Below are 288,358 nucleotides of genomic sequence, written 5' to 3' on the forward strand. Positions count from 1 at the left end.
GTGCAGATTCTAAAATGTAAACACAAATGATAGTTTTGTGCATGTTTGAGTAATTTGGGATCAAATTTTGAAGAACTGTCATGAAATTAGAGCTATTAGGATGGCTGGAAGCCATTGAATTGTGGGAGTCTCTGACTAAATGCACAGAAAATAATGATTCAGAACCATACAACCGGCGTAAAATTGTACTAAGAAGTCACTCAGATAATGAAGGATTAGATCTTCAGCTTGTAGACTTGCAAAGCGTACTGGTTTCGGTGAAGCCATGTCAATTTATAACACCTGACAAACTGGCTTTAAGGATGTTGGATAGAAGCTAAGCTATTTAGAAACACCAGCAACAGATAGAACCATAGAACTGAGAATTGTTTAGGTTGGAAAAGACCTTTAAAATCATGAAGTCCAACTGTTAACCTAGCACTGCCTAGTCCACCACTAAAACACGTCCCTAAGCACCACATCTACACGTCTTTTAAATACCTCCAGGGATGGTGACTCCACCACTTCCCTGGGCAGCCTGTTCCAATACCTGACAAGCTTTTTGGTGTAGAAATTTTTCCTAATATCCAATCTAAACCTCCCATGGTGCAACTTGAGGCTATTTCCTCTCATCCTATCTCTTGTTACTTGGGAGAAGAGACCGACACCTGCCTCGATACAACCTCCTTTCAGGTAGTTATAGAGCGCGATAAGGTCTCCCCTCAGCCTCCTCTTCTCCAGACTAAACGAACCCCATTCCCTCAGCCGCTCCTCATGAGGCTTGTGCTCCAGGCCCCTCACCAGCTTGGTTGCCCTTCTCTGGACACGCTCCAGCACCTCAATGTCTTTCCTGTAGTGAGGGGCCCAAACCTGAACACAGCACTCGAGGTGCGGCCTCACCAGTGCCAAGTATAGGGGAACAATCACCTCCCTGCTCCTGCTGGCCACACTATTTCTGATACAGGCCAGGATGCCGTTGGCCTTCTTGGCCACCTGGGCACACTGCTGGCTGATATCCAGCCGGCTGTCAACCAGCACCCCCAGGTCTTTCTCTGCTGGGCAGCTTTCCAGCCGCTCTTCCCTGAGCCTGTAGCGCTCCATGGGGTTGCTGTGACCCAAGTGCAGGACCCGGCACTTGGCCTTGTTGAACCTCATACGATTGGCCTCAGCCCATTGATCCAGCCTGTCCAGATCTCTCTGTAGAGCAGATCTCCCCTCAAGCAGATCAACACTCCCACCCAACTTGGTGCTGTCTGCAAACTTACTGAGGGTGCACTCAATCCCCTCATCCAGATCGTTGATAAAGATATTAAACAGAACTGCCCCCAATACTGAGCCCTGGGGAACACCACTTGCGACTGGCTGCCAACTGGATTTAACCCCATTCACCACAACTCTTTGGGCTCAGCCATCCAGCCAGTTTTTTATCCCACAAAGAGTACACCTGTTCAAGCCATGAGCAGCTAGTTTCTCCAGGAGAATGCTGTGGGAAATGGTGTTAAAGGCTTACTAAAGTCTCGGTAGACAACATCCACAGCCATCCACAGACACAAGTACATCAGGACAGATGCTTAACACTTGAGAAACAGCCTCATATCAAATGCCTGAGAAGAGAAAATAATGATTATTTTTTAAGTATGTTGTGGTAAAAGACATCTTCAATAACAATGCCTGAAAGAATTCAGACAGCTATGATAGTATCTTATAAATTATATTTCTAAGTGGTTTTTGATACTGTCTCAGACTCCAGCAATAAATCTACACCAGAGAACTTAATGTTTAGCATAATGTTAGACATGCACAGTCCTGAAATCATGGAAAAATATCTAGTCATTGATACTTTATTTTGGAAATGAGCTGCCTTCTAATTTTTTTAAAGGAGCTATAGCATATGAAGATCACTGAATTCAAGCCTATGTTCATCTTTTGTAGCCAAAAGATGGTCTCTAAGTGAAACAACCTTTTCAGACCAAAGAAGTTGCCCCTTTTAAACTAACGCCAGTCTAAGAATATAAGGACAATCATCTTGACAACTGTGGAAACATAGATACATGAGAAGCATAGCCATATCTAGTGTCATTAAGATGAACGGTCCACACAGCAGCCTGTAAGAAAGGAATCAGAAGGCAGATGTGTTAATATCTTTGATTTCAGCTAAATTCAACTGGAGCTGTTTATGCTTTTAGACAAAGTTAATGTTCCCTGGGAATGTAGCATTGAACCTTGTTTGCATATAGAACCAAAAGTAAGGAACAGATACATCTTTCTAAGTAATTGGTTGCAGCTTTATTTATATAATAATCCAAAAAAAATAGAGTGACTCATGGCCAAGACTATTTTATTTATACTAAAAGAAAAGCTATTTCAATAGGTGATTTTTGGAAGAAAAAATATTGAAAAATTGTTTTCTATGCTAGTTATTCCAAAACTTTTACTTCTGGGTAATCTCTTACCTGAATTCGTGCAGACAAACATATTTCTCACTTCTGATTGGGAACTTCGGAACTTCTGGCCTTTTAGACTTGGCTGCCAGTTGTTCAAGAGTACCACTTCTTGACAGATTTTCATGAATCACTAAATTCATAGTAACAGCAAGCATTTAACACAGGCTTCTTCTATAATATAAATAGTTCACAGAATCATAGATCTGCTTGATTGTAAGTGACCTCCTGAGATCATCTGCTTCATCTCCTTGTATGGAGGCTGGAACAAGTTCTCCTATTCTTAGAACCTATTTGTGAAGAGATTCCATAGCTTATTCAGACAGGGTTTTTTTAGTGCTTATTTTCAAGATTGCAGAGTTGTTTCTGATATCTAACTTATATTTTGTCTGCTGAAACTAAATTGATTTTTTTTCTTGAGCTGTTCCAATGGAAAACTAGTAACTGATCATCATCTTGCTTACATTTTCCATCTGCTGCTTTTTTCAGGGTGGTCTCTAGATTCCCCTCCTTCCTTGCAATTCAGGGTTTGGAGTCTTGACTCAGCAGAGCCTCTGCACAGACCCTGTCAATCACCTATCTTGCCTGTATTGGACACCGTGCAATATGCCACATTACTGTCATCACTGTGTAGGAGAGACTCTGGGCTTTTTTGTGGTGCCGTTGCACAGCTAATTGCTGTGACTTTGTTAGCTTCCTGTGCTCTGGGAGCCATGCTCTCACCTACTCTTGTTCATGTCTTTCTTAGTAAGGATACAATGTGCTACCTGGGACCTTACCACAACAGTAAAAGCATAGGAATAATTATATTACAGACTGTAAGGTAGTTATTTCCTTCCTGCCACATACCTTTTAAGTGTTGCTTCTTCCACACCTTTTTTAGGAGGTTGACATTGTTGACTGACTTACTTTCAGCTTGTGATTCACTGTCTCGCATATTTTCTGTAGTACTGTTACCTAAGCAACTGCTCTCTTTTGTGTCTTGATCACATGTTTTCTCCTCCTCATCTTATTTCTTTTGAAACTGCTTTGGAAATTTAAGTCTGGCCTCTTAAAATGCTTTCCATGCCACCCTTTTTGGTATCAGTCAAATACAGTCCCTTCAACTTTTCTAACTATAATTTACATGCCCTATTTATAAAGTTGCATAGAAAATATAATCACAAAAGCAAGGCTTAGGGTAAGTCCTATGTCACAGAAAACTGAGTTCATAGTTGACATAACATTCCTGCAGAAAACAAAGCATATTGTTTGCAGTGGGTCAAATGTTAAAGCAAACAATGAACTCTTTATTATTTAAATATTTCAAAAGTTTTCTTGGAAACTTCCAGGTGTGCACTCCAGTATTAATGCCCTTCAAAACAATAATAGAAGGTAATACAAAACCTAAGGACTAGTAAATCAGCTCACAGCTAACTGAGGTTAGAGGGAGCTGGCAAGGAAGGGAAGCCAGGCGTCCAAACTCTTAGGTTCAGTACCAGTTTGTAATACAAACCTGCTTATTCATCTTCTTTTTCACATTCAGTGGAACTGAACTGATTGGCACACACTGTTTTCTGGATGGCTTTAGGTGAAGCAGCAAAGTCTCTAGAGACAGACGTTCTCTCATCCATTGAAGATATGATCTTCTCTCTATTGCTTTTTCTCAGAAGTTAAAACAGAGTTTTATGCTTACTTGACAATGTAAAAATAGCACTGCTGAATCTGCTTTTAACTCTTTAAATCTGCTTCAGACTGTAAATTTTTTTAATCCCTAACATTAACACTGCTGTGGAGTGCTGTTCTCAAAATTCACTGCAACTCTTGGAAGAGAAAGTGATCACTGTGAGAGACTTTGGTCTTAATGACCTGTGAGCTGTAGAATCCATTGGGGTCTTGTTAAGCATCTCTTTCCCAGGCTATCAAGACAGATATCAATACCTTCTGGAAAGAAGGCTTTCTGTAGTGTGATAAGGGCAGCATGGGCTTAGCAAATCAGGCTATAACCAACATGCTGTTTACAAATGTCCACAATTTTGAAAAATACTTTTTGGAAGAAAAATTAAATTTAATTTTTTAAAAAATCTTATTTTTAATTTAATTTTTTTTAAAAATAAGTATTTATTGGACAGCAGACAGGTTATTTCATCACTCAAGTTTCAGTTCATAAATTCTGTAATTTCTGCTAACAGCTGTGAGGTGCTAGGAGAGAATAATCAATATTTTAAAAAAGATATCACTCAGGACTGTTAAGTAATATATTTTCTTGTATGTATATTTTTCCTACCTGACAAAAACTTGTTTTCCCCAGGAAGGTAGTTCTTCAACACACATAGCAATAAGCACTTGAGTAGTCCTACAGACTACAGGAGATTGAGGAATGTATGGGAAAAGCAGCTATTGCAGACTTCTTATTGGGGCTCAGATATTCAAATTGCTGTTCCTGTGAGCAATTACTAAATATTGCATGAGAGTAGCTTGAGGTAATGTAGTATTGTGTCCTCCCAGTGTTGGAAGCAAACACCCAGATCAAAGATTATCTCAAAGATTATCTCAATTAGTTCTAAGATATAAGCCCTAAGTATGACAATTAAGAGAGAAGTACTGAACATCTGGTATCGTGATAATGGTATCATCAGATATGAAAATCATGTGAGGGTATTATAAAATATATAGCACAAAAAATATTGAACTTTTAAAAGACAACCTTTGAATAATGGATGGAAAGAGATTGATTAGAACCACCTGCTGTTTACTGTGGGATGTTAGAGCTGATTATGATATAGGAAGAAAAAAATCACACTTATTTCAATAAAAATAAGGATAAAAATTAATCTGATGTGGCTAGAAAGGAAGAGCTGTTAAAAATGATAAAATGAAGCATCTAAAAGCTGCAAAGTATTTAGCACATAGCAGGGTAGGGCAGAATATTAAATAGCTGCAAATATGGAAAATAACATATAAGCAAAGAGTACTACTCTTTTTTTCTTATCAGTAAGTAACTTTAGGTATGATTATTATTTTTCTTAAAAAAAACTAATAAAGCTTTTAAATAAGAGGAAAATATATTGAAGATTTAATAAGCACCCTGTGAGCATTGTGGTAATTATTGAGGTCTCACAAGACTATTATTAGTAATTGAAATCTGATCACTTTTAAAACCCAACATTCCTAAGAAATTGCAAAATGTTATAGGTAAGTACATCCTTTAAAACATTCTTTGAGGGGGCACGAAGCAAAAACAGAAATCCAGTAATTTCAATGCAACTGTAGGTTTTGTAAACTTGTTCAGTAGTAGTTGAATTGAAGGTAATAGAATAAAGAAAATGTTACATGAGAAGATAAATAATTCTTTGGAGCTAAGCAATGGATAGGAGATCTCAGGTTACATTTTCAAATCTATGTAAATGACTTAGAGACACTGGCACCACAACATCAGTAATTAGGAAAGAGCCATAGAGAAAATATGAGACAACAATGTCCCAGAAGTGATTTAAGCCATTTGGACTGTATATTGAGAGGTATTTTCCATAAAATAGATGTAATTTTTTTTTTTGAAGGGTCTATTGACTTTCAGCAGAAGTTAGACACTTGAATACATTTACATATAAATGGTACTGGGAGGCACAGATGTTTAACAGCTAAAATGGAAATTTAGCAACATTTCATTTTCTTTTGAAAGGTGGCACCTAATTGCTCCTTTTTTCTTGGAAAGATATTCTGTTTTTGAAAGCAACTTGGGCCTAAGGATATTTCAGTGCTCTTGAATATTTCCTTATACTCTCTATCTCACATACCTACAGGGTTCCAGGCAACTTCTTACATGGGAAAATAATGCATGAATTGAGGAATAATGGGAAGGTACAGCATGATAATGAAGCAATTATTTTGTAAATACAATGTCTGTAAATGAGGAAAATTGATATTCCAAAAGTGGAGGTGCTGAGCCCATTTTATCTGTTGACTCGAAAGAACTGAATAACAGTACAATGAGCAAAATACTCATGTGTGCAAACTGGGTGACAGAACAAACAGAAAAATCCAATCATGTCTAGAGGAATTAAGACAATTTAACTTTTCTAGTTCCTTTATGCCAATCAATAATTCTGCTGTGTGTCCCAAGTATTCAAGCTGAAGTTTGGCCAAGTTTCAAAAATTGATTTCTCTGTATTTTATCAAGCTTTCAGATCTCTTTGATGATAGCTTCTTAGATCAAAGTCAGCTGGACTCCTGTGACTGTCTAAAATAAGATAGTAGCTGAAATGATTTTCAGACATAACCAATGTTGCCAAATGTCTTTCAGTGACTCTCTGTCACTAGTTTGTCATGCTTTTTAATAAATTAAGATTTCTACTTATAACATAGACCATCTTATTTTCATTTTTTAAGTGCTTGGGTATGTCCTATATATTTACAAGGCATCAGCCACTATAAGAAAATGTGGTATAATCAGAAAAGTAAAAAATATCAGCCATGAATGCTAAATTGCTTCTCTAAGGCATGAGGTATCTAGCCTACACATCAGTATCATGTTTTGATTTTTCGAGAATGAGGATGAAAAATTGTTAATCTCTGAAGATGATTAAATACCAGTAGTGTATTACAGGGTTGAGTGAAGAAAAAAAATCCTTCAAAATTTGCCTTGTCTTTGAAACACAGCTGCATCACAGTAACCAAAAACAGGTGGACTTTCTTAAAGATGCTCACACTTTCAAATGTTTTCTCAGATTACACTGGCTGTGCTATGCACCTTTTCCTTATCGAAAGTGTTTCTTTGTTTAAACTTGCTAATACATATCAGATAAAGATTTAATTGAATTTTAAATTCTACTGTTTAGAACAGTGCTGATTTGAGAGCACTCCTGATTTGAGGGGGAAAAAATAAAACCTCAGTGTGTCACTGTTGCCAAGGCCAGTGACAATTCCTATTCAGAGAAGTGCTGTCACATGTACAGTCCTTGTGCACTTCTAGACAGACTTGTGCGCCATCATGTATCTACCTGTCCTGAGACATTGGGATCTGGGAATATATTTCAGTATTTATAACCCTTTTTTATTCTGACTGGTTATGACGCGCGGAAAACAGACTCCACAATCAGTGAGATTGTAAAGTAGGTATGTTCATTCAGCACTGGGCAGCACAGGGGGTAGTCCCACCAAAGTCGTGCACGCCCGACTCGGCAGTTCCCTTCAAGTTTATACAGTCAAGTGTTACATATTCACAAGACGCCTATACATATGCATGACCTATCCCCGCTTCATATTAAAGTTAGCTCTGAGAGGTCATTTCCATAGTCTCCTCTCAACTGCGCTTGCACAGTGCCTCTTTATGGTGGTCATCTGATGGTCACAGAGGTGAAGATAGATGACTCCTCTTCGTCACCGCTAGTAACCTCTTTTCTTGCACAGGCTCAGTGATTTCTTGGCATTCACCCAAGCCGCAAGACCAGTCTTGGCTGGCTCCTGGGGCCAGCTCCTGCTTCTTATCAGGAACTGTCTCTGCCTCATTGGCTGGTTCTTGGGACCAGCTCTTCTTATCAAGGATTGTTTCTACCTCAGCTAATTTCAACAATGTAAGCACTAAACATCATCTTTCATCCCCCTTTATTATGTCTACTGAGATTCTTTTGACTCCCCTTGTCTCAGTCCCGCCTTTTCTAGAAAATAGTAAATTCTTTTACTATATTTAATCCTAGAACTTCTAATACATTGTTTCCCTATCTAGCATTCTCTCAAAATATTTGTTGGCACAAAGAGTTGTTTTAGCCATGTTAAATTTGACAATCAGGAAGTTATTTTTTCCCATACCTCAGAAAATCTCTATTAAGTATCATCTTGTGAGTTGAACAAACACTTTCCCATCCCATGCTACGCTCCTTGACCCCACAGTTGCCCATATTATCGCGTAAAAACTAAGTGTCCATCGGGTTTTGCGGTGACTTTCCATGGAGTTTTGGGTGTCTTTTTCACTCTGGTGTGATGAATCCAGGCGCTCTGTTCCTTGATTCTGATTGCAATAAAGGAGGTGAGTAATACTTGAAATGGTCCTTTCCACTGTGGCTCCAGAGTTTTTCTGTAAGAGACTTTATATACACATAGTCTCCTGGTTGTATATTATATACAGGCCCATCCAAACCTCTCCCTTGAGTCCCTACCACATGCTTCCTGATTTTATTAAGTTGCTTACCTAATGCTACCATGTAAGAAGTCATAATTTCATCCCCTGCTTGTACAGACACCCCTCTGTATCCCATAGGGTTGTCCATACAGGATTTCAAAGGGGCTCAGTCCTTCTTTCGCCCTTGGTCTTGTTTGTATACGCAGAAGGGCTAAAGGGAGAGACTGAGGCCGTGTCAAATTTGCTTCTTGTCCTAATTTCACAATTTGCTGTTTGATTACGTGGTTCATTTTTTCCACTTGACCACTCGATGGGGTGATATGGAGTATGAAGCTGCCAATCTATACCCAAATGGCGGCTAATTTGTTGTACTATTTTTGAGACAAAATGTGGTCCTCTGTCAGAGGATATGGTTGCTGGAACCCCAAAACATGGCATTATCTCTTGTACCAGTATTTTAGTTACCTCCCGAGCTTTAGCCGTTCTTGTTGGGAATATTTCTGGCCAACCTGAAAAGGTATCAGTTAATACCAATAAATATTGATAGCCCCCTTTTCTTGGAAGTTCTGTAAAATCAATTTGCCATTGTTGTCCAGGCCCATTGCCTTTTCCAATCTGGCCCATTTCTGTCTTGGGGGTATTCTTAGGATTAGTCTGGAGGCAAAGATCACACTGTTGAGTCACCTGTCTCACCGTGGTGTATAAATTTCTAGCCACAATTTCTCTTATCAAATGATTATACAGAGCCTCTGTCCCCCAATGTCTTTTCCTATGTTCCTCCCATATCAAATGCCATAATAAGCAAGAGGGAATGATTAGTTTTCCCTGTGGGGTTTGAGCCCACCCCTCTTCATTATATGACCCTTCTAAATCTGTAATAAGCTTTTGATCTTCCTTAGTGTATTTTGGCTTACCTTCTAGGGAAATCTGCCTATCAGGAATTAAAGCCCCTTTTGTTTTTACCTTTGTTTTGGCCACTTGTTTTGCCTCTCTGTCCGCCAGCTCATTTCCTTTTTTCCAAACCTGAGCTCACTTTCTGGTGTGCCTTAATATGCATAATTGCTACTTTCTTAGGGAGTTGGACAGCTTCCAGTAACTTCAGAATTTCTTCTGCATGTTTGATATTTTTCCCTTGAGAACTCAATAGTCCTCTCTCCTCCAAATTGCTCCATGTGTGTGTACAACTCCAAAGGCATATTTTGTGTCTGTATAAATGTTCACAACTTTGCCCTGGGCCAATTCCAGGGCGCGGGTTAGAGCAATTATTTCTGCCTTCTGTGCGGAGGTGTTCATGGGCAAAGCCCCTGATTCTATTACCTCTTGGCTGGTGGTGACGGCGTATCCCACATGTCGATTACCATTTAGGATGTAACGGCTTCCGTCTGTGAACCAAGCTTCCCCGTTCTCCATGGTGCTGTCTTTCAGGTCTGGGCGACTGACGTATGTTGCTTTGATGGTTTCCAAACAGTCATGATGTACCGGTTCTCCTGTGTTCCCGCTGAGAAAAGAAGCTGGGTTGACAATGTTAGTGACTACAATCTCCACGTCATCCTGCTCTACCAATATAGCTTGATATCTCAGGAACCTTTGCGGAGAGAGCCAATGTCCACCTTTTTCTTCCAGTACTGCTGATACTGTGTGAGACACCAGAACAGTCATTTTCTGGCCCAGAGCAAACTTTCAGGCTTCCTGTATGTCCAGTATCACAGCTGTAACCACCCGCAGGCATCCAGGCCTTTTGCAGTCGTGTCTAACTGCTTAGAGAGGTAGGCAACTGCCTGTCGATATGGACCCAGATTTTGTGCTAATATTCCCAGGGCAATGCCCTGCTTCTTGTGGGAGTAAAGAAGAAACGGCTTACTCACATCTGGGAGTCCTAAGGACGGGGCTGACATCAAAGCCTTTTTCAGTAGCTCAAAGGCTCGTTCAGTCTCCTTGTTCCACTCAAGGTGTTTCTGTTCAGTGGCTGTGCCTTTTTCTTGGATACCCGGTACCCCTGGAGTCCCAGGAAATTCAACAGACTCACCGTCCATGTCATACAATCTTTCTCTGTTTTGGTGGTGATCAGGATATCATCCACATACTGCAACAGCTTCCCCTCCTCAGATGGGGCTTCCCAGGATTCTAAGTCTTTTGCAAGCTGATTGCCAAAAATGGTAGGACTATTCTTAAATCCTTGTGGCAACACCGTCCAAGTGAGCTGGGTCTTTCGACCACTCTTGGGGTTTTCCCATTCAGATGCAAATAATTTTTGGCTGGCTTCATGGAGAGGGAGGCAAAAGAAAGCATCCTTCAAATTTAAAACAGTAAACCAAGTCAATTCAGGTGTTAACATGGTCAACAGGGTATATGGGTTCGCCACTACCGGGTAAAGATCGTCGGTTATCTTATTCACCGCCTGTAAGTCTTGGACCACCCAATATGACCCATCGGGCTTCTGAACAGGAAATATAGGGGTATTGAATTTAGACTCACACTCTTTTAATAATCCCAACTGCAAAAATTTTTCTATCACTGGCCGGATTCCTTCTCTGTCTTCCTTCTTTAGGGGATATAGTTTAATTCTTACTGGCCTTCCTTGATCCTAACTTCAACAGCTGGAGCACTTTTTGCTCTTCCAGGTACATCGGTAGCCCATATCCCCAGGTACACTTGGTTTAAGATGTCCTCGTTAATGCTTCCTTCTAAGGGGAGACTGGTTAAGGTTAGGGTCAATATTTGAATATATTGCTGATCTTTTACCTCCAGAGTAATTTTTCCCTTTTTGAATACAATTTTTGCTCCCAATTGTTCCAACAAGTCCCTTCCCCAAAGTGCCTTTGGGGAGTTGGGCATATATAAAAATTTATGAATGCCCCACTGTTTTCCTAATTTATATTCTAAAGGTTTACAAAAATATGCCTTTTCACTTTGGCCAGTCACTCCTTTCACCATGAGATAATCATCTCCCAGGGGCATCAAAGCTTGGTTCAGAACCGAGTATGTTGCCCCTGTATCTACCAAAAATTCTACCTCTTGTTGTGTTTTCCCTAGCTTAATTATAACCAGTGGATCTGCTAGGGTAGATTCCCCAGGTTCCCGTCAATCTTCCTTCACATGGGCTACCGTTCTTCCTGTTTGAGCCCTCTGATTCTCCTTGTTCCTTGGGCATTCCTTTTTCCAATGACCGAATTTCTTACACAAAGCGCATTGATCCTTGCCCAGTCGGGGCAAGTCCTGTCTAGGCCCTCTTCCTCTTTCTTCCTGGATAATAGCCATTAATTTCCTTTGTCCTTGCCTATATCCTTCCTCTCTGTTACTAAATACTCTCCATGCTTCATCCAACAATATTTCTAAATTCCTACTCTCTGTAGGGTGTAATTTCTGAAGTTTGTGCCTTATATCCCCTGTAGATTGACCCCAAAACAGGGAGACTAATTGTTTTACTCCTACCTCTGACCCAGAATCCAGCGGTGTGCTGCAGCGCATGACATCCCTCAGTCAATCCAGGAATTTGGATGGAGACTCAGAATGACTCTGTTTAACTGTATATAAAGCTGACCAATTTATAGTTTTGGGGATTGCTCTCTCCATTCCTTTTGTAATCCACTCCTGATACCCCTGCAATCTTTCTACATGTGCAGATCTATTAACATCCCACTTTGGGTCTTGGAGAGGGAAATATTCCTTAATGTCCCCTCCTGTAATCTTATAATGATCTTCAGCAAGGTTCCCTGCTGATTTAAAATCAGCTGTTTCTCTGTCTCGGTCATGTATTCCAATGATAGCTGTATATCCTTCCAATCAGGGTTATGCTGTTTTACAATAAATTGGAAATGCTTAGCTACACTTATCGGATCTCTCCTATAATCTTTTGCAACCTTTTTCCATTCCCCTAGGTCAACAGTAGAAAAGGGTACTTTGATTAACATCATCCCACCAACTGGCCCCACCGCCTCTCAGAGAGGTACTTGTAAAGCTGTTGAGGTAGTTTTCTTCCTAGTACGGGAAGATACAAGACTGCTCAGGGGGGTCGGAGTTCTATCCGAGTCTGCATCCTGTTCCTGTGGTCGAGGGGGAGGCTTAAACAAATCAGTTAGATCTTGTTCTGGTGCCTGATGGATTTTATGCGTCTTTGTACGTCTTTGTCCAATACTACATGCCGAACAATGCCGCCTCATTTTACCTCTAAGCTCCTTGTTGTTCTCTCGCTCAAGTGCAAGCACCATGGGGTCCTGTGGGGGTACCATTCCACAGTCTCTTTAACACTCCGGATGGTTTCAGAGGGTGAAAAACATGTCTGCATACGAAACCTCATCTCATTTTCCTTCTCTCCTTAAAAACAGCATTAGTTGTAATAGAGTATTATAATCTATTGACCCATTAAGTGGCCACTTAGCATCACCTTCTAACTTATACAATGGCCACCACTGATTGCAATATTTAATAAGGTTCTTTTTACTTTCTGTACCTCCAGTCCCAACAATATCTTTCCAGTGCACAATTACACAACCCAGAGGACTTCTCAATACTCCTCCTTGATTGTTTCCCATTTTATAAGTCCTCCTAATGATTCTTAAGTTTGATTTTGGCTTCTCCTTTTAATAAGCTTCCATGCAAATCGTTTCTTACACTTCTTTATAGTCTTCCCCCAGTTTTCCTCTCACACGTCCCAAATTTCTGGACTTAAATTTTCCTTTACACACCAATCTCACTATTTCGGATTCTTAGTGAGCTCTTTCCCAATGATAAAAGTGTGGAATTTGGGGAAAACACTCAAGGCAGTCTGGTTTCTGTCTGCTAGATGTACAGTACCACCTTCTCCCACAAGATTTACACTTCAACAAAACCCAAGCCGGATGCTAATTATTATATAGTCCAGTTGCAAGCCCACATACAAAGCAGGGAATCACCCCTATTAATACGTAAAGACATTCACACATTAACAAACATACATACATGTATAAATTTCAACATATCATTTCCATACACCCACACAAAATCTTTAACATAAATTTCCAAACAGTCACATCATACAATCATCGCTCCAGTTGACAATCTTTCAGCATCTGCAAAAATAAACCAAGCGCAATTGTGAGGGGGTCTGCTTACCGCATAAACCAAGCGCAATTGCGAGGGGGTGTGCTTACCCTTCTCCTGCCTTTTATATACCAGTCATCGACAGGTCCGTCCTGGCTCCCGATACTGGGATGCAGCGGTCACCCCGGATTTGCTCGATCTACCCCCAAGATTGCTAGCGGCCGCTCTATTGGTCAGCAAATCCCCCCTTGTTACCATACAGGGTACCCTCCTCCCATACGGGGACTACGCTGCACACCAGACGTCTCTGCGCGATTTACCAGCTGCCCCGGCCCATACTTTTACAGGGTCCCCTTGTAAAACATACCGTTTGGTCCGCAGCTTCAGGAGGTTGTTGTCTGCTCCAGCGGTGAGTGGCTGGCAGCGGAGGCTCCTCCGAGGAAAGTGCTCGGGGCGCGCCTAGGGGCGTCCACTCCGCAGTCGGTCCCGCAGCCAAGCAGAGAGTCTCCTGGCTGGCTCGCCAAACTGACGTGCGGAAAACAGACTCCACAACAGTGAGATTGTCAAGTAGGTATGTTCATTCAGCACCGGGCAGCACAGGGGGTAGTCCCACCAAAGTCATGCAGCGACTCGGCAGTTCCCTTCAAGTTTATACAGTCAAGTGTTACATATTCACAAGACGCCTATACATATGCATGACCTATCCCCGCTTCATATTAAAGTTAGCTCTGAGAGGTCATTTCCATAGTCTCCTCTCAACTGCGCTTGCACAGTGCCTCTTTATGGCGGTCATCTGATGGTCACAGAGGTGAAGATAGATGACTCCTCTTCGTCACCACTAGTAACCTCTTTTCTTGCACAGGCTCAGTGATTTCTTGGCATTCACCCAAGCTGCAAGACCAGTCTTGGCTGGCTCTTGGGGCCAGCTCCTGCTTCTTATCAGGAACTGTCTCTGCCTCATTGGCTGGTTCTTGGGACCAGCTCTTCTTGTCAAGGATTGTTTCTACCTCAGCTAATTTCAACAATGTAAGCACTAAACATCATCTTTCATCCCCCTTTATTATGTCTACTGAGATTCTTTTGACTCCCCTTGTCTCAGTTACAAGTAAGGGAAATTCTGTGTTTCACACCTGCATACTATTAGAGCTTTCTCCATGCAAGCAGCAAGGGAGGTCAGGCAGGCCCATGGGCTAACAGTGGAATACCATTCAAGTGGAATACCATTCAAAACAGATCTGCGTGAATTATAGGAGCTTTAAAGTACTGGTGGTGGTCTGTGCTTTGTGTCCTTAACTCTCAGCAATTTCTTGTTCCTGGAGTCAGGCATTTCTGGCTTACTACGTGAAAGCTGGCAGGTTTTAATGAGCACTCCAATCAGAATGGCAGCTGCTACTCAGCACTTGGGGCTCCTGTATTGTCCAGCCAGATATAGTATTCTTTTTTATGCTCCTCTATGTACTAGTCCCTGCCATTATGGTTTCTCAGAGAGGTTAAGTTTTAAAGCTCAGTTTGAATATCTGATCATGGAAATACAAGACAGATGATCCACATACTGAATCATGCTAAAAAGAGGGAATAGGTGGTTAAAATGAAAGGTTAATTACTCCATTTCTGTATGATGTTATATAACTTTCCCAAACCAGTGACACAGTGGGAAAACATTGCTGAGTTACTTGCTGAGTGGTAATGGCAATTCCAGATTTTTCAGCACTTTTGGAAAAAAGCTAAAATGATTTGCTAATTACTAGTATGGGAAGTGTCTGAAGGGCATCAACATCGACAGAGAATTTTGTCTCTTTAGGTATGTAGTGAAAGTAAGATGTGGCCCTAGCCCAAGAAAGGGTAGGGGCAAAGAAAAGGAATCATTTTCCTGTTCAACACATGGAGAAATGGAGCAAAGAGAAACTCAAAAGTTTGTTAAAGACAGAACAAAAAATGTGTGGCAAGACTAGAAAATGAACTAGTTATTTTGGATATGATATTTTAGACAGTGTCTCCTTCCTTTCTTCAGTAAGCTCAGAACTCTATTGTGTCAAGATAAATTGAGTCCTCAAAGTCCTGTATATACTCCTACTGGGATCACACTTGGATAGACTATCTTCACTGATGGAAGCCCTGCACATGTGAATCAAGTCCTGTATCTTACTGAAATCTATTTTCTAGCATGCTGTTAAGTAGAAATGCAGTTTGATGTGACAACTCCAAATCCTCATTGTCTGCAGTCTTTGAAGATCCTATTATATATCTAATGAAACTTAAGCCATACATTCTAGTGTATGAAATCTTCAGCTGGATTCCCTTCTGTCGTGTCCCAAAGTTGGAGCGACTCAGGTTCATGGATTTCCTTTGTCAGAATTAAGGTGAAACGACACCAGGGGAGTTTGAACAACAATCAACATTTATTCAACCTAGCTAACCTTGCCCAAGTACAAGTGAACTTATCAATATGAACCTTGCATCATGTCATTAAGCCGCTGTTTGAAAAGAGAAGGGAGGTGTAGAAGAAGGAGTGGAAAAAGGAACATAAAACTGTGTCAGAAGGAGAGCCCTCCCATTGAGTCACATGGTTCAGAGCAGCCCCCCTTGCTTTCTGGACTCCTTCTCAAAGAGAAGCCCAGGGGCGGCTAGATCCACTCCTAGTCTCAGACTTGGTCAATGGTTTATGTTTAAAAGGATGAGGTGTAGAGACTGTGAAAAAGAGAGAAGAAAAAGAGGGGGGGATGAGAGAAAAAAAAAAAGAAAAAGAAAGAAAGAGAGAGAGAGAGAGAAGAAATGGGTTTCACCAGTCCTGGGTCCAGCGTTGGTCCAGCCAGCATAGTGATCCAGTTCTGGAAGGTGTATACTGAGAACTTGTTCTCCCTTCTTTTATAGTGTGTTAGTTGGTGGTCTCGACATGCGCAGTTCTTGTTCCCGGGGTTCTCTGGAATCGGTTGGTGAGCTTTGCGGAGGTTCATTGGGGAGTTGCCTCTCTTTCCCTGCTGGCATGACCGCTTAAGATGGAAGCACAGTCCCATCTGCCATGGGGCCCCCTCCTCCAGGTGCATAAGCTGTGCTCCTTCTCCTGGTCACTTAAGATAAGGAATTGTGGCTTTGGAGAAGCGCAGTCCCACCCTCCATGGCGCCCTCTCCTCTGGCCACATTGTCCTGTTGACAAAACTCCAGCATTTTTACAGAGGCTGTTTTCTCCACCAAAGTTCTTTAATGAATGTTTGAGACATTGACTATAGTTTGTCAAACTGTCACACCTTCTTTGTATAATACCTTTCTTGTAGGTATACTAGAGATCATATGAACTGAAGTTAAAAAAAAAAGGAAAAAAGTAATTTTTGACCTGTCTTCTTCTAGTGAAAGACTGAAAGGTTATTCCCTAGGAAATGTTGAGGTAATTTGTTATCTTGTTAGATGAGTGTGCTGTTAAACAGCTGATATGTTTCCAACGAGAGGTGGCTGCAGTGGTGAAGTGAAATCAATTCCTTTGGTGAAACGATCCCCAGAGCTCGATAATTAATTGCATTTTACTTTAGGTTTGCACAGTCTTTTGATTTTCTTTGGGAACAAAAGCAATACAGAGTTAGAAGGTTGCTTTTATTTACTAATGAGGATTTTTTAGCACTGAAACTATCCTAATGCAAAGTAGAAGTTAAGAGAAGCAGAGAAATGCAGACAAATGAAGACTCTATCTCCTTTTCTCTCTCTCCACCCCTCCCTTTCTCTTTCTCCTTTTCCTTTGGCAATAACAATTCATTCTCTTGGTCCAGGAAATTGAAAAAGGAAAGGGGAAAGCGAGTGCAGGCTGAAGTAATTAACTAGATGAAGACAAACCAAACCAATCATCTTTATTATTGCTTCCTGTTTAGGTGATATTTACGTATAGCCTGACCCTAAGGACAGCACAAGATGGAGAAAAAGAACCAATATTAGCATAGTAAAATAAATTCTAGTGGAGGATTAATAAAATCTCTATACCTACCTCCAGACGTCACCTCTGAGACAGGATTAGTTTAAACATTACATATTAGCAGCACTAGTTACTTGAGGACAACAATATCAGATGTCTCCAGAGACAATATTGTAGTGGAACCAGTTGTCTTCATTTATCTTTTGATTTTATTAACTTTTTTGTCTGCAGAGGAGCTCACATGAGTTTTTCTGCCTAATTCTTATGTACAGATGGTTTGGCATTCTTCAAAGTAGTAGACGAATGTAGCAAAGTATATCCATTGCTGATGTTGTTTCCTTTGCTTTGCTTACAGACAGGAGACAGACAGCAGCGTAAAAACTAATATATCTTTAATAATTAACTTGGGCTGTCTAATCAGGAAATCTCTCCCAGAAGACTGCTGCTAATACTTTGTATTGTAGTATTTTAGAGCCTAGAAATTACCAGTAAGATTATAAAGTTGTCCAGATTCTGCAGTCTACCCGAAGGGCGGCTGAGGTAAACTTCATCACCAGAGCAATAATGCATAGGTGCACACACAAAGCCCTTGCCTTTAATTTGCTGCCTAGCATTTCAGCTCAATATATTCTAATGCAGTGACTCAAGTTTTCAGGGAAATAAAACTTGATTTTCAAAATACTTCCTGTACGCTTGACATGTCAATACACTATTATTTTATTTTTTAATTTTTTTCCTAAAACATTCACATTTAGAGTGTCTGTTAATTAACATTGCATCTGTATTCACCACAGCTTTATTCTTCTTCAGGCTTTGCTTAGCTTGAAGAGGCAATTGTTATAAAAAAATGCCAAAAAACTATTATGACAAATCTATCTGCAAGAATTCCTAAGCTGCTGGTATAAGGACAATTAGAAGGGCTCAGATGAACAGCTCTGCATTGTTTCTTGGATTATGTACATGAAGGACTTTACACATTTATACAAAAACCAGCATCGTTATTGAACAGCTGTGAGATGATCACTAGAGAATCAAACTTCAGCAAAAAAAGCCTCTAGGCTCAGGAACATCCTTAGATTTTGTTCTCAAGAGGAGAACACTCATTCTGTGCACTTTTCTCAATGGGCATTTGAAAGAGGGAATCTAGTATTCCAAATAAGAGCAGAACTGTACCTTTCCTCTTCTTTTTGGAGGAAAAATTGTAAGTATTTAATAGTTTCTTTATCTCACAAATCCCTACTTTTGAATATAAGAGAAATTTCCAGATCAGATGCAAGCTTCAAGATCAGAATGGGAGGATTAGAATGATAATGCCAGACTTAGCATTGAGCTTTATTTTAACTTTTGAAATTACGACCCACTACAGAGTGAATAAATTGAAGATGAAGTGCTTTAAGTAGATCTGGATAAAACTTTTTCATTGATGAGGATATTCTGAGGTGGCAATATTTTGTAATAATTCCCTTCAAGGCATGTATATAACTATGCCAGCTACAAGATGGTACATAATTGGTCCCCAGATATGAGGTCTGTGCCACCAGCCAGCAGAGCTACCATATGTTGATAAGATGAGCAGCCAAGCAGTAATTTGAAAGATATAAATTAAAAATACGTGGATAGTGGTATATGAAGATAAGAATTTAAAGCTAAAAGGGAGGAAATGGGGAGGCACAGAAAGAAGATGTTAGTATTGCTTACAGACAAGTAGAGCAGATGCTCACTTGTTTCATGTAGGGAATTGATACAGTCAATGAATTCTGAGTCTGGTTAATATAGCTCCCATTTTCTTGTTTCAAAGTGAAATCACCATGATCCAAACATAATTCTCTTTGAGTTTCCAGTCCAAAAACATGGGAAAATCCCTGTGTAAGAACAAGATTACTGCTACATATGTGATGCCTTTGATATTGGCCAGTACACAAGATGAACCATAAATCTCTAGATTTTAAAAACATGAACAGTTGCAGCCTCAGACAATTCTTCCTCCTACACCAAAATTAAGTCGCTTGGAATTGCTGTAGCTGAAACTGTAGTGGAGTCATGATCTATTCATTCATTAAAGAAGCAGAACATGCTTATAAGCTGTTTGCACATGTGTTTATGAGGGAGGAAAGCTGGGTTTCATGCTGGGTTCTCTCTTTAGCTTGTCTACATTAAGGTGTGCTCTCAGGCTGACAGAGTAAAGTATCAGTTTCTTGGCCTGTTGGAGTACACTGACCCAAGTGTTAGAGAAAAATTTAATATATTTTAAATTTTTACCTGCTGAACAGGCAGCCTATCCAACCAGTTACAAACCCCATCAGCTTAAAAAGTTGAGTTGAATGTCTTAATATGATGGGTTCTGGAACAGGGGAAATAAAAGAAAATTTCTTGTTATAGTTAAAGACTTGAGGGTGAAATTTGGGGGAGGAAAATCTCAAATGGAGAAAAGTATGTTAAAGTGATAATACTTACACTTAAAGGAATCCTATTACATAAAATTACATGATTATTTTCAAAACACAGATGACAGTTGATGTGGGTACCTTTTATTAAATACTTAATCTGTGCACAGACTTTTGCTGTGATAAAGTAAATGTATCTGATTTCTGTTAAGGTGACTTGCAAGGAAAAAAGGGTTTGGTTCGCTTCCTTGCTTCCATTTAGTATGTACAATTCTATGGAAATACTGAAATTATAATGCAGCTTTGAGGATTGCATATGTTTCCTTATTTGAAGCTTCTCTTTTTTTTGCATTACCATTTCAGTATTTGGGTTTATTTTTATATTTGGGGTTTTTAACATTGTAATGAGTTTGTGTGGCGCAGGGGTATTTTTGGTGGTGGTGGAGGGGCTGCAGGGGAGTCTCCTGTGAGAAGCTGCTGGAAGCTTCCCCGGCTCCAAGCCGGACCCGCCTCTGGCCCAGGCCGAGCCCGTCAGTGACGGCGGTAGCGCCTCTGGGAGAACAGATCTAAGAAGGGGAACCTGCAGTCAGTAGGGGGATTGGGATGGGAGAGGAACCCCTCTGCAGATACCGAGGTCCGTGAGGAAGGAGGGGCGCCTGAGGAGGTGGATGCCCCCCCCCGCAGCCCCTGGGGAGACGGCAGGCTGTCCCCCCCCGGCCCACGGAGGGGAGCGGGGGAGCGGAGGCCCCCCAAGATGGCCGTGACTCCATGGGAAAGCCCGCGCTGGAGCAGCGTGTGACTGAAGATCGGCCCGCAGGAAGGACCCACGCCAGGGAAGTTCGTGAGGAACTGCGGCCTGCGGAAAGGACCCACGCCAGGGAAGACCGTGAGGAACTGCGGCCCGCGGGGAGGACCCATGCCAGGGAATTTTGTGAGGAACTGCAGCCCGCGGAAAGGACCCACGCCAGGGAAGTTCGTGAGGAATTGCGGCCTGTGGAAAGGACCCACGCTGGAGAAGTTTGTGAGGAACCGTGGCCCGCGGAAAGGACCCACGCCAGGGAAGATCGTGAGGAACTGCGGCCCACGGGAAGGACCCACGCCAGGGAAGTTTGTGAGGAACTGCGGCCCACGGAAAGGACCCACGCCAGGGAAGTTCGTGAGGAACTGCGGCCCGCGGAAAGGACCCACGCTGGAGAAGTTCGTGGAGGACTGGCTGTCTCCCGCGGGAGGGACCCCGCGGTAGAGCAGGGGCCGAGTGAGGAGTCCTCCTCCCCCTGAGGAGGAAGGAGTGGCAGAGACCAGGTGTGGGGAGCTGACCCCAACCCCCATCCCCTGTTCCCCTGCGTCGCCGGGGGGAGGAGGGAGAGAGAACCGGGAGTGGGGTTGAGGCGGGAAGGAGGGAGGGGTGGGGGAAGGTGTTCCAAGGTTTGGTTTTGCTTCCTAATATCCTTGGTTTGTTTTGACTTGTAGTAAATTAAATTGGTTTTGTTTCTTCCCCAAGTTGCGCCTGTCTTTTGCCCGCGACCGTAAGAGGTGAGTGATCCCTCCCAGTCCTTATCTTGACCCACGAGCCTGCCTTTCTATTTTCTCCTTGTCCCACCGTGACTGGGGGGGGTGTAGGAGTGAGCGAGTGGCTGTGTGGTGCTTTGTTACTGGCTGGGCTTCACGACAAACATATTTATCTTTTTTATTAAGACCCTATAATCGCTTTTCTTGGATGATTCTTGGGTAATTTCAGTAATTGCAGTAGGAGGTCACCAATCACAGAACTATTGCTTGGATGGGACTTTTGGGAGTTATCAACTCCAGGCCCCTGCTTGAGGTGGTACTACTACTAGAACTTGGTCCAGCCAGCCCTGGCCTTGTTTTGCTAAGTCTTGAATACCTCCAAGGTGTTCTTGTAGAGCAACCTGTCCCAGTGTGGCATTACCTTCCTTGAGAAAAAATTCTCTTCTGGTGTCTATGTGACTCTCCTTCAACTTGCTTTTCGATTATCACTTCCATATTAATCTTGAGCTTTTAGAGGGGAGAAAAAGAAAAGCCTTTCGCTGCTTATATTTCAGTTCTGTTGTCCTGTTGCCAAAAGCTGATAAAATCCCTTTGTGTTTGGTTTTTTTTTTTTTTTTTACTTTCAGTGAATCTTGCAGTGTAGTCACGGAAGAAAAAATTGAGTTACTTCTAAGAATTCTGTTCTTTTACACAGACCACAAACTTTTTTAGGGATTAAACCAGCAGAAAAAGGAAAATTAACAGATTTTCAGGCTCCTTTCTAAATGGAAAACAAGCTTTTCTTTCCTTACATGCACGGGACATTCACAGGGAAAACTTACATTTTGTGTTTTCAATTAATAGATGCAATAACTATATAGTTGCCAAAAATAACTTAAAAATTGGTCTGAACACCTATTTATCACTTTATATTTAGAGTAAGATAGTTGAAAACAGTAATACAGAAATCCCAGTGTCGTGGATAATCTAGTACCAATTAGCTCTTTGAAATCTTTTTACATCTTCAAAGTGCAGTACATTAACTAATCCTAACTGCATCTCATGGGTACAGTATTCTTACGGGAACCAATTACTGGTGGCTTAAGGATGCTTCCTCACAGCATGTGTTCTTTCCCAAAACTTACTTATGTACTTCAACAAAGGAGTTTTATCTGGCTGACTTATTTCATGACAATGAATGCAAATATATTAAGGCATAGGAATAACTTCAGAAACCCACTCCTTACCTGTCTTCACAGCAAGGTAATCTCAACAACATTTATGGCTTTGGAAAGTACTCTGGGTTTAAAATAATTTCATTTGTTAGAATCTTGACCTTTTGAACATGTAGTTTAAAAGATTTTTTTTTTTTACAATTTCTCAATCATTCTATATCCATAAAGACAAATTAGGAGAAACTTCCAGTCAAGACTCGTTTTTTTAACACACCATTAGAACCAAAATGGGCTTCACCAAGTGGTGACAAACTACTTGCATGCTTGTTTTGCAGTTCAGTTATAGAGTCTGTGTCCAGAATTTTCTGTCTCTGGCTTACATTTTTGTTGAAGCTGAGACTCCCTATAATCTGACATCTCCTATGATCTTCCCAGACAGAGACCACAATGGTTGTTAATCTGTAATTAATGTCAACTCTGCGTCCTCCAGGAAATGCTGTAAACAGTTGATTTCAGTAAGTGAAGGCTGTAAAACCCTAATAAATAGTTACGTGATTGAATAAAACAAACCAGCTCCCCATCTAATAATAAGTGTTACTTCATTTTACTTCATTATGAATACTCTGGTTTGCCTTTGAGAAATGAAGATTATATTCACACAAGCAGCTTGGAAACTTTCAGTTCTTTAAAAAAACAAAGAGAACTTTGAGAACAGGTACATTGCAAGCTGGTTGCATGTATTTTATTTTCTGTTGTTACCGGAGGGTTCTTATTTATCATAACAAACAAATTCTATGTGGCTGTTGAAACAGAATGAGAAATACAGGCCTGGATAGTACATTGATCTAGTCTGTCAAGCTGAGGGCTGATCTTGTTGCCGAAATCCGGAATAAAACTCCTTAACAGCAATGAGAAGTTAAGAAGCAGGCACTCCTTTATTGCAGCGCTGGGCACACGGGGGATCACTCCACCTATCGTGTGCACCTGGCTAGTCTAACTGTGCAGGTTAAATACACACCTGTTATACATAGTCACTACATTTCTGGAAAATGTTATACATAATCATTAGCTTTCTGATAAATCATTAGCATATGTAAATGTCTCTTCACGCAGGCGCAGTGAAGGTCTCTGGTGGTCTTCAGAAGCCCTCTGGTGGTCTTCCATAGTCTTCCTCACCTGTCCGCTTCTTGACCTCTCTTCAGTGATTCTGCGCAGTATGATTCTCACCATCATCTATATTAGTTTACATAAAAATGCATACTATGTCTATTCTTAAATATAACCTTTCTAATAATTGGTCCTTCAGGCACACCATCTGATTAATATTCTTATGTTAAAACAATCATTGGTTAATCTCACTTAACTCTACTGATTGGAATCCTCGATAATTAGATCGAGGTGGGAAGGGTAAGGGGTTTCCAAGCAGCAAACTGGTGTCCATAATGGTTTCCTTAGTTTCCTAAAACAAACCACTACAAACCAACAAATCTTTGTCAAAGTTTCTGTGGTTAACTGATTTTAGACAATACTTGAATTCTTATAGTTACACATAGTACATTTTCTAAAGTTCCTAAGTTCCTATAACTACATTTCAAACTTAACACTCTCTTACCTATGCTTCACAATTTTCTACTTCTTAATCAAACCAAACTCTTTTATATAATTAGATTTTAATTTCTTTATCAAAATATTTGCAACAATCTGAAGGTCATACATATGTCCTTTTTCCACATATCTACAAAATTGTGACCATAATGATATGTGTGTAATCTCACTTGGGAAGAACAAAAAGGGTTTTCAGATTTCTTATTATAATCCCGTTCGAGTTTTTAAAATGCATGTGTTTTTTTTTTAATTGAAACAAAGTTTTATACATTAGTGTCCTTGTACAATTAGTCATCAGAGCCAGTCCCAGTTTTGCCTTAAGTGTAAAATACTGACAGAAATAGAGCATGCTGTCCTGCATGAACTTGTTTCCTGATTTGGTGAGATTACAAGGTGTGAGAGACTGAAGGTGTTAATGTCTCAAACATTGTGGTGGGCCAAGTTCTGCTTAACGACTAACTCTGCATAACAAGGAACTCCGCCTAGCAAGGAACCACAGGTGAAAAGAAGCCCATCAGCAACAGGAGGGGGAGGGCGTGCTGGAGGGTGCACGGCTCCCTGTTCTGTTGTGCTGTTCTGATGTGCTGAACAGGGCAGATCACCATATATGGCGAAAGATCACGTCTTCAGGGAGGGGGAAGTTACTCCCCAAACGATCCCCCAAGCCCATGGCTCAAAGGCTACCTAATTAGCCTAATGAGTTCGAGTGCCTGCCCGAAGGAGGGGCAAGGATGATAAAAAGACACAAACTGAAGCCCCATGCGTGCAAGTCCAGCGGAACTGGACTGCTAGGCTGACTGAACCCCTCGGCTGACTGAACCAACGCTGGACCCAGGACTGGTGAGATCTTCTCTCTCTGTCCTCTTTCTCTCTTTCTTTTTCCTTTTCCATAATCCCTACACTGTATTCCTTTAGACATAAACCATTGACTAAGTCTGGGACTAAGAGTGGATTCAGCCACCCCTAGGCTCCTCACTGAGAAGGAGTTTAGAAAGCAAGGGTGTCCACTCTGAACCTCGTGACTCAATGGGAGGGCTCCCCTTATTGTTTTCCCTGAACTGATTCCCAAATAAGCAAGGCCTGTAGTATAAGTTGGTGATGTATGGTTAGCACATGGTGCACAGTTTACTGACATAGTTTCATGCCAGTTTTTGTTGTGAGCATACCAATTTTTGGTGGTGATCATGCCAATTCTTGTTGTGAGCAAATAAAAATTGAGTTTTGTGAGTTAAAGGATCCTTGGTGTCATTTCACCTTAATCCTGACCTGGGAATCAGCAAACCTGAGTCATCGTCCTGAGAAATTGGGACATGACACGAGGGAAGTGGGATGTCAGGCTGATGCTTTTCCTCTCTCCTTAGCAGAATAGGCCAAGATACTCAAGAGATATAGCTCCAGTGCTAATACTGGGGTAAGCCAGCAGTAACATTCATTGGTCAGGGAATGTAAAAAGGCAGGTATATATAGATATATGCAGAAAAAACCAGGTTAGTTTAGCAGTTAGCAGATGAGATTTGATTTATGTAGTCCTAGCTTGGGCTCAAAACACCAAATATGGATACTTGGGAATATATTTCTGGAAAAGGGGTGTGGAGGGGCAGGCAGGGAAGAGTTCAGAAGCTTTCCAAACAGACAGATGGTTCCAAAGATGGCCATATCAAAACAGTTAGGAAAGAGGTCTGTTAGCGTCAGAAACATAGACTATAAGAGCTTAGTTGCCGTACAAGGACATAGATGTATCCTCTACGGGACAACGCTTCTTACTAACAAAATCACAATTTGTGGTTGTTGTAGCTGGGACTAGTCTCTCTTGCTGGTTGGGAACTAGTTGTGATTTGACCCAGGTGATGGATTGAGGCATTCTCCACTATGTATCTGCGATCATCTCCATGTACAGATACGTGACTGCTATGCCAGTGAACAATGACTAATTTCTTCTAGCCTACCCGCTGCTTAGGCATGTTCTATGAAGTTCACTTTGAACATCTTATTAACTCCCCTGTGGTTAATGTGGAAGGAGATTAAGGCATACAGAAGGGAAAGGAGTGCATATAGGCATCCATTCTTAATGAAGATGTTTCTTACCATGCAGACATTTTTAGTCTTAAATGTATTTCAGAGAAAATGAAAATGACAAGTGTCTCTAAAACACACCTGCCTCTGATCTGATCTCAGTAGGTCCTTAGCTTCTTCAAGCCCATCTGCTGCTGCACGGTGACAAACCACTTTGCTTCCAAAAGAGCATTAACTGTATTATCTATGCACAGACCCCATGAACTCATTGTATATGAGAGCTGAGGAACAACCCAGAAATGCTGATAAATGTTGATTCTTTAGTTAAGTGAGCAGTATTAAGTCAAATTAACATATTTCATTGAGTGTGCGTTTTTAAACTTTAAAAGGCAAAACTATCCTCTCCCATTCATACTCTTAGGCCTCAGTTAGATTTCTTCTATTACCAAAGGTTGGAAGCCAAGGACTGGTAGTAAAAGAAGAATGTAATGTCAAAAGCAGCCCTGGAAATGTTGAGCATGATAAGTACTGGGGATAAATTTAACATACGGACTTTGTAATGCTGTATGGGATTAGTCTAGTCTAGGATCCTGACTCCTTAATGATCAGCACAAGCTGATTCAGAGGATAAAGACAGCAGCTGGTACTTATATGAGACAGTATCTTCAAGAAAAGTTTTCTTTTTAGGCACAGTAGCTAGAGACTGTAGAGGTGCTTCGAATGGCCTTCTGTTTAAAGGCTCTGTTGCATCTTTCTAAGAACAGAGTATCTTGAACCTCTGCTAGATATTCAAAAGTGATTCAGGTGTCGTCTCTAAAGAGGAAAACTAGCAAGGTTTTATAAATATGATTAGCTCCTACAATAATAACTGAACATCAGTGCCAGCATTAACGAGAAGAACAGAAGGTGTTAAAATGAGCTAGAAAGCTTTTAGGCCTATTAGTCTCTCTGCCAAATGAACAGCTTTAATACACAAGCTTTTAGGATGCTTCTGCAGTTAACCCAGTTTGTTTTATAATGCTTGTCTTGTCAGTGAAAGATAATGATTTCATTATAATAAAACCACTTTTAATGAAAATATCTGCTATTTCCTGATTGCTTAACTATTCTGATTTCTTCTGATTTTCATCCCCATAACAAGAATTACAAGTGAAGGAGAATTCCTATGCAGCTGCTTCAGAAATTGTTTGCCTGCAATGGCACATTTGTTTTCTATCTGAGTGTTCACTTAAATTGCATTTCATCCCTGGTTTATATTTCTCATCTACATGATAACATCACGCACGCTGTTTCTCCTGCCATCATCCACATGACTCTTTCTGATTTCATTTGACACTGTATTAAGGTAGACCACATTCTTGTTAACAGTAATAAGCACCAAGGTGGTTGAGTGCTGCTTTCAATGAAGACGAATGGAGGGAAATGTAATGACTATACACACTGCAAAGCAAAAAGGCTGTCTTAATGGGCTGAAATCAGTTTATGAGGATAAAATAACTTCACTAACATAGTCCAGATGGACTTGACTGATTCAGCCAATGGCTTGCTTAAGGTACCATATTATTACCATATCACCAAGATCTACATGGTAAAGGGTTCCCTGAGTCTGATAGCTCTGGTAGCACTCATGCCTGTAAAACCTGATTTTAGTCCTGGGTAGGTACCTAGTCCAATTTATTTCACTAACATATGCTTATTGCAGAGAATATATTTGGGCATAACATTTGTTCCTTAAGTACTTTGAAATAAAAAAAACCCCAAAGCTACCAGAATGTCCTTTGAGAACAGATGTCATAAAGATAGTGGCCAGTTCAGAGGATTGTTTTCAATGAAACTGTCTGTGAAATCACAGTAAGATTTTCTCTAGTCTAATCTTTATGCATTGCATAACTTAAACTGTCAGCTGCTAGATGGCACAATATGCTTCCAGTTGCAACAAGCATTCATACAAATGCTATATTATGCACAAAGAAAAAAATCATGAGAATGACTTTATCATAGTTAATGGAGCAGTAGAGTTCAACATGGTGGTACAGCATGTCTGCACAAAGGGTTTGTTTTTTTAAACTTGCTAAGACAGTTAATTTGGAAGGAATGCTAGTAGGAAATAAACTTTAATACTTGAGAGGTGGTTGAAATAAAAATACTTTAAATCCAAGACAGCATTAAAAAAAACAGTTGGGAGTTCTCTGATCTTTATTTTGTACTTCTACTGCTAACATACAAAGCCATCACTGACTTTATATTTCCAAAGATATTTTTCTTACTACATCATTACTTTGTTGTGTATTCTAGCAAGTGACATCACTGGGAGTAGATCTATGTATGTATATTAACAATTTTTTTCAATATTTTTCTCAAAAGTCTCGATAAGATGAAGCATAAATGTAGCAAGGATGTCTATTCTGTATCCCAAGTACTTTCATAAGAAAGATGGGACACCTGTTTTCCAAGAATTCGATGGAGAGATAGGACTTTGTTGTGACTTTAATTTTTGACAGTGAATTGTATATGGTGGGCAAGCATTGATTCAACCAAGGAGCAGACTTTAAGCAAAGCCTGATCTTTTAGCAAATACAAGACATACTGAAAACCTTTGTGTATCTTTGAGGATGGGCAAATAATTCAAGGCAACAAGTCTATAGGAAATACATTGGACCACTTTCTGTGGCACATTGACTGTACTTGCTATTCATTTTAAATGGCTGCTTGTATTGTGTATAAAGTGCAAAAATTAGAAGTGGTAAGACCCTTGTAACCATGACTGGAACTTTCTGTCAGTTTGACAGTGAACATGGAACATTATTCAGATCCTGAGAATGTCAATCATTTAAAACAAATGGCATTAAAGATGTAATGTGAACTCCTTTTTTCATCCAGTCACAAATACTAACTTCTAGGATTGCTATGGCAGTGAAGCCCAATGAAGTGGATACACACTGCTAGAATTAGTGTTACCTGTGACTAGCAGTGATAAGACACTATTGGTCTTGAAGCAGCTTGTGTGCTATGTTTTACGCGAAGATAAAGCACATTATTAAGAGAGAAGTGCAGTAATGGATCAATAGTACTGAACAAGGAACTCTTGTCTGGTCTGAAAATAAAGACGTATAAAAAGTAGAAGCACACTTGAGAAGGAGCAGAGAGGAATGGCATACATGTGTGGCAACAGACCATGGAAATATTAAGTCACAAGGTTAATTGCAACTGATTAGTTTAGAACTTAAGGACAATGAGATTTTTTTTTTAATAACTCCATTCAAAAGGAAAGAGGAAAACAGAAAATACAGATCTGATGCTGATTGGATAAATAGAGGAATAGCAGGTAACAGGGAGTAGGCACATGCATTCAATGCATTTTTATATCATTCTTCATAAAGGTTAATTATGAGAGATTGGTTATTCATTTTATTTAACAAGAGAAAAGCAGACAAGAAGTGGAAAGCATTTTGTTTGTTTGTTTGTTTTTGATACATTATCAGCATGCAGAAGATAATAAGATAGTAAGGAACAGGCAACGCTGGCTTTACCTGACTTGCTCTTGACAAGTCTAGCCAATCTTTCACTTCAATGGTGCAGCTACCTCACTGGATAGTCCAAGCAATGGCTGTTACATCTTGACTGTGCTGAGGCTTTTGATACTGTCCACTACTACTTTCTCATATGCCAGCCATGGAAACTTGCTCCAGAAAAATGCCATAAGTGGGTGCACAGTGGCTGAAAGGTCCTATTTGAAACAGCTTTCAGTGGTTCATTCTCCAAGGGCACAATGCTTAGATGAATGCTAGCTGGGCCTTAGATTTTCTAGGCAAATTCCTAGTGCCATCTCCTATGTTGTTAAAGAAGACACTGTTTAGAGCCAGATTTACTCTGTGTGTGGCACTGAGTCGGGAGAAGTAAGAAGGAAGACAGAAAATGCCTAGAGTTCAAAATCAACTAGATAGAGGGATGAATTCAGTCTGAAGGCTGCAAGACAGAACTCAGCAATAAGTGCAAAAGTGCTATGTGTGGAAAATGAAATTAAATGTGCAATACAGGTGGTGGCACCATCCGTGCATCAGCAAGGTAGAAAAGGATTGGAGCTTATAATGAGTCACAGACTGAATATGGGGTTAGAATGTGAGGCTGTTGCAAGAAAGAGACTGTCATAGATAAAGCCTAGGAAGTAAGTTTTCTTCTCAGCTCAGTACAGGTGAGGTCTCAGCTAGCTAATTCTGGCACCACATTATTTTTAAAAAAGACATGTGGAGTAATTAAAGAGAATCCAGAAGAGAACAGTGAGAACTGTAAGAAGATTAGGAACAATTCCTATTAGGAAATGCTAAAGTGATTTCAGTTGGTTTCAAATTATTTCAGGGAAGTGAAGTCTCTGGATATTGCATAAACTAATACCAAGTTTAAGCCATACTTGCCATGGTTGGATAGCATTCATAGAGACTGAAAGAAATATCCTCTTTGACATTAGCGGACATTCAAACCTCAGAGGAAAAAAGCATCACTAGCTAATGGACATAAGTATTTTTGAAAATGGGGAACTTGCTGCAAGTTATAATAATGCCAATATGCAAAAAGCTTTACAGAGAAAACCTGCACATGCGTGTACAACACACACACAGAGATTTATTCTAGCTCTGAGAATGCCTCTTAATTGCTCTGTTCTCTGTTCTTACTGTCAAAGACTGGAGAGCACCATTCTGCATCTACAGAAGACAAATATGGTCCAAGCAAAGCTTTAAAAAAAGACTTACTTGGTAAATGAAAATATTATGATAGCTTCCATTGCAGAGAGAGAAAAATACATATGCAGTCTTAAACCTAGTAGAGAGCAGCTGGATCTGACACATTGACAGAACAACCACCACAGATACAGCCTGTAGTAATGACTGAACACTCTGGTCGGACTGTGAATAACAAATAAGCATGACGAGCTCTAGGCCACTGAGGACTTCACAGTGATTGTCACTGTGCTGCACAACATGGACAACAAACTTCACAGAGGCAGTAGGAAAAGAGCTCGCATCCGCACCCCCCACAAGGATTTCACTGCTGTAGCACATGCTTCATCAGCACTCATGTCGGCAGTGTGTCAGCCCCTGCCCTAGGATAAGATGGAAAATCTCTGGTTAAATGCAGAGATGCAGGCAAGCAGGCAATTCTCCATCCATTCTCTCAGCATAGGCCCACAATACAATGACATAAATTCCTATCCTGCAAATTGCTGTTAAGAAGGTATTTACAGAACCTCTGTCTTCCCTCTCGACTATATCCAGATTAACAGGCTTTGCTTACACCCTCATACATCCCCTTTGCTACCAGTCAGGAGAACAGACTAAACGTGTGGACAGGAAGAGGAGAAGAAGAAAAAGGTGCCTGCATGCCAAAATGGGCCTGCTACAGGAGACAGAAATCTCTATGAAACCAGAACTGCTGTAGTCCCAGCAGCCTCTTCAGACCTGAGATTTTTGGGCTTCATCCATCTTTATTTCTGACTTTCTCTACAGTTAATTTCTTCAAATTTTTTTCCTGATGTATTTTGAGGTATCGTCTATTTCCCTTTCCAAGCTTTCCATAAAAATGAGAAAAGTAAGCTCGCATAGATGAAATTTCCTTAGAAAGAATAATAAAAACATGCATTTTTTGGCTGTAAAATCAATCACAATGCTAGTCAGAAAATCAGAATCTCTGGAAACCCTTGCAAGTTTTATTCTCTGACAGATGAGAATTCATATCATAAACTTATTTATTGTAGCAACAATTTTTTAAAAATATGTTCACCATTTCTGTAGAGTTTTGTTCTAATTTTTATTGACCCTTATTTACATAAATCTAGTAGAAAAGTTTCAGCCACCAATGAGGAAATTTTCATATGAAATTCTTGTTGCTTCTAATCAAAAGTAATAAACTGCTATATTTCATAGCTAACACCTTATATACAGCAACTTATTGATAAATTGATGCAAAAGAATATCAATAGCAGCTAGATAGGAACATACACTTTAATGAAGGTTTTGCATACACGTCAATAAATGGAAGATATTCAGATTGGTTTTCTTACTGATGTAGATTTGAGAGTGGGAAATCTCATTCACACAATCAGTACTGGTTTGTGTCACAGTAAAAATAAGAGTGAGCTTTGAAAAAAATTTCATGTACATTTTGTTATTTTTACTGTGTTTATTCATGACATGCTGCTGCAAATGCATTAAAAAAATGGTCCATGTGACATATTACATTCAGAGTCTTATCAAGAAAGTAACTGCCACACTACTTCAAACTTTGCTAAATGTTCCCATTCCTGCTACTGATTCCAAGCAAACAGGCTGCTTTACCCAGAGCATAACTATCAGAGACCATAACTACGAATGCTGCTTTGATGTTTATGATTTGGAATGACTTTTTCCCTATGACCACAGTCTTTGAAAATTTATTCTCCTTAGTCTACTCTCAAATCCCTAAATAAAACAGGCAAAGTGAGGAGCTGCCAGCTGATTCTCCTGTGGTGCACAGTATTGCTTTGTGTGCTGAACATGTCTGAAATGCTGACCTACTATTTTGGAACTTACTTTTTTTAGCATACTTTCTTCTCCAAAATCTTAGGCCAATAAGGAGCAAGCAATGGAGTTAAATAAATAGGTACTTGACTAGTTAGAAACTGCAGCTACTGGCCTGTTTGCTAGGGATGATTTTACATTTCCCAGCATGCATCCATTTTGAAAGTTATTGAGGGGGGTGTGGACTTCCAGGCCACTGCAGAATGATCACTGAACAGTCATTTGCTGCAGACAATCACTCTTATTATGGCCCTGACTCCACATCCTTTGAAGGCATTGAAGGATGGGTATTCATTTTTGAGTAGCATTTGTAAAGGGCCTGTGCACCTGACAGCAACTGGACCATATCATTAGACTATCTAAGGGATTTTTCATCAAATATATTTCTAAAGGTAACACTAATAGAAGAACTCTTAACCTTGGAATCAGAAGATGGATGTGTAAGAGGGGTTAGTATTTTAGAGGAAAGAACTTCAAGAAAACAGCTGCTAAAAGGCTGTTTGAAGTTATGGATCACAAGCTAATCCTTGATTTATGAAGGCAGCATAGGAAGAGTTTTCTAATTAATTAATCTGATTGTTCTCAAGGGTGTTGGATTCGTAATATTCATAAGAGTCAATGAATAGCAAAAACATATTTCTTGTCTCAAGAACAAAGTGGACCATCAGAAAAAAATCTTTCGGGGAAGATTATGGAACGGTTTGTCTTGAGAGCGCTCACATGGCAAGCCCAGGATAAGAAGGGGAACAGGCCCAGTCAGCATGGGTTTACGAAAGGCAGGTCCTGCTTGACCAGCCTGATATCCTCCTATGACCAGGTGACCTGCCTAGTGGATGAGGGAAAGGCTGTGGATGTTGTCTACCTTGACTTCAGGAAGGCCTTTGACACTTGTCTCTCATGGCATACTCCTTGAGAAACTGGCGTCTTGTGGCCTGGATAAGTGCACCCTTCACTGGGTGAAAAACTGGCTGGATGGCCAAGCCCAGAGGGTTGTGGTGAATGGGGTGAAATCACAAGTGGTGTTCCCCAGGGCTCGGTGTTGGGCCCTGTTCTATTTAATATCTTTATTGAAGATTTGGATGAGGGGATTGAGTGCACCCTCAGCAAATTTGCAGATGACACCAAGTTGGGAGGCAGGGTCGATCTGCTTGAGGGTAGGAAGGCTCTACAGAGAGATCTGGACAGGCTGGATCGATGGGTTCAGGCCAATCGTATGAAGTTCAACAAGGCCAAGTGCCAGGTCCTGCACTTGGGTCACAGCAACCCCATGCAGTGCTACAGGCTTGGGGAAGAGTGGCTGGAGAGCTGCCCAGCAGAGAAAGACCTGGGGGTGCTGGTTGACAGCCGGCTGGATATCAGCCAGCAGTGTGCCCAGGTGGCCAAGAAGGCCAACGGCATCCTGGCCTGTATCAGAAATAGTGTGGCCAGCAGGAGCAGGGAGGTGATTGTTCCCCTGTACTCGGCACTGGTGAGGCCACACCTCGAGTGCTGTGTTCAGGTTTGGGCCCCTCACTACAGGAAAGACATGGAGGTGCTGGAGCGTGTCCAGAGAAGGGCAACCAAGCTGGTGAGGGGCCTGGAGCACAAGTCTTATGAGGAGCGGCTGAGGGAACTGGGGCTGTTTAGTGCAGAGAAAAGGAGGCTGAGGGGAGACCTTATCGCTCTCTACAGCTACCTGAAGGGGGGTTGTAGTGAGGTGGGTGCTGGTCTCTTCTGTCAGGTGGCTGGAGATAGGACAAGAGGGAATGGCCTCAAGTTAAGTCAAGGGAGATTTAGGTTAGATATTAGGAAAATTTTTTTTACTGAGAGGGTTGTCAAACATTGGAATGGGCTGCCCAGGGAAGTGGTTGAGTCACCATCCCTGGAGATATTAAAAAAGCGAGTGGACAGGGTACTTCAGGACATGGTTTAGTGGGCATGGTTAATGGTTGGACTCGATGATCTTGAAGGTCTTTTCCAACCTAAATGATTCTATGATTCTAAAAAAGAATGTAACAGCTGCTTGGCCACACTCATTGCACCTGTGGCAGCTGGTAACACAGCATGTCAAGTCCCATGCTCACGGACTGACTCACTCAACCTTCTCCTCTGACATGGTCCTTCTTCTGTTGTATCTGCATTTTAAATACTCCTAGCACAGCTCTGAAACTCCCTGGCTCTGATAACACTGGGAACTCAGGGCCACAGGCCGAGCAAGCTACCCACTCCACAAGCAATGCTGCAGCTGGGGCTGTGTGTGTGACCCGATTCCCATCATGTAGTGTGAGAAACTTTCTGAATGTGTTGCAGAACAGTTCCTGGGATTTTGTAATGGGATTTTAGAATCAGGTCAGATTTAGCTAACTGAGATTTAGGTGAGATTACAGTAAATTTCACCTCTCTTTAGTTGAGCACTGATAGCACCTCAGCCAGAGAGAGAATCTGTCACTATTTTGTTAGCAAGAACAGATTTCCACCCCCAAGTTACAAATAAAATTTTAAAAGGTTAACTTGGAAACAATGGTATCTATATCTGCCAAGCAAAGACTAAATTTATTTACTGCAAGGAGCTAGAATTTAAAAATCACATTTTCTTTTTCTAAATTTTTCTTTTAAAAAAATCAAGCACACAACTTCAGCTTTGTCTTTTGCCTTTGATTACTTTTAATCTCAGGTTCTCATGCAACCTAACTTACTGTTGTGATAAGCAGAATACAAACAAGAAAGCTAGTTTTTTGGAAAGAAAGTGCATATTTCCATGGTTCTACACTCAGAATCAAGTGAAAACATGACGAAATTAGTCTTCAGTTTTAGGACTTTCCTTTCTTACTACAGTCTGGTAGTTATCTTGACCACCATGTTAACTATTAAGTTTACCCAAATACCAGTCAGGTATTACTGTAATTGTTACTGACAAAATGCTTATGAATAACTTCTCCAAATTTTTGAAATTTATTAGCAAGTGAGAAATATGAACTTGAGAAAGCCAATGCATTTTTATCTTCGTGAGTCTGGAAATGCCCTTCCGAAGGACATAGATTTTTCCCAGAAGCTTGGCTTTAACAAGTCAAAAAGCTTTTGAAAATACTTAAACCACAAAACTTCGCATGTGTTTTCCTTGTAAATAAAGGATAATGTAGCACAGAAGAAGCTTATTTAAACTACGCATACAAATATGCATGAATGCCAATTGGATTCAATTTATCCTGACTTAATTTGAATTAACTTGATGGGTCTTTTGACACAAGCTGTACTGACTAATTGTTGCTTATTTGGGTGCGCTCTATCAGTGAGCATGGCAATCAAAAGCTCAGCCAGATGTTCATATTTTCTTTGATTGCCCACAGCCTTAGGTTTGAAGAAAAGTCAATCAGCAAAATGATTCTTAGCATCTGTCAAGGTACTGATAGCATTACAGCAATAGCAATCAGAAAAGCAGAATGGCGCTGATACCTCTTTCACTTACCCTGCTATCAGCCTTCAGTAGCTCTCTGCAGTCGTGGTTTGATATCATCACAAAACATGGAAATGATGTGAAATTAGACCAGAAGTCTTTATAAGTAGTTGATATCACCACAGTGAAGAGTGAATGTATTTTTGTCTTCATATGAACTTATATTTATGTGAGTCACTTCTATAAAAGTATTGTTTGTATGTTTTATACTGGCATATGTTTATGATGAGTTATTGACTGAAGGGATATTTTTTCCAAATATCATTTAAAAGCTTTTAAGAAGCTGAAAAATGAAATGTATTGCACCTGTGTGCAGGAAACCTAAGCTTACTGAAATAGTTTCTTTGGATTTACTTTAAAACTTTTGGAGACCTGTAAGATACATCAAACTTTATATTTACAGCACAAGCAATATTTTTCAATTCAATGGTGTCTTAATGAAAGCATACACAGAAAATTAAGTTGGTTTTTTTTTTTCTTTTCCTTTTCGTGTATTTTTTTCAGAAGTTCTGAAAGCATCTAACAGATGGAGAATTTGCATTTATTTTCAGGAGGGATACAGCTGAAAACTCTCTTAACCTTTCTCGCCTTTGATCCCTAGGTGTTTGAAATGTGTCCTTGCATTTCCTGTATAACTGGATCATAGCTCATTAAGGGTAAGACTTCTTTTTTTTGCAATCTAGATAGGAACAGTAGTAGCAAGGGAGGAAGCACGGTTTGCAACTGTGTTAATTTAAGAATTACCATGGTCTGGAGTTCTCTCCTGCTCAGAAACAGGAACGTTTTAACTTGGAATCCCCACCTGCCTGTCTGGCAGCTGAATACTCTGAGAAAGAATTACCATTCCATTTCTTTTCCTAGGATACCCTCAGACTAAGACATTTCACAGCTAAGGAGAACTGAGGGGAAAAGAGCCTAGTCTAGACCGTGACTGTTTATTTGCCGCTTGTCTATGTGTAGGACTGGTGCAGGTCTCTTACTTTGTTGTACGTGTAACATAGAAACAGCCTAAAACTGTGAACGTAGAAGAATCCTTGCTATGGTCCTTAAAGGTGGTGGACTGTGGAAAAAAGGATTCCTTATTTCAAACTGTTTATCTTAAAGGTTGTGATGAAATGTCCTTTATATTTCAGCAAGTATACTTGGACAGTAACAGCACTGTGTGCTTCTTCTCCCTTTTGAGTTATGAAGCTTGTACTTCTCTCTTACACTGTTTAATGGGTGTTGTGCCAAAAAGATGAATTTAACCTGACAGATGAAGATAATAGGGGAAATATTCTGGAAATATTATTATGGGTGATGAGCTCCAGCACCAGTTAATTCAGGAATGAGTTTACTGAGGGAAGCTCCCAGGCTCAACCACAAAACCCTGAATGTGGCTTAGTTTTCAATCAAAGCTTTCAGAGGAAGAGATTACATGAAAGAGGAGCTACCACATCTACGGCAAAGCTGCTTAATATGACTCATGTCTCAATGCAAGAGTTTTCAGTGTAAAAACTCTTTAAATGGTGTTTCAAAACTAATGACGCACATCCCTAGTTAGTTTGTGGAGTTGTTTAAATATTATGTTTGCTGTCAGAAGTCCCACAGCTACTCAGGTTTTGCAGAACTGTGCAGCCCTTTCTATCACAGAAATGCCTAGGTAAAGAAAACAAATAACCCCTTTTCTTCCCTTTACTCTTTAAAAAGGTTTCTTGCCTTAGGTTGCATACATCCAGCTCTTTAGAGAAAAATCATCAGATTGGTGCTAGCGCATGGGAACCGTTTGCATGGCATGACAGGAGAAAACATGAGTGAGTGGGAGGAGGCACTGACCTCTGTACACCACGGACAGGGAGTCAGAGGACATGCAATGGGTTCATGTGTGTGAAGGAGAAGGTGGCAATGTTTGTATTTTGTGTTGTTTTCTTTTTACCTGGCCTGTGCCCCTGCAGAGGTAATAACTAAACTTCAATCCATCTCTTCCACATGCAGAGATATAAAAATCTGTGGCTCTGCGACCGGTATGTTCTTAATGGCGTGTTTTTAGGAGAAATGAGAATTGAAGGGAGAAAAAAACTGACAAAAAAAAAAAAGCAGGATTTTTTGTTGTCTAGAGATAAGTGAAGGTACGTTTCTTGTACGCACACACACGCGGATGCAGAAGTCACCCTACGAGCCTTCAAGCAGTCGCCCCGGAGCTGAGCTCAGCCCCCTCCCACGAAGCGCAACCCGCCGCTGGGCAGACCGCTGCCGCGCCTGACGGTCCCAACGCCCCCCGCCCCCCGCAGCTGCCGGGCCGCGCGCCGCCGTCCTGCGCCTGCGTGGCGGCCGGGCCGGCGCTGAGGGAGAAGGGGGCGGTCGGAGCCCGCGCTCCCGGCGGTTGCCTGCGGGCGCCTGCCTGCCTGCCGGCCGGGAGCGACCGGTGTCGTTGGGTTCGGGGTGTTCTCCACGCACAGAGGATTCCGCGGGCGTTTCACCCCAGTCATTTCGGGCTTGCTGTCCTCTCCGCTGCGGGCTCATCAGAGCCCTCCGCACGCCCTCAGCGGTGCCGAGCACCGCCCCGTCCCGGGGCACAGGCCCTTGCGGGCGGCTGCGAGCCAGCCCGGGCGGCCAGCCTTAGGGCCGCCTCTCCCCTCCTGCCGGAGCCGAGCCAAGCCGACCGGCTGCTTGGCCCACCACGAACCCTTTCTGCCGGTTTCGGCGTAAACTCCCTCCTTGGTAGAGGTGGAAGTTTTGCTCAGAAAAGCCGTCTGTCCAAACAAGTGTTGTTACTACCACCTGTTAAAAGAGGGCTTTAGTGTGTGAATATTTCATCAACTGTACTTGGTCATCCTTCTCTTCCTTTGTAATCCTCTCTTGTCATGTATGTGTCTAGTATTTGCAGGCCCTGGGCTTTACCCTTTTCTGCTTTTTGCCTTGTTACAGCCTTGTCCTCTGTGTGTGTGAGTTAGCCCACATTTATGTACAGAAGTTTGAAAGCGTCCATCAAGCTCTGTATTCCTGCGCTGTCTTTAAATAGAAAAGGGCTGACTGTTACCTGGCTATTGCTACCAATGTCATGAAAATATTCTAGTGTTGCAAGAGAGCTCTAAGGTACTTTGGTGTTTTTGCTTCCTTTGAGTTATGCGTCTCATTAGAGTTAAATGTATCATTTCATACATCATCACAGCTGAGTTCCGCTTGGGTGACATGTATCCAAATTTGCTGTATATCTATATGAAGTATTTATTGTTGTGCATATTAAGAGGGTATTAACTAACTGTGCTTGCATATGTTTCAGCCCTTAGTTGGCTTTCAAATTTGTGATTTTGCTTTCATCTTAGTTTTATAGTAGATAATTCTAACTTACTCATTAAATTTAATGAGTAATAGCACTAGCTAGCTGCTGTTTCTACATGGTACACTTGTGCATACAGTGCAGTGATTATGCAAAACATAAGAAATGAATGCACACATGCAAAACTGGATAATGTCTTGAAATAGTCAAGAATCATTTAATCAGGAAATTTTTCAGGTATCATCAGTTCATGTGTGCTGTCCTTTTTTTTTTTTTTTTTTTTTTTTTTTTTTTTTGTTGCTTTCTCCAGGAAAATTGTCATGGAAAGATGCAAAGCTAGTTCAAATGTGGTTCCTCAAGATACTATGGCTTTGTTTTGAGGTTAATGCGTTTAGAAGATGAAATAGACCAACTTTGATGTGCAGAGGGAGGTTTCACACAGTCATCAATGTGAACTGATCTCCCTATTGTTTTCATCTGACTTTTGTTGCACAGGCGGTCCTCAGGAGGACTCTAGTACTGCCTGACCTCTATGCTTCTCTGTGCTAGGAAAAGGACGCAGAAATTGACCAGCCCTTGTCATTGCCTGTTCCTAATCTGGATGTCTGGATAGCCCAGACAGTCTATGTTTTGTGAGTCTGGCAGCATGTTAGTGTGGCTGTATATTGATTTCCCAGCCTGCTCATCTTCCCCCATCATCCTTTCTCCCTCCTTCAAGTACCTGAACTCAAAAGTTAAGCCTCTCATCCCCCTTTTCAGATGTCCTGTACTTTTCAGTGCCACAGTAAAATGTGGCTGCTCCAGGAGAATAGAGCTCCTGCAGAGGAGGCAACTTCAGGAATGTCTAAGACAGAGGTGCGCTTGGGAAGGGAGGGGAGGGAGACCAAAGGACAGGGACATGGCTGCAGCCAGTACTGTGGGTATTAGTGTCACAGTGTTTCCCACAGAGGCCTGCAGTCTTTGCTGCTCTTTTTAGGTACAGTTTTTATAAACCAGTTTTGCTGCTGCCTCCTAACTAGGGGGCTGGTGCACCCCCACGCTTTGCAATGACTGTGAGAAAAAACCCTTGACTGCTGCTGTATACCAACAATCACATGGGATGCTCCCAGACTGGGCCACAAAGGTTTCTTACTCTCCTGCCCTAGGTTGAGGAGAAGAGAGAACCAAGTCCTGCTCCCATCATCCTTTTCCCATGTATTTCCCCACTGCTTCCTTATTTCCTTTTTTTTCCCTACATTTTTCTCCTTTCTGTTGTACACGGAGAACTATTTCTGCTTGGTTTTATTGTGCCTTTCTTTTATACAGATGTCTTTATTCAACTGTCAGTATTGTACTTGGCTCCTGTCCCCCAGCACACGGGGGAAAAATCTCAGTGTGGATACCAGTGCACCACTTCTTAACAGTCAGATATTTTCAGTCTGTTTGAAGACAAACACTTTATAATTTCACATGGAAACATCACAATTCAAAAAAGACGAGAGGTGGGCAGGTGAACCATACTTTGTTCTGTTCAGAAATGGGAGTGCTGTGGAAATTTTTTACAAATTAAAATTCCATTTTTGGCCCTTTCTGACAGTAAAGAGCTTTGATCTTAATATCTGTGCATTGAGCAAGTCTGCAGGCCTAGAGCAAAGTGGGTATTTCTAAAATCCTTCTGAGGAATAACAAAGGGATAAGTGATCCCTATACATCCAAATCAGAAAGTTACTGAATAGTGAATGTTATGAAGATTATATATTTATGCATTCTCCAGAGCCTGAGCCTTCACATCGTGCTGTGTTATCTTGTGAGCCAATTTGGGCAACAGGACCACAAAGCAGAGCTACTTTCTCGCCTGAGCTGCCATTGAGATGATATTCTAATAAAAAAAGGCATAGGCTCAAGAGAGTGTATGAATATAAAACATTACATATTTTTTTGTTAATATTTGACAGAAAGAAGCTTTTATGTCAATAAAATCTCTCCACTTCTCATTCACTTAACGTACTTTATGTGCTGTAATGAACAGTGCCTGCTCTAGAAGTCATTCAGTTTGGTGATAGTACCCTAGCCGACTTCACTGGGCTTTCTGTGTAAGATTCCAAGTAAACTAACAGATAACAAATTAGTATCTCTTTTTCAAAACACTTAATTGTATTGGAATGTTGTTATTTGTTAGTCACATCCTGACTTGAGTTCACAATTTCAACATTTAGTTAATATTTTCCGTTTAAAATCTCAGGTTTATGGCTCTGCTATGTTTACTTTTTACTTGTGCTATGGAACTACAGAGATTGCAGGCTGGGCCTCTGGAGGCCACACAACACTATGGCCGTGCGTTGCTGCAGTGCATGGTGTGCTGTGGCCATTTTCAAGATCTCTGGCTATGAGATATTTTAGGGTGAGATGGGAACTGAGTGGGGGGCTTCTGAGTTCATTCCTGGTTGTTAGGCTGACCTTGGGACTCTGGGCAGCCGTGTTGTCCCAGCCCTGTGGACTCAGAAAGGTTCTTTTAATTATGCATTACATCCTTACTATAGTGAAAACATAGCAGAAGATCCAGTTTAGAGAACTCCTGGGGCTAGAGAAGAATTAATTTGGTTTTCTTTTTGCAAATAATTTTACTGACAACCATTTAAGGCATAAAGCAAAGGCCAGAGCACAAAACTAGAAGATGGCTTTGCAAGCTGTTAAAGAACTCTGACAGGTACTTACATCCAATCTTCTTTAATGTACACAGAAGAAGAAATGATGGTAGATGTTCCATCAGCTATTCTTCTTACGGTATCATTTGGGAAGTGATTAATTTCCCACTTTCTTGTTATCTGTTGAGGGCTTATTGATGCTGTTTGTGGCAGATGTTTTTGTTTTAAAATCATGAAGGAGGTTGAGTGGTTATCCTTGCTGAGCCTTGTGTTGCTCTGAAAATACCAGCTGAGTATGAGAAAAAGCAATAACGTTTAGTCACTTGGGTGTAGAATGGCTGACAATCAGGAAGTTGAAAACTACTGCTACTGTTAGATTGTAATAGCTCATGAAATGTATGCTAGACATTGAAAGGCAATTAAGTAGTCAACATCATCCACCAAAATGCAGATTACCAAATGGTGATGAAAGGAAATCAGGTAACAGGTTTTTCCTGGGGAGTAAAGTCTGGACATGAACATAATGAGTGGCACCATCAAGAAGGGAAAGAGAAAACAGATGGATTGGCTTCTTATTTGTGGATTTTATTATAACCCACTGACTGGGCCCTTGGTCATCTCCTATTTATATAAGTTATGTTTTAGTAGTGTATAATGTAATGGCAGCGTATTGGATGGACTGAATTTTAAATTTCATCCATATATTAATCACTATGTAAGCTGCATTTCTTTTATGTTTCAGCAAGATTCAGCTACAATGTCTTTTTGATGTTAAAAAAAAAATAATTCCTTAGATCATACCAGGGAGCAGAGAAGACACTTAGATCCCAGCCCCGCTGCTGAATTCTGAACAACTCCTGTCTGTCTTACTGATGTTAGATGTGTTTTGATGGACATCACTTGTCCACCCTTGAGAAAGTGGAAACAAAGTCAAGGTCTGGCAAAGCTCCTGAGAGAACTTAGACAAAACATGTCCATGGTAGCATTGTAGGCTTTGGCTCCATCCTCTCTCATTAGAACAGAGCCTTCGTTCACATAGCTGATAAAAAAACAAGCCCAATTTTGGCTAGAGCAGCATATCTGAATATCTCTATGCTTGCAGCCTTCCTCACTGTAATGATCTTTGGTGTCTTTACTGAAAACAAAATGAATAAATAGCTTTAGAGCAGTCTACTCCTTTGCAATAATCTTGGCATTGCTTTTTACTGAACTAACAATGAGCCTCTTTGATAATTCATGCGCCTAGAAAAGGAACACAAATAAGACACCTTTCCAGGTAAATATAATAGACATGACACTTAATATCCTGTCTTTGTCATTCTCAAATTATTTTTGGTGCATGTACACTAGAAGATGTTCATTCACAGAAAAATGAGTGTGCCTGTAATAGAAAATCAATTATTATTAAGGCATCTCCTACCAGCCATTAGCATGTGAAGCTTCATTTTAAAATTAACAAAGCTGTTCCCAAGGGGAAGAATATTAAGCAAATAACTGGTGCTTATTTTTTGAAACAAATGGTAGCTTTTTGTGTCACAAGGTGACTGTTGATGTTAGCCGTAATGACTGCCCACTTAGACTGAAAAAATATCTTCATTACATTTTACGAAGTTTTTAAGAGATGTGCCAATCATGATGAGTGGATATTGCCCTATCCTGGATTAGAAAGAGGAAAGGGGTGGGGGGAGAGAGGGAGAAGAAACTCTACACCTACACACAGGACAGTTTATGTCTCTGTAGTTGTAGGTTGTCATTTAAATCTCTATCATATCTCCATGTTAATTCTGGACAGGACATTGCCTTTATCTGTAATATTTGTTGGCTTGTGTTTGCTGTGTGCCTACTTACTCCATTTCCATGCAACATGACAGCAACATCTGTATTTGCAGTGAAGAAACTGTAGGCCATCTCTGGTATGGCTTTTCTCTGTTTAGAGAGAGGCTTGAAGCAAACTTTCAAGAAAAACTGCCCGGTCTGCCCTGAGGTAGGGTAAAACCTCAAGATCCCAGAACATCTAAGTTCTGCTTTGTCAGTTTCTAGAGGTAAAATCCAGATGTCATGTAGCAATTTCAATCTTTTTGTGATTACACAGGTTTTTAATTTGTGGTGTGAAAAATACTGATCCTTCTTTTCTTATGGGCTTGGTTGAGTAAGGAATTTAGCTTGTATAGTTTTGGAGTTTTGTGGTGTGGTGGTTTTTTTTTTGGTTTTTTTTTGTTGGTTTTTTTTATAACAGCATATGATGAATCTGAGGTTTTACTTTTTATGGCTAGTAGGACTTTATAGAATCATAGAATCATTTAGGTTGGAAAAGACCTTTAGATCATCTAGTCCAACTGTCAACCATGCCCACTAAACCATGTTCTGAAGTGCCTTTGTCTATGTGCTTTTTGAATACCTCCAGGGATGGTGACTCAACCACTTCCCTGGGCAGCCTGTTCCAATGCCTGACAACCCTTTCCGTAAAGAAATTTTTCCTAATACCCAATCTAATTTGACTACAGAATCTGAAGTCTATTTCATAGAAAGACTAACGTGTGAGTTTTGATGTGAAATTTCTTTCTGTTCTGAAGAGTGCTTTTTGGTGGTTGTTTTGTTGGGGTTTTTTAAGCGCTGCTAATATGAGATGTCTGTCAAGGGAAAAATATATAGCATAATTTTTGCTTGAAGGCAAGAATATATAATGGCAGTTTTCCCCCTTTAATCAGAAACTTGGAGAGAACAAGAACAGCATGCTGAAACAGAGAATGGACAAAGAGGAGTTAGAGTAACTAACAGTGGTGAGATGTTTTCCTGACAAGGATAAATAGTAAGGTACCTGGCTAAGGCCTTAAGAAGGGCTAAAGAATAAACCTGATGAATCCTTGCCTGAGAGGTGTAGAAGACTCAAGTTCATTTCCTCCTTTGGGATGTTGCCAACATGAACCTTGGCAAGATACTTTGACTAATTCTGGAAAAGATCTGGGTTCATTTGGCTTCTTGCACTCTTAGAAACACTGTTTGGCTGCAGCCTAATCCTGACTCTGCCAAATCACCCTAAAGCACCTGACTCAGAAGTGTTTTTTTTTTAGATAAGGTTGAACAGCTCAGCTGGAAGTACTTGCTCTTCTGCCAAACTTATTTGAGCTGCTTTCACAGCTATTTTGGATCTAATGAGCATTTATAAAGAACAGTTAGCAGATTAAAAAAATAGAAACCATTTTGGAGGAGGCCCCAGGTCACATATGTCATATCTCTAGCTCGGACCCATCGCCAGTTCTGGTTCCACTATCTAAAACAAGGCACTGGAAAGTTTGTGTTCCAGTAGTTTCTAGGTCTTGGTCTGGTTCTTGTGTTCTGTTCCCTATCAATAAACAGGGTCATTTGCCTACCTCTTGGGATCCTACAAGGATAAGCATGAGATTGTGAAGCACTCAGACATTGTAGATTGTGAGAGAGTGGCTAGGGAAAGAATACTGGGTTCCAATCTTATGTTTGATATTATTATGTGGACTGCTGCAGCTACAAATCCATACAAACTAAATGTGAAATTATCAGCCTTGCTGTGTACTGCCAATGGCCAGATCAGCATCTTTTAACACTTCTCTTACCAGTGCTGTTGCCCAGTGCTTGCCAGGACATGTAGTAAGATTACTTTTTTTGGATGGTCTGGAAGCAGAGTGAAATTACAGTAATGACAGTGGGTGAGTTTTAGACATTGAAAAAAGAGTGACCAATCCAGGTAGACAAGACTTGATTTTATTAATAAAATTTGTATTTTCCTCTTTGAGGTGACAGTTACAAACTTTGGTTCAAAAATAAAAGAAAATATGAACAGCAAGAAGTTGACTTTTGAAATCTCACTTTTACATGTATAAACGTGCATAAGAAAATACCAGTTGGAAATGAGCCAGCAGAAACTAGTACTATTTAATTTAACAATTTATAAGAAATAGAAACAAACATTTCTTTTCAAGTCTTACATATATTATGAAAAATAATTACAAAAGGATTTGTGTTGTAAAGCTAAAATGTAACTTCTACTTCCAACTACCTGAATAAAATGTTCAGAGGTAAGGCCAAACCAACATTTTTTTTGTGAGATTTGAACAGCAAATTTTAACAGTTTGGGTCAAAGACAGCTCTGTAGGAAGCAGTCCCCTCGTATGTTGCTTAGCAACTATGTAGAATCACATGACCTAGACATATTGCATCCTTGGCCTTCAGGTGAAATAACAGGAAAAAATAATTCATATTAATGGGATGGGCAAATATTGTATAGGACCATTCTGTGGAACTTTTAGTATCCAGTTCAGGAAGCAAACATCCATCATTGCTTACATAAAAATCTAAGTAAACACTGCAAAAATCCATAAATAACTGTTTAGGATCCAGTTTTAATATTTATGCAGAGCAAATAAGCACAATGGAAACAAATTCAGGTGAGATTTAAAAAAAAAAAAAAAAGGAAAGCTGTATGACTAACTTATTTCACACAGATTTTTAACAGGTGTCTTACACAAGTTGTTTTTTTTTTTCTTACATATTTTCCCCACCCAGAAATATAAACTTGTTTGTTTTAGGTATATACAGGTATTTCACGAAATTATGGAATTAGAAAAGAAAGTAAAAAGTCTGAGGTATAGCACCATGGAACACAGCACCTTTGAAGGTGCTTTTATTATTGAAATTCATCATCACAGAGTGATATCAGCAGAAGAGAGTTGTTTGAGTGTGCTGCTCATGATCTTCCAGTTTTGCCACCTTAAGTTTTGTTGGCAACTTCAAATAACAAAGCTCTTCAACAACAATATATACAGAGGGATTTTATTATTAATCAGAATTGGAATTGGCTTCACTGGCACTTACAGCTTTATTTTTTCAGAATACATACACAGTATTGACAATGTAGTTTTGTAATTATAAAATAAGAGCCAGATGCAATTCAGAGACACATGCAAGTTTTGGAAATGGACAGAGAAATAACAGTATAGTACTGTACATAGAATAATTACAGTTTATTAAACACTTTCTTAACATCTCTGTTGTAATGGAAGGAGCACCATGTTTGTTTTTTTACAGCACCAAAGGAATCCAAAGGGGGGTGTTCCTAAAGTGAGCCCTATGTTGTCTATCTGTGCCACAGCATCTTTGCAAAATAAGTTTAAGTCATGTGATTCTGGCCCTACAAGGGCAACAATTACTTTCTAGATAAGACATACATACACAGCAAGACATATTTTCTATGCCATTCTTATTCAAAACTTGCATGTGGCATGAAGTGGATTGGTAGCACCAAAGTGCAACATTTTTGTTGATCTGATTTTTGTCTTATGCTTAACCAAGGAAGCAGACAGGACCGACCTCAAATCCAAACTTCTGGTTCTGATCGCCAAAGTCATTGATCATCACATCAACTATAGGCACTTGGTCTATTTTGGGTGTGTTGATTTCAATCACTGTCTTTGCATAGCCCTTTCTTGACTGTTAAAAAAGAAGCAAAAGAAAGCAAACATGGTTATATATCAGAGCAGTCAGCATGTGCTGTAGATCTTCATAGGTTACCTCGGAAGTGTAGAATTTACAAATTATTGCCCCCTCATGCATGACATATTAGAAACTCTAAAGTTTATGTTTTCTTAGGATTTTATTTAAAAAATGTGACATGGAGTGTTTTTGATTTTAGAAAGAGATTGTCCCATGGCTTTTTGACTTACTAAAATAGGCCTACAAATGAAAAATTATCTAAGACATTTAATGTTTGTTTGAGAATTCTGAGCTCACATCTATACTATTTAATAAATAATAACAATATTCTCATAGCAGTGTGTACATCTTCCATGTGAAAAAATCACTACTTAGTTCTGAAAGACAGAAGATCCACTTCTAAGGAAAAAGACTGTAACCATCTCACAAAATACTACAGCAGCTGTTTGGACATGAAAGAAAGTAGTAGTCCGACACGACTGCCAACCGATGCACTTAGAAACCAGGTTTGAAGGGACACCCTTACTTCCTAACAAAGGCTCTCTATCTCCTCTAGATATCATCCAACCAAGTCGTCATGTTAGTTATCAGGACTGCACTTTGTTCAGATGATCTCTTATATCTTGCTGAGTCATCTTTCAGCTATGCCAGGGTCTTGGAGTTTAGATGAGCATCCAAGTTGGTAGATCTGAGTGTTCTCAGTTTAGTGATGGAGCTACACCCTGAATCACTTCCAGCTCTCTCTGGAGCTCTACACTCACCCACTGTGGATAACAAAAGCAAAATAAATATACAGGACATACAGAAAGGCTCACATGAAGCAGTTAGTTATGTATTAGAATCTCATTACTGAGGGGAGGAGACACTGCATCTATGTGAGCTGCATCTCTGTCTCAGAGTCAGGTATGTATCCTGGCACTTTCAGGTCTCTGATTCTTTATCACTGACATCTCAGGAACTGCCTTCAAAATGCTCCCATATCAAAACCAAAATAATTAATGAGGCTTCAACTGTCACTTGCTCCTTTGTTGTCTTTGTTTCAAAGTGTTCAGTACAAACCATTCTGTTTCTGAAAAGAGGTAACAGTTGCTATGCCTACAAAGACCCTGCTGGAGAGGTGGTCAGAGAGCTGATGCATGTTTGAACAGCTCTGGGGGTTTTAGCCGAGCTAAGAGACAATTCTGAAAGGTACAATCCACAAACTTCACCTGGCTTGGGCTACCAAAAAATGAGAAAAGGAAATACAAAGTCACATATCAAACTATGCAATTAATTCACTATGTTTGGGTACATACATATGGCTTAGTTCATACATGTTTTTACTGTATTCACTGAATACTCTGTCTGCATATGCCTTTATTTTGAGTATAAGTATATTCTACTGATGGGCTGCTGCCCCTGTTTATGCATTTTTGCTTCTGTTCTTCTGTGTGCGTGTTCTGATACTGTGCTCAGACTAGCAGATAGTCTAGTTTCAGCACATTGGTGCTGACAGCCAGTATCCCTGCCAGGTTTGTTCTATTTCTGTTGCTTGGCTTATTTTTTTTTTTTTTTTTTGGTACATATAGGAAAATTAAATAAGGGAATAGCGTACTCTAGTTAAAAATCTACTAAAAGGCAGTCTTTTAAAATAAAGCATTTAAAAAGCTTTTCTCAGAAGAAAGCTATGAAAGAATGAAATTATTTCTACTTTAATTGACAGGTTGGTTTCATAAAGACTCTTCTGAACCTCTACTTACTGCACAGCCGTCATGAAGAGCTTTGATGTAAGGATTGTTGTCATAAGACATTTCTTCATCATTTGATCCTAAGAACCTTAGTGCCTTGTCATAGCTGTCAGATGATGCATCATGCCAAGCTACAGACTGATGACAGTTGTAAGTGAAATTTTGTCTGGCAGAGGCACTCAGTAGTTTAAGGAATGTCATTTGGACCATATTAATGGAATTGCCTTCAACATCCAAATAGGAAAGCTGGAAAATATGGAAAATATAAGAAGATACATGAATATTTATCTATTTCCTTTGTTAAAATGCAAAACAAAATTATTGTTGACAAAAGAACCACATAACTGTCCTTAATAAATTAAAAAAAAAAAAAAAGCCAACCAACATATAACATTTTATGGATTTTTAAAGTTCAATAATGCTATGACTCAGTAAATAGATTTTCATGTTGTAGCAATATATTTAGGATGAAGAACTACATATTTTAGCTTCATTCTAATGGGAAAGAGAGAATTACTCCTACCATATAGTGTAAAACAGCAGAATCTCTTTGGGAATCTGCTTTTAGTTAATTATAAAGTTATGTAAGCCTGCAGTCTCATCTTTGCATACTCGGTACATTTCAGGTTACCTAGAATGGGGCAGGGGATCTGCGCTCCAGCTGCTTTACTAAGGTTCAGTAGTGATGTGTGGTCTGCCAGAAGCCAGATCCTCATCATCAGCTGTGCAAGTGACCATTGGGATCATTGTGGGACAATGCAGAGCAGGCTTCTGCTGTCCAGTGGCAAAAGGCCATATAGCTGCTCTAATATTTAGAGCAAAAAGGCTGGGGCTGAAAAGTCTTTTCCTTATCTAAATATTTATAAAATTCCTTGGGATCTGTTGATCGCTGATAACATGTACTTGATTTGTGAATAACCATTATGTTGCAGTGACAACTTACAAGTTTGCCTCGCTTAAATTCACTAAACCAAGATCCTGGATTCTCCTTTGGCCATGATGAAATTCTAACCTGTGTGGTAAAAGAGCAGAGGTAGAAGTATTTAAAACATATGTTAACAGATATGAAGGTTTTACATTACCTGGGACAAGTTAAACATCAGATAGTAAAGAATGGTTGGTTCTTCTTTCTGAGATCTCAGCCTCTTTAAAGCTCTAAAATAGGATGTTTTTCTTCTACAGAATGCCTTCAAATTAGTGACTTTAAATGGAATCCAAGGTGATAGCTTATAAAGTGAGCTAGTTCTATTTAATGGAAACTGTTGTCATCTGTTAAGATTCAGGTAAACTGCTGGTATAAATTGTTCCTGTGAAGAGTGGCTAAATTAGAGTTTTCACTGATGTTGATGCAGATAGATCTCTCTCACTGAGGCAAGCTTTTAGAAAGCCTTGCTCTACACCATGTGCCCTGTCAGAGGTAATTTATAATAATGAGTGAGGACACTGTTAATATATAGTGGTTTACATCTACTTTGCATAGGTATAAATGAATAGATATAAATGAACCCACAAGAGAAACACAGTAAGAGTTTAGCTTTGTGTCAAATGCTAGATTATGCACTTTAACTGACTGCACAGCTATGTTGCATTCTGAAATGCAGTGAAAGGTTAGCAAGCAGGTGCATAGGTTCCCTATCTAAGCAAAAGAATGAAAATGCTGTTTGCTAACTCTATGTACCATTTTACCACTTTATTCAGATTTATGCAAATTTCAATGTAATCAGTAAGACAGATATATGAAGATGTGACGATGTAATTATCCTGTTTAGTTCAACATTGCAACAGCATAGTAGGATCTGTCAACAGCTAACTGAAAACACAGATTGGTACTTACTCCTTCAGATTTCTTATCTGGGTAGATGCAAGTTTCCCCACCTGCTGTGAAATTGCAGTATACTTTGAAGGAGTCTCCAGAACAGCCCTGGTTAGGATCAATCCAATATTCCCCTAAAACAGATGAGAAAATATTTTCCTTATATAGTGGAAATGGTATTTGGAAGATCCAGGTTTTACTGCTACCTAATAGTCCTCCAAAGTTTGTAGCAAATTTATTTTATCTCAATGATGAGAAAGCAACTCTTTCTTTTCTGCCTTGTGATTTGTTGCTGCTGTTGTTGTTTATGAAAGATAGCACCAGGATCCAAGTCTATTTTTATCTGCGTCCTTTTGTTTTTGTCTAATTTTACTTCAAACCATGACTATTGCAGGATACTGCTGAGGTTTTCAAGGAACTGCAGAGACCTCAGTCTAGGGGAAGAAGGACATTATGTGTGAAATACACATTGCAGGTCCCAGCAATTTGGCCATTTCAGTATTTCAGCTAGAAGGATAATTTGTACCTGTGGTGGTAGCACTCTCAAAAACAGAGCGGAGGCAGCCTTAGGCAGAAATAAGCTATGGTTTAGGTCAGAGAGCAAAATCTGCAGTCATTTTCACATCTATCTACATAAAAAGGTGGCCACACAGGGCTTGGTGAGGTTGTAGCTGGCACAAATGGCCAAAGCTTCCCCTAAGAGAGTATACCTCAAGTAAAGATGTTTTTTTACTGCTGGGTTATGAAGCTGCAACACTAGTGAAACTTCAGGCTGCTTTAGCTGATAAACACCTTAACTAATGCTTGGTTAGGTGACATGGTGGGACAGACAGTTAAAACTTGCAGGAGGCTTCCCACAGTTTCTGCAGTCCTACCAGACTGGCATGATTGAGAATTCAGGCCCTACAATGCTAGGGTGAATGAAGGCTGGGCATGAAAGAGAGCCAAGGTCAATCCAAGGTCCATTAAAAATCAGTACATTTTAAAATCTACCATTCTAATTACAATGATTTCTGTGATGTGGGTCCTTATCTCCAGCTAGTTTCACAGCAGGACAGCAAATGATTTTCTGACACTACTGTTCTAATCCAGTTTCAAGCAAATACTGGAGGTTTCAAAGAGGAATACCAAATCTCTATTGTTTCAGGCTGTATTTATTGAAAACAGTCCTTCCTACCTGTAAGTCTTGTCCCTTGAGATTTTGGATTTTAATGAATGCATTTACTTTTATTTTAACCAAAATAAGATTACTTTGATATGAAGAAAGCTCCAAATAATAAGCAAATATTGGTAAATTAAGAAGGTGAATGTGTTCTGTTAAAAACATTCATTATTATGGAGGGTACTGAATTGTAAAATATGTACTTTTCATATAGCACATACACTGCTTAACTATTCCTCAAGGCAACCACCTGTTTTTATCTATCTAGAGTGAAAGCAATAAAAAATTATTAAACTGTCAAAATCTATTTTTCCTCCCATTTTAAAACAGAAAAATACTGCTTTGAACTGGGAAAAATATCCATTGGAATAAAAAAAAAGAAAAAAGAAAGAATGAAAACCCTGTGAAGGTTTGCTTTCATTTATAACCTTTCCAGAGGGGTAAACTTGGAAAAAAAATAAGAAAACAACAAAGAATAATTAAATCAAGATAGTTCTTCAGAACAGTGTGTTGTTCATACTACTCTGCATTTTATTAAACTAGTACTTGGTAGCATTAAATAGTCTCAGAGAAACTTGCATGTCTATTTGCTGAATGATATAGAACAAACAGTGGTCATGCAGTAGAACAAAATATTGTTTCTAGGGGTAAAAGAATAGTAATTTTTTTGAGTCATAATAATAAATCTTATATAATACTAATGCTATTTTATATTATCATGCTAAGCCAAAGTATACAGCTACTAAAATAATTCTCATTTCTTTTAAAAAAAGCTATTAGCTATCCCAGCGTGCTGCCATTTGTGATTTTTACTTTCTGTTGATCTAAATAGCATCAATCTTTCATCCCTCTCCTGTTTGGATAGTTCTGGAAATGCAAGGCTCACCTTTCAAAACAATAACTGTTTTTCATTTAGCACTTCAAAAAAACCCCAGATCAGGTTATGTATTTAAAGAATTTTGGCTTTTACCAAGAGAACATATCTTACATTTTATAAACTTTTATACCTGCAAAAAAGGATTTAATGAGACTGTATCTATTGAGCAACTATATTAACCATCTACCAGTAATTAATTATTCTGCCAAAGTATCTTAGCAGATCATAACTTCAGCCTTGTTTGCCTGTGTCATGCAATATTAACATACCATCTGGGAAGTCTGGGTGGCAGAGTTGCAAGTCTTTGCAAGTTCGGGCTGGGTTATTCTGAGTGCCCATTGGATACTTCATATGCTCAATGTCTTGCTTCAATGAATTCAATGATCCAAAGATCTCTTCCATGCCATCAGAATAATCCAGAATATTATCACCAGCGTCAGATAACATGTAATCAGGAGATCTTCTTGTCTTTTTGGGCGACTGGATTGGCAGCGGCTGGATTACCTCACCTGGAGGACCCTGAGTGGAAAACAACATACCTGGTTACCTCATCTGTTTGTTTTTCAGCTGCATAAATATGAAGCCACAGAATGTGGCTTGGAGATGCTTTGAATAGGCTTTCTTCAAAATCTTTATTTCTTTATTTCACTTATTTCCTTCAGATTTATGCCTGTGTGCTTTGACTTGCAGAAAAAGATGACTGTAGGAAGGCCAAACCATTGTTGTACTCTAAACTCTTCTCACTGCGTTGCTGTTTGGGGAAGAGTCTGCTGCCCTCACGTAAGTTAAGTGTGCAGAACTGACTTGCGATTGCCTCTTTATCCCTGGCAATTCCCTCAAGCACAGGCATAGCCTATGACAAATGAAAACTGTGGATGTTTCCTGTGATAAAACTTTAAAATTCCACTTGGGGTCTATAAAGCAATATTTCATTTCAAGAAATTGAAACACTTCATTCAGTTTTGGACTGTTTTCTTTTAGATTGTTATGATATGAAAAAGAAATAGTGGAAACAGAAGAGTGTCAACAGAGGTAAACCTATATAATTCTATTTTCTGTGCTTCAATATAACACATTAAATAATTATTGCAAGTGCATTTTTTTTTGTTTAGGGCAGTTTTTGTGGGTTTTGTTGTCTTTTTAAAGTTTCTAATGGCTTTTTCAGTGCAGAAAATACATTGTATTTCTGTGTCTGGTGGATCTATGTTTCCTGAAAAATGAATTTTCAAACAATCATTAATATTTTCCTTATCTGCAAGTTCACAAATGCTGTTTTCTACCTTTATCAAAACAGGGTCATCGTGTCAGTGTAATGTGCATGCATATCAGATAAGAGTTCTTACTTACTGGAGGACCAGGTGGACCAGGTAATCCACTGTCACCCTTTTGACCAGCAGGACCCTATAAAGCAATGAAAGAAATGCAGTGTTGACCATGCTACAGAATGCTAAAAAATAACACACACAAAAGTTATGTAAAAGAACAAAAAATGTGGAGGAGAATTACTCACGCTGGATCCTTTGGAACCTTTTGGACCTTGGGGACCCTACGGGCAAGAACATGTAACTATAGTTGGAGTGTATTCCATACAACACAGGAGTGTTTTGAACAGGAGGACTGGATGGAATTACTTACAGGTAAACCAGGAGGGCCAGGGGGTCCAAGTGGACCAGCAGGACCAGAAATTCCCTAAGAAAGATTAAGAAAGTAAGTACAGAACTAAAATATTCTACATACTGGACTGGATTAAAAAAATGCATATCTATGAAAAAGGTAGTCCTACTAAGCATCCAACCTTGATGAGTTTTGATTTAGGCCATTTGCTAAGGTCCAAAATAGTTTGTAAGTTTAAAATATTATCTCACAGTTTGAGTTTCTTGTAGTTGTTCTCACACTGCAGTACTTATAGTCATGACTGTGTTTCCCCTTGAGCCTGACTTGGAAACCTCACTTTTTACATAGTGCCTTAAAACATGGCTTAATAACTAGGAGAAAGGAAGCTACTTTGGGTAGTGCAGTTAACAAACATGATGAGATTGGTGCTGCTAGTTTTATCTCATCCCTAACTTAAGTGTATGCATTTCCTTCATCTTCTGAAACACTCGTATGATCTTGTTTTAAGCTGTTTAACTTCACTGTGTTTGTATAATGCCTAGAAGAGTTTTAACCTCTAGCAGGGGATTCTGGGTGTTAAATGTTTATGGCAACTTTACATCTCTCAAAAGAAAGACTGGAATATGTACGCTTTCCTTGCACACAACTTGAATGAAAACACAAGTATGTTTTACTCACTGCATCACCCTTGGCTCCAGGAGATCCCTGTGGGCCAGGAAGACCCCTATCACCCTTTTCACCCTGTTCTCCTGGAGGTCCAATCAGGCCAATCAAACCAGGATGTCCCTAAACAAGACAGAAGAAAATATAGTTAAAACTCAAAATATATACAGTAAACGTGCTTTGCAAACACAGAAATTAGAGCTTTCAAATGTCAACACTGCTGCTAGTCGACAGTTAACCCAAACCCAAATTATTCTGAAAGCATATTCATTATTGTTAGTTAGCCTTTTGCACTTCAAAATTATTTTCAAGTTGTGACTGCTTATTCAGTGAAAGAGATCTAAGTGCAACATAGTTCTTACTGGAACAGATATAGAAATAACAATACCTGTGGGTACAAATTTCATACTAACTTTCACATTTAGATGTTATAAGAATATTATAGAGTTGCACATTTGTTTCCGCATGTAATATAGCTGTATAAACAGCTGACCCAAGCACATAAACAAAACTGAAATTCACAAGATATAATCATATTCATATCCCTTTCTCTATGTAGTTTTTCTCTGATACACAAGCAATCAATAAATTGTTGGGACTCCATTAGAAAATGCTATCCTATCCTGGATGTCTCAATCCATTATTTCGAAGGAAAGTAGTATAGCTGTTGTTTTAAAATAAAAATATCAAATACTTTTTATGTCTACTTTGTTTTTGTAAAACCAACAGGTCTCTTTACATCCATGTCCTTGGGATTTTCGCTGCAAGGAAGAATCACAGGGTCAACAGATTACAACACAGGCAGTAATCTTTTTCTTTCTGTATATCCAGGGCATCAGATGTTGCTTAAAACTTCATGATTACTATTAAGGCTATGGGAAGCTGATTGATAGACATGGTAAATTGTCTTGCTTTCTGATACAAAACCCCTAGTGTTTCTTTCTGCTAATTTTATACAGACCTTTAGACTGGGTCAAAATTACAAAGGCACAAACAATGAATAAAGTATACCTTCTCTCCTTTGGAACCTGGATCTCCTTTCAGGCCAGGCAAGCCAGGTGGACCCTAAATAAATCAAGGGAAGTAATGTTAAAATAAGTTTTAACATACTGCACAGATCATGTTTTCTTGAAATATTACTAAAGGCGGTGTAAGTCCAAGTACACAGTCATTCAGTGGTTGATGGCTGTGATTGATGGCATGTGATTTAGGGCCCAAAAGGAAGTTGAAATGCATATTTAAAAAAAGCATAATAATGTTACTGTAGCATTTAAATTACTTTATAATTAGAAATCTATAAAGTGTTGTATGATTAGAAATCTGTGAAGCAGAGGGTCAACTAAATTCTTAAAGAGCACTGAAAGCATCCAGTGAGGCAAGTAATATTAAAAAAAAATATTAAAATAATTTTTGGTTGATTAGCCTAGTTTTGTTTGTGGTTACATTATATGCTTTCAATTATTACTTCTACCTTAATTCCTGTACCTTATTTAAGTTGCTTATTTTAGCCCTTTCTTTCATAAGACAGTGGAAAGTATCCTCTTAATTTGTTTTCTCCCAGTTTACTACAGCTTAGTAAGATTTTTGTGGACTATAAATCAAGTTGCTTGTAATAACTGCTCCTCAATATTGTTTTGTTGGAGAACTACTTCATATTTTGTTTCAGCAAGGTGTTACCTTGGGATTATGGTTTCCTTGACTTGCCACCTGAGATTCCTGTATGACCGTGAATAATGCATTTAAATCTATATTTTCTAAATATTCAAGTCTTTTCTACTCAACATTGCCAGCTTACTTAATGTGATCTAGGTGTGCTAGCTCCACTGACATGTACAAGCTTATGGCCCTTTGTCACTTTTGTAAATGTGGTTAGTTACACAAATTACTTAGGTTTTGTAATACTAGTCTGGGCAATCCTAAATGCTTCTACGAACAGCCTTAGTCTCTTTGAGCCTCCACTCCTCATTTGTTGGATAGGGATAATACCCCTACCTTACACAGGTGTTAAACTGATACATTTTTAGGTAGTTACATGCTTCATGTCATATGACCAGCTTACAATTTTTAAATTGTATTTACAAGCCATCCTTTCTGCAGCACAGTAAAGACATGTTACTTTATGAAACTGAGTAAGAAATGCTCTTCTAAGTTTTATCTGCAGTTTTCCCTAAACATTACTCCATGCAGCTAGATTTCTGTAAACAGAAATATGCTAGGGCAGGAGACAGAGCTGTGAACAATGAACATAGGGTCAACAGAACCATTCTACAAGCCCTTCCACATTTCTGGGGTGGGCATGGGGAGGGGACAACCCAAAACACTGATATTTTTTTTTATAGGTGGTTCCAATGTAAGCTGATGCTTAGAGAATCTATTGGAAAACTCCATTGTAGTCTTGCTACCTGGGAAACCACTGTGGAGAATTAAACACATTCACATTGATAGGTCTTACTTTCTGAACATCCCGTGCAAAAACCACTGAATAATCTTGTTCTTATAACTTGACACAAGCTTCTTTTCCCTGACAGTGCTTTTTGATCTTTACTGGGATCATAAGAGCAATCCATTAAAGATACTGTTTTACCAATAGTCAAAAATATAGATGGATAGATGGCACAGAAAAAGGTTATATATGAAGCTTGTTAAAATCTCCTTGGTTTGTTCTTTCTCCAGCTTTTAAAAATTATTTTAATCCTTATTTATAATTTTAGAAGAATTTTGAGGGATTTGAGAAATCTGAGGTTCATAAGAATGGCAATGCTGGTTTTGTGTAATTTGTACAGAATAAGGTGAAAAATTTCAGGCCATGCAGTGCATATGCAAGCACAGAAAAGGCATTCATTTCTCAGAGGCTATTAATCTCACACTGAACATGTATGCATTAGGCATAGAGCTTCTAGGCTAAGTCAGTATCTCATCACTGCTGGTCTCCTGCTGGCAGTGGACATCTGTGAAGTTATGATATGCACAGCAGTAATAAGTGACCTTTTCAGCCTGGCACAGATTCAAAAGTACCATAACACTTCACGTACAAAATATTATTCAGTGTGTATCCTTTCCATCTCTACTTCAGGTTATCATTAGATGCAAAAGCCTAGTCAAATACATAATTCATGAATGAAAAGTGAAATTTTTAAGCTTTTGGAATACAGAATCAGCCATTTTCACCTGCAGTGTGTTGTGCTCTACTGCAAATCTGCTTTCATATTCTTCTCCTGATAGCAATCTATTGGAGAGAGAGGGAGGGGAAGGAGGGAGACCTAACCTCAGCAACTTTTACATATAAACTTAATTTTGGATTTTAAGAAAGTAAAGTTGCAGCAATGCATCTAAAAAAAGTTATTGTTGAGCTGACAGGAAGCCTGCGCATTTGGGAGTATATAGTTCATTAATACACTCAGCTTCAGGTTTGAATTGAATATTTAATCTCTCAAATGTTGGGAGAGAGATATTTTGAGGATGTATTTGGAGGCTTCTAGTGACTGACATGTGGGAAAGGGATGCTTATTATTGCTGAATAATTATTCATTGTCTTTTAGATTTCAGCACAGAACTGTAACTGGGGAGACCAGTTTTCAGTTGTCTGATTTATCCCCGATGCATTTTATTTGTAAATTGGGTATATCGTTTAAAAACTATGGTGGTGGCCCCATCATAAACTTTGGGGAGAAGAGGTTTTTATTATGGGCTTAGCATAGGGGAGTCCTTTTCCTTGCAGCTTCTCATTCATTGTTCCCAACCTCTGACTTACAAGCAATATGTTATCCCTGAGACTTTAGACAAAATTAGAATGTTAAAATGAAGACAACGAAGAGCTATAGTATAAGGTTTCCTCAGTACATTATTTGCTTATTATTGTTTTCTAAGGGACAGAGGAAAATGAAATTATATGTAGGAGCCTTGCTTTAATCATATTATTAACACATAGCAGAACTGTGGTATGCCCTAGATGCCCTAGAAACTGGGAGTTTGGTTCATTCAGACCCTTTTAAACGCTTTGGTCATGGATTATATTTCCTGGAACTGCCACAATGAACAACAGACATGATGCTGCCGTTCATTTTTATAAAACTAGCATGTTTTCTTCTTTGGTAGAAGTCCCTTTTTGGCCCTCCTTCTGATCTAATTTTTTCTTTCTCTAAGGAATAGACATGATCTAAACTTTTATCCTATGAATAATGTTTTCCTAAACTAGGAGTCATTAAAGTCAATGGATGTAAAAAATTTGCCACTGCTAAGGAAACAAAATGATTTAAGGTATTAAGCTTTGCTGATGTGGGGACAGAAGTAAATTTTTTTATTGTATTCAGGGCATTTCAAGGATTTGGTTTTATACTGCCTTATTCCACTTTTTACCTGTTATAACTCAGCAACATTCAGCAGAGCTGCCTATTAAAGTGGAGCAGTAAAATTAGAAGGCAGTTGTGTATCAGATTTTACCAGCACAGAAGAACTTTGTGCTAAGAACTGACTTGCACATTCATTGTTCTGTAAATGCACAGACACATTAATGATATATTTTAAAGGGTGTTTTTCTGTTCTGGCACTGAAAGGAAGGGTACTCACCAGAGGCCCAGGAGGGCCATCCTGACCTGGTGCTCCAGGTAGACCTTGTTCTCCCTAGAAAAAACATAACGTTTGCTTTACCAGAGGATATACAAGAAATGCAACATTTAAAATATTATTATATGCTCCACTTACTTACCACAGGGCCAGGAATGCCCCGGAGACCCTCTGGGCCAGGTTTTCCTGCAGGTCCCTGTGGACCAACTGGACCCGTTTTTCCAGGAGCCCCTTCTGCACCAGGTTCACCCTAAGAAGAACATAAGCAACAGGTCAAAGAGGAAGAGCTGACTAAGCTTGTCACTGTAGGGATATACAAGTTGCAAAGTGAGAGCAAAGTTTCCTCACTCCATTTTCCAAAAGCTATTCTAAAACGGTGTTCTGCACAGGATGGTTTTCTGAACAAAATTTTGATAGCTTCACATAAAGATGGGGTGCCAGCAAAGCATACTCATTTTGCTTTTCTGCAGGGGTGAGCTGAGTTGGGCCTGTACTGGTGAGAGTCCACCATGTACTCCATTATGTATTGCTACTAATTCTGGGTCTTAATTTGGATTTTACAGTTTACCTATTATTCCTTTGGTAAGTTTCACACTCAGTGCATGATAAGCAATTTACTTTTCATTTTATACAGTTTACATTTCCATGCTCCTAAAAAAAATCTTGAATGTATTACCTTTGCACCTTTTTCACCTTGTCTGCCTTCAGCACCAGTTGCTCCAGGAGGTCCCTGTAAAACATGGAGACTGAGCTCATAATCTCAGTTTTCTAAAATATTACGAGTGAAAAAATTCTGAGAGTGCAATTTCCACTGTATTAATGAGTAGTAAATGCTAACAAAAGAACTTTACATTTCCTTCCTGACACTTTGTTCACAGGATAAAAATTCCAATCTGTCATATCAGCCATTTTTCCCTTCATAAAATTTTCTGGTTTTTTAGAATATCTAAAAGAATATACATCATCTAACACCTCTGATATGATGAGGTTAAAAACAAAGAAATAGCTTGGAAAAAATTAAAACAGGATAGAAAAGGAAAAGAACAATACTAATTTACACATACAATAACAGTTTTAAACTTGCTTTGCATTGGCTTGTATCTATTCACTGTAGTTTATCCACTGATTCCAAAAGGGCCTGTCATTCTACAGTGCACAGAATGGCATATACTTCTTTATTCTCTTAAGCGGGGGTTGGGCTCAGTGATCCTTTTGATTACATTTGGACAGCCAAAAATTGGTACATGCCTTAATATTATCCAGTAAATATGAAAAGGAAAGAAAAAATTGCATGACTAGAGATTGTAAGGAATGAAATAAAGACACTGACTACAAATAGCTCTTGTATCAGGTTGCATGCTATTGCTCCATAAAAGGTCTGTTTGACTAAGAAGATAGAACTCGGTACTGCAGGAGGATGCACAGATGGGATAAGGTTCAGGTGAAGGCCACAAAACAGGAGTTGCAGTCATCTGGCAGCACTGTGACTACCTATTGCGGATGTCACCCATCTTTCATTTTCTTATGGTTTCAGTGAAAAATTAAAAGACATTTTTGTCCTCCAAGACAAAGGTTGATTTTCAGGTCAGGGAATTAATAGTCATAGCTTCAGTTATGAACAGAAGAAGTATCTAGAATCTAATGTACTCTTCTGAAAATAGTTCTTTTACATATACTTAGTTTAGAAAAGATGCGCTCAAGATAATAGACCAACTGTTTTCCTACAAGGTTAATTTTTAGCCTGGGAAATGTCTTTATTACAAGTAGCTATTTCTTGCCAACCAATAAGCAGCTTAAATCAAAAGGAAAGAAAAGTGACCATCATCAAATACAAGGTGATTTTCTGAATCTATAAAACTTACTTCCTAAGACTCATCTGTTCATTAATGCAACAAGCAGTTTGTTATGTAGAAATTAAAAAAAATGTTCTAAGGATCAGCAACAAGAAAAATTCAACCATTTCCATTTATTTACTGCTTTTACTACATAATAACAGCCAAAAAAAAATGAAGGCCCCTAAAAGTAAAGCACTAAAACACATTCTTAATCTTACAGACAAGAACTGTTCTTCCAGTCAAGCATCTACTGGTATGCTCTGTGAGCTCAGGGCTTTAGACCAGAGTTTGACCTAATAGCAATTTTTTATACTAGAGTTGAATTTAACCAAAATTTTTTATAGCCTGATGTATTTCACCATCCACTACTATTGGCACATACCTTGAGCAATTGCACTGCTTTTAAGTTAATTCCTGGAAATTTATACTCATTTTATAACTATTTACATATTAGTATATTAAGATAATTCACTTGCTTCTGAAGTTAAGCTTTTTCCAGTTCAGGCTTTCCATCAAACATAATGCAAAATGAATTGAATTACCCACAGTAGACTTTGGTCATTTGTTGTGGGTATCAACAGGTTGTTCTCTTTGTTATTTTTAAGAGCTGTAAGGGGCAAAGGACTTAGTTTTAGCTTTCAAAATACAGAGAATCTAAAAAGTCCTGGGCAGTGTGGTCCAATTGCTGACTCTTTAAAACAGGAAGAATAATTCAAATCACTACTGTTCCAATAATAATTTCTGATGCATATACCCCTTTGTGTAGGTTGTAATTCATTGGGTGGATTGCAGTTTGCAGTGATAACAAGAAAAATGATGAGCAGGTATATAAATAAACCCAGGAACACTTTAGACACAGGACTTTTTTTCCCCTTACATGAATTAATTTACATAGCCATTGTCTTTACTGCTTGAAAATTCCTTGCACTCAAGTTCCCATATGGATTATAATCTACTCTACCTAAGAAACTGAAAAGGGTTGAGTGTGGTAGTTTGTATTTGAGAAATATGGTCTATGCATAATCTAGAAATGCAGCTGCAACATGAATTAGCAGGGCTAAAACCACTGTGATCGCTAAGTTACAAGTACAGTGAATCACGATCGCTAAACAAAGAGCGTGCATTTATTATCAGCCAATGCCAGTGCTGCACCAAGCACAAAGCAGCTACATGAACTGCTTTTCTAACAGGCTGCGATTGCTGGCATCGCATAGATGCAATCTACATTTTTCTACAATTTCTCTACAGAGAAAGACTGATAATTATTATTTATCTTACCTTCCTATACTTGAGTTGTTGGAGTGTCTGGTAAATTTTAACTGACAGAAAAGATCTCAATAACAATAATTTTAAATTAATGCATCGCTCCCCACCCTTACCACCTCAGCTACCATGGTGATTTTTATGATCATTACACTTTAAGTTTGGACATACTGCCTGATACATTTTATGTAGAAATGAGAAGACAAAAGAACCCATACAGAAATAAACATCCTCAATTTTTGTTACATGAACCTGTTGGACATTTTTGTCTGCTCTTCCATATTTCATTAAAATAATTTAAACTGTTGTTTATAGCTGTCATCTGACTAAACCCATGATTTCCAACACAGAAAACCATTACCACATTTCATCAGTCTGTTAAGATATGAACCTGGCGTATTGTTAGGTGCTTTGTGCATTTGCAATCAAGAGAGAAAATCAGCTTAATTTTTAAGTGGTGTATGTACCCTGCTGAGGCAGCATGATGCTGTAGCCAAAATGGAAAAAATCTCCTTCATAGAAACACTTCCATTTTTTCTAAGTTATTCAACTTTTTATATAAAGGCAACTAACCAAATACACTTTTGCTTCTCAAAATTTAGAGACTGGCTTTGCTGCAGTATCGACATCTGTTCTTTTATTGAAAGCAGGCAGTATGCCCTCCAGTTGAGAACAAAAATGTATATTAGTCTTGCACTTTAAATTCTAACATTTTTAGATTTATATATGGAGCCTTATGTGTATGTGATCTAGACATCTAACCGACTAATAAAGAAAACAGCCAAACAGCATAAAACAGCTGAAGAGCCTAGCACACTGAAAGTTTGAGGAACATAAGCAAGAAGTACTACCTGTATTGATTTTTATTGACGTTATTTTTTTTAAGAATGAATGTCGTTTGATGGTGTCTCTTCCTCATGCTATTCTTAACATTTATCAGATAGAAATCAATGAATTCAAACTAGAGATGCTACCCAGTACTCTGTGGCAAAACAAAACCAAAAAAAGTCCCAAAAGTATGTGCGAAGAATTAAGTTTCAGAAAATAATAGTAACAACATAGCTGTAGAGTCGTTCAGTCTTTGTATCTACATGTCCAGATAAGCAGGCTTTGGATCAGGAGGCCTTTTGAGATGTTCCATTTGTCATTGATCACAACTTGCTTATCTCCTTACATTAGAAGGAGAAGCTGGAAAACATTACACCTCATCAGAAACACCGTCTTCACACAGTATGCTGTTGGTCAGTGCTGATGCTGTTCTGAGCAACAGGAAAGCTGTAGAGCTGAGAACTCTCACTGACAAGCCCATAGGAATTTGTGAACTCCTTGGGTGTCTTAGATTGCTCCAACAATAAAGTTAACTTTATAACGCAGTTTTTGTCTTCAGAACATTTAAGAACACTTCAGAAGCCACATCCTTCTGTGAGGTTAGCAAATTTCATTCTTCTCTTTTCTGCGCATAGATAAATTCAGATGGCAATATTACAAATGTTTAACATGCATATAATGGAAAAAGGATTAGAAAAGGGGTTCCTAGTCTCAAAGCTGTACTAGACTACTTGTCTATTCAGCTTGGAGTGTAGTGTACATACATGTAATGCCTCAAGTTTTCCAAAGAACCTGGGCTGATTTCCATCAGTGGAGAACTTCTCAAGGGATTTGACGATGTGCTGATGAAGAGCAGCCATTCTCAAATCAAACAGAACTGGTAAGGCTAGAATAGGGTCCTGGGTAGCTGAGAAGTCAAGTCAGTGATCTGCTGTGGACTACCTCTACCAAAAAGCCTATTGTGCTGGATATTTTTATAAAAGTAAAGTAAATATGACAGCTGATGAAGTGGTAGCCATTGTGTCTAGCCTTTGAGGTCTTGATCTGGCAAGATGCTTAAAAGGGCACTGAAATCTGCAAACTGAAACAAATGTATGTGTCCTACCAAGCTTGTGTGCTATGTTGAATCAGGAATACTAGGAAAGTTGATCAATTTTTCAAGCAGCTATAACAGATTTCTTTAAATACTATAAGTTTACTTTAAAAGAGCTTTCATTTTGTCCTGGTTTCACCTGGGATAGAGTTAACCATCTTCCTAGTAGCTGGTACGGTGCTATGTTTTGAGTTCAGTATGAGAAGAATGTTGATAACACTGATGTTTTCAGTTGTTGCTCAGTAGTGTTTAGACTATAGTCAAGGATTTTTCAGCTTCTCATGCCCAGCCAGCGAGAAAGCTGGAGGGGCACAAAAAGTTGGCACAGGACACAGCCAGGGCAGCTGACCCAAACTGGCCAACGGTGTATTCCATACTGTGTGACGTCACATCTAGTTTAGGAACTGGGGAGTGGGGATGGGGAATTGCTGGTGGGGGACTAGCTGGGTGTCAATTGGCGGGTGGTAAGCAATTGCATGGCACATCATTTGTACATTCCAATCCTTTTATTATTGCTGTTGTCATTTTATTAGTGTTATCATTATCATTATTAGTTTCTTCTTTTCTGTTCTATTAAACTGTTCTTATCTCAACCCACGAGTTTTACTTCTTTTCCCGATTTTCTCCCCCATCCCACTGGGTGAGGGGGGAGTGAGTGAGCGGCTGCGTGGTGCTTAGTTGCTGGCTGGGGTTAAACCATGACACATTTGCATCATAAGGGTTTGATGACAACATAAAAATATAATTTTTAGAAACACTATATTTAACTGCTGCTGAGCATTCTTCAGAAAGATGATACAAAACTGTTAGCATTGGCTGGCTAGAATGCTAACTTTAGCACTAAAATATTGTAGTTTAATTGCTCAAGTTTTTCCATCTGTATTTATGAAAGAACATACATTATATAAAATGCATATTATGCAATTGATATTGCATAATTATATTTCTGTTTGACTGTTTGACAATAACAGTTATGACATGCTTTTACTTCTACACTACTCTTATTCACATTCTGCTATCGCTTCTACACTACTCTTATTCACATTCTGCTATCAGTATTCCATTAGCTGACTTATTTCTGCCTAAGAAAGAGTAGGAAATGCTTCTGACTACATTCCTTTTATTTTAGAACTATTTTGGGCGGTTATCAAGTATAAGACAACTTTTTTAAATCAAGGGAAATATGTTTTCCCCAAATACTTCCAACATGTTGTCCTAAATTTTTATCGTTACTATCATCTGTTATTAAAAGTTATAAACCAAGATAGAATTTGTATGGAATAAAAACCTGTCTTGACTATCTAAGTAAAGCAAGGTATATTTATATTCTCGTGTATAGGAAATATTGAGCATAGTCTTTTACTTTGTTGACAAGATACTCTTTAAAAGAATCACTATTTTTTAAAATTCATTACAGGGCATTTTATCATTTAATTAAAAAATAGAGTTTAGTCAATACTAAACAACTCCCTGAAAGTCTGATCCAATGAATATGTATTTTTAAATCAGCAGTTGGTGTTTTGGGCATTGATCCTCTCTTGCATTGAACTAGAGAATCTGGCCTTCCATTTGGTAATGATAAAATCACTTTGGCTATATGTTTCCCTTGATAGATTTCATAGCTCTAATATTCTAAACAGTATGTGCACAAATCCATGCTAGATTTGGACACATGACTACTTGCACCATAACTACATAGATATATAAAGCCTTCTGAGCATGCGTTTATCCAATCTGGTACACACACAGATCATTTCAGAAGTCAGGATCTGTAAAATATTAATTATGATTTAATGAAAAGAAAAAAAAATCAAAATATATGTAATCACTTTGAGAGACTTCATCAATGAATATGTCACAAGGTTTGCCCTTCATAGATTATTGTTTTGGCCTATAAATATATATATTTAATCTAATCATTCATCTGAACATAGGATTTTGTTCTGAAGATACACTGGTTTCTCCCTTATAAAACTGAAAGTATCTGTGGTATTAGGACTTTCTGAATGACAGTGCTGGAAATATTTTTTGGAAGAGCAATTGTTAGGTCTGAAAAATAATATATTAATTAGGATACACATTTTGTGGATGCTTTAATGATCCATTTTTGTTTCATCCATAGATTTAACCTTTTATTTTGATTTAGACCTGAGCTAAGTGGTCACTAGCATGCTAGTCAATTTTACCTCTTCAGAGTAGGAATCTGGAACAGGCTTATTGTTCTGACATGTACTTCCTAAGTGGTATTTCTTAAAAGAAATTCACCATGTCCGTTGAGACCCTTGCTCAGTCTGCAAGGCTCTGGTACTTTAGAGCACCACAGTAAAACAGTTTTGGTATTTGCTTATGTCACCAACTAGTAGTAATCCTGTTACTGTTATCCACCAATAACTAGGAAAAATAGTTTATTCTTGGCCTTCACTTGATAGTTGAATGTCACTAGTAAGTATGCATCTGTAGCTGAAGTCTCTTAGATCCAATGGGAAAACTGTATGTATGTCCATGTCTCTCACTAGAATTTGCTTCCCAGGGAAAGCTGGGGGAACCTCTTTGTAACCGGCAATACTAAACACAGATTGCTCAAAACTCTGCAACTTGGTAATAAACATAATTTCAGAAGACTGGGCAGTGAAACTGAGTTCAGGTTGGTTCCAGAATAGAGGGGAAGAGGGGAATGAAAATGAGTAACACAATAAATAAGGACACTACAGTTGAGGAGTTCAAGGGACTACATTTAAAAGTATGAATCCTGGGCTCTGCCAGTTTGTTGTTTCAGAGACAGAAAAACAAAAATCAGAGTGGAATGTGGCTTTCTAGTAGTATAGCCAGAGCTGCACCTCCATAGGCAGCAGTATTATTTCTGAAATGGTATGTCCTTCTTAATCCGGATGAAAGGGCACTTATTAGGGCTTTTTGCTGAAATTTATTCTACCATACAACTGATGAAAACTAGCAAATAACATTTTTTGTGTTCATTCTGCCAGCAAAGTACGAAGCTTTCAATCCTTCACTGTTTCCCTCTGGTATTACATCAATACAATAGACTCTCCACAAGCTTGAGACATTCAGGTACTAAAGTAATGTAGAATCTGATTCTACAAAATGTTTTCTTCAGCATTCAGGAATGGGATTACTTGGCAATATTTAGCCATACATTTTCCCTAAATTGGAAATGTGTCAAACCACAGGTGATGCGGTATTTGTGTTTCTAAAGTGTTTTTTGTCTAGGTACAAATCAGATGCAATATATCCCATCTCTTAGGAATGAGCTACTGCCTTTCTATATAATAAAGTAGAAAGTTCTAATCTGATGTCAAACAAACATACTAATTGCTAATATTCAATCGAGCCGTATCTCAGTTCTAGTGATAAAGTTGCTAATGCTACCGTAATAATTTACAGTATTATAAATGTTTTGCAAGCTGGTGGAGCAAATAGATTATTGTGTAAAATAGATAAAACTAATTAGGCATGTCAGTTCACTCAAGCCTATTAAATAGAGCAATTTAACACATTTTGTTAAATAGCTTTTAGCTTACATTTGACGATGCCCCCTCCCTTGTTTTTTACAGTGTAAAAACTGCATCTAATTTCTCTCTGAAGCAGATCTAAAGGTTGATGCATCTACTACACTTCTGTAAGTGTAACATTATTTACTGGTTTTGATTAGCTATATTTGAAAAGCCTGTGAAGCTTCAAAGACTTTAGAAATAATGGAAAGGCTTCATAAGTTACAGAAATGTCTGCTTGTTAATTTTGTATGCAGAGGGGATGACATAGGTTTGCACAAAAGCTGCATTGAAATTATTTAATTTCAGAGGCTAAGGACACCAAAGCAGACACATTCTTCCTGCTCCCTGCCAGCAGTCCTGTGCCTAAGGATGATGTCTTGTATTACTCTCATAATCACTCACTCCTATTAGCAGACTAATCCAGCAGACACTGAATTCACTTGGGTGAAAAGAAAAAGTGCATTTATAGATAAGGAATACATTCTTCCCTCTGTATTTTTGTTCCATGTAACTCACGTTAAAGGGTTTTCTCTGCTGTTTCTATTTTTCATTTCTCCCATTACATTAAAGAAACTTCAAACATCAATATATGAGTGTCACAACGTGGAAAACGAGTAGCTGAAGTTCTCTAGAATATAATGTCTCAGAAAGAGATATGTACAAGAGAAAATGAGAAATTACTTACTCTTTTTCCAGGTGGACCAGGTGGGCCAGCTTCACCTGAAGGACCTGGTGGACCCTGCAATGGAAAATGATACACTCAGTGGTAACAAAGTATAAAGTTATTATCTTTATTAAATGCAACAAACATCTGCAATATGTTGGCCCCTTTCAATGGACAGCAAATAAGTACCATAAATGCACACAGAGAAGTATACCTGCCCATTCAACAAATCCTTTCTTAGGGTGGTGGTTTGAAATTTTTAAGAGCTTTTGTTACTGTACAAAATGCAATCATTTTTTTTTTCTCTTCCTGTTTGCAACAAAACGTTTCAAACCCAAAAGTGGCTGCACAGAAGTAACATACGGTCTTAGCCTACTGTCTTAACTCCATTAAGAAGTTTCTTGCTTTCTCAGGTGCTGTAGTTATTACTTTTGCTAAAATTTTTCAGTAACATCTGTGAGTTAGCTACCATGGGTGGCTTTGTCTTGAAAAATTTTTTGTGCACTGATAGCCATTTGGCTACTCCATCTTGGTAAGCTATGATACTCAGATATTTCAGGGTTACTGAACAGCTTTTCTTCAGGAACACAACACTCTAAAAGTACTTACTGTTAAGTTAGACATACAGATACTAATTTCCTGAAGTCTGCAGGTAAGCCCCAGTTTATAATTTACTTCTAACCATATGTTCAATGTACTAGCATTTTTTATTTTTACACTGTACTGTAAAGGATAATTCCCTGATAATCAGAACTTACAAAGCTAGAAAGAGACTTTCCAAAAGGGAAACCCTATCTTTTTCCAATAAAAAAAATTAAATTAATGATGTTTTAATATGGGAATCTACAGAAATATAAGAACTTCAATGCTTAATATGGGTATTGCTCAGATACTTCTTAACTTGCTTGAAGCAGAAACATCAAGATTTTGCTTCATGTCATCAGGTCAGCTAATGAAGATTATTTGGCTGCAGCATTCCTTTCTTATGCTCAGAGTTGCTCTATTTTTAGTGGTCCTCAGCAGCTCCAGCACAAATCCTTAACACATCATTTGTTTCTACTTCTAAAAGAAATTGAGCTCTTGCTTCTGATTGTTACTATAATATAGGCAGTTCTATCTCTTCAAGGAAATAAATAGATATTTTTCAGTATAATAGAAAAAGCATTCACTTAGAAAATATTTTTAAGAGCATGAATGTATAGAAACCACTGATTCAGCAAAAGATACTTTCTTAGCATAGGAGAGAACATGTAGCTAAAATAAAATGATAGAAACAACTCACAGGTTGACCAGGATCACCATCTTCACCCTTTTCTCCACCAACGCCATCTTGACCCTACAGAATTCATGGGAAAATGAACAAAACAGAAAATTCAGCTAAATTAAGTAACGTAGTTTCATATATGAATATAAGAGCACTATTTTTCTACAGAGCATTTTCCTAAGGATGCTAGTTTTCAAAACTTTTTAAAGATTTCTAAACCTTTTTTAAGCCTTAAAAAATATATGAACAGAAAAGCAACAGAGCTTACAGGCAAGACCTTGTCCCCAGACAAGGATGAGGCAGGGTTAAGTAGGATTTAGTGCAAACCAAGTCTAGGACCTAAAAGTTTTTTTTAAGTATACTTACAGCTGGACCAGGTTCCCCAGGGGGACCAGGATCTCCAGGAAAACCAACTGGACCCTAGATAAATCAGGAAAAAAACAAGGAACGTGTCGTCCATTGACGAGCAGGTAGCAATCATCACAAATATTTTATGAAGCATATAATGAATTTAGTTCAAATGTAGCAAATTAATACAGTTCTGTATATAGCACAACTTCAGCAGTACTTCACAGTGCTTTGTGTTAAAATTATTAAGCTCACTTACTGGGTTACCCTTAGGCCCATCATCACCTGGAGGTCCTTTAGCACCTGGTGGTCCAGCTGCTCCAGGTGGACCAGCCTCACCTTTTTCTCCCCTTTCACCTTTTGGACCCTGTAGCAAACATAGGAACACAAAAATATCATCTGGAAATTGGCTAAAAAATGATTACAATGGCAAAACTTTTCAGACCTGGGCAATGTTACTCGCCAATAAATGCTGGCATGTGAACGGGATATTAGGACCTCAGCCTCAGATTGGAAAACCTGTGAATCTCAGGTCAAGTGCCAACATCCGCACCCAGTTTGCATCAATGAACTGTCTTCAGAGAGAAAAACATGCATGTCAAAGTTAATACTTTTGGAAAAAAAATAGGTAGTCTCTTAGGAAGTCTTCAGCTTTGTCCTCTAGCTGTTAGTACAAGATGTGGCTATAATTATATGGAAATAAATTGCATTTTAAAGGTATAACTTCTTCACTGAAAATTTAAAGAAAACAAACACAAGTAATCTGATTAAATGCTTTCTAAAGTAAACACTACCAGATACCTTAGTTCACAGTAATAAAAGTTAGTAAGACAAAACCAAAATACTCACAGATGTTCCAGATTCTCCAGGAGGTCCAGGGTTACCAGCTTCTCCAGGTTCACCCTGTAAATGTGTGAGGATAAATTGATGAGTCATTAGGGAGAATATTTCTATGAATTTACTTCTGTTGCTACTGTTATTACATATTCTTCTCATGCTTATCATATGAACAGCTTAAAAGAACTGTCTTTTCTTGAATCTACCTAAAGGGGGTTGAGTTACATATGGTTTTGCAGAACTGGAATCTAAAATTTTAAGAGTGAATATATCAAACTAAGCTTTTTGTGAGTCAGGGAGACTAACCTTTCCTTTGGGCTTTGGAAGATCTTCCCCTTTATTATCGCACATATTGCAAATTTCCTGTTTGTCATCTTTCTTTCTAGTCACAGAAAAGCCAAAGAAATATAGTGACTGTGTATATTTTTTTCTCTAGAAGATACATTTTGCCTGGAAGCAAGTTTCTACAAGTAAGAGAATACTAATTGGAAATGAATGTCAATGCAGTGAAGGCATTATTGCTATAGTTACTGTTAGAGTAAAAAATTATATAAAGAAAAACATAAGGATAAAATAATAGCATAACAGTTAGTAAAACTTTCACCACAGGCCACAAAGGTATACACTATGTATTTACCGGTGATGGAAATTGTTTACTAAAGCAGATGGCTTTGAGGGATACAACATATGAAGAAAAAATCTGTGCAAGTCAAAGATTATACACTATTAAATGAACGTTTAAGTTAATTCAGTCTCTTTTTGAGCTAATACACAGCATTAGCTCAAGGACTGTCTTTGCAATTGTTAATTTTAAAGTTCAGTTATGACTGATTATTTTCTAGCTCAGTGGTCTGATAAATAAACCTTTATAGAAAACTACTCTGTTAGTAGAATATTTAGCTATTAGCATCACAGACACACAGATCTGTGAAAGGATAACAGAATCTGCTTTGTGATTGTCATGGAGTGCTGAGATAAGAACTATATATTTTTATTCCAAAGGATTTCTCAATGTAACTGCTAATGGGGGGATTTTTTTTCCCCCATATATGTTCTTTTTCCAAACCAAATGAACCGTGCCAAAATTATGCCTATAAAGAAGAGTACTTCAGTGCTGAAAATGCATTTCACCCAATCCCCTCTACTGAACTCAACACAGGTTTGGAATAAATTTGTGTATCCTTAATATCCTGTATGACCTGCATGCCACTCTTCATTCCATGACAATTCAATTAATACAGCATGCATGACTGTCATTTCCATGTGGACAGTATAAAAGTATAAATCATAAACTACAAATTTTCAACAAATGTTATGGTGTAGATACTGAACTTTTTTGTCATAGAAGCTAATGGCAGCATGATGACCTCACTGGGACCAGAATTTGGCCCAATGTAAATATTACGTCAGATGAATTGAAGAAGATTGGAGTACCCAACTGAATTCCAGAATAGGATAATTAACAGATAACCACAATTTTAGGAGCAATATTAAGATGTCCTTTAGAAAGGGCACTTTTAAAACGTGAGTTTGCCTTTAGAAACTGTGGGATGTTTTATTAGACATACTTAAACTTGCAGTAATCTTAAAAATTAATGATCCCTTTTAGTACTTTAAAATTCATTTGCTTCTGTGATACAGCATTCATTGTTTAAAAAAGAAAATCTACTGGATTCTTAAGGCCAATAAGAATTAAGTATGTTTTCTAGGAAAATTCATAATCTTCATTTCCTTATCCTTTGCATGGGGTTTACTAAATCTGCAGCATCATTAGTATTGGTTTTTTGTCCATGTCTACTATCAATCAAATTAGATTTTTGTAGCAACAGAGAATGAGGTCTGGAATTAGCAAACAAATTGATGTTAATCAAGTTAGTAGATATATTAAATCTAACAGAGTCCACAGTATAGACCCTTTCAACAGGTGTCCCCATTGCAGGACTGAGTGACATAAGAGAGCTAATTGTGCCAAGTCTTGCCTGATAAGCACTTGTGCCAGTATAATCCCCTTCTAAGCTTCTCAGAGAGCAAGTTCTTTTTCTGTCTTTCTGCCAAATGATATTGTAATTTATGATGACTCATGTTTGATTTGTAATCCACTCTTTACCCTTCCCATTGACAAACACATCTTCATTTTATGATATCATGCAACAAGAGAAAAAAGTCTTTCTCTGATATAGTGACCTATATTTGGGGACAGTGTGAGAACACTGTGCTCCTGGGATCTCAGGGGTCCCTGCTATAGCACACATACTGAAACTGGCAGATGCAGGCAGCCTATATGAGCTCTGTGCATAGTAACTCCCCAATAAGCAGCAGTATGGAAGATGGCAAAATTGGAAGGGCTAGAAAATGTCAAGATGCTCCCCTTAAAGGGCATCTGTGAAAGATGAGACCTGTTAATGTGTCATCTCACATTAATACTTCTAAATCATTGCTCTATTAAAAAATGTGACTCTTCCCTGTATGCAGTCCTTGTTTTTTCTGACACTGATTTTTATATTCCAACTATTAGGTACTATGAAAGGTTGCACTTGTTTTAGACAGCTGTTAAAGGACTTAAACAATGTTTTGACAGAGAAAATTGTAGCTGATATATATTTATAGACTACATATTTATAGCTACTAAAAGCTGTGCAATCTGTAGGTTTGCCTTTGTATTTCTTTGCACTTTTGGTAAGGATGGTATCAATTCAAAATCTGGTGCACCTTATCCATGGGAAATAGCTCATATTCTTTTGAGAAATAGATTTTATAATCTAATGATAGATTTGTTCCACCTCTGGAATATTTTTCCTCTTTTGTTATCAGGTCAGATCTTTTAAAAGTCAGTGTGGTCTTTCTTAGGCAAAGCCTTCCTCTGACAGAATTTCAACAGGCAAAGACAGACATTCTAAACTACAAAGAATCATGTCATTTCATGGACATGTTTAATACTGAAAACCTCCTTCGATTAAGCAAGCAGAATGATTTCTATCAGGCTAAGGACAGTAGTTTAAAAGTCCTTTGTTTTCCTTATTATGACCGGTTCTAGAGAACTGTCCATACAAAGCCCAGACAGATAGTGGATGGAAGGCTGCCACCTTTTGGTTAAATTCTACGACGTGGTGATTTATTTTGCAAGAATGAGAAGCAATTTTGCAACTGACTGCGTTGTGAAAAGGATTCAATTATGCTTTTGCTCCTTTTTGTCATCCTCACAAAATAGAAAAAAGAGAAAAATTGTCACTCTAGAAGACAATCCCTTTTCATATAGGTATGCATATGTGACTGTGTTATATATATTATGTCTCTGTGGAGGGCTAAATTTAAACAAGAGGGAAATTCTAAAGCTGTGCTATATTTCCTGGGAGGGCTTACATTTACAAGCATGTTAGAGAGATGGAGAAGGATGAGAAGAGATCACAGTCAGTGAAGTCATGTAAAGTTATTAAAAGTAATTTGTTAGGACAGATAGTCAGCATAAACTGTCATAGACACATCTTGATTAAGTACCGTAGCAATTGTCTGCACGCAGGTGTGTAGAAAAATGATATGCACACATAAAGATGCCTGTACAAATTTATCAGACATGTTTTTAAACTTAAGGCCAGAATACTCAATTGCTTTTGTCCTCTCACTTCCATCTGCAGTATAAATCAATGACAGATTAAGCATGTAAGCTATCGATTTCACTTGTTTACTGTGTTGGACTCCTTATTACCGTACTACTTTTAAATTATTTTAGAACTATATAATAGGAAGGAGTATAAACCCAGATGAGTGTAGTGGTTTTCTAACATTGGACTCTTTTATACAGTAAAACAGATCTAAACTCTGAGAGGTTACAGAAAGAATGCTTTGCTTAGGTTCTGCAGACATTCATTTGCATTACTTATTGACTCTGCCAGTTTAACACATGCTGTGAAAGGGAGGAAGGGTGGAAGAATGGCACAGTACTCAGTGCAGTTATCACAGATTAACCTAAATTAGAAAGGCAAATTTATTTTATTAGGCTTTGTGGAAGAGAAGTGTGAGGTTAATGTTACATGTTCTGTTTCCTGTCTCTGTTGTAAATTCTTATGTAACGTAAAACATCTAAGGTCCAGTTTTGAGAAGTCGTGAGCAACTTACTGGGTATTTTGAATATCTGCATGTTAGGCCTTTGATATTAAAATAGAGATAAGCATGTGTGGGTACATTTTGTTTTTCCACTTTTTCTTAATTATAAGCACAACAAAGAGAATAATCTCTGGGTGGAAGCTGGATTTAAGTGGTTCTAGTTGAGTGTAAGTCTCAGGACTTCTAGACTGCTCCATGGAGGTTATAGGCATTAATAATGCAAGGCTACATGCACATTTGTACTGCAGATGTCTTTGAACATTTAGGCCTTTTTGTGTACAGCAGAGGAAACAACAAGCTAGTTAAAAATTCATGGCACTAAGTGTGACAAAAATTGTTTATAATTTGCCAGAAGGGGGCTTTGAAACCCTGGTATTAATGGCAAAATATCTCCTAGTCTAACTATTCAAATATGAAAGCGAGCAAATCTATTTCACTCCCCAACAGTGACAGGGAGGATGCCAAAATGTTTTTCAACACTCTACAACCAGCACTGCATTGCACTATCTGTAGTATGAGATGTCTTTCCTGAAAGGGATGCGTGCTGATGTAATAAGAAAAACATTGGGGAAAAAATATGTGAGAAGAAAAGGAAAAGCGAAAATGCATGTTTTGTTTAAAAGCATGAACTGTCCTCCTATTGTGGGAACTCTTCCTGACAAAAAAGCTCTTTATGATTTCTAAGCTTGCAGAACTCATTAAATGGAATTGAAATTAAGAAGGAAGGTATCCAAACTAGGAAAAAACCTGGCATGTATTAAAACTTGAGGAGGAGGAAAGTAATTAGAATAAATAAAAACTTCCAAAATAATATACTTGGAAGCTTCTCTGTGTGAATGCAGAGAATATGGGAAATAAGAAAGAGGAAATAAAAATGACAATTGGTGATAAACAGTCTGAATTTCATGTTCTTGAATTAAATTTGGTGGGCTGATTACCACAAATAGAGATTCTAAATCACATAGAAGAGTCACAGGGAGAAACAAAGGAGTAAGGAGTTCAATATAAGTCAATGTTTTTACAAAATGACTGGAATATAATTTGATCATGAAACAGTAAAAATTAAAGAGGTGATTGAAACGAATGGCAAAATTCCTGTTGAACTTCAGGGGGCCAAAACAGTATACAAGGTGGGGTTTTTTTAAAGCAGTGAATATAAGGGGTGCTACCCTGGATGTAGTCTTCTCATAATAAACATTTTTCTCAGTACCCTAGTCATCACAGGAAGAATTTTTCTCCCCACAGTGCCCATTTTTTTTCCTCCGTATTCCACTGACATACAGACTCTCCTTTTCCAATAACTTTTTTGCCATCTCTACCAACTTTTACATTCAGACACGTTTTTGATACTCTTCCCAGAGAGAAAAACCTGCACCTCTTCATGAGGCCAGGCTCTCTTTTAAGATAGGCTGTAGGATTAATGTCACAAACTTGGGAGATTAGAAGGAATATCCTTGTTGATAATGCAGTCAAGCAGGACTGCATTACATTTTGTATGTCTTATGCAATTTTGGGTAAAAAAGATTGAAGACACAATAATGCCACTGCTACCACGAGGTGAGTTGATGCTCAGAGCCACATCCTGAGAAATAGGGAATGCAATGAAGCACTGTCAGCTAAAGACATGACAGTGCTACCATGAAAAAACTACAGTATGAAGTTAATATTTTCATCTGCTTGGGCTCAGTACCCTTTGATCTCAAAACACAAAGAAGGGAGACAAAGTAGGATATTTTTCCATCAAGCCATATATTATATTACATTATTCTAGTATTCTCTTCACCACATCCCAGAGCACTGGTAAGTGACTTGTTTGATGGGCACATAGAAAAAATCATGAAGCATCTGAAGATTCTATTAAAAGAATAGTTTTATCATACTGATAAGAAGTTGGTGTTTCCTTTTGACATGGCCCTAATATAAGTGAAAGTTTACTTAAAGAAAAGACATTTTAGTGAAGAGAACCAGACACATAACCAAAATTTTCTGGTAGATGTCAACAATATTGAAAAGCATCATAAGAAAGATCTTTTGTTATCACAGGGGAACAAGAAGCTTGTGAGATACTGTAGGATGAACTGCAGATTTTCATTATTTTTTTTAATTATTAGTCATACAAATGATCTTGGGAAAATAATGGCAACTTCCTTATCTTGTGAAAAGAAAGAATAACTAAAAGCTGTGTGAAGCAGAGTGACATGCCTTTGGACAGTGATCAAGAAGAGGTTCATGACAAATATAAGTCATTTTGATTGACCTGCTACTTGAGTCATTATTTGTAAATTCATAGATCTGATGGATTTGTACCTAAAGGTACAATACTGGCACACTGTGTCAAAAAGAATATGTGGATAAATGAAAGGGAGCAGAAGTTAAGACTTCTGAAGTGCTGAAGTTCAGTAATGGTGTATGAGGAAGATGAGGGAAAAGGTACCTGTGCATTTAATTATCTGATGAGACAGGAAGAAAAAGGGAAATCTTGCTTCATATTCTGAAAAGTTATCAATACAGTGAGCTTTCTGAAAAACTACCAATACTGACATTCCTAGGGATGTCTTTTCAAGGATTCATTGACATCAGTGTTTCATTGAATACATACAATATGCTGTGGTAAATATTTAAATACTCAAGAGCAATCTACGTAGTTTCTCAATGAGTTATTTATACAGTGGCCTGGAATATATTTCTATTCTGTTTCCGTCACCTCATGCTCCTTTCAAAATCTTCTTTCCAAATCCAAAATTAAAGAAAAAAATCATATTAAATCTGCAAATCAGCAAAATGCTTCTAGGCTTACACACATGATATGGCTGAGGTCATCTAACTTGGTAAAATAAACATAAATAGGAATTTCAAGAGACTCTCTTTGGAATTTTGTGTTTGCTCAGCATTTTATAATAGTTTACACTGGTGATTCAAATAAATCGCACAAAAAAAAGCCATTACATCTATTGCATACAATATCTTTCCTTTAAGAAAAAGGAAGCGATATCTGACATTCTTTGGGTAAGATATAAAATTTAAAAATAACCCCACCCCATATACTGGTAGGAAATGTTCTGACTAGGGAACTTAAAATAGCAATGAAAATAATTTTGATGAATGAATGTCATACAGTATCAGTCTTAAGTCAGGTTTTCAATTAGCACAAATCATCCTCAAACCTTTGACTTTATTGGAACTGTATCTATCTGTATGAGGAACAGATACATATTGATGCTTCAGGTCTGCCTCAGTTCACAGATATGTTTACCACTGATACATTAGATAATAGCTTATATTCTTAATGTTGCAGGTGGAGGGCTATATGATATTCTAAGCTACACCAGTATAAAATGAAAAACACTTGAAGCCAATAATGTTACTGTAGGCATCAAACTATGTAGTTAAGGAAATAACCATAACCTTACTTTTAACCATATTCCTTCACCTGAAAACTACCTCTTCTGCTCCAAAGCTCTTTTCTCCGGTTGTTAAATATTTTTGTGATGTGAAATAAAAGGACCAACCGTGGTAAGTCAGCCATTAGGAGTGTAGCTAGATCACTATTAAAAATTACTAGGTCAATGAAGGATATTTGGGAACTGTAATATATCTATATAGCTCTGAAGAAGAATCAAAATGTATATTCATATTCCTATTCCATGTTTTCTCTTTCTAGGAGGTTATTATCAACACTCACCTTTTCACCAACACCTCCAACAGAGCCGATTGAGCCTGGGGGGCCTTGAGGACCCTACAATGATGAAAGATGTTAGTTATCCCAAATATAGTGCTTATTACTAAATTACTGAGAGAAAAAAAATAGGTTAATTCTTACATCAGCTCCATTAGGACCCTGTGGACCTCTTGGACCTGGAGGGCCAGGTGGACCCTGTATCAAAGAGACAATTTGATATAGTTACAATCATAAAGCATAAGTCCAGTGGGGCTTTTTTGGCCAATGAAAAAAAAATATACTCAATCTGTAAAGGGTTTTTAATCTTAGCAGTGCTACAGAAACAGCAGGGCCAGATTGCTGCCCACTACATGAGTTCACAAGGTGACAGAGGATCCAGACTATGTTATACAGTACCTGAGCTGGAAATGATCTGATGCTTAGGACTCCTGAGGATTGGTTTCCTGCATTGTATTTTCCCTGCAGGTTACCTGCATACCCATTCCACTGTGCAAAGACCCTGGCGTAGCTTATATGTCTGGTAACAGCCACATGACAGTACTGCACTATGGTGCCTATAGATGGGCAATAATAAAGCATCCAGGCTTGGCATGGGGTGTTGGAGGCAAATGTATACTGTAGATAGCTTGCATTTCAGTCAGGACCAGCCCAGAAGGCATTCTGTCAACAGTAGAAACAGTTGGAAAATGTAGTCTCAAGATCACCCAGAGAAACATGGTAAGCATAGCCAAATAGTGTTTACCGTCTTCTGGCCTGCAGTTACCTGAAGCTAAGGTACAATGACCTGAATTTCAGAAAAGCAGCTCCAAACTCGCTGGTGCAGTGGTCTCTCCGTTTTCTCTTTTCTTTCCTGAACCTGCTTGCCACTGTCCTGTCTCAGACACACATAGCATCTGCTTTGCTACCTACTCTTCATGGTATTTCCTTAAGTTACATAAATCTTGATATTAAAGATGAGGAGATAGATGTGAGGAAGCAAAGTAGATCCCGGAGAGAGTTTATGTTACACAAAATGTTTCCTACTGAGGCACCAAATTCAGCAGTAGCTTATCAAATTGTGAGCTACAGAGAAAAGACAATAATAGACGGATGATCTTTATTTCCTCCAGAGTGACCAATAGGGAAGAAGCCTTACCATTGGCCCCACATCACCATTTTCACCCTTTTCACCTGGTGGGCCAGGCAGACCCTAAAGCATGTGGAAGAGAAAATAAAACTATTAGTAGGGTACCTGGAATGATAAGTTATAAATCAATATGAAACAATATAAATCAGATCTACATGTGAAAGTTGGGAACATGGCGGGGGGGGACACACAAGAAAACAAAACTTATTTACATAAAAAAAAAGAAGGATTTTTTTTTTTGTATTACAGCGAATGTATAGGTAGTCCTAGGATGCTTAAACTAGGTGAGGCAGAAAATTTTTTCAAAAAAAGCCAGACAGAAATGCTAGAGTGGCTGTCTTTAAAAACACTGCCATCGTTATTCAGAATCCAGCAGGGCATCTGGATAATTTGATTTATGCTGTGATACATATATATGTAAAGAAAACATGATCAGTGCAGCACAATGAAGTGGTATGCAAAGATGTCAAAGCTACCTGAGTACTGGAAGCTGTATAACTGCTTTAATAAGGTGTCCAGTGGAGGTAATAAAGCCTGCTGAGAGGCATTGCATTGGGTTATACCAACATAACCTTAGAAGCAAAGTGTCCAGGTTTGACTAGTAACAAACACCATGAGAAGGAAAATGTAGCTGATGCTCATACTGATATCTAGTATAATGTTACCACAGCTAGAAGCACTGTCACCATTAAGCTGGGCATTCCTAAATGTAGGATCAAAGCTTGGCTTCTGTAGAAAGCAGATCCCCTGGATCTGGAGTCAATAGCATTATGTTGATTTATGTTACATTAAGATCTGGTTCTAAGTTTCACCTCCTGGATTCTGGTACTTTCAAAGTATGTTATCAAACTATAGCTAACCAGACTGGAAAGCACAATTTGCCATCTTTGCTACAAAGTTGTATAAAAAAGTGTGAAGTATAAACTTAGTCAACACTATATCCATTCTTCAGCTGCCCTCCTACTATGACACAATCTGAACAGTAGAAAGACTTCCCCAGGTTTAGAGATATACTTAGTCTAAAAATGATGTATGTGTCTGTTGTCTACTACTGTGAAAATTGGCTGACCTGTCAGTGCATTGTGGTTGTGAAAGCCTGTTTACTATTAGATAATCAGCATGAAAAAAGCCAGCTTTAAGTCATGTGATGACACAGTGATTTTTCTATATAATCCTTGCTTATCTTAAAAAATACTAGACTGTAGCTGATAATACTATCTTCAGTAACACATATTGATTACAGTAGATGCTGAGTAGTAATGCCAGGGTTATGATAACAGGTAGTTTTATTACTTTCTAACTCTCTTCATGTTTACTTCTTGTAACTTGTAATAGTTCAACAAATGAAATTTGAATTGACTTTAACTTTTTCCTTCACTGTGAGGTGTTTTAAATAACAGTATTGTAGCTAATTGTTCTAAAGAGTGATTAGAGCAGAAGCCTAGGCTTGGACTAGTCTTTAGAGAGCTGATATTCAGAGAGAAGGATCCCACCTCGAATAAACTAGATCTTCCAGTTGCCAACAGTCCACTTAGTTCTACCCCGTGAACATAAAAAGACATTTAGCTTAAAAAGTCAAATGCCTTATCCATTATGACTCATGGTCACGGTAAACATAAACAGCTCATTCAACTGCTTGTAGAGGAGGTATTTATAAAACTTTGAAGGCAATTAAAAATTTACTTGATATTTCTGTCTTTGAAAAGACTTTCCAAAGCCATTTGGTGAACTCCTATTTCAACACTGAACTAATCCCACTGATTTCACTGAATCAATATTTCATGCATTATTGGACATAGTATTTTGGGAGTACTTTCAGTTCTTTTTGGCAAGAAGTAATTGAGGTGTTTGTCATTTAATATTTCAAAATGTAAGTAAAATTGCCATAAATTGCCTATAAGATAACCTTGATAGGCCCATAGAGTTTTTCAGATTTTCTTTACTTTCAACTCCCTTTGTTAGAAACTTCCTTATTTTTAAAAATACTATCAAAATTAAATAGCAAGGAAATTCACAATTAAGGTAATAAATATTCAAAATTACCAATGTTCATTTTCATGAACAAAAATACTTTTTACTTAATATCCAATGACAGAAATATCAGTAGAATTTAACTGAATAAGTGTGATGTAGTTACCATGGAATATTATATATGAGACAGAGAAAGTTGTTACTCCCCAACAGTTCATAATTACCATGAGAACTGCATTACTGAATAAAAGAAACTCCTGATTTCCCAATGGTACTTCAATACCATTAGTAAATATGGGATCTCAGTCCATGGACCAACATATTCAATTAAAATCTTAATCAGAGAAATAAAATTCCTCAATTGAAATACTTAATTTGCGTAAATCAACCGAATTGATTTTTATATTTATGTAGCTTAGTGCTCATTAAACTTAAAAAGTGAAGGTGGACTTTACTGAAAAACATCAATTGAAACAGTATCCTAGATCTGAGAAAAATAACAAGGATAATTTTATTTCACTCTCTTTAGAACAGTAAAAAACTTAACAATTCATAATAAAATCTAGGAATAATTTTTCTGAGTTATTGTTTCTGAAAATAAAGTTGGTTTCAGTTTCAAAGGCAATATGAATCTACAAAAGACATATGTGTTGGTGCAGTAAGGAACTGTTTATCTTCCATGAAGGTTTGCAATACATTATAAAATCCATTGTAAGTTTTGTGAACCACATTATGTAATAGAATTTTAAAAATGATAGGTACAGGTTAAGGTTCGGCTTAGTGAAGAGATCAGTCAGTTCACTCATGGTGGATGGAAAGGAGACATACTGTTTAATATATTCAAACACTATTGCTATAATTTTCCATTTTTTTAAAAGTGAGTATATATGATTCATATTACAGCTTAATGCATGGATTAGAAATAGTTTAAAAGTGCTCTTTGCTCTGATGTTAATTACATGGAAATGAATCAAAGGTCCTAAACTTCTTGTTCTTTGTTTTTTTATATTTAAGCAAATTGAATTTTTGAAAAAGCAGGATTTTTCAACTGTAATTCTCTGAATGCAGCAGTGAGAAGCCTACATTTTACTGTATGCTTGCTTTGTCTTTTTTGACTCATAACAATTTTAAGAGGAAGAAACATGAAACTATAGGAACCTGCCAGTGATGCCAGCAGTGTATAAGCATCCTAGAGTTCTGCTAATCTGTCAGAATGCAAGTAGTGTCTGTGATGGTATCACTGAGAAACACACTATGTTGCCAAGCCCTATTGTGAAAATACAGTAAATGACTAGGACGTGTTAAATACGCCTCCAGGTTGAATCTTTTCTTTAAAATATGTATCTCCAGTAAAAAAGAAGTGCTCTTGCTAAAACAGAAATTGTTAGACTCTATAAATGAATGAATTACTGAATGAAATTCTAAAGCTTATGGTAGCCAGGAGTTCAATTTCAGAGATTCTTACCAATCTCCTTCAGCATTACATCTGCTATTTATGCATGAACTCTATGAATATGGGATCTTTCAGTTCTTATTAACTGATGCTGTCATTTATTTAATAGAAGACAGTATTCATTCAGTTTCTGCCACAAAAATCAGGGTTCTTACAGGTGGAGGGTAAAATAATAAAGGAATTTACCTGTAAGCCAATAGGGCCTGGAGGGCCAGGGAAGCCTCGAGGACCTTCATCACCTTTTTGCCCGAACATCCCTTGCTGACCTCTTGGGCCTGGCTCCCCATCACCTCCCTATTTGGAAACAGTGAAAAGCAAAAATATTACAGGTCTGATAAAATTAGAAAAAGCTCCATAGAAACGACTGGAAAACAACTACAAGAGGGCTCAGAATCACTCCTAATGTCTTTAAGAATCCATGTACACCACCTTGATTGAGTGAAATCTGTTATGCAAATAGAATACCAGCATATGCCCTGGTTTAATGTAGGTCAAATAATACTGCATGTCTCACAAAAATTTTCCCTGAATACCTCTTCTTTTTCACATCTGCATAAACATTCTAGCTGTTGAATACCTACATATTGGTAAATATGAGTAGCATATAGTTCTACTGGTCTTCATGGTAGAAGAATTCAAAGCCTTCTAAATAAAAATTAAAATCAATCACCTGTTATCAGGTGGATTTTAGAAAGAGATACTCTTAAACGCATCTGGTGCCAAGCTGATTTTACCACTGTCATATGAACCATCAAACAAGTTCAGTGAAAGTATGGGCCCCATTCACTATTTACACTATTTCATTTTTAATAATTCCTTCAAATTATTGCCCTGCTGTAAATCTGCAATAAAATAACACCTATGCAGGCTTGTTTACAATAAAAAACTGCATGTAAGGGGACAATGATAGAACTGTTAATAGTGATTTGAAATATATTCCTGAGTAAGGAGCATGCAGTTCAAAGAACTTCTAAGTATCAGATGAGTTACGGCAAGATTGGAGTTTGCTCTGAATAAGCTACTTACAGCTATACCAGGGGCACCAACAGGACCCTGGAGACCTGGTGGACCCGGAGGACCCTGCAATAAACAAACATCCAAAAGGAAAAGTTAGTGATTATGGCATCTGGAATGAGATTAAAAGCAAGTATAGAGACAACCCTATTTGCACGATCAAGGTCTATTAAGCATTTCCACATTTCTCCATAGAGAATGTAGCATTATTCACAAGACTTTTCCATTCAGTACCAACAATAATTATTTGTTTATCTCTCAAAAACTCAGATTTGCACATCTATAATAGACTTAATACTGGCATTTATTGAAAGCACACTTGTAATGTTTCAGAATATCTAAAATAGATTCCCATGCAAACATGACTCAAAATGAATTATTTTTTTTAAATATCAGACCTTTCAATGAGATTTGTGCAGAAAACTTCAACCTTTAAAGCATCATCTAACAACCTATCTTTAAATGGAACTCTTATTATTTGGGTTAGTTTTTTATGAAATTGCAACAGCACAAAGCTTATTTTGACCTCCAGGAGACATGAAAAAGTCTAAGTTCTTGTTGAGCACTGGGAGTCACATTCTCTTTGATATTAAGTCTCTTTTCAACGGAATGGCAAAAAATATGTCTCTGAGAGGAACTCCTTAATTTTTTCAGTCTCCTTACAGAATAATAACTTTCCAAGTTATATTGCACATAATTTAGAAGTCAGTTATGCAGATGTGATGTAATGAAGATATCTAATAGAGTATGGGAGTACAAGATACTAGTTTATGATGGGGTTAAAATTATGTGGTAGGTTGAATATGGTTTTTGCACAAGCTAGAGAGACTAGACTGATAAAAAGTGAAGCTAAGAAAGTATAAAAACTTACACCTGGAAATGGCTGAGTTCTAGTCTGCTATTTCAGATGGCAAGGAAATTGTCTGCAGTTTCTAGGCTGGGAATTCTAATTTAGTGCGGAATAGTGCTTTGATTTAAAGACCTTACTAGGGCTAAAATTAGATTATTCTGTCCTTTATAGGGAGATTAGGAAAAGGGACTTCTTAAGTCTTGTAGTCTCTTTCTTTGTGTTCTATGTATATTTTAGTGTATCTTATCTTCTAGGGAGTTTGAAGTGTCAAGCTATGTATTTCTTCTCTTTTATAATTTTCTTTTCATCACAGACCTGATGGCAATAGGTGAAGCAAAGCTTTTTAGCCTTTATGGTGACATATCTAAATGAAAGGACTCCTAGGAATGCTCCTATGGACTGGGAAGGTTACCATGAGAAAGGGAATTAGCATGCATGAATTTTTTTTAAAAAATCATATTGGAACAGATTGTTTCTACACTCTGCAGGATGCTTCTACCTGCTCCTTCATTTTACAGGGCCCAGAACGAGATCTACACACTTTTAATCTCATGTAAATACTCATTTTGATATAAAGTATTGTTGGAAAGTACTTTGCAATTGATTACTGAGAAGTTATTTGGTCACACAGCTACACTCTTTTTTCCATTGCTCTGGAGGGCAAATGTGGAGAGACTGATAAGAATCATCAGGAGAGAATCTTCAGTTAATAAAGGCAGCTGTGGTAGCTGTGGAGGTTTTGAAGCTCAAGAGAGGATGTACATCAACAATAAAATCGTGCTGTCCCTAGCTAGGATATGGCAACATAGTATTTTTTGTTAGGCACAGCATGGTTAAACCCCCAAACATAAATCCTTGTTAGCTTCAATGGGGAATTGGAAGATGTTTCCAGCTCTTCTTAAACAGGAAAGAGGGATTAATTCTGCTTTGCTCAGGGTCCTTGCTGTGATTAGGCTCTAAATGCCCACCAAGGCTTTTGTGGGTGTCTAGGTATTGTGAATATCTATTCTTTATGTCCTGTGATTTCAGAACTAGGTACTTACTTCCTCTTCAGAATCTTTCAGAGGTGACCAACAAGGCCTTTCCTCCCAGCCCCAATATACATCTGTCAGCATGTTGAAAGGAAAGCAGATTTGAAATAAACACATTCTGAAATTGTCAGGGTTGAATGAGTGCAATTGAGGGCAAATAGGATTCAATACACCTGACTTCAAAAGGGGTAACATTCATTTCAGCTGAGCAGGCCTGAACACTGAATCCTGTATTTCAAGGAAAACATATTATATTCCCAAATGCCTTAAACCTTGAGACTGAGAGTACAGGATAAGTTCCCAAATGATTATGCTGCTGACATTTTATTTGTAAAGCAGGTCTGCTGGAACATGCCCAGATACATTAGTACTCACTATGGGAACTGTGGTCACAGTCTAATGCTCAGCATAACTAGTTATGCTAAAATGATCTGAAATAGAAAACTGCAGCATGTGTTTTTTCTGAATTTCTCTGATGCAGAAGCATCTCTAATGAAGAGGCATGTCAAAGGGGAAAGCAGAAGGGTAAGCATCTGATGACATGCAAAGCCCAAAGTGGAGCTGGACCATGACCTTCTTCATATGCTTCCTCTGCACTTTCCTTTAAACGTCAGATTTTTCTGTGTACACAGGGCCTGTACTGTTACAAACCTCTTTAGGTGGACAAAGAGGACCTGCATATATCTCTATGTATCCCACAGCTGGTTTACAACTACAACAGCAAAGAGATGAGAATTGATTTTCACTTAGCTGGGAACAAGTCCATAGTTTTAAAACTGACTTTAAAAAATGTTTCAATTTGATGCATTAATTGTACCAAGTTAACCAAAGCATTCAGCTCAGATTATGCAGGAGTAATTTTAGTCTGAAGTAGAATTTATGTACAGCTTGGTTACATATAAGTTTCTTGGTAAACTGGGGTTTGTAATAGAAGTGCTCTCTCATTCATATGTGTAATATTACATTTCTTGTGTTAACAGGGAATTACAAATAGTTTATTATAGCACTTGTGATTTGATCTAATAAAATAAGATTGTGAAAAGTATGTGTTTTCTGCACTGGAAACTGCAGAAGTCTTTGTCACATAAATAATTGAAAAGGACAAGCTTATCTTTAAAAAAAAACCCTTGTCATTTTTTTGCACATGTTGTTGTCACATTTTTTTTTCTATGAAATTATCATAAAACTGTGATTTGCTTGAATTTGTAGGTATCGTTCTATAAAACATCATCTGATTATGTGTAAGCCATAAACTTGGTGTAATTTTTAGAGGCAATCTACTTTTATGGTGCTCTGTAAGCTGTTAATAATAAAAAGCACACAGTGTTTTCAACATAGTAAATATGCTTAATTATGAATACCCCTATGTTGAGTTCTGAGCTTTGCTAACTGTGAAAATTGATGCAATATAATAATAAAAAAAAACCTTTCTGCAATTACTTGTCCATTTTTTCTTATGGAAAATTATTCAAATAAAATGCCAGTTTATCTTGAAATTGAACAGAAGTGAAAACAAACCTTTTTTGAATTTTTGGGAAAGAAACCAAAACAAAACAGGAAAAAAAATGCTAGTTTTATTCTTTCTAGCTTCAAGTTTTACAGTGGAAAAAGCTTATTATTATATTTCTGGCCTCAATCAAAAGAGGAAGTGCTTGAACTTTAGAAATAATTTTGAAGGCAAAAACATTTCAGATTAAATCAGTAGAGGCCTGAGTAGTCCTAAGTTCACTAACAGGCCTAGTGATAATATTTGAAAACTTGTATAAGCCATTTCATCTGATATCTTCGCTGTTCTGAAATGTTGCAATCAGTTAAATGTGCTCTCCAAGAATTAGATATTCTTTAAAAAATTTAAAACTATATTAGTACATTTCTCTACTGAGTCTTCATATTCTTCATCATTATGGCTAAGAAGCTAAAGCTGGGTATGTTCACACAATCCACTCAGTGAAGTTAACTTAAACACAGTATGAGAATGTATGTATATTCTTGGTCTCTCTCAGTTCAAATGTAGAATGGATGAATTAAAATTATATAGGAAGCGTGCTTAGGAATGTAGTTTACCTATGTATTTTTTAATGATTCTGTAAGCTCAAGGAATATGAGAAATACTAAATATATGCATGGCTCTATAAATACAAACCTCTAGTGTTGCATTAAAACTCAACATTATTTTGAAGAAACATTTTTGAAGTGTGTCTTTGTTTCTGTTCATTGATGTAGCAAGGCTATCGGCATACTTCATGCATGAATACTTTTTATTTATGAAGAACGTAATGGACAAAGAATTTTACTACTCACATTTTCTCCCTTGTCGCCTTTACTACCTTTCTGACCCGGTTCACCAATTTCACCCTGTAATTGAAAGTTGAAAGTTAAACTTCTTGCTTAAAATGGTTTCCTTCACACTTAGCTGAAGTCAGTATCACAGTATCTTTAAAAGTTCCCTTTGATAAGATTATTCTGTGTTTTATGCTGCTGCTTCAAGTGTGAAGGCCTAAATGGGGCAATTCTGTATCGATTGATATTATGTCATATTAATCCAGATATTGATTGCTATACTGCAAAGGGCAACAAGACCTGGATTTGAAGTATAGTGCAACTGAGGTCTAAATAAAGGAAGTTGTGTTCCTCATGTCATCTTCAATATGAACTTATAATGAAAGCACCCTGATTTACAGACTCATCTAACTGTATGTGACTGAACTACTGCTTCTCACTGTATTGTACAATATTTCAAAACCTCAAAATTATTCAAACCACCAGGAAATCATGTCAGAAAAAAATGTTTTATTTATACAATAAGAAAACACAATTAAATTAAATCATGGAAAATACTCTCTGTGGGATAAATAACACTCATGCATCATAAAAATGAACCTCAAAGTTTTTACCTTTACCCTATGCTAACTAACAGAACACTGCTGGATCAAGCAAACATGCAAGATGATCCTGAAAGGTGTCGTGTCCTAAATTCTGCCAGAAGTCAGCAGAATACCTCTGCTGCTAACATATTATTTTGATACTCTCAGCATATCAACAGTGGTTCCAAATCACTATACCTTACTGAGAATATTTTCTCCTAGTCATTCAGCAAACCACATTTCTAAAATAGGCAAAAATCAATTTTTACATCATCTGCCTTGATTTATTTTGCCACACTTTCAGCCTTGTTTCTTTGCCAGGATAAATGTTAGTTTACTAGTTCTTGAACACAAATCCCAATGTCCCATGGCATCAGATTATAGAAGGGTTCTTTAGTTTTTTTGCAGTGGGTGGAGGCAGTTTGGGGAAGGCAGGGGTAAGAGTTACTTCGTCACCGTATTTATTGTGAGGAAAGCTACAACCAGAGAACTGTACTGACAGATTTTCTCACAGATGCACTAATACCAATTATAATGACTCACCTTGTCACCATCTTCTCCGGGAGAACCACTAGGACCAGCAGGACCAGGAAGTCCTACAGGACCCTGTACTCCATCACGTCCAGCTGGACCTTGAGGACCTTTTTCACCCTGGTTTTGAAGAAAAGGTAGTGATCCAAATTATCACAGGAGACTAATGAAGATTTTGGTACAGGGAGTCGCATTACCAATACAAAATTGAAAAAAAAAAACCAAACAACAGAAAGGAAACTATAAAGGGAAGAGAATGTATTGGGAAATTATACTAAGTAATAATGGAAGCCGATGACAAATACGCTTGTACTCTAATGCAGAGTGGCTGGGTACAAAGTTTTAATGAAAGACTGGTTTGACAAACTTTTTTATTATATTCACTCCCTGCTGTGATAATAATGGATTTAACCCTTCTTGGGTGTTAGAGGGTATGACAACAAATGTTTTACTATTTACTTAATTGTAAATATAAAAGTAGTAGGTCAGGTATTCTGAGGATATGTTTAATAGGCAAATACTAGAGTGGGAAAAGTAACATTCTGGAATAAAAAATCTGTGCTGTGATAATTTTATGTGACTCTGATTACTTACAGGAGCACCCTTCTCCCCTGCGGGGCCTGGAGGACCCTGAGGTCCAGGACGACCTGGCAGACCAATTGGGCCAGCAGTGCCTGCTGCTCCACGTTCCCCTGGTGAACCCTGGAAAGAAATAAAAAAGTATAAGAGAATTCTGATATAGCCCTGATAACTGTTGGTGGTTTTCATGACCCAGGTCAACAGACAAGATACCTGTTATTCAGTGAGATTCCAGCGGGTAGAAGGGTATACATTCAGCATGTGTGCAAGTAAAGAAAAATGCTGAAAGAACTAACCTGAAGTTCATACTCCATAGTTCTTATTCAGTACTAATTTTATTTTTTTTTCCTAAATACCCCTTCCTGTATTTTTTTCTTAATAATAGGAGTGTGCTTCAGCCTGTTTTCAAGAACTTTTTTCCCCATGTTTCCAAAATACATTAACATACTACTTTGAAAAAAGAATATTCACAATATTAAAATACAGAACTAACCCACACCACAACCCAAAGTTAATAATCTAATATTGCAAATTAAAGGGGAAAAGACAGGTGCCGTATGTGGAAAACACACTGGAATTGTGTATTCTGGAATATATTTTTACAGAGAATAATAGCAGAGAGGAATAATTTTTACTCTTAACATCAATAAGCCTCACTTTTAAATGAGTCATATCATTGTCATTACTGTATTCCTTTAATTGTCTAAATAAGTTTGGTTTGGTTTTTTTTTTCTATCTGAAACTACCAAAGCCGCAATAAGTGAAAATTTAGTTTCTAATTTCCCTGTCGGTTCTTTGTTTTGAAGCAGTGTAGGGCTCATGGCTGTTCCATAAAAAGCCAACCTTTCTTTTAAATATGTCAATCTGCCAGAGAGCCAAGCTCCACAACCTTTCAATCTGCTGGATTGAGCAAACTAGACAAAATGGAGGGAATGACTAGGTATGTAAAAATCTGCAGTGCTGTAAAAACTAAGAGGCACCTGGGGTGGACTAAATTTTTCCTGTCTTATTTATTGCACTTTCTAAGAATACAGATGGCATATACTTTTAAGTAGTGCTGAAGGGGAAAAAGGAAAGGAAACAAGGTGTTCTGGTACTAAAAAACCTTCCTAAAAGGATACAAGGGAATAGATAACAGCATAGATTAGAACTTCTGCTCAAATAAATGGAATTTCAGAATCAAAATGTTAAATTTTGGTCTATACATATTTGTTCATCATTTAGTCAAAAGCCACAATGTGGAGTACTGATTTTAAATCCTTTCTGCAAGTTGGGTTGATTTCCAAACAGTGATCTATAACCAAAGTTCTCTGTAACTCATAAGCAAAGAAATGGACACCTGTTTGGAGGCACACCACAGCAAGAAAATGACAGGGAGCAAAAGACATTTACACTCAAATTCCCAATATCTCCTTGATCACACAGACAGATTCTGACCAGGTATTCTTTCTGTATTTGTGAAATGGATTCATGATAGCACGGGGGAAAACTTCCTGGGTCTTGATACAGAGGTTAACTGCCATCTAAGCTGCTGCTTCCTCTCTCCACAAGAGCCAGCATGTGCAGGGAGACAGAAGCATATTGCTCTCCTGTGTGCAGGCAGAGTGTGGAGAATGGTAGAGCTTCTTTGTGCTTTTTTGTACCATCACTGGCTGAGAACTCTGACAGGAAATCCAGCTTTGCCAGTCCTGATACTTCCTGAGGATTCGAGATGCTGTACGTCCTTCCTCTGTCCTGTAGATAGGGCAGCATGGGAACAACGACAGTGGAGTATTCTGTTCCATTATATTCTATGTATGAGCTAGTCTTGTGCTTACAAGTCTAATGGGAAGAACTATTTCACTAATAGCAACATGGTTAACCTTGAAATTTGTGGACTCACTGGAAACTGAGAAGCAAAGAAAGCTGTCCTCTCCCTCTAAATTTCTATATTTTCTCACTTTTGCAGCATCTTTGTTTTCTGTCTTTTAAATAATTTACATTTTTTGTATCAACAGAGTATTGTTAAATGTTTGTTTGCTGTACAGTAATATTCCCCCAGCTTTTCAGCTTAAGTTTGTAACACTTCAAAGTTACTGATAATTTCACTTTTCCAACTGAAATACTGGAAGAGGGGTGATACATTATGGAATGGCTTGAATTAAGGAATGGAATTGAGTATGGCTTGAAGGTTTGCTTGACATAACTAGGCTGCTCTTAGCATAAGTATGAGTTAGCAAATACTGTGAGTTCTTGGTTTTTTTCTTTTTAAGATGTTTTAACTTGGCTAACCATAAACAGGGGCCTACCCCTCTGCAGGGGTATGATATGCTGCCTTTAGGCACGTATGCCTTGCTATCTAGGAAACCATAAAACTAGTTACAATAGAAAAATAGAGCACTAAAGTTTTGTAACCACAAACTGTTTGTTTATTGGGGATTTACCACAAAATGTATGGAATGTTTGATAAAAATGCTATATAAGATGACTGAAATTTTACCTTGGTGAAGGTGCATTTTGTAGGGTGCAGACCCTATGCTCTCCCTGTCGGTGAAAATAAAGGTGCTTTGGCCTACAGTTCGTCTGTGAGTCAATTCCTTTGAATCAGGCTAAGTAATGTGTTGTAGCCTGAGGTTCTGAATAGCCAGTTTTTTTCCATGTTTACGCAAGATCAAATTTGCTGGCTCTTGGAACATTGGAATTTTAAGCTACTTTCACCCATGAGGGACCATTTTTTTGCTTTTATTCATGACATACTTTTCCTGGACTGACTTCATCAGCATAACTGGTAGTAATTACATAATAAGGTGCTTTTCCCTCCAGATAACTGTGGTAAAAGAGAATGCTGAACGGTTGCTCCACATATTTTTGCAAATTATCTCAGTAAGATTTAAATTTGCATGAGTGTTCAAAAAACATATTTGTGCAGGACTCATAGATGACTTTACCCTTCCAGTTGTTGGTTGGGTTTTTTTAAGTCAGGGTGGATGCCTAGTTTCAGTCCTATTTCTGTTATTTTAGTTTCTAAGACTCAGTGAATTCAACAAGAAAAATTCACTACCCTGCAGCCATACTACCATGGTCTCTGATCTTGTCAGCTCTCATAAGCTAAACAATTTTAGGTCATCTCATCAGTAGGATGCAAGAATAGAGAGGAAAAAAATCCAGATAACTCATAGATCTTTCCTATATCAGACAGCAGACACTAACACTGGCCAGAATTTCTAGTAGTTCTTTTTACTCAGCCAACTTCTTAGGTTTATCTTTGTATCATTTTTATTTGTTATACTTAAAGTTCACATGAGTTATGAACAGGAAGTACACCTTCTGTTTTCAAGGATCCTCTCATTTCTCTGTGAGAATGGCCTCTGATCAAAGCAGAACACATTAAATTATAGTCACAACTCAGAAAAGCATTTTAGGCAGCTTCTTAAGTCTGTTCTCTCTTTCTACGTTCATTATCTTTCTTTGTCACTCTGTCCCACTATGAAACAATCCCCTTACATTACTAAACTCCTTGTTAACCTGGGGTCTTGCAGAGGTACTCACATCCTGGAATCTTTTTATTAATTTAGGGGGGTTTCTAAGAACTTTTCTACAGAATGGAAGTGTCATGCTTTGTCTTGTATTTCTCTTATACAGACTATAAACTCATTAGTAACCTGTTTTTATCTCACTTTCTGTGGAGAGATATGTAATTATAGGTATCATATAGATCACATAGTAGTAGCAATACTTTTTACTGATGGTTAACAAAATGCTCAACAAGTGAAGATCCCCATGACTGAAAAATGTTATCAGGCAGAGGAAGATAGTTCTAGATAGCTCAGTATTGATAATTGGGTAGCCTACAGCTGGCTTATTCTGAGTCCAATTTGGGCATCCTTTTCCCAAATGAGCTAATGAAAAATGACTGCCTGACATTCCAAAGAGCTTTCTCTCATCAGCATTCAGCATTCCACACAGTAGTATGAGAAGGGAAAAAACCAAACAGAAGATAAAGATAGCAGATAAAAGAGAACTGTTAAAAAAAAAAAACACAAAAAACCCCCCAAAACCCAAACAAAAAAACCATAACCAAAAAAACCAGAAAAAAACTTGCTCTGGAGTGCATTCATGCATCTCTTTCTTTTGTCCAAATCCCTCTAAGCACAGTAATTGGCATTCACAGTATTTGGAGCAGTCATTTGTTTGGTATGCACTAGCCAAATAAAGCTTATAATTGACTGTATATGCTAGTTAGAAGCAATTGGTATTGGCAGGGAATTGGAGGAAAATCATCCAGTGGCATGAATTCTCTTCCTATTATAAATGGCATATGAAGACTCCATTATAATTACACTTCTGTGTGTAGCCTCTGTTGTCTAAAAATAGATGGGAAAATATTTTAGGACTATTTGATGCTCATGGTCTGCTATGAGCTACTGTGAAAAAAAGCAAACTATTGTGGTTTAATTGTGGTCCTTGCAGATGCACAGAAACCCAGTATTAAGAGCACCTATGCATCTTTTTTCACTGAAAAACACTTTGAAGATAACAAGTTAGTAATTAAAGATGAAATAGAAAGAAGATCCCACTAAGAACTTCTGGAATGCTCTCAGGTCGGCTTGGTGCTGTTTGTGCCTTAAGTGGCCTTCTTGCACTACAGTGAACTCAAAGTATATTAAAAAAAAAAAAAAAGTTTACCCTTCAAACTCTCTTTTCTCTCTGCTCACAATTCCTGCTACACCTACATCTATTTCTCAAAGATCAGAAAAACAATATGCAAAAAATTCTGACCTTCCTAAGTGATTCTTTCAATGACTATGTTTACCTTAGCAGGAAGTATAGCGACAACAGGAATGGATTTATGAAGTGAAGAAGCAGTTGGTAATGTGCTCCTGACACCCATACTCTGTATATTTCTGGACTATACTTCATAATAATTCCAGTCTGGCACTGAACTCCCATTAGCTGGTGCATATTAGAAGTGCTCCTGGAATTTCTCTTCCAATTTAGTTTCACATGAAAGCAATACTGTTCATAAGCTCCAAGAGAGCTCCATGATTTGAAATGAAGGATGGTAAATGGGGATGATTGAGACATTAACCTCAAAAAGGTTCTGATGTTTTGAACTAAAACACTAACATATACACAACCTATAAGAATTAGAAAAACATGGATCATCTGAATTTAAATTCAAACACATGTATTTCAGAATATGGACAACCATCACTAAACAAGATATATGCTTTTGCCTCACAACCTTATGTGATGCATATTTATGAGAAACTATGCTACTAGTGGCACAGCTACTGTGTGGGCATCCTGTCTGGGAAAGTGGGGTGTGTTAAATGTCAGGTATGCTTGTGCTGTCCAGTTTGTCCATGCTCAGAAGAGTTCTGGTTCATTGCACCTGAACTAATTATCTGCTTGAGAGGTTAGTGCAGCCTTAGGGCCTCCTTTACAAAAAAACCCCGAAGATATGACCTCTAGATTGAAGAGACTATTCTGGTCTATGCTATCTTGATTTTGATTCATCTTTTCTTCTAACAGTTCAGGTTCTTCAGATGGGGTGGGATGGTATCCCTTTTGACTCTCCCTACTAGCTTCCATTCCATTCCATTCCATTCCATTCCATTCCATTCCATTCCATTCCATTCCATTCCATTCCATTCCCAGCTACCTTGTTTTGGTGCCTTTTGGGAATGTATATGTACTGCATGGTGTAAAGAAGTACTGTAAATCACAAATGCAAGTTCTTGACTTAAAGAATAGAATCTTAAGGGCATTAAGAATTTGATAATTAATTTTAAGAATTCAAGTACCAAGTATTAAGAAATCAAGAAGTAAATCTGAAAAGTGTGCTATAGCAGATCTTTTCCAATAATGTAGAAATAATCCAAAAGCAAGAACCTTTATATTAAGGTTTTTTTCCCTCCTTGTTTAATGTATTTTAATCTCAATATGAATTGCAGCAACATAAGAGAGCTTTATTGTTGAATACATAGAATTTCAGCTCCTCCATTACTTTTTTATGTAGCAGGAATAGCTGTGCTGGTTTTTTTTTTTTTACTTCAGTTGCACTGAATAAAAGAAATAAGTTGACAAGATGACTATCAAAATCTACACAATTCACATTTGGGAATAACTGTACCGTGTTTTCAACACCAGTGCATCCTTGTAGAACTTCCTTGCATAAAAAATGACAACAGAGAATAGGTAAGTTTAAGCATATCGTACTTCAAATACCTTTCAGTGGATAACTGCCAGAAACTGACGTGAAAGAAGCAGCAGATGTATAAATAGTAGAAGTCCAAACGTGAAACAAAAATCTAAATGTAAACAACTATTGAGCACAGGACCATCTAGGAAAAGCCTAGTCACACTACTCAAGGGAGAATAATTTACTGTTTTTGAGGAATGAGTACATATCACTGCTTTTCTCTCTATCATAATCATAAAGAAAAAAACAACTACAACAACACAAAAAGTTGGCAAAGATATTTTTATGCCTATGTTGAGCTTAAAATATTGAGAAGGAATAATACTGCATGACATGATTTACATAGCTCTTATTAGCCAGGCAAACATAATTTGTAACAGTTTCATTGATCATGCATGTATAGGCATGCTCCACACAAGAAGTAGAGTAAAGATAAAGTCTTCAAAGTAATGGATTGTTTTGATCATCTTATGTTCTAAAATTCTTATGTAATTGTATAATGCATCATTTCTTTCCATATTCATAAAATGGTGTTGTTAATAAACCATTCTTATATTCTTGCATGATCTATTTTCCCTTGGATTTCAATGGGAGATTTCAAGTTGTATGTTATTATTTTCCAAAATAAGATTCTTTTTTACAATGACCATCATACTTTCTCAAAGTTCTTAAGCTTGCTCTATAGTTTTTCCCTTTTCCTACAGAATCTAAACTTTCATTGAAAAATATTTTTTTCAATGTAGATACTGTGGCCAAAAAAAAATGATATACAATGCCTGCTGCTATATCATTCCCTGTTCCAATTTCAAAGCACTTCAAAACAGGATTAAGATGTGTTCTCTTCTTTAACTATGTTGACGTCTCCTAACTCGGAGTGAAAACTCTCAATAGATTCTGAGAGGACTGTCTTCAAACTTTTTTTTTTTTTTTAAGATGATAGCAAATAAAAAATTGTAAAACAGTGGTGGAAAGAAATAGGCTTTGTGACATTTCCCAACTATACAGAAATTACTGAAAATGAGTAGAATATTTATCATTTCATTCTTTATGGATGAAACATTCTGCTACCCAATGTAAACTGAAAGAATCTGTTTCACAATGAGTTAAAATGAATCAAAACTTACACATAGGCCAGTATATGGTTCAAAATGTTAGATACAGTAATAAGGGCATAAAAGTAGTGATGCCACATATTTAAAAGCTAGCTTAGGCTATGCAGAACACCAGCAATATTTTTAACATTATGTGGGTCAACTGTATGAGTGAACTGCTGTTGTACAAAGGGGACGCAGCCGTATTGGGTTTGTGTGGCAAGGTTTTGGTAGTGGGGTGACGGGGCTGCAGAGCTGTCTTCTGTGAGAAGATGCCAGAAGCTTCCCGTATGTCTGACAGAGCCAATGCCAGCCGGCTCTAAGACAGACCCGCCACTGGCCAAGGCCAAGCCCATCAGCAACAGTGGAGTGCCTCTGGGATAACATATTTAAGAAGGGGAAAAAAAAGTTGCCGTGGCACAGAAACTGCAGTTGGAGAGAGGAGTGAGAACATGTGAGAGAAACAACCCTGCGGACACCAAGGTCAGTGCAGAAGGAGGGGCAGGAGATGCTCCAGGCGCCGGAGCAGAGATTCCCCTGCAGCCTCTGGTGAAGACCATGGTGAGGCAGGCTGTCCCCCTGCAGCCCAGGGAGGTCCACGGTGGAGCAGATATCCACCTGCAGCCCATGGAGGACCCCACGCTGGAGCAGGTGGATGTGCCTGAAAGAGGCCATGAACTCGTGGGAAGCCCGCGCTGGAGCAGGCTCCTGGCAGGACCTGTGGCCCCGTGGAGACCAGAGCCCCACGCTGGAGCAGGTTTTCTGGCAGGACCTGTGACCCTATGGGGGACTCACACTGGAGCAGTGTGCTCCTGAAGGACTGCACACTGTGGAAAGGACTTACGCTGGAGCAGTTCATGAAGAACTGCAGCCCATGTAATACTGTTTATATTTCCATAAAATTATTATGTTTACTTACAATTGGGCCAGGTGGGCCTTGTGGGCCTTCCCCTCCTTTCAGACCAGCTGGACCCTTAAAAATTAAAAAAAAAAAGCTTATTTCTTACACTGGAAAGTTCAAGAGTATTTTTACAACACATGTAATGGAAGAATGTAAAAATCCAAAACCAAAAAAACGAATAAATTCCTTTTTGCTTATATAGCCAACGATATTCAACAATGTTGGATGCTTGATGTCTGTTCTCCTATTGCATTCATTTTTAAGCACAGTAGAAGGTTCCATGAAATAAAAGACTTAATCCATTGTTTCTTGCATTTAGAAACATCATGACAATTGTTCTAGTGCTTGTATCATACCTGTGCACCTGGAAGGCCCCTCTCTCCAGGGAAACCACGAAGACCTGCTGGTCCATCTTTCCCAGGAATGCCTTGAGGGCCTGGGTCACCCTTGGAAACACATTACATTTTGATTAAAAAAAAATGTTTAAAATGCTTATGTTAGTTATTAAATGAGTGACGAAAATGAAATACCAGATCCTAGTTATAGTAATGATAAAAAAGATTATGCCCCCACCTATTCAACCACTAATTCTTTTAATATTTTCAGTACAATAGTCTATCAATATGGTTAAATTTATAACAAGCTTTGACAAAATACAGTATTAGTTATAGAATGTAAATAGTGAAAAACACAGCAAGCCATAAAAATATGTTTAAAGGTACATTCATTGAAAATTTACAATGCCCATTTAAAATGGAAAGTTGAACAGAATTACATAGTAACTAGATAAGGAATATTTTTCTTGTGCCCCAATGGTGGCCAAAAAGTAAGCAAAGAGTTAAATTTGGTCAGTGAAATTCCGCCTTGTAGCCAGTACTACACATCCTACTGTAAATGCCAATGTACAATTTTCCACTTTGGTGTGAACATGTCATTACTATGTATTTCCATAGTGAATGTGTGGTATATGTAAATTGGTTTTTTTATTTTTTATTATAAAAATACTAATTATTGGCTCATGAGAATTCTCATTATTTCAATGGAAGCAGACACAGCTCTAAAATTGGAATATTTCAGTCTTCAAAATCCTTCTAGGTGAAATGTGCCAATTGTGATTTTACATTGTATGTTGTGATTTTATCCTGCATGTTCTGCCTGATGATTTGAAATATGAGACTGTCAGCAATTTATCTGTCCCCTCCAATTTGTTCCCCAAAGCATACATCATACCTTAGCACCTTCTTTTCCTGCAGCACCTGGGAGGCCTTGTTCACCTGGTGGACCAGGAGGACCTGGATGACCTCTTTCTCCAATTGGGCCAGTCTCACCAGTAGGACCCTGAGCACAAAAATAAAACTTCAGTCATCTCAAGATATTTAATGTCTTGGGGGGGGGAGGAACAACAGATTCTTAATATTCAGCTGTTATGAATAGCTGTTACAAAACAATATTACCATGGGTTAGCATACATTCCTCACCTTCCCTCCAGGCAAAGCTGACTTACAAAATATCTTTGTCCTATAAAATAAATCTTGCATTGCATTCTGCCTGCAGACATGTCTGTACAGCTTTCAAAGAGTGAAATCCTGACCTTGCTCCTTAAGCAATGAAACTTTATAACACAGTGTGTATCCACGTATGGGAGGAGATTACAAAAAGGACATGGGAGGGAAATCCATGTACTAAGCTTGTCTTGAAACACTGTCTGTACTGTTGTTTTTCCGAATAATATGAAATGGAAGGTAGAAGAGTTGAAAGATATCTCTTCAGATTCATTAGCAGAGAATTTTCACTGAGGGAATTATCTAAAAAAATGCTCATGCTATACAAATGCTCTATTTTGTTGCAAATAAGTAAGATTAGATCAAATGAAATGTTGACAGTTAATCTCTTCATAATCTAAAAGTGACTGAAATTTGGCCTCTGACAAGACAGTCACATGTTCTTTCTAAACTATTTCATGGTAGAGAACTCTGCCTTCTTGACTTCTGTAAACCACCAACTTCATAATCACGTGAAGAAAGCACACTAAAAAGGAAGTGGAAAGGTAACCCCAACATTTGCATATTTTGTGGAATCACTGATGAATACTAAGTACACGTTTCTATAATTGTTATGCATAATTTGTTACAAAAGTTAATATAACTATCAGTATAGTCCTTTTAATACAACAAAAGCAACTGCCTCAGCCATAATGTGACCATTAAACATTGGTCTTATGAAGTAAAGCATGAAATTAAATGATGTACCTGAGGGCCAACAACACCGCCAGGTCCAGGAGGACCAGTTTTTCCTTGAAAACCCTGTGAAATAATTATAGAAAACTGTGTTACCGAAGACAAGATATAGAAGAGTAAAATTAATATCTGTGCTGAAGAGGAGAAAAAGAAATTCCATGTCACACATTCCTTCTCTTCAGGAAATAAAAATGAGGAATTCTTTTTTCCTCTGTATACTTAGAAGTGAAATACTGATTAATCTTTCTTATCTCTATCAGTTCCAATCTCTCCGAGGTGGTACAGCAGTAAAAATTCCAGTAAATTTTACAGATCTCTCTAGGTGAACTTGATTAGGTGAGTCTGAATGTGTAAATGATGCAGCTAAAAGACAGCTGAAAATACATTTTTACATATATACATTATGAATCATAATGCCAGACATATAAATGCTTTCTAAAGAAAGACACAGATGGTGGATTAAGTTGGAGGAGCATTAAAGATAAGGAGGAGGTTAGACAGAAAGAAAATGAAAAGAAACAGAGATCCAGTGAAGATGAATGTTATCTAGAGACGGTAAAAAAGGCAGCATGAGTGCCACAAAAAGAATGAAGTTAATGAGAAATTGATATGATGACAAAAACTGGGAAGCAGAGACTAGAATGGAAATGGTTTGGGGACAGTTTTTCAGAACACTGGCAAATTTTACAGAATTTTCATTTTCTAATCAGTAGCCCCAGAATTCTGTCCAAAATTAGCCAATAAGCTGAATGAAAACCTCCCTTAATAGTAGCACTGTTTAATGTATCTTTGAAATGTGCTAAATTGTTTCTTTCAAATATTGGAAGTGTGTTGCTGCATAAAGTTAGGAGAGGGCGTTCACTGCTGCATCACAGGTAGGATTCCACATAGTATCCCCTGCCTAACAGCCTCTGTCTGCCTCCTACTCTGCTCATCTGTGTAACAACAAAGGTGTCCTCTGGCCCACATTTCTTCCAAACATGGGGCCCTGCTCAGCATTCCTCTGGGCACAGTCTCATTTGCAGTTGCCCCATTCCATCAGACACGGTTTAAGCTTTTTTTTTACCTTCCTCAACCTGATTCTCTTCTTGCTGCCAGCCAGACGTTATCATGGTTCAGTTTGGCGCATAACTGTTTACGCACTCTCTCTCAGACCTCTGAAATGATCCACATTAAAAACAAATACAAAAGCACCCCTTTGCTCTAGTGACTGAAAATCAGAACTGCTACAGATGGAATCATTCATGGGCCCCTTCCTTTACACAGTCAAAGCTTCTTCAGAAGCCTGTTGTAAGGAAAGACAAAGGAATGTTGAGTATTACCCATTTACTGAAAGTACCTTGAGAAGACTTGCTATTCCCAGATTTGCAGAATACATTGATGCTTTGCAGTATATTCAATGATTCTTGATGCTAATGATGATTTTACTACTCTGCTTTCTCTCTTATGTCACCAGCTTATCTATTCCTACAGATTCAGATTTGTAAAAGAAGCAATAAGCAAAGAAGATTTCAGCAGCAAATACACAAGATGACCTGAACATCCCATGGCTTCATCTACAATATTTAGTACTAAAAAATTTACACTAATGTCTCATGTGTGTGTTTTTAAGTGCCTAATTAGCCTCCTTTTTTTTGTTGTTTTCTGTGAAAGACAATTTATTAAAACTGAGTTTACTGTAGGTCCTTGATTAGTTCTAATAGATGAAACAGCTAGTGTATTTCTATTTTATCCTTTCACAGGCATGAAACACCAAATTCTTGCATAACCAGACAATCTAACAATCTCTGCAGATGATGCCTCCTGCCAATCTGAGATTGATATCACTGAATGTATTGGGTCTGGCTCAGACGGAGTTAATACTCCCCATAGCAGCCCTCATAGCGCTGTGCTCTGCATCCGTAGCTAGAAAGGTGTTGATAACACACCAGTGTTTTGGATACTGCTGAGCAGTGCTGGCACAGCATCAAGGCTGTCTCCCCAACATTTTTGCCCCCCCTCAGTGGCAGGCTGGGGCAGGGCAAGATCTTGGGAGGGGACATAACCAGGACAGCTGACCTAAACTAACGAAACATACTCCATACCATATGACATCAGCTCAGATATAAAAGCTAAGTAAAGGGAGACGGAAGGGGGGCATTTTTGTCTTCCGGAGCAACCACTACGTGTACTGAAGCCCTGCTTCCCAGGAAGTGGCCAGACATCGCCTGCTGATGGGAAGTAGAGAATAACATCATCTGTTTTTCTTTGCTGTCGCCCACAACCTTTGCTTTCACTTTATTAAACTGTCCTTATCTTGACCCACGAGCCTTTTGTTATATTTTCTCCCCCCCGACCAGTTGAGAAGGGGGAGTGATAGAGCAGCTTTGGTGGGCACCTGGCATCCAACCAGGGTCAAACCATCACACTGAAATTGATAACCACTTCTAAAGAGGAACTAGCTTAATACTGGTTTTCAGTACCTAGTTTATTCCTACGTTTATATACCAAATTATTTATCATGATATTACTGTTCCCATGTATAGAATTCCAGCAAACAATGGCAGTTCTTCAAAGTGCATATGGCTTACTGGGCGAAAAAGCTGTAGCTTTTTCTCCACTAATACTTACCTCAGTAGCTGTCAACATATGCTTATTATTCCATAAGCAAGCTCCAGAGTGCAATCTGGGAATCTGGCTCTAATTTGTTAAGCTTGAGTATGTCTCTTAGCCTAATTCCCTAATTGCTGTAATGCCCACATGCGCGACTGAACTTTAATGAGATATATGCCTAAATAAAAAAGAATTCTTAAGACTCTGATTTACCAGTGAGTGCAATGAAAGTTTTCTGATTTATAAATTTTTTAAAAATCTGAAATGGAAATGTTCATCAGATAAAAAGTCAACAAGTCTACTTTTTACTTTTAAAATATCTGTTTTTCTACAAAATCATATGCATGAGAACCCATGGGGGAAAAATATTTTTAAAACAGTTCTGGCCCAAGTATACATATACACAGGGAGGAAAACAATGCTAATGAAAAGCTGTATTTGCTCCTAAGTTACTCAAGTTTTCTATCAGTCTAACCCTACTAAACCCAAAGGAGATACAAAATTAGAGAACCATAGTATTGATTGAACCCAGAGGGACCTGGTCCAAACATCACACAGTAGCAGTGTCCATAGTTTCATTGTATTTTGCATCTTTCATTTCTAGTCATGAGTGAAATCAAGAAATCATAGAATGGTTGAGGTTAGAAGGGGCCTCTAGAGGTTATTTGGTCCAACTGCCCTGCTCAAGCAGGGCCACTGACACATGGTTGCCCAGGAGTATGTCCAGATGGCTTTTGAATATCTCCAAGGATGGAGGCTCTGCAACCTTTCTGGGTAATCTGTTCCAGCGCTCTGTCACCCTCACAGTGAATAAGTGTTTCCTTGTATTAGGTTTGTGTGGCGAGGTTTTGGGGGGGGTGGGGGGGTTACAGGGGTGGCTTCTGTGAGAAGCTGCTGGAAGCTTCCCCTATGTCTGACAGAGCCAATGCCAGCCGGCTCTGAGACGGACCCGCCACCGGCCAAGGTCGAGCCCATCAGCGATAGTAGTAGCGCCTCTGTGATAACATATTTAAGAAGGAAAAAAAGTTGCAGGGCACACGGAAACAGCAGCCAGAGAGAGGAGTGAGAACATGTAAGAGAAACAAGCCTGTGGACACCAAGGTCAGTGAAGAAGGAGGGGCAGGAGATGCTCCAGGCGCCGGAGCAGAGATTCCCCTGCAGCCCGTGGTGAAGACCATGGTGAGGCAGGCTGTCCCCCTGCAGTCCAGGGAGGTCCACGGTGGAGCAGATATCCACCTGCAGCCTGTGGAGGACCCCACGCTGGAGCAGGTGGGTTCCCGAAGGAGGATGTGACCCCATGGGAAGCCCGCGCTGGAGCAGGCTCCTGGCAGGACCTGTGGCCCTGTGGAGAGAGGAGCCCATGGTGGAGCAGGTTTTCTGGCAGGACCTGTGACCCTGTGACGCTGGAGCAGTGTGCTCCTGAAGGACTGCATGCCGTGGAAAGGACCCACACCGGAGCAGTTTGTGAAGAACTGCAGCCCGTGGGAAGGGCCCACGTTGGAGCATTTCGTGGAGGACTGTCTCCTGTGGGAGGGTCCCCACGCTGGAGCAGGGGAAGAGTGTGATGAGCCCTCCCCCTGAGGAGGATGAAGCGGCAGAAACAATGTGTGATGAACTGACCATAATCCCCATTCCCCCTCCCCCTGTGCTGCTGTAGGGGGTAGGTAGAGAATCTGGGAGTGAAGTTGTGCCTGGGAAGAAGGGAGGGGTGGAGGGAAGGTGTTTTGAGATTTGGTTTTATTTCTCATTACCCTGCTCTGGTTGATTGGCAATAAATTAAGTTAATTTTCCCCAAGTTGAGTCTGGTTTGCCTGTGACGGTAATTGGTTGAGTGATCTCTCCCTGTCCTTATGTCAACCCACAAGCCCTTTGTTATATTTTCTCTCCCCCATCCAGCGGGGTGGCAGGGGCAGAGTGATAGAATGGCTTTGGTGGGCACCTGGCATCCAGCCAGGGTCAACCCACCACACTCATGTTCAGATGGAACCTCCTGTGTTTCAGTTCATGCCCACTGCCTCTTGTCCTGTCACTGGGCACCACTGGAAAGAGCCTGGCTCCATCTTCTTTACACCTTTTAGGTATTTATATACTTTGATAAGATTTGACCTAGGCCGCCTCTTCTCTAGGCTAAACAGTCCCAGCTCTATCAGTCTTTACTCATAGGAGAGATGCTCCGGTCCCTTTATCATCTTAGTGGCCCTTTGCTGGCCCCTCTCCAGCAGCTCTCTGTCTCTTGTACTGAGGAGCCCAGAACTGGACACAATACTCCTGGTCTCACCAGGGCTGAACAGAAGGGAAAGATCACCCTACTGCAGCCCAGGATACTATTAGCATTCTTCACCATAATGGCACATTACTGGCTCATGTTCAAATAAATAAGAATAAAGGGAAAATAGTAACTGTGCTTTTTCTTATCACACTAAAGAACAATTTTGAGCTTCCTGCATTTTAAACAATGATTCAAATTCATTTTTATGGTACGCAAGACTAGTCTTTGCATCATCACAAAGAAAAAGAACAAAGTAGTAGTCAATAATGTTTCTGTCACACACAAAAAAGCCACTACCGTTGCAAAGAATTACAATGCTACAGTACTAGCAGAAGAAAATACAGTTTTTCAGAATGATGTGTTACTCCAAGCTCTGTGCTACCCCTTCTAGTAGTAGAAGTGACTCAGCAGTCACTAACAGATTTCCAGTGAAGTTGGACCCCAAAACACATTCTACATACTGAGAAAATTTCTCTCTAAATTAATTTATGGCTTTCTCTAGCTCTGAAAAATCTGAGTAAGAATTTTATTTTATTTCAGTGTGTCCTGGTTTCGGCTGAATAGAGTTAATTTTCTTCCTAGTAGCTGGTACAGTGCTGTGTTTTGGATTTAATATGAGAATAAGGTTGGTAGCACACTGACGTTTTAGTTGTTGCTAGGCAGTGCTTATCCTAAGTCAAGGACTTTTCAGTTTCCCATGCTCTACCAGTGAGGAGGTGCACAAAAAGCTGGGAGGGAGCACGACCAGTACAGCTGACCTGAACTAGCTAAATGGATATTCCATAACATAGAACATCATGCTCAGGATATAAACTGGGGGAATTGTCTGGGAGGGGGGGCATGGATCACTGCTCAGGGACTGGCTGGGCATCAGTCAGTGGGTGGTGAGCAATTGCATTGTGATCACTTGTCTTTCCTGGGTTTTCTTTCTTTCTTTTTTTTTTATATCTTCCTTTTCATTATTATTATTATTGTTGTTGTTATTCTTTTTGTTGTTGTTATTCTATTTCAATTATTAAACTGTTCTTATCTCAACCTGCAGGTTTTACTTTTTTTTCCTGATTTCTCCTCCCCATTCCACCAGCGAGCGGCTGCAGGGTGCTTAGTCACCAGCTGGGGTTGAACCATGGTACAGTGGGATATGAGTAAGGTTTTGGCACTACAGAAGTAGAGAGGTTTTTTAAATAATTCCATTAAAACTGTTACATGTTAATTTCTTCATTTTGCTGCCAGAATTAACTCATTGTGATTCTTGGCAGGATTGCATAGGATATAGTTTCAAAATGTAAAGCTTTTTTCACAGGTTGAATCATTCCTGATCCTACTTTCCAAAGGTGTTGGCTTTTGAGTTTCCTAGCTGCTTGTATTGTTATCTATGTTACATGGCATTCAGTGAGAAAAGAACCATAGAGTAATTGTGTGACAAATCTTTATTAAAATTGAGATCTGAGTATTAATTTCTGTTACTTCTATTGACTATTTAAGCTCATTGTGATGTTACTAACCAGGCATAGCAAAGAATAACCTCACTCTTGTAGCATGGAAACAAAACAAAGTTTTCTCATGCCTACCCTACCAACCATAAGAAAACTACAGTTATATAACCTCTTCATCCCAGCCTCTTCCCCTTTTCTCTGTTGTCTCTATTTCTTTAGTTTTGATCACACAATCATGACCTTTGGAGGTTTACAACACTAACATAATAGAGTACATTTACTTACAGTCTCACCCCGCTGTCCTGGGTGCCCAGGCAAGCCATCTTTTCCAGGTGGCCCCTGAAATTGTAAAATACATAAATCAAACATTTCTTAGCCATCCTTAGTTCTGAAAAAAAGGTGTGCCATTAGCTGTAAGAATCTCTGATCTCTTTGTTTTTTCTAGACCAGTATTCAGTACAGCTTAAATGCTCCAATATCAGCTAACTATGATTATAATAATACATTTTCCTTGGGTCCTCCCTGGTGTGCATTAGCAATTGCTTGGAGAGTGACTGTTAGGTAGTTAAGTGCATGCATGTTCAAAATGGATTTCTGTAAATTCAGAAATCATGGAAAGTCCCTATACTTACCTTCCATTTTTCTTTGCTTAATGACTCAGTTAACACAAAACTAAACATTACAGGAGTACTTGATGAAATTTCAGGTTTTGGCATCGGAAACAAAAATAACAAACGCATGGGTGAAAAAAATCACAGGTGGTTTGATGCTTTTGTACTTCCTCCACATGAGCAGAAACACACTGGAAGACCAGTATAACTAGTTCAGGCTGCAGCTCAAATGTGCTATTACTTCTATACATTTCTGCTATTAATGAGTGTCTCCTTCCTCTGAATTTTTTCCTCAATGAATCAATTGTTAAAGGAAAATATACACCAGCAAAATAATATTTTGCCTAAACTCAGTCTGTCACTGGACTTTGCAATCAGCATACTAGAAAATTTGCAGTTTAATATATTACGCTGAATGTCATATGAGCTGCAGCAATGATCATTTCGAATATGTGAGTCCTTGTCTTAGCCTTGAAGCTCAATAAGCATATTTGTAATCCATCCCTTAAATAAATCTTTAAATATTTTTTTCAGAAACACTTTATGAAAAATAACATTCCTGTTGTTGCACATACTTAATTAAAAAGATACTTACTGGAGGTCCCTTTGGTCCAGGGAATCCGACAGGTCCCTGAGGCCCTTGTGGTCCCTAGTATAAAGGCAACCAAAGAAGTAAAATTTTACTCTAACTGCTATGACACTGGACTGAAAAGTTTGTTTCAGTTATAAAATATATGAGCTTTAGTTATAAAATATATGAACTCTGTAGATAATGTCTGCTTATAAGTATAAAGCCTCAGCTCCACTGCCATAAATATTGGTAGTAACAATTCACATGCATAGACATTGGAGGGGATTTCCTGAAAGCAATACTGCCTGTGTCAGAATGCAGTAAGAAAAAAGAAAAACTATTTATATAAAGTATGTCTGTGTCTGACCCCTGAAACTGTGCATAATAAAGTAGGAATTAACTGTGAGTAAGAAACATTGTTTTCTATGTTGCATAAAACATAGGAATTAATTAATAGTCTGGTGGTCTTTTTAACTTCCAGTCCAACATTCATCTTTGGTAGTTCTTACAGTCTGACAATATTTCAAGCCAGTACAACAGTACAAACTTCCAAACAGACTAAGTTTTCCAGAGTTACCAGGGACTCAATACAACATTCTTGCTATCATGTAAAATAGTTGAGATAGCTCTAAAAAACCCCATGATGCATGAACGTTTTATTTATATAGCTCTGTATATACACATATATATGGAGTGAGAAAATTTTCATGCAGCTCGGTTTTACAAATTTAGTTAGATGATCATGTGAGTTAGTGCATTGTGTAAGTACATGTACAAATATATAAATATACATGTGTACATATATGTATGTCCACATGCATCTGTACACAGATATTTACACAAAGTACTAGCTTACATGACTGTTTCTAAAGTTGTCACCAAATAAAACAGGGGCCAGCTTTTAAAATTTATTGCTGATATGCTGACTACGTCAGCTTATTAAAAGAATTTGTCCTGTTTAGTTTTTAGTGTGCTAAGTCAAAGAGTAGCAACCTGAAAAACCTTATTTATTCTACATGGTCCCATAGCAGAGCCATGTACCCTAGTCATATAGTGCAAGACTTTATCCTATTCTACTTGGTATATGATGTGTGGTTTTGCTGAGACATCAGCTGTCAAAATATGTTAGAAATGTTGGTTTGATGTGAAAGACTTGAAGCAGGAGGCCATATCTCCCAAATTATGCTATCCCTTTGCTCCTCTGATAAAGTACCAACTGCTTCCAAGTTCCATAAGCCTCATTCAATAAAGCCCAGGCTCACTTCCAGAGCATGGCTGCCTCCTGTAGTAGGCAAAGCAGTGTGCAAATGTAGCTGTGGGAGAGGATCCCTTGTGCACAGCCTGGGAGAATATGCCCTTAAGTGACTCTTATTCCAGAGTAGACCTTGGTTATACTGTGATACTAAATCTGAGTCAACTAAGAATTGCTAGGCAAAGGAAGAAATCTTTGTGATCTTACTGCACTATCCATCATTTTTATTTTCTTTTCCAAAACAGGTGTGAGGTTATTTCTGAAACCTCCATAACACACAAATATGTTCCATATGAGGATTTAGGGTTTTTTTAATTCTGCTGTCTCTGTCAACAAATGACCTTTCCTCATTTGCTTCTGGGTATAACATAAAGCATAAAGTCTCCAAAAAAATGGAGGAGTTTTACAGAAGAAAACTATTAAAATTGACTCAGCTACTGTACAAAATGTATGAAAGAAATTGGTCCCTCTCAGGAAATGGGTTATAAGAGCACAACTCAAAGTTTTAGTGTTAGTTGCATCCTTCTTTCTCATAAATTCCCACTGTACTTTGATCCTCATGTCTTGAGGCTTTTTAAGGAAAGAAGATTTTAATTTTTTTTATTCACAATATGGCTTGCATATTTCAAGGCACTGGACTGATGGATTGTGAGAAAAAGCACTAGAATACTAACAGCATGTTATCAAAATTACATTTTCTTTTTGTCATTAAATTTCATTTTAACAGTAGCTACACAGGACAGATTATTTAATGTTTGCATGCCTGGTACCTGAAAAAGTCTTAACGGAGTAGAAATGACAGTTTTATTTTTTGACTGACATTCACCTCTATTGGGAAGCAAATAGATACCTCACACTTATATTACACAAGTAATATGAGATGTGGTGCTCTGCGATTCTTCATTTCTTTGCTCTAATCAATTTCTCTCCAGGGATGCCTTCATCTTGGATTGATCTGCTCATTGTTTTCAGCCCCCCACAGCTTCTCTTCCTCGTAACCTCTTGGAGCTGCCAGCAAACTCCTCCTTCATGAGGCTCTGCTATTCAGCTTTTGGGAGTCTGCCTCTGATGTTCCTCCTCGGTGTAAAACAACCTACAGTTCCTTTCTTAGACTACGCCTAGTTCTTTACATCCAACATCCTAGTTAACTCATTCCTCTCTTGAATCCCAGCTTCCTGCCCCTGTGTCTCTCTTACTTGCCATGTCATTCCTGTTTCACTCAAACTTTCCACTTATTCCTGCTGTCCATGTTCCACTTAATACATTGTCTTTCGCTTGATATCAAGGTACTTTCAACTTCTTACTGCAGCCTTCCTTGGAGTGCTGCCTTCCATATGTACTGGCTACAGTCTAGTCCTCCAGTCCTCAACTTTCCTTCTGTTCTATCCTACTTCTCTTTACTGCAAGAACCACTCTCCTGCTCCACTAACCAGTCTCTTGGAAAGTTAAGTAATATTCTGCTTCAGGAATGAAAGAGCTAAAATGATGTGTATGAAAGGTTTTTAGTAAACTAAACCTTTTGTTTCCAGTGTAGTTGATATTAATTTTTTTGGCATATGCTTTAATAACTTTCAGTCAAAAGGAAAGGAAGCCTTTTCTTAAGCAGAAAAATGTCACATTAGATATGCAGGTATGTGCATTCCTTTGCATGTTTATAGCAGACAGATGGTTATTAATACGGTTCTTGCAACTGCTAAGGATAAACCAGACAAAATTAACCTTAATTGCTTTCTGCAGACACACAAACTGAAAATTTGAGATTTCTAGAACACACTCACGCTATGCTCTTGTTATTAGCTTTATGGATGTCCTTATCTCCAGTAATCAACTCAATCAAACCATGTGGTCTGATCCTATGGCCTTTTTCTTTTTCAGTTTGCTTAGTCATTCCAGCAAAACCAGTTTGCTGTTCTGCCAGGATTGTTACACCAAGTGTGCATGTATTCAGGAAGGAAATAGTGTAACAAAGCAACATTATGGAGCAGGGGAAAATGCACAAGGAGCTCCCTCCTGAAGAGTAAGACTTCTGGAGACCACTGGGACTTGGGGGTGGGTACTGGGAAAGGATTTATAGATTCTCTACATGAAAAAGTTTTGCGGTTTAATGAAATATGACTACAAAAGAAAAGTTTCCTAAGCTTTGCAAAAATACTTTGGCAGAGAGCATGTCCGCTTAAACTATCTGAGTTGGTTTTCAAGTGCTGCTATTACAAATCTGATTTATTAATATTGTTTTTCTATATACTGCTGTGTAATGGACTGAATGTATATTGGATTTGTGTATTGATTGGTAAGATAATAGCAAGCAGAAAATTTTATTTTAGCAAGCACAATAGGATTTCTCAATCATGCAGAAAGTAGGTTGAAGGGAATTCTTAGCTGATCAGAATGAAAAAAATCAGCTGCTTCAACAAAGAAGCTTCTGAAGGTGACTTGAGTGATTTGCAAATCCAATAAACAAGCAGTAAGCTGCAGTAAATGGGGAATTCTTAAGAGCATAAGCTGGTAAGTACAACTGTAATTTACACGGTAATTTACATGGATATATACAAAGTGCATGGATATAATACAAAGTGTGTATGTATTCTTTGTGTTCTTTATGTACAGAACTGAGCTACAGATCGGAGAAGCTTTCAGCAAACTTCAGCTACTCCATTCATAACTTTGTGAAAAGCATCACTGGAATTGAGGTTTTGTTCATTCTGGTTACTCTGGACAAAGAAGGGCAAAGACATGAGAGGGAGAACTAAAAATAAAACAACCCTCCCACCCTCAAATCACACTCCTACATAGTGGGAAAAACAACATTACATAAATAGCATTCACATACCCTTTCACCTGGTGGGCCAGGAGGACCATCATTGCCTGCAGTACCCTAGAAAGAGAAGAAAACAAGTTCAAAGATTAGACCTCTATTTTATTTAAAAGAAACAGCCTGCAGCCAATCTATACAGCGTGCTTGACGATTACCTTCGGACCTGGTTTGCCAGTGGGACCTCTGGGACCTCTTGAGCCTCTTGGACCCTGTCAATTTAACACAGATGCACTTGATGATAATTATTGGATACTATAATAAAACTGAATAATTCTTCACTGTATAGTGGAGGTAATTAATCTAGGAAAGCCTCTAAACTGCAAAGCAAAAGTACATACTGTTGGTCCTCGCTGTCCTCTGGGGCCTGGTTTGCCATGTAATCCCTGTAGAGAAAAGTTCACAGAAATCATCTTAGCAGACACTGTATTTGTGAGATAAAGTTTTTTTACTGAACTGGAGGCAGAACGCAACGCCCTTAAGTTTAAATGTTATTTTATCTTTAAGTATCTACTTTGCATTTCAATTTACAGAATCATGGTCCTTGATAAAATTAATTTTCTTTCTGAGTTCACTGGGACTTCTAGCTAAATGCACTGAATTTGCCTCAGAGTCAGATTCTGTCATAGGCATTAGAACATCTTAAACTACGTTAAAATAGTAGTGAAGAAGTTGCACAACAAGCAGAGTCCCTCTGCAGTAGTGTAAAGGACTTGGCATCTTTTCCAGTGTAATAATAGCCTTGAAGAAAAAGCCCCCAGGTTCCTATGGACAGTTCCACAGGTTAATAGAGAAAAGAAAGGGAAAGCCTCTCTTTTTTTTATAACAGAAATAGGGACTGTAGTACCTACCAGGATTCTGCACACTTGCACAGAGATACAGAACTTGCCAGAATACTAGCCCTTAATTTTTTGCTTCAATATATCTCCTAATCATACTCAACAGACTTCTTTCCTTAGACTCTGCATTAGTATTGCATTCTAATACAAAGAAGCTTAAAATTCAAGAGAGTAGAAAAAGAAACCCGATGACTGGTACTTTCTAATCTCTGAGGTAAACACAACAGCAAGAGATATCAGCAGAGATTTTTTAGCGTAAGGCTTGCTTTCATTGGAAACCAATTAAATGCACACACCTGTTTTCTTGAGGGTTTTCGTGTGCCCTTTTTTTTAATGTTGATTTTATTTCACTTATCAAAAAAAATTATATGTTGTTCTTAAAATGCTGCACAGCTTGTGAACTTCTCAGGGACAATGACTGTCTTTCCTAGTACCAGTACGCGACATAGCATAAAACACAATGATATCCCTTTAGGCAAGATTAATAATAATACCTGATTCACATTACAAAACCAGCAGTTATTGTCTCATTGACGATCAGCATAATACTTAAGTATACATGCAGTTTGATGGTATTAATTATGTGGTTAGTACTCTAGCTGAATTGAAAGCTTTATGAAGGCCTAATAATGGATCGATATAATTAGATTTTCATAATTTTAAGTCTGCTCGTCAATGTTATCATTTTGCTTGGTTTTTTAATCTGACATCTTTATTAGCAGTCACGTCTCATTTTTCCCAACAAGGATGAACTGAACATTGCTTTATTGCTCGTGTCTGTCCATAACAATGTACTTTATCTTAGCTAAAATAATACAAGAACAATTTAAACCATACATAAGCAACACAAATGCAATTGGATTTCATATATTTCATCTTAAAATCATTAATTTCTGCTTGTTTTCATGCTGCAAATTAAAATGGATTCTTAAGAACAATGATATACATTACTTCAGTTTGACTTTACGTTGCTATCATCTATGAATTCAGACTCATGCTCTTAATTTCATCATCTTTCTGACAACATGTTCTGCTATGTTCAATTGAGCTTTAGCGATAACAGCACAGTGACCTTCTTTCTAACCTATATTTCATTTTTATAGTTTGAAGAATATGCATAACAGATTTTCCCTCACCTCCTTCAAGTAAACAAAGCAGCAAAACCTGTCATTTTACATCTATTTTTTAATGTATGTAATAGTACATGTTCTTCATCTTGTCTGGTATATTTTGCATTTTAGAAGCTCAGCCTATGAAAAAGCTTGTGGCAAATCAGAATACTTATGAAATACAAGTTGAATTTCCTTGAGGGTAAATTGCATGGTAGCAGGGTAATTCATGGGATACAGGAAAATAGGCCTTGCCAACTCACTCAGCTATACTGTCAAAAAATATGCTTCATCAAAGGTGGTTTCTTTTCTCTTTTTCAAATATATAATTATGTTAGCATACGCAGTGAAAAAGTGTCCAAGTTCCTGTATATTTAGATTAATACCTTAAAGAATGAGAACTAGTGTCTCAGTATGCCCGGTTTTACATAACTGTAGAGGTTCATCTTAAGTGTGAAAAGCCAGTTTTTATAGTTCTTTAGATAGTAGCTTGTATCCTTAGGTTTCAGTGACTTCCCATAGCACTGAGTTTCAAAACTTAATTAAGTGTCATGAAAGCATGAATTATCATACCCTTGCACCTTTCTCTCCATTGGCACCTGGAAATCCTGGGAAACCAGTTGATCCCTATGTAAGAAATCAATGAAAATATCAGAGGATATCAATAGCAAAACAGTAGTATAGCCAACATTTAATTTAGGTGTAAAGCACACCTCCAAAGTCATGTACATTGTACACATCAAACTTGCAAGCATGACAGCTCTGATGAATAGCTGTAAATTAACTTACCATAATTCCTCAAGTCCAGAATGCATTAAAAAAATCAATGTATAGAATGGACATTATTTGTCATTTTATTAAAGTATTCATTAAATCTGCACCATTTTGAAAAGTAGGAAAGAAATTATCAGTAACAGCCCAGTAGAAACAACTGTTTCGTAATGAAGAGGAACAAACAAGGCCTTGTTAGCACACAGTATAATAATTCTTTTACAAAATAACTTCATTCAAAATAATTGTGAGGTATTGCCACATCTGAACAGTGTTGTGGTCCTCTACTTACTTTACTGAGCTGTAAATTACTTCAGGTGCTTTATTGACTGTAAGCTGACCACTGGCCAGTTTAATTTAACTGATACATGCAATTCGTACATGTGCTTATATGCTAATCTCATAGGCAGAATTTATGAGGAGATTATCTGACTTGAAACCACTTCCAGGCAACATTCTTTTCTCCTTTTTTCTCCCCTTTCCTTCTGCTAACTGCCCAGTCTAATCTGAACAGTACTATTTTCTTTATTTCTGGTATATAGGTCCAGAGGGACAGCAGACTTGTTACCTGTGAAGGTGTTAACTTGTCATAAGGGACTTGGGGTCAAAGAGGTGACAGACTTGATAAAATATACTTTTAAGTGACTGGAGATGAAAATCAAAGCAGTGTTTGGTTTGGTCAGCCAATAAAACTACTGGCAAGACTCCCTGCTGTGATAATGCATCTATATCTGTGCAGCTTGCTATTAGTATTTTAGTGGCAAATAAAAAGCATATAACAAAAACTTAAAATAGAATGTCTTTGTGCTCTTTTTTGAAAAGTCAATAAGTATTTTTTCCTTTTTTTGTCTTGTTCTTACTTATGTTTTCCCTTTAATGATTCTTGTTTTACACAATCATTCCAATTATCCATTAATGACTTAGGGGGAGTATAAGTTCACTGACACTGATTCTAATGAAACCCTGACTGATATTCACTGGTGGGAGAAAAGTAAGAGATTTTCTTTTCTTTCTTCCTTTGTTCCTTTCTTTTTTAATTCCTTTTAAATTCTTCACCAGTTATAACTTAAAATGTGAATAAAACTGTGAAAATTCTGCTCTTCGAAGCCCGAGCATGTTCTTCATAGTTAAAAGGCCAGAGGAAAAAACAATCTCTAATGATTGGGTATTAATAGGCATGACTTGGTTGTAAGTATCTTGTATATACGGTACTTTTTGCAATTGTGTTAATCAAGAGGGACTGAACAGGATTAAAAAACATGGTGAAAATTATCAGATAATGGCAGTACTCTGAGAATAATTCTTAGAAGAAAAATAATGAAAAGCAGGTAAGCAACAACAAAAAGAATGCTGTGAACCTTCTTGACAATAGTGGCAAAAGATTTCTTATTTGCTTTACACAGCTAATATGTTTTTCTGCTGCTTCTTCTTTTTCTCCCTCCCTTATGTTAATTTGAACTGGACTGTGAATTCAAAACAAGTCTCTAGTGAGTTGATGTATTGTAGCTGTCATTACTCTTTCTTGGAAGTTTAAGCAACAAATTAGAAGGGCAAACAGTGACTGCAGCTTGAGAACTATTTTCAATTTTAATGTGATAAAAATTTAATGTAATGAAATTCTTGATCAAGTCTTTGCTGAAAAAAGAATCAACTTTTATTTGAAGTGTTACATCATTTTTGTTCTTAGAACTGAATAATGTAAGACCTCTTTGATCTTAGACTTTTCAAAAGACAGTTCTAAAGGAGAACAAAAAGAGAGACTGAAATCTCAGACATATGTGTTAAGAAACAGAAGCAAAACCCCATGTCTCTCAAGGTGAATAGTTTTCATGCATACTTTCCATAGACGGTTTTGATATTTTTCACTAACACAGAGTGTTCAGTGAATAAACATTCTTCAGAGAGTTCATTCACTTGACTGAAAAGGGCCAAAGTATAGGCCACAGTCAGAAAAACACTTTGCTTAGCCAGCCAGGAAGTTGTATTTCTTCCAAAAAAGCATAATTTCAAATTTGAAAATAAAAATAGATCTCAAAGTAGAGCAAAGTTGAGGATTTTACTGCAGGTTGATTGTTCATTTGTGTAGAAGGGGTAAGGGATTCTTTTACTTGTGAAATTTCCTTAGATAACTCATCTTTGAGACAGTCTGGAGATGCAATGTCTCCCTAATGGCCTCCTCTACACTGGGAAATGTCTGTAAAATTATTTTTCTTTCTTGATAATCTCAGAAAAGAGAACTTGCAATTAATTTAGTGTGCCCATTTCCTAAAGCTGTGTTAGGATGGCCTTTTTAAAAATATGTTTCATAAAAATGTTTTGAAAACATAACCCTTCACTTAAACCAGAAGCCACCTATATGGTTTTCTTTGCAATCAAAACATAAATGATAGCTGAAGGATAGATGTAGGCACGTAAATCAACTAAGGGTTGGGTTTTGTCAGGTTTGTCTTAACAGAAGCAAAAGGAAAACATGATCAAAATTGTAAATTATATGTTTCAAAGAAATATGGCTTATTCTGTGGAAGAAGCAGTAATGACACAAATGGAATCCTCGTACCACATGGAAAATTCCCATCACTATCAGCATCCATTTAGCGGTCAATATAGTGCTCATTGTCTTTCAAGGGTATCAGCAGTTCCTTTGTTTTCAAATGGCAGTCTGCTGCTTGCACAAAAACACAACTCATGAGAGGATGGCAAAGGTTTGAGGGCAGTATAGTTAAGAATAGGAAAGATAGTGCTCCCTAAAGAGCCTGCCCTAGGGAATCCAACGTTTTTAAAGATTTTACTTCAGAACATGATTGTCAAGAAAGAAAAAGTGAAAAATGGACCTTGCTTTGATGCCGACACCCTGCTTCCCCAAACACACTAATAAAATAACTGCCATTGCGACTAATGTCAAAGCACAAGATATACAGCTCATTTACAGCTCACCTTCGGGCCTTGTCTTCCTGGATATCCTGGCAATCCAGGTACACCAAGCTTACCCTGCAATAAGAAGGCAGTGTTAAATTTTATTTTATCCTCCTTAGTGGTTCAGCAAACTTTTAGAGAAAACACTTTTTCCACAACTTAGTGATGATACTTCATGGAATATAATATTCAATTAAATCAATTTCTCATTTTTACTATTAATCACCAGTGGGCTTAGTTCCCCAAACTTGAATAAAAATCCCACTCCAATGAATGGGTTCAGCAAAGCCAATACCTCAGTGTCTTCTTTTTTTCCTCATGAAGTACTGTGTACTGATGTGGGGCTGAGGTCATTAAACTATTAATATTCTCTAAGAAATCAGGGTGTTAATGGGTTTAAGTGAGAAGAAATAGTTTCTAATTTATACTGTGTGATAGCTGCTTTGTTTTCCACAGATTTTTCATTGACAGGCATTTGAAGAATCAATTATTTTCCTGAATAGTTCTAAACTGTTTGAGACTATAATACATCATACCCCACTGACTATTTGCTGACAACAGTTTTGTCAACAAATATTACCAATTTGCTACATTAAGAAAGGACAACAGGATGAACAGTCTGATCAACACTGACATTAACCATTCCTAGAAAATAAATACAGTACCCTATGCCATTGAGTTGGACTCTTCAGACCTCTAGAGGATGAGTGATGGTTTGCTACTTTCAAAGGCAAGGGAAAGCAGTTTCAGTTTTTGAAAGACGGGAACTCTGGGGAAGAATTTGTGTATTTGCCTATGTTCCAGTCTATCACATTTTGGAGAACATCTCAATGAAAAAGGTATGATTATTCAATATAATATGGTACTCTGCAGTAAACTTAGATAATGAAAAAGAGGAAGGAGAGACCTGTATGGGAAAGGAAATCTGCCAAAATAAACATGTCTATTCATAAAAAATGCAGCACATGAACAAAGATGTTGTGTATTATCATATTCATGTAAGTGCATGTGACTGGCTGAGACATTATTAAAGAAGAATTCTTCGATTTATGAAAATAATTATAATGCTGCCAGTTATGTGCCACACTGAAACAAGCTGCACGCATTACAATGATTGAAATGTTTTGCAGCATGACAGTGCATCAAATTCTTGCCAAATTCAGTGAAAGTTTTGTCCCTGATTTTATGATTAAGCAAGCCCAGTTGCCTATGTTTCGAGTGTGGATTCAGGGGGTTTTTTGAATATAAGCTCTTTTCTGATATGTTCCTCAATTGTTTTGGCACCATACTTAGCATTTCCTTTACTAAGCAAATCCAGGCCTAGACCTACTTGGGAAAGAGAGTTTCCTTATCACAAGATCAGGTGGATGTAGAGAATAAGAGACTACTCTGGTACTTTCATTACTATGGAAGAATAGTACCTTTGCATTAAATAAGTCATAGGAATGACAAAGGAATAGGACATTGATAACTGGTCTTACAGACACTTCCCTAATATTGTGGGGAGATCTAAGAGTTCACAAAGATTATTCTAGTCTTTGCACTAAAATAAACATCACAGGACCAACATCATAGAATTCTTCGCTGACCCACTCTGTTCTGGCCAAGTATCCACAGAATATTCACAGATGCTTGACTTTCAACAGGTAAGAAAAGGTATAAAACTTTGTAGAAAAGGGAAAACTTTGGGTCTAAAATTCCAAGCCCAGCTAACAGTGTTATCAACACCAATAATTTTTTCAAATATCTTCTGATATTTAGGGCTTCAGATTCTGGACTTGTGAGACAGTGAGAGTCCCATATATGTCATAGTGAAGAAGAAATGCTTGAAAACACGAACCTATATTCACATTGAGCAATGTGAATAAGAATTAGAAATAACTCAAATTCATATTTAAAAACTAACAACTATAAAACAAAGTTTGTTTTGGCTTGGTTTGGTTCACTTTGGTTTTTTACTTAGGTTATAAAGACTTGAGAAAGATGGACTACTTTGTAGATGTCGTCTGTCAATTAATTGTTCTGCAGTTATCATGATAACAATATAAATTTTTGTAAGATCCCTAATATTCTTACATTTTTGTCAGGTCAGCGATACAGAAAAACAACCATTGCCATGAAACATACAGTTCTTTCTGGAGAATACAAATATATTGTGGGTGAAGATTATATGACCCTTATTATACCAGATTTTTTTGCTGATCTAGTTAAAACTGAGCACACTGGCTTTCTGGTGTGAACTCAGATTGCATTCATGTAGGACAATAGTTTTGAGTTTCTTTTTTTATATGTTCTTTGATTCATGACCTAATGAATCAATTCAATGATCTAATAGCTGGTATCTTGCAAAATTGTGGAGAACATTAATTCATAAATAATTTCCAATAGTGAAGTAAACCTGAGAATAAACCTTTTTTGTAATGAATGAACTGGTTTTGGATATATACTTTTCTAAGAGTTTATGAATGATATTATGCTCAAATTTTAACCCTAACATCTTTCTGAAGTTCTACTAATGATGTACTTGCAAAAAGTAGCAACTTTTGATGAAAAGAGAGTTTGTTCCCAAGTTTGCTGAATACATTTTTTCTTCCTGGCAAAACTCTTAGCTGTGAACCTTGTTACCTTTTTAGTAGTACCACATACTTATTAAGAATTCAATGTATATTTCGAAGACTGTATATAGATAAAAAGACAGATAGAATAATTAATCATGCTGTCAGATGGGATGTTGCTGGAAAATACTATTCCTATTTCAAAGACAGTGAAACTGAGAAAGAAATATAAAATGCACCTTCTGTCCTATTCTTTTCAAGGCAGAACTAGCATTAAAGCCACAGTTCACCAAAAAATGTGAAGGGTAATACTTTCATCAGCATCTCCTCACTTTAGTGAAATATAGTATACCCATTTCTGAACTATAATTTTTATTTTATTTTCTCATTCTTTCCCAGTTATCCAAAATGCCACTGCTGAAATCACATTTCTTTTCTGATGCTGTCACCCAGTGAACTATGGTACCTGCACAGGCATTCCTCAGCCTCCTTTCCTCCTCTATATCAATCATCTCAGGTGTTTTTTGTTGAGGTCAGGATTCTACAGAGATTCTACAGAGATTTGTATTTATCTTTGTGCTTGTTCTCTCCTGTATTTCATGTCACCATCCTTTTCTTCAGTCCTCCCTTTTAACAGCACCTTTCACTTTCGCTAACCCTATTTTGGATATTTATTAGGGATATGTCTTCTGTTTAAAAAATCTTCATGTCACAGTTTGTCATAATATGACTGAATATTAATTCAATCTCCAGCAGCACCTTTATCCTCCTTTGTGCCCAAGTATTTTCTTTGCATCATATTTTCTTTAGCTGGCATTCACTGCATGTAATTTGGGATAAGAATTTAGCTGCCTTATGTGCCAATGAAGAACTGTAATGCCTTTTTGTATACTTACAAAATAATGATTCCCACTACTTGTTCAAAGGTGAACTCCAGTGGTCTGCTGTAGTAGTGTCTCATAAAAGCTACTGTTAGGTAGCTAAAGATTTTGCAGATCTAGAGGCTTGGTTTTTTAGTGATGAAGGTCATGGTCTCCATCTATGTTATGAGGCAATGACATGTTTATGTTGATATCTGGCTACTAACCTTTTCCCCAGCTGGACCAGCAGCACCCGGGTCCCCAGATGGACCTGCTCGACCTTTTGGACCTTCTGGACCATCTTCTCCTCGTGGACCCGGCTGACCAATTTCTCCCTAAAATACACCACCTTATAAATATGGAACAATAGCCTTTGTCCATATATTAGAGAGACTACCTACAATTACTTGAAAATAAGTTTTCTGTAAATGTAAATAGAGATTAGAATCATAGAATCATGGAATCATATAATCATATAATCATAGAATGGTTTGGGTTGGAAGGGACCTTTAAAGGTCATCTTTGCATTCCAAACCCCCTGCAATGCACAGGGACATCTTTAACTACATCAGGTTGCTCAAAGCCCCATCCAATTTCCAATTAGGAAAATACCACTGCTTATGTTCATTATCTAAATGCAAATACATATAAATTAGGCACTGAATATTACTGTCACAAAGTGTAAGAGCCCAGTTGCCTTGCCTGAAGAGAGCTGCATTCGGAAACTGTGTATTCTTATTCTTCCTTCTGTAAATTCTTGTGAAGGCACTCTGACAGTCCATAGGAAGAAAAATGTCTGTACCTAAGTACTTATATGGATACCATCTTCACAGTTATTTATGTATACAGGCAACAGATACAGGCCAGGAGCCTCTTGTGATAAGTTTTTTTAGAACCTCCACACTTCTTATGAAAGGAAGTAAGCTCCCATTGGGCTAAATAAACAACATTTTGGCAGAGAATTGCAAGATGCTAGGTTGAAATCGAAACGTCTTAATCCTGGATAATTTTCCTCAGGCAAATACTGGGGATCTTGGAATCTGGAAGAGGAGATTCCCTAGAAAAAAGCTTAATGAAAAGGATATCCAAGACTGACGTTATCTACCTCTTTATAACTGTGCCATTGTTGATTCACAAGAACCAAATCTCTGGCTCAAATCTGTGCACGCACAAGGAACAGAAATAATTTAAACTAGTAGTTTTTATTTCATTTTTGGTTTAAATTTATTTGTTCACTTCAGTGATTATTTCAAAATAATAACACTTAAGCTTTTTAAGAACATATGGCCTATGATAAAAGCTTACCCGGTCACCTTTAAGGCCCATGTCACCTTTAAATCCTGGAAAACCGTCTTCACCCTAAAAAAGGCAGAAATGCATGTAACAAATTCTAGTAATAGAGAGGATTTTTTTTTCTGCAGATGGAATAAGAAAATACATACACTACATTAAAATAATTTGCATAGATAAAGTGAGAACTTCAAACACCAGAAAATCTAACAAGGCTATCACTATTTTAGAGAAAGTATATCAGTGCACTATACAAAATTACTTTTGTCAAAATGAACTGAAAGTTCCTAATAACAGCTGTTTAAAGCTGTTTAAAATCTGTTTAGAGACAATGTAATCTTTCTGTTTTATTATGAATTATCTTGCAAAGTCCTTTCTTAATTCATAAACTTTTTTTGATTATCACTCTTTTTAATAAGGTCATCTATTCAATTACCTAAAAAATTGGTGGCAAATTATTCAGTGTTGTTCTTTTTGATAGCAGAACCTTCCTTTTAACTATTTTTTCTTTTAAATTAGTGTCTATAGTACCATGAAAGGAATAAAAAAATTGGCTGGTTGTGACATCTCAATAAAATAATAAAAAAAAGACATATTAATGTTCATAACCCAAAAGAAGAAGTAGTCATCCCTATATAGTAGTTCGATGTCCGGCAATACTCAGCCCTGCCTACTCTCATTGGCTGACATGATTGAAAGAAAGTAGAAAAAAACAATGGACATTAAGATTGAATCCATATACAGTGGCAAAACAGGTGCATATTATTGTTATTCCTAGTGAGGATTACTTATTTACTGCCTAGTAAATTCTGGCAGAGAATTACTGCGAGCATTTTAATAAGTCTCCATGGTGAAGTACAAGCAGACAGTAGTCAGACACATTTCATTTAAACCTGTATGATTTAGTTCAGAAACAAACAGAAATCTCCAGAGTTGTTCAGTGGAGTTGTTCATGACTTGCTCTAGCATAACTGATCAGCTTTTGGTTCCTGCTTTCTTCAACTAACTCATCATACATCTACTGTTCCAATATCCAGACAACAAAGATTATTGACTGCATTTCTATCTGATGCTTAGTTATATCCTGGAGCAAAGGTCTTTGTGATGAATAAGCACATAGTAAAATGTTTTACTATGATGCTGTTAATTTTTTTATTTGCTGAAGTAATATTGCTGACTTAGAATCTGAGTAATATTTGGATAGTCATAAAGGTCGGGAAAGAGCGATACTGTGCTCCATGCTGCTGAAAAAAACCAAGAAAGGTTTTATATTTCATCCTCACTTTGAAAAAGAAGTTTGCATTTTGCATTCCTGGGGCCACAAAGGCTTTATCTTCTCCCTATTCAGTAACTGAGACGGATTGCAAGGCTAAAGCCATTTTGACTGTTCAGAAGTAGTCATACTGCATGCAACAAATAACCCTAGAAAGGGTGATAGAAATAGGTTTGCTAGTGGTAAACAGCTCAAAATAGCTGAGGAGACATTAAAATTACAAAAAAAAAAAAAATCAAACAAGCAAATATCGTTTCTCAATCGTATGTATTCATGTAAAAAAAGATGAGGTAACCCATTGTGATTCATTGAAAAAAATATGCTAAAAACCATTCTAAAAGCAGGTTTCCCATGTTTTCTAGATGGTGAAACTAAGCTTTATATGGTCGTCTTATATTGCATATATTAAAATGTCAAGGTGGTCTTTCTTAAAATATAGAGAGACGTGAAAAAGGTGGAGTGCAGAATACATGAAAAAAGCTTTAGTTGTAAAAGTTGCTCAGTTATGGCCATGAACAGTAATAATTATATGAGAAAACTTTGCAATACATCAGCAAGGACTGACCATGTGCCAGCTACTGACCAAATGGCTGCCAAATGAACTGAAACACTTCTTCAGCTTTCACAGTGAGGTTTCAGCTATTAAGATCTACAAGAGGTTGAATTTATTCCATGTAGGAGGAGAGAGCTGAATGCTCTATTTCCTCTTCTGCTGTTAACAAAAAATAAAATAGCTAAAGAGTTCTAGTCACGTTTACTGGTCAGTGCAGAGATGGACCTCCTTTGCTATCTCTGGGACCATTCCAGATCTACAGCAGCTTTCCTGAATGATCAGTTTATTTCTGTCTCTTACAGTGCTTTCCCCCATGTAATGGCATCTGAATAATTTCAGTAAAAAAGGCCTATGTAACACACCTTTAAAGCACTGTGAGGACAATCTATGAAATATCTTTGTGTTACATTTTGAGGTATTCAGTAGAGTTCAGTGTCTTACTGCAACTGAGAGATCAGTTTTTAGGAACACAGAAATATGGTGGAGAATATGCTAATCAGTGTTCATTGATACACACATATATTAAGTTTATTTATACGTGAGTCCTGTATTTTGTCCTAGCTGGATATTAATCACTCAATAAGGCACAAGAAAAAGCTGGTTTTTTGAACTGTCCAGTCTCTACAGGTCTTAAACACACTCTTTTTCAGCTTAAATCTTATGAGCAACTCTAAAATGAGTATGCAGACTAGACAAACTGTGGTTTAGGAAAGCCTGAAAATGTACAGCAGCTCTTGGCATCTGAACCTGAAAGACAGATCTCTAGTGCTGAAATCAACACTTTTTTGCAAGACTGAGTCTTCTGCTTTAGAAATAGGTACAAATATATACACAGTAGCCATCAGAGCCACAAGGTTGAATTTACCTCTGTGGTCAGGTGATATGACTGATGGTGTTCGTTATCTGTCTCTCATTCTGAGCGCTGAGGAAAGTGGGAATTTAAACCAATACTGGCTGTAGTTTCAGCCACTGCAGACCATCAGAAGTTAGTAGAGATTGCAGTAGTTAGTCTTTGCTCTAGTAAGAGCTTTAGGTACATAATTAATGGTATCAGGTGGATGTAAAAGCTTTCTTCATGTTCATATATAAGCATCTCACTGGGGCTGTCCATCACTTTGGCAAAGCCAAAGATCTGGGACAAAAATACCTGGAACCTAGTAAAAATACAAAATCTAGCCTACAGCTCTATCAAAACAGATAAAGTAACTAATGTCACCACAAAACTCTCTGATGCACAAGCTTCTCAGTTACTTTAAGTTACTTTAACTGGTGCGAAGAGGATCCAAAACCATTCTAATAACTGAAGGGTTTATATTCACTTTGTACCAGTGTAAATAACCATGAAGGTCACTGTTTTATGAATTGGGCTTGGTATGTCCTTAGGATAAGGCAAAAATAAACCCACTGCTGCAAGAGAAAACACACTGCAGTGAAGGAGACAGAAAACGTTGCAGTGAAACACGAACACAGAAAAAGGGAATGGAATTAAATGCAGTCAGATTTACCTTTTCACCTTTGGATCCCTTGAGACCACGGACACCATCAGCTCCCTAAAGAAAGAATATAAAGAATTACCCACATGTATATATTCAAAAAGGGATGGGGGAAGGAATCCAGTAGTTAAATCTTACCTTTACACCACGAGGACCTGGATAGCCAATTGGACCCTGAGGACCTGGAGGGCCCTAAAATATATTGGAGTAAAGAACCTTTGTTTGTACAGTACTTGGTTAGCAAGCAGTTCTCTTCTGAATTTAATCCTTGTTCTTTCATTATAATGCAGCAGTTTTGTGTGAGACATCAAAATAACAGTGGGCTGCCTGCCACTAAGAAAAGTCATGGCATCACAAAGCACCCTTCAATGTCACTATAAAACTATTAATAGAATTATGAACTTGGTTCTACTTGTGTATTTGGGAAACATCTATCCACATTAAATTTATCTGAAACAATGGTAATTGGAAAATGTAACAAACAAACAAACAAAAAGATGCCAATTAGAAACCAGTGGTGTCTTACTGAAGAAAATGTATGAGTTAATTATGATGATGATGCAAGTCAAAAGTAGAGATTAAAATAATGACAATAATAAAAATCACGGTCTTTAAAAAAAAAAAGAGATTCTAAACCTGAAAGCTAAATGGCTCATGGTGCTATCAATACTGTCTGGTGTCTGGATGCTGTTATTTATGGTTTGCTGAGCATTTTAAAGATGCTTAACTTTGATACTATGCAATCTGATGGCAGTGTCTAAAGAAACAGTTCTGTAAACAGTGGAAGTAAGGAAGCCTGGAAACATACATATCTGTGTCTGAGGCTGAGCTGCTTTATTGATACTCCTATGCCTGAGATGGACAGATAACAAAATCTTTCCCTAATGGGTCCATTGATAAGGTCTTTTTCTCCTTTCTAACTGTCTTTAGACTGTTAACATCTCTGAGAAATAAAATTTTCAACCAAATTTGGCTGAAATTGATCAGTAAATTCAAAAGACATAAGGAAAAACTGACAGATGGTCACACACCTGTACATTCAAAACATAAATGCTCTGTGTAAACTTTATTTTCTTAAGAATTCAGGATAAAATCTACAAGCCTCTAACAGATAAGAACATTTTGGACAAATAATAATATGCTGCTGTCAGTGGAATTGTACTTTCTGAAATGTCCTATTCATTCATTCATTCATTCATTCATTCATCCTACTTATTCAGAATACAACCTTTTAGTATTGCTACTGAAATCAGTACTGCAACTGAAACTGATTTCAGGTGCTATAAAGGGTGATATTCTGGATAAATATGGGTCAATATTCAGCAAGCAGAACACTTTAAAGAGCCCCAAGACCCTTCATTTCTTCATAAAGAAATAAAGAAATTACTTTTCACTGCCACTGACTTTAGGTGACCTAAAAAATACAAGGTATATGCATGCATTTGTAAATCTTGAAAAACCAAGGTTCTGAAGAACCCTAGTGGGTACTTCATACAAAGGAATTGTAAACTCAAACTATTTGGAAGTTACTTTTATGAAATGTATGCAACTTTTATTGATTGCTATTCTGTCAACTCCACAATCAGTTTTACTTTAAGAGAGTAATCTCTATATTTTTTAGAATCTCTATAATATTTAGAATATAATATGTTTGTCTGCACACAGAGGCTTTGAAAGTGTGATGGGTTTTCTATTATCTTCCTAAATAGTTCTTCGAGCAACAAATGTGTCATAAAGCTGAAAAACTGCCAAAGGTTTTCTCGAAAGCTATGTAAATAAATGGAAAGTTTTAAAACTCACCAATGCTCCTTTATCTCCAGACTGACCCTCTTTGCCAGGATGACCCTGATTTAAGAGAAATGTATCCGATTTGGAAAATACTCATTGTAGTGACATTGTATTATAAAACCACAATTATTTAAACACTTGAATTTCAGGTCACTAATCACCCTTCTTCTGTGTTAGGGCACACACACACAAAACTTTGAGGAAAGATTTTCCTTTCAATACAAAGGAAAAGCTGGACAATAGTTATGTTAATATTCATGTTTTCAGGAATATCCTGATCACCTTTTCTTTTAATGTTTCAGCAGTAAGAGGTTTTTCATGCAAAACTCTCAAATTTGATTTTGAAGCAAGCAGGGTGATTAATATTACAGCATGAAGACATTCCTAAAATTATTTAAAATACTATGGAATTTATTGCAAAAGCCAATAGAAGGTTGATATAGTTTTAACATTCTATGTCTTTGTTTTAAACTGTGACTTGCTTTTAAAACAAAATATATTTACGTCTTAGTGTTTGTTCTATATCACTGATGTTAATACTGCAGCGCTCAAAACATTAACTGATCCATTGTTTTTCTTTCTTACAATATTTACACTAAAATGCTGCAAAATTTAAAGGCAATTTAATGAACTAAAGATTAATAGAAGATTATTGCTTATGTGAATCAGTCAGGAATCCTTTTTCTATTTATGTTCATCAGACTTATTAGAGGAGCACAGTAAATCTCTAGTTTTGCCAAGCATGTGGTCCCAAATATCATGTAGCCAGTTACTAAAACCACTCATGTGTAGGTGTCATTGACATCCCAAAATGTTTTCAGTGTGTCAAATATGATATGACTTTGATGTGGCTCTTATATGACAAAACCCTGGAGCTTATATTCAATTTTCTGGTCTTGGAAAACAGTTTAAAATATGTTCTCTATTAAAAGAATGATTAAAATAAAAAGTATTTGATACTTCCTTACCAGTGATTGGTAATTTTCCTTTAAAGAGTTTGTCTTACTAACATTGAATATTTGTTATTTGGTTTTTAAAACATATGTATGTCAGTTGTTTAGTCCTAATCTGCCAGAATATGCTTTCTTGTGCACAAAATTTTAAATCTCCATCCAGTATCAGAGGTCTCTTTAACATTAAATGACTTCAAAAATGCTGCTATTAAAGGGCATATTTGTATCCCTTTAGATTTCCACTAATTCCAGTATAATATACCACTTTTAAAAATGTCTCACCTTCAAAATAGAAGGACATTTCCCCACATAGAAGTGAAGTGCAGTAGCTAGCAAGGATTTTCCTGATCTCCTGAAAAAATGGTCTTGAGCTTGCACTTGATCTTAACACAGATATCATGGGAGCAGTTACAAAGCTCATTGCAGTCAGGAAGGTACTGCTCACTACCTTCAATCACTAGTGTAGTTCTGTGGTTGTAAATAGGTCTTGTCAATTCGAATAGACTTAGTTTAACCCGCCTCTCCTGCCCTTCCTCTGAACAAATCTACATGTGCATGAGAGAGATAATTTTGGGTAGGTGTACTGGGTCTGGCTGGGGTGGAGTTAATTTTCTTCATAGCAGCCCATATGGCGCTGTGTTTTGGATTTGTGACTAAAACTGTGTTGGTAACATACCAGTGTTTTCGCTATTACTGAGCAGTGCTTGTACAGCGTGGAAGTTTTCTCTTTGTCCCATTCTAACCCCTCAGTGAGTAGGCTGGGGGTGAGCAAGAAGCTGGGAGGGGACACAGCTGGGACAGCTGTCCCAAATTGACCAGAGGGATATTCCAGACCATATGATGGCATACTCAGCAATAAAAGCTCAGGGAAAGGAGAAGGAAGGAGGGGACATTCATGGTTATGGTGTTTGTCTTCCCAAGTAAACCTTATGCATGCTGAAGCCCAACTTTCCAGCAAGCGGCTAGCCATCTGCCTGCAGATTGGGAGTAGTGAATGAATTCTTTATTTTGCTCTGCTTGTGTGCATAGCTTTGCTCCACTTATTAAGCTGTTGTTACCTCAACCAGTGAGTTTTCTTGCTTTTGATCTTCTGATTCTCTCCCCATCCCACTGTGGGAGGAGGGAGTGAGTGATGGGGTAGGTGCTTAGCTGCTGACTGGGATCAACCCACCACAGTAGGGATGTATATCAGCTACAGAGTTGTGCTAACACCTGATTATCTCTTACAGCATTTACCCCCTGCTTTTAAGGTTTAACAAGATGCAAATTTTAAAATAATGTTTATGTTTAGAAATTAATATGCAGAAAAGGATAAGGGGGAAAGTTCAGATGTTTAGACAATGATTCAAGACATAGACTTCCAGCTGGACTATCATTGCACATTTAACGTTCTCCTTGAAAATGGTACTTTGGTGGGTAAAAGAGAGATTGTGAGAGCCCTGGGTACAGTTCTGTATTTGTAATATAAGCATCTATGCAGTGAAACCGCTGCAGTCAGTTCTGTTGTTCTTATCCTAGCAAAACCCTGCTGAAGGTCAGGTTTAAGAAATGCAGATTTAACCTAAAAGTAAAATTGCAAGGGAAAATGGCATGGGGAAGAGAGACATGGTCTGAGAAGACACACTGACTGTCTAATGGCTCTTCATGGTATAAAAAGATGATGTTTTTGATGCAAGGAAACTAGTGTATATGCATGTCATTATGAACAATGATTTCATTTAAGTTTAATGCCTGAACTGTAAACAATGCTACTCAGGTGGTTACACTCTCTGTTCATGTCAGTGAATGCACCCTCAGAGCTAAGCTGAATTCCTTAGCGATCACAAGATTCTAAACTTTGGCTTAGGTCTGTCCCAGTGTAGAAAATGAAAGCAGCAGTCCAAATGCGTAATATGCATCTTAGGTCAGGAAGCAGAGAAAGATCTAGTCTATTCTATGTTTCCTCAGAGAACAAGTGGTGAGCATTTTTACAGATGATTTGCTTTACCATACTGACATATTAGGACTACAGTGAAACAGCATCTGTCCCTTTGTGTGTCATTTAGGTTATTTACACATCCCTGCAGATGTTTCAGATGCATTTCACCACCTGGGACCACATTTTAAAAGCGCACAGCCATTTTTAGCAGCTGCTTCAAAAATGTAATACTCTTAGTTTTAACAGCTCAAATGATACAGGGGTATTAGATGGATTTTATGTTGTTGCCAGCTAGGACTACCAGTGCTTTTACTCTCCGTTTTCTTTTTGCAACACAAGTATCCAGAAATATTTATTACTTGATAAAAGTATTTAAACATTCAAGGTATGAAATATTTGGTTACTTACAGGAGGCCCATCAGAACCAGGAAGGCCGGGAAGGCCAGGCTTTCCTTGAGGTCCCTAAATGCAGTAACAGAGACACATCTTAAGAACAATAATGAACATTCTATCATTTGCTAGGATGATGGAGGATCACTATTATGCCTTAAACCAGCAAACTACCTTAAACCTTTTTAGTATTTTTAAAACAACTGGCGAACCCACCCCAGGCGTAGAGTAGCTATAAGGAAAAAAATAACCCCCCTCCCCACCCATATCCAATACATTTGACTTTAAGAGCTAAGGATATAGAATGTAGTTATACCTAAATCCCTTGATGTGGATATCAGGGATAAACCAAAAATATAACAAAACTAAACCAACAAAGATACTGTTGTACAATATGTAAGCTCAAGGCCAGTTGTTACAATCTTTAGCCAACACAAATCACACATATTTTTCAATGAGATGCTTGCCTAAGAACAGGCTTCAGGAATTATCCCCTGAACATGCACACACACAACACAAGGTGGGGGAGAATTCTCCAGCATACAAAATTACCTATTAATTAGAATTTCAGGAATAAAAGGATTCACCATATGAAAGAAACCAACAAGATCAAGAGGCAAAGAGTATGGGTTACAAAACTCCAGCACTCATAGCTGAAAGGCATGGTACATCTTTGTGAAAGCCTCTGGAATGTGCGTATTGTGGACTTAGCCCATTTTGCTGGAATACTACTTCTTAGGCACACAGACAGGTAAAAAGCATGTATATTGTTTCCTAAAATCTCCTTCAATTTCTCCTAAAGTATATACTAAACAGTGAAGAGGAGCAAAATCAAAGAAGAATCAATAGAGCAGGAATTCAGCAAAAAGGGTAGAAAAGTAAAATTAGTGTAAAATTCAAGAGTGACGTTTTTTAAATTAACAGAAGACATGTCTCAAACCACAAGAATGTGTACAAACAGATCAAGAAAAAACACCAAGTGACACTACAGTATGCCAATTACACTGCAGAGTTATGTCAAAATATAATCCTTGAAAAAAGACAACAGGATCAGACTTGAGTAGGTAAAACATTGTTATAAAAAGAGATTAATAAAAATAATTTTCACAGCTTGCTGTGAAATTAATTAACATACAGGTACACACTGTTTAATATTGTAGATGGGATTTTGAAGCTCATAACAGAAAATTAATCCAAAATAAAGGGAGGAAATTACATTTGTGAAAAAGTCTATACGAGAGGAAAGCCAGGCCTCCATTGGTTATTCATTTACTTGATGATTTCAGGAAGATCTGCTAATTTTTATATCTTAGGTTACTATTCTGTAAAACATAGCAACGCCGTTAAGCACATAAGCAAGGTTGTTGCACAGAACTGTGAAATACCAGAATAATGCTGTAACTTACTTTTTCACCAGGAGGTCCAATAGGACCTTGCGGACCAGGAAGCCCCTATTAAAAAGAGACCAGTGTGAGAAACCAGGGAGAACAATATACATACATTCACCCTACTAAAGGTCCCTCATTAATCTGTTTAAACACACTGGTAAATATAAGTGGCCTTTTTTCCCTCCTTACGAGTTAGATCAGGAGTTTTGTGTGAGCCTTTTGCACAAGCCGCTATTCTGGCAGTAGGTCTGTAACAAGATCCTATTCAGAACCCTCCTCCAGGTGTGGCCGTTCCTGCTGCATTCCAGGAACACTGAATGAGTCATTTTTCTCCTGAATGAAAAATCCCTCTGAAAGCTTACTTGAAAACTCTGCTCCCACTGCCCTCAGCACATTTGCAGCATTATTTATAAAATCCTTGAAGCTTTATCAGTTTTGCACATGAAAAGCTAACCTTTTAGTAATTTCCATTTATTCAACATTTGCTGCACATTGCATCGTATTTATTGGGAGTTATTTTACACTTACTTGTGGGCCTGGAATTCCTTGCTGACCAGGAGGTCCTGGTTCCCCTTGAGGACCCTACCATGCAAAAAAATAGCAGGGCATTAGATTTGCATTTCTGCACTACAGATCTTCATTGTCAGGACTAACAGGAATACAAACTCATCTTTGTTCCTCCCTCTTTAAAGGTTACTACCAACTTTCTATCCAGTATGACATTTTTTCATGTTAATGAATATCATGGCCTTTTATTTAATAGACAATAACAGCCCACACATGGGACCTAAGCACTGGAGTCCACGGTGCTAAAGGAGCTTGAGAGAAAGCGTGGTTAGGCCTTTTGGCTGAAGACTAAGTAACAGAAGGCTTCTCTTTTCTATGTAAAATCAGGATGAATCTGAATATTTTGACAGAAAAGTTTAATTAAATGGAAGGGATGGCATAGTGGCAGGGACAAGAGAATGTGGAAAGGATTCTTAGAATCCACTCCCTTTTTAATTCCCTGCTTACTTACTCACCATGTTTCCTTTTGGGCCTGAAGGTCCATCAACACCTGCAATGCCCTACAACAAACAATATAAACATGAGCAACTTTCAGTGGACTTCCATTTTTCTTCTGGAAACTGCAAATACAAAACAGTTCATACGTACAGGTTGTCCAGGGGGACCAGGTGTACCTCTGGGGCCCAGTAATCCCCGTGGACCCTGTAAGAGAAGCAACACTTATTAACACCTGCATGATTATTTCTGGACAGAGAGGCCCAGGAGCAGGACTGGGCAAGGAATGTAATAAGGAGTAGGAAGGATGAAGGGAAGACAGGATGGAGGTTGAGGGAAAAAAGAAAGAAAGGAAGAAAGGAAAAAATTCACTGATAACAGATTCTCCTGAAGGCCACCATACATCTGAATAGGATGTCAGTGGAACGGCAAGCTTTGATTTAGCCGCTGTATAGTCATTTCAGAGAAAGGTAGGAGTTAACTAGTTATATTTCCTGGTGCAGAACATTGGCACAGCATCTTCCACTAAAGTTTCAGCTGTGTCTTGCCTGAAGGTCTGACCTGAATAGTAGCATACATGTTTGTATTCCTGTCTTTAGAAAACACGATGGTCTGTCATACTCTATATTACTATTCTAAGTGTAAAACAGTGCTTTCATCTGTAGTAAAGATCTAATAAATAATTAAAAATTACTAATACTTTTATTATAATAAATGCAAGGCATTCTGGAAACCAAAATCAGATTTGTTCCTCTTGCCCCTAAAAAATTCCACAAAAGACCAAGGGCCATTCTCCTAAATAAGGCAAGCAAGATTTGGTCTATAACATAATCTTTTGGATTTATACTATGTAGATGAATATTAGTTTTCATCATTTGTGTCATCATTCATGTCATGCTGCTAAAGTAGGCAGGACTGAGTCTCCAGTCTCCTCATGTATGATACAGTCACAAATCCCTAAGACTCTGATGCTGTAGCAACTTCTTCCTACTTTGCGAATAGGCAGCACTATATCATACATTTAGGGTAAAACTCCCCTTTCTGAGGCTTGATTTCTTGCCTGCAATGCAGAACTCTGCTCTGCAGTGACAGCACCTGCAGAATTCCAGCTGACAGCAGTGGAAATTCTATATGTGAAACAAGTGTAAAAATACAAAATGAAGCACAGTAATGTGGAAAAAGAGGAGAAGCCAGGCCTTATTTTCTAATAAATAAATGTTTCAAAAACATTTTCAAAGCAACATGGACTTGGTTATATTCTAATGTATCAAGGTCTGCAGTGACTGATTTTACACAATAAGATAAGAAATAGCCTTTGTGATTCTGGAAGTTTTGTATATTTGGCTGGATTTGTCCCTGACTTACTTCTAATGCTGTAATTAGTGTTTCACCCCTAACAAAACTGTTCATTTGTTTGCTTTTCAGCCAGAATCAGTTTTCTCTATATACACACACATGCAGTAATTTGTATACCTGGAATTCAGAACAGTTCAAGAGAAAGGAAAAAAATCTGAGAATGCCTTTTGTTTGTAACAGAAACAGAAGAATAAGAAAGCATTGCTTACAGCTTCACCTGGGAGACCTCTTGGTCCAACTTCCCCATCTTCTCCCTGTTTTTGTACAAAAGGAATAGAAGTTTTAGAAAAAAAGAACATGTATCATGACCATATTCCCATTACATGAGGATTGACTCCAGATTTTACTGTGTAAATAGCAACTTACTCTTGATCCATCTTCACCAGGTAAGCCAGGAGGTCCCTGTGGGCCACGGTCTCCCTGTAGAATGAGGGAAGTCATTAAAATAATACATCTGTTGCTGGACATAATAATGGATGGGAAGGGAAATTGAAACAAATGTGTTAGCTGAAGTCTGATGTGTCAAAATATGTCTTGACACAATAATACAAATCTGTAGGTTATAGTATTCAGTAAAGGCTTTTGTAACATTGGTATCAAAACAAATGAACATTATTGAAACAATGAACTATTTGTGTTTGTAAAATTTCACTCTGTAACTGTTCTTGGCCCCAGAACATACACAAACTACCGCTACAAAAGGCAGTTACCCACATTTTCTTTTGTCTCATTGGCACCTTCCCCCTTCCCTTACACAATGTATTACTGTCACTAAAATAAGGCATGTGTACTGCGGTCAGAAGTAAATAAACCAATTGCTGGGCCCTGGAAAACACATAGTGAAGTTCACTAACCACCTTTCAGAACCACGCACCCTGGCATCAGTCATTGAGAGCCTTGGGACTGATTTGTCTGAGGCTTTGGAAGGCAGCCAGACTTCTACACTTCCCCTCAGACCTTGGGGCTTTTCAAGTCTATATATACAGATCCTCAGTAGATTCTGGACCACACTTTTAGGATTTATTTTTCTTTCCCCATTTCTAAAGAGAACTAGTGTGCTACATAGCTCAAACACCACTGACTGACCTCTTTCTGGACAGCAGGTTTTTAGACTGTAGCTTCCTTCTGGCATTGGACAACAACCAAGTATTCATGCTGTTCTCCTTAATTTTATCAGTGTCTCCAAGGAGCCTGACCACTGCTGTGGATCCTAGCAGAGATGTATGGAGTCACTTTTTAGTGGCTCCATTCTTTACTCTTTTCAAACTTTCCTAGGGAATTTTAGGTAACTTGCTCTCTTACTCCAGATATCTAATATTAGGGATGTCAGGATTTTATTCTACTGCCTTTCTGTTCTCTGTAAGTTGGAGTTGTCAAAGGAGAGAAAATGAAATGCTATGAACTGCACTTTCATACCTGTAAGATGAATTAATACAGCGGTTTCTATATTTTGCTAAGTTTTGGAACTACTCAGTGTGATCTGCTGCTAGACCATGTGTTTTTCTACATGCTAAATGACACTCCTGAAAGATGACATATGAGACACATGATCTATGCTCTGGCTTCCAATTAATATCCAGGTGAAGATTGACTTAAGCTTTCAAATATTGAAATAGTTCATCCCCTCAAGGGCTACTCTTCTTGTCTTGCAATCACATGGCACTTAGAGTTAGATTAGGAGCTTGTATTCAGTGTGCTAGTATTGTCATGCACTAAGAACAAAACTTCCTATCATTATCAGCATTCTCAGTTCTTCAATTCTCTAATACTTTCCTTCAAATGTTCTGTTAAAGCCTGATTTTTTTTCCTTAGTGTCATGGTTTAACCCCAGCCAGCAACTAAGCACCACGCAGCCACTCACTCACTTCCCCCCCACCCAGTGGGACAGGGGAGAGAATCAGGAAAAAAATGTAAGACTCGTGGGTTGAGATAAGAACAGTTTAATTGAACAGAAAGGAAGAAAATAATAATGATAATAACAATAATAAAATGGCAATAATAATAATAAAAGGATTGTAATATACAAAACAAGTGATGCACAATGCAACTGCTCACCACTTGCTGACCAATGCCTAGTCAGTTCCCAAGTGGCAATCCTCCCCCTGCCCCCCTTTCCCCAGCCAACTTCCCCCTGGTTTATATACTGGGCACAACATCACATGCTATGGAATATTCCTTTGGCCAGTTTGGGTCAGCTGTCCTGGCTGCATCCCTGCCCAGCTTCTTGTGCCCCTCCAGCCTTCTTGCTGGCTGGGTGTGAGAAGCTGAAAAATCCTTGACTTAGTCTAAACACTACTTAGCAATGACTAAAAAGATCAGTGTGTTATCAACATTCTTCTCATATTAAATACAAAACATAACACTATACCTAGACCAGCTACTAGACAGAAAATTAACTCTACCCCAGCTCAAACCAGGACGCTTAGACCTTTTGTTTTAGTATATACTGTGTTGCTTTTATACTGGAGAAGGGTCATGCATCTAGTAAATCTAAATAAGAAAAGTTCAAAGTGTTTGATGGAGGCATAACCTCAGAGAGACATTCAGCTTGCCACTCATAGTTCAAATATGACTAATTCTAAAAGTACTCCTAAAACTTCTACTCTAAAGTTATGGGTTTTCAACATCAATTATCTTACAGCTGAAACATAACTACGACAGAAAAAGTGTTTCTTTGTCTTTCTGTGCTCTTTATTGCAAGCCAAAGAGAACTGAATATTTGCATTATGTGCTGTCAGTATATATGAATCTGAAAAGCTACAGCTATCTGATCTGGCTTTGAATTGAGCTGCTTTCAGAAAGATCATAGTTTTTACTTTTACAGAAGATTTCCATAGAAACACGAGAATGCAGTGATTTTTAAATAATGGAATGAAAGAAATGATGAAAAGAAGTCATTATTTTCATTACTATTTTGCAAATTTCAACCCAAATTGATTCTTCTATTTTAGCTTTTTAAAATTTGTTTAAGAAATATGAAACAAATAGAATATTTGCAAAAAAAAAATATTAACTTCTTTATGACTTGGAAGGCCCCACAGACAGACAATTCTAGTATTCCAGGTTGGAAAGCAGACACACATTCCCTGACTGAATCAATTTCTGCTCAGCCTTCAAGTGTAGTGGCAAGAGCTTAATGTCTAGCCCCCTCTGCTGGTCACCTGCCAATCAAGCTGGATTTCAATTAAGTGATGCACTGATTGCTTTACACTCTAAGAAAAAGGGGATGATGAAAGAGGATCAAGACATTTCTGTATGACACTAGAAGTTCTTTTCCTACTGCAAACAAAACTCAAAAGAGTATCCTTAGATGCTATTACAAAGAACCACATCACAGGCCAGTAGCCAACAGAGTTGAGATTTTCTGGGAAGCAGAAGGGTGAAAGCTATAATCATTCCTTGGTCATCAAGCTTTAGTACATATGGGAGTGGTTCTGCTGACATTCCCACACACTGTTTTTTTTGTTAGTGCATTGCACTTACCAGGACAACAGTAAGGGGGGTACATTCAGTAGAGTATGCTGTTACTAGCATCTACATTTGGGGTATAATTTCAAGCAGAAATCCCCTGCTGTGATTATTTCTATGCTTTGTAGGGAAAGATGCAGTCTCATCCTATAGATTGGTATGACATAAGGAGCAAGAACATTAGTTGTTCTAAATATTACTTCATTTTCCTAATTTATCTGACCTGACTTTGATCTTTCTTTAAGCTGCAGTTGTTGGAATAAGCCATACTAAACAATTCAGTTTGCAATTCAAATATTCAAATGCATTTTTTGAGCAAGCTTTTCAGCAGGTTAAAATCTGTGATGCTCCTGACACAGAAACTTCAAGCGAAATTCCTTTTCCTGTTACTATTTCCTTTAACAATCACTTTAAATCCAACAGGCAAATTCCTTATCTAAGACAAATTAGAGGAAAACCTAGCTGAAGATGTGATCTGAATTGTGAAAATATATTTAAATAATTAATATACATATATGAATTGCTGTCTGTTGATTGATATTACTAAAATCTTTCATAAGGAATATATTACCTGTCAATACAGATATTACTCTGTTGCATGAAAAGCTGACATTCTGTTTTAACTTTCCCCATAGTCCTTAGTGCTTTTCTTAATGAATTATTTCTGTGACAGTAGCAATTTGTTGTTGTATAAATATACATGTTTTTCTTACCCTGTTACCTTTGTCACCAGGGAGTCCAGGAAGACCATCAAATCCTCTGTCACCCTAGGAAAGAAGAAATCACAGCTTTAGTAAATGACTATTACATTCTGTATTACTCTGAATAAACTGTGCTTTGCCTCTGAAAGTTAATTTCTACCCTTCCTTGTATGTACACTTTTGTTATTGAATGAAACACATGAAAGGGAGCACATAGACCAAATTCACAAAATTTGCATCTATGCATTAAAGCAAGAGAAGATGCCACACCAACTTTTTCACTGTGCTGCAATTATGCTATTTATAAAAAGAAGTCTACATTGAAATGAAAAGCTTTATTCTAGCTGCACTTTGCCGTTGCAAAACTGACTTACTATTACTGATACTCTGTAACTAGAAACTGACTCAGAGAGATAGGAATCATGCCCCAAGAATCAAGTTACTTCAGTGTCAGACTACTAGCCATTACCATTAATTACCATATTTTAAATGGATGATTCATTCTCAGCTCTTGCATCTGACCGAGCTATCTGAAACCTCAGTATTTTCACTTGAAAGAAGAATTTGGGGTTGGCCTGGAGGAAACTGTGGTACCTACATAAAATCTATCTAGCCCATTCCAAGACTGAAATAAAGCCTCAGGTCTCATTATTATTTACCTTTGCTCCAGGTTCTCCTGGCATTCCTCTGGCACCATCGGCTCCAGGACGTCCCTGAAAAAACCCAAAGGGGCAAACATTTTAAAATGCAGTGGAATCAGTTAATATTTAAAAATATTTAAATAGAAACTACTTACCCAGAGCAGGGTTGATCCATATGCTACCTACCCTTTTGCCAGCTTTTCCACTTGGACCAGGGGCACCTTGAACACCACGAGGACCCTGAATTTAAAGAGTGTAATTCTTAGAATCACATGTATGTCAGCAAAAAGCTAGTTAAACATCTCACCTCAAGAACAAGATAAGATTTTTTTTAACACAAAGCTGCATTTTTTCCCAGAAGATGGATTCTGGTTTCCAAATTCCCATTAGTTTTAATAGAACATGGGCATCCAAACTGGCCTTAGCACTACCAATTTTAATGCTAGTTTTCATGAGATGACACTATACATGGCATAACTGGTCCTTTTAACATAAAAGCTTCTTACATTATTTTCATGGCTTTGAAGACCTCAGTCCTGTGGTTTGAAAACCCTTCTTCCTCTCATGCCAAGATTATTTTAGTCACATAATAATTATTTGATGAAAACTAAAGAGTGCTTATTTCAGATCCCTAATTCATACACAAACGTGAGTTGTGCTGGTAAACACCTCACATGCTGTCTTAGCTTTACACAGCACAGTTTTAACTAGAGGGAGACCAAATTACCCCAAACTGCAAAGCCTAATTCCACTTTTCAAACACATGTAACTTTCACTGACAACTGCGTGGGCATATGTGTCTGTGGAAGCTTTCTCATCCCCCATCCAAATGCATCTTCTTCAGGTGAAAATAGCAATGGTAAGGACTAGCCATCCAAAAATACTGAGTAGGAGGAGACAAAATACTAGAAATGTAAGTGAGCAAACTGGAAGACTAACTAGCTGTTCAGAGTGCTTTTTTGGTTAATTGCTTTATTTTTCTTCTTCAAATATCCATGTGGAGTTTTAAAACAGGCACTTAATAATGTAACAAATGCATGATACCACTTGAGATCTGGCAAAAGCATTGTTCCAGAGACTCCTATCATGATTACTCATGATTTCTTTAAGAATCCCCCATTACTTTTAGGTTTAAGCTGAAAGATTTCAATGGGTTTCAGTGCTCTTTAACATCACTGCACAGGAGCTGATATAATAGTAAGCTGAGAAGAAAAGCATGCACTGATTCCTAAAGAGTTATTCTTGCTATGTCACGTCTTTCCTGAAAATATCCTGTTTAATTACCAACTAAATTCAACCTCTCTCACCTTATGAGATTTAACAAGATCAGGGCCCGAGGTCATACAATTTCAGACTGACGTATGATTATTTAACAGAGAAAAGAGCCTGAAGGGACAATATTAAAACAAGTTTTCAAGTGATGACACTCTACATGTGATAATTATTCTTTGTTATATAAAAATTGTTACTTTCATATTTCAAAATGAACAATCAAGCTATTGCATTTAATGAGGATAGTACTTTAAAAGCTATTTTTCTTCAGTTGCACATGGAAAGCATATCATTGATTGATTTCTTCTAAGTGACATGAATGGATTTTCTTAAAGATAAACTCATTCAAACATAACAGGCAATATTATTGTACCTGGGGACCTGGTTCACCACTTTCACCCTTAGCACCTGCTGCTCCGGGTCCACCCTTGATGAAAAAAAGCAAAACATATTGTTTAAATATATAAAAAACTCTTTAAATGAATAAATTATTTTCTATTTCTATACAGTAATTACAGGGAGAAAAAACAAACAATCCCCTATTTACTAAGGTGTGTTAATTCACCATTTGAATCTGCAGATATACCCTGATATATCATTGTCTAGACACTGGGTCTAACTATGCCAAAAATCTTTCTATTAGCAAAGAAAACTCCAATTGATTTGCATGGGATCAAATATAACCCTTTGTTCTATATTAATATTTGAGAGCTAAAGATGAGCACAGTAAGAACATAAGTAAGGAAAACAGGAGTGCATCCACTGTAGGGAAGGCAACAGAAATGAAAGCCACCTCTTTTTACGTTTTTCTATTTCTGTTGTACAGAAAATAACGGTCTCAGAGTTCGGTCAAAAAATGACTACAGTCAATGAAAAATACACTGTCTAATCTTGTAATGAACTTCAGCAATGTTTTAATCAAGTTTTTTGTGCATCTGGCCCTGAAGAAGTGGAAAAATCTATGTAACTGCATCTCTTTACTATCATTAAATGATGACACAGATTTTCAGAGTAAGTTTTACTCATAAACAGACCTAAACCAGATCTTCATCCAGGGTAAGATACTGTACATGGAATCTGGGGCAGAACTAGTCAAAGTAAGTTTGTGTTTTATTAATAGTGGTCTCACAAAAATAGACAAAACAAAACAGAAAATCTCAACATGCTCACATAGAATACAGGCTCAGGGAAGGAACATACTGGAGTTTACTATTATGAGCAAAAGAATTTTTGCATTTCTGATGTCTGAAACAGGTCATGACCAAATGTATGTATTTAATATGAAACAAATCTTGCAGGCCTTAGAAAACTGATAATCCTCCTATATTCACCATAGTGACCATTCAAAGAAAGAAGTGGTCTCTTGGCTTGGCTTTAGTGCTGAGTCTGGCATCCTGGAGTGGAAAGATTCCAACTGACCTTGCAGGTATTGTATCAAATCCTAAGCAAATTGAAAATCAGATCCTGAGCTGGTACCAGCAGTGGAGATAACAGTGGCTTTGGTAGGTGGTGACTGTCTGGGTTTCCCCGATGTAAGCTCTGCTTTTAATTAATATAATTGATTACACTTAATATCTGTAGGCAGAAATTTATTTTTTATGCTATGTTAATTAAGCATGTGAACTCCAGACTCAGTTGAAGCTAGACTAGAGCTTTGACACTGCTATGTTTAAGACTTTTAATAACTGATACGTTTCTAAATGTATCTTATTGGCTACTAACATAATTTAACAAAATACAATTCATATTAAGAGTAAAAGCTCCGACTATTTCATTCTTAAAATAAGCTGGGCACACAAACAATTGACAGACCAAGAATCTGTAGTTGCTTCTGGAACTGTAGGCCGAAAATGTTGCCAGGTCAGAGAGCTGGATTTCTAGAGCCTCCTAGTGGCTTAGAAGCAAAAGAACTGTTAATATTCATTTGGTGGACTTTGCATACAGAAATTCATGAAGGCTTTTAAAACATGAAAGCACGAGTATAAGGCCAGGTTATACCTCAGCTAAAGGTATACAGCCCAAATTATAGGTCATATTATACCAGTCTTTACAGATCTATTCCTTGCTTACAGCAGTTCTATAGTTATTTTGTCTGTACAGACTGAATCTTATCCTGCAGGTCTCTTGGTTCAAATACACTGCTGGAAATAGTGTATTAGTTTGTTCAATAGACCCAACATGTTTGACTCTTTGTAAGTATTGCATACCTAATCATGATCAAACAGGAGCCTGTGAGCCAAACTGCTTGGTAGCAACTATTTACTTTGGAAGAATCACTCTAGAAAAGAATTGCTCTTGTACAGGTCTGCTTAAAAATACAAGTCCAGTAATTTCAGTTTCTAAGGTCCAAGTGAGATTCTGGTGTGATATTTAGCTAAAATTCACCTGAGAACAGTACATCTCATCTAGATAAAAAGACTGGGTTAATGAGACTAGCCAGTTTGGAGCACAGCATAATCTGGAACAGATTTTTTGATGCTATATGAAGATGAGGCAAAGCACTACCAAGCCAACCGAGAATACAACTTACAACAGCTTTAGTATCACGTAGCTTTCAAGAGTCACTGAAGAGAATGTTAAGCTGCTAGGATAAGGGAAGAACATGATCCAGAGTATTCCTTATGCTCCCTAAAATATTCCTTCCACAGTATGAAATTATCTTATGTTGCCCTGGGTTTTCTTTGTTAATAAAAGTGGTCACTGGAGTGAATAGCAGCGAGAGTCAGTGAGGCAACCTTTCAGTTGCATTGTACTGCTGTAGTTATACACAATGAAATGGACAGCAACCTGGCCAGTATTTTCTGCTGGTAATAGTAGGATGCTATACTCATGTTTGTCCATCTGCCTCTCCTGCTTTCAAACTAACAGACGCTGTACATTAAAGGGGGTGAGGATGAGAGGGAAAAAGAGGAGGTTGGAAGGGGAGGACTTGATTGTTACTGTTCAGCTATGGGCTGTTGCTGAAGCATCAAATTAAAGAAGGAAAGAAGCGCGGAAGGGAAAGGAACCATATTTCTTATACTACAGTCCTACCACTTCTAAGTTATGACCAAATCTCCACATCTGGAATGAGTGGAAGGAAACTACTTTGGAGGAAAATGCTATGCATTCTGAGGCGAGGAGAAAACCAGGTGGCCTCCAGCAGCTTCTGTTCCTGTCTTCTATGTAGGCTGCTGTAGTTGTGACTGGCATATCTCTGCAGTTACTTTTTCTTCACACAATAAACCAATAGGAACTTGCTTCATCCTTTTCTTTTGGTTACCCAGCAATCACTTGGTTTCATTTCTCAATAGCACAATTGTATTCTCGTCTGTGTCTTACAACTAGATGCTTGTCTGATCTAATGAAAAATGCTAACATCACTCTTTGCGTTCATCACCATAATGATAATATAAATAAAAATTATGGAAGACATAGATCAAAATTTAAGAGGCCAAATATTTGCCAACGTAGCTGTGCCATCACAGTAGACAAAATAACAGTTTCCAAATTAAGTGGATCTTTCAAATATAGATGCTGTACTAACTGTAGAAGAGAATTTCACTCTACATCAGAAGATAAATACAATCACCTGGGAGAAAGTTAGAAAAGACTAGTCTTCTAAAAAGCTTACGAACTTGGCTGCAGCATTTTTTTATTTTGTATCACGGTACAGATGCTTTATAATAGCTTTTTGAAAGATGCTGAATACTAAATTATGCCATTTAGTAGACTATTGAGTCTGAAAACTATCCACTTCCTAAAAGAGGAAACTGCAATTGCAAGATTGTTCAGGTGGTTTTGGCTTGCTGAGATTCCTACCTGGTTTTATTCTTTCATTGTGAGTATTGTCCTTTCAAAGTGTTTGTAGGGATTACAGAAGCAAATGTATTTGTGATCAAAAAGTTGTTTTGCATGTCATCAGAAAAACTGTTTTGTTCTATGTATAGACTTTGTACAAATATTAAGCTTTTTTAACATCCACAGGGCCATTTCCCAGATCATTCGGTATTAGCAGTCAAGACAAATTCAGGACTTTTCAGGATTTTTTCAGGATTTTTTATAAAAAAGTACAATTCTTTTAGAAATCTGTATGGCTTTTAATTGCTTATAGGAATGCCTCCTAAGAACTTTCCACATTCAGCTTAAATAGTGAGCCAAGGTCAGTCTTCACACTCTTGCTTTAGTATCTCCTTCTGTAGAGTTTCATATTTACCACAAGAAATTTTATATATATTATTATGGAGATGACTGACTGTAGAGGCATATGTAATTATTTAAGTAAAACTATTCTTTAGTTTTGTAAGTCTACCAGTGTGCTCTATCCAAACACCCCAAAATCGACAATAAAAACCGACTTAGTATTCAGGTTGCATTGCAGACCTTGAATAAGAATACAAATTATGGCTTTAACTGTATCAGTATCTTTTCAAGTAAAATAAGTACAAATACAGAGGTGTAGGCAAGGCCTGAATGAGACCCATGGACTTGTGTTACTGTGTTCTTAAACCTGTGCCCCTGTTTTGTTTACATACCACAGGACCTGGTCTTCCAGTGAGTCCCATGGGACCAGGTGGACCTCTCATTGCAATCTGAGAAAACAAACAGAACAAAACAACAGGTATCAAGAAAAAGCTGCCAGCCAACATACAAATTCTATATTAATAAAATTTCATAATGCATTAGCTAATAGCCCCTATCATTGATTCAGTTGTCAGTAAGGATAAGTACTGTGATGAGATGATGCTTAGAGCTCTTTACTTCACATCCTGCATGATATAAAATGGAAATTTTTTTGGAGCTGTACCCTTGTGGCACTTTTGTTTGCAGGCTCCTTGTGCTCACCCTAGCTTGCTGAAGAATAGCTTGTGCTTGAGCTTCCTGGGCTGAGATTGTTGGGCCCTTCTCACCATCTCCACCAAAGCGGAACTGCAAGTATCAAAACAAGAAAAGGATTCAGAATTTATCAAATTAAAACTATACTTGTTATTTGCTGCAACTGTGTAAACCACTTCAAAGACACAGGGTCTCAGACTTTAGTTCATTCCACAAAGTTCAGAAGACTGCTGTATTGAGGCCACTGGATCCAGCATGAATACTAAATAATTGGTGATAGTTTAGAACTGAAGTGCAAATCTAATCCCTTATGAGCAAACATTTTCTTGATTTCATAGGATTTTGGTTTTCATTTTGTTTGCTGCTTGCTTTGTTTCAAAAAGAGGCCAAAATAGACTCTAATTGTCTGCAAAACCTCATTAAAAATATGTATCAAAGTTAATTAATTCTCCCTACATTAGTAGCTACCCACAGAAAAATGCAATTCAATTTAAGGCAGACTTCAATTTGAAAAATGTTTGGTATCTAAAATGAAACAGTTTTGTGTCATTTCTGACAATTTCAAAATAAATGACAGAATAAATTTAAGTACTCATTCCTGCACTCCTGGACTGTTATTGTTCATGAAACTGCTAGCAGAAGCTTTGCAGTGTTGCAGAGACAGTAAGCTGCAACAAGAAGCATGGCTTTCCAAAGGTAGGGCATAGGCACACTGGATATCAGGACCATGAATCTTTCATTGCCCACAACAGTTTGTACGGTTTGCCTACGCCCAGAGTTGGCACGATAACTGAGGTCTTTCTCCTGCAGTCATATTACTATCAGAATGGCAGGATTTTTTTGGAAAGTGATGGAAAACTTACTGCTTTAAGCCCCCACAAATGAGCACCTGACTTTTTCTAAAATGAGAACTATCAAGCCTTCTGTCATTTGAAAGGAGGCCAGGTGGTTTGTAGGGATCTGCATAATGTGGAATCAACCACATTTTCAAAATATTTTTCCAAGGAAAAATGCTTAAAATCATTGTCTTGCATCTATTGAAAGGGTGAATGCATTTTGATGAATTCATGATGATGAAGAGCCACACATCCCACAAAAGGTGTCTCCCACATGTTACTTGGTGTTTTGAATGTATCTCCATGACAAGGCAGTTTGGCGCTGCCAGATTCAATTCCACGTCTCCTCCTTTATACCAGGATGGCTTTCAAGCTAGTGAGCAGGTCATCTGTTATAAAGGATAATGGCTTCTCAGTGGGGTTTATAACTGTGGAAAAGAAGTCTGGATGGTGGTTAAACTACTAGGCTGGAATTCAGGAGACCTGAAGCCAATTTCTTCCTTCCTGAGACATTTCTGGTTTGACTTGGTAAATCACTTGTGGTGAGACTCATTAACATCTAAATATAAAGCTAGCGAGATTTTATAAAGTGACTGATAGGTTAAGTATTAGTCCACACTTACTACCTTTAATGAAGCAAACTGATAAATTTTCCTCTGCTGGCACAGCAATTACAGAAGGAAGAATGATTTGGGAATAATTCCCCTGAGGATTAGTGGCATTTTTCCCTCAACTAATTACTGGTAAACAAATATTTCTGCTATACAGCCAGCTATGATAATAGAACTTGGTGCAAGCATGAGGTCAAAAACATTAGTTTATTTTAATAAACTTCCATTGATTGTTTCATAAATAGAAAATAAACTTCCCCAAATCAACCTTTCTTCATTGATACTGATGGAGTCCTGCCTCCTGTATCAGAACTGCAGCAATTACAGCTCTGAGACTTTTTACTTACTTTGCTTTACTTACCAAAAATACTGCCTCTTCATTTACAGATGGTTTATCAATTCTCTGGGATGGTAGTACTTATCAGATCTTTCACATACACACATACACTTAGGAATAATGAATTCCATGCACATAGTACTTTTCATACCACAAAGCTGCAAGATACTTTAACAGCTTTGGGCTTGTTCCTCCACCTGCTAAAACAGATGGTGTTTTGCTTTGACTCCAGTGGGAGCAGACCTGGCTATGTACATATATTTCTATTCAAAGGATGCACTGACTCTTCAAAGACGACACTGAAGTCCAATTTTAAGCATGGAATGCTTAAAATTCTCCATGTCAAAGAGCCCTGAAAGCACACACGCCTGCTGGGAGTACATGCCCTTTGTGCAACAGCAAACTCCTTGTTTAGGACATATAGTAGCAAGTAATGGTTGCTGTTGAAAACATAAGGAGGTTTTCAGTGAATGTAATACATTCATGTAGGTTCCAATCTGGCAGCCAAGCAGGAGATAAAGTGTATGTTTTGTTTGAGGAAAAAGAGGTACCATATGATCTTCAAATGTTTGCACCGTACAAGAACCTCTGTATCATCACTCATTCCAAAGACAAAATCAGATGAAAAAAGAAAACACCTATACATTTCTTGAAACACACTTCCTGTTTTTGGTGGCTGGTTACCCTGGAATCATAATACAACTTACCGGCAACATTAACATGGTACCTGGGGGACCTGCTAAGCCATCAGCACCAGGGAGACCAGGGCGACCAGGTGGACCCTATGAGAACAAAGGGATGAGAGGAAAAGGGATGAGAACAAAAATATAGTTATATAAGATAAACCTCTTGAGTCACTTGCACACACTTACACTTGTATTCATAATGATGAACTTGGAGGTCTAATATTTTCTTTGCAAATGATTTGGGAATGTTATTCATTACTAGTGAGGTAATTAAAGAACTGAGTTTTGGGAAGACATCCAGCAACAGGAAAGCAAGCTATTCTCTTCAATTATTTTACTTACAAATTATATTAAAAATGGAGTATGGAGTACCTAACTATGGAGCCTTTGCTCATGATTTCATAGGTTGGGCTGAGCTATTTGCATTGTGTTCCAGTGTTTGCTTTATTTGATATAGAGAATTAACACTGCTGATACTCTTTAAACCCTTTGAGTAGGCTTAATTTTCAAAGGCTACATAAGTTCTGCAGCTATGATGTGAAATCTGGTTTTTATGAAATCTAATTCTCCCTGACAGTTTAAAAAGAGCTAAACTTTGTGTAAGCTGGAGTTGAAGAAATGTACCAATGTGTGTGTGTACATGATGCTCATGAGTATTGACACAACGTGCTGCATAGATAAATATTGCTGTTGTGACAACAGTTAGATTTATAATTGCATCTTTCCTCCCAGCAATTTGCATCCTGCATTTTCACTGTCTGAAGCTGTCAAGGGCAGGAAGGCCCTGCATCAGGAGTGCTCATTTGCCTGCTGCATGTCTGCCAAACAAAGTACTCATTCACTAGAATGACCCTCTGCAGGGCTGCAACGACAGACCAACAAACATCAAACTGTCCTAACTGGTTCCTTCTGCTGCTCAGGAGTTGAACAAAACAATGGGAAAGCTGATCTGAAAAATTTTGGTGTTTTTTCCCTTCTTCAAGAATTAAGATCAGTAGTTTGTTATTGAGTCTGAGCTCTTTTTTCAAAAAAGCCTGAAGCATCAAAAAATAATTTCCTGCTAATAACACACTACAGATAAATCTTAAATTGAGAATAATTTCTAATTCAGATATAAAATATTGAATAAAATGTTGTAATTGTTAAAAAGAACCATTATATATCAGACAATTTTGAGTTAAGGTTAAAAAATGGAAAAATAGTTAAATGCACTTGCAAGGCACCCAAAGGACATTCACTCTGACCTGCAGTGACTTTATGCCATATGACTGTGAGTCTTTGTGAAGATTAGAACTGAAAGATTAGATCAGAAGTTGAAGATTAGATTACTGAAGATTAAATTGAAGATTAGATTAGTTTTTCAATTTCTTCTTCCATTGCACCATCTTATATGAGTGAAACTCATCCCTACAGTAAGTAAAAGTGGGACCACTTATGGTCCTCTCCAGAAGGGCATGTTCCTTCATTTCTCAATTGTCTTATACCCGTTATTAGGTTAAGAATGACATAATAATTTAGTACAAAAACTGAAGCACCATGGGCAGCTACAAAAAGTGGTGGATTTCACAATTAATTGTTCTGTAGTTCTGTGTTTAAACAACATTCTCAATTATTCTAGGTAATAATGCGGGATTTTTAAAATTAAGCAATGTGCTTTTCTTGAGTGGTAATTTTCTCAGAATGTTACTTTTCTAAATTTTTTACCTAAGATGAAAAGTAGTCAGAATAGCTATAGGAAGAGCTAGAGCCTTTATTCATCTACACTGATTGTTGTTTAAATAAAAAACCAAACCTTTCCACATATGTTTAAAATTTGAAGTAAGACATTCATTAGGATGGAATCTGACAGGAGAATCTGGTTGCAGAAATCTCTATTGTTCTTATGAGTTTGTTAAGTCATTTCTACAATTATTTTTTTGTGTAATGTGTCCTTTTTTATATAAAACTTGAAGTCTGTTCCATGACAGGCACATGATGTGTTTAGTCAAGAATTTCCTTATGATGAATTCAGTAAGCAGTTAGTTAAAAAACTGAGTACTATCAGTAGTTATTCCATTACAATGTGTTAAAATTCCCATTTAATACATTTAAATTCCAAAATATGTTGTTTAGTTAATCTACAGGAAAGAAATATGAAAGAAGTGTGGATGATGACTTACTATCAAGGCAAAGCGTTGTTGGGATTTTAACATTATCTCATTATTCAGTGAAGTAATAGCATCTTCTCAACATCTTGTATACACAAATACAGCATGAACATGCTAGACTCACCAGTAAACTATCACTCATAAAACTCAGGAAAGTTTTTTTGGCAGCATATTTTCCTCAAATAAATATATTTAGGCTGTTATAAAATTGTGTTAGTTGTAGCAGTAAGAAAAGGTTTGTGAGAACATTTAAGACTAAAATCATAGCTTAAATTTCATTTATATTCATGACTGGATTGGGTTCTCATGCAGTATGTTATTTGATATGGCCCATAAATTCTGCCTAGATCATCTAAATATTATCCATCACTTTCAATATTTCCATGTGTGTTTTGATTCCGCAGAACTTGTTTTTTTCTGTATCTCTACATGCTATAGCTGAGGTCATACTGATTTTTTAAACCTCATTCAAATCCATATGAAATGTTTGTACCTATTACTTTATTATATTTTAAGTAATTCACATCAAAACAGAGAAACAAATAGGAACTTAACATTTTTCCTGTAATTACAGTACATATTTCTACTACCTAAGGAAGTGCTTATCCAGATTCTTATAGATCAGCCTCAGTTCCACTTAAGTTTCTTAACCTATGTGTATATATTTCAGATCAGGATCTAACCCATTTACTCTTACAGCAATTAGTGCAAGACATGCCATGAATACTCAGGATAATCTGTCTGTTGACTTACCCTTTCACCAGGGTCACCTGGAGGACCAACAGGACCTTGTAGACCTGGGGGACCTGTAAGGCCCTATGGAAAATGAATGACATTATTATGCTGAATGCTTGCAGCTTTTTAGAACTATTTTTTCTCTGGAAAGTTATGTTGAACACATATCTGGATAAAATAATTTATAAGCTGGCATACTTTTTTTCTTACAAAGATTTATAGTCAACATTCAAAAGTTTGATTTTTGTGTGCCCTCAGCCTGTAGCATGCTGTCACTGAAAATGCTGGACGTGACCCTTCTTTACTCCCTCCTGAAAATGCTAAGTCCAATATACTATTTAGGAATTATGATAAGACCAATATTAATTGTGTTAACTCATGAATACCAAGCACAGGGGATAAATCAAATGCCATAAAAGGAAATTGTGATTAATCTACTTACAGCGGGTCCTCTTGGTCCCGGTGGTCCTTCAATGAGCATACCCTAGGGGGGAATGAAACAATATACTAAATTCCTCATGTCTTGGAGAAAAGTATAAAACATCTTTTTAGCTGAACTACTGAAGTTAACATTTCTTAGTGTTTTGATAAACTTTTCTTCGGATCTTCTCTCCACAGTTACTAGAATTGGAATCCGAATTGTGTGGCTTTAAAAACGAAAAAGACTTCTAGGCTGGAGGGATCTCTTAGTACTTGAGTCAAAATAACTTTTTTTTCTTTTTTTTTTAAAATGCTATTAAAGAATTTGATGTGAGTAACTCTGGCTATTTCTATGTTGTGGGTCTTATAGCACCTGCTAGTTCCTTTTTTTTTTTTTTTTTTTTGAGTGCAGTTGCTAGTCCACATTCCAGGTCATGGTAAGACCTATGAATCTATGATCCTCACTTGTACTTGGCTTTCCATAGGAAGAGGACTGGACAAACAAGCATGAAACTAGCTATAGTGAACTCCAACAATGTTGGAGATTGGCAGTGGATACCTCTTCATTATTATGGGTGTAAACTAAATGTATCTTGCAGGGGTTTAAAAAAGCCATGCATTTTATGAGCTTCTTCACAGATCATGACTGAGAGGTCACAGTCTTGACTTCTAACTTGTTCATTATTGTTGTCCTTTAACTTTGGTGATCAGTAACTTAACAAAATGCTAATCCTGGGATAGGAATATAGAATTAAGAGGGAGATTTTGGATCACAGAATTCAGACCTTTGATATTTAGGCAACAATGACACATCATAGTATTTTATCAGCCTTCAACTTAAGCTAATTTTTTCCCTTGATACTTCTGTACCTAATTTTCTATGAAATAAAAACCAGATTAAACTTTTATTTCTATTTGGGTCAAATACATATTTGAAAGCAGTCCTTGAAAACTCTAGAAGAGTAAACCACACTGACATTCAACTTCTGCTAGACATTATAAAATGATTATTTTTTGTATAATCTGTGTTTTTTTAAAAAATTCAGTTACATTTTAGTTTCTAACCATCAAACATGATGTCCTACTGTAAAAGCCACTTAGTTACTATACTACTAATTAAAGACGAGAAAAATTCTGTCAGCTACTGATCTATTAATGTGCTTATGACCAAGTTTTGTAACCTCTGAAGAAAGTATTTAATTAAACTTTTAGCAGTTTGATTGCACCAGCACAGGTTAAACATACAAGCATTTATTTAACCTCTCAGAGGGACTTCCTTGCCCTTGCTGAAACCTGTAGTTACAGTGTTACCTGTGCTCAAGCTGGAAGCTATCTCTGTAGGTCTGTCCAAGCTGTAGTTACTAAATGGCCTGAAAAGCAGGTCTATGCTCTGTTTTTCTCTGCACAAGAAGATTCTCCTTGTTTTAAGGAACATGTGGTTAGCCCTTTGTGTAACCAAAAGAGAAGGCTGAACAGGCTACCGTCTGTTATCAGTTTTATACGGTCCACACTGCAGATGATTGTTTCAGAGATAATGGATAAGGTTACTGTCATCCTATCATGAACAACGTGGTCTGATAATGATGTATCAACAGTTTACATACGTTATACAGTGCTAAAGAAAAACTCACCCACATCTGTACTTACAGGTTCAATTACAGCTGGTTCTCCCTTTTGGCCTTTTTCTCCATAAGCCCCATGTCCAGTCACCTGGCCAGTAAAAACAGCCCCCAAAATGAAAATAAGTAGAACATCTAAGGACCTGGTACAATAAAGAACTGTAGCAACCTGTAACTGAAAGCTAAAGCTGGAACTGATCTGTGCTCTGAAAAATACATCACAAGCACAAACCATAGCAGTCAAAAATACTTAATATATGAGAAATTGAAAATGCAAAAACTGCATGCATACTTTTCAAATTATTGGATATTGTCAATTTGCAGTTTTCGAATGAGATGCTGTAGTTTGCATCCCATGGTTTTCGTTAGTACTTTTGACTTAGAATCTGAAACTTCTGTGTGCAAGTCACAAAGTTGTTTCTTTTCTTATTTGAATGGACATATTCTTGGCAATTAACAATGATTCTTCGTGGCTTTCTGAGTTAAGCAAGCCTAAAGTGAGCTGGAAAGAAAGATCCCTTGGTCCCATGTGGACAGTACCCTTCAAGCTCTTAATTTCAATCATTAGACATCCACAACACATAAAGTAGTCTGACGAGTCTATGACTTTATGGCACAAACGGGAAAGGAGTTAAGTGGCATTGTAAACTTTAAATGATATTTCATGGATAGCCAGTTATGCCTCCTAACTATATGAATTAGCATCAATGGCAAAATTATTTTAGGATCAGGTCTGTGGGAAGTTTAGGGTTCAGGATTAAGATAACTGAAGTACCTAAAACAATAGGTCAATAACACATGCTAATGAAAGAACACAGACAAATTCAAGTTTCAAACAAAGAAAAAGAAACTGATTTTTTTTTTCAAACCATGAGATATGTATTTTTCTTCAGAAGTACATCTCTTGATTGCTAACATATCCACTAGAAATTAAATTCAGCTCTGATCAGATGGAAATTTGAAATGCTTTTTTTTAATTTCAGTAGAGTGATTCCACATTTACACTAAAATAGCTGGGGATTTGAAAATGTTAAGGATAATATTACAGTATTTCAATATGAAATATCTTGGAAAGGAAAAAACAAAGATATAGATTCATGGCTTGTGCATTTTGTATTGATTTATAAAGGCACAGATCTCACTAGTAATGATGCAATAGTTCACAAAAATCAAATAGCAAGAGGTATAGATAATTATGTTTTATTATATTAATGAAAATTAGTTGTAAAAAATGACATCAAGTCTCCATCTTTGGAAATATTGCCCTTTTTTGAAAGTTTCCAGGTACTGAGTACTTTTCATCTTGCCCTTTTTAACAAAGGTAGAACTTCACTTGTTCTAAATACATCCACACGCCAAAGGAAAATTATATGATATCTCTGGTTCAGCAGATGAGAGTTGTAATAAAGCTGGCACAGGTCAGAGCCTGGGTTCCAGTTCAAGCTTCCCGACTCCTTCAGTTTTGTAGCAAGGCATTTGAAGTTGAAATTTACACCAGGGGAATAGAGTCTACACAGTCATTTGCTTAAAGCAGGCACAAATGGTGCCTTATGGGCTCTTTGCTTTGCAGATAATCTGACCTTTTCTGTGTCATTCTGCCACAGTGTCCCCATCTGGGCTAGAAGGAAAAAAGTGAGTTTGTATCACATTGCATAGATAAGTATCATTAAAAAATACAATGACCCCAACAGGGTTTAGAAAGGAGTGATAAATTAAATACAGAAGTATGGGTTTCAAGGTTGGCAGAGAAATGCAACTTCACAGCATTCACTGTTATTTTTTGGATCCTTTGTAAACTGAAGTTTTGAGTTTGTAAGGAGCAAATAAAGATAAGACTGAGCAAATCCTGCAAGCAAAATTCTCCTTTCCTACTATATTCAGGGCCTTCCCTATTAAAAGTCCAAATGGCAATTAATTTTGCTTCCAGTCTTAGTCATATTAGTTTTCTTTGCAGCTTCCACAGTCCAGTAAACTGGTAAACGAGGATCTTGGCACAACTAAAGGAAAATTAAAGCCTTGATGTTAAGCCTGTGATTAAGTCAGAGCAAAAGAAAGCGCTATAAAACACACAAAAAAGAGCATGATTCACAGGATTCGCCATGTCATCTTATCTTCCTTTAATACTGAGCTGTTAAATCACTCCTGCAAGGTCATAAACCTGTCACCATTGACTAAGCTTATTTTCATGAAAGGGTTCAGACCTTCACCTTCCCAGTCATGAATTTTCTCATTGGAAAGTAGCAGAAGCCATAGGATTCTAGACACTTATATGCATTTCAACTTCTTAAGGTAATCATATAAAAATATTAATTACAGTACTATCACCTGCATTAGAACGTACATTCTTTCCAGCTTTAGCTCTAGTTTAGAAAGATTTTTAAAACTGTTTCATTTCATCATTTGTTTTTGTAATTCCACCTCTTCTTTCCTTTCCCTCCCATCTTCAGCCCTCCCTTAGTCCCTTCACCAAAAGAGACAAAACACTTGCATTTAATAAAAATAAAAAGTTCAGGATTACTAAAAGAAGAGGATAGGCTTGATCCAAATCCTATCAAAAGTGAGACTATATCTAATATGTACAAGGAGCTCTGGATCAGGGTCTGTAAAGTTCTGAGACTGTATAACTATAAAAGAATCGCTAAATTAACTTAATCTTCATTATGCCTCCAATCAACTTACGCTCGTTTCAGTGATATCGGTCTCTGCAGGAACACCTGGACCAAACTCCTCATTAGTGGAATCAGTTGGCTTCTCTTCATATTCTTTATATTCATAAAAATCATATTCGCCTAAATCTCCATCTACCAGCAGATCAGATTCACTGAGGTCTACTCCTCTGCTTCCATATTCAGTTTCCTCAGTTTTTTTATCATAATCCTCTCCAGTTACGTATTCTTCAGCAAATACTTCTTCAGCAGGATTTTGCTATTCGTATCAGTAGCAAAGGTTTGGAAATAGGAGGAATATGTGGGTTATTGTTAGTAAAGCAATGTAAGCATATGCTGATCCACCATAATGACTTGTCAAAAGAAGAAAGAACAGTAGAACTACAGCATATTGTCTTTTAATTAGAGTCTGAAGGAATCGAAGTCCAGCCTTTCAGAGTAATTAAAAGATCATTGTATAAGTAGTACAAAGAAGTAATGCTTTCATAAGCTTTTTTTTTTAATTATTTCCAAAACCACTGAATTCAATATATCCAGTACACTGTGTGTACTGCTTACTTAATGTTACTTTAGTGCCAAATATAGCTAAATTTCCCTGCTTGGTTTCACACTTACAAGCATTCATGAATGAACATATGCACTGCAATCAGCAGTGAATAAATTCAAGCCTTTTTACAGTAACAACGTACAGGAAGTGCAAGCAAGCATCACTTTAGTTAAGCCCAGCCTTCTTCATTATTTTGTGCCTATAAATACCAATGCTGAGCTAAATGTTTCAACTTCTTTTCTCTTGTTAATGATTTTGCAGTTTATTTATCACTCTAAAAGTCATGGTTCATGTCTGTCATGGCAAATTATGTATTTTTTGTAAGTCAAATTCCACCTGCAAAACTCAGATTAATTTTAACATTTCTGAAATCTAAGCCTTCATCTTCAAGTATGTAAACTGTCAAACCAAGCAACCAACTTACAAGCACCAAAGCAGTTTAAAGGAATGCTATATTTGACATGTACAAAACCATTTGGGAAAAAAAAAGAGGATTGCTTTATTCTGTTACAGAGGTCTCTTGAAAGGATAATTTTGAAAGAAATCGGAGTTCAGATATTGCTAATATGAGTTGGACTTTCTAGATGGTCAGACAAGATGAACTAGTATGTTCTTAAAAAATGTATTAAGAAGCTAATCAGCATCCAGAGTAATTAATAATATCCTGATCTAATCAAGATATTGAAATATATTGCAATTAAAATAGGTCAGGTTCTGATTTAACAGTTGCTTAATTCCATTAGCTACAGGACTATGACTTTTGCCTTACAGCTGGAGTAAATGCAGATCTGAATGAATTCTAAGTCAAATTTTGCCGTTATGCAAAACTGTTCTCACTAAGGAAAGCATTTAGCACTTAGGATCAACCTCATTAAAACTGTACTATTTTACAATTGGCCTAAAATTGCCCAAGAAACTGAATGACTTAAATATGCCTCCGTCAATCGACTTGTGAGAAGTAAACATGAAATTTAAGACAAGGATAGTTCACAGTAGAATGAGTAAAATATACCTTAATTCACTTTCACCTTCCAACATACATAGGAGGAAAACAACAAAAAAAAGGGGGGGGGGGACGGGACTCTTTTTCCTTTTTCAAATGTTCAAGGGGGGGCAGGGAGCAGTTTTGTACATCTTTTAAGCAACATAACTTCATTTTGAAAGGAAAATGTAGAAGAAAAACAAAACCAATATTACTTATAATCAGCCATCATTTTTCTAAAACTAGCATTAATTAATATGCAGACATATTAATCAACACTGGCTTAGGTGTAGTAATCTTAACAAAATAATGTTTCAGCTTGTCATTGTGGCTTTCTAAAAAGGTGGTTTCTAACATAAGTCAAAATAATAATTTTATCTGTTTTGACAGTTCAAAATACTATGTCTCATTTGAATAGAACCTCAGTGAAAAGCAAATAATTTGGTTTTGTTAGTTGAAGAACTATTAAAAGGAAATGATGGCTTCTGACTCAACTTCAATATGCTGCTATGGCTGCAGCCATTCTTTGTCTTGTGTTAGGCTTGTTTTATGCTGCATCTTAAGAATTACAGGAAAAATTAATGACTTCCCTTCTTGTTAGATCAGGAGGACTATGTCTATTATTTAACCCACTTTATACTAGATGAAGCTCCATTCACATCCACACTGAATGCAACAACCCTGCATTCCCACAGCATATATCACTGAATGATTTCCAGGATCATGAACTCTGCAGCCTAAAGTTTCAGCAGATCTCTAAAGAATTAATGGGAGTTCTGCCCAAGAAAATAGTAGGTTCTGATATTGGCTGAGAAAGCATAAAATCGCATTAACTGGTGTTATAGATATGTATATTTACACAGTCGGACATTCATCCTTTTAAAATATGTTTGTGCTTTTTTTAATCATTGGCACCTGGTGGGCAAGTATTTTTGCTCATCATTTTCTTAAAGAGTCCTTATTACCTCATTTGCTTCAGTAGTTCGGGAGGGAGCTTCCGTCTGGGGCCCATAGTCATTTTCAGCTATGCTATACTCTTGAAAACCATCCACAATGTTTACCTAGTATTAAAGAAAAAGTACATTGTTAATAAAAAACCTGTAGGAAAAACTCAAAAGCTATCACTTTTATTCAGGTTATGGTATTAGCCAGATGTAATCATCTAGTGGGGTTAGGTATATTTTTTCTTATTATCAGAGATCTTCCAGTCTTGGCCTGGGAAAGATCTTGATTATTTCTGGGCTACCTTTACCCCTAGTTTGCCTTTTGTTGCTGCTCGATAACTTTTCTTCTTCTTCGATGCATATTTTTCATATTTTTTTGTTGTGGCCTTTTGGGGTTTGTCCTTTGAGCTAGCGGCCACTGTCCTCTTCCTCTTTTTGACCATGCCTTTCTTTTTCTGCAAACGTTATGAAAGATGGAATGGGAAAACATAAATAAAAGGAAAAGAAAATTAAGAAAGCATGAATGAAAGAAGGGTAACCAAATGTGAGATGAATGCTGTCAGCCGTAAGACCTTCCATCTCTAACTGAAAGCAAGTGTTGCAGCTACAGAATAAAGAAACGAGTGAAAGGAAAACATTAAGCTTATATACAGAAGACACAAATTGACAAACCATATGGTAGGGGACAGCTGGACACCACACGACAAACAGATCAGATTCTATTACCTCTGTTTGTGCTATTGTCTCTTCGAACAGTGGGGGTCCCTCTGTTACAGAATCAGTTTCTTTATAATCTGCATCCCCATACTCATAGTCATATTCGATAAAATCTTCTGGTGTGTACTACATTGCAAATGGAAAAATATCAGGCATTCCCATGTTAGTGGTAGCAAACTAGATTAGCAATACTGGAAAGCATCTTAACCTTTATTAGGAGTAAGCTTAAGAAAATTAAGGTAGTATGAACAATTCAATATAGTTATTCATTTGGGGGAAAAAATACAATTTCTTATTTCTTTCAAAGCACAACACAAAAGTAATAAAAAAGCAAGTAGTAGTGCCAGGAAAAAACTCTCTTTTATTGGACTGCACAGAAGAATCAACTATAATTTGGATTACTGGGAGCACCAACTGATTTTTATGAAATCATATATTTGTTTAATCTTTAAATTGCAAATAATGTCTCTTTTACTTATACTCTTTTACCTGTGTTTTTTTCAGGTGACCAGAAGAGCAGAGAGATGCCAATAGCTGACATGAATAGGGTAAACAATTTCAGATACAGGGAAGAGGCCATAACTCACAAATAACCATGGCTATCCTCCTCTTGTTTGCTAGAGAGTTCTCAAAACCAGGGCAGCTTCATGGTACACCTTGCCTGAGCAAATGCTTCACTGGTATAATTTTATTTAAAGGTCAGATCCTCAGCTGCTTTAAATTGCTCTATAGCTCTGTATCTATAATAACTAGTATCAAATGAAGATTTGGCCCACAAAACTTTTACAAGAGAAAATGTGTTTAGAATTGGCTTGTGTAATGTTGTGAATGCGATCTAGGCAGCCAGGAACTCCTGAGCTATAATCTTGGCTGTGCCGTGAAGATACTGGTCTAGGTATTATGTGCACCAAGTACTACTCATTGCAGCTGAGAAGAAAGGGCAGCTTTAAACTATCTCACCAATCCTGTCATGCTTGAAGCTACAGGAACTGATTGGTCCTGTAAATTAAAGCAGTCTCATGGCTGCTACCAATTCTCTTTATGTCCCCAGGGAGCCAAAGGAAGGTGGAATTGTGGCCAGAACCTGGCCAAGTGTCTGCTTTCCCTTGTTTAGGAAGAAATATTCTAATGTGCCTCATATGAACTAGCCACTTCTGAAATCTCCTTTCTCCTGTTACAAGTCAGCATCATGTCTAAAATGAAGACAATATCTGTTTGTTTCTTTAGATTGCTGAAAGGATTAGTACATTACACTTCCAAATGACTCTGAGGATTCATAGAAGTCATAAATATCATCAGCATCAGAAAGAGATTGACATTGTAGAAGAAATTATAAATGAGATTAAAACAGATCTCCGTATTCCAAAATATATTCTACTATGTGACCAAATTACTGGTTTAATGATTTTCTCTGGTGAAGCCTTTTGATACAATTCTTGTACTTATGATTTTAGTGTGCAGAAAATATGGAGAAGTTGATTTCCTCAGGAAGTATGAGAGTAACATGGAAAGGTCTTAATCACTTCAAAATCCTTTACGTGAGTTTCTGTTACTTCACCCCTGTGACTCCTCAGAGTTGTACTATGTACTATGACCAACAGCTTTTCTTGAAGATACAGATTTTTTTAAGATATCAGATGCTTTTTGATTATTTCTACACCAATGCACATACAACCTGGTTAGTAATGAGATTTGATAAACATATAGAAAGAATGTAACATACTTCTGGTAATTATCTAAAATTATATTGCACATTAATAAGAAAACTTCAAACTACAAATTACAAAACATTTATCATTTTAGGTAGACAATATCCTCTCTGTGAAGTACATTGGTGCTTCATATCTGCCCGTTATATAATGTAAGCAATGCTTTGATTTCATCAGTAGTGTCATTGGCATTACAGAAATATGTTGATTCTATTTATACTTTTCAAAACCAGCAGCATTTCAGACTTAAAACTGGTAAGTAATATGTGATTATTCTCTCCCTGTTCAGTAAATTAAGATTCAGTCCTAATCCCAGTGAAGTCAATGAAACTTCTTTGACTTGTAAATAGTTTTGTCCAAGGGCCTCATAGGCAGTGATGATACATTTTTACAGGTGTGTAAATGTATAAAAAGATGTCTTCTGTCTTGTGCACATCTGGAAATGCAACTCAATACAACTTGTTTCTAATGAAGAATGCCACTGACATCTGAAAAAGAAAACTCGGTGACAAGTTTCTAGGAGACCATAAGCAGCCACATAAAGGAAGTAAAGAAAAGAAATAACCACATGGATAAAACCAGCCCTTTTGAAATAGTTACAGAATAGCATTGAAATTGCTGTATTTTTTTGGAAATTATAAAAATGTGTGCAAATGCATAAAATCTGATTTACTTATCTTCTGTCAAGAAATCTATGCAAACTAGGTTGATCTACAAGAAAAAAAAAGTCTTTAGTGGAATATACCTCTTCAAATTCAGTCATTCCACCCTACCAGTGACAGCCCATTACAAGTTTTTAAATGCTTCCTCAGCCAAACAACTCGAATCAAACACTCTTCTATGTTATTTTTATTGGTACCAAAACAATAGACACTACCCATGTCAAATATTATCCAGTATCTTAAGGGATAAGTGGAGGAACATTTTGGAGAGAATCGCTGTTTCATTAGCTGGATTTAAACTTAAATATGCTGCTAGGAGTTTGTTTCAGTAACTCCCAGACATGTAGATTCCTTTTTAGTAAGCATTGTAGACCTATTCTGAAACTGGAAGCATTCATTCGAGCATTTATTTTGACCAATTAACAATTAAAATAAAACTCTGTGTTGCTCAGTATTATAACTGTTTTTCAAATCTCAGTAGTATGGCTTCCCTTAAGGTAGGCTGAATGGCTGTGCTGAATTGTGCCAACTATGCAACTAATAAAATTACAACAGTGGGTTACAAAAGTTCTTCAGAGGCCATAAACTAAACATAAATCTTGTTTGGAAAAAAAAGAAAGGAAAAATGTCTTTGCCAAGTATGTTAATATTAAAAAAGAAAGTGGTGAATAAATTGAAATTTATGCTAAGATCTGCCAGAGGCATAGTTTGGAAAGCCAGACATTTATGAATGAGAACTAGAAAACACTCATACAAAAAAGCATGAGTATGTGGAGAGATCTATTGCATCATGCATAATCACACAGGAAATATTTTACTTTTGGGTACTGTGCTTCAATCATTTCTATTAAAGAAAATTAAACTTTCTTGACATATGCAAAATATTATCACAAATACATTTGGGTTACAATGATACACAGGCACACAGACAAAAAGAACAGGAATGGATGAGAAGTGGGAATGTCAGTTTTCATGCTGGAATCAGATTACTGCCAAGCAAGTGAAGATCTTCTCCATGGACTTTTTTTATTCCTTTTTAAGAGCACAGTATCAGAGGGGTATTATGGAAATTCTTGAACCTACAAGCTAGGACATGTGGCCACCATGCTGAAACCATATTCAAGTAGTTTCTAATTTGCAGTACTTTGTAGTCCCCCTGGTACAAGGGGGACAAGTGGGAATATGCAGTAGCCCTACACTTCCTACATAGAAAGACCTTATTCTTAGCAATTCTTCCTTTCCATTTCTTTCTGAAAGACCAGCAACCTTAGTCTTTCACACCAGCCAATAAACAGAGAGAATGTGTTTTGTACTGTACTGCACAGGTCCTGTTGCAATTAGTGAAATATAGATGCAAAATCTTCCAGGTGTATTTCCTGAGGCACAATCTGTCCAGAAGGAGGAATGCATCTCTACACCCCTAACTGGTATAAAGATCTACTTTAGAAATATGATTTACTTCACAGCATGATTTTATCAACTCAACCTGATAAAGGCTATTCCCCATTTTTAAGATGAGACAACAGGTCTGGTGAAGGACTGGCCACTTAAATGAGGACTAAATTTACAAACACCAGGAAAAGATTTAATGGAGTGAATAATGGGGCTTTAGTCACCTGCTGTGAAGCTGGCAACTCATACTTACCCTGCCAGTAACAGTCAAGGTTGGATATGTGGCACATATCCCTTCTTTTTCTGAAGCTACACAACTACAAGGTCACCTTTATCAGATGACCAGAGACAGCGGTATGACCCACTCAGTTTGAGGACTCAACAAACCTTGAGAAAAGTGCCTTCACATTTTGCATGCTAACATGTCTGAGTGCAAAACCCAAGCTATCTCAGGCCTTTCTATTAGTTCACATAAGTTGGGGAGTTCATAGAAATCTGTCATGGTTGCACTGCTAATCAAAGGAAAGAGAACATGTAGACTTTTGAAAATATAGGAGAAAGCACCTAGAATTTCAAAATTAATTAATGCTAATGGAAAAGTATCTTCTGCCACCTTCTGAATTTAGTCAAGACTACTAATGCTAGCAAGAAATCAAAGCAAGGAATGAAAGCAAGTATGACAGATATGAAGAGTGTAGTTGAAGAGAGCATCATTTGTTTTGTTAGCTATATACCAAAGGAAGATACTACTGGCCAGGAATGCAGCCAGAGAATCAAGAAGCTGGAATGGGATTTAAAGGGCCATTCAGCTTGTGGATCATTCTGATGATCCTTCTATGGGTCAACTTAGCCAAGTGCAAAATATACCTACCACAGCTGTGCAGCGTTACTTCAATCCTGCTCAAGAGATCTGTCTATGAAAGTTTACCTAAACCTTAATACTGAAAGATAATGGGATAGTAAAGACCTGAGACAACAGAGACAAGATTCACCACATGCTCATAGTAATAGCAAAAGATATACAACTGTATTAACTTTCCCAGTGATTTAACATGAATATAAAAAAAGACTGACTCAAAATTTTATCTTTAACTTGGACAATAGCTGGAACCTGGTGAGAGATTTTGGCTAAGAGACATCAGGTAACACATACTTCAAATGTGATGCAATTTTCTGTTGTTTTTCTTTCTTTTCTTGTAAGACCACCAATAGTTACAGAACAGCCATTCTTGTAATGAATATTGCATATGACTGTTTTCTTACAAATGAAAGGAAGAATAAAACTTGCTGTTCCTTGATGGGACAAAATCTTTCCACTATGACCTCATGCTTTCTTTACCAGAGTGATTATATTACACTACCAGATCATCATGCAATTCCAATTAAAGAGATGAACTGTTTTCTTCATCAGATGAATTTTAGAAGCAGAAGATCAGCAGCATGCAAGGCCTATTTCAACTGTGGAATGACTTAAATATTCTGAAGACAGCCTTACTTTGAAAATGGATTCTTCTGCTATCCTTACTCTAACCCCCCCCCCAATTCCAAGATGTAGATTTTAGCAATTTTTGCTTTATCTTTCCAAATTACAAGGAACTAACAATCTAAATCCTAAACCAACAAACTGTCATAAGCTCAATTTTTCCATTGCCTAAAGATTATGCTAAATCATCTAGCTAGCTGAAGAGACAAAGATGACTTTGAAACATTCTAGGCCCCCTAACACTTTACAAAATGCAATAAAATAAAGGATGCCAAGCAAAATGAGAGTTTTAAAAACCAGATGCAGTAATATAAATAATTGAATGGTAGTAGATTTCAATCTTAGGGCAGAAAGAAAGTTAAAAAATTTAAAAGACAGCCTCTTCTACTACATAGTCCTTTAATTGTTCATAAAAAGTGATAAAAGCAAGGAGATAAAAGGATATAAGAACAAAATCTTCAACTTCCAAAGACAGCCTCTGTCAAAAGGAGAACAAGACACTTAAGGTTCTTTATGTTAATTGCTTAAAGAAAAAAATCTATATACCTATACAAGGAAAAAGAGAGCTAGGAAGATCATTTTAAAAGCTGCTAAGTTAGCTAACTGCAATTCTAAACATGGCATTAAACATGAAATTAAACATGAAAATAATTATCTTTCTGTAGTCTTCAGAAAACTAGTCTTTCTGATCAAACACCTGAAAGGACACTAAATTAGCATGATTTGAAAGGATGCCTGAAGCCTCCAAGTCGACATATTTGTGGGCCATTGGCACCTTTACTTTACCAAGTTCATTTCATTAAAGGCAAACATTTGATTTCTTCAAGTAATGCATTAGTTTGGGATAGGTCCAAAATAAATGAAGTAGAGTTCCTTTGGGGAGCAATTCCTTCAGCAGAAGTCAGACAGTGTGATTTATTGCATTGCAGAAGAATCTTCCAAGAGAAGTTTTGAAAGCCTGATAGCTGGGTCCATTGAAAACTAGACCTGATGACACTCCAGGAAATATATACTGCCCAACATCAAGGAAGATGAAGACTGGCTAGGTCTTTCCCTGCTCTAATTTCTGTGAGCTGGCCAAGCATATGTGATTGAACTGGAACAGAATTTAACACAATTCCATTTATAGTAGAAAGGGTTTTGAAAACAAAACAGAGGCCAGACTATTCACAAGTTATTTATAAGAAAATCGTAGGTGCATATCTTCCTTAGGAAAAGTAATCCTGATAATTTAAAAATACAATTTCATCCTCATATTTGATCCTTAAAACCTAATTATACATTCAGCATGAAACAAAAAAAAAACCCACCCCAGCAGAATAGAGCAAAAAGCTTAAATAAAATCAACAAAATAAAAGACCCTTTTCTCCCAAAGACATTATTCAGCCAACTGGCCAATTTGCCGCTAAGTTCATGAAACCTGCAATATATCTGAATGGCTAGCACCAGTGGCTCCATAGTAATTCATCCTATCATTTAATTCTAACATTCAAAGAGTTACTATGGAGCCACTGGTGCTAGCCATTCAGATACATTGCATGGTTCATAAATATGCCATATCTTAATGATCAGACTTTGTTCTGTAAAATTCTACGATGGACGGATAACAATGTAGCACAAAGAAAGAACTCACATTTCTCACTCATTTCCTCTCCCTACTTCCTACCAGTTTACTTGTTTGCAGCTCTTTGCCCCTTATTTTGTCTGCTTTCTCTATGTAAAAATCTTCCAAAATTTGCAGACCATAGGAAGATTTTGCATGGTCAAATGACATGACACTAGACTGAAATCATGCTAAAGCACTATTCTAATTACTTTCTAAAGTTCTTGGCCAGTTTGTTCTCCACTTAATTCTCTTTATCCAAAAGCTATTTAATTGCACCAAACACTCTGAACTCTCTAGCAATGCTCTTATGACATAAGACAATAACATGCAATACTTAATGAATATATTTCAGGATACAATACTTTCCTTAAAAGATCTGGCAACATCCTCCCTGTTGTAAATCAAACGCAGTGACTTTTCTTTGCTTGGAATTTCTAAGAACTGAGAGTTGTGCTTATGAAGTAATAATTTGGTTTGGGAAGTACTCTCTTTCCCCTGCTGTATTCAAATTTGAACATTATCTATAATCAGATACCCTTTCTTTTTCCTCCAGAAGCAACTACAGATTCAGCACAATTTTTTAAGCAACTTCTAGGCAACACCTTTTTGGTGTAGTGAGAACTGCTGAGGTCATCACTCTGTACTTGACAAGTTATGGATATTCATATCTAGCTATTCACAAGCAAGAAGAACAAGGACAACAGATGTATACTTCAGTTAAAGCATGGAAATAAATGATAATAAACAACAGAGTAAAGTGTGTGGATATTACTATTAATCTATTGCTTTCCCATCTTCAAATTTCAGACTGAATGACACTTAGGTCTGATGAAGTTGGAACAAAACACAGAGGTATAAAAGCATTCTGTACAGGAATGTCATTCACATGCATCTCTATTCTAATGGCTTAGCCTGAACTGCCCACAGAAAGCCCCACAGTTCTCGCAAACAGCCAAGTTCAACGTATTTTACAGAGCCTGTACTCAAAAGGTTTAACCAGTTAAATAAACCTTGTTTAGATGTATATCACAGTCACTTGGATACAGAAAGGGACTGACATAATTAAAATGGAAGTGAAAATACAGCATCCAGGTCCAAAGCTTATATCTTGAAGTCCTTAGGTCATGCCTACCTAACCCCCTATAGGAAGGGAGAGGTGATGGAAAAGGATGCAGGAGGTTGACCTTGGTTGGGTAGGAGAATGGTACAGGGATCAGGATAGCACAGCTGAGTAAGTGTATTGGGTTTGCATGGCAATGTTTGGGTAGCAGGGGGCCTACAGGGGTGGCTTCTGTGAGAAGCTGCTGGAAGCTTCCCCTGTGTCCGACAGCCAATGCCAGCCAGCTCCAAGATGGACCCACCACTGGCCAAGGCCGAGCCAATCAGCAACGGTGGTAGCACCTCTGGGATAACAGATTGTCGTGGTTTAACCCCAGCCAGCAACTAAGCACCACGCAGCCGCTCACTCACTCCCCCCCCACCCAGTGGGATGGGGGAGAAAATAGGGAAAAAGAAGCAAAACCCGCGGGTTGAGATAAGAACAGTTTAATAGAACAGAAAAGAAGAAACTAATGATAATGATAACACTAATAAAATGCCAACAGCAATAATGAAAGGATTGGAATGTACAAATGATGCGCAGTGCAATTGCTCACCACCCGCCAACCGACACCCAGCTAGTCCCTGAGCAGCGATTCCCTGCCCCCACTCCCCAGTTCCTATACTAGACGTGACGTCCCATGGTATGGAATACACCGTTGGCCACTTTGGGTCAGCTGCCCTGGCTGTGTCCTGTGCCACCTTCTTGTGCCCCTCCAGCTTTCTTGCTGACTGGGCATGAGAAGCTGAAAAAATTAACTTTAGACTAAACACTACTGAGCAACAACTGAAAACATCAGTGTGTAATCAACATTCTCCTCGTACTGAATCCAAAACATAGCACTATACTAGCTACTAGAAAGAAAATTAACTCTATCCCAGCCAAAACCAGGACACAGACCTTGCCCCCAACAAACATAAACAATGCTACCAGCTGAACTGGAAAGATGGCATTGGGTGGAAATGAGTACAGAAAAGGAAAGCACTCATTTAAGCCAGCAGTGCTATTGAAAGAAATGCCCCAAAAACTACAATGTTGGGTATTTGATTGTTTGCTCCTTTGCAGAAGGAAACTGTCTAGAGCAATGAAGATTACACTCAGTTAAACAAAGTACTTTTGCCTTTAAACCTACATCATCTTAGCCAAATATTTCTCTTTAGATGTTTCTTTAGTGGTCTAAAAATCATCCAACTTTTCAGAATAACTCCATTCCCAGGCTGTGAACTTGCCAGGAGACTACAAAAGTGTGTGATATCAAAAGAAATACTATTCAGCTTCCTAAGTGTAACTCCACAAACATAATTTACTATTTCACTGACAAAAGTCAACCACTTCCTTTGGGTTTTGTAGTCAATGCTGGAAACACGCACTAATAGGCTCTGCAATCACATAACTTGTCTCTTTCCTCTAAGCCAGGTATCAGTTTCTTATGCTGGTCTGCAATAATTCCAAGGCTCAGAGATGTAAAGCCAGAAGGGACTATTAGATCACCTTGACTAACTCTTGTATACTTTCAGACTTCAAAACTTCTTACAGTCACCCTGTAACTGAGCCTACTAAAGTATAAATGATATTTCCCCAAACTTTTAGAAAGGTATCTATCCTTGGCTTGAAGATATCTAGAGATACACCATTTTGGTAACTTGTTTCATTCCTAAAAATTTTAGTAGATCTTTTCCTAACTGAAGTTATCTTACTTTCTTTTCTCCCCACCCTCCATTCGTCTGCAGCCAGCATTTTCTTTTTGTGAAGGTTCTTTGCATATGCTGAGCAAAATTTCAAGCTTTTGTCATTATTGTGGACAAGTCAAACACATTAAGTTTCCCAGTTCCCAAAGTCACAACAATTATGTAGCTTTTATTTGAATAATTTCCATTTTTACAATATTTGTTTTAGTGACTAAACACCAAGACCATATGTGATGTTCCAGTATATGTTTCAACCAGCAGCATACAGACAAGTAATATCACATCTGTATTCTTATTCCTTTGTTTACAAACCAAGACATGCACTGCATTTTTTTGCCAGTTTTGCTTTGAGTGCTTATGTACAAACTGTTTCCCTACTTTAATAACCAGAATCTTTTGAGGCTACTGTCCAACAAATATCCAGCTTCTGCTGGCTTAAGCCAAAGCTGACACTGAAAGACACAATCCTGCCTAGCCTTTAGCCCAGTGTTCTCTCTTCGCTCTTTCTATTACAAGAGTTTGTGTGAAAACATGGGAGATCAAACCTGGAAATCAATCAAGCTAAACAGTAATCTTTTCATGTTGGCTTTCAGTTTGATTAGTATTTCAGTCTCGTAAATCACGTACCCCCAAATTGCTTTCACTGATATAGCAGCAGATGAAGCCCACAAATGGGGACAGGTTCTTTTGTTAATACAAGCAAGCAGGCTGTATTGCAGTGTATATTTCCTAGTTCTTTATGTTTGCCCTGCATCTCTTTTTCTTGTATGTGCGTAACGTTGCCTTTAGTTGTGTTATCATCGTTTACTGCTCTGCAATATCATGACTCTGACAAATTTTAATAGCATCCATTTTACACTCATTTCTATATTGCTAGCACAATTTCTAAGAAACTCTACTAGAAAGTGAATTCAGCAATAGCTCTCTATTTATAGTAATTTCTGAAATAAGGCAGCCAGATTTGAATCTGCTTGTCAGGTAATTTATCTTTACCTGACAATGCCTTTTTTTTCATTCAAATATCTTATGTTGACATATCAGAAGCTTTACGAAGGTCTAAGTCTATAAATTCTATCAGATATAACTATCAAACTTGTTATCTCAAAACACACAATCAGGCATTCTGAAGTAATTGTTTTCCATATGGACTGGCTGTAATTGTATTTCTACCTTTTAACACCTTATTTAATTTTGCAATCAACAGTTTAAAAAAATCAGCACTGCTATCTTTTATAACTTCTTCCAGTACTTAAGTAAGACTTGTTTCATTTATTTCCTTAAGATGAATTATCTATGTGATTTGATAGGCTGCATCTCAAAAGATAACAAAGTAGCCTGCTTTAACAACCTGCTTTTTTATCATTTAGCAGACAATTCTATAATTCTGGGCAATTCAGCCAATCATTTATTCTATTGCACATTCATCACATTGGTAGCATGGCTGATGTGATTATTTCAGATTACTGTTACACAACATGTTAGAGATCCATTGACTTCACTGGGAATATTCATACAAAGTTACACATATAAACTCATGGATACCAATGAGGAAATTGTGTCTTAGCTCAGAAAGCAAAATAATTCAATCACCACTTAGAGCAATAAATAGAAGCAAACAGCAATGGCACTTCTCCAATTGTAATCTTTTAGCTCTTTTCAAATTTTTTCAAATTCATTTTAAAATGTTACATTACATTACAAATTAAGATCTTTGATTTTACTTTTTTCTCTGCAGGTACTCCCACAAGCTATATGTGTTATCACAGGGCAAAAAAATAGACCTTAGAAAAACACATTAAAAAACCACTAACCCCAAGAGCATTTTTGCAATGGCTGCTGAATTTAGTGATATTTGCTGACTCCAAGTGGCAGTTGCATTAGGCTATAGATGATCTCCACTCAGGATGCTGGAGGAGAACAGCACCAATTGTTAGATTTTATGGTTGCCTTTCTTTATTTGGTGCCCACAGACTGTTTTCAATAGCTGTGCAGTATGTAACTGGGAATTCTATATGATGAGCATATAACTATATATGTGGACATAGTTTTTATAATTATGATGTGGCTTATTTTTCTTTTGATCTACAAATGAGTGCTCTCAACTGATGCTAGTGTTAAACAGCTTTGATATAGTATAAACATAATATTTGACAGCAAGAGATTTAGCTAGTCATCCATTATGGAGGGAATGTAAACCCTGAGCTTTTTTATTCTACATACTTAAGAAACATTGAATTACACTCTAATAATTCACCAGTAGTTGTTGCTAATAACTGAGTGTAAGTATTCATTCTTCTTTACCTTGAATAGGTTCTGAATCTACAGTCTGATCCCAACTAATTTCTGTGGACTAGGAGCTTTGTCCACATGTATTACACCAAAGGATGGGAGCCATCATTGCCATCAGTGCTGGCCAGAGCAAGCAAATGTTTGCAGTCCCTCTAAGCCATGTTAACTCCTGCTTACGAGTTGATGTGAGTTTGGAGGAGACAGTACTCCCAACTTGGAGCATTTTAAGTATTTAGATATATTCCTCTTCAAGAAAGAGACCAAGGGATGATTTTAACAACTTTTTCCCACAAAGATCAGTTTATTAGATTGAATACTCTTCAGACTTATTTCAACGTAGAAAAGCACTAGCCTATTCTAAACCTTCCAGGTCTTCACACAGGAAATAACAGAAAAAGAATCAGAGTGCTAAGTCACATAGCAGCAAAGCCCAGGAAAGTTCTCCAGCAAAATGTCAAATTTCTTTGAAATTTAATAATGAGAAAAAAATTAATTTTATTTTGCTATCTTTTATTTTCTTCCCATAAAATATCAACAATATGCTTTCAGCCTGTTCTCTTTTGGAATATAGTGCCTGGAGATGCACGTAGCTGGGCACACAGACAGAAGGTCCTACAGGGTCCTCATGGAGAGATCAGGCTCCATACACTGTAATGTAGGGTAAAGGCCTCTGCCTACGTGTGATTGACTCGACACATCTTGAACCGTACCTCTGATGCAATGGATGTGGGAGTCCCTTTGAACGAAGTTCTGGGCCCTATGGAGCTTAGTCACTTCATGACAAAATTTTAAATCAGATAGAATAAACAGTAACAACAAATAAAATTATCATGTATTTAGGAAAAATTCTGCCTCAAAATTGGCTCAAAGCAGGCATCTGAGAACAATTCAGCAAGTTTTTAATGGTGATCTCTTGAGCAATCAGTAACAATAACCAGTCAGATCACACAGAGTTGAGGGAGTACTAACTGTCCAGAGCCAAGTTCAATTAAGACTAGTTACGTTTTGCAAAAGCTTTCCACTTTCCACTGTTTGATGCAAGTATTCAGAATGTGTACAACAATACATACAACTGCTGACCCTCAGAGGTCTAATCTGAGGAACTGTCTTACCCTCAGTGAATTACTCAGTTTATGGCTGTAAGAACTGTCTACAGTGAAAAATGGCTTCTGTAAACATTTTTTATTTCTGGGAAAAATTCCAACTCTGTTTTATCTCTGTTGATATCTACCTGCTAGGAGTGGAGCTGGCTGAAATAATTTTGTGTGTACATGCATTTGTACACCGGACACAGCTCATTAGAATACATAACAATTCTAGCTGAAGAAGTTTACAATTGCAGAATACTTACAGCTCCCATGTCTTTCAAATGTGGCATTTGATAGTACTCAGCATCAGTGAAATCATAAATGTACACAGGAAGAACAAATAGGTACAACTAAACAAACTCATATTGCTATCATTTTTTAAGGAATTACAGTTTAACTTCATGGAGCATGCCGGTTATTCAAATACCAGTGTGATATGCTCCTTCAAATGCCTGACAGAAATGATTGGATAGCAAAAATGAATGCACTCCTGCAATCTTCCTCCCTTATATCTAGAACAATGCATGCCATTTAGCTGTAAATGCTCCTTGGGTAACTTATACACAGTACAACCACTAAAGTGCAATAAATCTAGTAATACATGACTGATTACTTACCTCATCAACTTGAGGATCTTGAGCCTGAGCAGCATTGGGCACTGGGGAATCACAGTCTGGGCTATAATGCTCACAATAGTCATATGCAGCTCTGGGGTCAGCTATAATCAACAGCTGCTGGATGTCACCCTGCAGGAAAGCATATGCAGTTTAAATAAAAAACCCAAAGATTGTCTACAGTTCATCAGAAGTACAGAGTTTTTATTCAGAAAACAAAACTAGGCATATAATACTTAGATATCATATTAACATTTGTAGTTATAAATAACATATCTGGAAAATATATATATATATAAATAACATATTCTGGAAAACATCTTAACTATTGTTCACAAGGCAAAACAATGCAAATTAATATTGAATGGACTAGGTGCAAAATTCTGGCTTTAAATGCTGTCTGGTTTGGAAAGGAGAGGGTGGGAAGGTGTAACTCCTGCTCTGTTATTTTCATGCTGTTTGTTTACTTCTTCACCAGGAACCAGTCTAAATTCCTAAGATTTAATTCAGGGCACTTCCTATTACCAGCATGCAGCTCAGCATGCAAGTGATCAACAGTATAATTCTGAGAGTTTGCATCACATCTGTACTCTCAAAGAAGGGAGAAAATAAAATAAAATAAAAAAGGCTGTACGAGAGACACAGTTATTGGAATAAAAAATAATTAAGTAAGCACTGTGTAAATACACACTATAGAATGTGTTGAAATAAAAATGTTAACAGCTAACAAATGTTATTTTCATCTCTATTTCCATATATCACACGTAAAAACAACCCCACAGTAAAGAGACCCACTATTCCGGATAATAAAAATGGCTCTGCTGAGGTCCCCTACAGAGACCTTGTATGTTTATCTTTTTCCACAGAAAGCTGTCTAGTATCCAGTGTATTTCTTAACATAGTGGTACCATTTAAACAGCATTAAGTAAATTCCTGCCAACATTTCCACTATAAATTTCCTCATTCAGGAGCTTCTTATGCTGTCATAAAAATAAGGTTGTTGAAAATTGGCACATGTTCTTGGTCAAAACCCATTAACTTCTCCCTCACTATTTCCGCAGAAGTTTTATTTTGTTTTTACCAAAAATGAGGGCAAAGGAGTAACTTTGTTAGTATACCTGTGCATATTTTGTCTTTAAAGAGAAAATATAACTGATGTAAATGTACAGCTGGGAAAATTCACAATTATCTCAGTATTTCCAAAATTGCTTTACATCACTCAGAACAGTAGCCTTTAAAAAAATTCACAAAATTGGAGAATATTTTAAAATAGTAAAGAATAATTTGTAACGCTCCTTCCTTTCAAAAAGAAAAATCACAGACAGAAGCAAAAACCCCTCAAACTGAAAAAAACCCCAACTTTCTGCAATTTTCCTAGTTCTACAATTTTTTTTTTACTAACTTATTTAACATAAAATATTAAATACTTAGTTTCTTAGCACATAATGGCTATACATTACAAATCTGGTTTTTACAATAGTCTCAACTCATTTTACTTCATAGACTCATGTGTGTCTCAGATTAATTTAGAGTTGGAATATATATGTTTTTTTAAGCTTCCAGAAATACTACAAATGTAGAAGTTTGTTCCCCTGCCAGTGGCTCTGGACTGTCTCTTTTATTTTCCTTAGTTCACTAATGCTTCCTAGTTTGGACATCTTCCCACAAAACCTGCTATACATACAGAGAAATTCCCCCTTTGATTCCTTACATGACTCCCTCAAGAGTTTGAGTGCTTTGAGAGGTTTTGTACAGTCATTGTCAGTCTGGGCTATGCATCCCCCATGTCCAGCAAAGTGTTTCCAAAGTGCTCTGCCTTTCCTCTTTCACTAGCCAAATTAAAACTAAGTGAAGCAGAGGAAAAAATTAGAGGGAATTAGCAATTGAAAGACAAAAGAGGTAACTCTTCTGGAGCAACCATTAGAGATGGATGTGTCCTTACCCTGCTGAGCTCAGGTCATTGTCTTGCTATATGCCCCTGAACACACATGGCTTTCTGAGATGCCCATACAGATCACCATGTATACAGTGCACCAGGTAGCGTGAGTAATGCCAAAACAGCTCCTGCAACTACTGCTGTTTAGTATGATATGCTAAGAGAACCCAGGTCAGGGAATATAGCTAGTATTCTGGAGCTTGCTTTGTGCTGATATTGAATGCCATGGAATTTTGGCACTGGGTTTTGTTGGATTGTGTGTTTGCAAGAAGCACTCGGCATGCTGTTACCACTTGGTTTAGATGTCCCTAAATTGGTTAAAGTTGTTCCTGATCCAGTGACTGTACTTCCCAGCCTCGCCTGTCTGCCTGTCATGGGTCCACGTAGAAGGAGGCCCTCAGAAGTCTTGCACAGTATACATAAATTGCTACTGGCTATTCATGTGCAAGAAGTTTACTGAGGAACTGACTGATTTTACATTTGGCATATCAAACGTTAATTTTCCTATTTTTCCTTCAACTTCTGCTATAAAAGTATTTCCAGTAAATTATTATTTTTCTTTTTTTTTTTTTTTTTTTGGTTTTATTTTTCTGCCTTTGTTAATTAAATGGCTTCTTTGGGTATTTGTATGTGATCTATTGGCAGTGCTGTTTCACTAGTCAGTGAACAGCTTTTATTTCAGATCAGATCAATCATCTCAGCACATGAAATTCCACATACATTACTGCAGACTTCATTATTGTGATATAGTTATCATTCCAAGGCATTTGTTGGACAAATCTACACTCTTTCTCTTTGAGAATTTTTCACGGAATCACTTCAGTCTTCACAAACACTTTCTTTGATTTTAACTGCTTGACTTTGTGAGACTGAAATAGAATTTTATGAATTTCTTTGCGAATAAACTACAAATACTTAATCTGGCCATACTTCATGACCTGCAATCACAAATTAGGCACTTAATGATCTACATGCACAAGTCCCAGGAACTTTAAATGAAAATATGGATAAATGGAGTCATGGGTTATTAACAATTCTAATTGGTCTAGTTGGTCTCTAAAACAACACTGAGGTATCTAAACATATATGCATATGTGCATGATGTTATTCTTGTATGAAAATTGCAGGAAATAAGGAAGTCAGGACAGAATGATGAAAGCAAGAGAGGGAGAGCAAAGATAGGGAAGGAGACAGGAGAACAGAGTAAAATTTGCAAATACACCTCAGGATCCTTGAAATACTCTGAAAGTGCATAGAGAAAAAAAAAGTACAAAAGGCAGCTGTCTATATAGATTAGTTCTATTTCCTTCTCTATGAAATTGTCATGACCACCTTTGTTGGGAAAGACTGCTCAGGCAATTTCACAAAGTAGATAGATGATATCTAGTGTGTTGTACAAGTCAAATGTTTGATGTCTCTGCTGAGCCAGTCTTCCACCATCATTTGATGTCAGAGATAAGTGGCCTGACAGTGGAAGGCAGAGAACTTGTGGTGAGGTATCAGACAGATACACACAGCCACTTTTTCATCTTATTACTTGTAACAATGTGCATGCTTAACTTGCCCTCAAAAGTGTTAAAGCCTATTTAGCCATTAAGAAGAAAAATCTGCTGCCTTATAACAATTTTTTATCCAGGATAACACTTAATACAATGTATTTTAAACAGTTTAACAGACATTTAACATTACTTGCATATTAGGGAATGTGAAAGCTGAGAGCTATGTCTCTGCCTTAGTTGCCCAGAGGTGAAGGGGAATATCCGGCAAGGTATTTGAGCATACCTAACATTAAGCATACAAGTATCGCTTGTAAGTAAAATGGATCAATTTGGAGTCTTAATATTTAGTTTGGATCATAAATACTTTATTGAAATAGTCACTAAGTTGTTGTTAAAGCCAACACATAACTCACAAAGTCAATGCATAGTTGAGTGATTCATCACAATATGGAATAAAAATAGTTAAAGTCTACGAAGGTTTTAATTCCTCTTTATTTTGGGAATGTGCCCATAATTAAAATCAGAGGGTTTTGAATCAGCCTCATGGTTATATGGAAAAAGCTGCCTGAGAATCATAAAATATCTTGCCCACCAGTTATGCCTAAGAATGAAAACATGGTACAGAAGGATTACTTCTGTAGCGTTGTCCTAAAAAATACTCCACCAAATAAACTACTTTTTGCAGAATCCTCCAAGACTATTGAAAGGAGTTAATTAGATTTGAGGAAACATTTCTTTGTGGCATGCCACAGCAAATGTGGAGAACCAGGATACAGAGGTGCAAGGACAATATGCTCAAATCAGTTGAATGCCTGCCTGTTGGAATAGCTGCACAGAAATTCGCTGGAATGAACTGTTCTGCAATGAGGAACAGCCCAGCTAAGAATGGAAGTGTGTGGTGAATTCAGTCATTGAAAATTCCTCTGTGAATCTCACAGACATTCCACAGTGACATTCTAGAATAGGAAAGTTTATGTGTATGTACGCTTCCAGGATTTGTTGAAAAACACACCTCACAAAGTAGTAATGCACAAGGTGGGGTATCTGCACAGAAAATGTAGCCTTTTCATAAGAAAACAGTTTGCAACACTGAAAAAATAACAGCGTTGACTAACAAAAACAGGAAATGGAGACCCAATTTGCAGTGAAAGCAGTAGACTACCAAGTTATCTTTCCAATTTTACTTTCTTTTGATGTAATTATTGCTTTAGTTAGCCTCATGATAGTAATCACTATATTTGATTCCACCTTTTTAAAGCCTTTCTTACATTCCACAGCAGAAATTGGAATAAGGAAAATCTCCAGTTAGATATGGTGTCAGATTTTCTCAATCATGTAAATCTTTGAGGACCTGAGAAGTAAGGAATGAACTATTTTATCATTATAAGCAATAAATGTTAATGGCTGCTCATTATCTTAATTGTGACTGCATAAAAAGTCTTAGCTATTATCTCTCTTCTTGAAACTTTCTCTTTTCAACTATGTAATCTTCTAATGCTTTCTAAATATGGTGTATTAGAGAAGTACAACCATAAAGTAGTCCATTTATAGTCTATTTGTCAGCTAAAAGTTTCTATCATTGATAAAAGATATCTCTACTATTACCTGCCAGCATTGCTAAAAAGGCAAGAGTATGAATTCTTACAAGGCTGTAAGGGCACTATATGAAGGACCATTGCTGAAATTACTTTTTTTTCCAGTATTTAAAATTTTATGGTCTAGTTCACTAGTTCTATAAGAACCTCAAACAGTTCAGTTGTAGAGGCAGATTTTTGGGATATCTCTTTCACAAGAATCTTAATAAAACAATAACCCTGCCAGGTGAAAGTGACATTTGTCCAGGGAATAGCAGGTAAGCATTACTGAGAAGCGCTGCAGGACCCACTCCACAGGAGCAAACTTCAAAAATTATTCAAAACATTAAAAAAAATTTTTCTAAGAAAAAGTGATCTTAGTAGTTACACAACTAGGGTGTTACGTAAGAATGTGACTGGACCAGAGCTCAGAACTCAAGTTGTAGTTTCTTATTGTAAAATAATGAGATTTTCTAGAATGATTTCATTAGGAGAAAGCTTATTGCTCTTTTTCCAGCTTGACAAAAAAAAAAAAAGATAAATAATGCAGCAATTAATTAAATATCTAATTTATATATTAGAGGTTCAGAAAGACTTTCCACAACTAGAGTGGGAGGGTTAGTCTTAGCAAAATACCATCCTTCTGATTTGTATTCTGGATAAAATGAGTATGTCTTATGTGCTTATAAGGATAACTAGATTTTAAAGATGACTACCTAAATGGTGATAAAAGGATAACAAAACCAGTGCTAGGCACTATATCAACTCAGAATAACATCATCAATATCTTTCATTTTCATATGATGGCTAAAGCTTAAGAATTACAGAGTGGACTCTTCAGTAAATCAGCAGAAACCCTAACCTGTGTGTATGTACCAATTTTCTCTAATTAGTTATGTGACAGTACAACTATAGACTCCAAAGAACAAAAGTCTAGACAGCCTGGATATTATTACTATAGAATTTAGAAAAACCTGCTGCAGAATTCATTTAATCTTCCTGCAAAGATTTGAGGGATAGAAGAATTCCAGGAGCCTTTAATACAATATTCCATAACCTAGGCCCATTGCATAATATAGCTAGAGAAAGATATTCAGAGCCTGCCAGACTGAAACACTGTGAAAGCAATAAATTGTGAAAGCAGAATTCTGTACAGGTCAAAGTTTCCATAGAAATCAATGTCATCTTGATTCTTTGAATCTCCATGGTTATAGGCATATACACTCAGCTTGGTTAAGAAATAGGTTGATATACCAATCATAATTTTTAACTTTCAAAACATAACTGTTCACAGACCAAAGTCTACTGCAATTCTTGGCTGAGAGATTAGATTTTATTACAATGCCTGTATATACAGCACATGTACATAACACACACATGTATGCACATGTGACTAAGGACATTCTATTTTCTTGATAAAAGACCTGCAAATCTGTTACTTTGTCATTTATCTTTGAAACCTCATTTACAGCTGTTGTTTAAGACTTAAACATATTATACACAATGTTAAAGGAGGTGATAATAAATCCTATCTGTAAAATTTGCTGGAGCTGATGTAACAGGCAGCATTTTTTGAGCCCAGGCTGTTAATTTTAAATGTAATTACAAACAGTTCAGTTAAATGACCGTTCCTTTGTTTCTTGGGAATATTCCTTGAAAATGAACTTGAACTCCAATGAATTACCAGAGCTTTGCTTTCTTTTTCTCCCCCCCCGCCTCCTGTTTTCAGAAATAAGGAAGGGAAACAAGGAAAACATAATTATTTACTTTTGTTCATCAAGCTTAAGTTTGGAAATACTATGAAAAATAAAAAACACCAAATCATCACTCTTTGAGATCAAAAAAGAAAAAAATAGCAAAACAAAACAAGCCAAATAGAAAGCTTTTGTAAAAAATGCTGGGTTTTTATTAGTTGCCTCTGAAATGGAAAAATTATTTACTTTGCTTTTATTTTTTGTGTTGATTTTTTTCCTCCCAATGCTGAAGTTGGCCACTTCTCTGATGTTGATACCTAGAAGGTTGCTTCTAAATATTTTTGCCTGGAACCTATTGCATTTTTTGGTTTCTGTCCCTTTTATGTTAAACATTACTTTTTAGTCTGACTGACACTAAACATTTACTGGGTCCCTATCAATTACTAAAGGTGATGTATAATGGGAATCATTTTGGCTGTCTACATTAGCTCTAGTGCAGTTCAACCGGATAGTATGAAAGAAAGGATACCGATGACACGTCATGCATCCTACATGTCTTTGAGGGAGTTTTACTTTGGGCTAGCTTCCCTGTTCTACTTCAGCTGTACAGCAATTTTGGTCACTCAGTAAAAGCTCTACCCATTCTGCTACTGCTACCTTCTTCAGGGATTATGCACACAGATGAATGGCCTTTCTGCACTTGCACACCTGGACTTCCCATGCTCACAGGTATGTGAGGGATGGTTACTCACCTGAAGGGATCTGTAGGTTAAATCATATTGCTGTCAAGGTACTATCACTCTATCTTTAACTGCTCACTCTGGCTATTTAAAGAGATCCTATGTTGTACATAAGTGAATGACTGCTTTTTTCATGAAAAAGGGTTAATGCCTAGTATCAAAATATAAACCCGTTATTAACAAGGATTACTGCAAGGCCTTAATCTCATAAACTGTGTGCAGTTAAAGCTTTCATTGGCTTTAAATGAGAGTCTTACAGACATCAGGTTTTGTCTTGTTATACTCATTTACAGCACAGTGCCTAAAAAATCATTGTATTGGTCTGACGTGGAGAGTTTGAAGGAAAAAACTCTCTATGGGGAAATATCTGCATAAAGACTCTGTTAGTTATTAACTTATTATAAAACACTTATTATAAAAAACTGTTGTATTGTTCACACCAACAGTACTAAATGAGGAGTGACAAATCCTTAAAGCTGGCAAAGAATAAAAAGATCCCTGCTATTTATCAAACATTTAAGCTACAAACATATTTCAATGGATACAATTCAAAATTATTTTACTAGGTGCCATGTACTGGCATCTGACTAATTTCTTCTTTTTTTTTTTTTTAATTTTTATGTGCTGTTGTAGGAATTCTATACAGCAAGCACTTACAAACCAGCCCTGCTTGCATTACATATTTGAAAACACAGAAGAGATTAATTTCAATTGACACATGTAAAAGTTGGAGGTATACTGTCAGTCTTTCATAAACAAGCATTTACAAATTAGTCCCACTGATATGAATAGATCCACTTCAGTGAGCAAGAGCTTAGCAGTGTAAATGAAGGTCTCATAATTTGTCAGTTAGTAACAATACAGTTTCTAGACAGCACAATTTTATTATTTTAAGACACATTCACAGTTTATAATTTGCTTCTTAAACATATTATGCACCTGATGCTTAATGCTTGCTTGTATTCAATATTTTGTTTGTGACATCATAGTGATTTCCATTTTAATTGAGCAGTATGTCATAAAATCTCAGATTAGCACTTACATTCAGGAATGAGCAGCAGGCAACTCCAAATTAGAATTTCCTCATATAAAACACACACCCCCCGCCCAAGATTTGGAAAATACTTAAGATAAATTTTTTCTTGCTTTTAAAGCTTAAACAGAAGATCTTTCTGAGAGCACTACTGAAAAATGCCTCTTAGTTTTAGCACCAGTAGGTAAACTTACCAAGGAATATTGTGTTTGTTGAAAACACAAGAATAGCAAATTAGGTAGTAATTTTTCATACTCTTAGACACTAATCAGCCCTTTCCTTCTTTCAGTGGTGATCTACCTGATCTGATACTGGACACCCAGTATGCTTACTTACTCAGAAATTATTGATCATCAGAACAGGAAAGTTACATCAAAGCAGTCATGTCAAACTGATGAAAATGTATGCATTTAAAATTTCCCAGTGTACTATAATATATTGTTGTGTTAGCAATACTCAGACTGCCAGAATCAGAACAAAAGTGGGAGAACTGCATAGAAAACAGAAGTTAATATTAGGAACAGAAAAAACAAAAGGAAATTGCCAAGAATTTAATTTCATTAAATTTTGTTGTATTACAAATTTAAAATAACACCATTAGAAACAAAGAAGAATATTTGATCCACTGTGGTGGATTTGATCCACAGTGTGATTTGATTAATAGATAAATATGATAAATAGATAAAATAAGTGTGAAATATTCCTCATAGGAGCAATATATGTTCTGATGATTCTAAATGAATGGTCCATGCAAATATGTTAGAGCAATATGACTGAAGACGTAATTCTTTTTTCCAAAGATACAATCAAGTTGTGAGGAGATCGGGATAATATCGGGTAATAATATCTATTTCTGACTTAGAATTCACAGAGGTTTAGATGTACTCTTTAAGGGAACAGGAACACATGAGGTATCTAATTGCTTACAGCACTGATTCTGACAGTACTGAATTCTGCTTTCAATGGGAGTGAATCACCTTAATGATGCAACTGGGTTTTTTGCAGTTGTGTTATGCTGTATAAGTGGGTTCAGGACCAGAAGAAGCCCTGGCATCTTCAGCTAGCAGGTCACCGAACCCTAAGTTTTCATTATTTTTATCTACAGGTTCATTATTTCCACGTTTTGTATTTCCATTCAGTTTGAGGAGACTGAAGAGTGCTTCACGGTTCCTGTGATCAAATCATTGGCTTATTATCACTAAACCCATGATTATTATCCAAGATAAAACAGCCTTTGTGATGCATGGATACAATATTAATCCTTATGACACCCTGTGCCGTGAAATCCAACAGGTCACTATACACTTAGGTATTTCTTTTTATGTGCCCCCTACACGTAAGCTAATAAAAGCATCAAATGTCATATGGAAAGTCTGTTTTACACAGTTTTAAGTCTTAAATGCTTAAATCTAATGTCATGGCTAAATAGGTTCATTTCTGGAATTTTCTGCACATAGAATAAGACACATTGTGCTATGTGTTTCTTCAGTGCCTATTGTGGTCTCAAGATACAGCAGGGTTCACAACACAGAAATACTACCAAGGAGAGCCGTGGAACCACCAAACATCACGCTGTGCTACCATGAACGAGATAAACAGAACATTTAAGACACAACCGGGAGACTCTCAAGCAGGAGACAAATTTCAGGGAAAAGCCCCAAACTTTAGAAATTGTATCAGCAGTAGCTAAAGGATGGATATAGTCTTGTTAATGAAACAAAATGAATGCTGTTTAGAGAGTAGAAAAACATGAAACAAACTCAAAAAGAACTAGATTATGTTTTGCTTGGCCAGACTTTGAAGGACACATATCATTAAAACTGTATATGGAACTTTGTTTAAACTTCGAGGGACATTCTAATTGCCTATTTTCAACATCCATGTTTCTAGCTAAAGATTAAAATAACTGAACATCGTTATAAATGTACTCATGGTGGTTGTACAGTAAAAGAGAAAGCAGAAACCTATCCCAAAAGAAAAGAAGGTAAGCTTCTAATTTAAGTAAGACACTTCAGAATAAATCTAAAACCCCAGCAATTACAAAAACAGCCTTACAAGAATGTAACTGATTTCTCCGAATAAAGCAAGGTGCAAAAGGGGTGCAATCAGTTAAGTAAGGAAACCTAATCAGTGAAGGAATACAGAAATGTACAGTGATGTTACAAATGGCAGAAATGTTGCTGTTCTCAGTGCTGAATGTTAAGATTCAGCCTGTAAACTGATTTTACAGACAGCTGCATGATTCTTTTGTGACTCCAAAGCCATGTTTCTTAGTGGGTCTTAGCTGAATTGAAGCACTGAGTTGCCACACCAGTGTAGGAGATTTCAGTGAAAAATTTCAGAGGATCACTAGTTTCCTTTTTCATCCTTCAACACATGACAAAAGCTCTCAGAGAAAAGTATTTTTATTTAAGTCATTCTAGCAAATTCTGTTAAAGTTATATCCTGATGTCCGCATTGACTTCACATAAGTTTGACTTCAAGAAAAATGTAGGGTTATTTTGGGGTTTCTTAAATTAATCTGCTAATTCTGATTTTTAAGTACCAATTTCAATTTGCTAAGTATGACTTCATCCAACTTTACAGACTCTTCCAACAGTTGCTAACCAAAAAGTAATTGCATTCTACCACATCCCTTCCCATCTCTTCTTCCTCTGGAGGGCTTGAAAGAGAAAAGGGAGTTGTATATACAACTGCAAAAGGTATGGATGGAGGAAACTATCACTGAGGATGAACTGCTAGAGTAGGAATTATTTTGCCTTAAAATAGTTACTCTCTGTCATGACTCAAACTTTTGTTTTTCTTTCTGAGTGGCTAATAACCTTTGTGACAGAAAAATGACATAGCAGGAAATTTTCAGAGCTATCATTTTATTTACGCCTTAGATAGCCTATGTTCCTTTTGTATTCCCATGGGAATGGTCTTAATCTCTCTTTAACAAAATGTTTTTGGAGGATTTAATATTTAAAGCTGTTTAAAATATAGAGGACAGATATAATAGTCAAAAACTTCAGAGATGAAAGGCCCCTAGCATGCTTCTCTTTTATTCAACATGTTACTTAATGCAAATGATTAAAACAAATGTCTCCCTTTATGCAGGTATCATCAACCACTGTACTTATTTTCAAACTGCTATGTATAATCATTTCAACACCTCTGAAATTTCAGACAGGTCTTTTTATTTAGCAATTGCACTGAGTAAAACAAACCAAACGCCAATGTTTAGTTATTGTGCACTTCCCTCCTTGACAAATTTTAAAAAGGTTACAAACTTTGCAAGAACAAGCCGGGGCCTGTTGCCTTAGTTTCTATTAGAATCTAAAATCATTGTAAAACACTAACAAAATATCAGTTTAAATACTTCTTTTTTTTCATTTTTTTTTTACTTATGTATATTGACATTGCACCTATTTTGACAATTTATTGCCAAATACACATATTTGGGACTTGGTTTCTGACCTAAAAAAGAAATACAAATGAAAATCAAAAGTCATTATCCCATGCGGAGACCAGAAGTCCTCGTCCCACCCCAGATAAGGCATGTATGGAATTCATCTTCAAATGGAAAATAATGTCCCTCAGATGTGCAAACTGTACTGGGGACCACAGGTAAATTAGGCTGTGAATACCAAACATATCATACTGGTTGACCTATTAAATCATCCCAGAAATTTCCCCATTCAAAAGGCTCATGTTTCATCATGTCCATGGAAATGAAAGATAACAATGCCACAGTGTTACACTCAAAATTCATATTTCCTGTCTTGATACTTATGCAGCTTCTCAAGCATATGCTCTGCTTAAAGCTAGGATTACAACTCTGCACATTTATGGAGCACAGATGTTCTCAGTATAAAGTAAGTTAACTACTGACCTGTACTTTCTTATTTTTCAGTTTTAATTTAAATTTGACAGTTTTGACTGTTGCATAATATCATAAAAGAAATTCAATAGTGTAGATTTAGAGAAGCTTCATTATTAGCCTGTAAAAATAATCATTGACATAAGGATTCTACCTAGAAAGGCCTCATGATTGGCAGTCACATACTTCCTCAGAGGCATTTTACCCTTCCTATATGTACTTTTTGGCCAGTAGATGATGGAAACATATACATCCTTATTGCCAAAGTATGTTCCAGTTACTGGAAAGAGTAATAAGTGAGATAAACAATATAATGGATTCATATTACACAGAAAACTTTCCAGGTCCTTCTCCCCCTCTCTCAAATACTGTTAGTATGCACAAATATCTGTAAATGTTTAAGAGAGACAGAAATAAAATGATTCAGTATCATATTACTCAACTTTTCAAGATTAATTCTCTTAAATAGCTCAGGTATGTCAATATTAGGCAGAAAGACAAAAAAAGCAAGCCCCTCCAGATACAACATAATCTAAAGGACAGAAAAATGCAGCATATCTTCCAACAATAGGCACCTTTCCCTGTTTTACTTTTATTTCAGCCTATCCTAACAGGATACTATAAATCAAAGTTTCTACATTATACCAGCTTTTGCCCTAAAAAAATTATTCTGATTTTCATTAAGCACTTCACTCGACAGAAAATCACTCAGTTCCATTTGTTCAGTATTGAGTTTTACCTCAAAAACTTCTTCATCCAGAATCCTGGTTCCAAAGACAGTGATGCCATTGGTGTCCACAACTGTTTTGTCACTTCTTTCAAGTGGTTTTGTAGTTTTTTTGTTACAGTCAACAATCATTGTAACACTTCTTTTCTCCACACTAATAGCTACTCGATGCCACCTAATAAAAAAAACAAACCATAATTCTACTGTAATTTATGTTTTTAACACTAAGTCATTGTGTTTTTATGAAGAGTTTGTTGCAGATTGTGCACCAATCAAGTCACAGATAAAATTTTAAATGTCTCCATTTATTTCCTTCTTTCATATGTGCACAAATGTATACGATGTTTTGTCTATTCACTGTATAACTTCTGTCCCTTAGTACAAAAGAATCTTATCCATAGCTTATTGTGAATAACCTATACAAGATGAAGCTCAAGCTGACCTCTGAAGCTTTACCCAGAGAACATTAGTAAACTCAAGTTAAAAGCGAGTGCACTGTTTACATTTTATTAGATTGACCGATCTGATAGAAGATTTTATTTTTACGAATGTGTTTGATTTTTCAAATTACTTAAGGAATTAATTGTGCAAATATGTTTAATCCAGCAGTTTATCCGTTGTTATTTACAATTTACTGTTTGTTCCCTGTGATCAATCACCAAAATTTTACCATGTTCTTTTGCTTATTTGAATGTATCCCATAGCTACAGAGATTTTTCAAAGATGTACCACAGTTCCAACAGATGCTTTTCCAGATACATATACTTACAAATGCTTGCCAATATTCCTGCAACAATAGTTTCGCCTACATAAATATTCACCAAAAAGTGAATGAATTGATTCAGAATACTGACAAATGATTTTATTTTAAAGACATTTGAGAATAAAGTTTTGTACAATTTGCTCAACTATACTGTGCTCTTTATGACACTTTATTATCATGACAGACCACATTAATTTAGTGAGCTTCTCTGCTATGACAACTTAAATATCTAAGAGCAAGACCAGGCCACTCTGTAATCTAATATGGAGAAAAACATCAAAGAATCTTTGAGAGACCAGGGCAAAAAGTGTCAAAGTATGTCACATTAGTGACTGGTAAGAGGAAGGCTGGAATCAAATTATTTTAGTTGGCATTTGTAGCACTAAGGTTGTCTAAATCAGAAAGACAGATTAGATCATTGTTACAAAGAGCTTCTGTATATCAAAAGGAACACCTCAAAGCTAATGGAATCTGACTGCTAAACAGTATCACTGAGCCAGAACTCTAATTCCATGTTTTCTCTGGAACACGGTTAAACATTATCATTATAAAAGCAAACTGTCCATGCATCCTCAGGCACATTACACTGTTTACACTTTTAAAATATATCTCATTTTGAGATGAAGATTGTTGTCCTAGAGCCTTCATAAAATAGCTGAGTCAGAAGAAAATTGTTGGTCTATCTTTTGAAAGCATGTAGAAGCTGAAAGCATGAAAACAACTCACTGTGGATAGGACTGACTCTAGTTGATTTAGAAGTTGTATAGTCTCACTGCAGGAAATTGTACCAAACCAAGTTCATTTTGATTTCTTCATTTTTATAAGTTTCTCAATATTTTGGGTGAAATTCTGAAACCCATGTCAAAGCTTTGTTATTTAGAGGAAGTAAATGAAAAAAAAATTTTGCTGCTTTGTTTTATCACTCATTCTGCTAGGGCAATGCATCGAGTTTAGGTTTCATGGTATAATTCCATTCTCTGGTAATACAAGGGCTAGAAGACAATTACTTTTTTCCTTTTTTATCCTTTATTGCTTTATAAACATATTTCATTATAGTTGAATTTTTGCCCTTCCTTCTCTACTGATTTGTTTTCTTTTGCTTTAATAAAATCTCATTCTGTGTATCTCTGAAGACTGTGGCTGCTCTTCCTGAACTGCAGCACAATAAAAAAAAGGCCTTTAAAAGAATGAATGTCCATTTACAAGCACTAGAATGACATTCCCAGAGAACAACTGCTTGTCTACAAAGGGAAGTTAGGTACAAATAATTAACAACTGCATTAATAATGCAATAGGTGTTTGAGATTAATTGCCTTTACTGACTGTGCAGTTTAAGTCTTTGCAGCACTTCAGATTAATTGTCCAGCTTATTCTTCCCTGATTTCATTATATATAGACATCTCAAACCATCTTATTTGTTTTGGTTCAGGACAGGACAAGTTCTATGCTATTTTGTCAACTTCACTCTGCCTATCACCTTCAAATGGACAAGACAGCCCTTCTAGTGAGAATATTCCTTGAGTCTTTCTGAAAACAGTGTTTCTTTCTATATTGCACAGGAAGAATCTTTATAGGTTTAGCTTTGGTGGGTTTAACTTCTATGACTATTTCTTCACTCTTGATTTATAGAAATGGCAAATAAGAAAGGTGGTTTGGCTTTATTTGTAGCTGTATACACCATTTGAAGCTGGAACTGTATTCTGTTGCAAAGGTTCTCTGATTTTGTACCACAGCAGTTCAATTAGCTGGAAATTGTGTTACTCATTTATTTAAATATTTAAGATAATTGTTCGTAAAGACCATAATCACCTATACAGTGGTCTGTGGTATTATTTTTTGTCCTAAAATTTTATACTTACTTGCCATCAGCAATGTTGACTGTTCTGAAAAGAGGATAGTCTTCTGGGGCAGGTTTTCCATTTTGGTCTTCAAACAGGAAGACAGGGGATCTACCAACTTCAACACCTACTTGCTGAATTCCTTGCTCATTGTAGATAGACAGAAGGAAGGACTGGATACCCTTTTTAGGCTTTACTGTCATTAATATTGAAAAATCTTCTGGAAAATCTCCACCTGTAAACAAAGTGATATATACAGTTACAAATTCAGAAAAGATGAAACCATTCTTTAAAGGTTTACATTTTTCTATAATCACAGAGGATCCCACATACAAACTGTTGGGGTCTTCTAATTCTCCTAAATGAATACACAAATAATCACGCCAGGAAAATTTTTTCTCTCTTTTTTTTCTTTCTGGTTTCGCTTTAATTCCTGAAAGATTTACCTTAATGGTTCTTAAAAACATGACTTGTAAACCTATTGTGAATTTATGTAATAATACAATATATGCAAGAACTATGATGGTTCCACATTCATTATTTCTTCTATTCATCTTCTTTTTAGCAATCTTCTAATTTAAAAGCTTGCACTACAATTTCACTCAATAAGTATCTATATTATAGCAAATATGTTCCCAGGCACTTCATCTCCCTTGATAACATTTGTTTTAATTTATCTCTCACAATATATATTTGAGTCCTTCTAGAATAACATTGTGCATAACATTGAAAAAATTACATAACTGGTTTTATTTAATAGGAGCTTTAGGCAATATCAAAGAACACTTAATTTTAATTTATTCCCTGATGCTTTCTCTTTGAAGTAGAGATGATATATCAATCGTTGTTTCATCCTTTACAACTAGAAATAAACAAAATTAAAAGTGGGTATGGCTTGTTTATAAAGGAAGGACTGAGGTTTGTACTCAGTACTGCTCCTGTTGAATCTAGTGGTAAATCTGCATTTCACTGGATGTGAAAGTCTGTTAGGCTTAATAACAAATGAAGTGTAAGACTGAGATTCTAAAATTCAGAATAAACACTGGATCTGTGTGGATTCAGCTGCAATTTGACATGCAAGAAATACACAGAATCTAATCGTAATGTTGGCAATGAATGTAACTGTAACTTTGCATGTGTGAGAGTGGGTAAAATGTTCTTAAACATTTTAATAATATAATACAGTAAGTTCTAATAAAATAATATGTTACATTTTTGTAATAAATAAATGTATGTAAGACTTCAACATCAAAAGCCGATTTAGGAATTGCTTCTTCCAATGGAGAAAATATAAGACTGTTTCCAAGATGAGTCTTGTGGGAAAACTCTTTCGTGATTCTACGGAGCCTTCTGTGAGGACAAGGTATTGATGGCATTAACTCTTTAGTTACAAAATGCATAAAATCTTCATTGCTTTTTAAATGACATACTACTCTTCTAAACCACAAAATCCCTAGTCTTACGCTTATTATATTGTCTGCTGCAATGTTGTTTTATGTGCTTTCTACCATCTTTTTAACTTTTTTTCATAGAAGGTTGTTGAAACACTGTAGTAATATAGACCACTTTAGAGCTTGTTTTAACATCTTATTTTGAAGGGATCAAAGCTCAATAAATAGGAAGCATTTCATTTACTCTGGTGAGCCTTTGGTCAAGTTTTTTAATGACAAAGTAAAGCTGCTAGTTTACACATTAAACTGTACATTATACCTTTTAACATCAGAGTAAAGAGATGTAAAAAAAGGAAAAGAAAGAGAAAAGTTGACTGTCAACAAAGGCCAAAGAAATTATTTGAAAAGCACTAAACACTTGCCCTGTCTGCACTGTTAATCTGAAAGATATGTTGAAAATGCTTATGGCAGGTGACACTAATTCAACCAGTCTGGGCATGTGCTCTTCAAACAGATAACATCCTATGAAAAAAACCTGGAAGCTTTCTAAGAAAGATAGCTGAAAATGAGTCATGTGCCTCAGTTCAGTAGTTTCTGTTATTATTGCTATGACATAATATTCCCAAATGTTTTATCTTGCACCTACATCATGTAATTATAAGTAAATTTCCTCCAAACACAGTTTTGATAGAAAAAGTAAAAAAATGAATGACATTCTAACATGTAAAACTTTATGTATTGCTATTTATATATAGTTCTTTGACACATGTCTGGAATAGTTATTGAAGTCTTCTCAACTACTTTTAAATTTCTTGTTTACTGGTATGGTTCTATTTGAACTATAATCAAAAATAACAATAATAATTGGAGGGGAAAATTGCTAGAAAAATCTTTGTATATTTCTGGGTTGCCACTCCTGTCATTCCTATATGCTTTTGTAAAAGTTAACTAAGAGCATATAAACAAACAATACAACAAAAATCCAAGCAGGTATCTTTACAATTACATAATGCCTTCCAGTCAGTGAAATCAATGCTTATTATATTCTGGAAAGTTGGAAAATATTATCAGATCCATTTTTAAAAGATGGATATATTGATGCTCCCAGCTTTTGCCATTCAGAGATCCCTTTGAGCTACAGTAGCTAAAAGATACGTATACTTCCTGATGAGTTACAGGAGTTAAATGAAGGCAAGCATAGGATGCATTAGAACTTGTATTGTTTAGCTAAAATGATGTCTCACAATTTGGTCTTATCTGGGATATCTTCTGTAGTCTTTCCACTACTACAGAGTGTGAGTGAGTAATGCTTCTTTATTTGTCTCCTGCACACAGAAGCGTTACAACAGATTGGTAAAATCAAGCAAACTCATTCCAGTTGTAAAGCAGAAACTGAAAGCATTAATAAGAAGAGCACCTAAATTAAGGCAGTCAAAGGCTATAGAAATTTAGATGTCAGCCAACAACATGAGGTACTTATTTGTTCTGGCATTCAAGAATCATATGAACAGTTATTACTGCAGCTGCCAAATCTCTTTATGCTACGATTCGATTCGTGAGTAAGTGCAAGACAACCCAAGCTCTCAGACTTCCAGCTCTAGACTCTCAGGCTTTGATTTAGCAGAAGGTGCTTGTACTGTTCTAAACTTTCAAAAATACCAGTGATTCCAAGTCAATTTAATCTTCTGTCCAGTTGTATTTCAATGCTCATTTAAAGTTTTTTGTTTTACCATGTGGCTTTAGTGACACACATTGTAAAACTCAGAATATAAATGTGCCAACTTATTACACTGTGCAACTTGTGCAGTTTTTCAATACAATGGATCATTTTTGTATTTTTTAAAGAAAGAGCAGCCCATATTCTGCTAACCTTACTTAGGTGAAGTAGTAATTAATTATACACATAGTCACACTAATATCAGTGAAATATTGTAGACTGTAATGTGCCATTCAGTGAATGATATTTTCAGCTGGACAGCTCTGTTAACTATATGCATCTTAGTTGAGAGGATATATTAAAAACTGAAGAACTGTGTTAAAAAATAATATAGATATTATATCTGTAGTGAATTTTGCTTTGATCTTCTTCCATGAACAGAAAAGTAGACTGATGAGTTAAGTGGACATGTAAGTTATGCTTGAACTGTGTATAGCCGTTTCCCATGTTGCTCTGGGAACGCACTATTATTACAAAATAATGTTCCACACTCTTATAGATCTTGGATGATATCTACATGATTGCTACTTTGAAAGACAAAAAAGGAAGTATTTTTCTTTCCCAATGTCTAATCTGTATGTTTATAGAGAGACTTTTTCAAACTCTGCATGATGTATCAAAGCAGAAAAATTAAATATTCCTCAATTTTCATTTTTAATATTCTTATGATCATTTTCCTCAACAGTTTGGGTCAAGTGACAAGTGACAGCAAAATAATGGAATAAAAGTCTCTCCTCAACATCTGAAGAATCTTTTCCAAATTGTGATTATTTCATTCTAGAGAAATTTGAGAGAAGATAAAATCACATTACCTGCCATCCACAACTAGCCTTGTTTGTTTAGTCCCCCAAATACCCAGATACTCTTAGTTAATTCTTAACAGATGGTACTCCTGGGAATGATTTTGCAATGGCTAACCACAACTCATTTCTACCACTGCAGCATTACTCCAGGAAGTACTGCTTTTAAATGGACTGAAACTGGAGGAAACTTGCCAAAGCCACCAAATAAGCTTTCCATCAGACAGCATCGTGAAAGAACAGGTAATATGGCTTACAGACCAATTCTGCCAGTGACACAGAATTTGATGAAGAGCTTTTTAACTGAAGCCAATAAAAACTGATTCATTCAGTGGATAAAGAGCATGTCCTGTCATCCGTATGCAGGCCCAGCTCTAGGGATAACAGAATTGTTTTGTGGTATTGATGATGGACTGCATGCTGTGCTTTAGATACCATAAAAACATAGGCAGTAAGATAATCTACCAAAGTAATAGCTTTCTGACAATCTTACCTGGGTACAGCTGCTTTGTTGGGGCACTCAGCTGTGCAGTTTTTGAAACTCTGTAGGCAACATCCGATCCTTTTGAATCCCTCCTGTTTGTGCAAAATCCTGCTGTTCTTGATACTCCTTCTGGTGAATTGTGAAATTCTAATGCTTTTAGCACATCAACAGGTTCAGCTGGCAAAGGAAAAAAACCCCAACAAAAAGAATTACTCATCCTGCATCTCTACAGTATGCAGCCTCTAAAAAGGATATTAATTTCATTGCAAAAGTATATGTGTAATCATAGCAGTAGCTGCATCCTATTTTGATTTATTGCAGATTACTCCTACACCAAAATTTTATTTTAAGAGGATTATTCATTTTTAAATATATGAGTTCATCACATCCAATGTAATTGTTATGCTCCAATTTTCAAACTACTTGACTAGACTGAAAATCACCAGTTCCCAAATGCAGAGAAACTTGGTGATTGAAACTTACAACACATTCTTTTAATGAGTGATTTCTAAGAAGCAGAACTGATTTTAATAGGGCACAAAAGTATCAGAAGTATTCAGCTACAAATAATCTACTATCAGAAACTCGTCTGTTGCTCACATTAAAATATATTCTGATTACATATGATTGCTTTCTCAGACAAAAAGTTATAAGGAAGAAGCTAATCTTGTTTCTCATTGAGTTAGAGAAAGAAAAATGTACCTGCTTTGCCTGCAAGGAGTCAATGGACTGAATCACAATCTTTCATTATTTCCAAGTTAAAATCCAAATGGACTTGATTTGTACTTTAGAGCCCAAGTACAATCAGGTTGCATTTATGCTCAGAGTCTAACAATTTAAAGTTGAAATCCAGAGCTGCTATTGCACTGATATTCATACATTTTTTTTTTTTATAGATAATATATAAATAAAAAAGCCAACAACAAAGCTTCAATCTATAAAAGTTCACCATGGCAAAAGGGCCAAGTACTGAAAGGACAAGCACTTCAACAGAGGCAGTGAGAGAATACAGTTTGCCTACTGTATATCTTTTCTCTTAGAAAAAAATAAGGTGTTCATTCTCATACTCCCTACAGATCATGGCTTCAGTAACTTTTTATTTTTGAGTGGAAACAGAATTTCAACAGACCATTTTTTCACTTGGACTATTCTGCATTTTTTGTGTTGGTGAACTCATAACCACTTTACATAGAAAGACAAAGTTTTACATGACTTTCAGTGTTAAAGCTGAGAAATGTGTTTGGTAAATCTGACCCTTCTTCATGTTTTTGAACTGCACTGTGGCATTAATTATAGCTAATTTATTTTCTTATGTGTCAACAAATATCAACTTAAGGCCCAAAATTCACTGTGTGCAAATATTCAACTGTTTGCAAACAACTATTTGCAAACAACAAGTGAAAGAGTGTAAAAACATAGGCAAAGTGATATTCTGATTACACTCACTGATAGAAACATATCTACCTTTTTCTTAGGTAGATGTCACATTTGTATATTCACTATCAATAACAGATGTGAACAAAGTTAAGTTTAACCAGCTCATCCTATTCATCTCTTGGCATTGCCAAATATGAAGAACTCAACTTTGTGGTTAAAGTATATTCTTTAAAAACAAAATCTGAGGTTTTCTCAGCCTAGAATGCACATAACTTGTCTTAAAATATATTCAGAAGAAAATGCTTGTGAGCTTCTTTAATTTTTTTTCACATCACGCAACTTCTCATTTCCTTTTTCCATCAGATCATGTTATCACATATAAACCCAACAGCTAATGTTTGTTGCAAGCTAATACATTTTGAATGAATGCTACAGTATACACCTGAATTTACTTAAAATCTACATACCCTGCAGATTCAAGAAATTATGTTTAAACATTCTAAAAAGAAAAGTTTCAAGAGCATGCAAATTCTGAAACAGTCTTACCTCTCTGTTAACTACTGACTAAATGATTTTAATGGATATAATGTATTCTCTATAGGTATTCAAAACAATTCTAAAATTACTACCATACTGAAGGAACTGCCACACTTTTTTTCTGGTAATGGATGGCTATTTTTGCAGTACCTCTAATAATTTGAACCAGTAAAGTAATGTAGAACCAGTCACTGGAAATATTAGGAAAAATTCCAAGTCGCTGTATAAGTCAACCACTGCTACATTCCTTTTTCCTTTGCTCTATTCTATAATTTATACCAGATTCTTCATTATTTTTTTGAATAATGGCTGTTCTTTGCCTGGCTGACTGGGAGAGTATTCACCCATAAACAAGATTATTCATTACTCCCTGCTAGCTCTGCTGCTAAAAAGCTTCCAGACAAGAAACAGAATAGTAATAGAAGAGAACAATCTGCAAACCACAAACTCCAAATAATAAGAACAAACATTTTGTTAATAGTCCATAGATGACATTTATTTCTGCAAACTGTGATTCACAAAATGTAAATAGCAAAAACATTAGTCAGTTTACAAGGATTTCTAGAAATGTAACTTGTCATAGAAATTACAAGTTATATGAAGTAACTTATGCAAAAGAGGCAATTAGTCTATCTCCAGATATAATATGGCTGACTTACTAAATATTTACAGATCACAAGTAGCAGATACTGCTCTCCTAATTTATATAAAAGATTTCAGATAGCCACTCCGACCAATAGTTAAAAAGTAAAGAAATTCTTTAGAAGTCTTTAGATAAACCAGGCAGGAATGTATAAGGTTTAATATGCTTCTTCACAAAAATTTGCTTTTGATAGAAACCTACATATCATTCAGTCTATGGAATAAACAGACTGAGTTTGTGCCTCTTCCTCATAAATGTTTTTGCAACATTCTTGTGTGTGTCATTATTTAACCCAGGCTTGACTCTTACCAAATGCCCAGATTAGGATGCAACCAATCCTATATTTCAGCTGGGAGGTAGCAGGCCTGGAAGTCTCCTCACAGCTGTTATTGCCACCTCCCAGCTGCAAACAGGGCTTACTGTGTAAAGCACTTCTCCCCTACACTCGTGTGTCATGCACAGGGCTACCACATATTGGGGTTTCTGCAGGAAAACCCTCTTTTTGCTAGTGGAAATTTCGTCTCAGTGAATTCCAGGATTTTTATTTACATTTTCTGGAACTATGGCAACCTAGCTGGAACAAGTGTTCAGTAGCCCTGACCAGGCTGCCATGACATTAGTATCAAAATTCTTGATGAGTTCACTGTGCCTGTTCAGATGATCTGCTCAATGCCTCTACAGAAAGCACTAGGCACAGTTGCTCTCAATATGTCGCAAAGCACACACACGTAGGAATCCACTCAAAAATAAACAGCTCTTGAAAAGCAGCAGTGTAAACCAGCAGTGTTCAGAGCTGTCCTGTTTGAAGTATAAAAGACGATGAGAAGTCCTTGCACAGTCAACACTGGCCTGCTTAGAAGACTGGGGTGGAGAGGTAGGAAGACAACTCAGAGAGTCAGGGAAGAGCATAGTCAGGAAGCTATCAGCTGAAACTGTGGCTTCTCTCTGCCAGATTCTGTAAGTTCTGCAGTGCTCAGTGTCACTGTATCCTGGGAGCTTCAGCTCTTCCTGAAAACTGCCTCTTCTCTAGCATTCTGCTCCCACACAATTTCTGGGAATGGTTAAGAAATAGCCAGAAACAGCACCGCTGCTAAGGCCATGCAGTTGCCTGCTTCCATGGTCCACAAATTAAGATTACAACTTGTTTTTATACAGAGCAACATTAATGTAACCCATATATCGGCAGATCTAGGGTCTCTCACAAGAATTTCCTTAGAGTGCATAAAGCAGCTTGCCTAAATGATTTTACCTTCTAGTCTAATTTTCTTGGATAGTTTTCTCTTAAGTAAAGAAAACTGCAAATTAATGATATATGATCTAACGCTTTTGCATCCTTCTGATTTGGTGCTAAGATTTAAGATGGCAAGGAAATAACCAACAAATAAGTGTCATGCAAACAGCTCCGTTCAGCAGTTCTTGGGGTGCAGTTAATGCTCCTTATGAAACCTTGACATCAGCTTTGAAAACTCAACTCTGTTTGCCATGGCAAATTTGACAAAATACAAGAACCAGACCCTAAAAGTGGGTCCTTTCATGCAGATGTTTATGGCCACACTGCACTGCTGCTTGAAGGCCACCTCCTGCAGGCAAGCCAGACAAAGCCACAAGATAACCCTTTGAAAAGAAGCCTGTGTTCATCAGGGCAAGCCTGCATTTTTCAGATTAAGCTCTCCTGAGTTTCAGACTGCAATCAAAAAGCAAGTTTCCACTGTCCTACTTTTCCACTGATGGAGAACAAACTGCAAGAGATCATTCTTCTCACTAAATATTATAGTGCAAAGTTCAACAGCATATGTCCTTGATTCAAAAAAGTTCAGAGAGACATGTGTGACTTTCACTGCCACTAACAGACTACAGAATAGCAGCCAGATGAGAACTGTTTAAAAGTGCTGGGATTTCTGGAATGGCAAGAAGAATTCTTAAAAAATCCCTTTTTAGAACACAGAATTGTGTGAGATGGGAACATGAGTGCCCTAGTATCTTTCAAGACACCAAACTGTCAATCATTTAGCTCCTGCATAAGTTTTTGTTTTTCAAACATAAAGAAGGTAAAGCACAAAAAAAAAATAAAAATAAAAAAATTAGTGGTGTAACATCTCAAGACCTGAAATAACTTGTAACTTGCAATATTTAAAATTGTAGAGCCAAATTCTGGTCTTCATTATTGTGGTGTGACTGAAGTACATCCATTCACTCAATAAGCTTTCCATATTTGTAGTGGTATGGATAAGAAAGAACATTTATTCTAGAGCATTTCATATTAAATATAACTCCAAACCCATATTTAATCTTCCTTTGCTTTCCTTTTAGCTTTCTTCCACAGGAACTAAATAGGAACCTTAGGGGGAAAAAAAAAAGACAGATTGACAGAAATATAAAATCTTCTAAGCCACTTTAAATGGTACTAAAATATGTGTAAAAGCATGCTAACTAAGAAGAAGAAAGAAAAAAAAACTCCTGTCAACATATCTCTGCTGGAAATTAAAGGATTCAGCAGAGTTAAGCAGTTATAAACTGGAAACTAGATCACACTTTTACACTGCCAGGCCAGGACAGAATATCAGGAGTGAATTACATGAGGGAAACGTCATGGTTTTTTCTATTTGTCTGGAGAGGAGGAAAATGCATATAAAAACTGACTTCCACTTTTGGTTAGCATTTTCAAGCCTAGGCTTCCTATACATACAATGATACGTTTATTTTAAAGGCTATGACAATGCATTCTATTCAATGAATAACCACATCTTTCAAAAATATAATGCAATTATAGATTGAAAAAGAACCTCTGTAAAAATCTAGACTACATTTTGATCATACATTCACAGTTAAAAATATCATAGCTTTCATTTCATTCCACAATATCTAAATTGAAATAATATCTGTGATATATCATTACTATTAATACTGATACTACATATATGGGTCAAATTCTGATGCCTTTATATTGCATTATACCTAACAACTACTGCCATTGTTCAATGTGATTTTTTCTGGAGTTAAGTGGAAGCTGGTGAAAACAGCAGATTCATTTCTGATAGGTTATACTGACATAAATATAAACAACACTTCTCATACAAGATCAGAGGACTTGCTTCCTTGACTTCCTGATACATTTGAGCTGGAATCTATTACGTAATATGGCTCCTCCTCTCTCTTGGTGGAAACTGTCCATGGAGGAGGTTCCCAGGGACAATACAGGTAACGATATCAGAGAAACGAGGGACTGAGAAACTGTACAACAATGCAGAAACTGAAGTCGTTTGGACACACAGTCTGTGCTGATGACTTATTCAATATGTAACATCAAGCTTCCTTGTCTTAAGGATGACCTCATTTTTCAGTATAAATGCTTAGCATTTCCACATCTCTCTATAGGAATGCTTCTTGCAGGTGACCACATAAACCTAGATAAAAGGATATACATTACAAGACAGGGACAAGTTGTATCAAATGCAAGAAAATTTGCATCGGAATGGCCAGGTCTCGTTCATAACATATGGATTCATTTAAATGTAGATGGTAAATAAATGCATGGTGGTTAATCGTATCTTCTTAGTTTCTAAAATATGTATCCTGTCTGTAACTGAGATCATGGCAAACTTAATATCTTAGTAATAGGCAATAAAATTTCTTGTTTGTGCTTCAGCAGCCACCATCAAAATTCTGCATTGTGATAAAGCCCATCTGACCCTCCAAAGGCAAACTGTACAGAACACAAAAAAGATGGATCAACAGTGCACCTAATGGCAGCAATGTTGCCTTTGGAATTACACCAGTAGTAATCATTTTGGATAAAAGAGTAAAATCTATACATATTATCTTTCTAGGTACAATCATGTTGTAAGGTTAATTATCTTTATTTTAGTGACTTTGCATTTATGAAAATGTTTTGATTTACAATAGATGCTTTTTTACAATTTTCTAGCTACTGATCAACTGCAGCAATGATCCAAAACCAAAAGAAGTTCTTCATATAGGCTTACTCAAATTGGATAGGTTTACTCAAATCAATGTAGTGAATGACATTAATGGAAATGCTAGGTATGTAAATGTTAGGACATTAACACACACTGAAAATAGAGCTCTACTGTTTCACACAAGTAGAATGTTCTGTCCCATATCACTCTAAGCAGCTAATGTATATGTTTCAATAAATTTACATTTAAGTATATGAAACACTTGAGCTCCTGTTTCTTAGCACACATTTCAGCTTCCACTCACAGTATCTTACTAGTAATTTAAGCCTGTTGCTGTCACAAATCAATTGACAAATTCTGTATCAGATTCATTTCATTGATAGAAAATGACCTGGACACTCTCTTACTAGGAATTTTTTATCTGCAGAAGAAAAAAAATTCTGCATGCTTGTGAGTGCTTCCTCAGAAATTCTTTTTTAATGCATATAGGCTAATTGGTTATCAGATAGGTTTCTAACCAGCCTTTCCTACATAAAACTGTATTGAGAAACAGTTTATAGGTCAGTTCCATGAGTGGCTACAATTCCGCGCTACTGTGGATCTTACTCAGTATTTCATGTCTTAGATCTTAAGAGGTCAAACATATAGAGTGATCCTATCACAGATGCATGCAGTGGTCCTCAGTAGACTTGGAATACATGCAGATTGGACAGGTATTATTCAGCGAATTGAGAGTTCGAGTGAATTTGATTATCCCTTAAGAGAGAACCAAAGAAGCCAGAATGGACAACTGTGCTTCTTATCTAAAAGGTCCCATACCTTGAGTTTTCTTCTATTCTACACAGAACATACTGCGAGTCCCTTAGAAGCTGCAGTGAGAAATCAATATAGCCCTGAACCTTTTCAGATAGGCTATACCAAACTTGACATCTATTATCTTTCTATAAACTGTCCGGCAAAGCATTTTTAGCTGCAGTGAAAGCTGCTAGTGACTAAGGACCAAACAGTTCAAGACAGACTTTTACTGAAGATAGGGTATACAGAGGAAACGATCATCTGCATTTTCAGAAGGAAAGACTTCACTGTCAGGCCTCGAAGTAAAACTCTCCAGGACTGACAGGAAAGTGACTGTGGTGGCAACTTCTGGCTACAAAATTCATTCCCATAAGAAATTGTTCAGGGGATGACTCATTTAGATGAAAATATTTTTCTTTCTGTTCAAATGCCTAATAAAGCATAGAAGTTGAAATTCTATTATATTTAGATTTTGGTCTGGTAACTCCTGGGTCTTAGTCTCTTAATTTTATGAGAAAGTTCAGGCACAATGATCCTTCCCTATTTAAAGGCTATGTTCACCTACATAATTTACAAGATGCTCCCAGATTACATACCGGGGGACATACTTTAAATGCAAATAATAACAAAACTCAGGGGGAAAAAAGCCAGTATTCTTTACTTTACAGATACACCTTAGCAAACTGAGTGTGCAACTGTTTGCTATACTGTTAATAAATTTGGCAACTGTGGCTCTTCCTTTTTCAGATATAGCAAACCGTCTTTTTATAATAAACAGTATTATATATTTTTCAGATATAATAAACAGATAACGTCTCGAGTTATTGTAATTCTTCAGCAACATCCTTCTTTTGATTAATGTGGAAGTGAAAATTTATCAGTAATGACTCCACAAATAGCCTGTAAGAGTTACAATCAATAACTCGTAATTGGTGAGATACAAACCTGGAGTAGAAAAGAGCTTAATTTGCCCCAGTAAAAAGCATTATCTGAGAAATTTAAGAAGACTAATGTTTCTAAATTACTATCATTTTACTTCATATTTTTCCATGGAAATATGTTTCATTCTGCCAGTAATCTGTTCCAATGGAACCACCAGAAAACTAAAACTTCAGTGTTGAAACATTAATCTTCAATTCTAAATGGAGTGTTTTTTTTAAAGTTTAGTCCAGCTTCATTTCACTGTGACAGATCATTTAAAGAGTAGAAGCTATTATAGCCTAGTAGGCTAAAATATGCATATTTGGTGGGTAATGATGAAGGAACTCCTTATATCTGTGGACAAGACTTTCAAAATAGGCTACCTATGGTTAGATTTCTAGGTATATATTTAGGAACTTAAATAGAAGGTACTGCTGCTCCACAGTTTTTTGAACCTATGCTACCTATTAAAGGCATAATAGCCTACAGTTATTTAGTTTATTTACTTTTCTTAAATTTTGAATCTTCATCGCTATAAGTGCTCATTCTAAGGGCTCTCCATGTATTCTATAGGTGAGTAAGGGTAAAAACTACTATGATGAAGGTTTCTAACTGACACTCATTTGACAGTCCAAGTCTTAATGAATGTAAGAGGTGAAAATATTTTCATGAACAAGAACTCATACGAAGGGGTAACTAGTCTTCAGTTTCTGCTGTTGACCTCTCAGAACAGTGCTGTCAGGCCAGAAGAAGGGAGAAAAGTTTTTCTTTTAAAAACAGTCTTAAATACAGATTGTGTCAAAGTTCTTCTACATAGGTCTATTTTAGCTACCATTTGCCAAGCTGTTTCAGCAGTTCTCCTACTGTGAAACCTGATAACTTTTCCCCTCCTTGCATTCCTTCTCCCAGATTATTGGTCCAGTTTCTGATTCTATCAACAATCAGCAAGCAGTTTCGTTTACCAGCTAGACCTAAGTTTGCTAGAGCAGGAAGAGAGTGAATGCTGCCACTTTGCCAAATTATCAGTAAGGAAATCTTTACTAGCAGTGTTAGAATCTGGATTTGTTAAACTGTTAGTTTGTTGACCTTTAGGATACAAGACCCATCTATTATCAGAAATCTGTTCTATTTCTAATGTGATAGGAATATTTTTGCTCTTATTTTACCCTTATGCACTTTTACTTATTGTGGGCAGCTATGATGGGCATGCTTTAAAAACAGAAATACATCTAATTATTATTTTCTGTACTTATTAACTTACTGTGTCTTCATCTGTTAAGCATTAATACAGGGGTAAACATCAAAAAGCAGGAATTCAAAAGCATGTTATGCCCAAAATGCTTCATTGAGCTTACCAGTTCTTAGAAGGACTCTACTGCCTTCCCACTGCAGGCTCTGGTGTCTGTATCCCAAGCAATGATTCCCTGCAGTTCTGCCATAGGTGTCTAAGCACTAGAAAAGGATCAGGCACTCTTCTGTCCTTAGCATTTCCTACTGGCTAGCTCTGGGCAGATCTGCACTTCCTCACAGTCTTTTGGGATTGGCAGTCTGAGAATCGCCTGTCTCGCAACTCTCTACTGAGAGCTCAGACACATTAACAGAAGACTGTTCTGGGAGCAAGCATGAAAAGCATCGGTTCTGCAAGTGTCCTTTGTGAAGGTTCCTATACTTTTCATAGATGTTAACCAAAGGGCTTTACAGAATTGGATAATATGAACTCTCTGTTTTCTGGGCTGCAAAACTGAGTTACAGAGCATCTTCTAGGTACAAAAATCAAACCAATTAAGCTGCCTAAAGTAATTACATAGTGCTCCTGAAAATCAAGCTGGTTTTTTTCTAGGTACCTAAATATAAATTTATGAGATTAACTGAATAGATATTGCCCATGTATATATTTCTAGAGACATACTTTAAGGTTGATTTACCTGTTAAAAATTTTCCTACATGTTAGCTTTTAGATGAATTATGTAATTGGGATCTTGGCTGGTGACAATTTTGGAAAAAGGTGTTATTGCAGTAATTTCATATTTAATGATTACAAGAACTAGAGATTATCCAGATGCATACAGGAATGTTTTAACCAGCCTATGATTGACTATTTCACCAACAGAGGGCTTGCGTAGAACTGCTCAGAACTGGCTACTTCTGTTTCCACACCAGTTATTTGAAAATTTTTCATTGACTTCCTATGCCGCAAAATTTGCTAAATACATAATAGTATTTCAAAGACAATAAAGACAGTCTATGCATATATGGGATGCATTTTTGATACTCACCAAGTACTAACTATATCTCTTTTTCAAGACCAATCTCTAACACTCATACAGTAAAAAAGAAAAACAAACACTAAAAAGCTCTTAAACCCCATACTGAAACCAGTGGAAAACCTGCCTATATCAACGACACACTCAGATCTTTAATAAGGTTAGCTTGCAGGCTGGTTTCTGTTACATTGCACAATTTTGGAGTGTAACCTAGATTTTGAGATTGACATTTCATATTTGCTTTATATATTTTGCCACAACACATGACTTTTTTATTACTGAAAAACCTCTTTGAGACTAGATAGGTTGTACTTTTAGCACTTGTTCAGCAACATTGACTACAATCAAGCACTAAAGACCTGATCCTGATTCCATAAAATGTTTCACTTGTTACCCACAAAAGATTGGGCTAGTTCATCATCTGGTGCAGACCTGTATTGGTCCATCAGTTTACAATATTTTAACATCTGTCTCAATACTTCTGTGGAGTTATTCCTATTTTACACCACAGTAGATTATATCAGAACTGCAGTCCAAGTGTCTAACTATGTTGAGGCCTCTGCTAAGATTTAAAAAGTTCTTTTTGTACAGACAGTGGAGACAGTACTTCCAACTGTGAAAGTCAGCAAAACAAGTATTAAATTCTTGGAGTATCCTGTTTCTTTTACCGTATCAAAAAAAGACACAGTCTAAAAATGGTCACTGCTACAGGAAGAGACAAGGTATTCCCTCAGCAGTTAAGCATGAAAGAAATCAAGCCCACTTAAAAGCTTTGTCAGTCAAGGTATTTATTCAGAAATAATTCCAACAGACTTCAAAAACATCTTCTAATAAATGGGAGTTTTCAAATGTGGAACATTTGTACATTTTTCAGCAATAAGCATAGAAAAAACGCAAAACACAGCTAAGCACAAGATTTACAAATGGTGCCATTTAAAGTATTTAATTTGATAGGGAAACAACTACATGATTTTTTTCAAATCATACAACTAAAAACTTTCACCATACTTTCACTGGTGTCGAGGTATTATCTCCCTTCTGAGAGCAATGCAAGGAAATCAGACCCAATTCTGCATCCTACTGATATTAGCAGGAATTCCACTTAAGCAGACAGCAAAGTTGTAAACCCTTGAATTTTATTTTTTTAATAAACTATGAACAACCTATCAGCTTACTATGATAATTTGAGTAAATACACAGGTAAGGAACAGAGTAGGTAAAACTTAGACTACAGTAATACTTTAACAATGTGACCATAATTTGACTCATAACTAAGTTAATTCATATTACAGACGAAGCTTAGCTGCCAGTGACATTATTCATAGCACAATCAGGATCTTCATTTTTTTAATCATAATTTATAATACATCTTTCAATTTCCTTTGCAGCAAATACTTTACTTCCATAATATCAGCTCTGCCAAGTAACTTCTGTTTCACATACTGTATGCATTAACACTTTGACATACAGTGAAGTCCCAGACCTAGAATTTGTAAAGGTTTTTACAACCCCTTATGTGTGATAATGTGCTAAAAAGAATTTAAGTTCTGCCAGATTTTACTACTATTGTAATAACAGGGTCAACAATTAATCCTTACATTTACAGTCTGTAAACTTGGTATTTAATACTGAGTAGTACAGTTATAAGCCCTTGCAACAAGCATGTGTGTTCACCTAATTCCTTTTAAGCCACTGCTCTCTATTGTGTCCATCCAGAGGGCAAATCTTTATCACTGCATGAGATTTCACACTCTTAGAACATTAGAGATTTCTCCCAAGCTCTGCTTAATTTATTCCCCCCTATTATCAACAAATACTCAGAACCTATTATCAACAAATACTCAGAACAACAATAAATTAACCAATGCTGGGAGGATTTCTTCTGAAAAGAAGCAGAGAGAGCTCTACAGAGAAAAGAAAAGCAACTTCTTAATCTTGCTGGCAGATGGAAACCCTACTGTTCACCACTGTACAAAACAAATCCAGGAGAGACATAATTGCTCCAGTGTGTTTTAGGTATAACTTCACTTCAGTAGTAATGTCATGGCTCTTTTATTATGCTGCAACCTTGTTAGAATTAAGGGCCCTATTTGGAGGAGACCAAATAACTTTGGGCAAGACAATTGTGCAACTGAGTACCACAACTTCTTTCCTACATTTTACAACTGCTACAGACACCAATTTTAGCAACAATGTCTGTCTTTTTTTTTTTTTTTTGTAACTATCCATCTGATAACCAGAAAACACTGTAGCACCAGGAAAGGTTTTATAGCAAAGATTATTTTTTCTAGTGACATTCCAATAGCAGGTGCTAGGCACAGAGATCATTTCAAGCCAAAACCACTGAATATTTGAACATTTGTGGGTATTCTATATGTACTTATATACAGTTACATTTGTTAAGATATACACAAAACTGAAGTTGAGAAACTTCTTTTCTGCAGGGCTAGTAAAAAGATATAGTTTCCTGCAGCCTGAATAGTCCTTTCTGGGATTCTTGTGAAGTCTCCTTCTAAAGTAAATGCAAAGATTCATGCTCTAGAGAATCTACAACACATACCAGTCATTTTTCTGTGTCAGATGTCTGCTGCTGAAGCTGAAATAATTATTTTACCTTAGAAACAATTTAAAAAATCTAAATCATATAGCAAAACAGACATATACATGCAGGTCTCTCTTGCACTATACTGGGAAGACTGGACCATTTCACCTGCTGATCCCTGGGACTCAGAAAAACTTCAGCTAGGACCACTAGCTGAATCTAGTGAAATCACCCTTTGTTTAATCACTTTTGCTCACTTTGTGAATACCCATCTGAGAAACCCCTGTATGTCCTCTGTTTCTGAAGGTTAATGGCATTTTGATAAACTAAAATCAGCACACAAGACTATTTCACTGTAAAATAAAGGAACAACAAAAACGTTTATATTCTTTTTCAACCTTAAAAGTGAATTGATCAGTTAAAATCAAAAGTGCTTTACATCACTAACAGTTCTGAGAAGAGATTCATACTTTTCTAGTTTAAAACACCTTTTTGTACAAGTTTAGACTAGCCAGATACATTAAACAGTTTTCATTCAAGAAACAGATCTGTATCTTCCCAGTGCAACTTACTAAGCAATTACAAACAAGTAACAGTGTTAAGTGTGCATCCACAAAGAAAACTCTCCTTTTGCCATCACTAGTGGGCCCAGTTCTGCATTCCTTCTGCACCTAGAACTCCCACTAGTTTCCAAGCCTGTGTGTGGGAAGTACAAGGAACCTTTGTATTTCCTAAGATGACTGTAAAAAGTATCTATTCTATATTAGAAACAAATCTGCCTGTTGCTTACAGAAGGTCCAAAGTGTATTTTCTATATATAGCTTCATAGCCTCATTTTCAGTAAGGATTCTTAAATCTTTTTGCACTCAGATTAAGAGCTGGATTTCCATTTGCTTGAAAAAGCTCATAAATAATAAAAAGACTGATTTTTCATTTCTTGCCCATGAAATTTAAATAAGCATCACAATAGTGCATTGATGCCAGGCCCTTACAAAAAATTTATAGTGTTGAAGCCATGCCATTTTGACTAAATGAGTTTATTCATTCCAAACACATTACCAACAGATTAAGTATTAAAGGTGAGGAAGGGGAAAGGAAATCAAAGGATGTCTTTTAAAATACTGAATTTTGTTTGCTTTAGCCAAGTCATAAAGCAAAAATATTTTCTAAAAGGAGCTGCTTAAGAGCTGGTGGGCACTGAGCTGACCAAATATGAGTCACTAGTTTTCCCATTCAGTTGCTTCTCACTTCTGTAACTTTTTCTGCCTAAAGAAGAAATAACTCAAGAGCTCAATCAAATCTTCGCACCCCCTTTCTTGGTACTATGAAAGATACCTCATACTTCTCTTTCTCTTTTGTGTTAAATAAAGAACCTTGAAAAAAAGTCAAGAATTTTAGGAATCTTTTGAGGTTTCTCTACATGGAGTGGATTCTGTTGTCTTAAAAAGAAGTCACTGCTATATGAGTAACACTTTATATGAATACACCATTTCTTTACACAGGGGTATGTAATTTTCTTTACATAGGGGTAGTTTATGAAAAGTCAGTTGAAGAATATAGCATTTAATTTAACAGAGTTTATAAGGGCAATGATTCATATTTTACCCAGCACTGTCATTTAAGTCATATTGTTTACCTGCTGCAGTATGCTATTTTATTTTATTCCTCAATATTTTCCCTCTCCTACTTTCAAATATGAATCATTATGTCCTATTTATCTTTTAACTACTTTAAATAAGATTAGAATACATAAAAGATGATTCAGAAATATCTCCCTTGTACTCTGTTAGGGAAAATAGGTCAAATTCTACTCCCTCTGTAGTCAATGGAAAAACTCTTGCTGACTTCAATAACAGATCAAGCCCTAAACACACAGCTCCCTGTAGTTTCTAAGCAAATGGCATACTGTATTTCAGAAAAGTTCAAGAAGTAAGTTCTTTTCAGAATGCTTCTACAAACACAAGAGGCCTGTAGTTTTATGTTTCCGAAATGTCCTTTACACATAAGGCTAGAGGGAAAGATTTTTAATATAGCTTTTTAATTTAGTAGAGTTATCAAAACCAAATTAGTCTGCCTAATGTTGCTGAATGTATTTCAGTAAGTACCAGATAACTTGTGTTGATTTTTCCTGGGCTGCTTGGGTTTAGATTTTAATTTTTCATTTGCATGCAACCCGTTATGTAAAGATAATCTACATAAATCCTACTTAATTAAGTCAGTTCTACTGTGAATGGTCACATGAAAAGTAGTATAAAAAATCTATCATGCTTTTGCGAACAGTATTGCTTCTTGAAGAAGTTTAGTTTCAACACAGTAATTGAGGAGACACATCCTGGGAGCTCTGCGAGGTTAATTCACCCTGGGTGTAACTCCACTGGGGTCCGTGGAATTGCAACAAGGATGAAATTTGACCCAATCCAATCCCTGTCAGAAACGGGGCCAGCAGGGGGCAGAAGCCTTGATGGATCTGACACCGTCAAGCTTGTGCTCAGGTATAAAGGGCTTGAATGGAAACTGGTCACTTTACTGTGCTCCCTCCAGGACTCCTGTTGATTCAGAAAGTGGGAATTCAGATCGATAAATACCTCGTTAAAATAATAAATGCGTAAAAATTGAACCTTTCTTTTCGGCGAGTTAAACCCCTTCATGGATGTCAGACCCACAAAAACCCCAAAACCTCAATCCCAGCCAGATTGGCCCCCAGATGCGCCTGCGGACTCCAGCGGGAGGGAGGGATGGAAGGAGGGAGGAAAAGGCAGCATTTCCCCCCTCTGTCGGGGAGGAAAGCGCTCCCGCCACCGGAGATCGTACACTGCAGCCCCGCGAAATGTGCGAGCACATCTCAAAGAGCCGGAGCGCCTCGCCGGCGCCCGGATGGGACGGCGCGGCGGGCGGCCGAGGGCTGAACCGTGCCGGGTAGCAGTGCGGAGGGGAGAAGTGCGGGGGACGAGAGGGGGCAGCGATTCCTTTCTGCTGAAGCTGCCTGGCTCTTGTTCCCACTGCAAGTCCCGCGCGGGCTGCACCCTACCCACCAGGTCCACGGACACCTAAGGGACCACTCGACCCCCCCCCCCCCCCCCCGGGGAGGCTGCAAAGGGGGAAGGAGGCTAGGGACGGCGCCCCGGCTCTGACACCGCCCGTGTGGAGCCCAGAGACCGTCAGGCTGAGCCTCCCGACACCCCCACCCCCCCCCGCCGGGGCATCTGCGGGCCCGGCGCTGCCCACACCACCTGCGGGGCGCCGCTACCGCCAGGAGCTGCTCTCCTCAACGTCTGGCAAAGGGCCCCTTCAAACGTATTTTCTCCTCCCCTCGCGTCTTGGAAAACTTTTTGCCCACTGGAACACTTTGCAAAGGGAAAAAAAATAAAAAAAGCGGAGAATGGAGAAAAATGAGAGCGGAGAGCCTCCACCCCCCAACTTTCCCTTTCCTCGCCCCTCCGAGAGAAAGGCAGATGCTTGTCGCTCCATTTCAGCCACAACTTGGTGAACTTGAGCAGAGTAACCACTCTCTAAGTTCAACAAAACCGAAAATCGTACGCACGCTCCACAAAACTGAGTTCAGCGCTGGAAGAGAAGTCATTCTGTTCAACAAGTATTTCTTCCATCTTCCCACTCCGCCAGCGCATCCCCTTCACTGCATTAAAACCACATCCAAAGTTAAACGCTGAGGCTGAACGGGAGCCACCCCTCCGCGGCACCTGGGAGGGACATCCCTGCCCGCGCTGCCGGGGGCTCCCAGCGGGTCTCCGCGCCCCGAGCCGGCCCCGAGCCTCGGGAGCCGCTCCGACAGGTTTCCTCCGAAACGCGGCCCCAGCCGTGCCCTAGCTCCTTCTGCCCGGGGCGGGGAGAGAGGCGACTGGACCCCCCGGCTCCCCTTTGCTTTCTTACCTCCTCTGACCTCTGCAGCCCGGAGAAGGACGGCGAAGGTGATGAGCACGGTTACAGCCGAGTCCCAGGGCCACCTTCTCGTTTTCCACCTTGTGGACCATCTCTGCATCTCCATGCTGGGCACCCACAAGTGTGAATTAAACCCGGGCGCCTTCAGTTTATACCAGCTCCGTCCTTTCCACTATATTCCCAGAGAAGATTTCTCCTATAGAGCCATACGTAGTATACCAAGAGGGGGTTCTCTTTCACACACCCCTCCCTCTCGGCCCGGCCTTGCGCAGGCCCCTCCGACCCGTCCTCCCCGGTGCCCTGCCTTCAGACTGAAGGGAGATGAGGGGCTTTAATCAAAACGCGAGGAGCGCCGCATCCCCCTAAAGGCTTCATCCCGTCAGAGGGCTGGGCGAGAGGCTCCCAGGGCCACCCCTGGAGCCCAACTGACACGCCAGCCGCCGGGCGGAGGCCAATCGCGCGGCTCCCCCGGCCGCCCACAGCACCGCCCTCCGCCTCGGCGGCGGCACACCGGCCTCTGAGCGGCCGCCAGCCTCACGCGGCACCGCCGGCCCCCGGGACGGCGGAGAGCGGCCCTCCCGAAGGCGCCTGGGGAACGGGAAACGGCGGGGCGGGAGCGAGCCGGGGGAGGCCGCTGGGGTGCCCCGTCACCGGGACACCGCTGCCCGCTCTGTCCCGCCGCCGCCCCCTGCCCGCCCCGCCACCGCGCCGCGGGCCCCGCGCGCCCGGAGCATGCGCAGTTCCGGCCGCGGCTCCCCGCGGAGCGGAGCCGAGCGGAGCGGAGGGGCGCGCGGCGCGAAACGGGGATGCTTGGCGGGGAGGGAGGGGTGGGCAGGGGGGCGACACTCGGGACGAGCGGAAAGGCGGGGGAGGGGGACGCCGGGTAGGGAGGGAGCGGGGGAGGGGGCGGTGTTTGAGGGGGGAAATGCGCGTGAGAGGAGCCGGGGCGCTGAGGTGAAGGCCTGCGGCGGGGTGCACTCCGAAACTCTGCCTGCTAGCGTTGGTGCGGCGGCGGGTCTGGGCCCCGCGGCCCGTACGCCGTCACACCCGCTGCCAGGCGCAACTTGTTCTCACACGCCCTCGGGGGACCTGCGGGGACTTCGCTTTAAGGAGGCTGTAAGAAAGGAGGGAGCGGGGTGATGAAGGAAAAGCCCGCCACCAAAGAGCCGTCCCCATTCCCCGCCTCACCACATCCTGGAAGTCGGGGAGCAAGGTTTCACAGCTCCTCCCCGAGAAACCTCGTGTCCTGCTGTCCCACGGGTGCAGCAGTCGGTAGCGGGGACCGACCTGTAGGTAGGTAGGGGAGACCTCTGGCAGAGCCGAGTCGTGCAGCAGGTCTGGTCGAGATCCTCCGGAGGGATCAGGTTCTGCCCTGGCTCCTCTGGGAAGTTGAAGAAAACTAGCATTGCATTTTAATAGAAGTGTATATAAAATGTTTAAAGCTTGCTGTCATCGAGATCTTTAACACCTTACAGCACGTAATAAACATACGGTTTATCTACAAAATACGTGTCGCTTTTACGTGTCAAATGAAATTTCAGAAGTGCATTTTCCTTTCTTACAGTATCTCACATTTTAAGATACCTAGCTCTTTCTGTCCTTGATTTTCTGAAATAGTTGGTATCGTTGCTATTAGATTTACAAATGAGGGGACTGAGGTGCATAGCACAGTTACATCTAAGCTCCCTTAAATGCTGTGGATTGGGTGCCATTCTGTGAAGAGATAGATACACAAGGTTTTTGTGGCACTTCAAGTAGGTAGCCACAGTAGAGCTGTGGAGCACCAAAATGCCATGTCTATCCCACTTTTCTGTATCAAAGCTTACTCCTTCAGAACTGGTCACAATTGTCTGTCTTAAACCCTAACCACATACAGGGCCCCAAAAGTCAGGAACTGATTATTAGGACTATTATTGTTGCCCTACCAATCTGTGTTGTTCTCAGTTGTTTACTAGATGCTTCCTAGAACAGATCAAGTTAATTCATTGTTTCATCCTCCTTCATTACAATGTCAGTAGGTAGTCCCGATGGCAATTTATTCTTTTCACTTAATACTTTGTTACTGGAAAATCTCATATACTATGAAGTTTCAAGTTTCCTCTTGATGCTTATAAATTACACATCTTTCCATCACCAGCATTTTTGCTACTTCCAGTCTCTTATGACATGTTGTGTCTCTGACATTATTTTTTTTTTGAGCCGTCCTGGTAGCCTAAATGAATACAGCTAAACTGTATCTTAGTAAAAAGAAAAAATTCTGTCTCTGCCAAGAGAGGAAATGGAAGCATTTCAGATAGGTGGTGAAAAAGAGCAGGTGTTCTCACAGTGCAGAGAATAGTAATTTAACACAGTGCCTTTACAGCTATTTAAATTTTAGGAGATGTGGTTCAGCCCCCAAAGTGTCAGTGGAAAGATACCCGCTGATTTTTGTGGTCCTGCATCAATCCAAAGCAGAACAAATAGGACAAAATGCTGAGTATTTGGCAGAATTTTAGATTCCTGAAAGGCATTAGAAGGAAAACATATTAATCCAGGTGAGGCAGCATGCTTATATCAATATACAATTCTGTATAATTCTATATAAATTCTAGTACCAGAACCACATTTTTTTAGAGCTAGCTCAGTTATTTTTGCATGCCAGCATATCAAGCCACACAGACGGGTAATAAATTACCATCAGGTTCTGCAGTTACAAGAGAAAAGTTACATGTCATTTAGGTGAAGATCCACATCTTGCAGCCCTCAAATTCAGTATTTAAGGACTATTGATTTTCATTTAACTGATTTTCTTAGTTATTGTTTGTAATCTTCTTAATTGCCACAATGGTGTTCCAGAGTGAAGTAATTGCAGCCTAGGTGCCATGAAAATATGTCAAAGAATAGATAACAGTTTAGAGCATGGATAAGCTTTACGAGTGCCATAAAATTATTCTTAAAAGATTTTTGGTAGAAAATTTCAACACTTGGATGTAATTTCAGGAGAAATATGTTCTTTCTTGAATCTGAAACAGGGTTAAAACATGAAAATGTTTTCAGAGAGAAACAGAAGAGAAGTGAGTATTGTTATTTTTTAAATCAACTGTGATCCACAGTGGTTTGTTCTTTCCGTTGGCTTTCTTGTTCCTCATTACTCTTCAAGACAGTTTTAGTGAAAAGACGAAGCACTGTGACATTCATTATGTTCTATCCCTGATACATCAATGTTGGCAGATTAGCCCATGTTTAAATATTAGGAATTGCTTTCTTGTATGGGCACAGATGGGTCATTGTTGTATTTTGGGGCAGAGAGGGGGAGGGGATTAGGAACTACGGAGAAGAGAATATGTTTCCTTGGACCACTATAGTTTACAAGAAACTCACAGCAGCAGCGCTTTCACATTCTTCAGACTATAGACACCATAATTAAATGCAACTGTAAATGTGATGTTCTTTGGCTGTCTTGCAATCATACTGTGTTTTTCCTAGCATATTCCTTGACATCACCAAAAGCAAGAGACTTCTCTCTGTATATAAAGGGGTCATTTCACTGGGAATAACTGTATCAGTCCTATTGGAACTAGTAGACTATCTGTTTAGGAGGTAGAAATGACAGTTAGGTTTAGGCTGAAGGTTTTAGCAAAGAGCTCAGGGTATGATACCTTTCTACAAGTTCCCCCAAAGTTAAGCGTGCTGGTAGAAATCATTGACTAATATCATCTTTAACTATGGGGGTCACTCCCTTATATGCTAGTTAATTCAAGTTATAATTAGTGTTCGAGCAATAGTGTTAGAGTTTGAGAATCCTAACTGTCCTAAACCCTGAGTAATGCTCAACTATGCAAGACTGCCAAAGATGAGTAGCAGGGAGGTATTAATAGAATCTGATGTACTGTGTTGCGATTTCCTGTAGAAAATGGTGCCCTTCCTAAAAATAAAACTACTATTAAAAATGAGTTTAATACTGATACTAAATTCTAAATTGTCACAGTTTCCACTTGCATTTTGAACCTGTGGGAAACAAGGAGATGAGAAGGAGGTAGGCATTGACAGAAGCCAGTGCCTTATACCAACTGACAGAAACCAATGCCTTAGTCTCCTATAGGCTGAGAATAATTCTAGTGTTAGGCAGAGGGTTTAAGCTTTAACGAAAATAGAGCATCAACAGGTAAATTCATTTCTTATAAATGCAACAATCTTGACAGCAAGCTTTGTGTTAGTGTAGTTAGCAGCCAAAGCCTTTCATCATTTTCTTCCTCAAGAGAAAATAATATTTCTACACCAGATGGAGAAATAAGCTAAGGGTCTATATTTTATTTTACAGTTGGAATTCATTCTCTATATCTGAACAAGGCTTTTGGTACACTTGAGGTTAGGTTTTTTAATATAATATGTCTGCATCCCTGAGTAATGTTCGGCTCTACAGGTTCCCTTGCAGATAAGCATAGAAACCGTACAAATGAAAACCGGAGGCCAATATTGTTTTATATTACATCAATAGGTTCCTATGTATAAATTACAAATTGGTGTTGGACTCTGCAGAGACTACAGAGGTGACAATTGGACAGATACTGCTAGAAGCCTTATATTGTCTTATATTGTCAGTCTCTGTAGGAATACTTGCCCTAGGAGAGTGTTGTTAGTGTTTAAAACAGGTTAAGCGTAGGGGTTTGGAAACCAATGACTAAGTATGAAGAGCATACCTTATGGTGGAATCTACAGTGTTCCCAGAAATAAGAATTAATAAGGCTCAGGTCATATGAACAGAAGCTGTTGACTTTTCCTCTAGTAATTGATCCTGCAGTTAATAATAATGCAAGAGTTAGAATTTGAGGTATAGGATTTTAGGATTAATGTTTTGGAATCTTTAGAGTGAATCTAGTAAATAAAATGGGCCAGGGACTGTTCTGTAGCCCTGTGGTGTCTGGTCATCTGGATAGGGTTGAGATTAGATTTACTATCTAGAATCCAATTTATTGCTAGTCTCTGGAATGTTCTTAGGGGCAGGAAAGAGACCAGTGATGCTACAAGCTGATGCTATTTGTTCTCTTTCAGTAATGATTTACTATCTTTCAGATTAAGATTAGGGAATTGTCAAGACCCCAGTTCATCATCAGTTTTTACATATCTGAAGAGTTAGAAAGGTTGCTGTCAACAGGCGGAGAGGTTTAGGTGAGGACTCAACAACATAATTCATAGACAACCCAGCTGATTGGATCTAGAGATACAAAGTGGTCTGGTACCATCAAGATCCAGTACCTTATTTTCTGTTTGCTATCTTTTTCGTCTGTCAAGCCTATATACAGTTGTCATTAAGGTTACACTACAAAAGATGACTTCAGGAGACTGGTCATTGCTGGGGAATACAAAGCAGCTTATTGCTATCAATGGCCAATGCCTTGTTTTCAGGACTGCGTATAAGTGAAGGTTAGGGATAAGACTGGCTTGAAGATTAGAGTAGAAAAAGAATATTTTCAAGACCCACACTTACAGTCAGATCTGCAAAGCTTGCAGGAGTAGGACGTATGGAATCATCATGAGCTTATATTCTTTTGGGTAACCGTATGTATGCATATAAAATTAGGGGTTGGGATGGAGTTAGGAGTATCATTTGGGAAATGAAAACTTGAGCATGCTGGATGGTTGTTGGATTCTGCACAGCTCATTGAGTTAAGAACAGCTCTGATGTTTTCATGGGCCATTGTCTTAGTTCAGATATGGTGTAACTGTTGCCAAACAGACTACACCTAAGTTTACAACTTAGCATAGTTTGTACAGATCCATCACCTTGCTGCAATGAAAGTAAAGTTTAGGACTGGGGTTATGTTCAGTGCTTAAGGCAAAAAAATCCAAGAGTCTTGCTATTGTTATGAGAATGTGTCATCTTTTGTTTTGTTACAAGCACTGGTTACCTAGCTATGTATTAGAGTTGGGCTTGAGAAGAATTAATCTGGAGACCCTGAATTATGAGTTGATTTTGTGTGAGCTGCAGCTAGTAATAGGGGTCAGTCTCTTAGTTTCATGTTTGCTGTGGTTATTGGTCTGATTATGGTTGCAATTTAGGAAGAAGGTTGAAGAACCCTCCCCGCGTGGATTCTCTGCACATCAAAGGGAGAGGAAAGAAACTGGTATTATCAGGAGCTAATGCATTATTTTCATAATTTTTTTTTGTTGGTGTTGTTTACTTAGTCATAACAGAGATCAGGATTGTTTGGAAAAAAAACTAGTTTATTACTTGATTCTGACCTGTCTGTGCAGACAAGATGAGGGCATGTGTTCTTTCCTAGAGCTCCCTACCCCCTTGCTACTTTCATGCACACCTCCATGTCACACAGTTGCCTTCCTTCACATGTTCTACTCCCCAACCCTCCTTCTTATCACTGTACATCTATATTGTTAAATGAGAGGAAGAGTAACTGACTGCATTTATGTAAAATCTTGCCACAATTAAGGAGCACAATTTTTTCATTAACTTTGTTCTTTTCATTGATAGATGTAGTCTGACAAATTTGTAATTCTCCATGAAGTTCCTCCTGTCTTGCTTTACACAGACTTAGTATACATAAAAGCAAGCACTGTTCTAATGCTGATACACATGACCTATTTGAGGAGCTACAGTATATGGTATGACTGGGACGTTAGTTTCTCTGTGGATTGTGGATCTGTAGGACCACACATTTGTGAATGGAAGATTTTCTGACTGGAATTGTTCTGGGAATGTGCTACGTGTTTGGCCTCAGGTTAAAACAGAATGTTAAAACTCTGTCAACCTATGAAGTTCATTGAAGAAAAGCAGCAATCACTATCTTTCCTGGTCTCATTGACTTTGTTGGATCTTAATCATGACTGTCTTGTAGAATAGTCTGATCTTCTTGCACCTCACTCAATAGAGAGAAAAATATCGCTGAAATATCATTTTGCAGCATATAAAGAGCACAACATTTCCATCCTGTTCAGCAAGCAGCAGGAAGTACCGAGTATCATGCAGCATTGCCAGCTCTGCGTGGTAACTGAGTTGAAGTTTTTGGGGCTTGTTCCTAATTTTTCAAGGTTCATCTACTGATACTTTATAGCACAGCACAGTCTAATTGATACAGCAACCCACCATTCCTTTTTCATTTGCATGAATTTCTTCTTGGGATCATAACCTCTTGTAATCACAATTATACTTAATTCAAGAGAAAAAAAAATATAAGCAATTAGTGTAACGTGTAATACATCTCCTAAGACATGACATATAAAGGATACCAGAATTTTCCTTATTAAGACAACTGTAAATGAGACATACATATTTGATGGGTGGATTAGTTTCTCAGTTTCTGTCTAGTTTTTAGATATGGCCATTACACACCAGATCTGTCAAAAATCTACATTTTGATTGCCATTTCTGAATTTATTTAATGGCCAACTGAAACTTACCTTTATAAGTCTGTCATGGTTTTGCAACACAAAACTTTCAAATATTTGCCTTTAATTGCTGGTTCCTTCATTGATTTGTTTTTATGATTATCTGAGACTTCCTTTTGCTGCAGACCAGTTGAAACAGATACGTGGGCTGGGGGAACTATCAGGGGACAGTTTGGACAGGCTCAGTTACTCTCAGAGCCAACTGTTTATCTTATCAGACAGAGTCTCCCTGATCAGTTCTGCTTTAATTAGTTTTGTTCTTGAAGCAGTGGGCCATTATCTACATACCACAGTCCATTTTTAATTACGACTTGTGACAAATTAAGAACGCAGATGTTTAAGTATAAAAAGTCTCTTACAGTCCCTGTTCTGCATTGTTTTGTGGCATTGTGTTGTATTGGGGGAGTACTGGTGGCCTATCTAATACACAAGGAGGCAGTGCAGGCACAGACTAATGGTCTCAATGTGTCACACACTTGTAGCATGTTTATTAGTTTCTGGCAACACTAATGCTACCACCCTCACAGTTCCTTTTAACTGGGGGAAATTAAGACAGGGAGAGAACTAAGAAGGTGAATAGCTAACAGGAAATTAATTTATGCCTAGTCATGACAGTCCTGTACTTCCTATGCATAGACTCCTCACAACTGAATCACTTGTCAAAGTACTGTGGAGTGGAATAAAAGTTTATCCAGTTCTAGAAGAAAAAGCACTGAGAAAACAAAGGTAGCATTTCAGGGAGGCCTTCTGCCTCAGGTAGCTCCCTGTCTCATGCCTGCCCTCTCACTCACCCAAGTTTGAGAAGAGAAGGACTGAAACATAATGTGCATCTAAATAAATAAAAAATAAAAGAAAGAATAAATTAGTAGTTTATCATTCAACAATTACTTAAGTCCCTTTATATTTAACTCATTCCTCCAAAATAACACATCCTGTCAAAGGACTCACAGGGGTTGTCAAATGACAATTGCTTTGGAATATGAGAGTGCTGGCAGACTTGTTCAAATATTTCTCATTATCCACCTCAAATAATGGCCATTTTAATAGCACTAGCTGATGAAAACTGAATCACATGCATTATCATGCCATGTAATAATTCTTTGTTAGACATAATTCTGTATTTATCACAGAAAAAAAAAAAGAAACTCCATTGAGGAAAGTCGTTGAGTTATGTGTAGTAGCTTTAAAATTAAGACATGGCAAAGCTTTTAATTTGATTTGGTGCCTTTTCATTGTTTAAGATTTGAAAACTCTGTTTAGGGCTGACCATGCCCTTTTGAAATGTGAGGCAGCCTTCAGTACACAAGTCCTATCAAAGTCTTGGGGACCAGTCCCAGGAGGCCAGTGGGCTGTGTGTGTTAACAGCAGTTCCCAGAAGGCATTGAGTAGTTCATGTGACAGGGAATAATGAAAAAAGGATTGCACTAAAACTGCCAAATTGCCTTGAGCTTCCTGTCCATGGGCATAGATTTCTGCAGAGCACGTAACTCGTCTCTCAAAGGCTGTGTATTTACATGTTGTTTGTGCATTTGTGTGGGTGTCAAAAAGGCAAGTCTCTTGAAAATATTATTTTAATCATTGTTTAATGTAATAAAATGTGAATATTTGCTTGTGATATTAGGAAAAACAGAGGAGAATACAGCAGCTCTGTGAGAATCACAAAAGAATAAGGAAATGCAGGACCAGCAGAACATCTCTGCATACACTTTGTCCTATTTGATGATATCTTGAAATTGTGAATCACCTTTTTTTCTCTGTAATATGTGTTATACTAAATGACCAATATGTTGATTGCTACTTCATTGACTCTTAGTAGCATTCATCTCCCTTTAACACTTTAAAAAACCTGCCAAACAGGTGCTTGCAATGCTTCCATAACTCTACTGCAGTCTGTAATAATCTCAACTGCCCATATTTTGATTTTTTTTTTCCAGAAAGTGTTATTTTTTAGTCAATACAATGAAAATTATTAACTTTATCAGAATAATGTCAAATTTCTCTTTCAACATGTATCTTCAAAGCAGCAGTGGGTGTCCAAGCCCTGCTGTCTGCCAGGCACATTGCCCAAACAAAAAAATAATTAGATTCATTTGTAGCCAGTCTGGAGTGAAGAAAAAAAGTAATGAGGTCTACTAGCATAGTGATAATTGAGGAAGATGAAAACAGTAAACTGGAAAAAGTACAAAATGTAAAACTCTACATTAAAATCTAGCTTTATTAATATTAATTTCACAAGATACTATAAAATAGGCAATAAAAATATAAGAAGGTGAAAGTTCACATTTGGGTTCTTAGTTAAAGAAATGCAAGTTCCATTACATTGCTTCTTCCACTACTATATTATTTTATGAGTTACATGATCTGGACACTCAAGATTAAAGTACTAGGCTGCTGATCATTAAGTTATCATAGTAATAAGTAAATTTTATACTAGATAACAATCTTCAGTAGATGCTAGTGAGTCCAGAATTCAATTATTTAAGTATTAAATTTGTTCTGGTGATTTTTACATAGATGATGAGAATGTAAATATTTTCCTTATTTATATACTGAAAGTTCTATAGGTATAATGAAAAAAAAATGATGAAGTTATACATAATGCCTTGAGATTAGATTGCTAAAGCAAAACATCAATCAGAATAAAATCTGAACATTGAAAAATGCAGTACTGTCAAATGAGCCAAATGCAACAAATTGCAGAATTTCTGAAATACAGTGAGCAAAACAATGAAGTTTGAAATACACCTCTTTGTTTGTACTGCTGTTAGACATGAAACCAGAGATCAATTCTTTGTGCCAGGTGCAGTATTAGTGTAGATTCTCATTGTTTGGAGAAATCAAGATTCAGATATGCTTATAGCATCTACAGTGTATGTTTGCAGATTCTGAAGTGTAGGAGGCAATGTTTACTCTATTTTATGCTAAGGATTAATTTATTGTATCCAGATTGATTCCAGATGATGACTGCAGTAATTTTCCAAAATTTATTATATGGTTTAGTCTTCTAATTCTCTACCAAATTAAAATCAGATATGAGAGAGAGACTGAGATATGGAGAGAAAAAAAATATTTGAATCCAAATATTGATTATTTAGCTACCTTGTTATCATCACTAGATTGCTCAGAATCCTTCAATACTCATAAAGATAGACCTTAAGGATCATCACATTTGCAGACAATAGCATTTTCAAAATTGGGCTTTGTTATGTAGGATTTTATACATCTGTTTTTATTTTTAGGTATGTAAAACCCTCAAAATTCATTCCAGATGATATATAGCAATCTTGTCTTTTACTTTCCCCTAGGTAAGAACATCCAACCTATCTTAACCATAAATACTGTTTCTATTCTTTCTTTATTCCCACATCTGCAAGCCAGCTATGATTCTGGTCCTTCTAGTATTTTGGCAGGTGCTTAATTTTTAAATATGTAAGTATATCTGTGCACCCCATTTGGGTATATAGATATATATATGTATCTTTTTCTCCCCAGGACTAGTTCCAACTACTACAAGGTAGCTGGAAATTTCTAAAATCATTGTATGTAGGTGGTGGTTTTGATATACAAAAAGTAAAATCAATATATATTTCTTGGGCATCTGTATGGTGGCTCAGACAAAGATAAACTGGAATGATGTTACTATTATTTTGAGTTGGAGGAGAGTTGAAGTGGATGAAAAAAAGGAGAAAAAAAAAGGAAGATTAGTTCACTGTAGATACTCTTCTGTTGGACCCAGAATGATTATGTATTGAAAAACCTGGAAAGACCAATAGGAAGAGGGGAGTGAGAAAGGCTTATTTGCAGTGCTCTGCTTTGGGAGAGAAGAACCACTAAATGAAAATGGACATTGTCTCCACCATTCAGTGTTGCCGGTGCTGCTAATGCCCAGGGAAAGAGATTGATGAAATATTGAAAACCCAGTAGAACAATCTGAGTTAGTATCTAAGATAAGCTCCAGTCTTACAGTTTTAATTTTTGAAATAATACCCTAAATTCCTGCAAACCCATGGTAAATTGCAGCTAATTGAATAGGATCAGAATTTCCCACATTTTAAGATAGAGACAAATTTCTTCATGAATATAAGCAAGCATAACTATTGACTTCAGTGGACTCATGTCAGATTATATTAGAGCTCTGAATTTGGCCTTTTTGCTTTTGGAGCCCAAAGTGAATGTTTTGTGGATGACAGTGTTTCAAGAAAGATGCATTTTGACAGGAATGAGAATAATGAACAGGCAGCTGGAAATACCTGGGCATGTTATACTTCTTGGCAGACTTCACAAGCAGTATTGCTGCTGACTTTGGAGTTGCCTGCGGGTCTGTCACTTTGTTCGTCTCTGTCAGGATTGATTTTTCAGAACTACTTTGTCTCCAAGGCGTCATTTCCCCGATGGCTTACCTTAGCCTGTAAGGCTGTTATCTGTTTTGAATATGTCTTAAACTCCCAAGAAATCTCTGGAGCAGTTTCTTTATTATAAAAAGTAATGGGAAAGGGATGGTAGCTTGTCATCCTATTATTTGTGTAGAAACATAATTTATGATAGCATATCTTTATGATATGTTTCTGTAACTGACTGGACTTAGTATTTTTGAGAAGAAATAATTTAGAAAGACCCATGAAATTACCTTACAAAATGAAGCTGCTAATTTATTTAATATTAGTTGCCCTTACACTGTTAGTCACATTGTGAAATTTAATCTAATACTGCATTGAGAAAGAAGAACACAATGTTTTAAAAATTGTGGTTGTTGAGAAAGCAATAGTACACTATCACAGCAGATATTCATAAAATTTCAAACACCTACATCGATCAAACAATAAAAAATGGAATGAAAGAATGCATAGTCTGATTTCAAACATGTCAAGCTAGTACAATCTACCAACTTTGAAACCTGACCACAAGTTTGCATTACCCACTTTTTCTGTTTAATTTCCAGCTGTAGGAGCCACAGGAATGGGCTGCAGGCATGGGAATGCTGCTGCTGTCCCTTCAACAGGGAGTTTCCCTGTTCCCAACTTCCCCTCCCCAAAGGCAAAATGGTCTGGCTTGTAAAACAGTGGCTTCTTTCTATGCAGAAGACAGCAGGAAGAAATGCAAGCATTATTTTTTTTCTGAAAAATTCCCCTTAAAAATAGATGTTCAGTGCTTTGCTTCCACTCTTACTTGTTAGGTCTCACTTTAAAAATATGTGTTCATTGTAATTTCTTAAAAACTTGCTGCTTTTATTTTATCAGATTAAAACTGTGTATTCTGAGGGTCATAATTTGGTAGATAACTCAGATCTAAGGCTTTCAACAATTTGTTTGGAGAAAAATTGTTAAGTGTCAAGAGTTAATAAAAATTAAAGCCTGTGCCAGCCTTCCGTAGGTCTATGCCAAACCTATGTCTGGGGAATTTAAAAAACAAAACAAAACAAAACAGCAAACTGTCTTAATACCAGTAATGGCCATTTCATGGGAGAAGATGACCTGTCTCAAAAAACAATCTCTGTCTTGCTGTTCCTTCTCCATTAAAGCATTGTTGCCTGCAACAGAAATGTGCTCTTATATCCATGCATCAAATATTTCCGCATGAAATTAAAGTCTTATTTTAAGTGAAAAGAGTAGAGATCACTGAGCTCTGTTTGATTAACCACATGTTGAAGAAAAGCCTTGTAATGCTCCACATATGAGAACTTCCAATGATTCTCCACTGTTGTGGTACTGCCAGGAAGCACAACCAGGGGGGGCTGAGTGGTACAGAACATCCTGCTGCACTGTGAAAGTAAGCAAGCTAAATTCAGCAGTCACATAATTTTAAAGTTAACAATTAACAGTTGAGCACTGTCTTTCATTCATGGTGTGATGAAAGGTGTATTGTGTCATTTGTTTGATCACAGCTTATTGCATGCTACACTTTATAAAAACATGAAAATAGGCCTGATGAGGGCTTCAGTCAGTTCAGGTGAACTTTTCCAAAGGGAAGGGATGGTGGAGCTTCCTTGGAAATAGTTTTTGTGTGTTACTGGCCATGCTCAGCTGCAAAGCTTCTGCAGCTCGGTGCAGGTAGCTGGGGAGTTTGCAGAGGACCTGGGAAATTCTTATAAGAGGCAGGGAGCCGCCATATAGCTATGTATGAAGGGACAAGGAAAGGCTTCTTAGGCTTTAAAAAGAAATGCTGAGTTTGTAGCAATCCAAGAACTGAAAACTGCTGGACCTGGGAGCAGAATTTGGAGGTACAGGCACCAAGGGTAGGGAGGAGATTGTTTATGAAATGTTGTATTTGAGCCTGTCTCTTTCAACAGATTTGTATTTTGTCTGTTTGAAAAGCTACTCTGTTCCAGTTCAGGTACTACTAAAACCTAGCTTAGGAATTGAAAACTTTAGCTGCTTTTGAAGTGCTAATTCTAAGGAAGGTGCAGACAGTTCTGCCCTAAAGTCCTGCCTTGCTTACTGCCCTGTCACACAGGGTTATAAAAGCAGTCTCCTCTAAGGCAAACATGCTGATGTGAAGCTAAGCTGTAACTCTTTGCCTGCTTGTTAGGCTATGGCTGTTGGTACCCCTGTGATGAATTATGGAGTCATGTGATAAACTTCACTTATCATGCATCTTTGATTTCACCTGCATAGGCCTCTTCAGCCAGCCTCCCACAACATGCCTATAACATTCCAAACCTCCCAGCAGTTTCAGTCAGCTGACTTTTTTCTTTAAACAAACTGCCACAAAAATGCACCTTTCCCATCTTCCCTTTGCCAGCTATGGAGTTTCATCTCAGTTATGCTAACCTGAAGCCCAGAAAGGCAATATTCCATTTTTGACCAGTGTTGAATTCCTTTGAGATGGTCAATTAGAGCAAGAAATAAGCAGTGAGAGCTAGAACTAGGAGACTGATACCATTAAAAGGTGGAAATTGCACTGAGTTAATGAGTCCTGAGATGCCAGAACTTAAAGCCTAGCATTCCTATGTAAAATAAAACAGAGTTGGCTGCTTTTAAAAGTAACCAACAAATACAATTTCTGTTATAATATTTCTCTTCTTCCAAAGTATGCAAAATGAGACTCATTACACTAAAGCAGTCTGTTTTGCAATCACAGGAATTTTAAAATATAACTCAATTTAAATGTTTTAAGTTGAGGAAAATACCTAAAAACGTTATGAGCTTGCTTTAAAAGAATATATATCTGTGTGGATTACCATGAAGTTTTCATCACTCGGCCATAACTCAGACTTTACTTCCTTTCCACTCTGCGTATCTAGGTATATACTGTATAATAATTATTGAGAAATCAGTGGTTAAGAAGATAGCTAATGACAAGCTTGAGATCTCAAACACAAATATCTCTGTAAGAGAATTTTGATTCAGACCATAATCTCATCATCGTATCAGTTTTACATGGTTGATTAAATAGACTTAGGTCCATATAAGTCATCAATAAGTGATAGCAGAAGCACGTGATATGGTATTCATTAACTGAGGTTATGCTATTCATTTTCTCATAAATCTAAGAAAATCTATTTATCAGAAGAATAGATATTTTTTTCATGTATTTTTATCAGCATAGATTACTATAACCATATTATGAAAATTTGTGTTCCTTGCCGATATGTTACTAGGAGTCCTTTGCCTATTGTTTTTTGACAGGTGCAAAAATGGATCCTTGTTTACTGCTTCAGTGTTGTATTATTCAACAATAGTCTTAACAGGTAAGTGAATTCTGTATGCTTATATTGCACATTTTCAGTTGCATTTTCTTAAAATTTACTAGGTTTGTAATTCCTATAGATCACTGCCATTTAACATTGTTCAGGGTAGTGGCAAGAGGCAGGCAAACTCTTCTTTTCATAATTTTCTAGCATTTCAATTCTACTTCTTCACAAGGAGAAAACAAACAAAAATACCAATTATCTATAAAGGTTATAATAATTTTTTTCCAAAACTGTGAAGAAAGAAAATATTTGGTGAGAAAATAGAAGTTGTTCCTGGGCTCTTTCCTATTTTTACTTGTGTTGTTTTTCCTATTTCTCACTTGAAAAAAGGTTTATGGTGGAGGAAGGGGAAGGGAAACAAAAAAAATTAAAAATATCTACCTAAATAATTTTTAGGCAAATACGCTGTTTCTGTTCCAAAAGGTTTTCAGTGTAGAATATCCATTTGGATTTACTAGTATCTGTCTCCCCCTTTTCTAGTGTTCTTCAGTTACTAACACTGAATCGCATGTTAAATGAGCATTTTTTAATTTATCTGTAAAATGACAGAGAAAAAATTAGTTCAGATTTATTAAAGATACAAGTTAAAAATTAATTGAAACCCTTTATTCCTAGAAAATGCTCTCATTCAGAATTAAACTGTGCATAACTCTAACGTGTTTTAGAAGGAAAGTGAGTTAAATTACACCTAATTATGGAGACTAATTCTGAATAAATTTGTCTACTCAGCCTTTCATTATGATGTGTGCAATGTTATTTTGAAATTTACTTTGGATTCTTTTCCCAAGTGACCCTGTAAAGATTAACTTAGATGTAGTCCTTAATTACTAGTTTATTCCTGTTACTTGGGCAGTATAGAAAATTGACATTCTCTGTGAACTATCCACAGCAGAACCTGTAATTTTTTTATTCTGCAAAGAAAAGGTTCAATTTCATGTCTGAAAATAACTAAGATAGTGGTGTTAATAATCTTATATAACATGAGATTGTTAAATAATTTGAAACATTAGGAAAATCAATTCACAGTAATAAATGTACAATTTGATGATAGTAGCTGGTAGTATGGGTTTGATGAACAAGCAGCAAAGGAATCATTATCACAACATTTTTTATCTCTGTAATGTTCAATATCAGAAGAGAAGTAAGCAAATTCTTGCTGTAACAGTGGTACCCTGTTATAATTACCCATGAAAATATATAAAATAACTAAATCAGAGGCACTTTCCAAGTATTTTAGAACTTTAACTTTTTGTTGTCATCTTTATGGGAAAGGTGTGGGGAAAGCTGAGAAGAGATTTGAAATGTATAGATGAAGAAACCATAGCAAACCATATAGCCATAGGCTGATATTGTGAATATTTTGTAAGTTGGGATAGTAGTGTGCATTTGATAAGTTATTCCCTATAGGCATTTACAGTAATATGATAAGGAACGAAATAGTAGATCCTTGCCTTGTTCAGTAGTGGTGAAAGCAAGTAAGACTGGGTAGTGGAGCTCACCAGGCTTTCATTCAAAGCAATAAAGTCAGGGTTCTAAACTTGTATTTTAATAAAATGCCAAATAACCTAATTTATAAATGAATAAAATAAAGCTTGTGGATTGTTGGAAAACCTGCCTAACAAACTGGACAAATTATTTACTCTCTTTTCTAAATCTTAACTGGATTTCCTTCTCAAGACTGAAAAATACTTCAGCTACTGTGCTGCATGTAAATTGGGTCTGTATCTGCACCCCTTTGTGACTTCTTGCCTGGTCTTTCTATTCACCTGTGCAGGATTTGAAGACTGACTCACACTGTGATTCTCTAGAAAGCAGAGCACATATCTCCCTTGGGAATGTATAAAATACAAGTCACAATTGTGTCCATAAGTACAAATAAAATTTCAGGCAGGCATCTGTCTAACCATATTTTCAAATCCCAGTTACAGTATCTTTAGGTAAAGCTTCCCAGCCCTTCTGGTATTTTGAAGAACATGAAGTCATGGCTGATTTAAAAGCATTTTAAATCAAATACAAACAGCTTCTGCTTTCTTTCTTCTTCTGTTCCTGAGCAATGTTCCCAAGTAATTATTATAAATCATAGATTCAGGCTGTTAGACTGAATTAGTAGAATGTATCAAGCATTCTGCTATTTCATCTCCAAGGTAATGATTTCACAAATGTTATTTTTGAGGAACACACTGGCTGAAATTTGAATGTACAAAGGACTGTTTCTATAACCTTTCCTCACACTGACTTGGACTTCCACATTCAACTAGTTATATTAATGCCCAAGGTGGGTATTTATTTAGGTTGGAAATCACCTTAAAATAATAGTAATGACCTGAAATGGGATGCTTGGATTGTATAAAGTAGTTTAGAACACGAAAGAAGATTAAAATGGTAACGGGAGAAGGAAGATGTTGGTAACTGAAATATGGAATTAAGAACTGGTCATAGAGAGTATGACCCATTTACCAACAAGAAAGAAGGAAAACCCACTATGAATTGCTTTAGAATAGGGTAGACCAGTCATTTTGTGAGAGCTAGTATGATAGTAGATCTGTCTTCTGGATGATTGGAGATGTGTTTTTATGGCACAATTGGTTTTTAGATATTTTAAAGGGAAGTCTGGTTTATTTTAGATTTTTAGCATAGGGTAGTACACAGATAGCCACACCATACTGTATAAGGTATGTGGACAAAACAATACCTGTCTGGAAGTCTTGGTAAACTCACTATCAAACCTACACAGAGTTGATTCATTTAAGAATTCATTGCTGGGCTAAACATAGGGTCTCCAGCTTCTGAAACAAAAGCTCTGTTATGAAGCAAAAGAAACAGGTCCCTGAGCTCAAGCCAGCTGAGTTTGTTATGTTCAGTCCAGACTGCTTTACAACCAATAATTCTTCTAGTTTATATACAGTACCCTGCTATTTCAAGAAGGATGGTTTTATTTGACTATCCATTCACCTAGGATACAAGTTTAACTTAAACTTGGTGGTGCCAAGTATGGCAAGTTGATCTTATACCACATTGATATTTCACTTTGCAAAGCCAAAACAAGCATTACCAAGCTCTACAATTGTGGCTTACCAGACTTACCATTAAATGCAGCATTTTAAAACTTACTGTGGCATATCAAAGGAGTGTGATCATTGAGATGCACAAGATGAAAATTACAGTGCCAGAATCGTATCATATGTACTGTTTCCTGCATTTTCTTTACACTGTCATGAAACATAAAATGGATACTACAAAACATAGATTAACCAAGAAAAACATTAAAACATTAGGAAAGTATTCCTGAACTTGAGAGGTTAAGAAATTTGTAAAACCTCAAGAAAATTTTAAGTTTCATAGATATTTTTAACTTTTTTTTTTTTTCTTTAAAATGCTGATTTCTCTTTGTGGAATGAGAATTAAGCAAGGTTAATCTATACCAAATTAAATATATGTAATGCCTGGCATGAAAGCAACGGAACTTAATACAGAAGAGTTGTAACTAAGAAAGGTTACTGCTCATTCCCTGTATTTTTCATGCTAGCTGAGGAGATGGGAGCAGATGACACTTCAGTGCTAGCAGAAAGGCTTAGATACTCTTCCACGCTGGCATGTGTTCTTAATCACACAATAGGGCTGTTTTCCATTCCTCCCCCCTTTTATGTATTTTGATGTAGCCCCCTCCCACAGAAGTGTAACAAGGGAGCAGGAGTATGGAGCTATCCACAAAGACTCCAATACAGCAACTTTTCTCTTGTTAAAGGAAGCAAATGAGTTGCAGTGTGGTTTTCATAGACTGTGTTTTGAGCTGATGTCACATGAGGGGAAACTGGTGTGTGGAAACATGAGGGGGCAAAACCTCCTTCATCTCCCCTCACTCTCTGTGCTACGAAATTGTCACAGTTGTGTCAAATCTGGGACAACAATCAACAGCTACAGAATCACCCTCTTGCGGTCCTTCCATTTTTGGAGAGGATTGTTTCCTCCAGCTGCTATAGGTGTCTCATTAGTAGTTTGAGGTGTGAAGAAGTGTTGGCATTTAGGTTTATACGGTTAAAATGATTTATAAAGTGCCTTTTTTCTCTGTTCTTTTTTAAAAGTACATGCAGTTATTAGCTAGTTCTAGTATAATCAAGTCCTTTGCTCAAAGTACAGCCAGCTTCAAAAAACAAGCAGAATGTTTGAATGCATAGGGATCAGGATAATGTGGAAATAAAGGCACAGGATTACATGAAGGGAATTCCCGAAGTCTAATCCTCTGGTATTTCAGGCAACTCTTAAAATACAGTCTTTTTTGTGAATTTATCAAGCCTCATCTCAGATGACCAAACAAAAAACTTTTAATCTGCTGACTACATTTATTCATGGCTAATTTATACCTATTTTTATGCAAATGCATGATTACTCTTCTTGCCTCCATCCACTCATACACCTGGTATATTGATAGAAAGTTATCATATTCTCTGTTAGCATCAGCTTTGGTAGACTGAATCACGTATTTTTAGTCACTTGTAAAAAGAGCTCTCATTTTCCCTGATACTTCTTTGCATCCATTCATTTTGAATGCATCTTTTAAAAGAAATGCTTAGGCTCTTTACATGAAAGCCTTTATCTGGAATACTTGTGCCTTACAGTTTGATAATATATACTGCTTGTGGTATTTTTTCTTATTTTTATGCGTTATTTTTGTTACAAAACATCCTTCAGAATGCATTAAAAAATTCACAGCCTACTGTAACGTCTCATTTCAAAGCACGTGAATTGTCTTGATCCAAATTTCCTGGTGCAATGCAAGTCTTAGATACTTTTTCTGCCCTTAGCAGATTTTTTTTGTGGATTGACAAAGTATACCAGAGTCCATGGTTTGGTCCCATGAGTCTTATTCTTCTGAAACTTTCAGGTGTGAAGGAGGAAGCTATGCAACAGGTTCCCAAAATATGTATTATTTCGTATTTACTAAGATTTGCTCTCAATTTGCACTATACTTTACAAATACATAGTGATAAAAATCATCCCATTGGGTTTACATTCCAGCTTCATTAAAATGCAGAAATTAATTAAAAAGTGAAGGAAAAAAATTGCGAAAAATAGAAAGAAGCTTCCAAAAGACCCACATGTCTTTGGACGTAATAATAAACTAGAGCTAAAGACCTTGTTTTAGGCTTAAATCTCATTAATTCCTTTCACTGGGAAGTACAGATTTAAAAATGTTAGGATTTTTTTTTAGGAAATTTCCTGATATAAGGATGCTTGTTTTGCTGTGTTAAGAAAAAAAATTATACAGATCTGTTCTACTTTCAATGATTATTTACAGGTGCAGCTGGGAAGACATTTATTAGCTATGTATTAAGTCTGAATATGAGAACACTGAATAGTGGATACTTTTAAGGGAGGGGGAAAACCCCCTCATCCATGTCATTCCCAAGGTACCCCAGCTGACGGTTTATGACAGCTGACAGAAACCAAGTGCAAAGACAGGTAAAAAAATGACAGATGGTAAAAATCTACTTAATTATTCTGTCAGTCCTGTTGTATGCTACAGACCTCATTTTTTGAATCATGGGCTGGCTGTGTCAGCCTAGGCCAGATAAATTTATTACTGAAATGTTGTTTTTAACATCAAAGACTAATTATTTTTAACTTCTAGCTTCACCCACACTGTTCTTCAATATTTATTTTGGTACAATGAATAATAAACGAGGATGAACTATGTAGTGGATGTGCTATAGTGATATTAGAAGAGGAGATATTTTTGATTTATCAAAAAGTATGTAAGTTTTAAGAATAGTATGTTATTGCCTCTTTTACTATGTTGACTCATCTTAGTCAAATATTATAAGACAGGCTATCTTTAAAGTGTCACATGAATTTAAAATAAACATACTACATTGGCACATGGATTTGAAGAATCTACGAGAGTAATTTCTATGAGAAGAATTGATTTTTTAAATATACATTGTGTATTATATAAACGAGAAGGGCAAATATAGAAAAATAGGGGAGGGAAAATAAATTTCTACAAGTAAAATAAATTTCTAGAAGGCAGACATGGGGAAAAAGGGAACAGCTAGATGATATATACAGAACAAGAAATGAGCTGTTCTGGATGTTTTCTTTGACTTCTTTTCCTTAGTGAGATGCAAAAAAAGACATTAAAGCAAAGTGTACTATTTGTCTGTAGTGTCAGTACTGATACAAGATAAATAGCCTGTGATGCCTTTCAAAGAGTGGAGGAGATACTTGCTTTACATAGCCAACCTTTTTCAACAGAAAAGATTCTAATTTCTCAGTTGTTTCTGAGCCAACTGGTGATTGTACAATAGTAATTTTGCATAACTACTGCATTATTAGTATTTAACTTAGTACTTCATAATGTGCATGTGCATGATTCAATTGCTTTCATTCTTAAACTAGAGCAATTCTGTAGGGTTTTCAAAGTTGATTTAAATACTAATTTCTTCAATATTTCTTCAGGATTTTTTTTGTGTGTGTGTGTGTGAATAGCTACAGCTTCTCTAGTCTTTGTGCCAGCTCCTCTTGAATTACTGAACTTCCTTAATATAAATCAAGGCTTTTTCACCTCAACAGGACAATCTTTCTTAGCCTAAAAGATCTGAAACCGCAGCAGACATGTAAATTCTGCAGACACTAACCTGTTATTCATAAATTCCTTTGTCCTTGAACAATTGGAGCAATGTACTATGGCTAATACTGAGCTGGACAAACAAGTCACTTCAGATACTCCTAATATTAAAATAAATGAATTATTTCTATTAATAATCTTATAATTCCATGCACTTCTGTGTTAAAAGGTAACTGAATTATTTTAACCCACTGATTTTACTAGTATGGATTTAGTCTCATCATGCAAGCAATTTTTTTTTTTTTTTTACATCAAATCACAGCATTAATCATAATCTTACTTAGATAATAGAACACTTCTATAAAAAAATATATTGTCAGCCATTTGGTTCTGTTTCCACATTAAAGCTAGATCCATCTCAGTTATTTCTGTTCATAAAAGCAAGACTGATGCAGGCAGTTGTCTTGCTCTCTTAAGGAGTTAGATTTACGGTATAAAATACAGTAGTGTCTAATTTTGTACCTACATCATCATTTCTTCACCTGATTTATTTGTGGTAAATAGTCATGTCTCTCGTGAGTCTAAATGACTTGCTTTGCAAGGCTTGCTGCCTTTAACAGTTCATCTTGTACTGTCTCTTCCAGTTGTACATTCAGAGGAAGATGCCCCTTGCTTTAACATAACATGTCTTCATAGAAGACATCCTGGGATTACCTATTTCTGTTGCTTTCATATTTGATAGAACTTCAGTAAATGGGAAATGTAAAACACTGCATTGTCTTTTTGTTCAATTAATATACGGCTTTATTTATTAGTGCTATTTGCTAAAAACTGTGACTTCAACCTTTAGAAAGCATTTTAACTGACACTTGCCTTTCATCCTTGGTTGCCTTGCATGTATATATATTCTATACATCTGTGCTTTTTCAGTGGTTTCTGTTACTACTGTATTTGCATCAGCTAATTTAAAACAGACTTTCTGCTGTTTTCAACTATAATGGGTTTGTGGCTTAGTATGCAAAATAGAATTGACTGCACAAAATGTGAAATTCTGATGCTAGACATTCCAGCTAGGTCTTTACAGACAGGAATGTACATTTGTCTGGGCAAGCATTACAGTCCTAGGGGTGCTTAGGTCTTTTAGTGACATCCTGAATATGTTGAAGTCATTCAATTAAAAAACAAAAGAAAAAAAAAGAAAGAAAAGGAAAAAAAACCCCAAATATAGAAGCATTCTTTTTAAAGAAAAGAAGAAACTGCCTTGGCACAGCTCCAGCATTTGCAGTGCAAATCTCACACAATACAGACTGTGGAAAAATTTGTGAAAGAATCATTGAAAGGAGAATAAAATATCTTAAGCATATAAAGCCCTGAATACTAAATAAACTGTACAATTTAAAATAAAAGTTTACTAGCAGGGGTAAGTCCTATTTAAAGAATCTCTGAAGCATAAATGGTTCCTAACCATCATCTACTTCTGATACTTAACTGTATCTGCAAAGGAATGCAAACACATTAAATCCACAAATTCTCTAATGGATTTTAGAATTTTTAAAGCATGAGATGGCTTATCCCATTTTCTAGTCCCACCTCCAGTTTTTGGAAAAAGCAGATACTTCATGTTGCTCTGGTAGTGATAAGCACAAGTCACTAGAACAGCCACAAGCATTTCATACTCAGAGAGCAAGCTGTTAAGCTGGAATTGTCCCTGTGGGGAAGGGATAGTCTCTCCAGACAAGGTTAGGAGAGAATGAAGAACGAGGAAGGAGAAACTCCCACTCCTAGGATAGGAGAGAGAGAGAGGAGGAATTTGGACTCCTCTCCAACAGAAGCTTCTCAGGGTGGACTGATGGGAGTTATGACTACTGAATGTCTAAGGTGGTTTTTTTTTAATTTAAGTTCAAGTTTCAGAACATAGAAAATATCTTCTCTTCAGCTAGCTGCTAAGAACCACGTCCTTCCTCTGCCTATAGCAATTTCAGTATGTCCCATTATGGCTTTGCATTCTTGATCACCTATAAAACCTTTGGTCATCATTCCCAGCGACAGGAGCAATTGAGCAAAACCCATCTGACGGACACACAGATATGTAGCATGACCATGTAGTCCTTCCATAGGAAATCAGCTGAAAAACACTGCATTCCTGATTCCTGGCCCAGGCAGTGCCAGAGATCTTATATTGCCAACTCCTCTTCTGTTCTCCAGCAGCCTGGCTATCTGAACTGGTAGGACTCCTCTTAGCAACATCCAAGTCCCAGGCCACTAGCAGGATTTTTCTTGGAGGCTCGCTGCAGCTGTGCTGATGGCTCCAGTCATCTCCTGGAGCAGCAGGCACAGTGGGTGAGATGGGAGAGAACAGGCCATAGACTAAAACTCTAGTTTAGAAATAATTAATTTCTGTCAGTTTCTGTAATATCAGTTTTACATGTTGGACTCCATGGTTAAAGCAAGTGATGGGCCATTTGTGCTACTAGTTCTTTTAAATAATGTAACAAAATGGAAAAAGAATACTGCATGGTTTGGATCCATTTTTATCACTGGCATAAAACTCACTTCCAAAGTAATATGTTAGCTTCATTTTAATTGGATTTTTTATGAATAAGGAGACCAATTTTACTATGAACTGAAATGAAAAAGCTAAGAGAAAACAGAACTCATGTTTATATTGTATTATACACCAAGGCACGAGGCTCCTGAAACACAGGAAACTGATTGTTTGAATTGGTAATTCTCAGTTTTTTCAATTCTGAAACTCTATCTACTCCCAGGACCCTTCTCGTGTCTACTCAGGAACTAGGGAAGATTTCCCGTCTATTGAGGAAGCATACTGTAGCCAGAGGCAGAACAACTTAAGTTGTTAAATACTGTATGATCACTGAAACAGCTGGATCATGCAAATTCCTTTTCTAGTAGCTTTAGAAAGCACTAGGATGCTTTTGTAGCATTCACGTATAGTTATACAAAAATAAGCATGGCTACGCTATGTCAGATCCAAGATCCATCTAACCCAGTATCCTGTCCCAGAGAGTGGCCAGGAGTGGAAGCTTACAGGGGTGTAAGAACATCTCCCAGTGCACTGTCCCAACTTCTAGGGATCTACTAATAAAGGTGTTCTAAAGTGGAAACATCTTCACCATCACATTTGAAAGCTACTGACAAACCTATTTTACACCAATTTGCTTAACTGTTTTTTGAATCTATTTATACATTTGGCATTCAAAATATTGCAGCTACGAATGCTACCATTTCAAGATGCAATATGTGAAAAAGTACTTGCTATTTTTAACGTTAAATCTATTGACTGATAACTTCTTCAGGTGACTGCCAGTTTTTTGAATAAGAAACAGTAAGAAATAATTCCTGACCTCTTTCTTTATTATAATTTCTAATTTTTTATGTCTAGAGCAACTCATAAGAGTTTTGATCTTTTAAATTTATCCTTGTCCAGAACCCAGTCCATAATTCTGCTTAAACTGGTTACCTTGCATCTACTTAGTGTGATACTCAAACATCCTTCTGTGAAAGGTGATCACTAGTAGCAGTGCTCAGATACGTGCTAGGGATCTAGTCAGTGTTTAATGATTTTTCTCTTGTTTGTGTTACCTCATTCCTATTAATTTTCAACTTGTATTTGTTTTTTTGTCAACATCTAAGTACTGAACTATGGTTTTCAGAAAATTATCCAGATTAATTGTAAGGTCTTTTAAATTTTTGGTAATAGTTTAGATCCCAACATGTTATGTGCATGCTTATAGTATATTCAGTCTGAGAAACACAAGTGTCTTTACAAAGGCTTAAGTGTTCTACCACCTTTACAGTGTGAAATCACACTGTAACTCTGTGTGTAGCAAGGGAGGGTTGGCATTTAACACAGCAGATCTCACAGGTCACAGCTCTTGTAAGCACTGCAAAATTTCGATTGCAAATGGGAACTATGTTTTTCTAGATGAACAGTTTAAAACCCCTCATGCTAACTGCAGATTTACTATGACTACTTTCTAGTTTTGAGTAGCCATGGAAAAGATGTACTGGTGTAATGTGCAGTTAAGAAATTTAATATTCCTCCTAGATTATCTAAAATATTTCAGTATATATAACAGAATTTTTGTATGCCTTTTTGTGAGAGAAAGCTGTTGAGAAATCAGTTTGGAAGGTTTCCAACTGATACATGCTTATGAAGTCTGCTTTCTTCAAGAGCTTGTTAGGTGTTGCCATCTTGAAAGTAATATGGTATTACATCTTTTTTTTTTTTTATTTGTCACACATTCATGTAAGAAAGACCCAATTTTTAGGAAAAATGAAGATGTAAATGAATACCCAGTTCATGAACACATGCATCAAAACTGAATCCTAGTCTAATCATTTTACTCATACATGCTGCAGTTAGTGAATTGGTATCTTGGTGTCAGTAACAAAGAAATATGTATTATTGTAATCCTTAATACTTAGTGTTTACCAGTAGCCTAGTTTATGATCTAATTCCTAAATTATAAGCTTTACAATAATTCTGCTTTTATTCAAGCTGAAGTTACTATGCTTACCTAGTAAGTTTCTAGCCACATTTTCCACTGTGTTAGCTGCATGAAAATAAGGCTTTTTTATAAGGCTACATATTTAGAGAAAATGTTACAAAATTGCCCCTGTATTAATAGAATCCAGAGCATTCCTTGGTGGTGGCTCAGCACATTACCATGTGAGTTGCCTGCCCTTGAAAAGGGATAATTTAATCTTTACAGTTTTCCCGAATTCTCTGGTAGTTACAGAGAACAAGTGACCACAGTTCAGCTCCTCAAGCTGAAAGCTGAGTTTAGAACCACAGTGGTGCTGACTTATATGTTTCTGAATTTCAACAAGAGAAGGAAAATTCTTTCTTGCAACTGAGTCTCTCTGATTCTAGTGAAGAGCTGGAAAACTGAAAATAGCAGAGTGGTCCCAGATGGAGGTTGTGGGGATTTTTTTGTTTTTGTGTTTTTTGTTGTTTTTTTTTTTTTACTAAAGGCTTCTACAGTGGTAAGAACTGTCTGTCAGCTTCAATAGGTATATCTGTGTAGGGTAAAAGTAGGCTGGATAGTGTTTTGCTAGACCCAACAGGAATGTCAGGCAAACACCAGAAAGGGCAACATTTGTACTTTTGAGCCTACAAAAATTAAACATTTAAGAACATACCTTCACTATTGTTCAGAGATGTTTTAGCACACTGCTTATTTCCCCTTCTAGAAATCTTAATCACCAAGGAAAGGAATAATAGTAACTTAAGTGACGTCCAAGGAATAAATTTCCCCAAAGCACAAAAGAGTTAATAAAGTTTGGAAAGCTTAGAGTAAATAACCACATATTTCCTATCAGCTGCTTTTAAGCAAGAGAACGGAGTTCAAAGGCCACATGCTGATCTTGGCTACAGCAGGGCAAATCCAGAGCAGCTATCTGTGAAAACAGTAGAATTGCTGAAGTTTCACATCAGCATGAATAAAACTAAAATTTGGCTATTAGAAGCTTCATTATGAGGGAGGTTATACTTATCCTGCTTTCCTTATTTCATGTTTCTTATATCAGAACATAGGTAAATTCTATTTGTAGCTATTTCTGCAGGTTTCTTAAGTTGATTTTTTTCTTGACTTGTCTTTCTGTCTAGCAGCATAAGGGTGGTATGCTATTAGGTTTTGACTGTGTTTTATTTAAGTAATGATGGCATTTGGATTAGTGAGATAATGTGAAGTGGTATGAGGAAGGAACATCGACCAGTAATGAAACAGAGCTGCATAGGCAGATCTCTAGTTGGGATAGTGAGGCAAAAGTTGGAAGCCTGCCTGGAGCAGGAGGAGTGAGCCTCACCAGGGCACAGCACAGAAGATGTCCCTGGCAAGTGCATACAAGTAGCAGCTGAGACGATTTGACAGACAAGCATAGATGACAGATACCATATCTCCCACAAGGATAAACAAACAGAATGCCAAACAGATAAACAAAAAGATACACAGCTTTAAGTTGAAGGAGAGCTAATGCAGATCATTTCTATAAGGATGAGACATGCAGGTGCCTATTTCTTTATTACTTGCCACAAAGCTGACTTCAGTGAACAGATATTATGTAGAATTCAGAACATAAAATTGTAATAACTTCTAAGCAAAGAGCATAGGATGGAGATATCAGTTTAATTTCTAGTGAAACTTGTTATATTTACATTGAATAGCCTATGTTTGGAACCATGTAGAAAGATTGGTTATGTTTCCAGCAGAGGAGAGGTATGATGTATGGACCTAACTCCTTTATGCTTGCTTTCTGCTTCATTAAGAATTGACATTAGAAATAAACAGTTTCTAATGATTTCATTAAAAATGGATACATTGAAAACATTACATATAATTATATGTAACAGTTTCAGCAGGAATCCTAGTGGGCTGTCATTAAAAACTGTTAATGGGGAGTTTCTTAACCTTCAAAGCACAGGTCAAATCTTTGTTTGACCACCATACAGGTGTCAAACATAGGAAAAAGAAACAATGGCAGTTGATCCCAGTCTCTACCATAAAAATTAAACATCAGTTCTGGGTGAGATAACTAGCATCAAGACAGTGTCATTGTACAGTCAAAGTTATCCATGAGAAAAGCAGCAAAAAACCTATGTAGAGGCATACTATGTGGAAACTCCTGTAAACATAATTCCCAGTGAGGTGGTGAATTATGTTACTTGGTACATAAACTTGTTAAACAGCTGTGAATGCTATAGTTTGCTCGCATACATTCAGCTCTGCAGCCAGTCAGAATTTGGGTTTAAAACCCAATGTTATCAAATTATATATTTTGAATATACTTGTAACAAGCTTGTATTTTGCAGTAAATTATGCTTTCAAATGGTATTCAAAAAGAAAACTTCTTTAAAAGCCTACCTTATGTTTAGAAAAATAATTATATAAAACTAACCTGATTATTTAATTATTAGTTATGGAAACAATAAATATCAAGGTACTTACAAGCAAGCTACTTTACAGCAGACTGACCTTTAATTCCCATCAGACTTTCAGATGTTTTTGCTGTTTACACAACAGTAGACTAATGTTTCTGGACACCTGGTATCCACTTTGGCACATCTGAAAAAAACAGAAGTTGTAGTTTACTTGTGGTCTAGCTAAGAAATGTGCCATATTTGGATGGGCTAGTTATTTACCTCATAAGCAAATTCTGTGATGTAATTTTATCAAGATGGTGTTAACATTTTTATCTCATGAATAAAGGTAACATTGATTTAGAAAGAGAAACTTTTAAGTGTTTATATGCAATGGCAAGTTGTATGGTATGTATGGTTCACGTTATGGAAATATCATTAGTTAATCTGCTGTTCAAAAATACATTGTTTATATTGTAGATTTATATTTTAACTCTCAGTAATTCAATTTCTATATTTGATACAATAAGCCTTCCTAACAGCTGATTTTGGTTTGTTGTTGGCTTTTTTTTTTTTTTTATTATGAAGAATTTAACACCTTATACTAAGAAAAGGTTTATATGTGATTGTTTTCTGGAAGTTTGCTCTAGGTTCCTTTTTGGTGTGTTCCTCTGCTGAATAATCGGTTACCACAAACTCCAAATTTCATGTGTCTGTGGGAGCACACACACACAGATGTACGCACACAGTAACATCTGCAAGGCAGGACATATTTGAAATGTCAGAATTAAACTTGTCATTTATTTCTCCCAGGCACCTCAAAATTCTGTCACCACCACCCACAGAGGAGATGAGTAAGAGTGGATGGTACATGAGAGGGAGACTGAGGCTCATGTTATAAGAGGAATGTGCGCAGGGGACAGGGCCTGGTGTGCAGGAATTTTTTGTGCTGGAGATTTACATGGATGGAGGTGGAAATGGAGCTTTAGGGCAGTCTGCCAAAGGCCAGCGTTCTAGTAAAGAGGCAGGTGGTTTCGCTGATACTGCCACCTTAGCACTTTGCAGGGATGCTGGCAAAGACCCTCTGATATTTTCTTCCTAATATATTAGCAGTCACTGGTAAAAGCAGTGCCTGTAAAGAATAAAATATCCAACTGGACTGGTGAGGCGTTGTCCCTGGACTGCAGGGAAATACCTGCTCCCCCCTCCTTCTCCAATCTTGGGGGTCACAGGGCTGTTTTCTCCGGCTTTTTTTCTCACTCCTCACCACTTTTGTGGCATTTTGCCCTTTCTTAAATATGCTTTCGTAGAGGTGCTACTGGCTTGGCTCAGGGGCTCAGCTGTCCCCCTATGTGGGGCTGTTGCAGAACCAGCCGTGTCCAGCCCGGATCCTCACGAAGGCTGTTCCTGCAGCCCCCCACTGCCAGCACCTTGTCACAGACACCCGGTACAAATGGGAACTGGGAACATTCCTAGGAACATTTTTAATTCCTGCTCATAAAATCCTCCTGAGCGCTAAATAGAACTTGTAGATATCAATAGAGAAGGGAATGGAGGAGACATGCAATAAAAACCGGTTTCTTTTTTTTGTACCATTAGGATGAATAGAACCAAGTCTGGGAGAATAATGTCTGTGAGTAACTTTCAGCAAGACTCCCCCTATAACCAAATATAACCCAAAACCAAGCAGCTTATGATTTCTCCTGTCCTTTTGCATATTTATGATTCAGCTCCTTTAATGAAACTGGAGACCTACCTCAAGTTTTGTTAGCAGAGCAGGCAAGGCTGCTGGGAGGAGGTGGCATGCTGCTGGCAGTCAAGGTGGGCAGCAGCAGAGCTGGGGCAGAGGAAGCCCCTTCTGAACAGGGCTGCCTCAGCCCCTCAGGGACAGCGAGGGCAGCCGTGGCAGATTTCTACCGCTCTGGCAAGTGTGAGATAGACAGCAGTGGACAGCCATAGCTATCTCTGGTTAGGCCTGAGCTCTGCACCCTGAAGTAGCGTCACCTGCCTTTTGTATCTTTGGGGGTTTCTCAGGTAGAACTCATTAACTGATTTAAGAACTAATGGTGAAAAGGTGGTAGTAGGAATTGACTTCAGCTCTGTGTGATGTGTTATCTGATGGGGTAAACTATTTTCTTTGGAATATACTTCACAGCAAAACAGGTATAACTTCAAATTATACCCCAAGTTTGTAAATTCTCTCTTTCTGCATATTTCTGTAATGTAACTGGAAACACTTGCATAAGATGTGGTGGATGCTGATTTTATGCTTTTTCTTCTACTTCTTGTCACTGCTTGCACAAATTAATATGATGGAAAAGAGAGTGAGGTGGAGGCAAAGAAATGCTTCCACTAGCAGGCTGATCTGTCATCTATCCATGTTTTTTATTACTTGTTGCTTTTGGTTTCATTTCTTTTTTTTTTATAATATAGGCAGAGGTTCATAAGGAGATGAGGATGCCTATGCTGTTAAGTGGACATGGATTTGTTATGGATTCTGGAATTAATTTTTGGCATTTTGCTTGGTCAAGGATTATCTTAGTCTGGTTTTAATTTTGTGAACATATACGTTGACATACAGAAGGCAAATAGTGGTCAATGCCAGATGCTTCAGAATTAAGTGGGAAAAGCTGCCTCATGCTTCTAATTACATCGGAAGTAAAGCATACATGTTGGAAAAGGGAATTCTACCTAAGAACTGAAATTAGAATTACTACCATTATGATACGAGGAAGATGATGGTGATGGTGTGGTTGATTTTTAGTGAGGTGTATAAGTGCAATTCTGAAAAGACAAAAGGAGCACAAACAGGCTGGATCACAGTTAGCTGAGAGGGCAAAAAACAGAAATGGGAAGAGCAATCAGCAAATTATATAGTTTATGTACACATTTGCTTGACGCATTCCAAGTAACACAATTCATGAGTATTAAGTGAAGCCAAAATGAGAGCTTTGTAGATGAGTTCCTGGAAGTTACAGCATGTACAAACCTGACCTGTGACGTTGGGATATGGGCCCTAAGTAGGGGTTAATATGAAACCAGAGTTTGGGGGTACCCACAATAACTTGTTTCTGCATTTTGTAGAATCTGTGTTCTACTTGTGGTACTTTTGAGTGAACTTTCTTGCATGCACTCACATCTTTTGAAGCACAGGAAATCACAAAGATTTGCGATGTCTTCTTGATGTTACAGAATATGAGGGAATTGGGCTGCTTACCCAAAGTAGTTTTACTTGAATCATAAGACGCTAATATGGTCACTAACATGATGTGCCTTAAATACATAGGATAGAATACAGTTTTCAAAAGTATCTAGCTAATCAACTAACTTGAGTCTCATTTTCAAACCTAATTAAGACACCTACATTCCTTAGGCACTTGGAATACTTTGCCTCTGGGGCAATTTGTGAAATATTTGGCAGAGATCATGATAAATTCAGAAGGCAAAAAATGTTGATTCGTAGCCATAAAATACCTGTTTGAGAATATTATTGTATATTTTTCTCTTTGTTTTGTGTTATTCTGTTTATCATAGTAAGTGGAAGGATTTATTTTTTTTTTGTCTCTTGCAGCCTCTGGCATACAGTAGTTATTCAGCTCACTATTGGCATATGTTCTTGAAATAGTTGCCCAGAAGATGACCTGTAGACTAAACAAAATCTGTGGAATCTGTTGCTCTACTTAAACAAAACAACTGGTACTTAAAAAAGCAACAGGTAACACTATAGTAAGAAGTTATCTTAGCCTTATTTCTTACTTGGCTGAGAGGAAAAATTGTTGAATGACTTGCGTATGGGCCACGTAATTCTCAGTCCCTGACTTTGAAGGTAGTCCAAAACCACTCTTTCATCATCTAGCGATGTTTAATTTTGGCAGCAAAGTGCTTCATGGCTGTAGTAGTCACAGTGCTGCAAATATTTAAACACTTGACTACATTGCAAAATTCAGGCAAGGCACTTGTTGCAGGTAAAATATAAAATGCGCTTGCAAAAACTACAGGCTGTCTAAAATTATTTAACATCTTGCCTAGGGTTAGTGTTGACCTTTCAAGTAGGTGGGATAAATGAGGAAAAGGATCAAGTCAGAAATATTCCAGAATTCAATATTTTGATTAGTAATTCTGGTAAATTGATTGTTATTTTTGTTTGTTTCTATATTACAATAACACAGAGGTATAGATTTTTTTAAACCAATTCCTTTCGTGGAGGCAATCTTACAGATATATAAACTCTGTAATCTTAGGAATGCCATCTAGTGCAATATTTACTAACTTCCTTGATGGGGCAAAGAGTGCTCTACATTGGAAGGCTGGAAATTTGCCATTGAATGTATGTAATCCAAGTGAGAAGATGCAGTTTGGGACACTGGCTAATAGAAGCAGAGGTGAAGAGAGAATTTAGGGTGTTGAGTCTGGGGTTTTGTTTCTTCAGAAAACGTTGGCCATATTTAGAAAATTAAAATGAGTTATAAACTATATCTCATAGTTAGGGCATGCTAAAATCTAGCTAGTTCATTGGAACAGACAGGAGGCTTTGGCTGAATAGTTTTTTAAACAATACTAAGTAGTTTGACAGCTATTTCTGTTCCTTTAACTACAAGACCTCAGAAAGGGAATGGACAATAGGAATGGTTTAATAGGAAACAGTCATGGGTAACATTAGGGATAAGTGGACACCTGTCCTTCCATGATTCCCACCAGCCTACCACCAACACTGCCTAATGTGCAAGCAGGAGTGGACCAGCTGGTACCCTTCTACTGGGCTCATTTTGCTTCAGAAGAACTGTGAAGTAGCAGAAAGTAAATAAGAGACTCTTAATTAATAAAAGTTTGAAGAAATTGAATATCATTTGACGAATCATTCCTTGAAGACAAATATTTTTAATTTTTGTAGGACACTGCTCATATGTATACCGACATGAACTGTTTATCTAAAACCTTGGCTCTGATGTGTCATTTACAACCTATGAAATCCAAAAGTTCTCTAGAAATATGATGTCTTGCTTGAGTGAAAAGAGAAACAAATGTCTGTGAATGAGGAAGTATTCTGTGCCACCGAGGAAATAAAACAAGTAGATTCTTCCAAGAATTTAGACAAAGCCCACAACACTTGGGTGTAAAGATCAATAGATATTTACTGCTGAAATCTTAAAGTTCTACTTCTGTTTTAAAATCATACCTATCAAAAGTGAATTACTCCTGAGGTTCAAGCAAGGTCCACAACTCACTCAGAAGGAGGCTTTGTGTAGTGTTGGGGAAAAACTATGGAGTCATGTGTGAATGTTTTCAGTTACACATTATTGGATGCCCCATCTCATTGTTTCTTAAATTAGAAAATAAGAGGTGTTTATATTTTTGCTTCTCCTTCAATATCTAGGAGGCTTTCTTCCTTTTCCCACAGGTATCAATTTTCCTTGTTCCCTCATTTATATTTATAACTTGCTTTGTGGGCCATTTGGCCTTCTAGCTCTGGAATCTCAAAAACTATCATGGGTTTTGTTTGATCTGAACCTGTATTTCCCCAAGGACATTAGCTGAAAACATTTGTCTGGTGATGATTTTAATGGCCTTGAAAATATTCTCAAAACACTCTTCTGTTTCTCCTTTTGTTTACTCATTTTTGCCAGGTGATTGGATCATATACAGGCTGTTGACTCCCCTTGTGATATCCAGCTAGTTTAAGTAACAGAGATAACACAGAGGTGAGGACTGACTTCAGGTTTGGTCTAAGGAGATACCTACCTCAGACAGAACACCTGTGTCTAGCCCAGATTCCTGCAAAACTGTGTTCACTGCTGCTGCAGGTGAAGGATGTAAAGGTGTGTAATGCAGTAGCTGTTGCGATAAGTTTCTTCTTACAGCAATAGCTCCCTCTACCTCATCCACTGGCAAGATCCCTGTGGCTCATTCACAGGCAAGCAAAATTTTATTTTTACTACATCTGTGAAATGCCTTTAGCTACTTCTGACAAAGTAACAGTATGCCAGATGTAGACTGGAGGTCTATGGGGTGGATTCTGGGGGACAGGAAAATAAAAAAGGCCTAGGGGGGATGGTGGCTGCTCTCCCTTCTGGGGTGTTCAGAGGTTTCACAAAATATGATGCCACTTGCTTAGTTCAGATTTTAATTCATGACCAAATACTAAATATATGCACTTTTATTATTCTATACACTGTTGCCAGCATTATTGCTCTTCTACTGGGCTTTATGGTTGAGGAAGAGAGAGGAGGAGAAGTTGGGAACATGTATGGAAAATTGCTAGGTTTGTGGTTTGGTTTTCTTTTTTCTTTCATTTTTAACACTGTTTTGAATGAAACATTTGGGTCCCATAAAGCTGTTTAAAGTTCAGTTTTTTTCAGGGAACACCATGTGGACTGCTTGATAGGTTTCTCAGATGTGAGGAGGGATTGGAGTTGGGATAGGTTAAAAATGAAGTCTTTCCACTTGGTTCACACTTTTGGGGACAGGAGATCCAGGACTCTGGTTAGAAAAAGGGAAGCTTTCCAAAAACAATCAGAGTGCTAGTTGTTCTGTTAAGTTTAATTATTAATGAAAAAGGAGTTTTTCAGAATATCATGCCTTAATTTCATACATAAAGACCTGAAGGTACTCTGTCTTTATAAAAGGTTCTAAAGAAAGGATTGCAGAAGTAAATTTAGCATGTGTGAAAAATGATAGCTAGAAGAATATCCTCCTCACTTGTTTCAAAGCCACCATGAACATCCAGCTGTAGCTAGATCTCTAAATTAAATCGTAGGTATCAGTATCACAGTGCAAGACAGGAGAGCTAGGAGTTGCCTGTGGTGAGGATGGTATCTGGAGAACTAACCGAAAGATGGAAGAGAGTGAGAAGACTGAAGGAAGGAGTCTAGCAAGGACAAATTATTCCCTCTGGCATTTGTTGGAAAGAATCTGATTGTTTTAGAGCCTTTAAAAAACCGAAACAAACAACCTTTCCAAGCTTTTAAAATTTCTTCTTCAAAAAGATTCATCTTTTAATGGAGAGTGAAATAAATGCCCAGTGTAAAAGTTTCTTGGCAGAGCACAGGTCTTTTGGAGGCATTAACCGTGGTGTTGGAGCTGTAGCTCTGAGCACCAGCGTGAGCCCGGGCTGACTCACTCGGGCTGTGCCAGCAGCTGTGGGAGCAGGGCCCTGGGCCACAGGTGAGCTCTTCACCCCTGACCCTCACCCTTCCCTGCAGCCCTCGCCTGTCTGGTGGTGTGGCAAAGCACCCGTGCTGCCTGTGGTGCCGGTAACGCTGTGGTTCTGCCTTAATACAGGTGAATAAAACACTGAAGTGTTCAAAAACTGTATCATTTGTGTATGAGATCACCTGAATATTTTGCCATAAAAAAATATTTTGCCATAAAAAAAAATCTATTTTGTCAGTTTTACCCCATTACTTTACTCCCTGCATTGCAATACTAGCATTCCGCCCCCCCCCCCCCCCCCAAACCCACCCTAAATGTAGCTTAAGAGTTCCTCCTAAAAATGAGATGTATTTATTACATTAAATGTGTCTTATGCCTGGGATTTATATAGCATTACAAATGGTATTATTTCGGACAAACAGGATGGAGCTTTTTTCTTTCCAAATACAAGGAGGGAGATTATTTTCACTTGATAAAGTACCTCAGTCTGAGAGATAGCAATTGATCCAGTCTTTTTATGTTTAGAACAGCTGGACATTTAATTTAAACTAATGGTCAAAAATACAGATGAATGCATATTGATCAATACATAGTTGCTTCCTAAAGTAATTTTGAAAGTATATTTTAACTCAGCCATTAGACAAGGTCTGAATAAAATAGTCTGATTTATCTGCATTTACTGAGAAGAAATATAAGGGTGGGCTGGATATATGTAGAAGTTCTTTATTCACTTTTCAACATTCCAGCATCTTGTCCCCTTAGTAAACTAAGTGTGCGATGTGGTGCCAGGCTTGTATCTTGCACAGGAGGAATCTCCTGAAAGACATCTCTGAGGTGTTTTGTCTAGAAAAAAGAAGCTAAAGCAAGATGGTGACAATGTATTTATTTTTAACTTGAGAGGATAGGGAACAAATTCCTTTCTTGATGAAAATGTAAGCAAGGAAAACCAATTATCCTAATGATATAAATTGCTGGTTATATACTTTTCCTTCTATTTTTTCCTCTAAGTTTAGATCTAATAAAGTAAAAAGAGCCCTGATACCAATAGTGAGCCCATGAAAACGTACTTGTTTTTAAATACTAGAAAAGTTGAAATACTAAATTTCATACATGATTGACAAATATCCATGAGGCAAAAGCATTTATGAAGTTCTGTCATAAAGCAATGTGTCTTAAAACTTTAGCATTCATGTTTTTCTTCCACCCCACACTGCTTTGTTTCTGTTGGAGATGTTGATATCTTGGCTTCCTTTCTACCAGCTGGATATCGCTTAAATTTTTCACTATTTTAATATTTGTACAGAGCTAACTGCTTGATGAAAACTTGTGAACAATTTATTATTAATACCTTTTTACAAATACCCTTTCATTTCATTTAGCTTTTATTCCGTAATATAATAAAATTGGCTCTGATACCCTTATTGTTGAGTTTTTACTTAACTGGCTTTCCGACAGGATCATTGCAGAGGACAGCTATTTTGTCTTTTTTTGGTGGATAGTCACAACCTATTTCTTGAGAAACTTCTGCATTTCGTGGATTTTTCTTCTTTGGTAGGAAAAAGAGCTTTTGGTGATATTAATATTGAAGAAAGTACTTTTTTTTTTTTGAAGGGTCTTCAGTGAAAAGTAAATCATGCTACTTTTGACAAAAATTGATTCATATTAATTTACAGTTTTTAATCAAAAGGTCACAATTTGTATGGAAAATTTTCCATTTCAGTTAAAATTAATTTCTTTTTATTATTAACTTTGTCTGAGAGGGGCTTTTTTTCCCAAGTAAATCTATTGCTTGCTTAGACTTCTTTAAGCAAGGTGTAACAGCAGATGTAACATAAAAAATTTTAAAGGTTGACGTAGAAGATTCAAATGCTGCTCGTTAACTTTCTTTTATGTAATATTCTAGGTCTATAGACTTTGATATATGGTAGATTGCATTTTTTGATAACTTTTGTCACGCACTGAACCTGAGCATTTTGTGGTGGGTTTATTTGCATTTTATATGCATTATGGCAGTCTGATTACCCAAGGTTAATGAAGCAGTCTTCTCAGTTTGGAACATCTGATATGTCACTAGACTATATTCAGGCTACTATATTTTTACCTTCATATTTCATACAGTTAATTAGATCATCACATAATAGTTTGCGCTGACCTTGTTCTAATTTGCCCAAGCTTTTCTACGTTACTTGTTAGATTATCCACTGGGACATATTTTGAAAATGGACTGGCACTTTCTGTGATCAATACAACTGTTTGTTGAAAACTAAACTGCTTTTTTCGCATTAAATAAATTTGGGAATTCCCTCTACTTCCTCCCCTTAATTTCTTAAATGGATTCCATATACAAAGTTTGATTAAATTAATTTCTACTAATTCTTTGTGGATCACTTGTTTATAATCTTGAATTTCATATGGATCCAATATTTAAGTTTGAATACTACAACACCTTTTCTCAGAAATGGTGATTCTTCTTTGTTCCACCATCAAATATTACATTATTCTGGCTGCTAAACATGCTGCTTCTGCTATTTCTGATGTATGTCTTCCTCAGAAATCACCTTTTAAACCCCAAATTGTCAACTTTAGGAAAAAAAATATAAAAAAACAAACAAAAAAACCCCAACCTCAAACCCCCAAAAAACTTCTGGAGTCTGACTTTACTTGCTCATTATAAATTTTCACTTTGTCCCAGTAAAAGATGGATAGATTTTGCATTAGCAACTGTGTGGAAAATAAAATGGAAGTATACTATAGAGCCTTCTCTAAATGTCTTCACAGGAACAAAAAGTAAATGTAACCCAGAAAGTATTTCTGTCAAGAATCAATAGCATATAATTAGCAGCCAAAGTGTAGAAGAGGTTTCCCCTGATATATATCTAGCTGCAAGGTATTGACTTTAGTCTGGAAATTCCATTTTATTACGTAATATATTTTGGAGCAAATCAGCAATTATTGAGCCAAGACACAAGTGCTACAAGAATTGGAATTTTCATTACTGCAAAACCACTGCTGTATCTTTCAACTGCTTTAAATAAATCACTGGAAGAAAAATGTATGAACAAAACCTGGTACTTAAAAATCAATTTCCATGGTTTGCTGTATGGCTATTTCAAGTATATCTAAGAGTGTAGCGTACCCCATTGCAATAAGCACTAAGCTAGGCATTTTAGGAAGACAAAGCATATGACTTTAATTATTCTTCATTTTTCTCTTCAGAACATGATTAAAGATTTAAGAATTCCAGGAATGAAGGTTATTTAGTTCCTTCATGTATATGCCTGTCATTTCCCACCTGTGAGAACTCAGGAGACTCCCTACTTTCCCTTCTAGAACGACACTATAATGTGTTTGTGTTTGGTACAGCATAATGTTAGTGACAAAATCTTATCAGGACTTAACTTTTTTTTTTTAAAAAAATTTTGCTTTACTAATGAGTATATTGGTCCATAAAGTTGGCAGACAGTGAAGTCAGTGTATATTTTACAAAATGCTTATTTTTACAGGATTCTACTTTTTTTCAGCTGTAGAAAGATAAGAATTCAGAGGTAAAGCAGAAAACATCTCTATAGTTAGGAGTATGGCTGGACACAGGCAAGTGGCGGACATGAATATTACTAGTTATAGAATATCCAGGCTATGCATGTGCATGGGCAGGAGGTGTGAAATATGTTAACCAGGCGAAGAAATTGGGTATATGTCATGCTAACTCAGCCCTGCTAACTTCTGGTAATAAGACACAGATGCATACACAGGAAACTTATTATGATTATCTTAAATAATCAAGCAGAAGTTTCAAATGTGAGATTTGGAAACAAAGCTGAATTTTGTTTCACAAATTCTCTGGTCATGCAGTATAAAATCTTAGATTTACAATTCCCAGACTTTACCAATTTCATGCCAGACTCTGACTAGAAGTTGGATTGCATCTTTCATGTAGTGTTTAAGTATTCCATAATCCAGTTTGGGGGTAACTGTATGATCTAATAAACCATAATAAACAGTTACCCAAATAGACCTGACAAATGCTGAGAAAAATAAATGTATTTAGTATGTGAAAGAATATCCAATTGCTTCTAGAACACTGTAGTAATGTTGACTAATAAATGTATTAAAAGCAATATTTTTTAGAAAAATTAAACTTGCAAAACCCAGGAAAGCCTAATATATGATTCTTACTGCAGAACAAGTTTGGTCATACTTACCATTGAAACACCCATTTATGAATAATTTGTCAAGCATCTGCAGTTTTTATTGTAATAATGTTACAATGGGCCTAGTAAAACTACCTTATTAGCAGTGTTCCTAAACGTAGTGATGGCTTTTTTGCACATCTCTTGCTATTCAGTGTTAAATTCCCTGAAGATAAGTTTAAGAATATTTATGTATACTGTTTTGTAACCTCTCTCAAAGTAAGAAAAACAAGTGAAATTCATGTAAAGCTCTGTAAGAGTTAAAGGTCTAGCCCCAGGTTGTCAGGAAGCCTTGAAAAAACTAGTCGTAATAAAAGGGTGAATCTACAGAAGGCGGCTGTCAGTGGAGAAGCCTTCAGAAGAGAAACTATGTCCTGTGAAATTCCCTCTCTGCATGTTAATGTGTGAATAAAAGCTGATATATCTTTACTTAGCAGCAAAGTTGATTATATTCTGTCACTTACCAGAATGAAATGGCACAATTCTAGTGGTCTCTCAGTCCAGAATAAACTACTATGCCCCACGGACTAGACTAGCACTCAAGATCATTATCTTCCTGCTTATGTGTTTTGATTGTGGTTGTTAAGCTGGGGTATAGAAATGACGGAGCTAGACTTTTCTCAGAGGTGCACAATGATAGGATGAGAGGCAATGAGCACAAGTTAGAACATAAGGAGTTCCAGTTAGATGTTAAGCAAAAAGTTTTTACCATGAGCGTGGTTAAATACTGGAATATGCTGCCCAGAGTCATGGTGGGATCTCTATCTTTGGAGATAGTCAGGACCCAACTGAACAAGAACCTTGAGCAATCTGTTCTAATTAGACCTGTTTTGAGCATGGGGTTGGACTAAATGATCTCTGCAAGTCCCCTCCAAACTACATTATGCTATTATCTGAGACTTAAGGGAGTATAGACCTGAAAGTGGAGTAATTTACTCCTCTTGCTGAGTAACATTTCAAGCAGGGGGTAAGTTAGCAACTACTACGATAGTGTCGTAGTGTGCTGAAGCACTGTGAGCTCATTTTACTCTGTCTTAAATTGATGAAGCCCTGCTTAGGTATGAGTTGCATGTTACATTCTGTGAAGAAGTAGCTATATACTAGCATTGAGATTGTTGATTCCTGTTTAGGAGAATACTTTCCATACCTATATATGCATCTGTATTTATGTTATCTAAGGTTCACACACGTTGGATCCAATCTTGTTTTATTATGAGGTCTGTGACAAATAAGGCTTGAGGGACCTAGAACATTGTAGTTTGTCTCTCTGTCCCAAGGGAGGAAAACTACAAGTTCTGAACATACCATGCAATCTTCTTTTTTTGTCAGTGTGATTGGCTTTACAGCTAGAAAGTTCCCTTGCTGCAGATTAAAAATGAGATATCTTGTCTTATTGTGGATATGAAGAGCAACTTACTCCCTTGCTTTTTCAGCATGTTTTAGAGAGTGCTTTATTGCACTTTTCCTCAGTCTTCTCTCAGAGAATAAATCCAGTTATTTCAAGCTTTCTGCACACCTGAAAAGCTCATACTTTTTCTCCCTTCTGGATTCTCTCCACACATCTTACATGAAGTGGGATGCCCAGAGTGTGATGCAGCCTTCTAGTGAAGTCTTTACCTGTGCTCTGTAGAATAGAAGGATTTCATTTTGTGTTATGTCTGGCGTCCCTGTCTATACTCCAAATAGGATATGTCTTCCTCAAATAAAACTTTCTCAAACTCTTTGATTTAGGTTCAGTCTGTGATTTTTAGTGTAATTGCTGTTCTGAAAGCCTGTCAGCTCAGTTCAAGTAGTTGCTTATCTGCATCTAGATGTAGCACTTTACACATTTAAATGTAAATACAGTTTGAAGTTGTTTCTTAAGATTAATCTCTGTTAATTTTCAAGGCATAGAAAACTGGAATTTTCAGCCGTGCAAGATAAAAATGCATTGTATTTTTGTTCAGAGCTATAACAATAATGTCAATTCTAATTCCCAAGGCAGCTTGGGTATTAGAGCTGGTTTTGAATGCCATCAGCGACAGACTTGCTCTCTTGGCAGCTGATTAAAATTTCAGTCAAATCAGAATGAATCATGTCTGTGACAGAGAATTGGCATAATGCACTAATGTGTGTTGCCTTAAAATACCGCTTAATGGTAAAGGACCTGTCTACAAATAGAAGACCAATTTCACTGAACTTAGCTTAAAAATCATACTTCAGTTAAAACAATACAAATATGCGTGTGAGTCATCTGTAGGATTTTGGGTTGACTGTTTTTACTGTGAGGTAGTAGTATTTGACTTTTTATCTGCTAGCTTGCACTTGTTTAGAGCTGCATTCAGGATATAATGAAGTAAATGAAGATTTTTTTTTTCCTTTGCTTTCGATGAGCTGAATGAAGTCCTTAAAGAGAAACATTTATTTGGGGGTTCTAGCTACTTCATCTGGTTTTGCACACTAAAATCCTGATCTAGTGGAAGGTCTCCCTGCCTATGGCAGGGGGGTTGGAACTAGACGATCTTTAAGGTCTCTTCCAGCCCAAACCATTCTATGACTCTGTAAAATGACTAGAGAGGATTTTTAGCAGTAAAACTCCACTTTAAACATGAGACTTCCTTTGGCCCTAAGATATCCAGACATTCAAATAAAAGATTATAAAGCATATTGCAAGCTTTGAATATTTCTCTAAAGATTGTTAATCTGAAAGTTGTCATGTTTCTTCTGACTAGCTTTTGCACAGAGGATCCAGGGTTCATTTCCTCTGATAATCCAATAGACAAAACTAAAATAGCTATGCTTGCAAACAAAGACTTCACTTTGATGGAATACCAACAGTCATTGTAATTTATAGTTTGAATTTAAGATTACTAGTTTCCCAAAACAATGGGCTGTGTCCCAGAAGGATGTTGTTATCAGGTCCTTGTTAGTAAATGGCCTTTAGCATATGTTAAGTGCTCACATTCTCTTTTTAGGAGTGTTTGTAAGTAGTCTTACTATGCTGTGAAATAACATTTCATAACAGTAATGTAACAGAATTATTAACTCATTATATATTGTAGTAAATTTATGCATTTAAAATACAACTTGAGAAAAACAGTATGTGTGGAATAATCACAGAAATAATTTCCTTTCTGATAGTGAAGAATGTCAATAGCTCCATTTGTCCTATTTATAGTAGCAAGTTGGAAGGAAATCTTCCAACCTACTGCATAATTAGTACATATTTTCAATTTTTTTTTTCCTGACCTGCTATCCAGTTCTCAGAGGAAGAAAGAAAATGAGTGAGACCTAACAGCACAAACTTCTAAAACTGCAACAGGAAAGTAAAATAAATATGAAAAATTAATCCCTTTGGGCCCTGAAGTCCAATTTTCCAGACACAAGCTCCACTGGAATCCACTGATACTACTGCCAAGGAGTTAAGTTCCCTTGATATATTTTGTTTACTTATCCAACTCACTTTGACTTTTTGGTCTACTGTGTTTGATTTCCTGCCTACTGAAAACATATCAGCCTATTATTTCATTTCTAAAGACAAACCAAAATAAGCACCTTAGCTGCATGGGCAGGAAACAATCAACTTGAAGCACTGTGCTCTGCTTCTCTTTTATGTTTTTGTTTTTGGCAACAGTAACTCAGACAGCCAGGTAAAATGCTATGGGAGCTGGCTGATGCATGACCTCAGTTATCATCAGCCTCTGTGGCTGGTCAGAAGTGCAGTGCTATGACAAATCTTCATACCCTCTCAAACACTTGCTGAGCTTTTCTTGGGGCAGGGATGTGGTAGATGTGAAAGGTTGTCTTAGTAGATACCAAGAAAATAAGACAAAGAATGGAGTTCCTAGTATGTACAACTCCCTAATGTGATGCAACTGTTTGTTTCTTGACTTTTGAAAATATTGTTCCCCATGCCAAAAAAAACCCCAGAACAACCCAAAACCCCAAAACAACCAACAAGCCAACCAACAAACAAAAAAGAATACTTAGGAAATATTTCTGAAAGAGCCATACTTGACTCCACAGCTGTAAACCACTGACCTCTTTCTTGATGGGACAGAGATTCCCACTGGCAGGAGAGCTCATGTTTTTTCAGCTTTACCTTCTCAAGAAGGAAGAAAAAATTGTGGTGCAGAAATCAGGCATTAAGAGGGAAAGCTATTCTCAAATTCTACCTGAGCAATGCAACACTACCTGTATTTGTAATAGAAAGTTGAACAACCATGCTTACTTTCAGCAGCTATATTATCTGAATTGGGTTTTTTTAAGTGCTTGGAGAAGCAAATTATGTGCATTTTCCTAGTGATCCAAATAGTAACACTGCTTGGAAACTAACTTTACGGTGTTCAAATGCTAATGTTTGCCCTCAGGGAAAAGAAAGCATTGATTGTTTAAAGGAGATGTGAAATGTATTTGGCCCCATAGTGGCCTTCCACTGGAAGGAGCAACATTTTTATTTGAATAAATGAAAATCAGTGATACATAGGATAATTGTTTGAATAACCAAATTGGATGTATTTACAGTAAAAAATGCTGTACATTTTCAAGTTAATTTTCAAAAAGCTAGTGTATCACACCTTAAATTTACAATGTCAAGTGATTTTAATATGCAACTTGTGAATGCTGAGGAGGGTTCATTTTACATGTTTATGTAACACCGAATTCATATTTAGTCATATGTAAGGGAAGCTGGAAATTGCAGACAGTGATCTAAATAATTGATTTTCTGCAAGCTGCACGTGAATGATTCTTCCATGAAGAACAGACCCACAGACTCCAGCATCAAAAGTAGGAAGCAACTTTGTTTTAGAAGAACAATTCTTGTAGAGATAAGTGTCAAACAGCCTCTGAGCTCACTGCAAGGTTGCTGGTTCCAAATGGACTGATTTCTTCTGAGTGAACGCTCACTCTGAAAAACAGCCTGGTATCCACTAGGAAGGTGAAGCCCTTTCTCAGCGTTTTATTCCTCTAATACACCAAATAGCTCAAATTAAGTTCATCCACAGGTAGTGTAGCTTGAATGAATTTTGTTTGGAATAGATTGCCCAAATAATCGATACAGCAAAAGACCAAAAATAAAAATAGTTGTAAAATGGCAACTGGAATATGAATGGTACAAATAAACTCTGTAATGAAAGTAGACATTGGTAAGGCTTGGGGCGCTGCTAAATGAGCAATGTTGTGTCGTCTAGCTTTCCCTTCTTTACTAGGCTGGACTGACTGACATAAAACTGGTTAACAGTTGGTATTGTGCTGTTCTCTTTATTGACATGGCTTCTTGTATAGTGATGAAATATCTTTCATCTAATAAAAAGTATATGTACCTGGTATGTGATGTGAGGTCAGCAGGGAATTCCTTGTACTATAACTGGCTAGTCATTTGTCCATTTGGTCCAAAGAAATATTCTCCCACTGAACTAACAATAGATTTCTTAGCTTAGCGGTTCATTGGAAGATGGAATCCAGCTGCTTGAAATTTGAATAGTCAAAAGCAATATTGCTTAAACTACAGTTTAAGTTGTGGAGTCTTTGTGGGTCAGTGGGATAATTCCTGGGATCTGTGATACACTAATAGTGATGCTTTTTCCTGGGAAGTCAGCAGTCCCCTCCTGTCGAGTAACTGGCTGCAGGTCTGGCTTTGTGCAGGAGGCAGTCTGGCCAGGAGGCAATCATGGGGCTCTGCGGAATGACAGCGGTTGGGAGCTGGACATGTTTAATTGCTCTGGCTTTTGCAGCCCATTTCCAGCCTCTGTCACTGTTGGGCCAAAGAGTTTTGGGTGTGGGCTGGGTGTGGACTCTGGGCAGATGTGTTGCATATTGATTGTACTGCCCATAGACCAGCATGTGTCACACAAGCTAGCTTCATACAAGGGTTATAGTCCACATGCTAATAACATGAATATGTCCTGCCTGCCCTACCAGAGAGATAAGTTACCACTGTTGAAATGCAGTCTATAGCTTTGATTTAATTATTCACCTCAGTTGTATTTTTTCCAACTAGTCTATTTTTCTCCAAGAAAATACAGTATGAATCACACTAATCTGTGATTCGGTGGACACTCATTGCGGTAAGACTGAATCAGAAGCTGTCTAATTAACCCCTTGAATATTTTGGAGTGTGTTCATGCATAGAAATTCAAGTGTGGGTGGAGTAATCAAAATTCCTGCTGCCCTTTATTCTGGGATGAAGAGCAGCTTAGATGCTAAGTCACCACATATCTTTGCCTTGCAACCTTTTGTTCTTTATTAGCAGAGAATAATATTTTTATCCCAGAATATAATTGTGTTCCCAAGGTTCAGGTCATTCATATCAGTCCAAATAGAAGAAGAAAGCTGGCCAAGGGCATATCTGGAAAAAATAATAAAAGCAGAAAATTTCTGTATGCTGAGCTATTTGGAAGATCCGAAAGTTGAACAGAAAGGGCTCACACCTCTGATGTTCCAGTAGAGTACTAAAATGAGTTACTCCTGTAATAATACCTACCTCTCGGACTGCTCTCAAGAGCTGGATATTTATGTTCTTTTTTGTTATTAAACTTTTAATCACAGGGTACCCTTCTAATTAGAGTAATTGATCTCTTACATGCCTGTATGACGCTACACTGTTCATTTTGGGAGACACGCATGCAGTAAGCCAACTTATGAAAATAATGCCCATAACAAAAACAGTGGTTTCTTTATAAGCCCTTACAGCAGCCAGTTGAACCAATTCCATCATTAACTTTAGTGTAACGAGAGAGTATTTTTCTAGCACACTGCTAGGCTTACAAATCCCAAGCACTTTAGTTATATCATTACAAGATCCCAGCTTTCATACGGAACTATATAGCTTTTTTTGTTGCCTTGTTTAATTTTTCCCCAGCTTTTCTAAAAGTTAATTTGGCAGGCTGGCCTCTTGCTACCTCTGCAGCAGATACCTTTTTTTTTTTTTTTTTTTTTTTTTTTTTCTCCTGGGCATCACAGCAGAATATGCTCATCTAGGGTAGCTGAGCTCTCTAAAGCTTAAGCATGGCAATTTTATAATGTGTTTAGCCAGTGCCACTCTGGTGCCCAAAACCTGACATTGGTCTCTGACTTCAGGTTGTTCCACTCATGAAACGAGGCAAGAGAATTTTGTAGTACCACACTTCCTTTATTTTTACAGTCTTACTCATTCTCACATGCCATCCTCTCTGTTTATTCTTCAACTTTTGTGTGATGTTTTTTAGTATACTTAACAGCTGCCACTCTCAGGCACAAGCACCTGTCTTTTTAATGCCTAGTCTCAATAACTTCAGATTCTTCAATGCATTCTTCAAATGCATCAAACATTTTTGTGCTTATCCGGAAACCAGTTAAAAAACTTAGGGCTAGGGGAGGGGTAATAAAGGTGGAAAAAAAGGCTGTATTTTCTCTAGTTGACTGGAGAGCAAGACTGTAGATCTAAATCTTATATTTTTCTCTCCATATTGCACCCATTTACCTTTGGGATCTTAATTTCCTTCCTGCTTCCTTTTGCTTTCAGTTCTGCATAGGGGCTTCATTCAGTTCAGTATTATATTTCTAACAGGAAGAAAGGAAATAATTCCACAGATTAAATGATTCAAAGAAAAATATTTTCATACCCTTCATGTTGCTACACTTATAGATGTTATTGTAAACAGTTTTTCATTCTTTTAACTATCATATACTGGATCTGCATAATTATTACAGGTGCTTGGATAATTTCAGGTTGTTTCTTTTTTCAGAATATAAGTAACTCTTCTGCAGTTTTATAGAGCATACATTGATGTATTTTATTGTTTTTTTGTTATTGTACTGCCATCATTAGAAGTTCCCTGTGGGATATCCACAGCTCCACGTTGTCTTTTTCTTTTCCAGATCATTTCAGGGTTTTTCAAATTCACTGTTCAACCCAGGGAACAGGATTTGTTAGCTTGGTTTTACTGAAGTTTAAACTTAAATCAGATTTCAAAGTACTAATAAATGATTGGCCACCATCCTGACTGCAGGCCTGGCTAGGGTCTTCTGACATGAATATTGCAGGTGCCTTTCCCTCTTGACTACTCCTTTTTCTGGCAGACAGACTGTTCTGCATCAGCCCTTCCCATTTTGCTTTTTTGCCTGTTTAAATCCTTAACCTACATTCCCTATTGGGCTGTAACACCTCATTATTTCTGCTTTGTCCCAACACTGCACACTTGGCTGTTATGCTTTGCCCGGATCAGACTGCTGAGAGAAGTGCAAAAGTAACAGTTCAACAGTCTATACTGAAAATTACACAACTTGGCCACTGCACTTAGCACTGCTTCTTTCCAGGTCTTCTGTTTGGATATTTCTTACTTGTCTTAATGTTTCATACAGGAAGCGATAGAAAGGTTTTAAAATTTGTCTACCTGAGAGCTTATCTGTTTTCATCTAATGCCTGAGTCTGAGCTGGCCACTATTTTTCTCATGAAAACTTACTCCAGGGAGGCAGATTCTCTCTTGGAAGAAAACATCCCCCACTAGTCCCCGTTTTTCTCATTAAAAAAAAAAATAAAAAAATTAAATGAATCAACATGAAACATTTCACATAAATCGTCACACACTTTAGGAATCACCATAACATTTGTTGGACTATGCTATGGCAAAATGGTTGAAGGAGCTTTTATAGCAGAGAGAGAAAGACACCAGTAAAAGTAGATAAGAAGAGGTGAATGATGGGGTTCAAAAACTCTGGAGAAATCATTCTGAGGAAAAGTGAACTGCTAAAAAGAGACTTTGCATACAATTATTTCCACACATCGCATATTTGACTTTACAAAACTGACCTGATTACAAGTAAAGAACACTAGTACCAGAAAGATCTGAGAGAAGCAGACTATGCTAGTGATCATGCCCAAAAACTTACTTCAATTAGTACTTCTGCTCGTCACAGTTTCTGGTCTTCCTCTCCTGTTTATCATGGTGGTTTGTGATATTTTTTTCCTGTTTAATGTAAATACTAACATTGGTTACATTGTCTTTTTGTTCTGGGAGGACAGCAATCTATCAGGCACAGGCATGTTATAAATAGAACCACTTGACAAGTGGTAACAAGGTACTTGATTCCTTTTTAACTTTTTCTCATCATCTCAACTCCATCTCAGCTGAGCTTTCCCCCTAAAAGTTTGTAGTATCTTTTAAGTGCATTTATTGGCTACCTTCTGAGTTTTGTTTGTTTGTTTTTCTGTAGCAAACTCTCTGCTTGGAGATCCTAGCTTTTTCCATTCCAATTACAGTGTAGATGAAGCCCTAGCAAGCTGAGTTTGGCAGATGACCAGTATTTGTTATAAAGTCAGGAGAGTGTGCATCCAGAGTCTGGACTAGTCATGCTGGAGACATCATCTAGTCTTTGAGAATAAAATGGTTGTAGAGAGTCCAAGAAACATTTTAGGATGTAACTAAATAACAACACTGAACTTGGTTCCTTTTGTAATTTAGAGGGACTCTAGAAGAAATAATCATTAAATGCTTTTCAGTGTTTGATGTCAGTCATTTGTGAAATTCTGTTGGATTTCATAATTAGAGTAATCTAACAGGTAAATGAGTAGAACAAGTATAAATAAATATAATTTTTTCCCTACTTAGAAAGGGAAAATAATGATAAATTATTATATGGTTCAGTTAGCTAATGTGAATAGTTCAGAGAAGAGCTTAAAAGCCCATGAAACTGAACAGTACTGTATTAGAGAATTTTACTTTTTAACCATGCTACTTTGACTTCCTTCATGCTGGCAGATTCATCATCATAATTAAATGTGCTTTTTTATGTGTCTGGTACAAAATAGTTTTCCTTGGTTAAGTGGCAAAGTACAGCTGTTTAAATTTCTCTCTACTTCTAATTGGACCCCCTGAGCTTTGCAAAACTAAGGACTGTGACTGAATGGATCTTGTTTCCTTTTTAAAAAGGTATCAGCCAACAGGATACAAAATAAAAGGAGCTCAATAAAGAAGTCTTCTTTTATTAACAGAGATTAAATCTTTCCTACTAAAGTCAAGAGTGCAACTCCCCTAAGCTTCCAGAGGGGGCAGGATTTCATCTCAAGTGAAAGTAGGATGTGAAACTTAGATTTCCCATCGACTTTTGTCCAATCTGTGTCCTACTGGAAGTAGGCACCTTGCAGTTCCTTAATAGAATATGATGATATTACCAGCCCAAAATTAGACCGTATCCAGACTAAAATTAATGTAAATTATACTGAAATTTTAACTGTTTTGAGACACATTTCTTGACAATCAGATGCTTTGATTAGTGTAGAGTCTGAGGGATACATAGGTTGGTAGTGTGGTTCTCAGGTTCTTTTGAAGATCATTCTGCCTCTGTAAAAAATATCAGCTTTGAGGTACAACATAGTGTTTATCACTTCTTGATGAAACTGGTATATTAATTGTAATCTCGGTAAATGACGTTTTTCTTTGTTAGAGTAATTCATATTAACTATGTAAATGAGTTCCCGAACATTTTAATGGTATATTTTTATATGTTTTAAAGACTAATTTTGGTAAATTTTAGAGATTCTGATAGTGGCAATTCTTCAGATGCAACTAAAATAAGTAGTAGTCAGCAGTTTTGATAGGTAATGCACAGAGAGACTCAGACGTGGAACTCTTGCACTGAATTCTGTAACAATATTTTGCCTTTACAGGCCTTATTATCTGGCATTCCATGTTGATCCTAGTGGGAAATAAAATGAATCTACATAGATACATAGCACACTGACAATATTTCCTATCTGTAAAAATAATTTCTAATTTACCTGCTGCAGGATGTTTCCTAAGTCCAAATGCAATGTTTTACATGTAAGATTGCTTCAGCAGAAAATGTCAATCCATGGAATGACTACTATGTATTAGTGGGGTATTCTTTCTAGTCTCTAGAGTGTCAGGAGAGAGACCCAGACATGTTCATTTTGCCGTTGGACCTAACAGTTTACATTACAAGTGTATTTACCTCCCTAAGCAAAATTGTACTCATTGTATAACCTATTTGTCAATAAGAAAGTATGTATCTCACTTTCCCCTTATGCTAGAACTTCCTTTATCACAACTCCTTTAATAGTTATTTTCTGTGAAGTTGATGTACATTTAATTAGAGTGTATACCAATTAGGAAATACAGAAGAAGAAGAGATTGTGTTGTGGTCAGGCAGCACCAATCTGTGCGAAACTCCTCTACAGACTGGGATCGTGCAAGGAGCTAAAACGAGGCAGGTTCCATCTAAGCATCCTTCAAAGGCTAAATAATATTTACCAGCAGCTTTAAAGTTTAGAGCCAAATAAATGTCTAATATTAATTTTAAAAAGTCCCATTTGCCTTTCTTAATGTTACACCTCTCAAATTAGGCCTCACTGCACATGGTCTTAATTTTTAAGTCCCTGTGTGAAACACACTTTTAATCTCCAAATTCCCCCCAGTCCATCTTGAAGAGTAAATGTTGCATTCATAAAATGGCTGGTAATTATAACCCAGACATAAAATCTGTGTAAAATGTAGAGCAAAACTTAATGACAAATGTTTTTTTTTCATTATATTCATGCCTGTGTATTGTCTCCTTTAACTGCAAATACATTGTGGCAGGATCCCTACCATTTCCATGAGCCACTCAATTGCTTAAAATTCTTTCACTACTGCTGAAGGATATGACATGGTCATTACTACCAGAGTAAACACTTGATAATAATCTTATGTGAAGTGGGTGAACAAGAAATAACTTTTTAAAGCAAAGAAGAAAAAAGATTCCTAGGCAGAGAAATACAGTCTTGTTTCTCACTCCTTTTGTTTAGAAATGTATAGTAGGAGGCCTAAAGGACAATATCTCTCTCTATCTCTCTATATAGATATAAAAAATCCAATTTTAAGGACCAATACATGTTGTTGATGGATGTGCTGAGTCTACTGACTTTATTTGCTGGCACTAGTATTTCATACGCCTTTCAAGCTGAATTTACTTGTCACCTTAGACATTAAGGCAAAGATATGTGAGCCAAAATCTGGAGATATTTAATACTGGCAACATCCAAAAAGATTATTCAATCATTATTCACTTCTGTAGATGGAAACTGCTTGCTCCTTGACCTTTAAAATAATTCATTGTGGCAAGCTAGCTGAATCTAGCTGACTGAGAATGCAAACATATTTCTGTATTTAATAAGGATTCCATCAGCATACCCAGAACATCTTCTCCAAAAATTACATTTCTTCTGAAAGAATTTATTGCTCTTAAAAGTCATTTTCTCTTCTTGAATTGAAAAGTAGGGAATGTTCAGGTGGTGTAATTGGTAGCTCTCAATGATTTTTTGGTATTGAAGACACCATTTTATGTATCCAAGAACAGGTTGAACAGCAGTATTTAGTTACAGAGATTGAAGGCTTTTTTGGTGGGCAAAAAAAGGAAAATTGGAACTGGACTTATGCAGCATACTGTGACTAGCTGGCCCAGAACATCAATTACATCTAGAGCATTTTTCTCTTTTTTTCCTCCCTCAAAGCTGTTTAACTTGAGTATGTTAAAAGGACAAAAGAGAGTAGAAAAAAACCTTTTTTTTTCCTCCTTCAGGTAAATGTTGTATTTTCATGTCTGAGAATCTGTTTATTGATTATGTTGATACTGGCAACAGCAAAGCCATTTTTAAAATCCTCAGTATGTATATATCATGATTAGTACATGAACTGAGTCCAATCCAGTTCTAGAGTTATTTATGTCTTCTCTTATGGGAAAATGAGTAAATAAATGCAGACATGGGAAAAACTTGTGGTAATGTGCTTCTCGTGAATGCACACTGGCTTTAAAATGATGAAATAAAGCTATCAAGGCAAACAGGAAAAGTAGAAAAGAACATGAAGAAATTCTTGTTCTTGTATTCCCATATAGACACAAATGTCTGAGAAGCTGAGGCCTTACCAACGTTCTTGGCAGTAGCGAGTCAACAGCAGTAGTTGCAAGGCAGTAGTGCCCTCACCCTCGATTTCCAGCCCCCTCAAATAATATAGGCAGCCTTTGGTATGAACAGGCATCAGAACGACCTGCTTCAGCGTACCCGAGCACTAGGGTAAGAGTGGTAGGGACAGGGAAGAATAGGCTTTCTCTTAGTTGCTACATATTGCTTGCATGCCACACGAAGTTGTACTGGTGACTAACTAACTAAGAATGAGGCCAGTGCATGAATTGCAGTTTGCCTATTGAGAGAGCAAGCAACAATTCTTCTAGTTTGCCATTATGCTTAAACCAGAATTGGCCCTATGCTATACTTTCTTTTAATTTTGCTTCCTTTAGAGTTTCATGGGTGGTTTTTTTACATGCATGCAGGTCTACTTTGTGGCAGAAAGCTAGGGCTGTAAACTCTGAGATGAGACCAACTTTTTGTTCTGTGTTTGCACAAACCCTGTGAGGTCCTTCTTGTTCATGACTTTATGTAAAGTCTGATCCTGAAAAACGAAAGGATAAATAAAATATTTTTTAACTTTTATTCACACAAGCACCCTTTAACAGTTAAGGTTATCTCACAAAAGGCAGCAGAGTCCTACACACGATAAGGAAGATTCGTAAGGTGAGTCCCTTGAAGGTAGCACTTTCACAACACAAATTTCTGCAGTTTGCTTGGACAGCTGATGAATGAAGGAAATTACCAATACATGTTTTCCGTGGTGTGCACACAATATGTATTTACCTGTTTGGAACAGGTCTGGTTTTGCCACCCTTACTGTATGTCAAATTGTACTTCATTTCTGAAATACTCCCACTAATTTCAGAAGGACTTCCTCCTTACAAGGAAGGGATTGACTCAGTGAAAAAGTGGCAGGAGATGAGACACTGATGGGCTCTTTAATTATTCTTTTATCACACAGTCACCCTGGAATAAATAGACTTCATTCTTAAAAGCTGCTGATATTTATCTTCTGGAGAGTTAGGCAGAGATTTTTCTCCTGAAGCTGTCCTGTAGCCCAGCTCTGCTAGGTGTGTTGAAGATTGTTGTGATAACCATGGAATATAACAAGGGGAAATAAATCTGCTCTTATTGTGTTGGTTTTTTCTTCAGACTAATCCAAAATCTATACCCATTCAGAACAGAGCTCAACAAATATTGAAACATGGAAAAAACAAGTATCATTCCCACCTTATGATAATTCAGAATTGAATACTCATCCCTTCCCCCTGTTCCTCCAGCTCTTCCATTAACTGAGATTAGGAAATGCTTTATTCACAGCTGAGTAAACTTGTGAAATGTTTCATTATTTTAGCTCTCAATACTATAGTGAGAGGTATTGATTTAGAATCCTTAGCTAGAGGACAATATGTGTATTTTGAACTGTTCAGGAGCTTTTAATAGGGTTTTTTATTTATTTAAAAATGCCTGTTTATTGAAATCACATCTCATAAAGTTTTCATTAAAAAAAGAGACTGGTATGACTTAATATCTCATTTTGGAAAAAAAGATGAATTTTTTTATTATTGGTTCAAATCAATGTTCTTTTCACAGTTTATTCTTGGTGAACAGACCTTTTTCTGAATCAGAAACAAAACCAAAGCCATACTCTGAACATGTAGAAGAGCACTTAGATTGCTGCAGAAGTCGCCTCCTTCTTTTGTGAATAATTAGATTTTTGAAATCAACCTTTTTCAGAGCTGATTGGCCAGGGAACCCTTCTTTGCTGTTCATACTACGCTCCATACCAGTATTAAATGTGGAAAAGGAAATATGAAGAAATCCTGAAGCAGTTCTAGAGCAAGGTTGTAACTTCCTTGGGTGAGTCCCTGTGATTCAGATGAGCTAATCTTTGTTCACATCTATAGATCTGGGCATGCAGTCTTCCCCGAGTCTGGCCTGGCTTCCCTTCAGAGGTAATAGAGGGGGACCTGCAGTAGAGATCTGTAGTGTAGTTTGGTAGATACAGACTGGAAATGAGGGCTATCCCTCACTGCTGGGGAATCAAGCCATGGTGAACCCCTGGGGAAATGTATCTTAAGGTACAGTATAGAATATTTTTCCAGAGTATAGGCGAAGTTAAGAGCTTTTTCTCTATATAGTCTGCCCCAAAGTAATTCTTTAATTAGTAATAAATACTTAATCATGGAGCTGATATTGAGAGAATACTGAGATGGGAGAAAGATTAGCTAAAGAATATTCTTCTAGGAAGAGTGAAAAGGTAAAGGAATTATTTAACGTGAATAAAAGTACAATAATTTTTCTCTAAGCCACTCGCACGTATGCCTAACTTCAAGTATCTCTGCAATTTCTTGTGTGATTATTAATAATTTTTTTCAGAATCGCAGTTCAAAAGCCCATTATTCCGTTCTGTCAAATAACATGCTCTAAAAATGTATTAATTTTCTTCTTTGTTTAATTTATATAGTAGCCACATTTAGGAACTGAGAGTCTGTTCTTGCTGTTTTTCACTCTGCCCAAACCCACAAATGTTCCTTCCCTCAGAAGTTTGATTTAGATATGGGTTCTGGAGGCATATACTGACTCTAGATACATAACTGACAATATCTAGTGGTAGCAGCATTCAGATGAATAGCCCTACTGATGTCAGTGGTATTTTTCACTAGAGTTAGAATCATAGACTCAGGCTTCTTTTATATATATTTCAGGCTCGAGCGCCCTTTTGTAAATGCGTATTATATGTCAATTTATATGTTTAAGGATTATTTTTTCCAACTGAAATCTGTAAATGTTTTACCTGAATTAGCCCAGCGTGCAGCTGCTTCAATTTACCTCACAACAAATGCAGAAGGCAGATATAAATCTCAATTCCTGCCTTGCAGACAGTTTATTCAGAGATGTAGGGAGATGCATGGGGCAAGCTGGGATTTTATAATCCAGAGGTAGGCCATTCAAGCCTAGGTACCTTGCAAAGACCTCATGTCTAGTTCCTTCTTGCAGATGAGTGAAATGTTAATAGCACTCATCTAGGAAGCAAGTGCTTTTCCCCTCTTTCCCTGAGTGCATTCACCTCCTTGCCTGCCTTGCAGGGGATGCACTGCCAGTCCATAACCTATTCTGTGCTGGTGCAGTCCTTCCTCTACTTTTTCCCCTTTCCAGATGGTTTTCTCAATTTTGGCCTATGTCTGTTTAATGGAAAATGCACACCTGGTCATGGCAATGGGCTCCAACATCCCCATCTCTCACTTGGGAATACACATTTGAATCTTGTCAGGCTGAAGAAGAACCTGCTTGGAATTTCATGGGCAAATAACCTACAACTCTTTTTCCTTTTTTTTTCTTTGCGGGTGACACTTAAAAACAAGGTGGCGTGGGGGTGGCTTTTACTGCAGCTTGGCAATTTTCAAAACTTTTGTAATGCAATGGTTGAAATAAGTTATAAAGCAGTTACCTGTATCTCGTGAATGTTTTTGGCTCTTTTAGATCTTTCTGTAACCTAAAAGCCTCAAGTTGAGTAGCTGGAGAATGGAGATCCATATATAGGAAAAGTGTCTGTGTGTCTCTTTTGAGTTTGTTGTTTTGTTTTGTTTTTGTTTTTTCCTCAGGCAGGGCTTTAAGGGGGTGGGGAAAGCTGTTGGCTTTCACTTCAAATAGGTGAACATCTGCTGTAACTCTCAGAATGGATGTACATATTTCTGTTACATAGTTCTGTGGCTGGTTTTGTGCAGTAAATATACGATTATGTTGTACTTCATATTGTAATCATCTGTATCACTCTCTACTTGCAAGAGAACGCCTTCCTCTCTTTTTTAACATTTGTTCTTTCATAAACCCACAAATGACAACCTAAAGAATAACTAAATATTCACTCTGGCAAACCCAGTGCTCTTTTCATGAATGTCGTGCCTTTTGCATTAGAACATCACATGGTAAAATGGCTTTGTGCTGAAGGACTGATGCATGTCTAATTGGCAGAGGCAGCATTTTATACAATGTTTAAACTTGAAATGGTTGGAAGTTTCATGTGACGATATATTCTCAATCGATAATGCAGTTTCTATGAATGAGACTTTTTAATGTATGTTAACTTTTTTAAGGGTTTTTTTGGGTTTTTTTTGTTTGTTTGTTTTGTTTCAGATGAGGAAACTCAAAATTAGTTCAACTCTTTAAAATCTGCTTGACCCAGATCAGAACTTACTATTCCTTATCTGAATTAAACTGTTATTTCAAAAGAGTCTAACAAATTACATAACTGTATTGCTCTCTCATTACATTGCTTTGAGTCTTTATCATATTAAGCAAGACTCCCCAGTAGCCCATAGTTCCCATAATTTATATAAGATTTGCAAGATCTGGAGCTGCAGTACTGCTGCAGTATTAATTTATTAATTTATTAATTAGTTTAATAAAACCAAAATATTTCAGGAGACTTTCACAAGTTGAAAAAAAAACCATTCAGTTCTAGGAATATTAAAAAAATAACATGAAAAGACTAATGTTTTGAAGTTGATTTTTTCAGAATTGCCATTTCAAAACTATTTTCTCCTATCACCTATATCAAGATGGAGCAATTTAGGTGTTGAAATGCTGGAATTTCTCAGATGATGAAGATTCTTTGTCTCCAGTTTTTGAACATTGTTGCTACTGTGCGAGATCTCAAAAATTCAGTTAAAAAGAAAATGCAAATTGCATCAACCATTATGATGGAATCTGTATGGGGTATGCTTATAAACTAATTAACAATAAAGGAGTTTATTAGAATAAAAGAAATACTTAAGGAAATAAATTTGAGCACTCAACATAGCAATTACTTGAGAAAATCCAACATGTGGTAAATGATAGAAATACACCCTAGTAATCCTTCCATGAATGTTAATAGTGGTGTATTCTGAAAAAAGAGTCTTCAATAATTTTTCTTCCAAATCTGTTATTTTTCTCACGTTTTACTTTTTTTTTATTTCACTAGGTAATTCTGAATATAAATACATATCCAAATGGTATGTCAGACTGAAGTGATTATCCATTAGATATAGTACAGATTAACTGAAGGAGAAGAAAAATATGTCAACAAGACTAAATAACCAAGGTATGGTACAGTTTGAGTTCAGGCCTTTATTGGGTGTTTAATCACTTTGACAATGTCAGGATTTTGTATTTATTTTAAAAAGTATGTTGGCCTACAGTGTTTCTAGCAATGTAATCAAATTCTTGTACTTTATCTAAAGGGTCTGCAAAAAGGTGCTGAAATATTTTACTTTTGGGTAAAAATATTTTTGTGATAAAAAAATATTCCTTACATAGAGAGAAGTTGCTCTTTCCAGTTTTCATATTGAAAGTTGAGAAAGGTTTTCAGTAGTGTCCAACAGAAAACAAGCATACAACTGCTTTTCAAGGGATGATGGGATATTTTGCTGCCTTTTTGCTGCTCTACTTTTCTGAACTTTCCAAGCTAAGAAAATAGCCACTAACAGATGCCGGTGTTTGTTCTAAATTTTATATGGTTTGACTTATGTTACTGATGAACCTGTTTAAATAGCTTTCCATGGACATTTAATCAGATAGAGAGAAACAAAGTGTTACAATCATAAAAAAAATTCAAAATCTGTGGACAATTGAGAAATGATTTTTTTTTTTTCAGAGACCTGCTCCAAATCAAACAAATTAATGGAAATATTCCCTGTTATTGCTATATGCCGAAAGTTTTGACAGTAGGAGCACATCATGAATGCTTCTCAATTCCTCATTATACCACCATGAACAATATTTTTAACAAGAAGAGTTATCCTGAAATAAGCTAAGCCTCAAGAATGCTAATCTACTTCACAGACATGTATATTCTGCTAGCTCATGTGACTCCTGCTGAAGGTGGTATGCAGATATATGTTGTAGCAGATGGTACGTAGTTCAAGTAATTGCAAGTTTCTATTTGATTTTCTAGAAGCAGAAGACTAGGAAAACATTTGTTTGTGGTTTAGTGGATTCAACTTAGAATAAATATAGAACTATACCTTTCAAATCTACAATTTTCACCAACTAACCTTAGCTAAATGTAAAGGACCACTTCGTTTTTCAAGTTTAGTATTTAGTAACCAATAATTTAATGCCTAAAATGCCTTACTAAGTAGAAATACAACTCCATGCTTGCATTTGTCAAGAGAGATTTAATGCCAGAAAATCAGCTTGAAGGAATTCAAGGTCCTGTGGGCCTCTCAAATGAGCTTTCCAAATAACACTAAGTGGACATGCAGTTTGGGGGCGGGGGGATGACGACAGACACAAAAAACCCAAACAAACGAAGTCTTCAAACAAATAAATAAAAAGACTCACTTATGAAAGAGGAATTTGACATAGTTATACCTAAAACTTGGTTGCAGTTGTTATTAAGACCAAGATATATGGCCTTTATCCAGGCTGGAATTATAACTTTGTATAGCTTTGGCACATATTATGAAATTAGGCTAGCTGAAAGATTATCTCATACCAGTCTTCACTAAGTCATATCTTATTATAATATCTTTAGAAAATGAGAAATGTAGTGTTTGGACAGAATAAAGTAATCAAAGTATTCTATCTAAACAGAAACCTGGCAAAGAATGAGAATAGGGGGTTGCAAATTTTCTATCACTTGGGAAAGCCACCCAAAATTATGACGTGAGAAAGGTATAAGATATCTACTAAAAATGGTCCACAGAGGACAACATTAACCACAATGGTATAGAACTGCAGAGTAAAACAAATATTTGAATTTGGAGAGTTAGCGGATGGGCTAATAGGGGAATGAAAGTGGAATTTTAATAGTGACAGTCCTACTGAAATCCTTTCCTTTGTACTTGTCCTTCGAACAGGGAATTACAATTCCATTTGTGTTCTGGCATTGTTACTACAACACAGGACTGTGAATTTTAAAGGGTATGTTAAAATAGTGTTTTGCAATTGAAGAGTTTCTGACTTGAACAGTTGCAATTGAAGTTTCTGACTTCAGAAATATGAACTGATCATAAAAACAAGTGATAAATGGTCAGCAGAGAACAGATTTGTTTATAATAAAAACAACACATTAAAATGGTTGTGTGAAGCACAGCATGCATATAGCAAAGCAACCATCTACAAAAATGTGTTGTAAGCATAATGAACTGTGAAATAGAGAACTACATTAAAAAACATACTAAGCAGCACTAATCGGTGCTGCTGCTAATAAAATGACAGTTCTTTACCGGTTTCTACAAATTAAAATAATATTCAAGTAAAGCAAGAATGAATGATAGAAAATCCTTGATAGAGTCAAAGTGCCTTGCAATCATACTGTTTTGAGAATTAAATAGCATAAAGAATAAACAGAGCAGATTTGAACAAGGTAGGTTTATTTTACAGAGCAGAAGGTTGTGCATAGGTTGGAATGAGACAGGTGGAAATGTGTGTGGTGATGTAGGTATGTAAGTGGAGATGTATGGAGCAGATTGTCAAACACTTTGCTAATTACCTTCTAGAAATATTTCAAAGATGGGATAGCAAGGAGACAGCATGTCGTAATGATGGAGTTGCGTATACATTAATAATGCACTGGTAACTGTTAGCAATAATAAATAGAGTTTATCTGTGTACAAAACCCATAAATCAGACTTTCCATAGGAGAATATTAGAAGCTGCTGAGGCAAAGCATATCACAGTTAGCAAAGTTGAAAATGTGATCATGTGTTGGCAAAGTCAAAATTATTAAAGATTTGTGAAAAAGGTCATCAAATGTTATGTTACAGTGTGAGACCCTCCAGTGTACAGAAGTTTGTTAGAGAGCTGATTCTCTGTGTCCTTTAACTATGAAAATCATAAGAACACCACGCTAATTTACAACAGGAATATTTAGCTTATATGTCAGGAAAATTAAGTAGGAAATCCCAATTAGGAAAACTATTAAGAATACCTTAATGGGAAATAAACAGTACACCAGGCTACCCTTTGAGGCTATACAATCCTTCATGTTTGGGGATAAGGCCAGATAAAACCTCATTCTATGTGTGGCTGATAATGCTTCATTGTGCTAAGGGGTGAGTTCTGCAAGGAAGATCTCTTACAGTTGTGTATTTCTGTCATATGAAAAACACTGAGCAGAGCGTGTCCTGAATGCTGCAAAACTTCAACTGTCTTTGTGGAAGGTTTATATTTCAGTGGTTTCTGTGCAATATTACTTTGGCAGTGAAGGATGCCATACCTAATATTTTAGAGATGCTGGATGGATTGGAAGCAGGAATGGATAATCTCTAGCTTGCTTCTGAAATTATCAGAAACAAAAGGACTTTCTAATATATGACAATGAAAATAACCCAAAGGTACCCCATGTTTCACATTGTTGTACCTTGAAAGGTATCTGAGCAGTTTGCTTATGAAATCAAGAGCAAACAAGAACATTCAATTCCGTATGTATTTCAGGATATGTCAGCTTTCTTTTGGTTTTAGGGTATAATTTTGTTATAGTATTTTTAAATATTGCTTACTAGATTGTGGCAAAATACTGGCTTTGTATAAAGGTGTTCAGACAGACCCAAACAGGGTGAAAAACTAATATACAAAGGAGTACCCTAGAACATAGAGATCTTTTCAGCCTGTCAGGATACCTAAACAAACTTATTCTTGCTTTGTCTGAAATAAATCTTATTTGAATTGTTCTTTGAGCACAGTGCAGAATGGCAGTGGGAAGACTGACAAGGTCTCAGAGGGCATTCAGTGGAGAGTCTGAAGTGCTGATGAGTACAGAAAGACTGAGATGCAAACTTACAACTGAGTCAAATGTGAGAATTACATTCAGAGTGTGGAAAAAGTCATGGAAGTGTGATCAAGGGAGATGTCATATAAAAGAAAAAAGCCATATTTGTGTTTTTTCCTCTGGGATTTTAAGATAATATTTTCTTTGAAAAGATGTGATTATATAGTTGAACCCTGTGCCCTCCTTGTATTGCGATAACTTTCTTCTTTGCAATTATACCACTGCCTCTCAAACCAGAGAGCATCCTGAAGAAAAAGATGTGATAACATTTGCAACTGTAGATGGTGTAAACCCATAGGACAGTGCAACGTGGGATTAGTTGAGAAGGTGGGAAGAAGAGCAGAATTCACTGAGGAGCAGGGCACTGGGAAAAATAACTCAGGAAATGCTGAATTAATCTCTCTACCCACATGCTGCTCTCTCTTGAGTCAAGTATCTCTTGTTCCTTTGTGTCTTCTCTATATGTAACTAATCTGCAGTCAGCTCCTCTGCTTGGACCATTTATCCTGGTCAGTGGCCAAAAGAGCTCTGAGCACTCGCTCAGTAATATCCCAACTAATATTTTCACAGTTGGATAAACTGTGCCACATTAAAACCTTCATCGTACCTTTCATAAACACTTGCTATTTTCTGTCTTAACCAGGTACTGCTTGTTCCTTCACTCTGTCCTGGATGCCTGTGGCTTATAAGTTATGCAGACATTTACCAGTACTCGGCAAAGAGGACTATTGATTAAATCTGTCTTGGAAGATGAGGGAAATGTAGACTAAGTGTCAAAGGCTAAAAGGAATTTATCTAAAATTTTGTATTCTGCAATTTGTTTAGATTTTATATTTGCACCTTTTTAAAAAAAAAAAATTAAGGCTCCTTTTTCCCATAAAGATCTTGTTCTGCCCCCATGAAGACAGATAGAACATCCTTACTGCTCTGTCCTGAGTGACAAAATGAAATCCATATATCCTCGTGACAGGAAAGACAGAACAGCTACTACATTGAGAAAGTATGCATTAACCACACTACCATCTGAAATAGCTTCTCCTGGCATTGCTTAACGAGGAAGACAGAGGCATTTCTTAAAAGGCAAAATGCATTTGAGAATCTGATCTAATTAATCTGTTGTGCTTGCTTTATCATACAGCGATCTCATACTGTTCTTGACTGACTGGGTATGTCATTACTGTGCTGCATTACCATGGGACTACCATGACATTTTTATCTCTGTCTCAAAATGGCTGACAACTGAATGTAAGACCAATGCCATCAAGTCTGACATGCTTGCTCTTTTCAAATACCCAGGATTTTTAATAGGAATTTGTTGCAGAAAGAACAAGGCCAAGAAAGTCTCGGCCAAAACCAGCTGAGTCAGAACCACCAAAATTTCTGAACTGCCTCCTATTTGCATTTGAATCTACTATTTTCAGTTATTTATCAACACAGTTCATATTGTTTAAACACATGATTGCCCCCAGAAATCAGATACATTTACTTGCAACTCAGAAACTTATGGAATCAGATGCCAACAGAATGTATCTCTACTTCATGAGCTTTCTGATACTGGAAGTTAAATACATTTATGGTCCTACGTCACTCAACCAGTTTCATAAATTTTCTTCCTTTATTTCACTTATACGTGTGAACACTGTGCTTCTAGACTTGGATCCATATTCAGCTGGAATTAGAAATAGTAGTCACAAAAAAGGGTGCCATAGTTTTGTACAGACCTCTGTTGCTTCTTTTCATCCCAAGAAAAGAGATTGACCTGGAACACATTCTGATCTGAATGATTTCACTGGTAATCAGGAAACCAGAGTTTCTAGTAGCCAGTCTTTAATAGGATGGGAATTGCAGGGGTAGGTGGAATCCTGCCTCTACCATACTTTATACACCAAAGTACAAAACAGACACTGATTTCATTTTGGCAGGAATCAACTTCAAGCAGAAGGCAGTACGTTGAAAACCTTTAAACAAAATAATGTATTAATCTTTACTAAAGTGGTATGTGAAGGAATACACTGCTATTCCAAATCCTGTTTGTCATGTGTTACTGCATGTTCTTTATTTATATATGGAATTTTATACTGCTTAAATGTAACATTGAGCTGAATTTATTTACAATACTGAAGAAAAAATCAGGCTTGTTGTTTGAAGAAGAGATTGATTGATAAGAAAGCATTATGGAATGCTCTAGCCTGAATAAATGCATTAAGGTTAGTTTATGGTAATACAAGTTAAAAAATTCCTAGGATGAAATGTGGACAGCTACTTACAGTTAAACTCTTTGAAGAAAGAATATAGGTTAACAAAGGAACTGATATTACTCTGCATGAAAAAGTATAGCTTAGCTTGATATTTATCCTAGACTTGTTAATTGATATTCATGTTTATTCAAGCATTTGCTTGAGTAAGCAATAATAATGCAAGCACTCTGGTCAAAGAAAAATGTATGCATTTTTCCTCTAAAAAGGTCATTGCCAAGACCAAGAAAATGAAATCTTTCCTACTTTCTTGCATTACACCTATCAAATGCAGATTTTGTTTGCTTACTGAGGTGAAATCTCTCTTTAAACAAATCTGTCATCACCAAGGCAATAGGTTCCCTCATGGAAAAATGGGGTGAGTAGATAAAAATTCCATAAGAAAGAAAAGTCCACACCATAAATATTAGCAGAGGTAGTTTTTGTTGGAAGAGACACTGGGTATCTCCTCTTTTGCTGCTATGTTCTTCTTTGGTTCCATGCCGCACTAATCTAGAGTTAGAATCATACTAATTTTAATTTCCATTCTGTTTTTACCTGGAATCCTCACCTAGTGAATTATGGTTGCATGAATGAAAGAAAATTTTTCTGGCTTTCTTAAATTCTTTCTCAAAGAATATTTTTTTTTCCTCAAACCATTAACGTGTAATGCTAGGTAGGTACACAAGCATTCTGTTAAACTACTTTCCTGAGGTTTATTTCCAATTTTCCTATATCCTGCCATGATTTGAAGCATATGTAATCTTAAAAGAAGATTTTTGCAAAAAAATTTACTACTGTTTTATTAAATCAATGTATGGTGTAAATATAAGCAGATATATTAACAAATATTCCTCTGACCCAGACTACAGCAGGAGCTCAGCACTGTGTAAGGAATAGTAGTAAGCAACAAGGAAGTATAATATATACCATGAAAAAAATGCCTAGTAACAGTGGTTTCTAATCTCAGCTGGCAGAAGCGTGACAAAGGCCAGTGCATCCAAGGTGAATCCAGAGACAGTGGAGCTTGATATACTTCATAGCACTGAGGATTCACCTCTAGAGCAGCTTAGAGAGGAAATATCTATATGGGCAGGACATAAACGGCCACAGGCTGGCCAAACCTTACTTAGATTCTTGCATTAAAAACTGTTGCCTAATAATGCACTCTTCAAAACAAAGCCAATCAGGTACTATCAAGTTGTTTAAATTGCCTACTTTTTAACTCCCTCTGAAATACCAACCTGTTTATTTGAAATAATGGAATTCATAGAAAGTGATCTTAAAAGGTTTAATAACAACATAGAAATATGTTTTGTCCAAAATAACTGTTTGGAGATTTCATACAGCTAAGATCATAGAAACAAACTGTAATTGCTAGGATCCACAGGATAGCATAGGCATGTTTTTGTGGTTGGTGCATAACTGAAGATTTCAATTTAAAAAGGCTAAGCATGGTGGTTTGGGTTTTTAGAAATGACAAATTACAAAACTGCAGGTATTGTGTTTCCATCCAAATCTTTTTATATATCCATAAGCTCTTTCATTCAGGATTGGCAATGCCATAACAAAAAGGACAAAAGACAACAGAAGTTGTACATTCTGCACAAAAGAGGGGAACTGAACCAATGCGTCTCGTTGTTTCTGTATATCCATGCATGACATTCAATGGTAATTTCTGATTATATTAATCACAAGATGATGAAAGAGGTACAGTTCTCTCCATGTTAGTGGAAGGAGAATCCCTCTCTTCACAAACTGTTTTACACTGAAGTTTTCTAATGGAAGTTGTGTCACTCCTGTATTATTTCTGTTCCCTTCTCTGAATCTTTTAGGTTTTTTTAGTTGAGACCCAAAGGGCTGTGGAGCATCCTTATAAATCTAGTCCCAAACAGAGGTCCAAAATCAAGTGTGTTAATGCAAAGAGGCACTGGAGATACTGAGTGATGCTGCTGTAACCCCTGGGTCCCTTTCTCCTTCTCAGTTCCCCCTGGAGAATTGGCGCAGCCTGCAGATAAGGCAAAACAAATGCTTCTGCAAGCTGCCCTTCTTCCTAGTGCACAGGACAGAAAGACTAAGGCAAATGCTCCACAGGAATCGTTATATGAGGAAAATTCTCTCTAGCTTGAAACAATTCATCATGAACAGAGAGCAGACATTATCAAACTGACATAAGTAACAGCTTGATATATAAGGGCCAGTTAAAACGGTGTTATCACTGATGGAAGAAATGGCAATTAGGTCAGGTTTGAAAGATAAATGCCAGACTCTTGAGCTGCCTATGCTGCCTTGCAGCACAGATACCACCTCAGGCTAACATCCAATTATCTGACTAGCTTTTTATGTAGGTTCTTGAGTTTTGCCATGGCTGGCTACATAGCCAGTAATGCCCAGATCACTGTGGCTGTGCTTCTGCCTACCTCATCTTCTGTAACGTAGTGTTGTTCTCAGATGACTTCAAGCAACAGAGATATGGTAGCACAGATATAAGCAGGAATGCACCATGCTGAAAAATTATATTTTGTAACAAAAACATTGGAGTCTTGTACTCATTAAAGACTTTGTGCTGACTCCACTACTGTGGGCAATAGCCGGAATAAAAATACTAATTTTTGCACAAATAGGAGAAAAGTGATAGTGACAGATGAAAGTAGTAGAGCATTCTGGAAAAAAAAATAAATGTGGCATATTGGAAATTTCCTTGTCTTTCCAAATGACCTGGACAAGGAATGAAGGAAATACCCTGCACTGACAAACTGATAGACCTAGTGTGTATTTCCATCCCTAATTTCCTGGATACTGTGGTTTGACGGGGGCTGCTATGGCTGCAGCATGACAGGGCTGCTGGGTAGACCTGCTGCCATTCCTTTGCCATATGAAAGGGAGCACATGTGCTACAAAATTAGAGTATTGCTCAGACAATCTACCTCCCCAAGCAAATCAATGCCTGCCTGCACTTGAAACACCTGGTTTTGTTTGGTTAAAGGAACAGAAGCCAAGAAGTTATAGTTGACATTCTCTAAAATCTCTCCCCTGTTTGTCCACAAAACTGGGAGTTTACTTTTTACTTCAGTTTCATATAACGGTAACATTTATTTCAGCTTCACTACTTTCTCACAGTAACCGTAGATATATAAACTGGTTTTCAGTGGATTAGTAGATAAAACAGGGTTCTTTTTTAATAATATATGATTAATGGCAGGCAATTTCTCAGCTTGAAGTACTTCTGTTGGTGGAACATCTGTGCTGAGTGCAACAGCTCTAATATGTACATTATCAGTATACAGTAGTACAGTACAGGCTCATGAAGAATTATTTGGAAAGCCTGTTCACCAAATCACCCTGAGTGAGGTCCTTTGTTGAAAAATGCTTCCAGCTACTATAAGACTATTCAAATAAAATAAAATTCTTTTATGTGTCGGGGAAATATCTGGAGCCCATCCATGAATGGCTGGAAACAGTGAACAGTGTATTACCAGTGTCAAATATCAAGGATACAACTTTAAGTAAATGCTTTTTCTATATATAGAAGAGTCCGAGCTTTATATAAGAGTTAAATATTCAAAAAGTTGATCCCAATACCTTTATTGAGGTGTTAAATATACTTGATGGCATCAGAAAAATTGTATGTCACGTATTGTGGAATAAATAGGAGAATGAGCTAGTATTCTTCTGACTCAAAATACAAAACCAGATTCCAGGGCAGATTATGACTTTTAAAAGGAGGTTCACTGTGAATGGAAGAAAAGGAGCCATGCCAGAGCAGGGTTCCCAGGAGAACAGTAGCTGAGTCAAGTTTCTTTTTCTGGAGACTGTAGAGTTAAGAGGGTGAACAGAAGAGCACAAGATCTGATCACTCCTCCACCCTAACGCATTGCACTACGCACAAATTTTCCTCTGTCCTGGGTTTCAGTTTGAGCTAATTATGCAAATTATCCTTCTGTATAGTCCATTTTAGTGTAGGACAGAAGGAATTTATAAATACTAGATGTGATATTCATTGTTTTAATAAAAGTTTCAAGTAGAGATAGAAGTTCTGTTTGCTTTGGAAACCAGCCACAAACAGTTTATTTGCTACTTCAGTGCCAAGTTGACCTGCAAATAGAGACAGTGATTCTCTTTACCCTGACCATAAAGCACATAAACCCTTGAGCCAGCTAAAGGAAGTCCCTATTTGTGAAAATTAATGCGAACATTTCAATTTATGCAGTCTATACACATTTCCTTGTTTGTAATAAAATTCTTCTCCAGGATTTTACAAATATTTTAACATCATGAAACTGCAACCCTGGCTATATATATAAAGGTTTAAAGGCTGCAACATGACTAACAACTGGTGACAAAGGTGTCAGTACTATCTGCAGCTTTGACATGGTTCTTTATAAGCTTGACTATAACTGTCATTGTCAGTTAGTGTTTCCATTCCTCCTGTGGGAGTGGAACTGCCACGGGACCACTGTGCTGCTGTACCCCAGGTAGTTTAGATTTGAAGAAAGAGTAAAACAGAGGGAGGAAACAGGGGCCTGGGTTTTTTTAGTGTGTTGATAACCACTTATGAACATTCTCTCCCAGCTTTCTGTGATGAAAAAGATAGTAATACAGCCCAGCTTGTATCCTCTCAGGCAGCTTATTTCTATGCATGATTTTAATATGCTGTGAAAAATATTTGGTGCACTCTCTCTGTATTTAATTATTTTGATCCTGCATATCCTTGATCTCACTTGATGTGTGCTTTTATGCATCTTTCATCAGCTTCATTTTTCAAGACAGATTCTTATTCTCTCACATGGACATGTGTTTCCAGTGTTAGTAACAGCATAGTCTCTGTAAAAGGAATATCCAGACTTTGGTTTACAAAAAAAATCTATTTTTGTCAAAAGCATAAACCTATATACAAATATTCATTCACTATATTTAATAGCAATGGTAAAGGTATAAAATGTTGAACACAAACACGTAATTTTGGCCTTGTATAAAGTTTATCTCATGGTTGGGACTTTTTCTTCATGTTGCTTGTCATTTCAGTGTCACTTCTAGAAACACTAGTATCTTTCAGAATAGGTTTAGCTTTTGGGAAAAGTGATGTATTCTATTTATAAATAAATTCTGGTTTCACCTGAAAACTGTAAGTGAGAGTATACGTAAGCATAAGGAAATGTTCTGGTCTACTGGTAAAGGTCTCTCTAGCATCAGCATTTATTTTCTATTAGAGCTTTCCTTAGCAGTTGTGTATCTATCTAGAAAGATTGTAAATGTATTTCCAGTTTCTACCCAGTTATTGGAAACAAGATATCTTTTTGCTTAAGGGTCCCTAAAGCAACGTATAATGAAGGAAAGCTCAAAGTGCAGTTTCACAGGGCATTTCCCATGGGAAATGCCATGACAGCTGTGATGTCTGAGGGGTCCTTTGGTAGAAGAGTTTGCATAAGCAACTCTTCATTCTCCACTGCAGAGAGGGAGGTTCCACAGCATATTTCAGTGATATCATATTCCTTTTCACACTCCTTTCTTCTGGGTGCAAAGTGTGGTCATATGCATTTACACAATACCTGCCTGCAAAATCCTAAAGGATAGAAGTAGGTAATATATTGGAAAAGAAGAATTTCAAATGCATATTTGTCAAAATTATTATGTTGATATTAGAAAGTGTATTGAGGAATGTTACGTGCTTCATATGAAAAATATCTGTATTAATTTACTTACACTAATCCACAAATTGGCAAGTATGTAATCTGGAATTTTGCCACTGAAAATCTTCCTGAGTGTACTTTGCTCTGTAGTGTCTGCTCTGTGGCTAGAAATTTTTGCCTTATTTTGAGTCCCAATCCTTCTTACACTGACTTCAGTAGTGCAGACCATATTTCAATATAAGCAGCCAGTTACTGATTGTGAAGCAGTTTATCTGGGATATTTCTCCAGATTTTTGAGGTTTCCTTTCCTAAACATTAGGACAAGCTTTAACTTTGGAAAAGGTCCATAAACCAACAGGCTGAAAGAGTTTATAGATGAATGTAAATGACTTGTGAATTTTTACCATTTCAACCTGGTTGTTTCTTTGGTGTTTGTTTTTTGGTGTTTTTTTTTGTTTGTTTGCTTGTCTGTTTTGTCCTAAAATAATGACTTGGTATGTCAAAAGAAGTGTTTGAAAAGGTACATATCATTAGTTTTGGAATTGCATAGGATTTTTTACAAAAATTAAATGTCACAGGAACAAGCCTGTTCTTATGAGCACTTTAATTTTCCACAAACTAGTGTTTACCAGTAAAAAATGTTTTTTACAAAAGTTTCTGTATGCACTCTCAGTGTGAGATGCACCATTTTCTCCACTGGTCCTTACCACTTGTTAGCAAAATCAACTGTAGCCATTGTAAAGATTGTGTTAAAGACGAAAGTTGAAATTACTTGCACTTTATATTGTATTTTATGATTCCCATTTTTTATTCTTTATCAGCTGTTACATTTTCTTGAGTATGCCAGCACACAGGCTTTTATTTAATGTTTCCAATAAATGGTATGGGCTTCTGCTTCTTAAGATCGAATAGGAAATATTTTGATAGTCCTTCCTGTCTTGCTGACTGTGAGGTTGTGCAGCTGTAAGGAAAGCCAGAAAAGGTTTAATTCATAACACTTGTGCATTTTTTTCATAGAATTTTGCAGATGTTCCTTTCTGGTGTGGCTTTTTTATTTGGCTTTGCCTCTGCTTTGTTCTCATATTTCAAATTTCAGTATGAAGTAATAAATGACTGTGGTACACAGAGAATTTACAGATGGATCATGATTTCTCTTTTCTTTTTCCATACTGTTTTGGAAAAGTCATATTGCATTTAACTTCTGACAAAATACTTTTAAAATACTAAGATCATTAAGACTTCATTGGTACACATTCCACAAAAGCTGAAGTGAAAAATATAAACCACTGATAACAACAAAAATTAGTGGCTTTTTCAAAGAGTCAGGAGCACTGAAAATGGCTAGTGAATGAAAGTAAAAACTGTGATGCCTTAGAGGACAATACTTTATCAAAACATTGAGTTACATTGTGCTTCCCATTGTCTCTGTTCAAAGTATTATATACTTCACAGGTTTCCTAAACTGAGACTTTCACTGGGATTAGGTAGTCAGAGACTGCTAAATTCTCTGGCCCCTTCTGCAGGCATGCACAGCCCAAGAAACAATGCAAATGTCGCGCTGTGTCTACACTGGGACAAAAAGCGGGGCGGGGGGGGAGAGCCTCCATGCAGGCAGTCGTCCAAACCCACCTACCTTCTGCATGTCACAAACCAGTGAAGCCTATTAGCTCCATGCTGATGGGTAGGAGGGAATGAGACTGCAGATTTCCTGACAACAAGCCCTCTCAGGCAAATGGGAGCAAGGGCAGCAGCTGTGACAAACTGGAACCCCTATCCATGGCCCAGCATCCTGCATGGTCAGTACAGGGTGCCCCGGGGCTGTACTATTGAACCTATGAAGGGATCTCACCTGCATATTTTGCAGGCAGTAATCAAGACCAAATGATTGACATGGTGAGAGCATGGGCTTTCTTCATGAGGGTGGCTAAGTACTAAATGAAATAGGGTACCATCCACTCCTGATTTTATGTCAGACCTACAGATGTAAGACTACTTCAATACTCTTTAAATAAATCTGAATTTCCCTCAAAGCCATACAAAAGCACTCTCTCCTCTTTTTCTCTCTTCCTTGCACACATGCAAGGACACTGCTGCTTTCTTCCTCTGGATTGATACCAGGAAACAGTTGAAAGCAATTTCTAGGATTTGGAATAAACAGGACTCACACAGATAATGAGATAATACTAGCACAATGTAAAGCTTGGTGAAAAAAATACCCTGCACGTTGAGTTCTGAAAAGAATAAATTTTGTATTAAAGAGGAAAAATATGATGATGAGTTAAAAGCACTACATGATACTGTCAGTTACTGAGCTGTTGATTTTTCCTGCAGAAAGCCTATCCCATAGGAATGTGTCATACAATTATAAAGATTTACAGAACACGTAGTGTTTTTTGAAATTCTTGTTGGCTATTTTTTCTCTTGGAGAAATTTTGCCTTGCTGGGTATGACACACAAGTTCTTACCAAGATCCCCCCTCTTTTTCCAGAAAGTGGACTGTGTTGACTAGTATTAACAAGCACGCCTTTATACCTTTCCTTCAGAGAGCACAAGGATTCTTTTGAGTTCTGTAATGAAGGTTTGTTCTTCCTGAAATTTACACATTGGGCTAAGCTCTGCTCTGGCTTGCAGAACTGCGACCCCATTGAGCAAGTTCAGCAGGGTTATGTGGGGATAACTGAATCTGACCTCCTGACTGTCGTTATAATAAACAGAAAAAGAATTTTCTTTTCTTACTTGGTTTATAAAGGCCCGTTTTCATTGAGGTTTTTTAAAGGTACATTTTAGGAACTTAATTCATATTCTGACCATACCAGTAGAGAATCTTAAAAGCAAGTTGTTGATATAAAGCAATGATATTTTATCAGATATTCTGGAGTACCCCAGCAACAAATTGCTTTTCCCTCAGTAACGTGGAAATGGGACTGCAACAAAGTCCAGAAAAGCCCATACCACTCTCACTTCTTCATGTGTACCCTGTGAGCTGGCTCTGGCCTCTCACTAGGAACTATAGATATTTCCTGTTTTGTAAGATGTTCTTGAGCCAGCAAGGGAGTGAGGAGATTTGAAAGTAAGAACTTCAGGCAAAATGCATCCCTAAAAGATATGAGTTAAGTTTTTTGTAAGATGACTGTTCTGACTGGTTTGGGTTTTTTTACAGTACATTTTCTGTAAATACCTATATCTTCTCCAATACATACAGCTGTGTATGAAACTATATGTACACACCCAAAGAGGCATGCACTGGGAGATGTGTCAGGCAAAACCCCTCACCTGCAGCAAGGATGGATGTTTTGTATCATCAGCTTTATGCTCCAGAACGATTTCTGAAATAATTGTTGCCTTTCTGAGTAATTTTGCACAACAGAAAGTGTTGTAATTCAAAATGTTTTTTTAAACCCAAATCATACTCTGTCCTTTGCTTCTCTCTCTCTCTGTCTCCTCCCTCACCTCATGCTACTGAGTAGTTTCAGCTTTCACAGGTTTCAATTTATGATTTATTAAAGCTATTGCTATTTCCTGATTATCTCCAGATTCCTTTCAGAGGAAAGTTCTGACAAGTCCTTAGAAAGACACCTGGAAGCTACTTAAACCTGCTCCATCGAAATCCAGCTGTAAATAAAATGAATCATTTCTCACTGCCAACAGGTACCTTTCTATATTGGAAAGAGATGGTCACATATAGTACCCATGTAACCAAGGTCTAGCAAGAAAACAAATTTTTTAATTGGTGGTGGTTTTTTTCTTGCTATTTCCATGCAGATATCAAATTGTGTGCTTTGTAGGTCTTAAATGCACCTCCTTAGGGGGCAATCAAGTATCAGGGGAATTAGTCCTGTGCAAAGGAATAGCTCGAGAACTGTAGTAGTTCCAAAATGTGCTCATAATACTTTTCTCTGGTAAGGTCAGCAATGTATTAGGAACTACACAATTAGAAGGGAAACTGTGGGATAACAGAAAGAAAAAGGTTAATTCAACATGTAAGTTGAATGATTAAACAGGCATTGACCTTGCTATGATTTGTTATGGACTTTTATTTTCAATTTAAAATTATTCCTTAGTTGTCTCTTTACTTCTTTACTAATTATCAGCTTTGCTGGAAGGGTATGTCAGGGAAGGAACTATCTTCGTGGATAACTCCTAAGAATTGGGAGCTGCACAGAAAGGAAAAACAAAACCCTGTGGCTAGCCTGAGATGAAGTGGCAAACATTGTGTAGAGGCTGCCAAAAGAGATGGGACCAAAAAGGGACAACATGAATAGAGGCAGTAGTGGATAGATGAGGAGTTATTCATGGCTCTGAAAGCATGATGAAATCTTAAACTAGATGGGAGACAGGCAGAGCTTGTAAGGAGGAAGCCATTAGGCAAATAAATGTCATAAATTGACGTGTGTCCTGTGTTCCACTGTATGAGTTAATCATGTTAATCCTTGGCATGTCTTTTCAGATGCTAAAGAGTATTTAATCAAATCCTGTTTATAACTGATAATGAGGCTGTGGAAATACAGTGCATGTGGTGGCAGAAAAGTTAGATCTTTCAATCTGAGTGTGAATCTGAGAGTGCATAAGCACTTAGTTTTATCGGTTTTGTTGTTTCAGTGAAGACCATATTGAATGTTTAATGATGGGCTTCCTTACATTCATTTTCTTTCTTGACATCAACACTTAGAAGTCATGTGCCTTTTTCCATCTCTGTCAACACTGCTGTACATTGGCCTAGGCAAAGGAAGATCAATTCTTCTTTCATTTTTTTTTTTTCTAATCTATTAAAAGTATCCAATTATTTGGTATGGCCAATCATTTAGTTTGTTTTAGTCTTTGTAGTGGGTGATCTCTACTGAGCCACTTTATATTGCGTTGAGGCCATCCAGATTAGTATTACAGGCTGCTTAACATTTGGGATTCTACAAACATTTGCTACCTGGAGCTGTGTGAGTTGCTCAGACAGCTTTCCAGACCCACACAGACAAAAGTTCCATTGAAATGAATAGCTCTATTCATTTGCGAAAAGGAGGGAAAGGACTGAGCAAAATTTTAAAAGGGCTCTCAGTGCATTTATATAGCTCCTACAGAAGTCACCAGCTTTAGTTATAGAACAAACCTTTCTATCCTAATTGTTACAGTGCTTTGGCCTTTTCGTAATTGCTCCCTTTGGACTTCTTTACGCTCCTGTCTGGGATATTTAAGTGTCTCCCTTACTAAAATACTGCCAGCACATGGCAAAAAAAGTGAAGAACAGGTCCAGGCTTCTAAACTCCTACATACATGAGGAATTTTAGTAACAGAAATAATCCCAGAAAAGTAAATGGGATTCACTATGCAAGTAAAATTACCTACATGCATGTTTGCAGGATTAGACCCAAGACATTTATTATTAGCTGTAAGGTTTTATAGTTTCTACTTCTTGCAGGCTTTGAATTTTTAGCCAGAAGGGCTGATTTGGCACCTCTGGAACCACAGTTACAAAAATAAGGGAAGAAATATGGGCGACAGCAACCGTTGTTCTAACCTACTAATTTTGGTGCAGTTGCAAAAGATGTAACGTTGTCACTAGCATTCCTTAATTTCAGCCGAGTGAAACTTCACCATCTCTTTTGCAAATCGAGATTTTATTGTAAATATGGTGACATTTCATTCCTTTAAACAAATAGCAAACCTATATCCATCCATCCTATTGGAAATTTGTCCACTAACTGAAAAAATATACTTTTCCAGTTCTTTGTTTCCATTTTCACAAAGTGTTGAGGCACAACCAAAAGGGGATATTTTTTTTCTTTTATAAAAAGTATAAATCTGGATATTACTAAAGAATAATGTCTTTTGCTCTGACATACATCCACATTAGCCACAGAAGCCAAAGAATACACCCCAGTAAAGTAGATTCAAATCTGGCCAGTGTGATGGGTTTCTGGAGACTTAGTCTTATTACTCTCTTCAGTTTTCCTGCACTGTTGCTTCATCCTCATCATCTCCTTGACAACTCTTGCCTTTCCCTGGCTAGGTTCTTTCCCATTCCAGTTCAAGGTGTTGCTGCCAAAATCATCACCATAATCTTCTATTCTAAATACTTTTCCTTTCAGCATCTTGAACCCATTTATTGACTTCCCACCTACTCCCCACCTCTTTCTCCTTGTTTTTACCTTCAAGATGCTGCACAAAACAGAATTTGCTTTGGCCCACACCCTCTCTTTCTTCGATTTCTTTTTCTGTTCTTTAATATCTCTCATTACTGCTCCCTTTGCCTACCCCTCCCTGTTTTAAATTTGTTGCTTACCACCCCTGTCTCTTGGAAATACAATGAAATACAGCAGGAAGAAAACATATTTTTTTGCCTGTATACAGTTGTCTCTCCTTTTTAAACTAAATTCTTTTTTTACAATCTTCCTAAGGAAAGATAATGCTGTCACTCTTCACCCTCCAGTAACTGAACTTCCCAATTTTTGTCTGGCCTGCATGAACTCAGTTGTAGGATCTTTGGGACCTTTGCTTTAATGTTCTGAATAGCTCTGTGTGTTTTTATGATAAAGCAGAGGTAGTGAATGTGAGACAACAGACTAAAGAGAAACACCAGTGTTAAAATTCAGCAGGTGATCATCTTGATCTCATTTCCCAAGACATCACTGCAAAGTAACAGTGCGCCTGGCCCGCCTTCCTTTCACATCCACGTGCATCAGGCAGATTTCCAGCAAGATGACTAAAGAGATGCTGGGGATGCCGGTTAGGGGAAAGGTGGTCTGCGGTCATCCCCCCTGTTCCAGGCGCAGATGATCTCGGAGGAGAGCTTACACCCTGAGGCCACTGCTCATGGCCCCTGCTACCCGAGATCACCAGTCTTCCAGCAGCCGGTCAACTGTATGTTTAACCAGTTTGGTTTGGGCTCAGGGTGCAACCCCTTTCACAATTTTCTGTGTCAGCAGGACTGGATGTGACCACATCTTTGACATAATATCTTGGAGATCTGTTACTTTTGTCAGTATTTCACTGTTTAATCTTTTAATTCGAGGGGAGAGGTTAGCTCTTTGTGTACAGTAATCACAACAGATGAGTTTCATTTAGCTTGTTGAGCCAGCTTGATAAGATAGAAAATACATACAGCAAATTTTAACGTCTGTCTATTTTTCCCTGTGTCAGAACAACCTCGTGATCCTTTATTTCTGAAGTGAATAGTAATTAGCAGCAGGGCTATAGCTTGTACTGAGACAGTATTTCCAGATGTAAAATGACCAATTCTGGGAAATTTAGACCTTTGGTAACACTATCCTGGTGAGTAGAAGCCTCTAGCAGAGGGCGATAAAGCGTAGCTGGCACTGACCACTGAATGCTGCTCTCTTCAGCCAACACAGCTGTTTACAGAATATCCTACAGCTACCCTTATATAGGTAGCTCCTCTTCTGGACTGGTTCTTGTAAGCATAGCACAGCCATGTGTGACAGTTCAGCAGAACACTGATACCTTTAAACAATTCAAATAAATAATTTGCTGATGTGTTTAAATAAATCAGCAAATTACCTCCCCTTTTGCAAGCCTATACGCTTCAGTGTGAGACCATATAAAGAACCTTAAATTTGCCAAGATGGCAATGTTTGGCAAACTTTATTGTATTATCAATGTTATCAATTATCAATATTATCAATATAGCTAAATGACAAATGACCAAATAATGTAATGTCATGCACAGGCCATTGTTCTATTGATAAAGACTTAAGTGTTTCTAGGCTCTATTTATCATGAGATGTAAGGATTTTTGCTAATTTCTTCAGAATATACAGAGTGAAATCCATTGGGATTAGACACAGTGTCTTCAATGAGGCCAAGACTTTACCCATAGTAGGCAATAAAATCAAAGTCACTGGCAGATTAAGTATAACTATCACTTTTTTGCACAAGCTTTCTTTCATTTATAGTATATATACCTTCATTGTAGTTTAATTATTACCATTTCAGAGCAAGGATATTAGACTGATGCTAGTGTCCTGGTTTCAGCCGGGATGGAGTTAACTGTCTTCCTAGTAGCTGCCAGGGAAGGTGGCATTGACAAGGCAATTGGAAGAGGGACACAAGCCATCAGCCTTTGGAGGCGACTCCTGTCAAGTGTGAAGGAAAGGTACCCCTTTAAGGAAGATGTTATATGTCAATCAAGCAAGTGGACCACCATGGAAAAAGGTATTCAATATCTGAGGGAATTAGCTGTGCTAGAGACGGTTCATCATGACCCGGACAACCCACAATTACCCAAAGATCCAGACGAAGTCCAATGCACACGACCCATGTGGCGGAAGTTTGTACGGAGCGCACCATCATCCTATGCCAACGCATTGGCAATAATGGCCTGGAAGGATGAAGAGGCACCGACAGTGGAGGAAGTGGCTCGCCAACTCCGTCAATACGAAGAAAATCTCTCCTCCTCCCTACAAGCCTGCATTGCAGCTGTGGAGAAGCTGTCTGAGGATTTCCAGCAATTCAAAGAGGATATGTCCTACTCCACACGTGTAAGGACCAATGTTTCAGCTATTAGGAGGGAGCGTTCCTCTGCCCAAGAGAGAGAATATAGAGGGTACACACCGCGAGGTGCCCTGTGGTTTTACCTATGTGATCAGGGAGAGGACATGAGGAAATGGGACGGAAAACCTACCTCGGTCCTAAATGCACGGGTACGTGAACTGCGAGGAAAAGCCACCACAAAAGGGGATTCTACCAGGAAAAATGCCGCTCCAGTTTCCAAACAGAGTAGAAGGGCTGATTTTATTTCCGATCCTCTTGAAGGGACTTCTGAGCCAATTTTACGAGAAGTGAATACTGAATACTCTGACCGGAATTAGAGGGGCCCTGCCTCCAGCCAGGTGGAGGAAAGGGATAACCGGGTCTATTGGACTGTGTGGATTCGATGGCCTGGCACGTCAGACCCACAGGAGTATAAGGCTCTAGTAGACACCGGCGCACAGTGCACTCTAATGCCATCAAGTTATAGAGGGACAGAATCCATTTGTATTTCTGGTGTGACAGGGGGATCCCAAGAGTTAACTGTATTGGAAGCTGAAGTAAGCCTAACTGGAAAGGAATGGCAGAAACACCCCATTGTGACTGGTCCGGAGGCTCCGTGTATCCTTGGCATAGACTACCTCAGGAGGGGGTATTTTAAGGACCCGAAGGGTTATCGATGGGCTTTTGGTATAGCTGCCTTGGA

The 288,358-nt window shown here is 37.3% G+C and overlaps 1 protein-coding gene across 1 annotated transcript; it reads right to left on the bottom strand.

Annotated features, from left to right (window-relative positions):
* Window positions 1-45,690: 45,690 nt before the first annotated feature.
* COL11A1 (collagen type XI alpha 1 chain) lies at window positions 45,691-210,223 on the bottom strand. The gene is made up of 67 exons (XM_075038798.1): window positions 209,818-210,223; window positions 192,943-193,110; window positions 188,563-188,776; window positions 185,953-186,115; window positions 172,879-173,007; window positions 159,255-159,371; window positions 158,550-158,645; window positions 156,069-156,314; window positions 153,418-153,480; window positions 151,793-151,834; window positions 151,369-151,431; window positions 148,490-148,564; window positions 146,008-146,091; window positions 145,698-145,754; window positions 141,557-141,610; window positions 140,098-140,151; window positions 139,930-139,983; window positions 139,283-139,336; window positions 135,468-135,521; window positions 135,311-135,355; window positions 133,899-133,952; window positions 133,766-133,810; window positions 133,272-133,325; window positions 132,762-132,806; window positions 131,374-131,427; window positions 128,107-128,151; window positions 126,445-126,498; window positions 126,319-126,363; window positions 123,003-123,056; window positions 121,925-122,032; window positions 118,304-118,357; window positions 115,172-115,225; window positions 112,992-113,036; window positions 112,809-112,862; window positions 112,669-112,713; window positions 108,611-108,664; window positions 107,690-107,743; window positions 101,120-101,173; window positions 100,101-100,208; window positions 99,227-99,316; window positions 98,889-98,942; window positions 90,710-90,817; window positions 90,128-90,235; window positions 89,022-89,075; window positions 84,852-84,905; window positions 84,012-84,119; window positions 80,411-80,464; window positions 79,417-79,470; window positions 79,279-79,332; window positions 71,508-71,561; window positions 70,918-71,025; window positions 70,677-70,730; window positions 70,329-70,382; window positions 69,068-69,121; window positions 60,528-60,581; window positions 59,994-60,101; window positions 59,855-59,908; window positions 56,300-56,353; window positions 55,304-55,411; window positions 54,647-54,700; window positions 54,522-54,557; window positions 54,359-54,412; window positions 53,281-53,530; window positions 50,994-51,106; window positions 50,103-50,171; window positions 49,172-49,405; window positions 45,691-47,429 (listed from the first exon to the last, which is right to left on the bottom strand). Exons 1-67 carry the CDS (start codon window positions 209,930-209,932, stop codon window positions 47,283-47,285), a joined length of 5,424 nt encoding a protein of 1,807 aa, XP_074894899.1. The 5' UTR covers window positions 209,933-210,223; the 3' UTR covers window positions 45,691-47,282.
* Window positions 210,224-288,358: the final 78,135 nt, after the last annotated feature.

The sequence above is a fragment of the Buteo buteo genome, chromosome 10 (assembly GCF_964188355.1).
Source record: "Buteo buteo chromosome 10, bButBut1.hap1.1, whole genome shotgun sequence".
Classification (NCBI taxonomy): domain Eukaryota; kingdom Metazoa; phylum Chordata; class Aves; order Accipitriformes; family Accipitridae; genus Buteo; species Buteo buteo.

Bases quoted from the DNA above. Each gene is read 5' to 3' on its own strand.
- COL11A1 (XM_075038798.1), bottom strand. From the start codon at position 209,932: ATGGAGATGCAGAGATGGTCCACAAGGTGGAAAACGAGAAGGTGGCCC. The intron at 71,562-79,278 runs GTGAGTGTTGAT...ACACATTTACAG, and splicing joins TTGGAGGTGTTGGTGAAAAG to GGTGAACCTGGAGAAGCTGG. The intron at 60,102-60,527 runs GTAATACATTCA...TGTTCTTCTTAG, and splicing joins AAGGTGAAAAAGGTGCAAAG to GGTGAACCTGGTGCAGAAGG.